We start from the raw sequence: 288,358 nt of genomic DNA, 5'->3' as shown, positions 1-288,358 counted from the left end.
TCATCAGTTATGTCATCGATTTGATTTCGATCAGTGAAAAAGTTCGGCAGCGGTGTTCTTCCGATATCCCTGGTATTCACACAACGTCGCACGTAGTCAAATAGAACGGTGCAATTCGTAAATGATCCGTTTGCTGTTATTTTGTCAAGATATTCACACGTATCAATCCTATGTACATTCGTACTGTGTGTTGTTTTGGCAGCGGTAGCCACGGGTTTCTTTGAAGACAACCTTGGCTGCAGTGTTGTGAGATTCCCAACTTTCTTGCCAGCTGTGATTTTCGTAGTATTTGGCACGACCACAAATGAATTTGCTGATATTATTTTTGTGTCTCTTTCGTCGCAAAGTCCATATTTCATCGACTTCGTAACGATTATGATCATACCCACCACACATATGAGCAGCAATAGGAGAGGGCGTTTCCTATATTGCACCATTCCTTCTGTCTCGCTGGTATAGTAGAGATTATGATTATCGTCTTCTGAGCGAGGTTTTGAAAAAAAAACTTTGTCGGTATTCTGCAAAAAAACAAAAGTGATTAAAACTTTTGAGTCACTTATCATATATCACGAACATGGAGTTCAGAGACTCTGGTCCTTTAGACTTCGCATATCGCAACTGACGACGAGTGTCATAAGGTTCAGATAAATATGTAACATGCTGTTATATGTGGAAAAGGTCAAAGGTCACCTCCAAAGTTTGTTATCAGTTAGTTTGATTTTGGTGTGCGCTCTATACATTCACTTTGGCGCAAGAGTTAACATGCCTAATTGCACACACACTTTTTGTCTTACTGAGCCACCAATACGTGTATATACATATCAATTATTATTATTGCCCATGCTAAAAATTGACCAACAATAGGTAAAATTATTTAAAAGATAAAGTCATGTACATGTATCGCCAGAAAATGATCAATTCTGTCTCCACCTCAGCTCAAGGAACACGTGCAAAAGATCAAAGCGGTCAAATGATTGATTTTGAGGCAAAGTTTAAAATATAAATTTCGAATAAAATCCTTAAAGTGGGACTTTCAAAGCATTCAATAAGCAAAAATGAAAAAAATTCCGTCTTGAGATAATTGCCCGAGTGGTCGTGTAACACACTTAAAAAAAATAAAGTTTAGGAGTCACAATAAACAGTAGAAGCTACTGTCCATAGAGTTACTATCTCCTACTGTATCTCTGTCTGAAGGATAAGAAAAGCCACGTCATTAGTATGTGTGAACTTTGATCAAACGGATTGAAATTATGTCCAGCGTCCACAAACAAGATAATCATGTGTCTTTTGAATTTAAAATGTTGATTAACAGCCAAGCGTTAGCTGGGCCCTATTTACATAATATACCTCCCAGTAACGCCATTTTGAGCGCCACCACTGTTGCATTTTTGTATACCACTACTGTAATTCCTTCGTTCGCATCTGTCCAATGCGTTTGGTGATTTCAGGTACACCGACAAGGTCCGCTTAGATTTATTAGATGAGTTACTGTAGCCTGTTACAAAGAGTGTAAGCCAACGAGATATTATGAATTTATGCACTTCCCCAGCGATGCAGGCATGAATAGAGTGACGTTTGACTATTTGGGCACAACATATGAACATGATGAAACTCCGGTGTTCCTACCGTACACTGTGCGATTAGAAGCGGACGGCTTGCGTGGAAATTGGCAGTCATTATACAATTTAACAATTGAACAGTACATTCTTCATCTTCTCAAAAATACCGTAAATTTATCAAAAGGGAGGATAAGAAAGTTGTTAACATAATTCTGATTCACATAATTCTATCTTGATTTTGCTACACTTTTGTTAATACCGATTTGTGTCATATGACTAGTTGAAGATTAACTCTTGAAACCAATCGGCGTGGATTTAACGCTTCTGAAAATAAAGGCCGATCGATTTTAGGTCAACATGGTGCTGAGAGACGAGGGGTGGCCCGGTTTATTTCGGGGGGGGCGGGCTGGAGGATTCTTTAAAAATCGTTGCTGGCCGTTTATGGGCCCAGCGGCAAGGAAAAATGCTTCAAGGATGGCGGTAAAAATATTGCTGCCATATACCCGAAGACAACAGATTGTGTCTTCAGTGGTCTCTGGAGCTGCCACTAACGGCGATTAATTATGGTCTAGCTTTCATAGATTGTTAATCGGTACAAATGGGGCAGTGGAAATCTACAAACAGAAACCTGGATATGTATGGACGTGAACTTGTATCCTGGTCATTTGCAAGTTGTTTACAAATGCATCACAGCGTTAGATAATGCATTGTCAAATGTTTGTCAAATATCAGTTTAGTATATATATGTGTGTTAAAGTTTAACATTTTCTCTTGAACCGATTATTATTTGATAAGAAGGCACTGATAACGCCAATAACTTAATATATGTTGTATGTCACTTGATAAAATATTCAATTAAGAAAACTAAACTTTTCAACTCAAATCTCAGTAATAATTATGTTTTGTACATTTACTTGATTTTTAAACAATTGTGGAAATTATACTAGATATCGGCCCTGAAAACACTTTCAACACCCTGAAAGGTTAAGAATAAATGTCTTATATTACTCTACATCATACAAAAACCTCTATAAAGGCAACATTGTACACACTGGTGAAAACATTTAGGCAATGAAAGATCAATGACGTACTCAAAGCCTTAGTTTGTAAAGTAGAACTTTCTGTGAAATTAATTTTCTTTTAATATTTGCTGAACTAAAAAACACCATTTTACAACATTTTGAGAATAAATATTTGAAGACTAAACTAAACTACACTCTATATGTATTTTGTTGAACTTAAACAACAAATTTTCTTAAACCTAAAAAACGCTAACTGCAGACCAGGGAAAAGGTAAAAAAAGCGCGACTTTGTCCCTACAAAGACTTAACAATGTTCTATAAACGTTTTATAAAAACAGCAAATTTATCGGAATGCAAGTTATCTGAAAACCAAATTTCAAACTTCGAGTAATCGGAAAAGTATTTCCTGCAGAATGTTGCAAAATCTGAAAAACTACGGCATTCTAAAATCAACACAGTTAATTTTGTCACAGCTTACAAGTTTCAGTATCTGAATGATATTAACATCTCTAGGAACTAGCAAAGTGAATTATAAAATAAATACACAAGCTATTTCTAGGAAGATTTATGAATGCTGATTAAAAATGAAGACAAAAAATTATAGGACATTGCAGATAGGCAGAGGTGACATTTTCCGTGATGTATAAATACTGAATAATCAAGAAGTTTCTGGATCAGATTTTGGAAGGCATGCATGACGTTAATGGCAATTAAACGATTATTTCGAAATTTTTACTGAAATATCTTAGCGCACTTTTACTAACTATTAGATGCTATCCGTCACTACGTATATGCAGAGCAGCAAAAGTTATAAAAAAAGCAAACTTCATTTGTACAAATCGAATATAATTTTGGGTAATTTATCAGTCCGGGTCATTCCCATAATTGATGACTCATTATGATAATGTGTTCCGACTTATGCCAATTATCGGCCAAATAACGTCATTGATAAAGTAGAGATCACGCCAGGGTCACGAATCACCCGCAAAGAGTGATCGGTAGTTGATCGGCTGCTCTGTCTTATGAAGTTCAACAAATTTTGACATGATCCACGTGTTCTGCATAAGATCATAGCCACCAACGAGTCCGACAAGAGAAAAAATAGTCGAGATATTTACGATTTATTTCTACCCCCAGTTTATCGATTTCTCTCAAGTACCGAGAATCATTTTGTAGATGCTCGTCATCTCTATTAGAAATACTGTTCTCAAGGTTATTTGTGTAGGTACGCGTATGGCATTTTGCTAGAAGTAAGAGCGATATCAGAGCTTTAAAATGATATCTGAGTTGCGACTGTCCGACGCAGACTAAAAATGGTACACGATTTTGAAAATGTGTGTTTACGGAGTGGCCACACAACTGTTCGAGATAATGACAGAATTCGGCCCTATTGATTGTTATTTCGCAAACGATGTCCGTATTTCCATGAAATATGCAGCGCCAAGTGTTTTGGCATAGCCCTCTTCCACAACTGACAATATTTTTGACACGGATCTACGATAATACACGAAAAAGTTATGTGAATGGTGTTCATAGTAAGATCGAGTTCAACACACTATGGCGTACATAGCATGGACGCATGGAGGTTGCCAGGAAATACAATTTTTACTGATGGCGCGCTTGCCGCTGATTGGCTAATGACAGGAAGAAAATATTAAGGTATAGCGTCGCCAATTTCGGAAATGACCCGGACTGTTTATTGTGCTGGGCGCGTGATACCACAGTTTGTCAATCGGCTATTTTGGTTTTTGTGAAAAAAATTATTTTTACTTTACTCGACAAAAATGTTTTGGATAAAAAATTGCTTTGCTGCCAGGATGTGTGAAAAAACGAATTTGTTGCAATATCCATTTTCTCCAGCTTCCCTCTCAAAATCAAATGATCCATCCCTAAGTGTTAGAGATAATCGGCTACGATTTCCTCGTTAGCTGTTTACACCATGCGAAACATTTCAATGTTCAAATTGTCACTACACCTAGCAACCACGGTATACATTAAATATGAATGGTAACTATCGTTCCTCTTTTCATGCATAGAGGTCTGGTACCGCCATGTTTCATGTTATGGTGACAGTTCGCTATGACGCTGCTGTTCTACTGCTGAAATATATCAAGGCAAATACGAATGATTCTTTTTTCCCATTTTGTTCAAGAGGGCATGTGATGTTGTGTGAGTGAATAACGTCACGTATACATTTCAATATGTGTCGTGAAGCACATTTAGAGGAATATAGACGTCTTCGTTGGATTTCCAATAATTGATTCGTGTATCAAAATCTGGGTTTTAGCGGTGGGTAAAATCAGTTAGGGACTGGTCAGTTTCTTTTGGCCTTGGTGGATTCATGGGGGTTCATCCTCTTTTTGACTTTGGTGATATAAGGGGGTCACCATGTTTTTGAAATGCCCAATAGGGGGGTGTCAGTGTGTTTTTGAATTTCGACACGGGCTCATACTTGCCTAAAATGCATCGTGCCAGCCACAAATTTTATCATTCAGTTGCATTTTTTCGGCGCGCCCTTCGGGCGCGTATCTTTAATAATAAGAAGACATATTTTTCAGAGCCCCCTCAAAGCGCGAACTTGAAACTTCAATATATCAGACACATATATATCAGAGATATCTGTATGTTTAAATTTTTCGGCGCGCCCTTCGGGCGCAGTATTTTAATACATCGGAGATATATGTCAGAATTATCTTGATGTATGTAAATTGAAAGTCTGTTTTGCAAAATGTATTAATCATTATGAAATCTGCAGTTCATATGAAAAGAATGACAAGTTCATGATACTTTTGTTTTCTCTATGAGAATTCAGTATTAGAAAGCAACATGCACTAATATTTCTCAATTCACAATCACATTTTTCTCACAAAAGTTATGGACATCCACCTTTTGTTTTACATTTGTCGTGCGCAGGGGGTCACCCTGTTTTCGAAAGTTGGAATAGGGGGTCAGCCACTCTTTGACATCGGCAAAAAATAATCCACCGCCCCCCCCCCCCTTAGGCCGAAGAAACTGACCAGTCCCTAACAGACATGTGTCAGCATGAAAATCATCTGTTAAATATAGAAAAGGTCGTCTCCCATTTCAATATACGAGGTGCGGTGCGGTTAGCAAATTTTAAACAGGAAATTGATAATAGTAAAGAACTAATTACTGCACGTTCATCTTATAGAATTCAAAGACTAGCGGTGCCAATAGAGAAGTATTTGCTGATTTCGCGACGAAGCAAGCATGAAAGGGACGACTTGTAGCATCCATGGGCAAATCATAAGTTCAAACACTGTAAGTTTCAGCTCTAAGTACAGTGGGTAAATGTTATGACGTAACAGTATTAACGCTGTGGTTATAGGTAAACCATTTTTCTCATTCCTTCTTCTTTTTATGTATCAGACAATAACGTTATCAATCTCAATGAACGGTTGAAAAAAGCCACTTCATATATACTGTATGATGTTTGGTGAGTCAGGCCTTAGCTGGTAGAGGAGATATTTCCGCTACCTGGTGACAGAGTCAATTTAAAGCAGTCTACAATAAATCAACGTGATTCAAGCAACAAAACTGCTTAGTTCACATCCTAAAGCCATTAACACGACGTTTATTGACATTGACACGTTGGCACACTGTTATTATTATCAAACAGTGCTATTCTCTGCTAGGTTCACGACAGACTGTGGAGGGACCGCGATCTACAGCATGTATGTGAAGACAACAACATATGATCTTCGATACTTGCTCCTGTGTAAAATCTGGAATTTAGGAAACATAAACAGATGAAGAAGTCACCTTAGCCATAGACGTGCTTTAGCCGTCTAGTCAGCGAGCAACTATCGAGAGGGTCCAAGTTCATGCTCTGTAGCAGCAAAACCGGACATCCCTGATTGATCCGTTATCGATAAAATCACGACTTGCTGGTTTTCATTCCCATGTGCGTTGCATAGAGACAATATGAGATAAGGCTGTTCCAATCGATTGATATTGTTCGTTTTGAAGCCCAGGAAGCAGCGTCGAAAACCTGGACTGGAATCGTGGACTGCACAGGGCGAGATTATGTAAAAACTTTAAACACGTTGTTTGTTCAAATTTATCGAATCCGCCATATCGCTAATCCGGTTTTATGAATAGACAAACTCGAAGAAAAATGACAAGTCTTGACCATTCTATTATTTGGGGGGGGGGTAGGGTCATGATCCCAGGTGTGGAAAATATTGGGTACTCCAGAATTAAAAGAACGTAAACTTTGCTGTAAGATTTGTGAATTAAGGCGTTCATGCTGAGTAAGTATCATGATGTCGCTTTTCATTTCAAACGGAAAGCACGTAAATATGTATTATTACAACGAAAAAATCTATTCAAACTTTCTAACCTTATGAACGAATGCACAGATATATCTCAGTCTTCTATGGTTTTCAACGATACCTGTCATCGCCGAGTATCGCTACATCATATACGCTTTTAGGGCTATGGCGGTATACTAGACCCAATTTCTTGCCAGTCTGCCAAAGAAATGTACTATTAACTCAGGAATTATTTTTCAGCGACAATTTGTCTTTGTTTCCAGATAATATCAACAGCAGTAGATGTGGTCGTAAAACTGCTGAAAGGTGCAGTATGTAAACGTTGACGGGTACGGCAATTTGGTGGGGTTTACAACGAAACAATTGCTCTGGAATTAATTAATTCAGAGACTCACGTGTCGACTGATAGTGTACGTAAAGATATAAACGGCTGTGCTTGTCGTGAACACAGCTAAATTCTACCCAATTCGATGTGACGAGAACTGATTGAACTCCCCCAAGAATTAAGCGTAAAATGGTTAAAAAGGATAAAGCAGCTAGAATCCAGTTCTGCGCTGATGTAAGGGTCACGTGAGAGACGTTTCACGAACTCTTCCAATCGGTCGATACTCCGACATACCATACCGAGATATTTGTTCGGATATTTGCGCAATCTGTTATATAACACAACCAAAACAACATGCCGTTGAGGAACGCCGAGTTATATAAATATGTGAAGACGGGCTGTTGAAGAGAAAGATGGTGGGAACGAGGGCGAGGGACCTATCCTGACCAAGAAGGAAATAGCAAAGGAAGAATCTCTTCTGATCTTCTTGACCTGGCAATAACGTTAACATCATAATTTCAGATCAACCCTTACCACTTCTTCAAATCAGCCCTCAAATCAGCGGTATTACTGATCTTTGCCGTCTTCAAGCCGGCAAGGATCAGCAGAGCCGCTGATTTGGAGAAGTGGATCCGTGCGTAAAAAATCAGTGTCCGAAACGAATAAAATATCTTATTCATGAATAAATAAAATTGATGATAATGGCAAACTGATTTGTTTTCTACCTACCTCTCCAAGTAGACGAGATGGGGCTTTGGTCTGCTAGTTTGCGACAGTCACTGTAATTGAAGTGTAGAACATTTCACAATAAAATGTGGCAAGCATAGCCGGTTGAAGACCAGTGTGCCTTCGTGGGCTCTCTTCGTTTGGTTTTTGTATTAAACCGCTGATTGCAGATCACACTGTTAATATTAAGTAGAGTTTCGGTTAAAGATTAGTTTTTTAAGCATACACTCTGCACGCAAGCAGGTACAATCATAATCCGAACAGGAGGCAGTCAACCAGTCGATTTCCGGAAGTGGTATTAGGGATGGGTTCACATGTTATCCTGCAAGTCTCAGAACTTTTGAACAAAATTAATATTTTGAAGGTGAAACTACTTTTGGCAACTGCTATTTTGCTAGGTTTTGGAAGATCCCCCCCCCCCCGTTCATTAGCGTTGCATTTCCTCCACAAAACTTCACTGCAGTCTCTCTCCCCATAGCTCTTCACTTGCGCCGCCCCACCCACCTCATAATGAATTGTTCTTCGCAGGTGACCGAAATGGCCGCGTTCTCGGTGGCTGTCGGTTGACAGACATAGCATGTATCAGCCGCAGCCTTCCAGTCCAATTTGAAAACTTCAACAAATTTTGTTTCGTTGTTTACAAGTGTAAATAAAGCATTTAAAAGAATTTTAGGCAAAATAATATGGAGGGGAAATTTAAGCTGTTCGTCAACTGCCCTCCCACCACGATTTTTAAAAAGTTACCCCTCCCATTAAACGTTTTCCCCTCTCGCCTCCCCACAACCCAGACTCCCAAGTGACCACAGTCCCCTTTCCCAGTACAAAAGTTTCTCACTGCTCTCTCATCAACGTATGATTTTGTTCTTCCACACTAACCTCTTTTTATTTGGACTATAAACTTTGACTGGTGACTATTTCCCACTGTGAAACTTAAACGAAAACACTCCAGGCCAACAGACAGAAATAAGTTGCCCTCTACACCGCCTACTTACATAGATTAAATCCCCTGTTTCTTGCCCTCCCGCCAACGAACCACATGTACTTGCGAACACCTTTATTGTCTAATAGCTTCAAGGGCGATGAGATGGACCACAAGACGAATTACTGTAGAAGCGACAGACGTCCTAAGAATATATATCGTCATGTATGGTGGAAATGTTTCAATTTGTCACTCAGCGTCATAGCCGTGTGACTAGATCTAGCTTTCTCTCCAAATACGTTAGACGTAACCAGAACAATGTACTGTAGGAGCTTCTACTGTCCGATGCCAGAACCAACAAAAGTAAAATCTTCCCAGTTCCAGATACTTGTCTCCTTTTACGTTGTCTTTTTGTAGATTTTTAAATGTTATATTTTTCCTTTCACCATGACTTTTTGTGATTGTTATATTTTAGATTTCTTAATCATGAGGATTCTGGATGAGCATAACTCTCAGTCTGCCAGACTATCCCATTAAATTCAAATGAATATTGAGGCTCTCCCGTGCTTTTTATATCGTGCATGCTTAAAGGGAGGTTGGTATTGGTATTGTTGGTATTGTTATATATTAATGATAATCTAATAATTTTGTAATTTTTTCAGTATTTTGTGTTATTTTTTGGAGGATGGGGTGGGTACTTTGAGTAAATTACTCTGCGCTTGTTAGCTTTGGTTAGGTTTTCATCTTTGCTTTATTCCGGAAGAGTTGTATGTACTTCAATGCTACAGATATCTTCATAACCTTTGAAACGGGCGTCTCTCTAGCTTTGCGCATTTCCACCAAGGCTATGAAATTCTGCCGTCATCGTCAGCGCTATGACTGCCCTCCTTTAGTGCGGAGATGAAATTTGACGTCCTGTTTAAACACTGTCAGTTTTATGAAACAAGAATAACTTTGGAAATTTTGAATTTCTTGCCATTCTGAACTACACGTGTAATTTTTACTGTAGTCATAGTTTGTCATCAGTTCTCCACTGGATGTCATGGAAACATTTTTCCCAGAGTAGAAAATGACAAAGTTTTAGTGATCGGGAAGAATTTTTCTCACGTCCATATGTCTTGCTGCTTCAGAACTGCAAATAATATTCACAGAACAAAAATGTGGGAGTTTACAGAATAGTGAAGAAAACACTGTTTTGTCAGTGATCTCGTCTATGACTTTCAGTATTGAGAAAGCATAGGTAGGCCTATAAATTATATGAAGGTGCAGGGGCAATACTTTCCCAACATTCCCTGGGCCGTGCAGCCACACTGTTGTCGTTGACTCCCTTCGGCCATTGGTAACATCGGCTTAGAACCGTTTGACCCTCACTATTTTCGCGCTGTCTCGTTTCCGCTCTGCCACACAATAACACACTCTTGCCTTCCTGACTCAAGGCCCATAGGCATTCTGTACCATACAGCAACTTTGCTCCACGTTTTTCACACAACAGATAATTAACCAAGTTTTAAAAATAAACTCACATACATGACAGGCTTGAAAAGCTTGCTGCGTGTTATTTTGGGATTATCAAATTAAATACTGGTAGTGCGCAGAATGTTGGCTAGCGCACCATTACTAACGTGACTTCGCTATTAGACAACCTATTTGACGTGTAAGTGGGAAATCGACTCGGCGTTCCACTAATATCTCAAATTTTTTAAAGCTTACGTATACGCTGCTGTAGAGTAGCTTGTGGTAAATTTTCATCGGTGTCAAACAGCAACGTCAAATTTGACCTTGGAGGTGAGTACCATACGCTGCATAACTGCGTAATCTTTAGTCACTCGATGTCATACTTAGTTCACGTACATGGCCCTCCAACACCGTGTATCTCGGAAAATATTCGTTTAGTTTATTATTATTTCTCACATAATTGCCGTTTATCAAAGGATATACTGTCTGACTAGCTTATTTGTCGCGATGACCATGCCTTGGGTGTATTAGACATTGATAGGACAATACTGACGACGATGAATTCGAGATGATGTACATGTATATGACAAACTGTATTTCGATGTTGTCATTTTCGTTGGAATAATCTTACAGTTTGAAAGGTCCAGCGATATATGTCCTGGGTTTTCCCATCCTGATTGATTGAATGTTTTTATAACATTTCAATGAATTTCCAAAGTATGATGAATTTTGGTAGACCTATAATCTCGTGAAAGCTAACTTGATAATTTTTAACTGCAGAACATTTTTTCATGTTATCATTAATAACATACCAACCTTCATGAAAACATTTTTGGCATGCCACGTACTCTCGAAAAAACATTGTTGACTATCTAGCGACGAATCATGAAGGACGAGTTTCATCGTACTGCGAGGTAAATGTTGGTTTTTAATTAACTTGACAGACATATTTCATACAATCCATTCATGTACATGCCCATATGTATTATCCCGTGTGATCTAGAAATAGTACAGTACCAATCTCACAAGAGAGACTGAGAAAAATATGCACGCGTTGCAAGCTCAAGGTTTCAATATTCGCGTTGAAAAAACCTTTACATAATACAGACGAAGGATTGAAATTTTACAGCAGCAATTGCTAAGGGTATTTGCACTCTGTCCGACAAACACGCGTTTGTTCATTATCTTATTAGAAACAAGACACAAGATGATACCTGGAAATAGACGATGTCATGGAAATGAAAATTATGTTACACAAATCTTGAAAAACGTTTAAACGACTCCAAATTATGTCAGAAACTTTGAAGCTTAGAAGTGTGCACGGAATTTCACGTCTCCCTCAGTGTCCCCGAGCATATTCATGGCCAACCGTTTCAGCAAATTGTGTTTTTGATCGTTCTCACGTCTAGTAGCTGATTGGGGGGGGGGCGAACACACTATGGTAGACTATCGGTTCCGAACAGACACAACGGGTGCACAGATATACTCGAAGTCGTCGTATCTTATCGATGGTCTATGGTCTTATTAACTGCCAAGAGTAATACTCCAGTACAGTACAGCTTCTATACCTACTAAGGGCGTCTAACTATACGATACTCTTCAGGTCAGAGTTGTCGGCGTACTCTAAAATGGCATCCGAAGGACGGTCTTCTTCTAGCCGTCGCCTGTCTCTATAAATTTGTGCTCTTGTATAAGTTTGTTAATGAAAGAAAGAAAGAAAGAAATCAAAGCTTTCAGAGAGCATTTATTGGTCTTTGCAGGATGTTCTGAAGAACCATTTAGCTGAATGTTTGAATATGGTAATTCTGCAACTGACACGTGTCTATACTTCTGTGTCGCGTATTGTTAGGACAGCGTGCGTGGTACGGCAGTATTTTCTTTAGACGGACCTATTCTTTTATCAAGTTCTTCTGAACACATAGACTGAATTTAAGAGACCTAAAATAGCACAGCCTAGTTAAAAGCCCGCAGTACGCAAAACATGAGACATCTATGCACCCCGAAATGAATTGCAGAAAAAACAAACTACTCAGGCGTATTTAAAATCTATAGCCGGAAAATATTGTGATAGCAAACTGTGAAAACTGTGAATATTGCTATACAATGAATATATGTATATTTCGTTATGTCATGAATATATATATTTCGTTATGTACATATTTCCGTAGCAGACAATAGTTTTCAGTATGCAACATTTTGCCAGGCTGTTTGTGAACGGTTATCGCAGTACATGGAAGAAAGAAAGTACCGCATATTTAATAGTATTTAAAAGTCATTTTGTGTAAGCTGTGGCATTATTAAACACGAACGTTTTTGGTGAAGCGCCGTATGTTGTTGGACGAGTGCCTAATAGAGTAAAATCAAATTTACAGGTGATACAAAAGCAAAATACGAAATGTATGTCATCGGGCAATCTTATTAAAGTTGAATGTAGAAATGTCGACTTTTCCACCTTTGCTTTAAAGAACAACAGGTGGAAACGTGGCCCTCTCTACATTGTGTTTTAATCAGATTGGCCAAAGGTAAAGCCCCCTTCGAAGTACGCCGTCGTGTGCCTGTCTCTCAACTTCGTATTTTATTTTCCCCCTAGATAAAAGTTGGAAATCTACACGGCTGTTTGCTGTTAATGTCACATTCGAAACGAAATCGAGCCCCATCTGTGCGGGATTTGAAAGGGCGCTAATCAGCGATGATCATGAAACTACGTGTGCTGTTCTGCGCCATCGCCGTCTTTTCAGTTTCCTCGGTCTATATTCTTATCAAGTACCGCCTCTCAACAAAGATCGGGATCAGCAGGTCAATGGACTTTGCACCATTGAAAACTACATGTATTTCTACAGTTGAAAACGTACCACTGATAACGGATCCGGATGCCTTGACTACGGTCTCTACACGGAGCACATCGGCGATGACGTCATCGACTGCCGAAAGTGAGAGTGCATACTCTGAAATCCCAAAACATCGCACTTGCAGGTATCTTGATACGTATATATTTATGAACAGAGTAAACACGAACTGTACTTTTCTATTTGAGTATTTGACAAACTGTGTGAACAGAACAGGTATCGGGAGGACGCCATTGCCAAATTTTTTCTTTGATCGACAAAATGGCGTTGAGACATCTGATGACGCTTATCGGAGGGCTAATGTTGCCTTCGTTCACATGCCCAAGGCCGGGGGTACTTCTGTGGAAGATGTTCTGATGAAGATACCGGCATTGAACGACACGGGCGTTGTGAGGAAAAAACGCGTTTCTCACTGTGGCGACCTCTACGGCAATGGTCAGCGCTTCAAAAAATACACCAATCAAACACTGTTTTACTCCAAGAGGACTTTTGGTCTCCATGACTTTGCGTTTCAAGGGCGTCCCTTTGCTTATGTTACCTGGCTCCGAGAACCTATCGACAGGCTGGTTTCCATGTATTTCTATGGCAAGCGAAAGGGTTGTTTTGTTGTCCACGAGATATGCTACCACTACCTTGCGAAATCTGAAACATTGACTGACTATTTGATGAAGACAACCGACATCCACTTCCAAGATATGGATAATTTCTATGTCAGGCTATTACAGTTCGGAGACTTCCCGGATGTAGATGCAACATTCGAAGACTGCTGTGGGGGCGTTGAACTCAAAGACGTAAGCATCATTCCGAAGATAGAGGAAAAGCATTACCTCGTGGCGAAAGAAAACCTATGGACAAAGATGGCGTTTGTCGGCCTAACGGAGGATTTTAAAACTTCTCAAGATATGCTTAGTTACGTGTTTGGAATTCCAAATGAAGGAGAAGTTATACACATCAACGCAAATTCTCATAAAGACTACAACTTGACAGATTTTGAAATCGACGAACTCAGAAGGCGAAATATGTGGGATATAAAACTGTATGAAGAAGCACAGAAGATATATGAACTTCAAAAAAAGATATATCTGGAATGGCATGAGAGTCAGCCTTACCCAACTGAGAACATTGACAATGTGCTACAATAAGTACAGCGAATTAAAATCCAACCATTATAAAACCGAAAACTTGTGATTGTCTTTTTTTTTGGAATCGGGGACGTACCATTTTATGAATCAGGGATGTACCATTTCATGAATCAGGGATGTACCATTATAGGAATAAGGGACGTACCATTTCAGGAATAAGGGAGTCCGGACGTACCATTCCAGCTTAGAGGGGGAAAAAGAAGTATGATGATAACGATCATACATTTGGCGATATTGCCACGACCTTGGTTTTTGAAATTTATTATCGGATTCTGACCGTGATACACGTCTATATTTTAAATGAAGGATACAGTTGGCAAATTAATGAATTAATCGATGACATTGAAATGACGTAATGAATCCTCCATATACATGCTTGTCACACGATGGCAAGTTCTTAGATAAGTCTAAAATGTATAACCACTCAAACAGCCATAGTTATTTGCGATATTTCGAAGAAAACTGCCAGATGAAACCACAGACAGTAGACGCTAGATGAAACAATAACAATTGATAATGAATAAAGCGCTCTTCTTCTCGCTACGTAATTGTATTTACAAGAGGAGTCTGTGATGAAATGCATGAACGTATGTTGACATCAACAACGTTGAATTTTGAATCCATGCTATGCTTAAACGTCTTGTTCTCGCTGCAAATGATCTCTTTTCTCTGCTATTAGCATTAAAGGGACATAAGCTGTAAATTGTGGCAAGTTTTTCAGTATCCTGCTTCTGTATATCAACTACCGTGTCTCACCCTAATCCGTTTGTCATGCTGAAATTTCTAGTATCCTTTTTGTCAACACAGCTTGTATGTGTGTAGTGATCATTGTTTATGAATTAGTACGGACTTGAATACAATTTTCAACAATAACAATGGAGATTATACTCATATAGGTTGTGTTGATATGCTAAATACTTGGCATTAGATTACATTTTAGGGATTCAACGCAGAAAGTGCAGGGAAACCACAAAACAAAAGTTCTGGAAAAATAGCCAAAAGTTACAGCTTATGGAGCTTTAAATATCGATTACAAATACCGATCGGATATTCACACACGGCGTGTCTAATGTATCCGAGGATTAGATAAATCTATAAAAGTCATGCAAGATGTATATATTGCCATGGGAACAATGATATGTATTCCTAAGGTAGTCTCTTTCGCAATGTTGACATGTTAGGGTGGAATTGGCCTCAGGCACAGCTATTCGGATTCTCAAAATTTTATCATTTTGGCAAAGAAAAATAAAAGACTTTGTTTCTCAACCTAGACATATTGCAAAAATGATGCGATGACGCGGGGTTTTTCCTCTCAATTTTCTTTTCTTCAACCAAGAAGAACGCGCAAAAAACATGAAAACAACATAGGAATGCAAGCACAGATAGATGCACAGCAGTGTAGCTTTACAATTTTTGTACAGCAACAGTTCTGTGGTTTGATTTAATATGATAGTGACATATGTGTGAATGGAATATTAGCGTCACTTATTCTGTTTACAGTTCTGTTTATACAGCACTGTGTTATGCACTATCGTCGCGTATTTTTGCGTTTATTTTTTCTATTTTATCCTCATGAGTAGAAAAAATTTGACGCGGCGGGTCTGAATTGACGCGCGCGAGTATAAGAAACAAACTTTTTATTTTTTTTTTTGGCCTTATACTTTTTCTTATCTACCACAGGCTCATTTTAAAGCTCTTGAAGAAAGAAAAAATTCCATCGTCTTATGTTTTCGAAAGTCGAAAATTTTCTTTTTCAACATAGTTAACCCAGGGATGGCGACCATTTTGAATTTCAAAATATCGGTAAATGTTAGGTAATTTGTCTCTCTAGAATTCTTTATGTTTTTATTCTTGATTTGGTGAGAGATAGGTTTTGAAGATACCTTGAGGAAAATTTGAGCAAAAGTTGAAGTCTTCGATTTTCGAGACGCGTACTACCTTAATGAAATTTTCTGGTAAGATTGAATTGGCACTGTTTGAAAGCAGATTAGTGCCAAGTGTGAAGATGTTGTCATTTGAAAGAGACATGAGGCCATTGGAAGAAAGATTCATTTTATTAGGAATATGACAGGCTGTTCAGTAGAAACACAGGATAAATCGCATCATCTCTCTACATGTTTCCTACTCTTCAATGGTTAAGTTTAGACTTGGTTCAAGTTGAAGATTGTGTAAAATAGAGTCATTTCTGCAAGATTTAAACGCATTATTGTTACTTTGATTTACTTTGATTACTTCCTGTTGTCAGTAAAGTTTTTGTAATATTATGCATAGCCGGATATCTGAATTTGTTGAAATCAACTGCCCTATTTCAAAATCACAGGCTGGTTTTCGAAAAAATCGTAGTACCATTGATAACATTTTTATTTTAGACACTGCAGTATGGAAGTATTTAGTTAAACACAAATCAAGGTTATACTGTGCATTTATCGATCTTGAAAAAGCTTTCGATAGAATAGATCGTACCGATATGTTTTACAGTCAAGCTTTTGAAATTAGGTATGAAAGGGAAAATGTTGAAAGTATTAAAATCCATGTATAGTAATGTAAAAGCATGTGTCAGGACTCCGCACGGAGTAACTGAGCTTTTCAACTGTACATTTGGGGTTCAACAAGGGTCTTTATTATCACCTCTTTTGTTTAATATTTTTATTGATGATATAGGTGAAACTTTACAAAGTGGATTGTATAGTGGTGTCTATGTGGGTATGTTAAAATTATTGTATTTATTGTTTGCCGATGACTTAGTTATTGCTTCTAGTAATGTAATTGGGTTGCAAAGACAACTTGACAGGCTTTGTATGTATTGTAAGCAATGGAAGCAAAAGTTAACTCATCTAAGACAAACATTATGGTGTTTAGGAAGGGAGGAAGATTGAAAAATTACGAAAAATGGTATTTAGATGGAAAACATGTAGAAGTAGTTTCATATTTTAACTATCTTGGTTTACAATTTTCTTGCTCGGGCGTTTGGTCTTGCGCCCAAGAGAAATTGGCAAAACACGGTAAAAGTGTGATGTATAGAATTAAAAAATACCTTAGTCTCTTTAAAAATTCAGATGTTAACATTGCACTTAGAATATTTGATTGTAAAATTTTACCGATTCTTATGTATGGTTGCGAAGTGTGGGGCTTCCACGAGGGTCCTGATGTGGAAAATGTACACACCCTATTTTGTAAATTCATTTTAAAAGATGGTACCAGAACATGTAATTATGCTGCTTTGTAAGAACTTGGTAGAGTGCCTCTACGAGTCATGAGGCTTGGTCGTATTTTTAAATACTGGCTCAAATTAATTTGTAGTGATAATGCCACATATATTAAAATGTGTTACAATGCAATTACCAATTTGAAATGGCTGAGAAGGGATACAGTTGTTGGGCTTATAATGTTAAGCATTTGTTGTTAACTTATGGTTTTGGTATTGTATGGGATATGCAAGCCGTAGGTGACGCATCATCTGTCTTATCTGCATTTAAGCAAAGATCTTTTGATACTGGCTTCCAACAATGGAACACGAACCTTCACAATACTTCCAAGTTAGATTCATATCGCCTTTATAAAAATAACCTTGTGCTTGAGAAATATTTATGTGTTATTAACGTGGAGATATTTAGAAGAGCTTTATGTAAATTTCGAGTGTCGAATCGTAACTTGCGTATTGAGAGTGGTCGATTTGAAAATATTCCAAGGGAAGCCAGAGTTTGCCAGTTGTCTAATGACAATCAAATAGAAAGCGAGTTTCATTTTTGTTTAGCTTGTCCAGTGTATAGTGACATAAGAAAACGTTTCTTCCGTCTTACTGTCATGACTTACCAACAGAAACGAAGTTTGTGAATCTTCTCAGTTCACAACATCCTAGTACTATTATCAATTTATCTAAGTTCATCATTTATAGTTTCAGCCGAAGAGAAAACTTATTATCCATGAGCAATAATGTATAACTGCCCCTAAGTTTGTCTGTATTATTTTTACAAGAATTGTAAGAAAGGCCGGTGGCCTATATTACTGAATAAACATTACATATATACTTTGATTTGAAATGTCTTGACTGGGATTTCGCGATACCACCCTACGCAGTACTAGATTTACACATGCATGGAGTGAACGCAATCGACATTAAGTTTCTCATAGAATCTGGCTACAACTCCAGTACATCGCAGTCAGAAAAAATGTCGCTTGAACTTGGACTGCTACATCGCATTCACAGACTTGGACCATGTGTGGGTTTAGTTCATAATGCATTGCGATACAGTGATTCGCACCAGCATTTCCGACTGCGAATTTTACTAGTACAAAGGGTTGTGTAAAGTGTAAGAGCAGGCCCTTTTAGCAATTGTAGGTACAGATTTCCGCGACTGGGTACAGATTTTGAGGATATTATCACATCCCGAGGAAAGTCATCAGGGGGATCCCGGATGTGCACCCGCCGTAATCCAAACCAGGTCATGGATACTACGAGCTCTTGAGCTTCAAAGCTGTTCAATTTAGTAACGCTGAAGTTGAATAGGTCTGAACATTGAATAAAAAGGTTTTACTTATCGTATAGGAGTACAACTCAGAGATGTATTTGTAAAAGAATGTTAAATCATCAGCTCGTCTAAAACAACAGTAAACAACCTCAAAATGTATCTAACATTCATAGGACAAGGAAGAATGTATCTAGACACAATCTCTGGGTATTTTTCCTCGTTGAATCTAGTAATGTTGAGTCTGACCATCCTCAATATCGCCGTCATACTACGGCTGTTACTTATCTGTGAACTCTATACAGCTTTACAAATTCTATATCACATTTTAAAAGTGCAGGTTATACCGTAACCTGTCATTCTTCATGCAAATACGTTTGTTGTTAGTACATCAGTTGAACAGGCATATTGCTGATAATATTAATCAGGAAGAAAAGTATTTGAACCAGATCGACCTTAACGGAGAGACACAATTTTATAAATTGTGATTTACAAAGGTAAACACACAGAATGATAGGTGTGACAGGCAGTGAAATGTGTCTTTTTCGAGTCAAAGGTGAGTTAACACTAACATCACAGTGTGTTTTATTTAATTCGAAGCACAGAATAGCTGTTTGAAGATGGACATGACTTAGTTTTCCTTTTGAATCTACGATGGTCCATAGGGAACACATTAGCTACCAACGGTCTCTCGCTATTTGATTAAAATTCAATGCAACCGTTCAAGTGTTTTACATCACTGGTGTATTTAAGGTAGAATGCACCTCGGGGACAACCCAGCAAACTTTTACAATTTTCTTCAGATCTACCACTTGTGAGGGATAATTGTAAAGATCTTGCAATAAGAAAAAAGTTTCACGTGTTAGTTTTTCTAAAAATCGAAAATTTTGTCTCTCCCCATAGAGTTGGCAGAGGAACGGCGGCCATATTGAATTACAAATATCGGTAAATTTTAGGTAATTTGCTTCTCTAGTACCAAACTTTGCACGGTGACGCCTGATTTTTATTCTTGATTTGGAAGTTTCAATTGAGAAAGTTTTAGCAAAAGTTTTAAATCTATCACTTTCGAGACGCATACTATCTTAACTTTGTTGTAGGAATACTCATTGCCGTCAAATAATACGTTTCCATGGGAATGTATTTATACGTGTGATCTCAAGAATATTTAGTAAAGACAGGCAATGACAAATATAGTTCCGGGTTAAGTTATTTGATATGTTGCTGTCAAGCCTCTTCTTGACTTTGACAAGGCCAACATTCAATGAGCACGTGTCTTCTTTTTGATAGCAATATATTTTTTCTTTTGGCGATAGTAAATTTGTTTGGCTTCATCATATAATTTCAGATCCCAAATGTTTCGTCGCCGAAGCTCCGCAAGTTCAAAGTCAGTTCTCGTGTGGATTTGTATTAACATGAATCTTGTCCTTTTGCAACGGTATTCCAAAGACGTGGCTTAGAATGTCTTGAGAAGTTTTGAAATCTTCTGTGAGTCCTATAAATGCCATTTTATTAAGTAAATGTTTCCTGGCAACCAAGTAATGTTTTTCTTCAATCTTAGGAATAGTTTTAGCATCTTCGAATTCCACACCGCCGCAACAGTCTTCAAATTTCTCGTCTACATCGGGAAAGTCTTCAAACTGTAACAGCCTAACATAGAAATTGTCCATGTCTTGGAAATGAATGTCGGTTGTTTTCTGTAAGTAGTCAGTCAGATTCTCGGATCTTGCCAGGTAATGTATGCATATCCTGTGAACCCCGAAGCAATGAGTTCGCTTGGTGTAATAGAAAGTTGAAATTAGTCTGTCAATTGGTTCACGAAACCACGTAGCGTAAGCAAAGGGTCGTCCTGGGTAGGCAAAGTCGTGAAGGCCGAAAGTCCGCTTCGAGAAAAAGAAAGTTTGGTCCTTGTATTTTCTGAAAGAAAGGGCTTGCTGGTATAAAATTGTTGACAATGAGCAACAGCGATTTTGTGAAGTCTTCCCGTTTTGTTCAGTCCGGGTATATTTTCTAAGACTTTTTCAACAGACGTCCCTCCAGCTTTTGGCATGTGTACGAACGCCACGTTAGCATTTAGCACCGTCAGCTGTATCACCGCTGTTGTTTCGCTTCAAGAAGACATTCGGCAGCGGATTTCTCCCGATGTCAGTGCTATTTAAACACAGTTTAGAATATAAGAAGAGAATCTTGCAATTTTGATATTTCGTTTCGTTCTCCTTGATGTACCCTCGGAGAAAAGTACACGTGTAGTTCCCATCTGTTTTCATCGGCACTCCGTTGTCAGATGTCTTGGCAACATGTACTTTGGACAAGTTAGATGATGTAGATGAAACTGCAGTTGAAAACTCTTCGCTCAAATTTGATTCCTTGAGCATAAAAGTAACCTATTTAATAAATCGTATAATGTGAAAGAGATATTTGATGTCGGTAGTTTGACCAAAGGCAACGTATGGTTGAGAAACTACCAATCGTGTTGCTAATGGCTACTGTACACGTTACTTGGCTCACCTAGTAAGTGATGACGTATTGTAAGAGGCGTTGTTCAGTATTTTTAAGATGTTATTATAAAGTGATGTCGCTAATTTCATTCCTTGGAATATTTTCTGAAATTTCATTGAATATTCAACAAACTCTCATCAGTTTCTTCCTGTCGAACTGCTTCTGTAATGTTTTGATGTAATTATGTTCACTGACGGTAGCTACCGACATATTGGAGTGAAAATTATCAGAGTAACCACTTAGATGTATATAGGAGTCATTTATATTAAATCTAAATGTATACCACAGAAGTCAAACCTGACTAATCCGATCTTACCATTGTGGCCATCCCCTATGCATGCCTACGTGGACTCCATGATGCTGTAAAGAGCAAAATATGAAAGATAATGTGTTTAGAAAAGTCATTCAACTGCATGCATTTCACGGACTATTGTTATTCAGAGGAATCAAACAGGAAAGGGGGTGTTTAAATACGTATAGTATGTATAGTTATGTGGCCAACGAGAGCAAGAGTGAAGGGTGACCAAAACGAAACCTCACGTTCACAGGTGAACTTGCAATAATAATCCTTACCGAAAATCAGCGTTGATATAGCTGCAGTGGCTGTTATTGAGAGCACAAAATGTCTGAGTATATGACGCAATATCACAGCGGCCATCGTGTCAATCTTCGTGTCTGCGCTCGGGTAATGAGCAAAGACAATTTACGTGATTATGTAGAATAGCTACAAATAATACAACTATCAATCACTTATAACACGCGATAAGGAATCCAATGATTAGCTTCGTCAGTCTAAAAGTACATATTGTACCACGGCTTTCGACCCAGCCAATCCCGTCGGCGTGTTTCAATAACATTTGTCGGTATTAACTTCGCTTCAATGAACTTTTGAAGCTTCTTTTGCTTTACTGCCAACGCCTGTTACAGTTACCATGGAAACCGACTTAGGCTGTGACAATCCTCACCTTTTAGTTTCACCACACCAAGTGATATTAAGTCATCAATATTGTCAAAATTAGGAAAGAAATAGAAAAAAAGTTCCGGTTGATGACGTACAACAGCGGTAATATGGATTTCTTATCTGTGCTGGTGTACGTCACACAGGTGGAGATACGGGCCAGTTCATGTTATATATATATCATAGCAAAAACATGGGACTATGTGCCCGAGGGTAGGTGACCATTTTTCCCGACGTAAGGAGGGCAAATGATCTCCTGCCCCGAGGGTACAGAGTCCCTTGTTTGGGCTATGTTTTATTATATACCTCTCTTACACAGTTTTCACTCAAAATATTTAGGTTTATTGACGTCGACGAATGATAATCAAATGCTTTATTTCCACCTTAGACGAAAATCCGTAAAAATGGAACTATTTTCATCATCGAATGGCGCATTGATATATTTCAACTACTGTTATGCTATTTATCAATTTTTTATGCAAAATTTTCAAAAAAAGCTGATTTCCTGTGCAAAACATGAAATTTCAACATTTCCACATCCAGAAGTTGTCAAGTGGAAAATAGTTCCGGTTCACTTTCAGTCAAGTGATGACCATGCGGCCGGCAACATCATTGAATCCTATGGAGCGCGCGACGTTCGATATACGAGGCATGTAATAAATATATATATTGAATAGTCCTTTTATCAACTCACAACAAATGCTACACGGAGTCGCTCAAGTATTTTGTTATGTTCATGCTGCCACTTGTATTTCTATGACCTTACAACGGTTACGGCTAGTAAGCGCGTATCTTTACCGAAACCTCACAAAAATACGTTTTCGTGAATATAATGATATTCCCTTGCCAGACATTGCTGAAAAAATTGAATCCATGCGTGTCGTGTAAAATTTTGTACAACGTGAATATTATTTTGGAGACTGACTAATGACAAAAGTATATATTTAAATCTACCTTGAAGCCCGTATAATATTATTTTTAGCTAATCCGATATGAAACATATTTGAATATAGATGAATGAATCGTGTCGACAAAGGAACGATGATGTTCGCCGCTTTGCACGATTAACATCTTCCTGCATTCGATAGGCACTTTCTAAATTAAAACGTCTGTATAGTTAAAAAATGTTGCATACACAACTACATGTATGGCAAAGATCCCTGTGACATTTGTCCCTATATTTCTGTTAAAAGACTGTTAACATGAAGACAAATAAAATGAACCAGATGAACAACTTGTTTGAATGTTAGAGTGACATCAACAGGCAAAAGAGCATTATCTGATCTAGTGACCGCAACTTTTCTGCAATGTAAAATATGGTGTTGTTACTTTGACGCTGAAGCAGACGATAGGCTACTGCACAACAATTGACACAATCAATGATTAAAATATATGTGATCTAGTGGACCACAGAACAGTATTCTAACCTACACCGCAATTATATATGCTAGCTACATTATATATAATGCCAGTATTTCAAATTCAAATATGAAAATCTAAAAATAAAAAACAACAGGGCTATGGAATTTATCATGAATTTGACCTGAATTTTGAAATTTCCCTTTTACCTGAATACCTTGAACCCATAAAGCATGACTTCGAGAGATCAGCGAAATTGTTGTGTCACTGAGGCTAAATTGGGAACAGGAGGACAATCGTCTACCTGTGTACCCGGCAATAAAGTGGTTGATGTCAGAGGGAATGGACGCCAAAATTTGTATAGTGTCTTGTCATTGTTAAGGAGGGGAGACTGTCTATACCGCTGCTTCAAGTTATCAATGATGTCACTGACAAAATTATCAAATTACAGTATAATATTTGACTCGTATTTGCTATGCAAACCTTTTGACCTGTGTTTTGATGCATATTTACTCATAGTTATTCGTTATTCGACACTGGAAAAAGGTGTGATGGCTAAAAATAGCTTTTATTGAGAGAGACATACGGAATGCAGCATTTAGCAACCTGCAGAGATATCTGGTAACGTCGGACCGCCGTAAACGACCCAGCCAATGGCAATTCACTGTATGTTTGACTTGTGTATAAAAACGCAGGAGCTACGATAAAAAACAATGTAATTAATCAAAACTTAATTGTCTGGTCATTAAATGATAATTCATGCAATACTGGAACATTTTTTTTCGCTCTCCCGACGACAGTGTATTTATTAGAGGCTACCTACACAACGAATTTTCTGCTCATAGATATCGTGAGTATTCCTTCTCCCCGACCCCGAACAGTTCAGTACAAGACCGGTGATTCGTCAATATTCTTGCAACCTTTTCTCTGAAATGGTTTAAAAGTTGGTTTTACTGTTGGCTTTATCACCGTCCCTCCACCCACGGCTTAATTGACGTAATTGACATACACACATTCCGTATCGGTTAATATTGGACAAAACGTTTCAAATCAGATACAGAGACCGAAAAATACCATTTATAATGGGTCAACGAAAGCATTGTTACTATTAAAATATGAGTCCTAAAATAATTGATGATAATAATTACTATTATTGTCGTCGTTGTTGTTGTCTTCATCATAAAGATGTCCTTATATCAAATATGGTTTCCTGACAATATACATACATACCACAAAGTAAATTTCAGATATGTATGACAGTTTACCGTTACCTTTAATCTAATCAGCATAGTGGTACACCAATTAAAATTCAGCTGACATGAATGAAAACTAGGTTGAAGACTTTTTAGGCCACTTAGAGTACAAATTTGTTTAGGTTTATGAGGAGTAAATCCTGATTTCAAGTCGTTCAAATTCTTTGAAAATCATTGGCTAGATAAATTACCAATCGTCTAATAACTTAGAACACAAGCCTATAAAATCCTTGGACCAAAATACTGTCCGACCAGATACAAACATATTGAGTGGGAATCATATGAATTATGTTGATTGATATCTTCTCATCGAATTACAAACACTGTTTTGGGTTTACTGGAATTTTCGGATTTGTAATGAATCTTCTCGTACAACAGCGCCACCATCGACGCAACTCAGTAAGGACCGTTTTGTTTGTTTAGTTTATGTTTATTTGCATTTGTGTAACGTTTATAGCCATCCTAAGAAATTTACGACGTGATCAGAAGAAACGATAACGCATACATTGCAAATAATCCTACAAAATTTTGAGATAAATCTGAGTTATAAATTGAAGCTCCGTAGTCTATATTATAGACAGGACTGGCCATTGTTAAATTGTACATTCACCTTCAAAATCACCGCAAAATCGCTCATTTTGAGTTCATTGACGTCATCGAAGCCACACTCCCGGATGAGTGAGGACACGATTAATGATGAATTGGAAGATAACCACAGTCTATCATTTTTACACTGCAAATCAATTTTTCCTGCGTAACCACAGTAACTCCATGACCCGTGTCACCTCAACCATGATGAAACTGCCACAAGGCAGTAAAATTAGACGGAAGCAAATTCAAGGCACATCTTCAAATGCCAAATGTCGAAGCGTAGATAGCTACTATCCATGGTCGAAGTCAGATGACAGCGTCTAATACGTTTACATATAGACAGTGGAACGGACCTGTCTAAATAACTGTATTCACAGATAATGTACGAACAGTACAGAGCAGAACTGTTAAATGTTAACTACGGAGTTTTTGCATGGATTGATAATAATCCTCGTAAGACCCTCATTGACTGTAACAGGATTGGTCGAGAAGGTAATTTCCCAACTATCTACACTTACACTATAGAACGCCTCCCCTCTTTTTGATATCAAGATACATTTTCTTTTGATGATAGTAAATTTGCGTTGCTTCCTCATATAATTTCAGATCCCAAATGTTTCGTCGCCGAAGTTCCTCAAGTTCCGTATCGGTGACATTATATTTGTGCGGATTTGCATTAACGTGGGTCTCTTCATTCTGCAACGGTATCCCAAAAACGTAACTTAGGATATCTTGAGAAATTTTGAAATCTTCAGTAAGTCCAACGAATGCTATTTTAGTTAGTAAATTTTTCCTAGCAACCAAGTAATGTTTTTCTTCAATCTTAGGAATAGTTTTGGCATCTTCGAATTCCACACCGCCGCAACAGTCTTCAAATTTCTCGTCTACATCGGGAAAGTCTCCAAACTGTAACAGCCTAACATAGAAATTGTCCATGTCTTGGAAATGAATGTCGGTTGTTTTCTGCAAGTAGTCAGTCAGATTCTCGGATCTTGCCAGGTAATGTATGCATATCCTGTGAACCCCGAAGCAATGAGTTCGCTTGGTGTAATAGAAAGTTGAAATTAGTCTGTCAATTGGTTCACGAAACCACGTAGCGTAGGCAAAGGGTCGTCCTGGGTAGGCAAAGTCGTGAAGGCCGAAAGTCCGCTTCGAGAAAAAGAAAGTTTGGTCCTTGTATTTTCTGAAACGAACGGAATGCCGGTAAAAGTCCCGACAATGGGCAACACGCATTTTGCGAACTCTTCCGGTTTTGTTCAGTCCGGGTATGTTTTCTAAGACTTTTTCAACAGACGTCCCTCCGGCTTTTGGCATGTGTACGAACGCCACGTTAGCATTTCTGTAAGCATCGTCAGGCGTATCGCCGCCATTGTTTCGTTCCGAGAAGAAATTTGGCAACGGTGCCCTTCCAGAGTCCGTGGTATTCAAACAATTCCTGACAAATTCAAACAGGATCGGACACTCGTCCGCTTTAACACTAGTTATGTATCTGTCGAGATTTTTGCATGTATGACGTTTCGGAAGTTCGTCAGGGCTTAGTGTTGTACTGCTGACACTTTCCTCCACAGAAATGTTCTCCGTCTGTTCTTTCGGCCTAGGGGGCGTCGTTACAACTTTCTCTGAAGTATGACTCGCGATAGTTGTGACATCCTCTTTGATCGTTGGGGCAAACTTGACTTCTCTATGGTGTTCAACGGTAAAATGTCTGAGGACCATGAACGAGGACAGCAAGACAAATATGACCAGAGAGTAGATCATGCGCTTCTTCATATGCATGGCTGACAAGTGATGAACTGGCAACGCAAAATTATTACTGTACTTGTTGCTTCCGAATATGTTGCAGGTGTCCTTTCAACGCTGTTCGACTTTAACGCGAGTTTAACAGCCAATCAACATCAATGCCTGTAAGAAATAACAAGAACAACATGGTCAGAGATCTCGGGTACACGCACGTAGGTGGTTCACTGACAGGCAAGCTCCGTTGACTGGGCGAATCTTTGCAATAAACACGGGGCAGTGCACAAAATTTCGTACATACCGCTCTGCTCCCCGTCAACCGGCTTGACTCTATGACTCCTGACTAACATAATACAGGGGCTGCTGAAGCTGGCGATTCAGTGATACGACAGTCTCGGCGAAAGACAGCGGACAGCAATACTGTGTACGCCCGGTCAAAGACCATTACCTTGATTCCAGACAATGGCAGCAATGAGGAAGTGAACACCATGATCGGGAACGATTTCCAGACTTTTTACAAGCTCTGACGTTTTTCTTCTGAACGATAAGGTAAATCTCCCGATAAAGCTCTCACCGAATTCCAAGCAATGAAAGAATATCTTATGCATGAAGAGGGAAAACACACATAATTTGAAGGGCCTCTTCAATGCCCTGCCATGGAGGATCATAATTACGTAACTGCGACTCGGCAACAGACCACATTGTCTCAATAGTCGTCTGAAACACGAGTGAAACACGTGATCCTTTGATGAGAGAACCGGATCTGAAGCAAGGTCAAAAAACTTGCCATGTAACTACAGCAGATCACGAAAATGTCTACAGCCTCAGGATAAAACAAATTTTAAAACTGTAAAACTATAGAGGTCTTATTTTAAATTCTTGTTTTGGTAGCGTAAAACTGGCGGACATGTGTCATAAAATATGTGGATGCTTACAGGTTCAAATACTTTCAATTCTAATTCTGTTAGAGGTTGAAAGAGTTGACTCCTCTCTATGCAATCTCTCCACCCTCTTAACGGAAACAATGCAACCAAACCTTGTATGAAAGACAATGGCGGAACATTGAAGAGCGATTGAAAAACAATACTTGTTAGCGTCAGGTGTCATACCTGTTTCCGAGTATTAGAAAATAATGCAGAAAATTCTTATTATTTTGAATTAGGTATTACTACTGCGACCAGGCAAATTTCACAACCTTCCAGACATGAACAAAGTCCAACTTCGTCACACCAGTGCCACAATTAAACCTCAATTTTATTCATGTTCACGGTGAATTTACCAGCTCTTCAAAAATGATCGGTTTCGTTTAATAATATATCGAGGCCTATATGAATTATCATTATATACAAGTCATATCATTGTATATCATGGCACTTACTGTTAGCGTTTTAATATTTAGTCCGTTATCATGATTATTAGCAACTTTAACGTCAATGTCTTGGTCACCATGATTGGTGAGTAGAAGACTACATACTCACCCGTCGGTCTGCATTAAACTTTGCACAGTTATTTGTGAGATCACATTCCAGACGCGGTAGTCTGTGATCTAAAGGGTTATTTGACCAGGTATGTACACGTCATCGCATGCAAATATACCACAGACTCTGACGCTCTATGCCTCTTTGTTCGGCATTTCTAATTTATGAGATCCATTTCGAAAACGCGAGGTATCGGTTTTAGAACACTGTATTCTGTCGCGCGAACAAATAGTTCTACAGGCAGCGATCGGGAAATTGTGTCAATAAATAGACTAACGAGCGCGTATGCTTTTCTGTAGTTCATCAAAAATTTCACTTCTTAGTTATATGTCCGTTGGTATATAAGGTCCAAGACCTAGCTGGGTTAGACTTTTTGAACACTGAATCATTTCAAACCTACCTATCAGAATGTCAGCTTATATCGCTGCTATATTGTTTTAGCCTGAGGGGTAATGACTATCTAAAGTCTCGTTGTTATTTCTTAATGTTTTACATATTTGTATGTCTTAGTAGAAAACAAATTTGGAAAAAATTCGTGTTCCCGTCTTACTTCGTGGGGTACATCACGTGGAGATACGCGACTTTCATACAGCTTATGAAATTTCGACACACTTCAGCTTTCAATGTTATAGCCAATTCAGTTTATCGTCACATTGCGACACAAAAATATGATTATCCATTTGCCTTTGTAATAGCGTTGATCGCGATTTCGAGTTTGTTACTAAATATAGCTGCACGCGCGCGACTTTCGGACAAATAAGCCGAAATTCGGACAAATTTTGTCGTTGTATGCGCGGCTGTTGTTGCAGCTTGTAGTCTCAGTCATCAATTCATGCGAATAAGTGTGACGCTAAATAGCCTTTCTAACACTCGCAGGTTTGATTTTCGTCGTTTATGCGGAAAATGCTGACAAATGTTTATTTATGCATATTAATGAGAGAGAACAGTGACGTCATTTGCGATCAGCGCTATTAGCCATGTTGCTACATATCCGAGTTTTGAAATTCCTACTTTCGTCAAAAACAAGACAAAATGGTTTCTAATTCGATATTATTATCTAAATACTTTGAGAAAAACAATTGTACAGTCGTTGAAATTTCTGTGGCCGTGACAGGCTGTCGCGCTGCTGTCGCCGTGCTGCCATGATCCATGCCCACTGTTGAGGGAGCCGAACGAAAATGGAAATGCTCAAAGAGGGATTTTTTGTACGTCTGTTTTTGATGTTGTTTCAGTGTTAATGTTGGTTTTGGTTTGTGGCGATTTTTATTATCAGCTGGCGAGAAAACGTCAATTTTTGGTTCAGCAGACAACTTGGTTTGACAATGAGGGAGAGCAAATCATATGGCGGTGCTTGATTTATGAAGCTCTCCTGTTGGGCAATGAGATTGTTTCTTGCTGGTGGGGAGTTCGAAAAGCAAATGGATGCAAGGCTAATTTTTCCTGGTAGCGGCTCGGTGGCGGAAGGCTAACAGTGCACATGTAAGCTTACCTATTATGACCCTCGAAATTCAATGATGTCAAAATACTATGAAATACTCAGTAGTACTGTTCACATGTAAAACACACCTTGGACCAATTTCTCGAAAGCGGTCGTTTGCTACTGCTAACAAATGAGTGTCACCACTAATATAAAGTGGTTGATGAGCATGGAGCGGTCTCAGTGGACAATCACCCATGCGGGGGGGGGGGGATATCGTACATCCTACATACGGGTACAATGGAGATGGACCCGACGTCTGAACAAGCATATTGTTTGACTGTCGGTGACGAAAATCATTATTTTCAGCAATTGATCGTTCGGGTTTAACTGTACGGATGTAACACATTGTTTTGAGAATACCGTACAAATCTTTTGCATTAAAGAATTTTGCAATGTACCATTTTAGAGTGGTGATTTGAATTACATACATGTACAGCGTTTTCTCTCGACCGCGCAATTGCGCAAATTGCGCATTTCGAGCCATTGTCTGCCCTGAAAAAGTTACTGAATACGCGGAAATTGCGCATAAAATACAGCAAGCAAAGACGTCTCATATGGGAGGGTGTCTCAAGCGCACAGTGTAGCAGTTCTGTGAATTTGCTGTTGTTTCTAGTCATAATACTCCCTCGGAAAAGTCAAAATATCGCCTGTCATTCAGTTTTGATGACGTGCATGACGTGACCGCGCATCGAAAAGAACAGCCAATTCAACGACCTGGTTGCGGTTCAGTCTCCATGGATACTAGTGCATTTTTATGTTCATGTTTTGACAGCGTATAAAGTTAAAAGTTGAATTTAAAATACATTATCAATGATTGACTTATGGAAAATTCTAGTTCGAAGGAGTACGCCTTATATTTTCATACGGGGGTGTGTCGCCCAAGTTGAAAACATCAACTCATGTATATTCTAAAAATATGACCTATTGTTAGGGATGTGCTTGACAAATTTGGGGAATTTTCACCATTATTCAGTTGCATGCACAGGTTTTCCTGACGCATGGGACACTTGCTTTGTTATTGAATCATGTGGCTGACAAATTGACAGATGATGGAGAGCAGACGAGCTCATCGCAAGCTGACAAATATCGTGATGCCGATGTTAGTACTGGTGCTGCATGCGACATAGATGACGCAACTGAACTGAGTGACCATCGTATTGATATCGAGGGAGCACTTCCTAGGAAGGCAAAATTCACATCAAAAGTGACTGCCCCTAAAATGTCAAGTCTGCCCCCTAATTTTGATGAATTGGGCAGAAAGTGCCCCTTTTTAATGAACATGCAGAGAAAACACTGCATGCAATATTTGCATTAAACTCTGATATCGATCTTGCAACATATGTTATCCCTAGATTAACTGAGTTTAATTTTGTAAAACAGTAACAGAAACTCCATGTAGACGACCCTTAATGTTAGATTTTTGCTAGACATCAAGTCTCGCGTTACAGTCTATGTAGAAGTGAAATGGTGAAAAACGCATTGTAAAACTCTTGAAATCAAAATTTTATCAATTTTGTGTAAACTTAATAAATGACTAAGTGAAATATTGATTTCAAAGAGTTCCGTCTCATCACCTTTCTTTCTGTATCATTTTTTCATGGATGGGTTTTTCAATTTTTAAAATATATTCCAATTATTGTATGATCATTAGTCAAATAAGGCCAAAAAAAAAAAAAGAAATGTTTCTGGTCAGGTCCTTCTTTAAAAAATGGTGCGGCGACGCGCATTTTATTTTTTTTTATTTTTTATTTTTTTTTCTCTCAAGGGAGGGAGGAGGGTCAGTTTTATAGTTTTATCAATATAGTCACATATATACTGTTCATGCAGTCACTGATCATGCCCCCCAAAGAATTTTCTCTTTCTCTTCAGCCATTTTGGTTTGGTGTCAGCCACGGCCGCCGGCCACAAACAGAAAAAAAAGGGTGACGCGCTGTTGTTCAAGTGACGCGCGCGCTGACCAGAAACATTTCTTTTTCTTTTTTTGGCCTAAGCAAAGACGACAGAAAGCGAAGAAAACGTGGTTGTATTAATATCTTCGTATGGCTGAATACAGAACATTATAGAGGCAAAAAGGCATTCGTCGATCAAAAAATTAACGGCTATCGACACATTATTCATGACATATGCCATACTCTCCGTTTATGAGTTTGTGTTGTGAATACTGCATTAGGATTTTCGGAAATCAGTTCTAACTCGGACTAAATTCATACTTACAGGGATTCCCTGGTCTTCAGAAACGACGCCACACAGTTGGAAAAAGTAAAAAAAATGTACAGTATGGTAAGTCAGAGGTCAGAGGTCATCAGAATTAATGACGAGTAGCTATAAATTGCTTCTGTACGGATAAAAATACTACTAGTTTTGTTTCCCGTCGTCTCTCATCAAATGATGCAGCAACGTGGCACTTTAATTTTAATTTTTGTTTTGTTCTGTGTTTTTGATTTGGGGGGTTGTTTGTATGTCTGTTTTTAGGAGTGTTTTTGTGATCACAAAATCAAACAACCAACTTGTAAAACAGGAAACAGGAATGTTTGCAGAACCGCTAGAATACTGGTACGTACAAACCAGGATTACGGGAAAAGTTAATGATAAACAGTGTTGAGTGCGGGCATGTTGTTCTACAACGATGTCAACTTGTATTTTGCCGTTCTTAACTTTATATTTCTCTTTTTCAGGCAAACGTGAAAAAGACAGGAACGAAAAGTCCAAGTCGATGAATACAAGGATTAGAAGCAAGACCTGCCACTTTTTTCATAGTCTTTTTATCTCGGGCTGCTCATAACCACTTCAGGGTGAATAACTTTGGCTGTAACGCCTCACATTGAAAACAGATTAAGTAAGACGGCAACGACACAAAAAATGAAAAGTAAACAATAAAATGTTCATCATGTCAGTGTTGTTCCATATGCATCTGTTTTGTCCTTGCATAGGTATGAAAAAGTAACAACAATAAACGTTCGACCCGCATATTGACGACGAAAACAGAAAATAGCATATTGAGTTTATCATTTGTCATATTCTCGTATGTGAGTTGTCGATGTTTATCTGATGAGGGTTTTTTTTTGGTTTTTACAAGGATGGGAAAATGTTCATATAAGAGTCACGAGGGAACATCGTCATGCACAGCAATCGACGTAAACGCTTGCACCCCAACCCTCTATGATACCAGTCGTATATACAGGAAAACTCGTGAGTGCGGGTATGAGCGTGACCGTGTGTCCTTGTATGTTGCTATTGGGTGTCTGTGTGTCCTTGTATGTTGCTATTGCCTGTATTGGGCGGTTCAGGAAAGGAAATGATCGATACAAAACATGTAGTGGTATCGAGAGAAACAACATAAATATCAAATACTATGAAGTACAAACTACGAGTGTTGAAATATTACGAGACTTCAACGATCGATTATCAGACGGTGGTGATTACGATAATGAACAGTTGAGGATCTGTGTATTTCGTATCGCTGCAGCTAAGCGACTGCACCGCGAACAGCTAGCGAGAGACCATTCTATCCCAAGTAAAAACACAGCTGGCTCATTTTAGTGCAGTCACTGTGGTGTGTTCTACATTATAGTTGTTAATGACCTTTGACGGTCATAGAAGATGTGTCATTGCCTTTGGGTGTTTGGATGGATTGTATTTCCCTTGGTCATCATTTCTGAGGTCAAACGATAATTCGATCTCCGAACTCCACTAAAATTTGAAGCATCTAGCTTTATGACTGATAAGTTGCACACTTCGTTAAAGACTTTGCTTGACTCGTTTAAAGTGACTGAACTCAGTGTATTTAAAGTTATTTTGCTTTTGTTGTCTGCTCTTTCGACAAAACGATTCAACAAGAAAAACTGTCGTTTTAGCAAATGTTCTGTTACAAGAGAATTAAACAGAATGAAGTCCCAGGGCCATGAAACATTGCAGACTGCGTGAGAATAATTGAAAGAGTCGAAGAAACTAGCATGTGATAGATATATACAAAGGTTACAGCAGACATGAAGGTCAACGTGCGTGGAAGCTACGTGTACGTCACTTAGAAAGAAAGAAAGAAAGAAAGAAAGAAAGTAAGTAAGTAAGTAAGTAAGTAAGTAAGTAAGTAAGTAAGTAAGTAAGTCAGTCAGTCAGTCAGTAAGTAAGTAGGTAGGTAGGTAGGTAGGTAGGTAGGTAGGTTAGTGAGTAAGTACGTTAGTTAGTTAAATAGTTAGTTAAGTAGTAAGTTAGTTAGTTTGTTTATTTGTTTGTTTTGTTTGTTTGTTAGTTAGTTAGTTAGTTAGTTAAATAGTTAGTTAAGTAGTTAGTTAGTTAGTTAGTTAGTTAGTTAGTTAGTTAGTTAGTTACACCTTTTAAAGCGGTAACTCCAGTGGCGACTTGCAACGATCTCACAAGCATATAAGCAAATTCTTCCGTGACATACTTCAGCAAATGTTGCACATACTGCAGTACATATACACGATCTGACTGTCAATGGATTTTTTTTTCCTTTATCCCAGCCGTGTTTTAGTTTAGTTTCGATAGATTCATTTTAAACGAAGACATGCATGTCTGGTAAATGAAATCTGTTTTAGTCATATCGACACATTGCAGTGTATTCAATCTTCATAACAGCAGTAAACTAACCAAACTTTAGTACGAGGATTTGAAAGCATTGACCTTATACAAACACTGGATTAAGAACTTATTCTGGGTACTTCATTTTCATATTTACATGGAAATAAAAATTTAAGAATGTTAGTGTACCCGAAACTCTGCAAGAAAACTGTCAACTCATTTTGTGGTTTTCTTCTAAGGTCGTAAATCATCACTGGGTCAAGACATGTCATATACTGTCGGATAGCGAATAACAGACACAACGAAACATACATGTCCCGTTGAAAGACCATCATTATAGATGAATGTTTTCTTAGGAATTGCCGTTTTGACAAATTGAATAAGGTGTATTACAAAGCTAACAATTCAAAAAATCACTCTTATTCCAATAAAACGAATTCTTGCTAAAGCTTCCATTGCAAATCTCGTAATTTCGTTTCTTTCGTGATTTTGTAAATATTCTTCCGGGTCATTTCACTATTTTCACGGGACTGGTGAGTTACTCCAAGTGACAAGTACCATTTTCTAAGTTTATTAATATCTGCGCAAGTTGTGTGACATATTCTAATAAAGGACTTTACAAGTCACGTTTACCATGGCAATTATTTTTTTCCGTTCCGGATACATTTCAATTTTCGATGATTTATAAAACATGGAACATACTGCACCATTTCAAATTCATATTTCTATTTCCAGTGATGTTGCTACTCTCATTGTACCATTCATTAAATACCTTAATGTTAAAATCAGGAATTACAGATTATAAAGCTTTTGTCAGTGAAGTCTAGAAAATATTTTGTTGAATAAGATTACATGTCTGAAGTGTATCCATTTCTGAATAATACCATGGTATAGCAGTCCATGTGCTGCCTTTGCATGAAACCAGTCTCTTGACCCATACAGCACTTAAAGCTTGAATCTGTTTGTCAACATTGACACATATTAGACCTTGGTTATAACCACTTTGAGGTATTTCGTTTTAGATCTTACGTTTTATCTTGATAAAGCAGTCAATTAATTGTGAACTGTACTTTCTGGTATTCCAATCACTAATGTCAAAACAAAATCTGCGAAATGGCAAAAACCTTCATAGCAATAACTCTCTCATAGAATATTAACTGTCTTCTTTCCCAAATGTGTAAGTATTCTCTAACTTCTCAATTTTGCTATCCCAGTTAAGTTTTTTACATTCCTCAGTTTCGAAGCTAAAATAAACGCCAAGTGCTTTCACAGGTCTGATTTGTCCGATCAACATTTCCTACTTTCTGTTCACAACATAACAAAATGTAAGTCATACCACAGGGACGCGAGGATTGCCAATTGAAATATGAGAAAGAATAAAGAAAACTGCTATTAAACCTTGTTTTTTGTACGAGCCTTTTTTCCTTGTTCTCTCTCTTCTTGCCCAATGTTTCATGGCTTTGTGCGTTGAGCCCTGACTATTCAGTGTTAGGATAATATATGCAGTATGTAGTGCGCCCTCTCTTGGTGAACTTTTCGTACAGGAAGTTAAGAAGGTAACCTGGAAATCTGACCGTAAAATCAAATAATACCTTTTGTCATACATGACATACTTCTTTTTGTTACCTTCAATTAATACATTGACCCTAAAAAATAAATTGAAATTTTTATTAATCTGAACAAGGTGAGTATTAAGTTATACGCTGTCACAGCAGTAGTACAATGACGTTTTCACATCTTCACAAACACATCGTCTTCATTAGGCCCTACTACAGGTACAGCCAACGGAGCTATTCATAGAAAAAGCTGTTCCGGAAGCATTTTTCTGTTACTAGAATGATGTGAAGGGAATAACCAATGTAACTGCTGTTCGTTCTTTATCGGTAAACGTTTGTTTCCCGAATAGCACATTTTGGAGCGAGAAATTCGTTATATTGAACACAACTTGAATACCTGCATGCCATCGTAAGCTTGATTCTTTACAAAGTTTATGTAGTCCAACGATGGATTTCATCTGTGGTGTCTGCCTGCCACTCAACTGAGTTTTCTTTTCGGAAAGGTCCTGGCAATGCTTTAAATTACTTTAGGAATCATTCCCATGCAATTTTCTATGTGCATCATACTTACATGCAAATGACGGTTGTTTCCGCCATTTTGCTTGTTATGAATTGTACACATATTTAGCAAATTAAAAAAATTCGAAATTGCAAAGGGGCGTTTGCGATCAAGAAGCCTGTTTTAAAATATCTCTAACTTCTAAACGTATATCTGGATTAGGTTTTCTCAATAAACATAACACCGACACATTATTCGGTGTGAACGCAAAAGAGAGACTATTCATTATTGCTTTTCATTTATTTTCTTCTATGATTACACTCGATACAATTGTTTGTCTCTCCAAGTCTTTAAAGCAAGAAAGATTAATGCCAAAACTGTTTTCTAACATTGCCATATAAAATAATTTAGTGTGCGATAAGTTTATTGTTACTGTAACGTTGAAATGAACATGAAATTGTGATAGATATCAAATGTATTGAGAGAATTAATCAGTAACCGAGGAACTGTCTTCCTAATATGTTAACTGTTTCAATGTTATAACCACCGTACCCCCCCCCCCCCACACACACACACACAGGTTTAAGCGTAGTGTTAGCAATAATTGAAAATGCATAGTTCATAACATTATATGTTTATTATAGCACAAGCCTTGTGTTCATGCAGTTTCGTACCATTTGTTTAACTTTTTGCGGACATCAGATCGTTATTTGCCTTTTTAACTCAAGGGGCAATATCTACATTTCTTCACAAAAGGTATGAAGAAATGAATATGAATAAAGTAGAAATAATTCAGCGGAAGCGGATACTATTAAGTCTTGTACAAATATTCATTCTCTTTTCGATCGAACTCCTGAGAGATTCAATATGTTTCCGAAAAATAAGAATTTATGCTGTTCCATTCTGAGGCATGTCATTCACACTGACAATAGCGCAATCGATGCTCGATGCATGCTTTTGCACTAATGGAATCAATTAATTGATCACAGTGGCCCTCTTTTACTGCCCTCACGTTTCTACAAATTCAGGTTGTCAGCGTCATCTGTTGACTCCCCTTTGATGAGTATGTATTAAGTCCTACAGGTCCAAGGAATGTCGGAGAGATTTACACAGTTTAACCATCTCTAGAAAAAAAACTTAGTCGTACAGAATCATTCAATTTGATTGCTTTCACAGGTATTGGGCAGATTTGCAATAGACGTCTCCAAGATCTCCAAGACAGACAAAATTCCTGTCATATATTTGATGTTTCTGTTTAATAACGTTACTGTGCCACTGTATTAAGCCTACAAGCAGAGAAGGGGAGAACAGAGTTTACAAGAAGATGGCACAGTTAACTTAGTGGGTCACGATAACAATAAAAAGCAGGTAGCCCTATGTATGGTAATATAATCAATTTGACAAAAGAAAGGGACTACAGTACATGGTTATTGATTCGAGGGAAGGAAATTGAACTCTGCAAAAGTCTCTTGAATATTAGATGTAAGCATGATAAAGCCGAAACGCGTTATAAACTTAATGTGATGTCCTGAAATACACTACAACTACTTAAATGAGAATTATATCGCAAAAAAGCTTACTGTGTGTAGGGGGTTGTAAGGTTGTAAGAAACCGGAATCGTTTTCGAATAATTGTGAAAAGGCTTATTAACATTTAGAGAGGGTATTCTTATTATGCTAACTCCTAGCAAACCCTGGGAAACATCCATAAAGACTGTGAATAATTTTAAAAATTCCTGATGTATTTCAGTTTTCATCCAGTTTTCGCTCCTTTGATTGAGAAGAATTCGTGAAATAATGAATAGTAGTCCTATAATTGCAGGCTTTTAACCCTGTTGTAGGGAGTTGTTTATCATATTTTACATAGATGGAGATTGGTTTGCTCGCCTACCATTGACATGTGACTGAATGGTCCCTTAAACACGTGATTCGTCATCAAAGGTTCGAAACGCTATGATTTATTATGATTGTGATTCTAGACTACATAAATTTTATCGCCTCAAGTTGAAGCTATTTCAGATTTGACGACGACAAAAATAATGCCGGGGCTCGACAAATTTATCAAAAGGTCACCTCACTACAGCTATTGGCGACGATATCGTAACATTCATTGATACTGATATCAACGCTTTGTAGTTAAGCAAGGTGAACTGTAGATATATTTACAAAGATTTTCCATTAAATAGAAACCTTGTCGCGTGTATGCTATATATGTTTTGAGAACAAACAAGGAAAGGGAATGTGTGTTCAAAATTCCATATTCTGTGTTGCTTTGTAGTCTTCAACATATTATATAATTTTATATGCCGCCACTTTGTATTAATGTATTTTCCCGTTTCGGTGTTACGTCAGTGGTGAAATACGGTTTTTTTTGTGTTTTTTTTGTTTTGTTTTGTTTTTTTTCTCTCTTCCTTAAATCATATCCAACAATCAATTGTTGAACTTGTCCACACGCCTTGCTTGAGGGACCGTGGTGTGATGCAAACATTCAGTCCAAACTGGAATTCATCGTCAACAATACCATCACAGCATTTCATGACGACGTAAGGGACCGTCATCCGTTATTAAAGCTGAGGCATTGGAATCGATTCATCTTAGTGCCGCCATCTTTCCCCGTCCCCCTCAAAACCAAATCTTTACCGCGAAAGTGGTTTCAGAACAACTACAACAAATTCTTGATTGCCATTTTGGCACTTGTAAAGAGAGTTGAGGTCTGACCCACTTCCCCCTGAAAGGAGAAATTACATTTTTTATATGTCAGCTTTTATGATCGACGGTCCCTAAGGCTGACGTGTAGAATTACTAACATGAAGCCTACTAGTTTAGTCGTCATGTTTGTGGTAGATAGTTGTACCAGTGTGAGTGAAAGGTGTGCAAGCAAGTGACAATTCCGGACCGATGAACGGACTTCAAAAACAATACGGAAGGAACAAAAATATCACACAAAGACAGCCACTGTGTCTTTATTTGACATGTCCATACTCATTTTCCTTTTGCTTTCCTAAATGTCGTTTCAAGTATCATCGATTAAGTTTTTAGAATGTTACATTACTTCTTTGTGATGATAAGATATTAGCTGTTGCCGGTGTAAACATTAGCCCAGTGCCTGCTTTCTTTTGCAAGGTTACTCAGAGGCCCCTAAGGCCCTTCCCGCCCAAACAGTCAAGGAGCGTGAGAAACCTGAATGATTGGTTTTGTTTTTAGGTCAGATCCTCGTTATCATTCACAATGAGGTCATCCCAATATGGGCTGTGATGTAGTTAATGTAGCTTAAACTTCAATAAATGAGCAAGGTCGAACGAGTGCTATGTAGAGGTGGCTAAATATATAGCCAAGACACAAATACGAACGCCGACAGTGCGAATATGATTGGAATGGTCAAGATACAATTGTGCCCCCTTTACGAGCTGATTTGTCCCTGTACTCATATCATGTATCCAGAACTTGGTCAAACAGAAGCAGATCTCTGTGACAAGAGCTTTCAACTTGACATTCAGGTACATAGATGATTTCATTTCTTTTAATAATTCGAGGTTCATTGACTATCTTTCTATGATTTCTTCTTCTGAATTAGAGAATAAAGAAACTACGATCAGATTCTTCGGCTTCTTATCTGAATATTTTCCTTGAACTTGACTCTGAAGGTCACCTTTCTACTAGGCTGTGTGACAAGAGATATGATTTCAACTTTACTTTAATCAATTTTACGCATCTTGACAGCAATATTCCATTGTCGCCCTCCTATGGGATATACATTTCCCGGCTTATTTGTTGTGCTAGGGCATGTAGTTTATTATGGTGATTTTGTGGAGAGACACAGCCATCTCTCATGCAATCTTGTAAATCAGGGATAATCAAGAAAAAGTCTCGTCTCTTCATTCAAACACTTTTTTGGCAAGTGTCATGAACTGATAGATAAGTATGATGTATCACGTAAACAAATGATCATTGATGGCATCGGTGACATTTGTCTGTAGATTAAGACCACTTCCTATTTTGACTTACAGATTGATATATGGTAGTTGCCACATGTTGGTCAGAATGTGTTCACCATTTTCGAAACACCTGACATTACTTCTCAGTTGTCTTTACTGGAGGTTCATTACGTTATTGTACAGATTTGACTTTTGTTGTATGTACTGCTACTTGTTTGTTTTCTGTGCTGTGCTGTGCTGTTTGTATTTGTTATATCGAGTTTGTCACTATGGAACTTATGATTATGAGGTAGATCATCGCTTGGTACTATCGTTCTGATTTCCTACATAGCTAAGCCAATACTTAGGCTGTATTCACGAGCACTTCGTGGGAAGGGCGAAAATGTACACCAAGTCCTAACATTTCTCTATGTATCTGAGACAAACTGACGAAAATTTCAAATATTACCCAGTTATACAGTTCTTGTGTATAAGTAAAGACTATCCATTTCCCTCCACATTTGAAAATGGGACCGTGTCTTATTATACATCTGTCATTTGTAAAAGAATATAATCCTATTAAATCTGGATTTTGGGATTGTCCTGTCATTTTGTTTCCGTGTCGGTGGTGTTCGTTTTAGGCTGACGGAGAGATAAGGACTGTGACAGCAAACGCGAAAAGCCATACTAAACGATAACCGAGAAAATCTCTACATTTGACTCTAATTTGACAGCACACAGCCTAATATAGGACAAACATTAATCTTATCAAGTCACTTCATTTTACACTTGCTAGACTATGCTACATTAGAAGTCATGTACCGGTGCCTGTTGTTGCATAGGAACGCATCAAGATGTTCCTCACTCACATAGATGTGTGGAAGGAAATCTTATTTTACCTTTCTCCTGCTTGTAGCAATGATCGCCACTTCTATTGAGCGTTTTTTTCTACAATCAAAGGTCGACAGCCCAACTTCATGTGGTAGCTAGATTAGCCGGATAAACCTTGTTAGGCCTCACACTGGTAAATACTTCGCTTAAAATGCTTGAGTATCCAGTGACAATAAAGTTTACGGTTAAAACATGATACCGCGATAGCTCTGACGTGGCAAGTGCAATTAGTTGGCGTGGCATGCAGAATCTAAGACGCAGATTATGGGCGAGAAGTTAAGAGCAAGGTTAGATCACGAGCTATGCAATTGACAAATTCATAATGGGGAACAAACTTTCTATTTTATGGCGAAAATAACGGTATTCCCATAGCGATAGTTCCAACACCCTACATCCAACCTACAACTAAAGTTAAGTCACGTGACCGAGAATGGAGATGACCTGTTTTCCTCTCTCTTCTCGTGAGTAATTACAGTTACTTCACAAGTAATAGTCCTGTCTAACTCCATTCGACATCGCGAAGTGGAATGCTTCTGGTACTACGAAACTATTTCGGTACATTTTGACCCTGGTTTGGTGTTGTGCGATACATGGAATATGCATTAAATGGATTGCATGGATAGCAATGAAAAGTAAACCGTAAATGATTCATAATAAATCAGAAGCCACACGCTCAGGAAAGTGTTTGCGTCCGCGTTTAGAGAAAAACAGTTGTATTGCCCCATTATGGGCAAAGAGCGGCCTTGAGTTTGAGCATGAAATCTGATTTTTTTTCCATTTTAAATTTCATGAGTCTAATCAGAAGACGGGTGCATCACCTTTGACATGTTCCTATTTTTTGAGTGTATCAACACCATCCTCTTGTTCAACAATTTGGAGCAGCGCTTGATGTCATCAATAGCATTCAATTTCTCAAACAACAGTTTCACAAATGTATGTGCTAATATTATTGATCAAAAAACGTGTATACATACCGTATCCTCAAGACACTGGTACAGCGTGGTCGATTTGTTGTCGTTTAAGAGCAGCTATGTATTATGCTACCATGGACAGTAGAGGGGGAAGATGCCACGTAGTACGTACTTCAGTAGTGTTAACAGAATCACTGCCAATGTCGTTACTGCTGGCACGTTTCTTTGAAACATACATCAGTTTAGGATAAATAAATAAACTATAACGTTGACGGTGGGCTAGCCAGTGGATGAGACACGTGACCTTACTGGAAGGTCAGCGGTCCCCGCGTAGAACTGGATTGAACTACTCATGCACATGTATCCTTGGATTAATCCGCAATGACTTGACCTTGGTGGCGTACTCACTGCGGTTTGCACGACCATGGAGCTACTCCATGGCTTAACAATGTTAATCTAGATGAGAAAATGAAGGGGACTTGCTAAGTTAGGTATTAGGTACCTGAAATATAATACCAGATGTGAACGTTGCCCTGCAGACATGATTCTCTCACTCCCTTAGGCTGTGTTCACAAAATATGGTTAGGGGGAGGGCTGGAGGAATTCAGGGGGGATTCGAAAATTTTGGGGGTAGTGGAGGGGGGACTTGAAAATTTTACTCTGCCTGTAGGGGTGGACTTGAACTTTTTGGTTCCCTTTCACGTTTTACATTTTCCAATTCCAAGTTTCTGTAGGTAATTAGTCCCCGCGGACGAAGTCCGGCGGGGACTTATAGATTGGGTCCCGTCCGTCCGTGCGTCCGTCCGTCCGTAGCCGTTTCTCAGACACTGCTGAACCAATTTTGTTCAAACTTGGCACAAAGGCATAGCACTATGACTTACAGATGCACATCGATTTATTTTGCGATACAATTCAATATGGCCGCAAGGTGGCCATATTTTTGCGATTTTTCATGTCTTTGAACCATAACTCAAACATCCTTGAACCGATTCTGTTCAAACTTGGCACAAAGGCATAACACTATGGCCTACATATGCATGTAGAATTATATTGTGATACAATCCAATATTGGCGTGAGGCGGCCATTTTGTTGCGATTTTTTCGTGTCTTTGAACCATAACTCAAACATCCTTGAACAGATTCTGTTCAAACTTGGCACAAAGGCATAACACTATGGCCTACATATGCATGTCGAATTATATCGCGATACGATCCGATATGGGCGTGAGACGGCCATTTTGTTTGCAATTTTTCATGTCTTTGAACCATAACTCAGACATCCTTGAACAGATTCTGTTCAAACTTGGCACAAAGGCATAACACTATGGCCTACATATGCATATCAAATTATTTTGCGATACAATCCAAAATGGGCGTGAGATGGCCATTTTGTTTGCGATTTTTTGTGTCTTTGAACCATTAGCTCAAACATCCTTGAACCGATTCTGTTCAAACTTGGCACAAAGGCATAACACTATGGCCTACATATGCATGTCGCATTATATTGCGATACGATCCAATATGGGCGTGAGGCGGCCATTTTGTTGCGATTTTTTCATGTCTTTGAACCATAACTCAAATATCCTTGAACCGATTCTGTTCAAACATGGCACAAAGGCAAAGCACTATGGCATACATATGCATGTATCAATTAACCTTGCGATAGGAGCCTATATGGCTGCAGAACTGCCATTTTGTTGGAATTTTGCATGTCTTTGAAGCTTAATTCAAAGGTCATTAGGCCTACACCGATTTTGTCCACACTTGGCACAAAGATCATGCACTATGGCATACATATACATGTCAATGTACTTCGTGACATGTTCCAATATTGTTGCCAGATTGTCATTTTTCCCAATATCGCTGCAAGATGGTCATTTTTGGATTTCTTCATGTCTTTGAGGCTTAATCATATGCAAATATTCCTTATCCAATGTTGTTGAGACTTGGTACAAAGATAAAGTACTATGGCATACATATGCATGTCTACTAATTTTGTGCTATGATCCATATGGTCAATAGACAGCCATTTGATTTCAATTTTGGTGTGATTTTTTTATGTCTTTGAAACATAAGCATAGGTCACTGTCCTTCGATGGACTGATTTTGTTTAAAGGTGATATGGCTACATTCTTGTGCACATTAATTTGTTTCATTATATGATCCGAAATGGCTGATTACAACAACATACCCGATCCCATACCATTTCTAAAATTCCACCAAACCATGTGTATATTATGTGCCATCATGACACTAGAGGCAGTGGGGGCATCGTTATGTGTGATATAATCGAAAGTTCATTCAATGCCGCAGACGACATCTTTGTTTACATTCCGGTCCGCGCATGCGTCAATGTCGTTTTTGACGTCAGCGCGCATCATTTTTCGGAACTGATGCCTGGCAAGCAACAGTTCCAAAAATGATGCCTGATGACGTCGTTTACGTGGATCAACACAAAAAGAACGCATCCCACGTGACTATCAATTGGCGAATTAGAATACAGACTGCGGATGAGGTGTGTTATAATTCAACATGCTGTAGGGAGTAGAACAAGAACACAGTTGTAGAAATTGAACAAAAATATTATCAAAATTATCAAAGTTAATACAGCTACTTCCTACGGGTAGTGTCACTAACAGGTACCGCCCTGCTACAGCAATGTCACTGTCACTGCATACCTGAGCACTGATAGAGATAGCTCTGACTCTGATGTACATGGTAGTTGAAGAAGAGTTTGGGTCAAATAACACTTATGACAGTGAAACATACTTGTACACAAGATCAGGCCAGAGAGCAACACATGGAAGACCAGGAGACTAATTAAGTGTATAAGTTATCAGGGATTTTTGAATTCTAGGATATGAGAATAATCAAATATTAAAGAAAAAAGATAGGGTCACCATGCTTGATTTTCTAAATTTTACATTCTCATCATAAAAAAATAAAAAATAAAACTTTGAATAGTAAAGAATATATGTGACTAAATTGAATTATTTTTTAACCGAATTTGCACCCAAATTTCAGAGAAACATTTATTTGATGGAATATTTTCATCCTCCAGTATTGTCAATTTAGAGCATCTAATTCATGTATGTCTTGTACTTATGAAACAAATTTTTGGTATTTTTTTTTACAATATGACAATTAGCCAGAATTCACGATTTGCCTACTCTCTCATGATCGTCATTTTGTGTGCTCTTCAGCAGGAGCAATTGACCCGGCCAGAGTTGAATTAGGTCAAGTTGACTTAGACTGATAAATCCAAAAGGTTCACTGATGCGTTTAAAAACGAATCAATTTAAGAACTTGCCTAGGAATATGACTTTACAAACTACTTATAACAAATAGTGTTGAACATCTGCTAGCGGAATGGCGCGATACGTGTTTATTTTTTGGGCGCACATCCTTTACTGATACATGGGCTTGTGACAGTGGAGGGGGCCTTGAAAAATTTTGATGATGTATAGGGGGATTTGAAATTTTTTTAGGGTGTTGAGGGGGGATCTGAAAAAAAAAAGACTTTAATCGCGATTCCTCCTGCCCCCCCCCCCCCCCCTCGTTATTTGTGAACGCAACCTTACGAAATTTTTGGCATCGACTTCAAGTTGGCGGAAACTGTCAACTTTTCCAGCATTGACCCACAGGATACTATAGAGTCCATGCATAGTCGCTTGTGGTTCGATACACGACGGCCGCTGTGCGGTATGCATTAGAGAAGTTCGTTTCTATCAATGCAAACCATACAGCGGCCGACGAGTGTCGAACCACAAGTGACTGTGAGTCATACATTAGTAAAGGTCATGTCAATACGACCATCGCTTCAACATGAAGAAGACTACGCCCATGATGAACAAGTTTGCAAATCAATATAACCCAGGAGGATCCACGTGTTACAAAAACATAAGACTGTTTTCAAGGTTGCGATCTGATGCAGTGTTCTTTGGGTGCCTGCATTAAACCATGATATCATTTTGGCGGCTGCTTCAGTCACTGAAGAACTACATCGTATAACGAGATTTATCGCGTGTTGAGCTACATTGAAAAACATGATTTTTTCACACAATTTGGATAGTACAAACAAACAGACAACGAAAACAATCTTTCTTGTAACCCAATCTTTCCTTCTTCCAATTAAATGCGTTCGCAGGAGAGGTTCTCAATGGTCTTCTTTTACGTCTGTCATGATTTCTCATCGGATTCACCACCCTTATATGTATAGGTCAGTCCCCTATATTATGGTCAATCACTACTGTAACAACACTAATCCCATCTAATCAACCATTTCCATTAAGGTAGAACACGCCTCGGGGACAGATATTTGGACTCTCAAACTTTTACAATTCTTTTCTGATATGCCACTAAGAAAACTTTTCACCGGTTCAGTTTTCTTCGAAATTTGAAAAGTTTATTATTCTCCATGGAGTTAACGCAGGGGTGGCGGCCATTTTGAATTTTAAATATCGGTAAATCTTGGGTTATTTGTTTCTCTAGTACCAAAGTTTGCACGGTGACCCCCGATTTTTATTCTTGATTTTGAAAGAGAATGGTTGGTAATTCCTTACGGAAAGTTTGAGCGAAAGTTTAAGTCTTTCACTTTCGGGCGTATACTACCTTAACTCCAAATAAATTTGCATCCGAGGTCATATTTTTATTGGTATGAGGGAGTGCAATGTTGTTTTTCATTGGTGCAAGAGAAGAAATTCAAGTCTAAAGAACGATTTTGGGACGTCTCTAAAGCTTACATGCTTGTGCATTGAACAATCAACAGCCGCTGGATGCAATGAAAATGTTCAGGATTCAGCATGCTTTGCGTTACTGTTAACGACCTACCCATAATATAGGGGACTACAAGGAGTGTTAATTTTTCGACCAATAAGCATATTTTAATTATTGTAAAAATACACAAAGTTCTTTGACAAAACAGAACACTACCAGATTAAAAAAAAAATGGTGTAAATTTCTGGACTTAAATAAAATAGTATTTCTCCAATAACATGCAACTGGGAAGAAAATTGTCATAAGAATTGTTATTTGGAACTTGCTTAGATCTAGAACAGAATAGCGATAATTCAAGTGCCATTTGTAAATGTTGAGTGTCGCCGGTTTTTAATCGGTTTACAAGATAAATGTTTTCAGCCTCATGATGTAGAACGCAATGTTTCTGGGTTATTATTTGCGAGTCCGGGTTTCATCTGACGTCCGATAGAAAAGAACCCCCCCCCCAAAAAAAAAGTTTTAGTATTATATTATGCTTAACTTGATTCTTGATAATCTAGCACGTGTGTGCGAATGATAACACGCTATCAATGTCATGTGATCACTCAAACATATCACAAGATTTCAACTTCAGCAGGCAAAGGAAGTCGATGCCCTGGTGTTTAGCGCCGAATGGTAATACGAAAATATGTATTGTTACTAGTTGGAGCAATCGCATGATAAGAATTGAAAATCAACTGTAATCGATGGTTGATATATTGCAGAGTGTAATTGTCAATCAACACGGAGGTCTCAGCAAAATCACACTTTAATGTCACTTTGAGTAATACCAGGTGTTGAGACTTCATACGACTCCCTAGGAAGACAACAAACAGCTACAAGAACAGCACAGAACACGCAAATATGGCAACGTCGTCATTTCTTTTATTCAGATTGGCTCCATCTTCAATTGACAGTACACTTAACTACAAATCGGCTAATGCCATGTTTTGATGTCGTCGGTGGCGTCCTATTTGTTTGTTTGCCGTCGAGCCTGAAACATGTAAAATTTACAAGAGCGATCGAAAAAATATCGATAATTTGACACGTTACATGTTCAAACGTACGTGTAATGTATGGAAGCTTTCGGTATGCTTTACATATTTTATTCAGGTCACAGGTATCAGTTATTCCAATCATTTTCAAAGGCATTCGTTTTCCGACTTAGCATGGAAATCGCAGTCCAAATACTTCAGTACAGCAATGTTGGTTAACACCACAGGGTCTGTGTCTGTGTCGAGGCGGAGTGACGTAAATTGTGACACGGTTTTCTTATCGTTCAACGTTCCAATTCCTGAACCGATGAAAGAATGGGGACAAGGCCATTCTGGTATCAAATTTTTGCCGGTCGATTTTCGATTTTGTCATTGCTCAACTGACTGACGGACGGACGGACGGACGGACAAATCCACACTCTCACTAACTGTAACTCTCTTATTCTCTCTCTCTCTCTCTCTCTCTCTCTCTCTCTCTCTCTCTCTCTCTCTCTCTCTCTCTCTCTCTCTCTCTCTCCCGACCGATCGACTTGAAAGCGCCACCAATGGCAAAACTTTTACTTTCTTTTAATTCGTACAAGGGACGCTGTTTATGGTATTTCACAACAGTCAATTTTTGTAAAGTTGATCACCGATTGTGCTTAAGTCTTGTCGTGCATTCGTATACATCTTGAAGTCAGGACATACTTCCCTTTTACAGGATGTTAATTCACTCTCACAGAAGCTATCCCCTTGACTATGCTGGACATATTTTCATAGCATATGCCGCAATTATATCTTAAAAATAACTCACATCCGCGAACGATCGCAACCTTAAAAGTCTGTGTGACCATGAACGTTCAAGCACAGTTCTGTTCAGTACATCCAAAACAGTTTCTGAATTAATTTTCTGTGATTTGCGCCTATCCCTTGACTTGCTATCACAGCCTATATAAGTATGACGTTCATTAAAGTTCTACTGAGTATATCACATGTCATACGAGTGAAAGTAGCGTGTACGTCATTTGATGCTTTGTGTAAACTTGAACTCCTCAGCAGTGCTACTATTCCACTATTATCATCATAAACCGGTGACGTCAAACTATACAAAAAAGCCTTCGATCCGACTTCCCTTGTCCGTGCACCATTAGAACAGTTTGGAGACACGGAACAATAAAAAAGATTTTAATAAGCATTTCAAGCGTCTATATTTTAGCGGTTGACGACTCAAAGTGTACAGTTATCACGAATGAGCCAAGCACCCTCTACTTAACAAACGACGACAAAAGCGAAAGTTTACATAATTATACTTCTATACAGTCATATACACCTACATACATACATACATACATACATACATACATACATACATACATACATAAGGTAGTCCATTTTATTAATTCTGAGAAGCGTCGCCATTACAGGAGTACTTTCTCTGCTAATTCAAGAAACCCAACTGTTGTCTGGCGCACCGTCCATGAAATTCTCTCTAACGGTAACTGCCATGCACAAAGTCCTTGTATCACTTACAATGACAAATCACTGTCCAATCACAAAGACATTGCAAACGCTTTCAATGATTATTTCACTAGTATTGTTGTTAAGTATCGCCATAGTCTTCCTGATCATTCAGACTTGGCTATCACAAAAACCTGGGTAAATTCACAAATGGGCTCAAGTTCACCTTCTTTTCAGTTGCCTCAAATCTCATTTAATTTTGTGTTAGAGCAACTTACATCATTAGATGCTACTAAATCACATGGTTATGATAATGTCTCTCCCAAACTTCTAAAAATTGGAGCAAATAGTATTGCGGAAACCATTACAAACATGTTTAATTTGTCAATAGTAAATGGTACTTTCCCTGATTGCTATAAATGTGCCAGAGTTGTGCCAATACATAAGAACGGACCTAGGGATGTCATTAGTAATTACAGGCCTATTTCAATATTACCAGCTTTATCAAAGATCCTTGAAAGACACGTCTATAATAGCCTGTATACTTATCTACATAATAACAATTTAATCATAAGTTCTCAGTCTGGTTTCAGACGCCTTCATTCATGCCATACAGCACTTTTAAAGCTTACAGATCAATTGTTAAGAAATATTGACAATAGTTTGTATAATGGTTTAATTTACTTAGACTTGTGTAAGGCCTTTGACTTGGTCGATCATGATATTCTGTTAAGGAAACTTTCCATCTATGGTGTTAACGGCACATCGTTGAATTGGTTCAGTTCATATCTTTCTAATAGAAGTCAATTTATCAATCATATGGGTCAGGATTCAACGATTTTACCTATTGTATGTGGTGTTCCTCAAGGTTCTATTTTGGGACCTCTTCTTTTTCTAGTTTTTATTAATGATTTACCACTGACCCTTAATATTGGCAACCTAGATATGTTTGCCGATGATCAAACACTCTGTGTATCAGGCATTTCTATTGATGAGGTTGGTACGAAACTTCAACAGGATGTTTTACCAATTTCCACCTGGGTTTTAAATAATGCCATGTCAATTAACACTACCAAGACAAAATGTATGATTATTGCTTCTCGTCCGAAAATCAATCACTTGTCTGATGAGAATGACACTCTTGATATTCGAATCAATGACACTTGCATTTCTAATGTATCTACTCACTCCCTTCTTGGAATCGAGATTGACAGTACTCTAACTTGGGATGCACATATAGACAACTTGTGTAAGAAACTGTCCATGCGGATAGGAGTACTAAGGAAACTGCGACCTTTGACACCTTTGAACACCCTTATGTTAGTTTACAATGCCATTTTTCTTTCTGTGATTGACTATTGTTGTACAGTTTGGGGTAACACTTCGAAAACCAATTTGCAACGAATTTATAAACTTCAGAAAAGAGCTGGTAGAGTGATCTTAGGAGTTGATGTAACATTTTCTTCACGTTCTCTTCTGACAACTCTCCACTGGCTGCCTATAGACTTCAGAATTGACTATTTTATTGCAGTCCAAACCTTTAGAATACTACATGGTCTTGCGCCCGATTATTTAAATGTGTTTTCTTACGTATCTGAGATGTATCATTTTAACACTCGATGTGCTAGCAATGCTAATTTGTATGTTCCTTCTTTCAAAACAGCAGCTGGACAAAGATCGTTTGCGTATCGTGCAGCGAGCCTTTGGAATAATATTCCCTCTTCCATAAGAAATACGGAAAGTCTTGCACAGTTCAAAGTTCATTTACGTAACTTTCTACACACTAAATTTACTAACGAAGGCTCCTCACTGGACTAGAGTTCCGTATTATTCAGCCTTTTTGAGACTTGTCATGTATTCTTACTGCGTAAAAACTTGCTATTTTTTGTATTTATTCCTTTTTCCCTGTACTTTGAGGGCTCTGATGTAAATTACAATATTTACTTTGTAACTCAGACTACCCTCTGTAAATAAAGTGTAATAATAATAATAATAATAATACATACATACATACATACATACATACATACATACATACATACATACATACATACATACATACATACATGTACGTACGTACGTACGTACATACATACATACATACATACATACATACATACATACATACATACATACATACATACATACATACATACATACATACATACATACATACATACATACATACATACATACATACATACATACATACATACATACATACATACATACATACATACATACATACATACATACATACATATACGTACGTACGTACGTAAGTACGTACATACATACATACATACATACATACATACATACATACATACATACATACATACATACATACATACATACATACATGCTTGCATACATACATTTTTTGGCTTTTGTTTCTATTCAGGATAGCCTAATTATCCCAATGCTCCTGTAATCCTTCGCCGTTAAACCTTAATCGTCATTATATTCTTGACCATGATTCGACTTATTTTTTGATAATATGAAAGGCGACACGTTTACATTTTGCTTTTTCATTATTGGACCAAGTTTTAATTTCACAAAAACCATAATTGGTCAATAAATGAAAACATGGTTCAATAGATAGCAGCTGGTGTATGTTCCCGCGCAAATGCGTCTGCTCTGCTCACCAATGAGAAGAAACATTCAAATTCTTGTCCACACTTAGTGCGTGACGAAATCATTAATAGTTTTAATACCTAAGAACATTTCCACGCTTTGTTTCCAACGGAAATGTCTGCCAGAATTACGTTGGGTCAATCATTTACAATAGCCGTCTGGATTTATGCAAGTTTTTTTCAGTCGTAACAAGAGTCCGACCAGACGGCCGGTGTGTCGTTGGAAGTTGGAATTTCAAAAATGCAAGCCATCACTGTTAATAGGTGTGTAATTGTTCCTTCGATGTGGATCGGGTTTAAAAACCAACTGTTTTTACGATTGATTGTCGAGTATTTTCGGAAGGTAAGTGACTGTATCATTTCAGAAGTAACACCGGATTACCGTGGACGAATTAGGAAGAGCCAGGATTGTGTGAATATGCGTGGTCTGTCGCCATAACTTTCTTCACCAGCAGAAATGCATCGTGGTCCCTGGACACACACAATATGCCTTACAGTACAGAATTGCAGGGATCGGTTTCCGGATAGTGAGATGAATTGGCAGGTGTGAACATTTGGCACTCCAAAAGGTCACAGAGAGATCATATTGTATGAAAGCCTTCATATGTTGCCCCCAAAACCAGAATGGTTGTGTTCTCATGGCATTATTGCATCAGCTCGTGTACTAAATGGCTGATACAATCATCTAGGCACTCACATGCTTTTCGGAATGGTTCTTGTTATACTTCTCAAAGTGATGTTAAAAGCCTTTGAATGGGATGAAGGGGGGACAAGGTCAATGCCAAGTATTGTATCCAGTCCCTTGACCGACAGCTTTGTTCTGGTTACATTCATCTATTGAACACTCAAAGAATGTGATTTAACATAACTGCGCCCTAAACCTGAGAGGATATCCGTTGTGAAGTGAGGGAAACACAAAACAGCATTCAAAAATTTCAGTGAAAATTTGCAATTGCGCCGACTTTCTCAATGGAATCTTCACACTATCAGTGTTACAAAGTGAACGAAATGTTTCCCTCGAGTCACAGTAGCCAGTATCTTATCACTGGTTAAATCATGATGTCATGGCCTTGATTTGATGTAGTGTGTATGGATGAACACCAACCACGTTCTTATATCCTACACATGTCGATAGTGTTAAAGACGTTCTTGAAACTATCCTGCAATCACAAAAACACCTTAAAAATATACAACAACTGTTGCTATGATATAATGGAATAATTAAGATTAATTGCTTGGCCAACTTTTCCGATTTAAGTCTGGCTTAGATTTCACAACTACCACACACCATTGTGAAACTTCCATTAGAAGCCGCCATTTAAATTAGGAAATTATTTTTTGCACTCGTCTAACCAAACCCCTAAAACCGGCATGTTGGAATGCCAAGTTGAATACATCAATTGTCATAAAATATCATCGTTGAACTTGAAATGCTAAACATATTTTCCTGTACAGTTTGAAAACATCTGTGAAATGAGTTTCCTATGGATGGTGATTCTTCCATGGAAACAAGAGGTATGTTTTTGAAGACACAATGATTTGAAATATTGAAATGTCACGAGATCTAATACCGAGAATCACGAACAAGTATGATCCAAGGTGTAATTTGATTTTCAGAACTCACAATCTACGCCTTTGTCGACCTGTTACACCAGGTATCACCCTACTTTTCGACTCCATCGTTTTCTAAGAGACAGCCAACGTTCCTAAAGCGACCACCAACGGTTCCATGAATGGGCGACATTCCATTTTACAATTCACACATTTAGTACAAGACCCTTACGAATCAAGATATTACCATTACGAACAATCAAGCATTTTCTGGGGATTTTGCTGACCCACTTTGTCTATTGTAAAACGAGTTCATCTTTTCTCAGGTGAAATGGTTTTAATATAGTTTTTCAATTCCTGATTAAAAAGTTTCTTTTGTCTTCCTGCATTTGAAACAATAGTTCTGATTAGCTTACTGAACATGTAAATGAACCCTTTGTCTAACTTTTATTTCATTGCATGAAGTTTAGTGTTTAGAAGTAGATGAGTTGGTAATGAGTATTTTTTTTAAATATGCTGTTTAATTCAAGTTGAATTTTTGTGTGTTCTACATGACCGTAAACACTAGAAAAGGCGTTGAAACGGTTTATTGTTTAATTCATTCTTAGGTTTTGAATGCACGGTTAGTCTTCCAAGTGTGGGACCCGATGCTTCCTCCCCAATCACTTAGAGTAGATGCCAAAAAGAAAAACGGAAAAGAAAAAAAGGCCAGACAGAAAACAGCCCACTTTTGGAAATTGAGGACTCAAACATCTCACTTAAAAGGAGCAAATTGGTCTCTTGCAAGTCACCGTGAAATGGACATTCTTCCGGTGAAAAGAACTAAAAAGCGGCTGTGAAATTCTGACCTCCTTAAACTACGGCAAAATGATCCCGAGTGCAACACTGTGATGTGTCTAAACTTCTTGCTATTGGTTAGAGGTGATACTTTAGAAGAACAAAGTGTATATTTCAAGTGGTGCGCAGTACGCAGAACATTTTGACAATGCATCGAGAGCTATTTTGCCTGGCCTGGTGAGGTGTCGAATTCCAAGAGCTGTCTGATATGCTTGCTATTGAGCGTGCACAAATAACAATGAAATATTGAAAGAAAAAAGGGATTCCCATCCGAGTTTTGAAATAAGCAAATTTTAAGCACCCTGCACCTATTAAAGTTCAAAAGATATCTGTACGCTCATTTAATATTCGTCTTGCTCAAATACTATTGGTCCAGCATCAACCAGCCCTCCAAGGCGTTATACGTCAGATCAAGTCGTTCTTCAGGAAAAAGGATAGTATGGGTATGTTTCTGGGTCTTTGCTTATCGGACTCCAGGGAGTGAGGATCGTTGGCTTGCCTGTGTTGCCCTGCGATAACTTTGCAGTTTGGGACTTGCCAGTTTGGGTTGGCCCAGGCTAACCTAGGTGAGTAAAGTGCCTTTGAAATCAATTCATTTTCCTTCTCATAAAGACAAATTACCGATCATAGCAATACGATATAAATGTAGAACTCGATGTATTGATTCTTGCAAGTGATAACATGAAAGAAAATTACTTGATTATTTTCTTTTGTGACACGATGCCTCAAATTTAAAGATATATGGAATCTTTCAGTCTGTGTTTAGTCGAACTGGTCGCCGATGATAAAGTGACCAACCGGGACAGCGTAAGAGAGGATTTCAAAATTATCGATAGTTGATTTACTGTGGACTCACCAATAAGTACTTTTTCCTACTTTGGTTCAATGTAACGCCGTTTTAGCGTTGTAGGCTTTGAGTGACTTTTACAGTCCAAACGAGAAGAGAGGGTTTCTTTGTTTTAGAATGTTGGCGAAACTTGAAAAACCGTGTCACGAGCCATCAACATCAATTGCGAACAACTTCCAAAATAAACATGGGTTTCTCAAAACGAAATCATTAGACACGGAGCTACACAGAACTTCCTTTGTGGCCGGTTTAACACTATCCTGTATGCCTCAAGCTTTGAGAGAAAAACATAGTAAAGCCAGATAGATTATTCTACACAGAAGTGGGATCAGCAGTGTGCCCGCAGAGAATTTCCTAAGATTTCAGCGCAGGAAAACACCGACTAAGAAACAAATAACAACTTCCATTTCATCCCCCATGTCTATACTATTGGTATATTCGGCGGAAATTCGTACACGAAAAATAATTTTGTACAGTGCAAACGTTGAGTGTAAACGTCTGTTGTATCAAAGTGGACGGCTTCTGTCTATTTTTTGTACTTTGGTCGCTTTCATTGGCATCAGTTGATCGCATCATATTAACAGCGCCTTCCTAAGCATCACTTCCCCCTTTCTGATGTTTCTTGTTCAGGTTTTCTGTTTTCCTCCACATATAAACCCATATTTCCCCTTTATGTTTGACAATCACTACAAGTGTCTCTTGTAAAAAAGGTGGCTGTATCCATCTGTGTCAGTACGTTTGTCTGTACACATCTTGACTCTTGTTTCTGCTTTTTCTTCAAATTTTGTTTTCCTACCTTCTTTCAACTCTTTACTCATAGCTTTGTTCTGGATATGCCTATCTTACTTTCTCTGACATGTACACCAAACTCAGTTGACTTCTCACTGACTGTTCTCCTGGTGACACTTTGTCTCTGGCTGTGTTTGTGTTTCGAAACCAGTCTCTCGAGAATCCTGTAATTCTCCAATCTTCTCGACTTCCGTCCATCCATACACCTGTCTCTCTGTCTCTCCGTCAACTTGCGTTTATTTCAATCACACATCACACATATCACTGCATTTGTCTATTTCCACTAACTAAGGCCTTCGTAAGGATTTCATTCATTCATTTGGTGTCGATTTCACCGGAAAAGAAATACACTGTACCGATTTCAAAGTCAACACCTTGTGTGGTTTCCGTCAGATCACATATCGAAGAATGAAAAGTATTTTCCTAATAACCCGTTAAACATTGCCTTAATTGAGAAGAGCCGCCTCCCATTTCACTCATTTTCCATCACTGCTTTGTACAAAACACTTTTCAAATCAGTCACGAAAACTTTCAGGTATTCCATCGATAATGATCTGAATATTTGGCTGTCTGTAAAGTTGATTATGTATTAGCATTGGTAAAACGAATCCTTTCAAGGGTGAATTAGCTCTTTTCATCGCCGTCCTAACAGCAGGACTTGAAATCGACAGAAATGAACACAGTTTTGAAAAGTCAGACACCCAACATCCATTCATATCACATATGTGCGACCAGGTGGATATGTTGACTACTCCAAGGCTTTTTGCAAGGTGCCACTTCACTAATTGACCCACAACTTCAATTCTTTTCAGTTGAGGTGAAGTTATTAAGATAGATTCCGTTTGAACATTAGAAAGTGCTGTTTAAGGAGACTGCTCAATTCGGTTTCAAGCTCCTTCAGGAGTTCCTCGAGGGTCCACTTTTGGTCTTTTTCACTTTTACCTTTAAGTTAATGACTCGGACGGCTGTTTATCTAGAGCCTCTGCCTCAGAAGTCTTTGTTGATTACTCAGATTGTTCTTGTGCTGTCAACCCCCTGCAAGTTGATAAATCACTCTAGAATGCAATCCATACTGTATACCATTGTAAATATGAAATACCAGATGACACCCAATATAAACAAGTGCTGTTTACATAACTTTATCATACAAACTTCACCTATGTCTCTGTGGCAGAGGTATCAGTCAAGAGTCGATTTACAAAGACTATGACCCGGATGTCGATGTTTACTTTTGATCTTGACCAGACAATGTTGACTATTTACATGAACTATGAAAAATGAAAAACTATCGAAGATCTTTATTGTTCACTATTCAGGTGTCACTTTAAATATGAAAGGTAACTTTAAAAATGCAGGGGGGGAATTGTATTAAAGTGTACTTATTTGTTTTAATTTATATAATGCCTATTTTGGTCTGTCTTTCGGTCTCGTGTTCAAATTCGATTTCCCCACTGACCATCGATGTACAGTTAACTTTTTCACGCGTTTTAATATTGATCCGTTTGATATGTCCATTGCACTTTCGATTAGATCAAAATGAGCAAAACAAATAAAATGGGTACTAGTCTTGTGAGTTGGACTCTCTCTCTCTCTCTCTCTCTCTCTCTCTCTCTCTCTCTCTCTCTCTCTCTCTCTCTCTCTCTCTCTCTCTCTCTCTCAGCCACAACATGTAACTTTACTCAAAATTATAACCTAGCTGATCGAGAATTGGAGAGTTATTAGTTAGAGAGAAACCACAGTCTCTAAAGATTCGCCCTGACTGTCATCGAATTATACCGGCCATATACGTGTCATGCGGCTCAGCAAGTTTGTTTGTTTACGCGATTCAATTATCCGTGTAAAGCGTGTCTCTCGAGTACGTGGGTGGATCAACGCGGTACTTAAAATTCAACAACAGTACATCTTCAGTTTGAGGTTAGCCGCGAAGAAAGAAAATGTGACTATGACCAAGTGACCACATGTTTACTTGACCTCGCTCTGTTGTGATGTGTTTACCGTTGTGGAACGTTTGATGCATTCGGGCAAAGCGAGCGTGTATGAGAAAGCACATGCTTATAAATGTTACGCTTTACAGTTTTGGTACAAGCCTGCAAACTGAAGAAGATGTTGATGAAAGTGACAAAGGGACATTAAAGTTACTATCTTGGCGACTGATGTTTGATATTAATAGCTGTAGTAGGGTAAAACTACCATAGCGGCCATTATCATATTCATCACTATATCGTCGGCGGCATCACCTCCATCACCACCATCTGCGCATATCGTCATCAACTTCAACTTTGTTTTGTCGTGTTGAATCAGTGTAAAAAAGCATGTGAATCATTTCATGTCCAGATAATTACCCGCTACTATCAGTTAAAAATTAGGAAGGAAGAATATGACGTCATCATTGGCGATGCGAACGCCCTTTCACGCTCTTCAAAAACGCCCATTTTTCAAATTGACAAGGCAATCTATCTAGGGATTTACAACGAGTGCCCGTTGCACCATTTACGTTATGCTCCGATTTTGAATTCGCAAGTACAATAAACTCCAACTCTCACAGTGTTAGTATAACCACACAGATCTTTGGGCACGCAATTCAGGCAAATTTACTTCTTGCTTTGCAGTGACCTGTGACAGGAACTCACGGTCTGTTTGCAACCATTCAGAAAACACTGAAGTCTCCGGTTCATAACGAGAAAGCCTGGGCTTTCTTACCTGGTGCGGTATCAAATGGCGCCTTGCGATTTTTTGTCTGGTGGGTCACCGAGTGTGCTATGGGACCTAGGGAATGTTAATGCATTTGGTCAACTTTTCGAGACATTTTGAACTGTTAGCTCCAAATTTAGGCGAAGGTCACTTCGGTTTTGCTAAGGGATATGATCTCTTCTGAAAAAGTCAAGTGCTTGAAAGTATCCTTTAGCTCTTTAAGTATTGACTTTTCTTCTCAACTCACACGCATGCGCTCTTGCAAACAATCAACGACTTGTGCTTTCAGTGAACAGCTATTTGTAACCAAGAATCTCATGCTTTCAACAAGTGGCAGTAGTGAAGCTGTCCCGAGAGAGATTTAATCGAAAGATGATTTTTTTAGTCTAATTACTGGTTAAAATGCAAACTAGTAAAACTACAGATAACAAAAGCAACTTATATTGAATCGAACGTGAACTTTTCTAATAACAGTGCAGCAATCTAAGTACTTTACGAGTAAAATGTGATACTTTGAGTTGAATCATGGGTAACAAACGAAAAAGTATTCTATGTAAGGGATAACAAATGCTTCAAAGACATATATCTTCGAAAATGCGACTTTACTAGTTTACGCACAGTCGAAGGTTATCGCAAGTGTGGTCTACTGTCACTTCAAACATGGACTTTTCGGCTCACTTCACTTCCCGTTCTTGAACCCTTTGGGGTTGATACCCAGCGGGCGGGCTACTCTATGCAGCTCGCTTACCACTTTCCATCCTGTCCAGAGAGCATTCAGTGCAACACTCTCGGTGTTTGTTTTAACAATGCATGGCCGAGGGGCGTGCAACAGTTAGCACTGACTGCCACTGCTACCCTGCTGTTAAGTTCACCGGAGCAGGCCACGATGCTGTCACGGTCTAAGACAGAATAATCGAATGGTATTAGTATCGACGAAATCACAATTTTTAAGAGTATTGCAGATGTACTGTATATCAATAATCAAAATTTGTAATTTGGCAACTGTGGACACAGTATCCATCTGTTTGAGACATGGTGTCTCTGATGATATTAAAACAATCACAGTTGTCAACCTTGGCAATGACATTCGAAGTCTTACGGTGTTTCAGTCAGGAAAATAACGTATTGTTATTGTGCGAACGTTTAATTGAGGCTCACGTTGGGATGGATTCAGCAAAAAGAAAGGGATATATGAAACTTACCAACAATTGCGCTAAAGGAAATATCAAAATTCCATTTTTCAGCAATCGTCATGGAAAAGAAGTCACCCTAGGTCTGCTGATGTGTGCAATTTAGTAAACACTTATATTATAAATCTTCATGCGATTTACTTCAGGTCACCCTAAACTAACACTAGCTAACCTTGGCAATGACTTTCGAAGTCTCATGGATTTTTATTCACTTTTGAACTCGTCCACTACCTCTGAGCAGCACGTGTCCTTCAACCGCCCTGACTCTGATTAGATCTTTTTGGACCTAACACAATCAGCATTCATGTTCTTACTCTGTTTCGACGGGACATGTCGACGTATATGTACGGTTTTCGTTCTCTACAGTTCGGCAGTGAATGTCACGTTCCGGTGAAAACAAATATTGCCGGTGACTACTAGCACTGCTAACGTTATCACACTGCAAAGAAAAGGAAAAGGATCAAATCTCCGAGCGTTTTACAATGTAAATGGCTATAGATTTTGTATGGTTGGAGTGTGTGTCTGTGTGTCAGTGTCTGTGTCTGTATCTGTGTCGGTATCTGTCTCTGTGTCTGTCTGTAAGAGAAAGAGAGGGATGGAGGGAGGGAGATAGAGGCGTAGAGACAGAAAAATGGAGTTGGGAGGGATCAAAGATACAGCGGATAAATTCTTTGCTCGTGTGATCCATATCCACAGTAACGGAGTCGGTTAAGTTGAAAACGGAAATTTTACTCCGTAACACCGATATTGTTGTTTATAAACATAAATAGTTTCAAGATTTATACAGCCTGTGGCAAAATTACATCACTATTCCTGAAAAATCCATCTGTGCTTCCCTGTTCTCTACATCCACATTTTGTAGGTGAGAATGGAAAACTTTGACCTATCTTGATCAGTTCTGTCATATGTACAGACGGCAAAACGACAATTCAATTAAAGGAATCTATCAGCTCTTCGGAATAGGATTCCGTGTGCGGTCAACGTTGACAGCTTCTTTCGTCAAGGAAGCTTGCGACTGTTAAACCGACTACAATTCCGTTTTCACTCAAGCGTTTTACCAAACGTCTCGAAGGACACCGCTACTCACGACAGAGATTCATTGATGCCTGTCGCAGGTTCTTCAACTCTTGGCTAGAAATTTGACGCAAACGTATCCTCTCCTGGCTCTCTTGAAGATCTTTTGTGATTTTTCTTGCCTGGAAACGCGAGGTTCTAGAGTTAAAGTTTGAAAAGACTGTATGATATTTCAGTCTTTCTATCCTCCACGGTTTACATTCAGTAAAGAACAGAGGTCGCTCTACCTGACTCGACTGTTTATTTTCTCTGGAATACTTCCCAGGGATCTGTTTTGACTTGATTACGCAGTAGAAGTATTTGTGTACATAAAAACTCAGGCCACAAACCTTTGAAGGTACTCTACACGATTTCCACCCTTCAGTATGGTAGTTACAATGTAAATCAAGCAGCTTTCAGCACAGAAGCGACTACTTTGACATAGTTTAATGTTTGCTTGGTCACACATAATTTACGGCTCGGGTTTCAGAGCCAGCCGGTTTCCTTTCCAGACGACCAAGTCAAACGACACCCTATTTCAAGCAACACAAAGTGGCATACCTGACGCTGGGCACAAAGAGTCATTCATCGAAGGCAGGCAATTTAAACCTTTCCGCTCGCATTTTGGTTTTCATTTCCATTTTTTTTCATCTGCAGTCTGGGTGCAAAGTTTCGGGGATTAGTGGAGTGAGTGAAAAGCCTGTTGTTGGTATTTCACTCGAACCGAGCCTCAGGGAGTGGCGTTCAGCTTTTCTGCCTTTCAAGAGTGAAATTTCCCAGGTAGGTCCGTTCATTCTTCTGCTTCTTTCACATGGCGTATATTTTCACCTTCAACGTAGTGCAAGAAAAGTTCGCTGTTCGAAAAACCACGAGTTTTAACTTGGTAATTATCTCAATACAATACCAACAAGTTTGTAATTTTTAAGTTTTTTTCAAGGTAATTCTGAAAACGTTTTGTTCAAGACATAAATGAAATGATTGGAATCACAAGATATGTGCTTACATTATTCTAGACTTAACAAGCATTTTTTCTTAGGACTTAAAATTACAGCAAAAAGTAGATCGAAATCAAAATTCTTGCCTCTTGTTCGATGCCGAACGGATGAAGCGGAAAGTCTCCGAGTTGAAAGTGATGAAAAATGTGAGAGAGTAAGCAATAGGGGACACCTTCCTTTGTTGAATGTAGCAATAATTTCAGAAAGCCATTTTGTGAAAAGCTTTTCAAAGGTTTCTTAGTTTTGTATAACCATAAACCTTTCAAAAGTTATTCTAAATATTGTGTCACGTGATCCGTTTGTATATCGGTGCTATACATCGGGTGAGTTATTCCTAATCGAGGAATATAAACCTTAGAATTTGTTTTGGTAAAAAAGTGAAAAAGTGTACCCAATAAGTTGTAAAACTAAACATTTCTTTGCAGGACTGAATGGTTAAAATTCAATTTTCAATTCTTGTTATGTAGGAATTCCAGATATTTATCAATGAATTTATAGGTTGTCATGATTTAGCATTTGAAAATTTTACAGAATTCAAAGTCTTCAAAGCTTACAAAAAGCATCCGTGATACATGCCGATTAGCCTTTGTGTGGTGCTTAAATCTGATGCGTACCTTGCACCTTGTGTACTAAAACTTCCGACAATTTTACCCCATGGGATAACTTAGGTTAAAGTAAACAGCTTTATAGTGTACCGTAGGTAGTTTCTTTCCAGGCTTACAAGCTACAAATTTCGATAAACCCAGCTGTCAAAGGTGAACTTCGTTGAACCTTATAAATAAAAGGTGTTTTTTTTCTGTTCCGAACAAAACTTAACAAACTACTAGTGTTCCAGCAGTTATATGACGGTATAATTTACTGAACTGTGTTGTAGTTATAACTGATGGCCAAGGTTGAGAATTCCAAGGTCATCACAGGTGACTGTACAGTTTACGAAATCACAAATTCTCTGGTGTTTTAGTTTTCCGGGCCCCGGTGACCGCGATAAGGTTGTGTTGATAGTCTCTCTTATTTGCCCGTAAGCAGCGAAACCCTATCGTGGTGTTTGTATAACAATTATTTTCTTTGCGTGGCTGAGTGTTCTACGTAAACAAGGCCAAATGCAACCAGGTTTTTGTTTCTCGTTCTCTTGTGGTCACAGTTTTGCTAATCTTGCAAAATTATTAAACAAAGTGTAGTGAGCAAAGGAAACAATACATATCTGTTGTTGCTGTTAAGGACAGCATTTAGCCGCCATTTTAAGTGTGTGTTTACTCGATTTACAGATATGCTAAAAAGCATAGATGAAAATGAATAGTTCGAGTATCATTTCAATCCTTTGAAACTGTGAAGTTTTTATTGACGATTTTCATTGAATTAATATTTATGCAATTTAATTTGTTAGCTTTGTTTTCTTTTAAGAAAAATGGAAGCGCGATTAGCTCTATTATCTCTCCTGCTCGTTGGTGTGGGTGTTCATGCACGTAAGTAATCATGTTATTTTGTTTATCAATAATATTCACGTTTCGCTGTTTAGATGCTGTCATATTTAGTACACATTAATATGTACAAATGTATGCTAATTATTGTACACATCAATATGTACAAATGTATGCTAATTATGCTCATTAAAACCTGTCAATATTCATTTGTCCACGTGACAGGTATACTTGCCTAAACCATAGGGATGACTTTGAGAAATAAACAGTAGTCTGATAAATTGCTCTGATGGAAGTTTAGACAATCCGGGTCACCATTTTAATTTAAATGCATCTCGACTTTGATTCATTAGCTGACAATTTTCCTTAAAACCGTGATGTCTTTCCTAATTGCACAAACTCCCAGATGTCGAATGAATGTATGCAATCAGAGGACAATTTTGTCGTAATTCTGAATCTCAGTATTCAGTCACACAGATCGTGACGCGCTTCCCAGCCTGCACCAAACGCGCGTTTTGTGGTTCGCCTGAAAAGGAAGTATTTTGCTAAATCACATATTCATTCAGAAGTGTTTTATAAATTATTCAGTACATTACGAGTGAACGATTTAAGATTTTGCTGGAAGTTATGGTATCACAACCCATCCTCAACAATATCCTCCCCTTCTGCAAGACCTTTGTATCATGGAACTCGAATTACGAGACTATGACTGGCAGAATAAATAAATAAATGTGAAAATTTTCGGAGACAAGAAATATTCGGTTTTCAAAATTATGTCTACAATCGATGTAAACCTACCTTTGAATCGATAGTAGGATAAAATAACCAACTAAAATGCCAACAAGGTTACCGAATTACCTGTCACATCGTCATAACGATGGACTGTAGGAATACCTTGTTTGATTTTGCTTCTATGAACATTCAATTTGTCACGTGATAACTTTTAATTTATGCAGTTTTATCCAGCAATATTGACACAGTAGTTATATCACTTAAAAGCCAAAATTGACATTGGTTGGTGCGATAGATGTCGGACTTCCAAAGTGGCATTTGTGACGTCATTATTAATGTATACTTACCAGTAAATCATTAATTCTTTAGAAAACAAAAGTGTGTGCTTTAAGAAACATGAGTAGTACTGCAGCTTGGGAGATAAATATCTGAAGTTATTGAACCGTTTTCCGTCTGTATTTCAGAGAAGAAAGAACATATCGGTATCTGTCCAGAAATGAAAGTCGGCAAAGATGATTTACCCGGTGAGTTTTGAGTTATCTAATTTGTATTTTTCAACGATCATTTAACAAGTATAGACTTAAGAGACAACCATTTCAGTGATATTTCATCAACCATTCCAGCAGGGATAAAAATGCGTCGGACCAACACTTGCAGGTGTTAATTTTTGTATGTCAAGTACCATTGTGATGACGTCATAGCGTTGTTTTCATTTTCGATCTTCGTATAATCGGTCATCTCAGAGAGGAGAAATTTTCCAATCGATTTTACATGTGTGCCAAGTATAGTTTTCTTTATCATGAAGTAGCATCTCTTGGTGTCTTTTAATGGACCTTGGTGTATTTTTAACGAGACGAGGTTTTTTGTATAAAATTTTGTCATCGTCGGATCGAATCTTGGGTAACTAATCAAGTGACCGATATAAAAAAATCAAATGTAAATATCAATTTTATCCTCACAGAGTTATTTAATGGTGACTTAGGCGGTAAGAACCTCAATTTTGAAATCGTGTAGTGTACTTGCTGCTGTGTACTGTATTTATAAGAAAGCATGCAACTCGCGCAAAATCATTAATACCACAGCGAAACAATGTTCTTGTTTTCATCAGCACAAAGTCGCACAAAATATAACGTTGCAGTTCTTAAAGAGCACTTCTAAACCCACGGTGATTTATCTGCACATATTGATACATTAATTATCTTACGATCACTCATTTTCATATTTGTCTTCACGTTTTTTTCTTTCTTCATTTGCATAATTATATTTTCCACGATCGTCGGTCAGTAGACATCTCAGCTTTCACATCTCTTATAATTTCACACTCTTCGTTATTTACTTCATGCCATTTCTACACACAGTGTGAAATTCACAATGTAGCTAGTTTGTCTGTTTGTTTTTCGCTTATTTACTATTTGGATCATTTGTTCCTAACGATTAATATCACCACACCAGTCTTTCCCGATTGTACTTGTCGCAGTCCTGTCTGTGTCCAAGAAAGTTCCTCACTAAGTGCACCTCCCTGCCTGTTTATCAGTTTGTACCATCTAATTTTTACTTTCATATATCTGTCTTCCTTTCATTCCATCTTTCTATGAATCTTTGAATCAAAATACATGTTTTCCATCACCTCGTTGATGTAATCTTTACGACAGCAAAGAAACATGGCCACACTGGTTTCCATGGAGAGTGTTCATTACTAAATACAAAAGAAATCAAATGGATACTTTCAAAACCAAAACCAACGTTGTAATGCATTTTTCTCACTACAGGTTTTGACCTTATCAGTAAATTTAATTTGGGAATCAAGAGTTCCATAGCCCCTGGAGTAGATCGTGTGGCAGGATCAACGCCTCTACAAGTAGCATACAGACTTGGACAATCAAGTAATCTAGTTGCGCCGGCAGTGTGAGTTTATGCACATGTGTTGCAGTATTGATTGATATCTTTCACTTCCACATAAAGACAGCTCGACTTGCTATTTGCGTGGACAGATATCGTCCACAAAACGAATGAAATGATGCAAGCGCTTCCCACATAGCTCAAGCATAGATATATTGATGTCCTCTTTGTCCCGACAAGACAGACAAGACAGAACGAGGGATATATGACATCAAGTTCACAGTTTTATCGAAGAATACTTGTCTCTGCATCATTTCCATATTTGAATAGCACAGTATATAGTCCGTCGTTTAAGCTGCTCGCTCTCAAATATAAAGCACTTTCATAATAAAATTAATCCCAATGTCATTTTTGCACTAACTTCAACTCTTAATTGTTCAAGTTAAATCTCAAGACCACTTAAAGCGTTTATTGCCATTTAACAAACGCTACACTGTTACTATAATGATGTTCCTCATTACTTTGCACTTCACAAGAGGAATCTACCACAACAATAATCGATTTGTATCAATATGTTGACAATTTCGCCCTCTCTCTCTTCAAGTTCAATTTATCCAGCTGGTCTTCCTGACGAATATTCCTTGATAGCAACATTTCGCATGCTTGGATCAACCTTGAACCATGACTGGTATCTGTGGAAGATCTCGGATCTAAACGATGTTGATCAGGCAGCGATACGTTTAAATGGTCGTGAAGAGTCACTGGATTTCATTTACATCGACAATCGTCGTGACGTACAGACTGTCACTTTCAGGTGAGAACGTTTACTGGTCTGGACGGTTTGCTTGGTGAATTGAGAGACGAGCAACATGCAGGGTGGGTCAAATGATGGAGTGAATATTAAAGTTGGCGGGCATGTTACCAGGGTAGCAAATTTATTGTTTTTCGTGTAGGACGGAGTGTTGTATATTGCATATTGTCGACAGTTAGTTTCTATGGATTGCTTGGAGCACGTGTATAGTATCAAACAGTCAGTAGGTTTACTGAATGGAAAAAAAGTAGGCAGTTTATAGCATTGTGTAAGAGGTGAAAGGGTTGACAAAGGGTTTCATAAATGCCGATATATGATCAAGAAAATAAATGGTTGGATGATTTTCTTGATCAGGTAGATCAATCAATATTTGGTGGCTGCATGACTGGACGGATAAGTCGAGAGTTATGCAGAAGGATGGATTTGATAAAGTTATGACGTTAAGTCGTGAAATTCACTCGACAGAATATCTGGAAACGGTCACAAAAAGTCAATATAACCCTTCTTTGTGATTTGAGAGTTGTAATTTTCTAGTTTGATGACAATAATAAATTAATACATTTGTAGATACAATTGCCCATCTACCATTTTTGCATAGTTAATATCGCCATCTTAATCTATCATTTCAGGAATATTGGTCAGCTTTTTGACTCGAAGTTTCACAAAATTTCACTGAGTGTTAGAAGCGACAGAGTAACGCTTTACATAGACTGCGATTTGATAGCCACACGCAGCATTTCAAGGAAAGGATACGTGGAAACGAGAGGAGATACAGCAATAGGAAGACGTATTGTTGATGGCCTGGAGTTACCTGTACAGGTAGACATAACACTAGCTTTTAAGATATGCAATTATCCTGATAACGGAATGAATGTTATAGTACCAATGTCAAACAACTGTTTATTATGCTTCCACTAAAAGTACACGGGATTCAATGAATCAAAAGGCTTCACGAAAAGCGGAAAGAATTTTCTAGTTGTGATGAATGCGCGTTGAATTTCATAGAGTTATTTTGTAGGAAACCAGTCTTTGTATTTGAGTCAGAGCCGGGTCCTGTCCTGGATGATAGCAGGTGATATGAATAATAGCGAATGCATACTTTATACTGCATCTTTAACATTGACACTGTTAATGGTTTTTTTTTTTTCGATTTTGTCTCACAGTTTGAACTGCAGTGGATGATTTTGCATTGTGATCCGTTTGTGCCAGGAAGGGATAGCTGTGACGAACTTCCGGTAAGCATTCATCGAATTGTTGATGAATTCATCACAAACACTTGATGAAATCAGGAGTCGTAAACATTACTGATTAAAGGTGTTTTAACTTCTTCGAAGAATTCGTGATAACAATGCTACTACCACGTCATCATGGATTAAGTTCATTCGTTCTGTTGCTATGTATTTCTATGTTTGATGATTTTCCACAAAAGATGTTACTACACAGAATGATAATCGTCCTTGTGTTCTCTGATAATCTAACTCGAATTGAAGCCTCTTCCCAGTATGTTCTGTATCAGTGCTTGGTGACTTGAGATTCAAATTTAGGAAATAAACAAATTAAATTGAATTATCATGCTTCTTTTGCAGGCTGAACTTGAATCAGGGGTAAGTTGATTTTGCAAAGCTATGCAATTACAAAGTGCTTGCAGTGAAACGTTTCCAGATTTATGCTGTAACGTGTTTCCTTTGAATGGAAGAGACAATCACGTGACATGAATCGAGTCTTGAAGACGAACGGGGTTGGTTAACATACGGGCACAAATGGGGAGACGAATGGTATTGATTTTAATATCTTTAGCAAGTATGTTCATTTTCTTTTGAATATTGTACAAGTGCTTTGTGATTGAAGTAAAAGTAGGTAATTATTGGAATTTTTGCCATGGACAACCTCTAACATGTTTACATCAAAATCACAATTTTTAGGATTGCCCCGTCTGTCCGGCAGGACCACCTGGATCAAGAGTAAGTTAAACAAATATTTCTGTTCTAGTTTCTGAATAGTATTTTCAGAAAGATTTAATATTTCATGTTTCCTGTTCACAAACAACTTTTAATATATGATTACGAACCATCTTCCTTTTGGCAGTTTCTAAATAATTATAACAGAAACTTTAATTTGACCAAGGTAATTTCCCAAGTTCTCTAATTACCTGTAAAACTATTTACTTGACAATTATTTTTACATCAAATGAAACAGTATATATTTTGAGGGTGAGACTTCCCCATCGTCCACACAGATCAATAACTGTTTTGCAATCAAGACAGTGTAATGACTGTATTGATCAAAGCAGAAGATGATAGTTTAGAGTTTATTCTGTTCTTAATTTTATCACACGTTTTACCAATTTTTCTCTCTGCACGTTGTTTGAAAACAAGTTGCACTTTTTTCTCACCGCTTGTCCATTTCTTAGGGTCCCCAAGGAGCGCCAGGCCTTCCCGGTACACCTGGTGAACGAGGTTTCTCTGGACCCAATGGACAACCTGGGAGAGACGGAAGCAAGGTAGGAAAATTTTAGAATTACGTGACGATTCCATCAGATGTGGAATCTTTAAACGAAAAACAGAGAGAGAGAGAGTTCGGGGTCTGAATATACCATCACGAGGATTTTATTTATTCCACAAAAAAAAATTTTTTTAAAATATTGGCTGCCATGATCCACATGATAGTAATCGCTTGTCGTAGATACTTCTTCTCGTAAATAAATAGATGTATCGGTTAAGCTAACGTTGTGAATATCTGTACAAATGTTTCTTTTATAAATATGCTTCGAGTGTTCTTTTCGATTGGTAGTATACAGATAATTTCTTTACTGTCTAACTAGTCCTCACAAATCTCTTCGCTGATTTCTAAAATGCTTCAAAGATTTCCTCAACAGCTGTGTCCTCTCCCATTTTCTTCAAACATTTCTGTTAAAAGTACATCTGGACTTCCTGCTCACATATTTTCAGAAAGAGATGCTTGATGATCGCTAATTTGTCCATTTTTAATGATATAAAATATGCATGATCTACATACTTATTTGTACACAGGGATCTCAAGGCGAACCAGGAGCACCAGGTTTACAGGTAAGTGTACAATTACAGATGCATTTCATGGTTTGTTTTACTGGTGCTCTAATACTATAGACTTTTGGTAAACCAAAACTTTCGAAAAGGCTGTTGCACTTCCTTGCAATACTTCTTAGAGGGCGTTAGTATTATTTGTAATTATTTAAATTTGCAGGGCATACAAGGAACTGTAGGAGCACAGGGACCACCTGGACTTCCTGGATTAAACGTAAGTATCAGTGAACCGATAATTATCACCTTGGAAACTTACACAGATCTGATTTAAGATTAACCATGGAGATTAAAATTTGTGTGGTCTTCTTGTATTGTATCAAGATACGCTTTACATGTCATGGTTAATTTCTCCGTCATTCACAACTTATGTTTCAGGGTCAGGATGGACGACCAGGGGAGCCAGGACCTCAAGGACAGAAGGTGAAATATACAACCTTCCTGCTAATTGTTTGGTACTTGAAGTATTATGCAAGTTTATCAAAATGAAAACATCTTGTACAAACTGAAATATTACGTTGTGGTAAAGCGAATAATATTTATTCATTAAAACGACTCTTTACGTTATTTGCTGGCATAGTATACTTACCAACTAAAAGGGCAGGTTTGTTATCAGCTTTATAATTGCATAACTAAATACAACTTTCAAAGGAGAATAAAGAATTAAAACCACATAAACGAATTCTTTGCCCTACAGGGTAACCCGGGATTGCCTGGATCACCAGGGGAACCAGTTTCACCTAAAGTAAGTATAAGTAGATCGAATTTTGACGGAATGATAAATTATACCAATACTTTCAAGTTAAAAAATGGTTTGCTAAAAGAGCGGCCTGGTCGAGTTTGTTGGCTTACTAGATGAATGGATTGATGTACGTGATTAGATGAGTACGTGTTTTGCAGAATTCAATTTGGTATTATGTGACCAGTGCAGGATTCATTGGTACGGTGTGATCAGTAAGATTGAAAATGTCTCTGTGTTATGTGTTTTATCGAAATTGTAAGCAGTGTGATTCTGTTCGTCTTTCACTATTCAAAGGTTGATTACTATGAATATCCCATTCATTTCTTGTCTTTTGATTTTATTTTCCCCAGGAACTGCAAGCTCTGGCCGGTACACTGCAAGGCCCACGAGGTCCACTAGGTTTGCCTGGATTAAATGGACCTGCTGTACGTATTTCTTATGGTATTTCCTTTGCATTTTATACGTATTATGTGTAATCATAATATAGGGAGGGTACAAATTATTCGAAATTACCTGACAGGAGTGAAGGCGCTACTTGACCAAGTTTATTTCCTCCTCCGTTAGGGTCCTAAAGGTGACAGAGGTGAATACGGAGCGCCAGGCCCTGTCGGTCCACCGGTAAGTATTCAACAAAACATTAACGATAACTTTTATGTTACTTGGCACAACGTCTGCGTGTCAGGGAAATATTTTTTAGCTCTCCATGCTGGTAACTTTACAACCAGAGAACATTTGGTGTAAATAAAGGAAAATAAGTAATCAACGCAGTAAGGCAAAGTTAACCTTTTTTTGCAAAGAATCAATATAATGCTTATCGGTGATATGATAATCTGATACTTTTTTCAGGGTCAAGCGGGACCAAGAGGTTTCCAGGGCCCGGCAGGTCCTCCTGGCCCACCAGTAAGTTTTATTTTTTCTTTACTTTGATTTTCCTTTGTGATGAAAAATTGACAAGCGCGCTCTTGGATATAAAGAAAGAAAACTTGCTGATATAAGACGGAAAGGTAAAAGTAAAACATGTTCGTAAAAAACAGTCCATAAATCTTTGGTAATCCATCTTCGTCGTCATTTAGAAGTCATGTTGGCTAAATTTGAATTACACTGTTTCATTCCCTCCAAAATCTCCGTACTTATTCTCACAGGGATCACCGGGTGCAGTGTACAACGGAGCCAATCTGCAGGCTATCAGGGTAGGACGAAAGACGTTTTCCATCTTTACAATAATTTGTAGTTATTTTAATATTGGCAGTGATTTTAATGAAGACAACTTTTCATACTTTTACTTTTCTTGAAATCATGTTGCACCATGCTTTATAAGCCAAAAGTATCGTCCTACATAGACTTTTAGCGTAGCGATGTAAATTTCTGTTTTGTCAGTGTTGATTTGACATGCATGACAGATTGACATGAAATGTAACATTGAATCATGATTCATGTAAGATTACAGCCAACTCTGACAGACGGATGAAGCCTAAAGAAGTAATTTGACGGTTTTCTAAAGGAATTATTTTGTATAATTTCATTATTTTATGTATTTTTATTTAGCTTGTGAGTTTAGCAACCTAAAACACCACCTTCTATTGTTTTCCGAGCACAGGGTGACACAGGATAAACTACCTAAAATCCGTTTGTTAAAGCATGTATCATGTGTTGGTAACACTTACTGCCATCAATGTTAAAGTGAATCCAGAATTCATGTATTTCTTTACACCACGTATTTGATCTTGTGATATGGCTAATATGACATTGCGTCAGAAAGTGACAGTCAGGAACTTTCGGTGAAAATAAATCCAGAATAACACCAAAACGTTAACTTTGCAGGCACTTTCCTTTTAAATCAAAATGTATGAGCGTCACTAAGACCTGCCCCCAATACTTTAGGTTACTCAATATTCTTACAAAGTAAGCTTTAATACTCTCTCTCGACGCAGTACACAATTAATTAGCTAAGCACATGCCTAGAATGATCTCACCAACTGCAATTCACATTTTTTCAATAATGCCATTTTTCTGAATACTTATACGTCTTCGTAGGGTGACATAGGAGAACCTGGTTCTCCTGGAGTTCCCGGCATTCCTGGTTTAAAGGTGAGTGAGAAAGGTCATAGGAAATAATACATGACATATTACATGTGGTTGACTAATGTTTACCGTTTCAGGGTCTGCGAGGTCATCCAGGCCGACAAGGCGTGCCTGGTTTACCCGGATACAAGGTAAGCGTGGTCTATGAGGATAACTGCACGCGTGTAGTTGTACGTGCATAACCCATAGTGCACCAACGTAGTAGATACCCACTGCAACCGTAGATTGCACCTGCACCAACTGTGATAGAGACTGCAATAAAGACGTAGCGTACAATGAAGTGTTCCCTAAGTTTTGCCGTAGATGGTAAAAACGCTGTAGAAGTTCTCGCACCTGTTTAAACACTGCACGGAATTCGATCCAAGCTTGAGTTGAGCTTATAATGGCACACGTATTCGATGGAGTGTGTCACATTCTGCGTTTTGCCAGTGTCGACTAAGTCTGTAAAAACTCCAGTTCGCGGTCCGAATATGCACGTGTTATGATGTTTGGGTGTTAAAATACAACATCTGTTGTCCTCAAGTTTAATGTATGTGTTCAGATGGTCATCTTTGAGAGGATTTGAAGGAACTGTTATAAGTACAAAATATTAGTGACTGCCGAGACAAAATCTTTGTCTCTTGACATCATTTTTGTAATACACCCGAGGGCCTCAAGTTCTCCTTTCGATCTGAAAGCTGATTAAAACTGAAACTTAAAAGAGATACCTGATCTACGGGAAAGACTGGTTGAAGTTCGGGTCTCATGTTTAAGTTCGTGTTTAATGTTTCGCCTCATCGTCATAATGACTAGCCAGTTAATCACAAATGATTTGATATGCTACCCCACACTTCAGTATCCTCAATGCGTGGCATAGAGATGTGGCCGTGAACTTCTGTTTACATATATTTGCCCTTGCTTTATAAGTCATACTCTAAGACACTGATAGCCAGCCTTTTGTTCAATCTGATCGGCAAGAAAAGGAGCTAAAATTTTGAGGCAGGCACAAACACAGAACAGTTCATTAATCTTTATCTTTTGGTTAAAAGTACAACGAATGTATAATGAGAAAGTTTCGAAGGTTAATCGATACTCTGCTGTTCAAGTAATTCCATTCATGGTGTGTTTAGTTTTTTTCAGACTTTATGAGTGTCGACACCCACATAGAATTGAAATCTACCCACGACTGAAAAAACTATCAATGAGGAATTTTAAAATAGATCAACATCATTCAGCAAGTTTAAGATGTTAGACTTCATAGAATAGAAGTTCATTGTCATCAATACCTTAACTTAAAACCTTGTCGAACGAATTCTAAACATCTTACGTCAATACTATCATTAGGCATAGATATAAATGTGTGTGGTTCATGAAATTCACTTCATTGTATTACAAAGCACGATGCGTTTATATTTCGCACTTTCAATATATAAAACGTGAATTGGCATTTTATCAGGTTTATTTTGAGAACATCGAGGAAAAAATATAAAACAGATGTTCCCTAAATGTGATCCATGTAACAGTAAAGACATGTGATGTTTGGTTTTGATTTCATTGTGAATAGCACAGTACGGTTTTGTGCTGTTTATGACGTCATGAATAGAGCAGTTCCCGGCAATGTAGAGTTTCGCACCCATACCTGCTTGTTTCGTTCCTCCAATGCTTTACTGTAGTTCACACTTAAAATTATTTGCACGGTAATACACAGCACACAGCCGTAGTTCTTACACGATGTTAACTGTAGTTCGTCAAATTGCAAACTTAGTTAATGTTTTTTACCTACTTCAGTTCTTATCGATCACCACAGGTTTCGCTGCATAGAAACTGATAAAACATACTTTGTCTTCGATAACAGATTATATCATAACAATATAATCATCACTCACTATTGTATCAGTGTAACATGAAACGGTTGCCTGATCATTTTTACCCATAATACCCTGAATCACATGGCTTAATTTTGCTCATGATTTATTTTTGCTTAAGATGTCATCAAAAATATCGTAAAAAGCCAAAGATTTTAAATTTCTGTGAAAGACGAGATTGTCGATGTATAATGCCGGTTAGAAACTCAACAAATATACTTTATCTGACGGCAGTACCAGGTTTTTTAAGGTAGTCACGTATGCACTGCTATCCACAGGGACATAAAGGCGACCCTGGCGCTCCAGGCAAGGCTGGTTTAGCGGGAGACCCGGTAAGTTAGTATAAACATGTATACACTTATACAGCCTTTGAGAATCTAAAAACCCCTGAGAAATAATAAAAATACATAAACGAATAAACAAACAAACAAACAAACAAACAAACAAATAAATAAATAAATAAATAAATAAATAAAGGCCTTTAAGAAATAGTTGCCAGAATCACTTTTCCCTGATAGTCATTTATAATGTTCATTGTATATGATGAATATGTGTACATTGCCATTTTCCAACAACCAAGGCTTTCAATAACTTTTCAGCACAAATGAGCATTTAATTATAATTAACCTGTTGATTGCAAATACGAAATAGTTCAAGTCAGTACAAATATACTCCCTACACATGATATTTTGAATGATGGTGAAATTTTGCTTTGTTAATGTCAAATATTGTTTAGGCAGCGATCGATCTCTTTTTCTGTTTTTTTTATGACTACAATTCGTTCTGATCGTATGGAACACGGTAGCCTAGACCCCATTCTCCGCTTTTGGCCTTCTTCGTCCACACTCGGACGAAGGCCAAAAGCGGGGAATGGCGTCTAGGCTAGGAACACAGCATAAGTCCTAAAATGTTTTCATACTTCGTTAACAGGGCCGAAATGGACAGAAAGGAAACCCAGGCCCCCGTGGTAGAGACGGTATCGATGTGAGTGCACTGTATTAAAGATAATGTATTATGATATGTCGGTTCTACTTCTGGGTGGGGAAAGAGATTTGGAGGGAGGGGACAGATACAGATAGATAGCCAGCAGAAACAAGACATCGACAGCAAGCGACAGAGGGACTTGGCTGAACAGAAACAACTCAGCTAATATCACTCTTCGAGTGCAAATATGCTTGAATACCAGTGGCTGGAGAAACGCGCTGGATCGAAAATTTTTGAGTGGTCGATGAGCGGGGAAATAATATTCTTTTGCCAAGCGAATGGTTTGGATTACACTCAGCGTGAGGGCACTTTGTATGTTGTTTGAGGGGATTTTCGGGAGGGAGAGGCAAAGTTAGAGGAGTTTTGTGGTGACAAGAAGATATTTGGACCATTTTAATGCAGAGCTTTTCATATTGCTGCTCGGGAATGTTGCTAATTTCCATGTCGCTATCCAGAGAGAGAGAGAGAGAGAGAGAGAGAGAGAGAGAGAGAGAGAGAGAGAGAGAGAGAGAGAGAGAGAGAGAGAGAGAGAGAGAGAGAGAGAGAGAGAGAGAGAGGGGGGGGAGAGAGAGAGAGAGAGAGAGAGGGGGGGGAGGGAGGGGGAGTGAGAGGGGGGATAGGGAGGGAGGGGAGAGACTGACAAAATATAAAGTGAACATTTTTAGAGGAATGTTACCAGACCCTAGTGTAAATCTTAATCAATTGTGAAATACTCTTGACTCTCCACCTTCGTACAGGGAACACCAGGCAGACGAGGTGACGTTGGACCGCCTGGAGAAAAGGGAGAAATTGTGAGTAGCTCAAAGCCACAAACAAACATTTCCGTCTAACCAAGTATGAAGTCGTACAGTTTTTTATATCTGGCGTCGCTTTTTAAAATGTTTTTCTCGGTGTATATTTCACATTGTCCTGCTAGATAGTGGATACAGTGCCTACTGATTCATTTTTTAAATCTCTATCTGAGGAGACCGGTGAAAATGAACAGTTTGTACATTTAAGTTTACTCCGTACAATGTACATAATGAGGTACACTGTACACGGGCCAAGAATTTATGCAAATGCGACACTTTGGTTGAAATGCCTGCAATCGTCATTCTTTACACAAATTTTTCACAATGTGTAGGGAGAGCAAGGTTTTCAAGGAACTATTGGTATGCCAGGACCCATGGGACCACGAGTAAGTTAAATAATGATATACCGTTTTCCCATTCTTAGTTTCTTTCTTTCGTTAATATCTCTTTGAGCTGTGCTCGTTAATTGAAGACAACATTCAAATTAAACATCCTTCTATCAATTCATAAATGAAATTGAAGGATGAGCAATCATACATGTATTAAGAAATAACTGTTTTGATCGATCGTCGAGTACATTCTGTACTAGTATGTGGGTATTCTCGTGGACGGATTGGTAGATACTGAGGCAAACAGACAGACAGACAGACAGACAGACAGACAGACAGACAGACAGACATAAGGGCAGATAGATAGATAGATAGATAGATAGATAGATAGATAGATAGATAGATAGATAAATAGATAGATAGATATATAGATAGATAGACAGATAGATAGATAGATAGATAGAGAGAGAGAGAGATAACATTTTTTCTTTCTTTCCGAAGGGTATCGAAGGACAACGTGGTGCTGTAGGTGAACCTGGATCTAAAGGTGAACAGGTCAGTAAAATTATAATTAATTTCTTGTCAGCTTGTTGTTGTCAGATAAGATTTTGTATTATTGTTGTGAGTTGAATGAGCAAACATTTAACAAGACAGTAAAGGTGCAGTGTGACTGATTTCTTTTTCAAAGTTAATAAGACGTGGTAAGATTTAATAATTCAAGATTGGGACCATTAATTCCATCTCCTCCTCTCTATACTACGGTCTATTTCCCAATCACTAGCGATCTTACTGCCAGGTAGAGATTTCAATGAAACTTCAAAATCAAACTCAGGCTTTAGACTTTGGCATTTTTTCTATCTCACTCGAATGCCATAATCATAGGTCTGGAGATGGCATTAATTGATTACTATACGTCCATGTTTTATGTTTGCCATTCAACTTACTGATCACATAGTTGACAGTTATGCATTAATTTTGACAATGAAACTGCACGAGCTTTCTCGCCGGACAAAATGTACGACATGGGGATATATCCGGACGAAAACAGCTCCAGGAGCCACTATATTGTAGTCCATTCTTACGTTAACGTATGTAATTTACTTGCATTTAATTATGTGAATTTGACATTGACCATTCCATTGCCAAGTGCATCGACTCGGGATTTAATTTACAAAATTTCTCTATTACTTTGATATGCCCATTACATGTTTGTTTTGTAGGGGCCATCTGGAAAAGATGGACTCGATGGACTGACTGGACCCAAGGGGGACAAGGTAAATATTTGCTATATATTCACTAGAGAAATTTAAATATTGTCATGACAATATCGCCATAATCATGATGATGGCAGTGATGAGTGTTATGCCATGATTATGATGATACATGTAAATGATGAGAGAGAGAGAGAGAGAGAGAGAGAGAGAGAGAGAGAGAGAGAGAGAGAGAGACAGAGAGACAGAGAGACAGAGAGAGAGACAGAGAGAGAGAATTATGAGGTGTTCTCATTATCTTATCTTTCTCCTTACAAAGGGATCAGCTGGTGTTGATGGTATGAATGGCGCCCCAGGACCACAGGGTGCTAAGGGAACGCAAGGAGATGTTGGTCCTGTTGGACCAATTGGAAAAGACGGACTTCCGGTATGCAAAAATTCGTATATCTATATTTATTTCGAATTTTCACTGTTTTTTCTGACTTTCTGCAACTGTGTCTGTTTGTGTCTTTTCCTGTATTCCCATCAGTCTTCCTGACGTATATTTCAAGTGCTACTTGATGATCACATTCCCATTTCATTTATGAACATAATTTCTGAGATTTTCCATTTTGCCTTTTTTTCACTGTATGGTTTTCCCTTTTGCTGTCCTTCTTGTTTACGTCTCTGGTATCATTCAACCTTTAGTAAATATTTCCGAAGTTGCCAGTGTGATTGAAATCACGCTGTGTCGATATTTCCATCTGAAGTTCAATGTACATCGGAGCTTTGCTTTCCACTGACATACACCAGGAATGTGAAAAGGGACAAAAAAGTGTTAATTTCATTTGTCAACAACAACAATGATGATAAGGTGAATTCGTTTGGGATATGAAGCAAAATTGTTGTTTATTTTTCCAGGGAATACCGGGGTTACGAGGACCTCAGGGACCAGTGGGTGTGAAGGGAAATCAGGGTAAGGAAGGGAAACTGGAGGAAGAGGGCCTAGAGGAGTACCGGTAAGATATTGCCAAGGGATACTGTCGTGGGTTATCAGGATAGAAGGCATTTATACTGTCGTGGGTTATCTTACACGGGATAGAAGGCATTTATACTGCCATGGGTTATCAGGATAGAAGGCATTTATACTGCCATGGGTTATCTTAAACGGGATAGAAGGTATTTATACTGCCATGGGTTATCTTAAACGGGATAGAAGGCATTTATACTGCCATGGGTTATCTTAAACGGGATATTTATTTATTTTTATTTTTATTTACACTTTTATTGAGCGGCCGAGTTACTTGTACAGTAATTTTCATCGGGGCTCAAGCAAAATTACAATAATTACATCTACAAAGGAACATTCATTTTCACATAATCTTTCAAGTCAGATTTAAAGGTGTACAGAACAGTAGTTTGTTTGATTTCAATTGGTAAAGCATTCCACAGTTTGGCAGCACGGTATTGAAAGCTACGTTGACCATATTTAGAGAAGCATCTAGGTACATAAGAATCCTGGCGAGAAGTAGACCGTGTATGATGACTATGTACATCACTCTGAGCGGTAAACAAATCAGATAAATACTGTGGACCATACCCTTTCAAACATTTAAATGTTTCAATTGCGGTGAAGTAAAATAGATAGAATAAGATAGATAAGATAGAGGCATTTATACTGCCATGGGTTATCTTAAACGGGATAGAAGGCATTTATACTGTCGTGGGTTATCTTAAACGGGATAGAAGGCATTCATACTGTCGTGGGTTATCTTACACGGGATAGAGAGCATTTATACTTCCATGGGTTATCTTAAACGGGACAGAAGGCATTTATACTGCCATGGGTTATCTTAAACGGGATAGAAGGTATTTATACTGCCATGGGTTATCTTAAACGGGATAGAAGGTATTTATACTGCCATGGGTTATCTTAAACGGGATAGAAGGCATTTATACTGCCATGGGTTATCTTAAACGGGATAGAAGGCATTTATACTGTCGTGGGTTATCTTAAACGGGATAGAAGGCATTCATACTGTCGTGGGTTATCTTACACGGGATAGAGAGCATTTATACTTCCATGGGTTATCTTACACGGGATAGAAGACATTTATACTTCCATGAGTTATCTTACACGGGATAGGAGGCATTTATACTGTCTTACACGGGATAGAAGGCATATATACTGTCGTGGGTTATCTTACGCGGGATAGAAGGCATATATACTGTCGTGGGTTATCTTACACGGGATAGAAGGCATACTGTCGTGGGTTATCTTACACGGGATAGAAGGCATTTATACTGTCGTGGGTTGCCTTGCGCGAGATAGAAGGCATATATACTGTAGTGGGTTATCTTACGCGGGATAGAAGGCATATATACTGTCGTGGGTTATCTTAAACGGGATAGAAGGCATACTCTAGTGGGTTATCTTATGCGGGATAGAAGGCATTTATACTGTCGTGGGTAACACGGAATAGAAGGCATTTATACTGTAGTGGGTTATCTTACGCGGGATAGAAGGCATTTATACTGTCGTGGGTTGTCTTATGCGAGATAGAAGGCGTTTATACTTCCATGGGTTATCTCATGAGGGTTAAAATGCATTTATATTATTGTCCGAACCACGTGTCTAAACCATGCATCCTTCTCACCTCCAATGTCGGGCAGTTCACCAGACAAGTCTCTAATTAACTATGCGTGAAGTTCAGGAAGTACGTGCATCGAAACTGAAACACGTAAGCTTGCGCTCAAACTTTTCTCAAAGACATTCAGTTATTCTCTTTCAAAATAAAAATAAAAATCAGGGGTCACCGTACTATTTGTAATATCACAGAAACAATTACCCTATATTTATCGTTATTTGAAATTCAAAATTTATCCTTGTGTTAACCCCATGGAAAGAATTAATTTTTAATTTTCAAAAAAGGACCGGTGAAGTTTACCGCCAAATCCTTTCATGCAGAAGAATATGTTTTAATAGAAGATGGAATTAATCCATAAGAGTGACTGTTTGCCACAATTCTACTACTACTCGTAAAAATACTTTCATTTGTGACTTCATTGCACTACCAAGTGTCTACTGAGCTGGTTTCTGTACTGATACTTTAGCTAATCTATCTGGCTGATATATGCGGTCTGGTGTATAGATCTCTACGATATACAATACACATCGTTTTATCGTTTTCTTCAATCACACCAGATAGCAGCGGGTAATTTTGCTCAGTATACGCGTAACCCTGCTGCGACTCGTCCCCATTAAAATAAGCCATTCACTGGAAGGTGAAATGATAGCTGTCAGGGATTTTCTAATGTGACAGCATTTTGATTCGTTTTTGATAATTTTATTCGAAAACTGATTACAATGACTCAAGTTGACGACTCTGTAACGGAATGATGTTTATCTTTTCAGGGTATCCAAGGTAACCCGGGTGTTCAGGGAGCGCAAGGCCCAACGGGTAATAAGGGATCACGTGGTGCACCTGGCAAACAAGGTGACCATGGAGCTCAGGGTCCAATGGTTAGTATTAAATATAGATCTAAATAGATTTCGGGCGAAAATTTATTTCGTTTATTTCAGCATTAGCGATTAAACTTGCCTTTTGTCATCGAATTTTCGAATTCGTTGCAGTCGTTATCTGTTGTGGCAGATGTCATTTCGTTGATGGTAGTTTTCAATATATTAACGAATTTGTAATATTCTTCTTTCATTCCGTTCCCTTTGTTCTGTGTTATCCCTTTTCAAGTTCAAACAACTTTTAGTACTTTGTTGTTCCGTGCAACTGATTCTGTTCGTTTGTGTTTCTATGACAAGTTCTATCCGCAAGCATACATTTGTGCTGCTTCTTTAGTTTCTAGTTGATCTTCCAATTTTCGTCTCACCAATACTATAGCTTTATCAACACAATGGTGAAGTGAATGGAATCAGGATCCATTTCTTTGCATAATCTTTCTGTCAACATCCATCAACCAATCTATGTATTTTATACATCATGTATTGTTCGTCACCGGTTCATTTGTTGTATTACACTCTTTTCATTCATGTGCTTATACCAGGGCCCTCAAGGACAGTCAGGCCCCATTGGTCTACAGGGACAAAAGGGTGACACTGGCAAAATTGGATTCCAGGTAAAATAATTCGACGATCATTTGATGTGTGTCAGAGAGAGAGAGAGAGAGAGAGAGAGAGAGAGAGAGAGAGAGAGAGAGAGAGAGAGAGAGAGAGAGAGAGAGAGAGAGGGAGGGAGATTGACTGGCAAGGGACAGACAGAGAAAGCAAACGTTCACATTAAATACTTTTATTATCCTTTCTTTCCGTAGGGAGCTCCTGGTGTAACGGGTCAGAAAGGAGAAAAGGTTTGCATTTTCTATACATGTCAAGCTAACAACTTTGTTGGAGTTTCAGCTGAAATTTGGTATTGTACATGGACGCAAAACATACTTGGTTATAGTATTAATACAGCACATCTAGAAAGAAACAGTGCCTGGACATAATTAATACGTTTCACAGTGGTTATAAAAAGCATTAGAGCCGACAGTAAAATGTGCCTTTTGGCATTTTCAATATTTTTCGGATTCCACTACAGTTCATTATGAAGTACAGCTGTTCAACTTGTCAACATCGACTGCGATGTTGAAAAGTTAATTTATATTTGAACATTAATTCTATGGTCAACAAATGGCCGTCCATGTCACAGATATATAGACCGTGTTTCCATGGAATAGAGCAAAGAACTGTGAAGGCAACTGATATAGGGAACACAAAGTACATGGTATGACAAAGCTATCCACTATTGCTATTAATGGAACTTTGTGCAGGCGATATATACTAATCAAAGTGAAAATTTATTAATTCATTCATTTATTCATGATTCATTCATTCATTCATTCATTCATTCATTCATTCATTCATTCTACAGTCGTCCATCTATCCATCCACCCACCCGCCCATCCATCCATTTATTCATTCATTCATTTATTTCTTCCATTAATTTATTTATTTATACATCCATTAATTCATCCTTCCATCAATTAATTCATCAATTATTATTTCGTTTTATGATTGACAGCATTTCATGTGACGAAAAATTGACACGCATTAATTATAACTGATATTAAATAATCAATTCATTTCACAAGACAAGTTTGTAACTTAATTGATTTTTTTCTTTCCTTCTTCAGGGTGAGTTCGGTTTACCGGGAATGGAAGGTATGGAAGGAGTGAAAGGAGACAGAGGACCTGTTGGACCACCTGGACCTGTAAGTTCACTCAACTGTGACTAATTTATCTCTTCAGTAAATTATATCTTCTGTGCTTTTACTGTTTCAGTCTTCTCATCTGTACTTGGTCAGCTGATTGTTTTTTGCATCCGTAAGTATGCAGCTATTCGACATGAATTGTTTATGTATCAATACGCATAAACGTTATAAACGTTGTTTGTGACAGCAACTATTTGGCTTTTTTGTATTTCAACTTCGTGCAATTGTGACCCAGTCTATTGACTCTTGAAAACCAATTTTCGGGGAGACTCTATTCTGACACTGATACTCTTTGCAAACACATTATTGCAATAATTTTGGTGTGCCGTAATATAAACATTGTAGACTGGTCAGTCCATCTGTTTTCATTTAAACTGTATACCAATTTCCACTTGTATACATCGTTCGACACCACATTGGACGACACTGTTACTATTAAGCAGAAGGACTCTCAGACAATTGGAAGATATTTCCGTTATCTGAGTATGGTCTTTTATCACGTTAAGAGACACTTGGAGCAGTTTGTTATTAACAACAGTTCAGTGATCATAATATCCAAATTTTAGGGATTTGTGAACTTGAAATGGTGGTGATTGTAACAACAAATGATTAAAAAGTATTGCAGACGTAAAAGGGTTGCATTTCATTGATTTCCTTTACCGCCTTCTTCCTCTGAAGGTTGGTTTCAAAGGCGAGCGAGGTGAAACTGGCATGCAGGGTCCAAGGGGTGCACAAGGTATGCCGGGACTTCAAGGTGATGTTGGCCGGAGGGGAGAAAGAGGACCACGTGGTTTCCCAGGTGTACAAGGAGAACATGGACTGCCCGTAAGTATCAGAATAGGAGACTGGGTCATTGGGACTTTACATTGCATAGTACCGGCATTTCTAACTGGGCTGCGTTCACAAAAAACTTAAGGAGGGTGCTGGAAGATCTGCGGGGGATCAAAAATTTTGGGAGTAGCAGAGGGGGAACTTGAAAGTTTTGCACTGCTTATGGGGGACCTGAAAATTTTTTGCTTCCCTTTTACTTTTTAAATTTTCTGATCCCAAGGTTTGTTAGGTAATTCAAGAAAAAATGAATAACATTTTAATGTCATCCCATTGTTAGTAATAATTAAACAAAATCTAGAATAATTTTGTCACATTTCATGACTTTTATCTCGAAAAAATCTAAACATTTATGATTTTTCGTAAATTACAAACATGTAGGCCTAGTAACAGGGCAGAAGCTGCAACTGTTGATAATGTTGATAATTTCTATGCAGCGTATCAAATACAGTTTCTTGCTGTTTCCCTACAGCATGCTGAAAGACACAATTTTCAGTTTGTCGACAAAGCCTGTATATAAAATATGTATTGGGCTACAATTGAATTAGAGTCCAAAATGTAGAGAGTAGAACAAGAACGGGCACCATTTTACAAGTGGTATAGCCACAAACTGATGACGTCAAAATCGCCGTACACAAAACACAGACGCCCCGTAATTGCGGCACTGACTAACTAATAAGGTTAAAATGATATAAATTTGCACTTTTTTTTCAAATCACTGTCACAATTTCCGACTGCTTAATTTTTGTATCGGGTGAAGTACAGTAGGGGCCAGGAATTGGGGTTAGCTGACCAAATTGTCGGAACGGAGCGAGCGAAGCGAGCGGAGTTCCGACAATTTGGTCAGCTAACCCAATTCCTGGCTCCCACTGTGCTTCACCCGACACAAAATCAAGCAAATGAAGACCATCACAGACTTTTTAGGGTTAGGGTTAGTTAGTTCATGTGGTTTCGGCAATAATTCCTTCTCATTCCTGGTACAATATGTCACCTCTTACGTTTTATTCATAAAATGTGTTGTCATGTACAAACTGGCCGCAACGGCAATGGCCATATTGACCCCATTTCAATATAGCCGTTGCCAAAGACGGCACACAGTTACATAACAGAATTGAGAGTTCATTCAAATGCAAATAATAATCAATGTGAGGGTCAAAAAATCTTTGTATGTTTTCATTTGCATTACTTCTTCTACAGACTGAGAATCACACCTGTACATTAGTTCAAACTCTGGTATTGATTGGTTTAATTTTAGTCCACAAATTTTTTCCTTTATCTTTGCGATCATGCCTCCCAATAGATTTTTAGTCAGGCTGTATTATGGAAATTTATGAATACACGGATGTAAAAAAAACAACTCTATATATAATGAATTCAAGTTCCGGAAGTCCAAATACAGCTTGAGTCGACACAGTGACAGACATTTGGTGATTGGAGTCATTGGTCGCGATATTTGTGCTTGCTTTTTAATTTCTGTTGACCGGCGTACGTAATGCCAATGCTTTATCGAATTGTTCCTCCAGGTTACAGTATTATTCTGATGAGTGACAGGGGCCTTATTCTTGGTTGTCCAAGTCTCCTCAGTTCTCTCATTTCACCGCTAATCATTGTCTTCATTTTGTGGATCCTAAAACCTTCGCCCACACCAACACCTTTGAAGGCATGTGGATGCATGCCATGCGAACTTGGATTGGCTTCACATCTTCAGACTTATTTCCAACTTATCTTTATGAGTTCATGTGGCGGAGGCGTTTCGGCGATAAAGCTGTGGCGTGGATTTTACTTGTTCAACATATTTCAATTCTCTGTCCTTCAAGTTTACAGTCAGTCCTTTTCATCGATTCATTGCAACTCTGCACATAACACCATATTATGCCAAATGTTTTGAGACGGTCTAAAAACTAATATCACGCCTAAGTTTACAACTCAGGAGGCCACTGCCGCTGATGTGTGACACTGGGAATGCACAAACCAGACGAAGTTAGTGCTAGTGACAGTGTATGGACCTTAAATTATTATATTTGCAGCGAATTTCGTTTGCTTCTGTATTTAATTCACTTCGTCGATGGGTGGAATTTTTATGTTATTTCCGTGGCATATCCAACGAATTGTTGTTCACGTTTTCATCTACAATAGTAATGAAATATTGCATTTCATACATGTTGAGTGATGAACCACTTTTATATAAAAGTGTATCCTGTCGAAAACGAAACACACACCTTTCGTATTGTAAAAAGGCAGCAAATGACAAATTCAATAATAAATGTCAAAAGCAAAGTTTTCAAACATATAAAACATCCTAAACAAGTAACAATTTTATACTTAAACTGTGCAAATAAACAAATAATATGAAAAATATTCAAACAATAACAAATCTGCACATACAGCAAACACGACAATGTAGAGAAAAAAATAAAGAGGCAATAAAGCAATCAATGCAGAGGCACAAATTCAATAAAAGAAGTAAAATGCGTAAAAGACTTTCAAATCATTACAAGTGAACATTATAAATTAATCAGTTCCTGCTTAGCATTATCATCCTAACGTTTATATTAAACATTGCATCCCTTTCTCGCAACTTGCTCTCGTGGAGTACAGGTTATAGGTAGTGCTTCACATGCTAGAGGTGCTGGGTTCGACCCCCGGCAGCGTTATAGTTGTTGTGAAAAAAAAAGTAACTAAAAATAACACTTCTCTCCCTTGTCATTAATCAACCATTGCTTCCACATAGGTATCAGGCTGGCTGAAGAAGACGTGGATAGAGTAATAGGATACTACAAAATGAGGGAAAGGAGTGAAGATAGCAAAAAATTGGGACCCTTCTTTTCAATCATTTCCCCCTAAGTTTCCAAGCCCCCATTCCTAACTCTTACCCCCAAAATAATTTATCGCCCCTTTTAGAACGTAACCTTTGACCTCATTTCCATAAGTACGCACATCTTTGACGTCATCAGTTTGTGGCTATACCACTTGTAAAATGGTGCCCAAGAACGCAGTTGTATACACTGCACAAAAACATTGTCAAAATTATTCACTGTCACTGCATACTAACAGTGACAGAGATAGCTCTGACTCTGAATCAGTTGAAGAAAAGTTTGGGTCAAATGACGGTCATGACAGTGAAATATACTTATGGGGGACTTTAAAAATTTGATCATATAGTCCGGGGACTTGAACATTTTTGAGGGCACTGAAGGGGGATCTGAAAAAAAAAGATTTCAATCGCATTTCCTGCAGCCCCTCCCCCGGTTATTTGTGAATGCAGCCCTAGGGGAACTACCGCGGTGCATCGTAACTGAAATTGTTTGAAATAATTTAACTCATGACTAGTATGGTGTTCAGCTTTGCGACTTGCTTTCAACCGTCTGTGCATACTTGGAGTATTTATTCATCGTCGGCAGACAAGGGTTTAAAGCTGAGAATACCTTGCAAATAGACGAGACCCTTCCTTAGTTCATTATTAGACAGCTGGTAGCGAAAGGTTTCAGGATGGTTTTTTGTGATGGGGGGGGGGGAGCATGTGCGTGGGTTTGCGGTGGGGGCGGTATTTTGCAAATCATCGTCTAAGGCCAGTTAAAAACAGATTTCTCTTTCCGTGACAAAATTTTCATTTTTACAAAACATTACTATATGTATCTTCGGTTACATTTTTCGAAATCTCCTGTCTGGCTACTCCTACTCTATTGGGCTTGGTAATATAGATTGACATGATATATGATTGTTAAGTCACCCATGAAACGTAATGATGACATTGGTCAAACTGTATATAACATTTGCTTTCAGGGAGCAACGCCGTCCGATGAGAAACTCTTAAACATGATCAACAGAATCCTAACAGGTGAGAGAAAATACGCTGGTATACGACAGCTCAAACATGATTAAGTATATGTTGGGTTTAGTGCCAGTATGTTCATGGCTGAAGTGTTTTATCACGTCTGTGTAAATTTTGAACTGTCTAAGTCGTCGAACGACGTTTTATCAGGAACTAGTTATCTGTGATTGTCAGTTGATTGATTGAAAACATCTAAGTTTTTATGGCGTTGGTCATGATTTGCGAACAGTGAAAATCATTATGAAAGAGAACGTGTAATAACGATGAGAATTTTGAAATTGAGAAGTAGAAACGAATAGATATATATTCTCAGAGTTATGTATAGTGCAGATCTTTTGTACAGATTGCAGTATTTTTATCTTCTCACGTGAATCGTTGAACCAACGGTGACATGGTCGTTATTAGCACTAATGAATTCATCAAAATTCGTACTTGCGCAAAACAGAGCAACTCTCGGTGGTGGCTTCAAAGCTGACAGGTCCACCAGGACCACCCGGGCGAGGATTTCCCGGACCCCAAGGAGACCCAGGCAAACAGGGAGAACAGGGCCAGCAGGGAGTCCAGGGACCTCCTGGGTCACCTGGTAACAGAGGAGTTCGTGGATTTCCTGGATTTATCGGCCCACTGGGTAAAAAAGGTAAGGCACTTCTGTAATCTAGCTGTACCATTGTTAAACCTTAAGTATAGCAATTGACCCGCTGAGTCCTGAGTGACTTGAAATGCTCTGTAGGTAGTTTAAGGAATAAGAAAGACTTTGTTAGAAAAGTAGGAAAGCAGGGTAAAAACTTTAAAGACTTTCAAGAGTTGAGCGGATCAGAAAAGGAGTTATTCAACGTTGAAGAATCACTGAAAGACAATCGTATTTCACCAAATATTAAGTAGTTTCTTCTTCCTGCTAAAATATCAGCCATGAGTGTTATCTTTTTGCACGGGATAAACACAGTTCCTGTCCATGTGTTTCCATTATAAAAGACAAAGTTGCATCTGGATGATTTTTGGAAAAGACGTTCCACTAGAACTTTGTGTGACTTCAATGTTATGATTTCAGGTGAACCTGGTGACGTTGGCAGGCCTGGTGCTGATGGTAAGGGTGTGATGGGACCAGAAGGACCGCCTGGCCAATCAGGTATAGTCTTCCAGGGTCACTTTACTGGAGCAACCTTTTAGCATTAAACCAGAAACTTTATGGGTACAATTCTTCACGCCTTCAACAAATAAAGTCCATATTTATTGCCAACTCAAATACCAGTTGACGAGCCGGTAAAGGCTCAGTTGTTTGGGAAAGTTTGATATTCTAGCAAATGCTATTGTATCCCTTTACTGAATTAGACTGAAACCATAATGTTAAATATATGTCCGGAAAGTAATAAGCATTCTATCCATGCCATATTGAATCACTCAGACAAAATATTAAAGAAGTACCTATACGCAGTATTTGACTTTTAAAGATATTGGAAAGTAATTCCTTCAATGGGATAATTTGAAAAAAAACATTTCGACTCCCCCCGTTTCAAAAGACCAGCTGGACTTTCGTTTCAAAGCCGAATTTAGTTTGATTTTAATATATTTCACTTAACATTGGCTTTCTTTGCCATCTTTACCAGTGTTTCTCACTGCTTTTCTCACCCATATTTTTCGTCTTATTCCATCACAGGTCCGCCCGGTCCGGTAGGGCTGAGTGCCCCAGCACGTGACGGAGCCCCCGGGCCCCCGGGCCAGCCAGGTAACCATGGTATACAGGGTCGACCGGGTCCACGAGGCCCCCCAGGCTATTGCGAATATTGCAACTATTCACCTGGCTTAGCAGCACTTTCACAGGGAAGAAATATCAAGGGCTAGGGAGTTCATTTCGCGGGTAGTTGATTTTACATATTTGGGTATGTGTTACCCAGTCTTGTTTCCATTTCATTGGAAAACCGGTCCAAAATCAACAACGTTTGAAACTTTTCCTCTTCACGGCTAAGCTATTTAGTATTCAAAATCATTATGGTCGCTTGTTGACTTTTTGAGATTTTAAAGCAAAACGAAAATTTTGTATCACCATTAATGCTGCTTAAGATTATTTCGAAATTGTTAATTTCACTTTTCATTTGAGGATATTAAATCAACTTACAAAGAAGTATTATGGGATAATTTCAACGAGGTCAGTTACCTTCCCGAAAAGGTTTCGCTCCGATCACTTGAAGAGAGCTGTATCTGGAAGAACCTCGATTCTATTTTTTTGCTCCGTGTTAATAGATTTTTACAATGTTGTTCTTTCACCAGTATAGAAATGATATAAATATTTCATAATCCGGAAGGGAATTGAGATTTTTTTTTACACAACTAAGCTCTCACATCACCGCCTTTTTGTCGTTAGGAAGGACAGACCTTTCAAGTCCGTAAGACAACTTACAGTTACTGTTAGACTGTATTGCAAAGTCACTTTAGTATTGATCCTTTTGAAAAAAGTATTGAAACTATGAAACAGAATGACTATATGCTAGAAAGACTAATCGGTATTACGTGATCTTCTTTTCGAAGATTTATTCCATAAGCAGAGGTTTGTTCGTTTTCCCGGTAAGAGGATAAGTACATGCTGTGAACTCAGAGGGCAGTTTACGACCTTCCCAGAATGCATTGCAAATGTTTGCCTTCTGTGTATGTGTGTTCGACGAAGACACCAATACTGTATAGTTTCTAAAATTTACCCGAGGGCGTGGTTTCTAGAGTTATGCCGGCAAGCCTGCTAACAAAGACCTCAAACATCCCTTTAAATGTCGGTCGTAGTATAACATGGTATGAAGGTTACAACTCAAGGAACATCGGATGGAAAATTGGTGTATAGTAATGGTATATACATGACGTCATCAACATGACTTATGACCGATGTTTTCACTTAATACGCGATGTTAAAATCTTTCCTTTCCCTCGGGTAAATAGGATTTATCTCATCACCATATACGTTAAATAGAGATCTCAGATCAAATGTTCAGAAGGATTTTGCCCGGCTCAGTTTAGCAAAACACTGTGAAACCCAGCTTTGGACAGAACATGCAAAAATTTAATATCGGGTCACTCTTCTGTTGAGACGATATCAAGTTAGGACACACAGACGGTTTGCTATCGTGTGCTTTACGTTCCTAATCACTCAATGGACGGTCTCAAACGACACACATTTTATACCACCATTATGTAGTGTCGGGAACACAGAAGGCAAAATCCTTTTCACATTTCGAATTTTCAGTAGATATAGGCGATGGAAACACCTGTCTTTCCATTGGCGAGACAAGAGTGATGCATTATGGGAAGTGCCAACGCCCTCTCCCACCAATTAAGTATTAATTCTTTAAATTCCAAATCTTCGATTTCTTCTAGCTATATTAGATGAATTAGTTGTTGAAATACTTTTATTGTGAAATTGTAAGAAATTGGGTTTAATTTTTACAGAAATTTGTATGTTACCTATCTAGCCAACTATTGACACAGATTTTTCTACCAATTAACACACTAGTTTTGTTTTTCTCTAGAAAATCCATTTAAAAATGTATTTCCCTTTTTTCACGAATGTGACCTTGCTTTTTTGGTGCTATGTCCATGTTTTATAGTTGTAACTGAAATATATAAATTAGGTCGCTTGACACACAATACAGTGACTCAGTGAATACATGGCTCCATTTAGATCTCAGTAATATCACATTGAATAGAAAGTATTGACCATAGTATTGATAAACCTTCAGTGTGTCACCATTTAATTTTTTTTCCTTCTAACAACATTACCTCAGTGAAAAGCTGTTTGCATTTGGTGCTATTGAAATAAAGCTGATGTTTCTAAACTCTGTTGGGTAGTGCTCTGTTTTTTATATCAGAAATGAGTATTGGAGTTGACAATAATATTTATAAAACGCATTATACAAACAGTCTCAATGCGTTGTATTTAAACGATAAAAACGTAAAAATTTATACATTAAAAGTGACGCATTGAACCTTAAAAAACCCAAAAACGTCACAAAGCACAAATAGACACGAAAATACAAAAAGAAATGACGGTAAAAAATAGACCAGCAGCTTCAAACGCCATCTGATGATAAACCTTTACATGAAGGACTGAGAAAATAAGTGTTTTTTTAAGTCTGCGTTTAAATGAAACAATCGAATTTGTTAAATCTGACGTGTAGAAGGCAATTCCAAATATTTGGGGCAGCGACAGAAAAAGTTTAGACTCAATGGGTTGAAGTTGTCACATGTGGAACGGAAAGAGACAGTTGGGAATCTAAACGAAGAGTGCGTAAGTATTGGATTGCGGAGTGCAATGAATTCATTGGTACGAGAAGGACACAGTCCGTGTAAGGCTTTCCAAGACTCAGTTAAAAATGATATTTTGTAAATGATACATTGCCTCATGGGAACCCAATGGAGATCACATAGTATTGGTGATATGTGTTCATGTTTCCTAGTTCTTGTAACAAGTCCTATATTATATTAATTATATATTGTCCATGTTTTGCATGCGTAAGAGGTTTGGTCACTCAAAGTCAATAAAGTATAGCATTATAGTAATCTAAATCTCTCGGTATAATCAAGGTATGGATAAATCTTGCACTACTAGCATTGTCTAGATACTTCCCAATCTGTCCAGTCTTTCGAATGGCAATTTATGCAGACCTGCAGGTGCTGTTTATGTGACAAGATTTATGTATTTTTTTTATTTAAAGCCTTAGCAGGCAGTGAAATTATTACGCCATATAATGAATATTCATGAGGATGAGATATACACTCAGAGGCAGATGGTAAGTAGTTGTCTTCCCTTGGCCAAGCTGCAGGTGTCAGGACTATGGAGACTATACGTCCCGCTGTACATGTCGCTAGAGGCCCTAGTGTTTCTGCTACCAATGCCACTTTCGTGCAGGTCAATGGCTCCATAGTAGCCTCTCACACTTGTAATAGCGGGAGAAACACCACTTTTTAGTTCAAATTGCTCTTCCTGTTTCGTTTACTGTGACAGTTCAGCCACCTGTTGACCCGCCAGGAACTCCCAGTGCTGCAACTACAGTTTCCATTGCTGTTACAGGGATGACTCTCATGGAATGGTACGGTTTACCCTTTCCTGGTAAGCTAATTTTACATTTACCGACAGTGTCTACAGAAAAGATGCATTCTATGTTGCATATATCACTCACAAGGAGTCTATTGTGGGGGCTCCTTCAAGTGTCGCTAGACATGATTTACTTGTGTAAAATTTGACGGTATAGTTTTTCCCTGGCGGTAAAGTTTATTGCTGATGTGTTGGCATGCGATAGCCTACTGAGATGAAAGAGTAATATCTTGTTAGAGTATTAATTGTGGGCACACGGTCAGGGGTACAGCTTAGTTCGAGGTAAGTGTAGATTTGCTATGTCAGAGTGCCAACTGCGGGCACCTGGCTATGGAGGATACCTTGAGTGCCAATTGCGGGCACCTGGTAAAGTCGACTTGGTGGCAAATGTAGATTTGCTGTGTCAGAATACCAACTGCGGGCACCTGGCTACGGAGGGCACCTGGCAACCTTGTCTTAGTAGCAATCGTGTCAAACTTTGTGTCAGAGAGACAATTTGTGGTAACCTGTCTATTTAATGTATACTTCAAGGATACCGTTGTGTGCCCAACAGTAAAATTTCGTGGTATTGTGTTTTCACTTTGTGATGGAGTGTAAACATTTAAGGGGCACCTCGATATAGAAATTTGGGAGCAAATGTATAGTTAGTGCTAATTTTACACCTGATCTTTGAAGTAGGCATCTGTGTATCGAGATTTTGAAAATGCATAACTATGAAAATGTTAATTTGTTAGCACTACATATTTCTTATTGTGGCAAGGGTCAGCAATCTGTTGCTGTATCAGAGTGCCATTTGGGCAACTGTCAAATGTGAGCAGCTAGTGTGAAGTAATTTTTTGGACATTTTGTTGAAATGCCTATTACGTGTAATTGTGACGTCTCAAGCTGTTGAGTTCCGGATATTGGCAACGTGCTATGAGCTTAAAATACGCCTTGAGTTAGACAATTAAGTTTTACAAATGAGTCTGTAAAATTTTTTGTGTATAGATTGGTGGTAAGTCACTCTGCTCTTCATGGCATGGCTTGTTGAATGTGACCTCTACTGAGCTTTTGTGTTGTTGTAGCCGTGTTGTCCGCTCTTACAAGAGCCACCTGGTCATGCTGTTGGGTTGTTTGACAAACAATATTATATACTTGATGTCCTTTCGGTTTGATTAACATTTGAACTCTTGTTGACGATCAGGCAGGATGAAATCTCCTACCCAACCATGGAAGTATGTGTTGTAAAATGCGTGTTCATTTCTGGGTAAGTTAATACCGTGTAGGCGTTCAGTGTGTTGGGCTCAAAGTATATATTTTGTCTAAGATCATGTGATTTTGTTTTATTTCCGGTACGGTACCCCTTTGACAGGGGGGGGGGGGGGCTAAAATAGGCTCTTTGCATTTGCAACCTGCCATTTGCAGGTCGAGTCTGGGGCGCCCTATTGCTGGAAAGTATTAATAATCGATAAAAAAAGATTATATTTCTGTTAAGTATTGGAGTCTTGCCTTGGGAAATGGATGCTCAGGCAATTTTTGAATCATTCAAGGCGTTGGATTACAGTTGAGCGTACGCTGAGAGCGCCCCTAGACAGTTTGGCAGGTTGGTACTGCTGGTAGTACTCTTGACATCGTTTTTGTCTACACAAGCATGCTGTTCCTGAGATGATTAACAGGACATGTAGTGAATAAGTATGAAAGTTTTTTATTTGTTAAAATATATGAAATTGTCAGAAGTATCAGACATCGGACCACGAAAACTAGCTCTTAGTCGTGCTGTACAGTATGCAAGATGCGAGAGTGAATGAAAATTTAGATTATTTTACGGGATTTACTGTCACTTTTCCATGATATCTCTTTACATGATCAATACTGTCTGTGGATGATATTAAAAGTCTCTAAGAGTGAGAGAAAATTCGGTCTTATTTTGTGACTTGAGTAGGTATGGGGTTAGTAATGTATAAGGTTTTGAGGTGTAATTTGGATGAGGAATATTAGGATATAGAGAGTTGACAGTGGTCAACATTCACATCCCGATCCCAAGACAATGGTAATATCATTGAGCGGAGTGATAAGGCTTTAAATATTATATTGGTGTAGACTGTTGAAGTATGCTGGGATTTGTTCATAGTCAGGCAGAGTTACGAATCCTCGGAATATAACATATAATTGACACCGTGCTCGGAATGAGACCTTGCAATTGTATGGTGCAACATACATCGTGAATAGGATTGGTCTTAGGACCGATACTTGTGGAACTCAAAATTTAAGATAAAGGGTTGATCATTTGGCATTTCCTATTTTTATATACTGCAGGCGATGGTTTAGATATGATTGGAAACAAGCGAGGATCGTGCCAGCAATTCAAAAACAATTGCTATCTGTGATGATCAGTCAAATCAAAAGCGGTCGTTATATCGAGTAATACCAGAACAAACTGCTCCGGTTCGTCAATGGCATGCTGGATATCGTTGCGCACGCGATTATTTGAGGTTTCTGTTCTGTGGTGCTTCCGACATGCTGATTGCATTTTTGTGTAGAGGCTTTTTTCTTGTAGATGTTGATGAAGCTGAGTTAGATATGGGTCTACAGTTTTTACAAAACGTAAAGTAACTTGAGTCCAGATAGTTTCGTATCTTTCATGATCTATGTGATCTGGGATGTCTTTAACGGCCTGGCAAAAGACCAGTAACTCACAGATGAGGTGTTGATAATAATAGCAATTATTGCAGTAAGTTCAGCGATTCCTGACATAAGTATCCCGGTTGGTATGGGGTCTAGGGGACGATGTTTATTTGGTGATTCCGTAACTGCTTTGATGACCGTTTCAGGAGAAACATCACAGAGACTTTTTGTAGTGTCTCATTTACTCTATTTCTGTGTGAATGACTGACATAGATACAGAAGTCAAGATTATCAAATTCTTTCCTAAGATAAGACTTTTCAAAGTATTCAGTTATTTTTTCAGCTAGTACGTGATTTGATCCACATGATGGTAGAACACTCGGCTCTTCTGTAGTCAACATTCTCAACATTATTATAAAGAATAATAATAATAATAATAATTAAAGCTGCAAGCAGCGTTGGCGGGGCCCAAGCGATTAACGTGGTTTCCAGTTCGTGCAGTGATTTTAATATGTGCAAAATTTCAGCTTGAAATCAGTCAAGTCCTTGTAAAGAAGAATTTTGTACATCATCTCATATTTACTGTCTGTTTCAATTGTAATCGTATGTTTTATGCAAATACAATATGGCGGCAAAACCACGTGACCGATCAAATTGCCTGTCACAAACTTGAAAGAGCTCTCACTAAGAATGACAAAAGTGGAATTTCATTGCCATCAGTGTTGTGGTTCTGGAGAATAAGATTTGAGAGATAAATTGCGATTTTCGCAAAATCAAATGTGGAGTCTGAAACTGAGCACGGTGAGCTACCAAAAATGTCTTTCAAAAGTACAAGACATATATGAATTAGATGCTACTCAAAATTGACAATACTGGAAGGCTGAAATATTGCATCAAATTAATGTATTCATCTCTGAAATTTTGAGTGTAATAATTGCAAATTTGTTGTAATTCCATTTAGTCATATATTTTTTCATTTCATCTTTAGTGTTCAAAGTTTTACTTTTGTATAATTTTATGACAAGAATGTGAAAATTTAGAAAATCAAGCATGGTGACTCCATCTTTTGTTTGTAATATTTGATTATTCTCATATGCCAGAATTCAAAAATGTTTCCATGCGTTATTCCTTGTATTGCTTTCTGGCCTGATCTTGTTTAGGTATAATGTTTCACTGTCATGAGCGTCATTTGACAGACACTATTCTTCAACTACCATGTACATCAGAGTCAGAGCTCTCTCTGTCACTGCTCACGTATGCAGTAACAGTGACACTACTGTACCAGTAACAGGGCAGTATCTGATAGTGACAGTTGCCCATAGGCAGTAGCGGTATTATCTTTGATAATTTGACAATATTTATGTTCAGTTTATACAACTGCGTTCGTGTTCTACTCTCTACAGTATGTTGAACTGTCCAGTGTTCAGCTTGCTTGCACAGCCAGTGTATGTGTACCATGCATCAATGCTGACAACTGACTGTCAGTCTGAACTCTAATTAAACTATCACCTAATACATATTTATATATACTGGCTTTGTCGAGAAACTGAACATTGTGTGTTTGAGCATGCTGTAGGGAGACAGCAAGAAACTGTAGTTGATATATTGCATAGAAGTATTGCAAAAATCATCAACGGTAGGAGCTTGTGCCCTGTTACTAGGCTCAAGTCTGATTTTTTTACGACAATCACAATGTTTAGATTTTTGTCAAGATAAAAGTCATGGAATGTGACAAAATGGTTGTAGATTCTGTTAAATTATTACTAACATTACAACATTTGAATGACATAAAGATGGTATTCATTTTTCATTAAATTACCTACAAAAAACTTGGAATCGGAAAATGTAAAACATAAAAGGACCAATTAATTTTCAAGTGCCCCCATACAGGTAGAGCAAATTTTCAAGCTCCATGAATTTGGCAAGCGATGCTCGGACAGCGCACAGCGTATCGATGACACTTGGGTCAGGGGTCATGACCAAAAACGTCAGTGCGTATTCACGGCCAGCTTGAATCATGCCACGGATCACGGAAATCACGGATCATAAATCCAAATGTTCATGTCTATTACGCAAACAGAACCCTACAATATAAAACACATAATGTTTTGATATGGAATAACATCTTTTTGTTTCACTGACGATCAAGTTAAATGCTCAAATATCGCGACAAGACTTGCGCATTTGCACGACATACGTCGACTCGGCAGATGAGCCGAGCGCCTTCTCTGAAAACCTGTTTACGATATCACGTCACAGTACACTGAAAATTCTTGCGAATTCATCATTAAGGAAGCCAATTCACACAAGTTTCTAAAGTCAGTAGGGATATTTGCTTGTTTGCAGCAATATACATTTCGCCGTTCAGGAGTGCCTTACTTGCTCTTCGTTGTAAAAAAAGCCGTATGCTTTTGACGTGACCTAACTTTGCAAATTCACAATAGACTTTGCGCAATAGTCGTTGGAGATTTTGTTCAATATATCACGCGTGGTGGAAACCGCAATTATCCATAATCACACAGGCACCTACAGCCAAACACGGATTTCCAAACTTATCCGTAACTTGAACAGCCTCTTCGAAAAAGTTCAGTGACTCCAACCCGTTTGGTGGGTCAGCGATCACATCGGAATGATCGACACCCGTTGCACTGATACGTTGTCATCAAGAAGTTTTCTTATGATTTCGTGTTTCCTTGGCTGCCGCCTTTGGTAAAACTTGTTATGTTGTCGACAACTCTGGTGGGCAGATCGTCCATGTAGCCGACACGAACACGAAGTGTCTGTTACCGGCTACCAAAAACTATGGAAAAAAGTAAAGAATGAGCTACAAAATCACTATCAGTTTTAAGTTGCAGGTAGAATAAGTCTGTGCCTTTGTATAAAATACTATAAAAATAGTAGAAAGTGAGCAACCAGCGGAAAGTTAGTAGAGGAGACTGTAACCGCATATCATTTGCATCTCATTGTCGGCTACATGGACTGTGTGCCCTCTGGGGGGCGTTCTCGCACTGGTCTATCACCGGCTGTTAGGGGGAGGACACAGCGACATTGCACTTTTGTATGATATCCGATAGTTACGGCTAATAGACTATACAATATCGAAGATAGATTGGCTCGGCTAGATCTATTAGGTGGTGAAAACAGAATCTAGTATCGTCTAGTGTCGATATTAGAGTCCCCAAATCACTGATAAATATCTGGTAAATATTGGCGATTTCACAAACCTTGCGTGCCGAGGCACAGGGCAAGTCATTCTAGTGTCGTCTACTATCGATATAGAGTCCCTAAATTGCCTATAACCATGGAGTAATATCGGCGATTTCACAGATCTGGCGTACCGAAGCACAGGGCAAGTCATTCTACTATCGTCTAGTGTCGATATTAGAGTCCCCAAATCGCCGATAAATATCGTGTAAATATCACAGATTTCACAGATCCGTCGTACCGAGGCACAGGGCAAGTAATTCTAGTATCGTCTAGTATCGATATTAGAGTCCCCAAATCGCTGATAAATATCGGGTATATTTCGGCAATTTCACAGACCGGGCGTGCAATGGCAGAAAGCAATTACAGTGAAATACAATCAAGCTACAGAACTTCATAAAACAAGGTGTTGTTTTAACAGATGTGTATCAGCGATTTTTACGACATAAACACACTGGGCTTCATGTGGTCTTGTTTAATCTTTAATCAGCTACATGCTCTCAGTTACATAACGCACAAGGGCCACTCCATGCATGTCTGATAGATAATCATAACAAAACACCACACCTTGCAATGTCATGTATCTTTCTTTTTTATTCGTGATGGATAAGTGAGCGTGCATTCAGACACCTACAATAAAATTACCCGAATAGCTTAATTTATGATCCTTGACACTCACATATCAGCTGTGCGTAGACCCCAGTAATTGTGCCCTGGCGGGACCTTGTCCCACTCTTATTCAGTCAATCACACCAGTCGGCCACCCCTTAAAGCTAGTGGCACACTCCTCTAAGTACTTCCGTGGCGGTATACTTGACAACGTCACCTGGCGTACAAAAGCTGGCCGTCAAAGTTGCCTTACACAAGGGGCCGAGATTAGGGTTCGTGTGACTGCTAGCTGACTTTGACAGCGGGCATTGCAGTCTGTTGTGCCGTCTTTAACTTTCAAGTGTACAATATAACATACATCACTGATCGATCTTCTGACTGACGAGGTTTTAAACTGCTGCCTTATGAACATGAGGCGACTTAACCGATCCAAATGCCTCTTCGCAAACTTGAAAGTGCTCGTACTAAGAAAGACATAAGTAAAATGTCAGTTGAATCTGTGTGTTGGTTTTTGAGAAGAAGATTTTTAATGATTAAATTGCGATTTTCGCTATATCCAATACGGCGAACAAACCTTCTGACTGACCCAAACGCCTTTCGGAAATTAAAAAGAACTACCACTAGGTATTATGAGTGTACAATTTAGTTCAATCTGTGTATTGGTTCTGGAGGAGAATGTTTTTTAAAGATTAAATTACAAGTTTGCAAAACCATATACGGCAGCCAAACCATGTGACCGATCCAAACGCCTTTCGCAAACTTGAAAGAGATCACACTTTAGATGATATACATAACATTTCAATTGAATCTGTGTGTTTGTTCTGGAGTAGACGATTTTTAAGAGTAAATTACGATTTTTGAAAAATTCAGTATGGCGGCAAACCAGGTGACCTATCCAAATGCCTTTCACAAACTTGAAAGAGAAACACTATAGATGATGCATGTACAATTTCTGTCGATTCGGTATGTTTGTTCTACAGAAGAAGATTTTTAAAGATGAAATTACGATTTTCGCAAAATCCAATATGGCGGCCAAACCGAGTGACCGATCCAAACGCCTTTCGCAAAGTTGAAAGAGATCACACTTTAGATGATAGATGTAAAATTTTAGTTCAATCGGTAAATCGGTTCTGGAGAAGAAGATTTTTAAAGATTAAATGTGATTTCACAAAATCCAATATGGCGGCGAAACCACGTGACCGATCGAAATGTTTTTTTGCAAACTTGAAAGAGATCACTGTAAGGATGACATGAGTAAAATTTGAGCTCAATCGGTGTTTTGGTTCTGGAGAAGAATATTTTAAAGATTAAATAACGATTTTTTGCAAAATCCAATATGGCGGTCCAACCACGTGACCGATCCAAACGCCTTTTGCAAACTTGAAAGAGATCACACTTTAGATGATAGATGTAAAATTTTAGTTCAATCGGTGAATCGGTTCTGGAGAAGAAGATTTTTAAAGATTAAATTGTGATTTTACAAAATCCAATATGGCGGCCAAACCACGTGACCGATCGAAATGCTTTTTGCAAACTTGAAAGAGATCACTGTAAGGATGACATGAGTAAAATTTGAGCTTATCGGTGTCTTGGTTCTGGAGGAGAAGATTTTTAAAGATTAAATTGTGATTTTACAAAATCCAATATGGCGGCCAAACCACGTGACCGATCGAAATGCTTTTTGCAAACTTGAAAGAGATCACTGTAAGGATGACATGAGTAAAATTTGAGCTCAATCGGTGTTTTGGTTCTGGAGAAGAAGATTTTTAAAGATTAAATGAGTATTTTAGAATATCCAATATGGCGGCCAAGGTCACGTGACCGCATGCGATTTTATTTGCAAATTCCAAAGACCTCAGGTCATGCTTGCTATACAAAAAATTTCAAATCGACTAGACCCCTAGGTCTTTTGAAGAAGCCATCTTTAGGTTTTCGAAAATCCAATATGGCCGCCATGTCACGTGACCAATCAAAATTTCAAGGGTCAGGTGCACGAGTACTAATTGGCTCCTATTAGCCCTGCAAGTTTGAGAAGTTTTTGTTCAGCCGTTCGAGAGATCTAGGTGAGCAAAGAAACGGCAGAAGAAGAAGAAGAGGAAGTCAGTAGAACTTGAGCAATAACAATAGGGTCCCAGCCGGTCGGCTTGGCCCCTAATAATAATTCATCCACTTCCGAACAATTGCCATTGGTCACATCTGCAAACCTGTTACGATGACAACTGGGTTTTGTCTTCTCTATATTAGGTGGTACTCTTTACATCGATGTCTGTATATTTGTCCGTCCTTGTGACGTATTTCTTTTCAAAGTGTCGCTTTATTTGTCTAACTGAACGAAGTTCATCAGAGTACCATGGTACCATGTAGCCTTTGGTGTAATAGTCCTGTTCTTTACTGGTGCATGCTGGTCCAATTGTTGTAAGATAGCGTTCCACTGTACGATGAGAGAAACCACATTTGTAGCAGGATGTGTAACGAGAGAGGAAGCCAGAATATCTGTGAGTATTTTTTCAATATTCCAAAGTCTATTTCACTATTCAATATTTCGGAGTTTGCAGGTATAGTCATCTGGTATAAATTGCCTATTCTGCACCACTAGTTTTGAATTGTGTTGAATGAAAATGACAATTTCATCCCGGGGTGTCCTGAAATCCTTTTGTTATCATTATTATTCATACTGCTGGGGTTTAAATCGATTTCTTGTCAAAAAGTGCATTGAACATCCCAGTTTTGCCTCACCATGCACCAGTTTCTCAGTATATGCACAGTGCCTGGGTTGTACTTTATCAGTAATTTATTCCAAGTCATCCTACCCATTATTTCAGGACAGTTCTTCCATTCATTCTTGTCTCATGCGGCTGTTTAGAATCTTTTTTTCACACTAGAGCTGTGGAGCAACATGTACAGCAATTTATATGCATCTTAATTTTGGGACTTTCATGCTTTCAGTAATTTATTTCAATTTCATCAAAACATTTTAGAACAAGTTCAAAATGACAAAATCACAATGATTTAGCATATTAAGCCAAAGTCAGAATATGCGCTCTGTGTCCAAACAGTGTGTACATTGGCCTAATCTATCTGCACCAAGTTAGTATGGGCGTGCAAGGCCCTGTACCACTGAACCATATTGACATTCACTCTGCATCGGAGAAGTACAGCTCAATATTTCGAACACAGTACAACACTGATGTTAAACCTGCTTAATAGAAACAGGCATAAATCCATTTTGTATGTTGAATGGCATAGAAATAATAATAAACAGAAAAATTAGCTATTGTTATCAGGGCTAAGAAAGAAAAGGTCATGCAGAGGTCATGAAAATGACAAGTCAATGGTTCAATTGATCCATGATATGCAGCGCAGATAGTGTATATCCATACATTCATGTATTTCTCTGACGAATAACCACACAAGTTTTAAAATGAGAAAAAATTGCCTTTATTCCTCCATTCACTGATTACAGAATACATTATAGCAGTAATGATTAAGCATTCAACTTTCATACTACAAAATACATGTTTACTTGGAATTAAACACCCAGTAACAAGTCCCTGTGATGCTGGCGTTGAGGGCAGCAGTTGTTCTTGATCCTCCACACTCCTCAGGCTAGCCTGGAACAGCTATACAGCTGGCACTCCTAACATGTATCAATGTCAGTAGTGTCATAATCTACATATTGATTGTACAAATTAGACTTGGTTCTTTCAAGTGGGGCTATCAAACTGCACTGAAAATATACAGGTCAACGTGTAGCGATCATACAATGATCTGACATGATAGAAAAACAATCGTGCAATATGAACATTAACAATAAATTGGTTTGTATAGATCTGAATCCATGTATATTGATCAGTGACACTTAAAATCTGTGGACTTCAGTTTCAAAGTACACTTGTGAACAAACTTCCACCATGGAGCTACGATACTGAAATTAAGGCAACGATTGACACAGAAATTTCTGAAATTCTTTGGATTAATTGTATGAAATTGAGTGTTCTCTAACTGAGCTCAGGCAATAAACCACACTTGAACACAATTCCTGCCCACCAACCAATTATTCTGGATATTCCGATGTGCTGCCAGTGTCGTTGCTTTGATTGGATTACACTTCAGTAAAGTAAAAAGCTACCATAGAGGGCGCTGCAGGCAGGAATTGTGACTGGACTCTAAGCCAGGCAAGCAGCAAAAAGACATTTATCAATAATACAATTTTTGTGATGCAAGCATTCTGTTTCCATTGCAACTAGGCTATAAATCTACACTGTGCTATGAATCAACAATAAGACATAAGGTGTGTGCTTTTTTTATCTTTTTTCATAACTACCACTATTATATCAATGCCAAAACTTTTTTCTGTCAGAATCTTGGAAAACTGTAAATTCACTGCCAATTCTTTACGTTGAACGATAAATTCTACACACACTATACAACTATTGAAACCTTGGTGACATTATATCAGCCCTATGGAGTGATATTAGGCAGTCGTAGGGCTACCAAAAAAAGAAAAAATTAAAAAACATAAACAAAACAATCAGTCCATTCAATCAAAAATGTTTAGTCCCACTGCAGTGAATTTCAAAACATCAAATTCGAGTTTCTTAGATGTCTGGTAAACATAAGTTTTTTAAACAGTCGGCAAGCCATTGAAATGATTGAATTACATGTATCAAAATATTGAACCATTCTGTATGCTTGTACAAAACTAACAAAAAAAGGATAAAAACAAAAGTGACGATGATGAAATCCACTTTGATGACAATCATTATTAAATGAATGATCTGACAGGGGTAATTATTTGGAATTGTCAGCTTCATTTAACGTTCAGCAAACTATTCATTAATATGCATATTTTCTAATATATCAATTATGGTACAAAATAATGCATGAATTTTGTTACAACAAGCAAATGAAGATTAGCTAAACACACATGGAAATAAGAATACATATACAGCCTAATAGTCAATATTATCACATATACATGCTAGGGAAGTCTCTTTTGGACTCCAACAATTTTATTCAGTTACAATCGTCAAATAAAAAACAGAAGGAAAAAATAGACAAAAGCCAACTTAGGACCCTTAAAAGTGTCAACATGGCTTCCTTTCAAGTTTTGTTTTAGTTTAAATAACAACAAAAAGAAACTACCACTTGAGAATAAAATAAAACAATGCCGGGGTTCAGAATTGTAATGCAAACAGCTACACCCTACCTTTCTCCAGAATGGAAGATCTCAAACATAATGTGGATCGTTCCACTCTGTAGAAAGGGATGGTTGGTTGGTCAGCTGCTAATGAAAAATGAAACATTAAGATCTATGAAAATATGAGTCTTTCAAAATGCAATGTAAACAAATAAAGAGAGAAAATCTGCGCAATTTCTCTTAGAGAGAAATTTTTAGGAACTGACATGATATTTTCTAATGCCACACATTACCAGGGGCAGAGTTATTCACAATTTAATGACTAAAGCCTCATTTAAGACTACAGGAAAATTGAAGTCAAACATATCTTGTCACCATTTCTCAGTTATATCAATTTAACCACTAAGTATGAATCTTTTAATGTTCCAAAAACTCACCAAAACTATACTCCCGAACCCAAATATCACTTTACTACAACAAATCTTTTTTCAATTGGTGTACTTTTTTAAAAACCCCTTTGAGCTTATAATAATATGCACAGAAACAACACCCCCTGGGTAGTACAGATGAAAGTACTGGACAAGCTGTCTACATCCTGTGGCGTTACGAAAGGACATTTTCAACAGTAAAAATGCCGTATACAAATGAATAACTTTGTTCTTGTTCTGTATATGTCATTGGGTTTCTCTGTCTGCTCACACACTCACACAAACAAATCTATTCATAAACTTTCCTGTTTATTTGGCTTTTGATGTTGCAAGTCCACTGACACACACATACGCATTTATAGCATATAAGCTGGGCTTGTATCTACATTCTTTTGAAATGCCTTGCTTGGTTTTTCTTTGACTTTGATAATGCAGTTCTTGTTGCTTTGCCGTTTTCTCATGATTGGTTAGTATAAATGATTAGGTACAACCTAGGGAAATATGCGATATATTTGTCTACATAAGCCAATGAATGGTACATTATCACTGTGTGTGGTAAAGATAAAAAATCCTTTTCAATTATGAAGTGCGAGTCTAAATACTATCTGAAAGAGAAAGGAAAAAAGACAATGTTTAGATGTTGATATTAAAGAAGATGATTAGAAATTGTATATTTCCATGCTTTCTATTCAATAATTATTAAATTCCACTTTTATCGGGCAGAAAAGTTACTGTTGATCTACTAGAATTTTCTATCATTCATGGTTTTTCCATTTTGTGGCTCTGTATTTGGTCCTTGTTTGAGCACTGCTTTCACAAAACAAAGGACTCACTGGGTCAAAGCATGTGTCTATGAACATGACTTATTCTCAGGTGTTCAATCTCTGAGATATTGATGATATTGGTGAGAGCCACAAAATGTACTATAAGAGTGGCTGGTGAGATTTATCCATAGACAGAGATGATGAGAAAGTCAATGGCATAATTTCCAGTATCTAACAGAAACACATGGTGAATGAACTGACACTAGCTTCAGTGTTCTCCACAGCTTGGAAAATCTTAGGGTCAAATTTACATAACTGTATAATTAGCATATTAATTAGCATAATCATTTGCTGTGAAAATATATTTTTTTGTGTAATTATTAACATATGAATAGACTGTTTGAAAAAAGGGGGATGGTCTACCCCTCAAAGTCCCCTTGTGGAGAACAATTAGCTCTCACAACCAGGAAATGTCTGCATTCTCATATCATGCGTAAACTACTTTCATGTTTTGAGTTAATAGTTGATTTTTTGATGACACGAAACAGCACCAACAACAGTGACTTTGTTGTAATGCACTTTTGACAAGGTATGCCAGGATAGGAATGGTGAAAACATTGCAAGCAGTGAAACGACTCGTCATACTCACTATTCTAAGAGGCTGGCGTGGGTCTTAATTTTCTCCATTTTCTTGTACATGGTCTTGTGAAACTTCTTCAACAACTTCATCACCTTCTTTGTGAACGACAACTTTTGTGACAGTCATGTCAGGGTTGAGTGCTGTTGCTTCTTTTATCGCGTCAGCCAAGGCCTGTAATTGTATTAGTTTTCACATTTTTAGACACAAAATGTGATAATGCAAACTGTTGAATGAAACTATTCAAAGGGCCAGTAACTCTATACTTTTGATGATTTTTATCATTACTTTCATTTTTTTACATCAATTGCAATTTCTTCTTCAACTCCCAGAAGCATGTTTGTTGCATTATCCACTATGTAGCCCTCAACATAGCGTCTATATGTGTGAAATACATTTTTATTGTTTACATTTGAATTCTAGTCTGGACCAGACTTCACTTGTCAACGATAACAATGCAGTCTACACATGTACAGGTTGAGTTGACAAGCTGAATACTGTGTATCTCAACATGCTGTGGGCAGTAGAAGAAATTATGGCTGACATTAACAACAAAAATGGTGAAAAAAGATCATCAAAAGTCAAGAGTAACTGGCCTTTTAATACTTAGAATGGAAGATTGAAATAAAAAACCCTACTACTACATTTCCCAGAATGAAAGACTTTCCCTTTTGCTGCCTTGTAGCATCACAAAAGGCTATTTTTATAATTTTTACTCCAATACTTTTGCTGATACCTTTCATGCAAGACACTGACTTGTACTAAAATTATAATCACATACCATCTTTAACAAATCAAGGAATGATTATCTGAGAATGACTTTGTTGTGTTGTACAGATGACTGCATGTAAAGTTTTACCTGACATAGAATACATTTTGAACACTTCGAAGGGCATGTTAATTTAGATGAAACTTTACACACTGGCATTGCACAAATACTCATCACAACTAGGTTAAAAGTCTTGTTCACTTTTCTATAACTACTATCATTACGATCACACAATCTGATGTATGGTTCATCTTTTTAAGGCCAAAAGAGGCAGGATAAGCCAAACTATAAGTCTCTTTATTTTAGTTCAACACAGATGAAGATCTCAAGTGTTTCTTAAATTAACCTCACAGTATTCTTGATGACAGCATTTCACATTAAAATGTTTTTTTTAAGGTAGTAGTTACCTCTGAACAGAAAATATTAAACATTTTCCCCTGGAAAACTTTAACCAAATCTCTTTCCAACTAATGAATTAAAATCAGGGGTCACAGTGACAGATTTGGGATAACAGTAAAATCACCTAAACTTTACACAGATATTTGAAATTTGAAAATTGCCGCTGTATCTTGCATCAAGTCCATGGGGAAAAATTAAACTTCTGATTTTAACAAAATCAAGATGATAAAAATTACTGTAACTGCACAGACTTCAATATGTGTCCACACTAGCAGCAGACCAGAAAAATATCGTAAAAATTTGAGAGCCAAAATATCTGTCTGTGAGGCACATTCAACCTCTGAGGCAGTACACAGTTAACTTTTACATGTTACTGTGGTTCTGCTTGGTATTTTAATGCAGTCCTATCACGGCACAACAGAAATGGTACAGGGGTTCCAAAAACTTATACCATGTAACCAAACTTCAGCAAAACTCTGCAGAATCTGACATGAGGTATAAAATCTAAACAGTACTTACTTGATCATGGTCAATGTTGGCATCACCCTGAATAACAATCTTCTTTTCAACACGCGTTTCAGACACACCACCTTTGACAGTCTGTTCATCAAAGAAAATGATCACACTTTAATAGTTTGTCCACAATAACCATGGTTTAGGTTATCATTTTCTCTGACATAATGTACATTTTCAAACTGACTATACAGAATACAGAAGCTTATCATTTTCAATGTAGTCATGTCAATAAATAAGAAAGCAGCTAAATCTGCAGCTACATGTACATACTAGATTAAAATCTTTTAACTTCTCTTTTTCAATGCATCCAGTAATGATATCGATAATAACAAATATGAACCTCCCTGAAGTGGTTTTCAGAAGTCAAAATAAAGAGTGTCACATTTCTTTCATGAATGCAAAGTCACAGAGGTTGTATTTCAAATACAGAATCAATCACATATGTACATGTTGAAACTAAATCGCACAGATGTATATCAGGACACTGCACACTGTAATATTTGAACTGTCTTCTACACAGTCAAGACAACACACATGGACGAGGGAGAAGAGTAAGATAGTTTTTCAAATGATACAATATCATATGTTGATACCTTTGTTATATGTGTGGTTGTAGTTGTGGTATGTGTCTCACTGGTGATGGTTTGTGCACTTTGGAGCTGGCCGGGGTCGATCGGTTCGGGCTCTTCATTGGTTTCGTTTGACTCGTACGTGATCGTTTTGGACTCCGTGTGCACAATGGGGACATCTGTTGTAGCCGTTGTGTCATCGTCTTCTCCTGGCTGGTATTTCAAGGCAGCTGTTTTCACCACAGGCGCCACATCAAAAGACGGCGTGGCAACCATTTCCTCGTCTTCAGCATCGGCCTGAAAATGGCAAAGTGTAACTATGAGCACATGCAATAAACCCAAGAGGGCAACCTTTCATATAAGTAACATGCATGAGTCTTGAGGTGTCATGGGGGTTCAGGGATGGTTCAGCTTCAAAGTATTAGTACTTAGATGTCTTGTCTTGGCTACAAAGCAGATATGCTGTGTGAAAGTAAAAAGCTATGAAGAAAAGCAGTAAGTTAGTGATGATTAAGCTGTAAAGTACCTTTACACCGCTGTTAATAACCTTTGACCCTTGTTTAAATACGGGGTACACCCTTATGGTTTGAGTTACAGCACAGTCTGTGGTTACAGTTACACACCATAGCAGATACTGAACACCTGTAATGCTTATCAATCCCAGAATGCAATAGCTTTCAAAGTTTGCTTGATAGTAATGGGACCATGTTGGACTGCCATGCTTTTTCTAAATTTGTGAATTTGTATGGTATCCATAGAAACTGGGCTGCTCTGATCATTGGTTGGAAAAATGTTGATTTCTTTAGTGTACAAATGTGAACAAATACTTTGACTCAGGAAATTTTTGAGTGGCACGATGGTCTGAACATGTTCCCTGAAGACTAGTAACGGAAAGCTATTGTATTCTTGGATGGTAAAAAATCCATTATGACTCAGAAATGCATAAAATCATGGCATAGAAATGGCAGCAAGTGCAGGAAGGCATAAATTATTGATAGTTATGATTGTTTCCACTACATCCAGGATATATGATGCAAGTTAGTACATTATACTGGATATGTTTTGTAGAAAAATGATCAAATACAGTCAACATAAACTTACATTCATAATGCGTATAAAGACTAGAGAGTGGTTTTGCTAGCATGCATATCAAAAAGACAGTAAGTTGGTAGGAAAAACAACTTCTAATCTACTGCTACAGGAGCTCTATATTTTGTTCAATGTTGTGTTTTTTGCTTTGATTTCTTCAACTTATCAGAGAAACAACAATAAATGTGATTTGAAAAATGCAAGAATTAAATCAGGACATTTTTATTTCCTTTACATTACGTTTACTTCAGTCACAGTAATATGTAAAGTCAAATTAAAAGATACATGAACTAACGTCTACTAGCAATCATTAAATGTGCCTTGTCTTGGCTGTGAACTCATACAGATAAACACATGCCACAAAACGTTTGCTTTCTGCTGAATGGAAAACTTGTAATAGATCCAATAAAACTGAAAATACTTCAAAAGGCACTTTGTCAATCAGAAGTTGATGTGACAAAAGTTTACAAGTGTAAAAACATTTAGTCAAGAAATTTATCAAGAGATACATTCTCCATTTTCATTTTGATTATTTTTGTTGCTTTCTTAAATCTTTCAAAGGTCGGTAGCTTTAACTTGGTGATTTTTTCAATATTTTTGTTTTTATGTCAACAACAGTTTCTTGTTCTACTCCTAAAAGCATGTTTAGATACACAGTATTCAGTTTGTCATCTCTATCTGTAGATGTGTGGACTGCACTGTTATTGTTGACAAGTGAATTCCGGTCCAGAACACATTTCAACTGTCAACAATCCATGTTACTTGTATACACACTGTTGACCAACTGAATAATGGAGGTTTCAACATGCTTTGAAAATTAGAACAAGAACTAGCTTTTGACTTGCAGCTACAGGCCCATCAATGCTACAGCAGTGAAGCTTTGACAAGGCATGTATACTAATTGCAGACACAGAGAGAGCGTTCTTACACTAAGTTTGTAAATTGATGGGCAAATCTCATAACAATATATCTAATGACTGTTTAATAACTGAATACTAAAAATTTCATCAATATAACAGTCTCTAAAGTTGATTTATAATAGCAAAGTGACTGAAGTCATACAGAATAGTTAAATGAGATACTGGTAAAAATAATTTCAATGTGTTTTTAAAAACATGCAACTGCAAATAAATATTCAGTGAAGAGGCTTAGGGTTCAAAGTTCAAAGTTCATAGGGCACAGAGCTTTGCAGTTAGTGGCAGAGCAAAGTGTTCATAGATAGCTCTACGCTAGTGGATCAGTTAGTTTTTTTGTTGCGCATCACCTGTACAGGCTCATCTACAGGAGCCACTTCTTCCGGCTCCTCCTCCACCTCCTCAACTACATCCTCCTCTTTTTGCTCATCATCAGGCTGCTGAGGTTAGATTAGATAACAAAGCACATATTTTAAGTATTAAAGCATGCCATCTGACCATTTCTGAAGGGGTCATGTGACAGTCTCCTGGCCAATGAGAGGGTCTGTTTGAGAATCACTCAAACTCCATCTTTAGTGAGTTCTGCAACATGTAAATTAGGACTATGGAAGATGATAGCAACCACTGAGACTGTCATACATTGCCTTGTCTGGCATTTCACCGAGAAATGGTCAGTTTCCGTTTTATATTAAACTGCTTTTAGAGGTGGCTGTTTTCAGAAAGTTGTAGAGAAGATAACTGTAAAGCAAAATAACCACATTTATGTGACTTTTAGGCAATGCATAAAAGCTGTTTAATAACATAATGCATCAAATTAATACACAATATGTGCACTTCATACATGATTACAATTGAGATAAGCATTTGCGACAGCATAAAGTAGACTCGGTGACAGTAGCAATACTTATAGATCTTTGCAGAATAACATTTACTGATTTCAATATGTGCATTGCACACCAAAGATTAGTGGTAGACACAATTGAATGTCCCTGGAGCAAGCATGCTGCATCAAAGTGCGTGTCTTGGATGCAACTGTTAAGTGGGGGTTTAGATTGGGGGGAGGGGGGGGGTCAGAATCATCACCTGTGGTACTGGCTGGACATAGTCCACTTGGTCTGGATCATCTGTACCTGACACAGAGGTGACAACAGTTGTTTTCTTGGTGACTATTATGTGTGTTCCAGGCTACAGATAACAATAAAAAACCTGTGTCAACTAAAAGACGCCAATAACCCCTTGTCACCTAAAGCACCATATAAAATACTATTGGGTTGCTGCTCTGTAGAGTACAAATCTACCAGTAGAAACTTGGTCAAGCAGGAAAGCTTGGCCTCATACACTGCCCATTACAGTGACTGATGCTGCAAGTTCAGCCTATTGGTTCAAATGTGTGTTAAATTTGTACCCTTCAGTCCCATACAGCTACACACAGATGCCTGTAATGTTTGAAAAACTCCAATGCAAGAGTACTATAAAGATAGAATTTTGCAATGTCTGAAGAAAGTTACAAAGTATTGGGTTGGCTGGTAAAAATTCCAGCCAATAACTTGCTATATGCTTTCTACCGCTTTACAACCTATGAACTGATGATGTATTGTTCCTCCTTGGTACAAATAAAAACAAATAAAGTGTTTTAAAAAAGAAATCAGTCTTTGTTTGTGGGTTCATTTCATATGCTTCTCTTCCTTCAAAATAAACTATGGTATAAAAGGCAAAGTGAAGGACAGCTTCAGTATTCTTAAAATGGATTTTGTGAAAATAAAGCTTTAAAAACATTGAAGAAATGTACCTCTCCCTCAACATATTCAGGAACCTCCTCAGTAGTGTATGTTTTAGTCACATGATAACCTTCTGGAATTCTGTCACTGTCCTCTGGCACATCATCATCAGGCACTACAACAGCGCCCTCATCCTCCTTGTCCTGCTAAATAATCAGTGTCACAGTAACCTATGGTTACAACTTTGTTACAATAGATGATAATGAATCTAGGTGGAAAATTTAAAATGATTCAAAATTTTACATGATCTATAGTATAATGATATCAAACTAACGCTACAATGGAATGGATGCAGCATGCTGGTAAAGTTTTCAGATCAGTGTTTTTTAATCATTATTAGCAGTCCCAGCATAACCTGTAGTGTTGTTCCCTATCGCAGTATTTTTTTTTTCTGAATATTGGTAAAAGAACAGTTATCACTTTGATAACAATACCAGCCCAGATCTTTCTTTTGATTATGTGAGCTTATTACATATTTTCTTTTTTGGCTCTTTTATTGTTGTCTTGCAGGGTGATAAACAACCACTTTTCTAGTTCTACTGGCTCATAGATGTTGCAATTACCCTGTTTTCAAGCAGTGCACTTGGAGATCTGATAAAATGACAGTTTAAAGATGGACTAGCATCAAAGGGGCAAACACACACTACTTTCATTGATGTCATTTTGGTGGCATGGACATGCTGCACTGATAATCACAGAAATCAGTTACCACTTGGTCTTTATAGCTAAATGATACAATATTTCCACATCAAAAGCTATTTCATCCTGTATGTGCTGAAGTTTTTGTAAGGCAGCGGCACATTTTTGACATTTGACATGGCATCATGATTTGTTTTAGCTACCAATCCAGTAAAACAACTAAGGTTCAACTAGACTTTGCTGTGTCACAAGGGTTAACACTGAGAATGACACACATAACAAAATCACAAACCACCAGAATTATCCAAACAGTGACATAGGAAGTACACTCTGCCCCTTTGATGTCAGGATGCATGGTAAAGTTCCCAAAGAGTAAGTACTGTATGGTATGTTAGCTGAAGCACAGGGCAACTGCAACATTCTTTAGCACAAAGAACAAACTCAGTGAAATGGCTGTACATAACATAAACACATGAAAATGACAGCTGTTGGAGCCATCATCTGCCAAATCTAACTAGTGTCACTGCAAAGTTATATGAAAGATGACTAATATCAAAACTCAGTCTATGAATAAAATCAATATGAAAAAGATGTGGTACACACACACACACACACTGTAAATATTAACTGTTGTGCAGGACTTCAAATGCAGAACTTCATTTGCAAAACTATGGATACTATTTGCCTTATGAGAGCGATTACTACTTGGCATTGATGGCATCTTGTTGCAGTATGTGATTAAAGCTACATTTATGTGAGAGAAAATGGACTCGCCTTTTACTTTTCCAAAAACATGAGATGAATAAACCCAATACTATTAACAGCTGTGATGCATGATCTAATTAAGGCTACATGTCCCTAGAGGACTTCATGCACATTGTATAGAGCAAGTCATGAAGGAGTTATTTACGCTCGGGCAATTACAAGCTTTTTTCTCTTTTAGCATTTTCACACTATGTAGCAGCCTATGATGGCTGAACAAATTTTCACCTTGTCATATGGGTAGGTATCACCACCTATATATCTTGTTACACCTATTCCCCACTCTGGATGCTCATCTATGCGTTCACCTTTAGGAGACTATGTAAAACAAAAGAACATAGACATGACATAAAGTCTGCCCTCTACAGTTGGCCCTGGCAAATGAACATCTCGCAGTTCTTTTCTCTGAGAAACTGTCACGTGTTGACAATCAAGCTTACATTCATGCACTACCACTACAATGAGGTGTTTGACCAATGGTAGTACCAACACAGCTACATTTTTCTGGCTTTTCTTGACTCATGTTAAATATTGTACTGACTGTTTACAAATATTCCTATTAATGCTTGAAAATGTTAAACATACAAAGAATTGGTAACATGGTGCTTGGCAACATTTTAAAACTACCTGGTATGTTGTGAAAAATATCTGAAAAAAGTCTGTACATGTCTTTATGTCATCAATTATAACCTCACTATCCATTTCATAATTCTTCATCTGAAGTGAAACATTAATAGTATGCACAACATATAAATTATCTGAACCATGAATTCTTTGATACACTAGATAGTCTACACAATTCGATTAGTTCTATGACAAATACATGTGTACCCTGAAGAGGGAAACCTTTCCCTTGTGTTTACAAAATCCAATCAGATCAACACCACTAGTACACATTCAAGGTATACATTATAAACTGACATGAACTTTTGAAAATGAAGAGTTGGGAGGTAGACTATGGAAAGAAATGTTAGAATGCTTGATACCATTGGTACTGAAGTGTGATAATAATATTAATGTCATATCCAATAAACCATGAAAATACTGTGTGAATAGTGTATTACTTGTGAACATGTGTTCGCTACTGACACATACAACACATGCAAGGTGTTTGGTACAGTACCTGAATGTCAAACCCTAGCCTAAATTCACTCTGCATGCTACTGACAATTTTTATTTCAAAACTTCATAATTTTGATCCTTATTGCATACCACTGTATGTTTTAATGCAAACAGTATGGCAATGCCTAAGGTATGCATGTTAACAGTGCACATCATCAAATGAATACCCAGCAATACCTGTTTTTCATTTGTGATAGTGTTACAGTTATGATTTCATACACATTGCTACAAACTTACATTTCATGACAGCCACAGAATATCATGACACCTTCCTGTCATCTTGCTATTGGAGTTTTGTTTGTTTGTTTTGCTTTCATAACATTTAATATCAAATTATAACATGAAATTTCTAAGTCTCCTACTTGGTTAATTTGACATGTTTTGGACAAGACACTGATGATTGTAAATTCATTTGCATTCAAATTTTTATGTTAATTGTTTAGCAATCAAAATATATTGTTGGAAGGAAAATCAAAATTGCCGGGCAAGTTTGTTTCTAATCTACCTATAATCTTGTCATTTTGTAATAGCAAAACTTGGATCTAGCCATGCTAAAAAGTGACTGTCAAATAAATAAATGTCTTATCAAAGCATTCTGCAATGTAATAGTCATGCTTTGTGCCTGTGAATGTCCAGTGAGGATGCCTACAGATGCTGTGAGAAAGTGGTGGAATGGTTCTGTTAGAATAGGTGTAGAAATGTGCCACATATCCCAATGTCATTATACATCATGATCAGAACCTTGGCAGAAAAAGGTACAGGAAGGAAAAGACAACCTTGGATGGAAACATTTAGATAGTCAGAGTTTACCCTTCATACCAAGTTTTCTTGTGAAAAAAAGGTGAAAGATATGAATTCAATGGAAAAGGAACATGGTGAGATCATTGAAAACACTTAGATTCTCAAATCTTCTTTCTTGAGTGCTGTAACCATAATATTTGCATTAGTACAAATACACATCATTCTATAGCATATCAACTGTAAGCACACAAATGATCTGCTTGGAATGTACCAATGACAAATCCTATTGAACACAGTGGTAATCAAATCCAGTACAGCTTACCTCATCCTCAAGCGGCTGTGGTTCTTGATCTGGTTCTCCTTCCACTGTGTGACCTTCTGTGGAACGAGTCACCGTTGTGGTTACAGTTGTCGTCTCATAGGCTGTCCCCCACTTTCTGGGACTACCATCATCTTCCTTGTCTTCTTCGTCATCTTCACCAGGCTGTGGAAAATGACATCAAAGAATGTCTGATGATCATCTATGTGCATGCTGTAGACACCAACGTAACATATTGTGTACGGGTAGACAAATCAGGACTCCATCTGAAGAGTGATTCACTCAAGGGTCATCTCCAAGGGATACTGACCTTCTGCTGATGTGTGAGGACTTATTTGTGATGCTCTTACCAAACCATTTTGCAGTGGGTCTACAAATACATCCAATACGGTTGTTAGGACAAGACATGCATGGTGGGCATTCATGGCTGGTTGAGTCAGGGAGAGCATGCAACGGCACCCGTACTATATGGGTACTGCTTCTGTAAAATGTTTGACTGATGCATTGTTATCTCATGCTGCATCCACATGTCTTGCATTTTATCATTTAAACTTCCTGACATTGAACAAGACGCCTCTCAAGGGATTTGCATGACATGAACTAGCGCTCTCCATTCCTTTATAACTTTTTATTTTATCTGTTCATTGACTATCAATTAACTCTAAATTATAAATTGAAATCTTTGTTTTAGAACATCAGTGGGAAGCATCAGAATATGCATCCTGAAAGCCATCACAATGACAGTCCATTAACCAATACTGCAATCATTTGGCATTCAAGTCTGTCTAGTTTTAGATATGGGTATCTTAGAGTTGGAAAAAATCGACCCATCTGATCTAGGTTTTTCTTTACATTCCTGACAATAAAAACACCATGGTTTGGGCAAAGAGAATGTTTTGATATTTGAAACTATCTAAGATTGCAAACTGTGGTTGACTTCATAAAGAATGTACAAAGTTTTCAAATCTGTAGGTCCTTCAGTATGTAAAACTAGATGAAAAATACCATTTAGTCTATTAAATAAGAGGCTATTATTTTCCTTTTGACATCAAACACAATATGATTTTTAGTGATTTATAGAGAGCTAATTTACAAGAATGTGAAAAGAATGCTATTTCATTTATTTAAAGGGTCTTGTTCAATACTATGCAGTTTCTTCTGTTTTGTTTTTCAGTAAACTGTGTACTCATCAATGAGATGCATGATTTAAACATACAGGCATGCTGATGATGTACATGTAATCATGTGGGTATGATATGGAGTGTGGAATAGACGGGCAGTCTAGGTGTGAAGGATGTGAGATCACTGGATAAGCTGTAGGATTTGGTGTTAGCAAGGCAGTGCAATTACGAGAGAGAGATGAGAAAGTGAGAGGAATGGCGACCGAACCTTAGAAGTGCGACCAGTTTCCCCATCGTATTCCCCTTCGTCAGATGTGGCATCCTGTTGTAACAAGACATGGAAAACCAAGACAAAGAGGGAAGAGAAAAAGACATAGACCGTATACTAAGAGAGTCCCACTCAGAGCAATGGAAGGCGTGTTACTATTTTAACAGTTAGTACAAGACTTTGTGAGTATGATGAGATTTATCTGCTATGAAGTGGTGTGGTCAGTCACCCTTCTTCTATTGTCTAAATAAAGTACTGCTGAATATGGTGAAGTATTACACAGGTACCTCTGTAGGCAAGAAGAGATGTTTCAACAGGGTCTGAAATAAAAAACTTCTGGAACAGTTTTCTTCTTATAATGATTTGTTTACTTTTTTCACTTAGTCTTTCCAATATTTTCACATGCTGAAACAAGTAATTGTTTTTTGACAAGTGACACCTTTTTTGGGTCATTTCTGAAAAGTTCCTTCAAACAAATTGTTTTTACAAGCATAAATGGTTCAAGCATGATGACTAAATTCCATTTTACTGTTGACCAGTTTAAAAGTTAGATCAACCATAACTTGCTGGTACATTGAAGGATCTCTATGTTATAAATGTGCTACAAATGTGAAATGTACAAAATGAGAAGGAAATTATAACCTTGGAATGTTCCATAAAGATGAAATTTTTGGACAGAATTGCTCTCATTCAATTTGTAAACTATCACTGTTAGCCAAATACTATTTTTTTCCCAAATATAAAATAAATGTTCACACTTAATAAATTTAGGTTTCAGTGACTTTGTGTTTTTTATACTGGTTAAAATTCAAGATAAACATGATACGTTCTACTTTGCACAATACAGTGACCTGACTTACCTCATTCATAGAGCATCTTTTTTGCTTTGTTGTACTTATTAAACTGACCACACCACTTTAAGGTGGAGCAGTACAATGTTACTATTATCGTTTTGAAAAATTATCTCCATATCCAACGAGATAGAGCATTAAGCATTGCATGTTACCATACCATGGAACAGACAAGTAGCTTTTGTTACAGTATCATTATATTATACAATGAAGCAGCAATGACACTATCATTTGAAAATCCTCTTATTTAATGTGACATGCAGTGGATGACTTTCATGCGGAGAGCACATTTCATTCAACCCTTTGCACCCCCATTTAGCCTTGCACATGGATTGAACCTCTGTCCTTGAAGACAGCAGGGTTAAACCACTGTGTAGAGTAGATGGGGTACCAGCAAGGAGTTGAGACAAAAAATAAGGTCTTGTAAGCAGCTGGTTCCTTTGGGCTAGACAATTGCATTAATGTTTGTTAATGAGAAAATGAGAAAGAATTGAAGAAAGGGCAACGTACCACAGATTTCTACAGACGCAGACGACAAAACAAGACATACAGATATGAGACAAGAGAGAAAAACAATACAAGATGAAATGAAATTAGAAAGGCCAAAAGTACAATGAGGCATGAGAGGCTGATATGTTTGTAATGTGGACAAGCTGAGATAATATGTCTGTCTGCTGAGAGAAGACAGCGCATTAATCTCTAGCTTTATGGGCTTCCCTCCACTGAGGAGACTTGCAATGGGCACATGCTTGCTGTAAGCGCTGTGAATACATAGAAGAATGATGGCATATGGCGACCAGAAAGGAGCTGGAATGGCTGGACTTGAAATGTATGGCTTGAGTTTTCTTTTTTCTTTTCTGCTCTTTTTTTTGTTGGTGGGGTGACACTGACGGCATTGTTGTCATGCCAACATACCCTAGATCTGCCAGCCTCCTCCTCCTCATCTTCAGAGTCAGCGCAGGGAACACTCTTGAAGTCAGCAAGAAGTTAGAAAAAGTACGAGACACAAAACACATAAAATTTAAGGGATTTCTACAAAGTACAGGAGCTCCTGTGGCACATTAGAATGACTGGGCATTTAATGTGCCACTGTTATTGTCAGAATTTCGACAACAACATTCATAGGATACATTAAACTTACCGCTGATTTTGGATTGATTAATGTTCAAAAATCATCAAGTTTCAGCACATATTTCAATTTTTCATGTATGGGGACTTTTTCAGTTTTTGTACTACAGTGTATCAGAATTTAGTCAAATGGGAAAACATCATTGATTGTATGTAGACTATTGTGATCATGGCTTAGACAAGGTGTAGGTTACAAAATCAAGCACTTTGAACCACATACTTCTAAACATTTTTCAACTTCATTTTGCTTCATCAAATCTCTGTGAGTACAAAAATAATTACACAGACAGTCTGTCTAAATTTAAGGCAAGGGGCTTCTCCGCTAACATGGAACTGTGTACAAGAGAAGTAATGTAGCTATTCACAGAAAAAACACTGACAGATTTAGCAGTACAGACGTAAGGTAGAGTTTAAGGGTAAACCAGTGGTTTGTAAAGACTGACATGGATTTCAATGTGTTTGCTATGTCACTTTTCAACCTACCCTTCCTTCTTCTGGTTCAGCAGGACGTTCACTGTCCAAATATGGAACTCTCTCAGATGGTGGAGGTGCAGCTTCATCAACTACTGGTGGCTCTACTTGGCCTAGCTTACTCTCATCAGGTCTGTTCTGATCACGTGGTGCACCATAGCCTAAACATGAACACAAACTCAGTAAGGACACATGTGATTTCTGAAAATTATTGTTGGGACAATCATCAAATGTGTCCATGAAGCCTTAGCATTTTATTGTTTTATTTTCTCATGAACTATTTGGGAAAATTACAGTAAACGCTTAGATAACTTTTCTCAAAAGTCAAATTATTGCTGGCACCAACTACAATGCTGGTTTCAACTTAGAAAAATACACCTCCACTACATAAACAATTCTGTCATGAAGGCAGTAAAATTTCCTTTTTTGTATAGATTGGCTGTTTACACAAACAGTGTTGCCTACATAATTACCACATGAAAAATGAATGCTGATGATTTTATTGACCTAAGAACACAAAAGTAGATCGTGACTCACCTCCATCCAGACTGTGGAAGCGTTTGCTCGCGATACGTTCAAACTGCGGTGCTGGACGATCGATGAGCGCATTTGTCTGTCTCGTTTGGAATTGAGTGCGACCACTGTAGCGGAACTTGGAGCCCAAGTGAAACAGTTTACCCTTGGGTGGTGGTTCAGGCTGTACCAACCTGAATGGAAAACATGCATCTGTCAGTTGAGGTGATCGATCTCAAAGATTTGCAGTGGGGCTGATCATAGTTGTAGACAAAGAGACAAATTCATTTGATGGGCAGTAAGTTGAATGAATAATGCAGGTATGACTCATGTTTAGAGTCATGTGATTGTACAAAAACACAGATATGAACGTGTCCCTCATGTAGCAATATCTCAATGTAATACTTGTTACTCTCTAGACCTTGGAAAACTTGATTCAATGTAATACAATGTTTCAGTAACTAGCTGATTTATGATCCAGCGACAGAATCTCATTAGTAAAACTACAGACAGAATGTCAAGACTGAAATTGATCAATTGGTTTCAGCATCAATCAAAAATGTAGGAATGTGTCTCCAGCTAAAATAACCAGCTTATAATCCGCAGTAATTATCACAAAGCTCACAGAATTCTTTTCCTATCTGCAACCACATTGGAGTAGGTTTTGTCACTTATCAGTAGTTATATATCTTAAACATTCAATTATGTCATTCACCTGAAGAAGGTATGGTGTTCAACGCAAACTTTCCAGAGGCGTTTTGCAGCACGATGATTTGCTAATTTGAAACCAATGGTACTTTCAAATTGTTCAAACTGCAAAGGAAAATAGAAAGGGTGAGTACAAAAAGTTTGACACTTCTACGAGATCAAGGGTAAAGTTGATATAATTGAATAATTTCCTATGAGGCACAGACAGCAAATTACAAACGATAGTTTCATCTTGCTAGGTTAAAGTGAAAACAAGATTGACAGTCTCCCGGTTGACACAGATTGATTTTGTTGGATCTTTGAATCAAATTATTCTGTGAAAAGTTTTAGAACGATATATTGATAAAGATCTAATTTTGTTTGTTTCCTTTGAGTTCCCACTGTCTATCAGCATTCATTGAAACTAGCTTCTCATATGGAAACATCTTGCAGTTATTCACATTCACATGAATATAACATCAAACAGTTTGATAACAAGATACATACAACGTGTGATTTGCCAAAAGCGTGACATAGCCTTTGTTTACAAACACTAAAAAGAAGTGGTGCAAAATTTACATTGCCGCAGGAGAGACAAGACGCAGTTTGAATATTTGAACTCAAATACAGAAACAAGTACTAGCCATATACAGCCAAAATAAAATGTATAAGCTTTTGACATCAATTACAGCCAGGCAGCTGACCTAGTGCCATATCAACGTAAAATACTCAAAGTAAAATACTCTATGTACAACATTTAAGCATGTGGAGTCCAAAGGCTTGACTGTGGGATTGGCCCATAGAGGGCGGTATACAACCTGTAAGATGTCGGTCAAGACCCAGAACATGTCTTACCAACCAGCCAACCAAGCCCCTGGACATGTAGCAGTTAAAGGAAGGAGACACACTACCACAGTTGCGCCATGCGGGTGAGAGAAATTAAAGGGTTCTTACTACCTCTCCTGGTCTGATCTTGATATAGAAGTTGTTTCTCTTGTAAGAGATTTTGAGGATTTTGGGCCAGGCAAAGCGGTTTATCCTCAGCCTGTCACGATAGATCAACAGGCCATTTGCACAAACACCAAGCATGATGTCTACTCCTTCAGAATCCTGTCAAACAAAATAGGAAAAACAACTTTAGCAAGAACCTCTAACAAAAGTAAATGCGTGCCAAATCAACAAGTTATCAGAGTTTTTCATGTTGTTGTAATGTCTATTGTACGGTAAATTTTTTGAACTGGTTGTCACATGAACTCTGTTTATATAAAGTCATCTGCAAAAACACTACGCAAAATCGCATCTTACTCATAGATCTCCATCAGACATCTGTAATTTACAATAAAAAATTAAATAATGGAATAAATATGCATGTTTTCAATGATATACTGAATACTGCAGTGTGTTGAGAGTGGGCAAACAAGGACAAACATAAACTTTTTAACTTAAACACCCCAAAACATTCTGTATTTACGGCAGATTTTCCAAAGAATTGTGGAAAGTTGCTTTGCTAAAACTCACTCTTGCGTGGTGTAAGTCAACTCCATACATTGCTAATTTCTTAGCATTTTCCAAGTAGTGAAGTTCTGCTTCTGCTGGCGTCTGTCCCCTGGGAAATGACAATAATGCATAAGGTAAGGTAAAGCATGAAGACACATCGTATATTGATAGTCTTTGATTTCTGTGGTATATATCTGCTTGAAGCCAAATAATAGCATTCAGTTCTGCAGTGTATATATGTCTTAAACCTTTGAGTGCCAAAGTCTATTTTTGTCACCTTTATAAAAGATACAACAGTAATTTTTTTTCTGATTTTTGCCAAAATTATGATAAAAAACTGTAGCCGATGAAATGTGATACCCATTTGCTCCAAAATTATGAAAAAAATTACAGAAAAGTTCACAAAAATTGGTAAAATATTACATTAAAATTTTGGTGGGAAAAATTACAGCAGTCAAAGGGTTAAGGGTTGCAGATCTGGTGATAATGATTCATCTTCAATGAGAACATTGATGTACCTCAGATAATGAACTATATCACTATACTACACAGTCCCTCACCGTGCGCTATACTGACATGGAGTATAACTCTTTATAGAGGCAGTTTAAAATCATCAGCTTGATTTCACATTTGGTGGTTGAGATCCGATTACCGAGGTATGTAAGGGTGCCGGAAATCGACAAGTGCGGGGCCAAAGTGAGGGCCAGCACAATCAAAGTGCGAGCGAATGTGAGGGCTTGAAGTGAGGGCTCTCACAATCGAAGTGCGAGCAAATGTGAGGGCTCTCACAATCTAAGTGCGAGCGAATGTGAGGGCTTGAAGTGAGGGGCGCCTTGAACCGATCAAATTCGGGCTCAGACATACGAAAAATGAGAGTCAAAGTCGTTTTCAGCGTTGAATAAAAACTTACTATCTCCAGAACACAGTCGCGGCGCGGCACAGCTCTGTGAACAGTTGAACGGCTGAGCGCGGAACGAGTACACATGACCTGCGTACAGATCATGACCCATTACATCACTTCCGTCTTTTTCGTTAACCTTTTCGTGTTTGTTAGTCATTGCATTTCAAATATCACAGATATCCTTTTTATTATTAATACATGCAACTCAAGCGAGCGATAATTCTTCTGGTACCATTGTAAGCTTACGACTATAGCGCGACTGATAAATGTGACTTCAGTCAAAACAGTTCACGACCTGGGCACGTGAACTCTGATACTGATCCGACATGACGTCGTACGCGGAGTTTTGCGGAGAATTTTCGAAGAAAGAGGAAACTTTTTGAAGACATTTTAGAGTGGCTTGTTCACCAGATAAAGTAAGATCATGGGAAAATGTATTTTTGGAGACTTGTCTGGTTCTCTATGATTGATTTTTTGAGGATAAAAAAAATTCAATAGCTAAAACTGAGAAATCAGACAACAGCAAATGACAAATTCTTTTTTACGTTTGTACTGACAGTAGGCCTATGCTTTTTATTTTCTCTGTACACAAAGTTTGATAATCATTTCAAAAGATCAATTGCATCAGAATATCAGGGGTCATGAATGCTTGTAACCTTTACATTTTGTTAACAATGATGGATATTTTACCTCAATAAAGAATGCCATTTTGGTCAACGAGCCCTTGAATATTGTTCACTGAATCAATCTCATGGTCAATTATATTGTCACAGAAATCATAGCTAAGCTTATCTCTGTGTAGTCAGCGATTGACCAGTCATTAGATAGAAATTTGACTGTCTGCTTTGTTTCATACTATATAATCAGAAAGCTCTGCGACCTTGCATCACATTCATACGTTGTTTGTCTGTAGCGGAAATGATTGTGCCGTCTCAGGCTCTGAAACTTTTAAGCCAACGACTGGATGATAAGAACAAGCAATCTATCGGCGAGTAACACATCGCGACCGAATCACTTGCTGTAAAACGAATATGCATCACCGTCCTATGCATGTATCGTGTGTCAGCCTTGAGATAAACATAAACTCTGTGACAGGCATGTAGGATGCCAAAGACATTTTGTGCATTTACGTTTACAACAACCTATACTTAGTCGATCGTAAGAAGGGTGGTGTTGAAACATATTTCAACTGAACGCAATGGCTATTTCCCAGTAAAATACGTAACTCTCTCTCTCTCTCTCTCTCTCTCTCTCTCTCTCTCTCTCTCTCTCTCTCTCTCTCTCTCTCATGTGTCAATATCGGGTGTGGTCTCTCAGCGTACCGTCATTCTAATTTGTGTTAGATGGAATTGATCATTGCAGTTTAATCTTGAAATTGGCCAAACGTCATAACTAGACACTTGTCATGGTCTGGAGCAAGTTATCAGCTTGTATAAAAGTCGGAAGTTTTTGCTTCCGAAGGGGCACACGCGTAAAATACTGAACGTGTAACTAAAACTCACCGTTGGAAATTTTCAGACTTTCAAAATTAAGCCGGTTGTACTGTCAACAATAAATAAGACAGAGCAATACTGCCGACCTCAAAGACTCCGCGTATTTTTTCAACCTTACCAATGCAGCAATGGCGAGAGTATGAGTCTAAAAATATTACATCACGGTATTTTCGGCTTGAATATGCCATCGACCCGATGAACACGTTAAATTCGGACACCTGAACCCTGACGCTACCCTGACGCAAAACCTGTGAGGTGGTGAAATCTCCGATATATATCGGACATTTACTTGCGATTTGACAAAATCTAGTATCGTTTAGTATCGAAGCTAGAGTCAGTCCTTGGAAGTCGGGTTTGACCAGAACTGTAAGGTAGTGAAATCTTAGATATGTATCGGATATTTACTTGCGATTTGACAGAATCTAGTATTGTCTAGTATCGAAGCTAGAGTCAGTCCTTTGAAGTCGGGTTTGGCCAGAACTGTGGCGAAGGGAAATTCGTCTTGGTGTGACTGATGGACAGACAAGCAGACACGATGTGTTCTGTAATTCTGCTACAACACACATTTTATTCCGTGGTTCAACTTCTAAGCTTATATATACGCCAAAGCATAGACCCTCGAGAAAAACGGGACAGGCAACTGCTGGGGGTTTTTTGTGCGATCTATCTTGGAATATATTAAGTTTATTTGCCAAGCGGTCCCCGACAACAATACTTCGTACTTAACACTGAATCTCATTAACGATCAAACTGACGTTCTGAATATGTACACTTTGCTCTTGCATGGCACGTTCCGAATAATGACACAGAGAATTTTGAGGGTTTTTTGATACCAGTCATGGTGAATGTTCTGGTAACGATGAAGATCACAGTTTTTCTCGAGGGTCTACGACCAAAGTTAAATGTCAAAGTCGACATAAAATAAAAACAACGGAAAGGTCAGATTTGCATGTTATGGCTTCATTTAACTAACAAATAAACTAATAGATAAACTGACGCTGTGAAATCGTCATTAGTATGTGTACAGAACCCTGGATAATAAACAGGAAATATATTATCTGTTTTGCATTATTTCTGTCGGATTTCCATTCCCGACAATATTAGAGTCCCCAAATCGCCGAAAAATATAGGGTAAATATCGGAGATTTCACAGATCCGGCGTGCCGAGGTACAGGGCAAGTCATTCAAGTATCGTCTAATATCGATATTAGAATCCCCAAATCGCCGATAAATATTGGGTAAATATCGTCGATTTAACAGACCGGGCGTGCCATGGCTCCAAGCAATTTATTCTGGTATAGTGTAGTATCGATATTACAGTCCCCAAAAACGCCGGTGAACATCGGCAGTTACACAGACGCGGCTTCCCATGGGACAACCGCAGTTCATTCGATTCTAGTATCGATTCTATAGTCCCATAATTGTCGATATGTCAAACTTCGATACTAGATTGTAAATACCCGTTATTTAAAAATTGTGCAAAGTCGCGCCTTCATGAGTGTCGAGAGACACTTGAGATTTTGAACGACGTGATCAGTCGTGTGTCATTATTGTCATGGCATTAATTTCAATAACGATAATCCCCCGATGGGCTTATCTCAAGTTTAAAAGCTTTACAAGAAAGTGTTTTTCAGTCCTGACAGTGTATAACCTAATCATGGCGATGACTGATGTTTTAATATTTCTGCCTGTCGCACATATAGCGTTTGATTTCACTTTGACAAGCACTTTGAATGTGCGATCCATGCCCGATCAGTCAGTCGCCGATTTTTAAAATCAGCCAGACATTATATTCTTAAAGATACTCAATGATGTAAAGATTACAAAATGCCTCATTTACGGTGTTTGACAGTTTTTTCCGTCAGGGACGTCATGTACTTATTAGCCTTTCGCTCATATCGTGAAGCTTCGATCGATGCTGTAGCTCCATGCATGCTCATACACAGGGCTGCGCCGTTTACACTAAAGATCTGGTGAAATGCCATGTTGCAAAATCACAGAAATACAGTTGATGGTCTATAAAACAGTTACATTCATTTCTTTTTTCGTTTAGCGCGCGTGATTATGAAATATGGCAAAAGAAAAATGCAATGTGGGCGTGTCCCCCGAGCCTCTCCAGTCGACTTTTTTCGGCTTTCCGAAGTTTGCCCGACGCCGTATCTCATAACGGGAAGTAGGGTATTTCACACCTCCGTAGCTCCCTACGGGGGGTAACTTCTAGGGTTTCCGCTTACATGATAAGGACAGTGTCCTCCTTCACTATGGGAGAACGTTGTTCTTTTGGTGGCTGTGACAGCGGCAAGAACATGAACGGCTCAACTGTAAACTTTTTCAAGTTCCCGTCAAGTGTTGAGTGTTTGAACCATAATGTGCTTGTCTACGTACGATCGGCCACGGTCCCTCGGCTGAGCCTGCCTCGCTACTCGCTACACAGAAGGTTGGAACCTCAATGCAAATCAACAGCATGAACACCAACACTGAACGTTGTGACTGCCATTAAAATGCACTTGTCTACAACACGGAACGTCGGGACGGGACCGCAATGCAAATCGACAGTAACTTAAAACGTAAATGAGTACTGTGATTAAAATGCACTACAACCACAACACGGAAGTTGGTTGGGACCACGATGCAAATCAGCTGCATGAACAGCAATACTGAATGTTGAGACTACCATTAAAACGAACAACAACACGGAACGTAGAGATCGCGATACAAATCATGGAGGGAGAGTCCTCCTTGATGCGAATCGACAACAACACGGAACGCGTCGTTGGGACGGCAATTAAATTGAAGAACAACGGCGAATACCGGACCACGAGGACCGCGATGCAATCGACAGCAACATGGAATGTTGAAGACCGATCGTGATTAAAATGCACAACACAGTACATCTAGACCGCAATGTAAATCAACTGCAACTCCGAACCTTGTTGCCTCGATTAAAATGCGTATGTCTGCTATGTATAGCAAAAGTTTCAATTCTCGCGAGCGAGCGTTCCTATGCCCGCTGTACACCAGACAAAATGACGTCAAATTTATCGCGAGGGCTCGATTGCGTGTGTCGAAGTTTCAATTCTCGCGAGAGCCATTTATGCATGGTAGACTAGACTAAATGACGTCAAATCTCTCGCGAGACTTGGCTCGATTGTAAATACGTTCGACGGAAAGAACGCAATAATACGGAAGTAGACACAGTTTTTGCGAATCACCGAGAGAGAAGCGCAGATTAAACAAAAGACTAAATACCCACGTTTTTTTTTTATTTTACCATATTTTTAAACAAAATCAGTTTCGCCGCTGTGGCAAATTAGGATCGATTTTTTTTCGCCACTTCGGATTTTGATTCGCATTGGCGAACGTGGCAAATGGGCAGCGCGAACAGTGTTTTGTTAGCGGATACCGGGCAGAGATAAGGCGGCGTTGGACCGCTATTCGATGTAAATGAACACACCTGTGACGTCACAGACGGCCAACCATTATCCCCGCTATGGGCGTGACCTGAGTGTCGCAAAATGACCCCATGAAAGCCGCGCATAGAAATATCAAAAAAATTAACACTTGCGCGTACTTTTAGGTTGCAATTCTGTTGCGAGTGTAATAGTATTGACCCCCTGGACGATATTCAGTCACACGAACGGGACCATTTCACCAGACCTTTAAGTGGAGATCGTATCGCGCTTTTAGAAGTGACTTTGATCACAAGTCTTCATTCGATCAAGGTGAATTTAGTACTGATTTTCGCAAGTCTCAACCCTCAAATACGCTCTCACTTTGATTGTGAGAGCCCTCACTTCAAGCCCTCACATTTGCTCGCACTTTGATTGTGAGAGCCCTCACTTCAAGCCCTCACATTCGCTCGCACTTTGATTGTGCTAGCCCTCACTTTGGCCCCGCACTTGTTGATTTCCGGCACCCTTACATACCTGGATTAGCTCAAAACAGCTGTTAAAGGTTATTTGAGACACATTAAATTCTCACTGATATAAAACCCAATATCACTCTGAAGGCTAAATCCTCATTAAGAAAATGTGCAAAAATAGAACAGGTTGCGATGAAAACCCCATGGAAAATTTTCCGTCTAGCCTGATTGATTTGCAGTGTTTCTAATCCATCCAGGGTAGGCTTATGAATTAGATGAATCATCGAAACAAGAATCATTAATGTACCTTGTGTGGATATTAAGAACAGAGAGAATCTGTGCCCTAAAAAAGCAAAATTGTGACTTACTTGTGAGTCTTGTGCAATTCCATAATCTTCTCTTCCAGTTCTCTCGTCTGATTCGGTGCAAACCGGAGATCAGAAAGGTATGTTGGATCAGTGCCATGCTCTTCTGGGTCGTAATCACCAAATTCTGCTTGCACAATGTAGGAACCTAACAACGCATGGGTGACAAAGGAACAGGGCAATTTTCCTTTCAAAATGTCATCCCTCAATTGTAATACCAAATAATACCTGCAGAAATAATGTAGAAATAAGATACAAAGATTAAAACTTCCCTGTAACTTAACACCTGATCACAGTTTACCTGTATTCATTGAAATCAATGACCCTTCTTGCCCTCCGTTTTTTGAAATGGTACACGTAACATTTCGTTGATATTTTGTGCTGATATGTTCCCGTTTTTTTATGTAAGATTGCACGTTTCACTTATTATTATCAAAGGCCCACCAGTATATTTCACATAATCCGTGTCCCTGAATGCCCCCTATCTATTGTCAACAACTATCGACTAGTCCCATTATCACGGACTTGGTAATAAAACACCTGCAAATATTTCAAATGCTTGCCAAATGGATTTGACTGTATCATTGAAGATCATGGCAGCTAACAGTGGCTTCACAGGGAATGGTTAAATATTGTCAAAATTATGCACAAGACTACTATTGTCACATTTTACACAAACTCAAATCTTATGTTATAGAAATTCATTAAAAAATTTATAGTTTAGAGTTTAAGCATAGAAGTCTCAGTAACAGGTAGCAGTACATTATTTAGAAATATTGTTGGAAAAAAACAGAGCTTGAGTGATTAATCATTACGCGACATGATGTGGTATGTCTGCATGTGATGAAAAATTGAGAAGATACAGAATTAAGCAGTCACTCTTGCTGCAAGCAAGAAATACATTTTGGTACAATATAAGACATACAGCATGAGTGGGCTTACTGCTAATATATGGTGTTTCTGGCATTTGAAGGGGCTTTCTTTTCAGCTTTGTTTGAACATCTATGATAAAGAAAGATTTAAAATTGTGCAACTGTCTTTTGACAGAAATTCAGAGCTTGGAACTAAGCAATGTTCCCAAGACAATAAAACACATAGATGTACTTGGCAATGGGAATGAAGCAAACACAAAGTAACCAGGCTAGTATTGCAAAGTGCACACCAAATGTTCTACTCCAACTTTGACTGATCTAAAAATAAAATTTCAAAAATTTAAATTGCTTTTTAATTATCTTCTTGTATTAAATTTCTTCTAGCTCTGATTTTTCCAACCATCAAAATCCTTTGTTTTGGCATTAACCTTCAATGCTAGTTGAGGGCGGTCTGATTTAGCACTGGTATTAAATTATTTCACAACAGCCAAAGTGAGCTTTTGTCAAATCAGAAGGGCACACTGGCATACTTGACACAGTGATGTCATAGAATATTGCATTGACAGTATTATGACTCTAATAAATTCACATTAATGAGGGGTGTATACCATTCATAAGCAATGACCTCTAGTCACTTCAAACAGCAAAAGAATGGAATGATATCCCCTAAAATACAACTACTGCAAAATCAAATGTAAATAAAATTGCAGATAGGTCAGCTGGTGAAATATGATATTATAATATATCTGTATAAAGGTTACTTGGCAAAGAACAGACAAAGACTTGCATCAAAGTTACTACACAGCACAGAGTATCTTACCTTGTAATGTCTTCTTGAAGTTGGGCTGGATCGGGAGGATAAAATTTGACATTGAAACTAAATACCCATGCACCACCTGTAGAGAAACAAAAGAAAACACGGTAAATGAAGATTAGATGCTAATTTATGAGTTTTCACGTTATCCATCTTCAATCTACTTATTATAAATGTTGTGGTTCATCAATCAGAGTTTACAAAACATAAATAATTCAATCAACTTGCGCACTGTTTTCAGTGTAAATACACCCTCAAGTGATGAACTGAGCACAATTAGGTCAACTTTACATGTCATATCAAAGAGGATATTTGTCAAATTTGGCAGTACCATTGTTGAGTGAACACTATTACATATTTCTGTTGGTATCTGGTATCTGTCTAGTTCTTACTAGGCCATAAGTCACACTAAAAAGCTGGCAACTATGTGATAGTCAAAACCTTTTTGTTCCACATTAAAACTCTCTTAACCTCCCCCTCTTTTATTAGCGGAGGATGAAATCTGCGTCAATGTGAAATAAACAAGGGTAAACACAGGTTATTGCCCCTTGATATCATTTGGTATCAGAGTAGGCTGGAAAGCTTCTCACTGTATGCAACTATGAACAATAGAATAATTTACTGTAAACTGACGTAAATTTAAACAGATGAGGTTACTAGTCACATTCCCTGAAGTATCTGATTAAAATTTAGAGACGTGACATCAGCAAAGGACAAACAAGGGTTGAGATCCAGCTATCTCTACATCTGATTTCAATAAGATTGCTGAAAATACAAAATTCTGAAAATGTTTTCAATATAACACATGTGATGGGTTGACAAAGTTCACGCAACAGAGGCTGTAACACTTGCAGAATGGCCAACAGCTGTCCAACATCAATGCAGTACAAATGACAGCAGTGATTCGTCAATACATTATAACATACCTACCAATGACCTTAGCATTTTACAAAGCCTGATTAGGGATTAAATGAAGTGGAATAGGCCAATCTCAGCGGATATAAACACTGCTGGAAAACTACACAGAGACCAGTCTGAGGTGATGGGAAAGCTAGTCTGGCTAAGTTCCCTTTCTTCCTGTATCATTTACACCTCATAGAAATTCTCTACACAACTCACAGATCTGAACATTACCCAGGGCTCTACACCGCTATTACATGGCTCTTAGATGCTTAAGATGCAGGATACAGCATATGTAATTTCACTCACTAACAGCTTGATATCATACTAAACCATGACCAATTCTTGGCCAGGTAGCATAATATTTTGTTTGATTTTAAGCAAATGCTAAAAAATTATCAAAATGATCTGCAAACACATCTACAGAGATGTCTTTCAGATTCTTAGACATGGATTGAAAAACCTGATAACAGAAAATACACAAATACCATGAATAATGACAACTGATGAAAGTAGGTATATTACTTGGGATTTTGTATTACATCAGACAAATTGTAGCATCAACAAACACTTAAATTCTTTACATCATCTGCATTCATTTGCACACAAAGATAGATGGATATTGTAGCACTGGACATCCATTCCTCATTAATTCACTTTCTTACTTAGAACCATGACAAATTTTGGTACATGGGAAAAACCCAAAGGGCTGAAGTATGACTTGTTTTTTCGCAAACGTGAAATGTGAATCCCATAAAAAATCACCAATTATAACATTTTGAAATCTACACCGTCTACCTGGGAAGAGCCTGGCCAACTGCAACAGATATGACCTATGACCTCTTTTTCCCAGGGTTGTGCATGCACAACAGGGATTAATGCCCTAAGACAGAAACACAGTCTCTACCTGCCACTTATTTATGTTGTAAGGAAAATGTTCAAAGACAAACACTAAATAACAACTACTGAATAATTGTTGATTAAAAAATACAACAGTAAGTATACACAAGTTAAATAAGTACCTTCTTACAATCAAGTGGGGCATAGAAACACAAGTGCATGTACTCCCATATTAGGGTGTCTGAAATCTTTCTCCATATAAAACCAGTTGTACATTTATTTTCATGCGCAAAAGATGTTCAAATTTAATTTACATATCAAAACAATTGTTTTATTAAATTTCAAGGTGTGTCAAATTGTCATTATATAAGCTTCTGAAATTACATGAGCAGAATATGTATATATACCCTATGTGTTGTAGCTGATATATAACAAGTGAAAATAATTTATAATTGTCAAATAAACACAATATTATGCTACCTGGCATTTTCTGGATCAATTTGTATGACAAAAGAGTACTACCCTGAAATTTCAAAAAAAAAATTTATTTCAGATCTTGTGCTTGTTTGAGGCATTTACCTATGGTAAGATTAGAATTTGTTAGCACTGTACAATATAAATGTTTATGTCTGCCAGTCTCATAAACACAATGGCAGGTACGGAAATAGACCAAACATGTATGGTAAATGAATAATAGTAACTGTGTGCTGTGTTCACCTATACACTGTTATCATGTCCATATTGTTCACTTTTTAATACACACCTATATGGTTGTACATTAGAGAGTGGGAAGAGTAATGACTGACTTCTAACTGCAAACTGACTCAAAGCTGCTGTTTTTACCTGTTCACATCAAATGATGATTGACACCGTAGAGTTTCAGGAAGGACTATTCATACTGTGCATATGTGGACACCAGACTACAAACTGTCAGAAATACAAATATCTGACATTCTTCAGGGATTGTTCAATGAATCACTAGCCATGAGTAATACTATGAAAGGGCCAATTTAAATCCAACAAAAGACTAAATTAGTCTTGGGAAGTAAGACAAACATTAAGTGATCGTATAACACGGAGAATTTCATTTTTGGTCAAGTAACCTTGGTGACGGGATGCAAATAGGGTTTCACAGTACCATATGCTGTTAATGGGCCTGTGGCTATAACTTTGATGATTTTTTAACTGTTTCTGTTTTTATATCATCCTCAGTTTCTTGTTCTTCTCCCCATATATCAAGATACATAGCATTCAGCTTGTCAAACATTCCATTCAATCTCTATATCTGTAGACTGTGTTGTTATGATTGACAAATGAATTCTGGTTCTGACTAGAATTGAAATGTAAAGAACATTAAACAGTGCATTTAACGTATATAATTATAAAGGTGTAAACACAGTGTTGACATGCTAAATACGGTAGGTGTTTCACAATAAATTGGGAGTAGAGCAAAACTGCACCAGTATTTAACATTAAAAACAAAAATAGAGGAAAAGTCGTCAATAGTTACAGCTACTGGCCCTTAAAGTGGTATACTATGAGGCTGGGGGATGGCTGTGTTCTTTACAGGATGAGTACATCAGTCATCTCCCTTAAATTCTTTGTGAAAGATAACTTCATCATGAACCGGTTAATGTTAAACCCTTTGAGCGCTGTAATTTATTCCCACCAAAATTTTAGTGCAACATTTTACCAATTTTATGGATTTTTATGTAATTTTTTTGATAATTTTGGACCAAATGGATATTTTAATTAATTTGCTTCAGTTTTTTTCTCAAAATTTTTGGCAAAAATCTTGGAAAAAATTGGATGGGGTTTATTTTATAAAGGGGACAAAAACAGACTTTGGCACTCAAAAAGGGTTAAAGCAGAACTGGACATAGAGTCAACACATGCATAGCAACTTAAGCTTACAAAATAGACAAGTTATTGGAATTTCTTTACATAATACTGGAATTAAGTTACAAATTAAGACAGAATGTCTGCTCACAATATGTCTGTTTCATAAAAACCCATTCAATATTACACAATGTTCAAAAAATACTACTAAATTTCTAACACCTAACGCTCCATCAAATCAATTTAAATTCATCCCATTGGGAGCTAGATGCCAATCTAGTGTTAAGGTCACTAAGCATAACTTGATTACGATGTGGTTCACTGGTCACAGCTGGGTGAAATAACATCACAAGGACATAGCCAGCTGGCTTTATTACTTTGAAAATAAAAGTCTCATACATTAATGCAAACACTGTGTCTATCCATAAAGCTATATTTCCTTCTCTGGAATCAATCATAAAAGTGTAACACATTAAGATGAACCCATGTCAATCATATATCTTATAATCAATTAAGTATTTTATCCCCAGAGATTTACCTCACAAAATAATCAACCTTCATTTGAACCGTCTAGAAATAATATCAGAATGAGGCTAAAGTGTTACTTCAAATATCAACCAACAATACTTCATAGCATTGCGGGGTACGTTTGTAAACGTCCCTAGCATTAAATCATTTGATATTTTATATAATGCAGTATGCACAGGATGATGTAAAGAACATACTTTATGCTAAAATGAAAATATACACTTGCATGCGATAAATCTTCAAGTCATAAATATGGCCATGTGTGACTTCTTATGTAAATTGCATAGCACTGAGTATTATTCGTTGACGATTGCTTTAAAAAGGCTTAAATATGGCCACATATGACTTTTTTGTAAATTGCAAGGCACTGAGTATTATTCACACTGAGTATGATTGCTTTCATTAGGCTGTCTACAAAACACTGTAGGCATCAAGTCCTTGCTTGATCTCGCTTGCTGTGTTGGCTGAATTGGGTGGGGGACATGTCTGTGATTGGGTGGTATGGGAGGCTGAGGCGGAGGTGGGAGGGGAATTGCAAGCTTTGATACAAAGCTGCTACAGAGTTGACAGACTTTTTTGCAGTATTTCAAAGCAAGCCAACTCAATGACACTTTGTCATGACAAATGAATGAAGCAACCGTCCAACCATGTTAAATGTTCCATATCTGCCCCAAAGGGATTGTAGTAGTCTAAGTCTGGATGGTTTGCTGACATAGAGGTGCTAAAACCTAGCTCATTGCATGCACTGAGTAGCTACGGAGTCTGCTTGGCTGTTTCACATTGCTCATGTACAAATGAATGACTGTGTCAAAGGTCATCTCATCCTAAATCAAATTCCTATGGTTTATTCATGCAAGTTGAAAACCAACTGACACAGTGACAGCGCATCAATTTACATTGCATTGCAAATTTATGAAGTGTAGTTTTAACATCAGGAGGTAAAACATGCAATTTATTAGGGCTTCAGCATCCAGCATAGTTGACTCACAATATCCCATTCACAATGTGAACTCAGAAATAATCAGAAAGATAAAACAATAGTTTCAATACCAGTTCAAATATTAGACATATTTAGAATTATTGAATTATAATCACGCTAAGTAAACTGATGTGTCATTTGACCTTTCTGTTACAATCATTAAGTCTTTCAGATTCTCGGAACTGTTACTGTTAGTGGTGAAGGTTACTCTCTACCCGTGTCAGAGTCACTTCACAATATTAACCATGGACAGTAACAACTTACAGAAGTCCAACTATTCATTGTTACCAAAACAGGTTTCCATGGTGATCTAAAAGGATGTTCAACTGATAACTAATGTTTCATTATGGTCAGCTGAGCTTTGTAATAACAATAATAATGTACTTGTACACAGGACAGAAAACGATCCACAGGATTTTAGTTGATTTTATTGGAAACTTATAATTCTGTCAGAAATTGTTTTCCACATTGTTTCTACCATTTTAGTAACCAGAAGCTAAGTCTTGACAGTTCACTGGATAATTTTTGAATTATAGGGAACACGAGTGTGTAAACAGACAGCTATTCTCAAACGTTTACAAAATAGGAAAATACCATACTTATGTATGTCATGTATAAAACCTCACTCCATAAGCATTTAAACTGAGTTTTTTAAACTTTCCAAATTAATCCACTATGATATTGACCGTACATTTGGAAACAGATAGTGCATGAATAGAAATTTGAACTGATTTTTGGAATGAAGTAGGCTTTAGTATATGCAGATGTGTATGAGCAACCTAAAACACTGTGAAAAGAAAAAAAATTAAATGTGATATAGAAGATATGATGTGAACAAATACAGACTTGTTTTATAGTCCTGAGTACAATAGAATAACGTAGGCCATCAAATATCAATTGTGCATCACACCAATGACATACCAGTACATCCTGTTTCTGATGACAATGCTTTCATGTGGATTATAGGCGGATAGAAAATCAAGCTGGCATGTGCACGTAATACGGATAAAAATGCTTGACAAGAAATTTGAATTATGAGTGTTTGAGTGGTGTGTTCAAAATGGTAGTTTGAATAGTGTGAGGCACAAACCATCTACTATTCTATCATCCTAGACAATTCATGATTGGTTCATGACAATTCATGATTGGTGATCTTTTCAATCGACTGATGTTCAATTGCAGCTATTCATATGCTAAGTTGGAATGCATAAAAGAAGCCACCCTGAAACCCTGCCTGAAAACAGTTTACCAATGACACACAGAGATTTCTTTGTCAGACATCGCAGTCATCTCCATTTTAGGCCGTTGACCTTTCACCTGACTGTCTGCACGTTTCATTCATTTCTATTTGCACACACTGGTCAGTGCAGTGAATCATAATTTTACATCAGCAATTGTAATGTGTGGTTGCCTTCATTTTCACATCTTGACTGAGGCAGTGGTGGTTGTAGTGGTATGTCAGAAATGAATCCACCAGGGTGTTGGTTTGTGGTTTGCTGTATACCGTTTTCTTTGACCAGAAAGCAGCATGTGGGCGTGTAGGTCGCACAACCACAGAATTCTCTATTGTGCTTCAACATCCCTTCAACATGACATAACAATCAATAGAAAAAAACAGGAGTACAACTCGAGGTAGAAGTATATATGTCACATTTACTAAGAGCTGCAATATTTGCACAAACAGAAAAACAAAACTTATTATCACTTTCTCCCTCAATTACCTAAGCTAAACGCTGTACATTTTACAAGTTATGAAAAAAAGTTGAGCAGTCTCCATCAATGTCAAGTTGTTACACATATGGTTCTTTTCCTGGCAACACTGAAATGAACTCTAAGTGAACTTATCAGTTGAGTGGTTCATAACAGTTGGTTACCAGGCAACTGAGAGGGACTAAGCTCAGAATGAATTTAAATGAACTTTGCAGGCAAATATAAGATAGGTATGTGAGACACTGTGTAAGTGCAGCTACCACGTCAGTCTAGAATTTCAGTCAATAATTGTGAGTACATCAGACTCCCACACAGCTATCTGCATTTGCTATTTGCATTTTTGAGAGAGCAACATCAATTTCTCTGACGTAGAAGGTTACCACTTCAGAATTACAGTATTTGCACTTGCTTGCTTGTTTCGTTTGATCTGTGCTGTGTACATTCAGCCATTTGTTTCTTGGAATCAATCAATTACAATCCATCTGTCACTCAGAGATGTGGTCTTAACCCTTTGAGTGCTGTAATTATTTTCCCACCAAAATTTTAGCACAACATTTTACCAATTTTTATGAATTTTCCTGTAGTTTTTAATAGTTTTGAACCATGTGGACATCACATTTCATTGGTTGAAAGATTTTTATCAAAATTGTGGCAAAAATCTGAAAAACTTGACTGGGGTACATTTTGTAAAGGCAACAAAAGTTGATTTTGGCACTCAACGGGTTAATATTTTACAGCCAAAAAAGCCCATAGATTTGACGGTTAGATTCAAAAATACTTTACCAAAGTACTAATTTACATTGGATATTTTAATTTGGAAATAGTGGAATATCTCTGAATATTGTAATCGCATTCACACCATTCAATTGTAGCCAAACCATTTCTTTTCTGCTTTCCTGTGTACAACCTTTTTTCTGAAGTCCACTCTTTGGTCAAGATGAAGGTGACACAAAGGACACAACAACATTGAGACTACAGTATCTGTTTACTGACCGGATGAAAAGTCACCGGTACACTGCTTATGCAGTGACATATTGGTTGGTGAAGATTATGATTACTTCATCCGGCAAAGTATCATATGCTACTTGAGATGATAATGATGATAAAGAATGATGCAATCAATGATAATGATCAATATGATTATCATGATTATTCGAATGAAGTAGAACATTAAGATTTGATGATGATGATGATGATGATGATGATGATGATGAAGATGATGAGATGATAATGATGATGGTGTTGATGATGATATCTGAAAGTCACATGAAAGTAGCTCATAGCATGGTGATACATGTAGCTTAGTTCTGTGTCATGTTTACAATCCAAGCAAATTCACTAACTTGTGAGCTAACCTGTAAACTGACTGTATTTCCTTGTACTGGTCAAAGAACTCACTTTACAAATGTTATACTTTAACATAGACAGTGCAGTGAGAGATCAGATCGCCTTCCTTCTCATTTTCAATCCAGTCTGGCTTTACATAGCAGCAATATATTCACTGACTATTCACATTTTTTATAATGAACATACTGATCAACATACACAAACAAGCTCAGCCATTCACTGTTTGCACACACATTGAAATGACATCCGACACCGATCAAAGGTTATCAGACACCACACGTCATACAAGGAGAATGAACTCTACCCAGGGTAAGATAGCTAACAAGATTGCTATGGAATGACATGCGGACTGAAAAATGGCAAAAGGTCTAAGGTTTTCTGTGAATCAAGGAACCAATCAAACAACAACTTAAAAGCTGCACATACCACCTGCACCTGGTGGATCAGATGATGCTAAGTTACATACTCATCATAAAACCATGCAGTGTATCAATGGTTTCATGTATCTGCTGATTGGTCAATGATATCATGACATCATTTATATCATTAGTTTTCAATACACACGGATGTTCAGCATATTTTTTGACGGATGTCCATGTACCTGAATGCTTTTATGGGCCAGTATGTTGGTAGGCTGGTATAATGACACAACAGTAAGGCTGCATTCTACAATTTATAGAACAAATGTTGATGATGCATGTACTGCAATAAATTACATACAGCATAAGTCATATCTATCTGTGGACAGCCAGACACCCTGCATTAAAATGAATGCTTGAATTTACATATAAATGAACAAGGAATCAAACAAGTATTCACATGAGGCCTTCTATTTCAAACCATGGCTGTTTTGTCCGTAGCCTGGCTTTTTAATGGAAAATTTCCTTTGTGGCCATGGGGCCAACTAATTGATTGGTTAAACTAATGACATTGACAGGTGTTAGACACTCCTCCATTTCCACTTACAATGTCACCTTTCAAAAGCTACCAAGTCATGCAATTTTGTTCTTTGTACATATTTTTCCATACTTTACCACTTTCTTTGCATTAATATAAAATCAATTCAAGCTGAATATGCTATGTTGCTATGTCAGCTAAGATGGCAACCATACATACAAACAATTGACAGTCACTGCCTGGTGAAAATTGCAGCAAAATGGATAAAACGAAAATCAGGAAAAGAGAATGTAATTTGCCAACCCTGTTAGTTACATTAAGAAACTGAAACACTCATTTCACAATAACCCAATATGTTTGCTGATGTTTAAATTTATTAACTTTGAAGAACACAAACTGAAATGCCAGTACCCAATTTGAAATCAGTTAACTAAAACCAGAAAACAATACCATGAATTTTATCACATTTTCCATATGCCATTGTAAAGAGAAAGCAGTATCGCCATAAAGAGATAGATCACTTGATAAAGCTGGTTACTGGTATTTTATAAATGGTTCAAAGAAGAAGGGAATGACAATTTACGATGTTACTCTCAAATGGATTACTTACAATCCCTAACACCTTATACACTGAAAATCATGTAAATCAACTGCACAACCATTATCCTAGATCAGAACCTGTATGATAACTAGGTATACATTAACTGTCATATTGTTTACTTGTACTTATTGATAAATAGTATATTGCCACCAATTTTTAGATTCCTGTTTACAACACTAAAACAATTAAAGTTGTCATAGTCACATTTGAGGCACTGGTAACCTTCCATCATGTAGTCTTTCACACAGTGTTAAACATGGTTCTATCAGTGCATCTTCTGGTTTATAAATTATCTCAATCAATTCACTGTGTATGTGTATTCCTTCACATGTATACACCAATGATGGCAGTCACACTTCAACCAAAAGCTCTATTTCTGACTATGAATCCAAACTGAAACATTTTTATTCATAGGATTATACAGGGAAACATCATCAAAGAATACTGTCAAAACTTGTTCATCACTGGACACAGGGTTAATTTATAAAATATTACTTAGGCCAGGAAGAAAAAATAAATTGTTCATCGGAATCGCCGCTTCTACTTTGGCATATTTGGAATTTTTTTTTTTTTTTTTGATCGCGGCAAATTCTTACTTCCGCATTACAAATATTTTTAGTACTGCCGCTGGTGGCGCCCTACACTGTGTCGGGTTTTCGCGGGCACGGGATTCTGAATGAAACTTCATTCGTGTTCGGACTTAGTTGACCGCCAACACGTTGTTGTTACGTCTGAATTTGGCGAATCACGACGCAAAGTGGGTCGATTTGGCCAGAAATTTGCTCGTTTTGTAAAGGTTAGTACATGTCACATGAGTATTAATTTGATCGCCAACATTCGACGTGATGGCCAACAGTTCCAGAGATGCTATTCAGTGCAGTGTTTGTCCTGATATTACGTTCGGCGATTTGTTCAACAAGATCGTGACAGCAGATGGACGGTGCATCCGATTGAATGAAAATTGCATCGAAAGTATAAAAATTTACGGCAATGACAAAACACATGGTTGCGTCGATGTTAAAGTACGATCTGAATGATGACTATATAACTTCACTCCGATCACAGTACAGTGTTGTTAGACCATTATGTAAAATGTGTATATATAGACAGTGGTAAAGAGGCCAAAACATGGGGCCAAAGTAAAATGAAAAAACTCAGATGCTAGGTCCCACCAGGACAATATTAAAGGACAATACTGAATTGTTGAATTTCAGTGATTTGCTGTACATTTCAGTTTTATTCTGAGAGAATGTTGAAATGCTCAGAATATGTTGTGCAAACACTAACTGTGAATGTAATGGCCTATGTTATTGTTGGGAAATATAGTATTGAATTCAGTTACCAGCATCAGTGTTTCTTGTCTGAGATATTTCTGGTAAAAAGGGAAACAATTATCTTGCCTTGTCTGCATCTGTGCAAAAATGCCACCGCGTTTACCTTCGGCCTAAAAAAAAAATAAAAAAAAAATTTTCGCTCGCCGCTCCTGGGACTTGGTCCAAAAAATCCGATGAACAAGATTTTTTTTTTCTCTGGCCTTAACATCATATCTTCTCTAATCGTGATCAATATCCGGAGTTTTCTGTTATTTCTACAATCATGGTAACACCTTTGCACCCATTTGCAGCTCAACAGAAAGTGTCAAACATCATTAGTCAGCCATGACGTGTGACACATCATGAATAAATTACAGTAATTTTATTAATAATTATCAATTTTATGGCTATCATGGTGCTGTAAAAACATATCTGAAATTTGAGGCACACAGGAGGTTGGTTAATCTTTCAAGGATCAGAAAGAGTAGCTGATGTATTTCAAAGAAATTATTCTCTGTTTAAACATTGTTGTCATTGGCAGTTATATTTCCAGTTTTTTTCCTCAAGCATTTCCATGATGATGTTTGCTCAACCTTTTAATAAATCTAAATATATATTATTTTCAGTTGTTGAAAATTTGCACTTTTAATTATATGCAGGTTTAAACTTAGATTTTAACAAACTGTATGCAGTATAAAATAGCTTATACATGTAATGTATAAATTAGTCGCATGTATTTTCAATCCTAACTCAGTTATTGCTGTAAAAGGAATGTGCTTTCATGACTCATTTGCAAGCAAATTAATCATCAAATAATTGAACTAGTTCTCTCTTTTCACAGACAGCTTGGTGCACAGCTGAACAAAGGAAGATCACCTTACAATCGGGCAAAATGCAGAACCTCTCCTGTTTGTCTAGATATGTTTGCAATCTAATTGTCATAACTTTTGTTGAATTTTTCAATAAATGTGCCATCAACTTCTCTCATCTCACAATGAAAACTTCAACATGTCAAGCAGAACATTTTGGCACTTCTCATCAGTGGCTGGGTACATAGAGAAACAGAATTTTTTAAACTTTCATGAGACAACTGTATATTACTGTGTTCTCCTAGAGAAGTGGGCAGGGCTTGGCTTACATCAATGAAATGTACCTAACAAACTCCCTGGGGAAAAAAACATGGCTTCAAAAAAGAGTAATTGACTTGATCGCCTGTTGCAATGCCAGTTGCAATAGCAAGCACTGGCAGGAAGATGTGGAAACTTGTGGAATAGGTTTATAACATCACACAGGTGATCTAGTATGATTCTGCCACTCAGGGAAATACAAGATGTGGAAGTGAAATCAATACAAGGTCAAACTGCATGACATATGTGACAGGACATCTTACTTAGTCATGGTCCTTGAAGACTTCATTCACTGCAATTTAGATTTCAAATCAATAGTCATCTAATGGATTGAAAATTCTGCATGAACAGATCTTTAAGTGGCTGTCTAGAGGGTGTGGCATTCACGGAACTGTCAAGCACACAATCTTGTCATGCCTATTAGAGTTGTATTTATCAATTGATACTGAATTTTCATGCCATAACTGGCATCTGAACACATCAGTTATTCACAGCGGGACTGTTTTCTTTTGCACCCATCAATGAAAATACCATGCATCCTTTCCTTGTCATTTCGTACAAAAAAATCTACACCAACACATATGGTACCTTGTCATTGCCAAGCTCAGATGAAAAACCTTTTGTTTTTCATGGTCTCCATAAAATATAATACCAAGAAATGGGGAAAAAGTAAAATATTATGGGTCTTGTACAATATTTGTCAGACTGTATTGAATGATTTGTGGTGATATTTCTGTTAATGCCTATTAGCTAATATGTTATGTTTACCAGGCATGTACAATCCAGCACACAATATGCCAAATATCAGTAAAGATTGATTTCAACTGAAATATCACTGAAGTGGCTTTTAGGAGAGTTGGCCAGCTGAATTTCTTCCAAATTTGACTAAGAGAATTGTATGTATTCAGCTCACAGAGGTTTTCTGAAAAGGAAGATAATATTACACGGAACCATGGAAACAGGAAAATCAATACGGCACCTCCTAAGGCAGGAACAGTTACAGACAAGGACAGGCACTTTGTGAACAGGCACTATTATATTTAAAGTGGTTCATTGTCCCCTAGCTATACAACACTTACAAAATAAATCCAAAATTCATATATTATGCAATTTGAGACAGACAGAGAAATTAGCATTTTATGCCACTGGTAGAGTGCAAATGGGTGATTTGTTTGCAAAGACATAAGTACCGGTACACTGGTTCTCAATTTGCGCCTCTCCCTTCATATAGATCCTATATCATCTAGCCATACGGAGACCTATATTGATAAATAGATGAACTGTGATCACATGGAAAAATGGAGTTATGTACCAGAGAGAGAGTTATACCTGTACCGATATGTACAGGGTAGCTTTTCTAATGCAGCTATCTATAACTCCTGTTTTACAAAGCCTCCTCTTCGAGTGTATTGTAATTAATTTATCATATAGAAAGAACAGTTTTCACGTAGTAAGATATAAGCTATAAGAAACCTGTAAAATATGATTTTTCATTTTCTGATTATAGTTATACAATCATTATCACTACCAATCTGTGGCTGGTCCTCTTACCCAGAATTGTAAAAAGCGAAATACTAAATGGCCATCTATTATATTAGATATTCACAGGGATATTTCTTGTTCTATTTGTCAATTGCCACCTTTTCAATTTGCAAAATGCATCAAAATCCACAAGCTTTCTGCATGAGGCACCAGTAAGTGATAATCTAACACCTATTTCCATACTGTACTGCGTTTTATTAATGTTGTTCATTGCAGTTGGAATATTTGTAATTTAGTGTCTGACAGGAAATTACATGACGGATGGTTCATAGGTGCAGCACAGTAAAGTACAACACTGCCGCTCTAAATATTGGTCTTTCAAACCTTTCAACATTACAATAAATCATTTCAACTAATAGGGTTAGGAAATGCATGCAATCTCCTGAGCAGACATTAAATAACACAACATTAACATAAAACAAGGCACGATTGCTCGACTGCTACCAAATCATGCAATGAAGGTGATTGTCATCCAATCACATTCATTCTTGTATTTCAATTTTCAGTCCAATACCTGAACTGAATGCCATCCTTTTAATACCTTCCAAATAACGCCAGAGTTCAGATTGGAATTAATTTCTACAGATTTAATCTAGCTCCTTGCAGAAACACAAACAGCCTGTCCAATCTTCATGATGAAAGAAAGTCATTTGTAAAATGAAAAGCTAATCCGTCTTTTCCTGTAAACTGCTGTCCACAGTGATTTGAACAATGCCAGAGGGCATTGGCAGGTCGAGGCATTTTCTATTTTGAATTCAAATCTGATTACTACCTGCTGACTAACAGCTCACAAGGCTCAATTCATTTACAGTTAAACCTCACAGTTCATGTACTTTTCAGTACTTATGCAAGAGCTAGGGCAGTAAAATAGTATATGCATTATACAATACGCAGCCTGGCCAAACGACCTAATTTACTTGCTATCAAATATACTCCCATACCCAGTGAACAAATTGAAATGTCTGTACCACATGCCAAGGATTCTTGAATAGAAATGATCTAAATTGGTCTCATCGCACTCAAACGTCTTTAAATCATTTTAAATTACAGACGAATGCTTCTTTTTATCCCATTACATGATCTCAAAACCAGGCAAAATTTTGCTATGATCTGTTTAAAATGATATGCCATTGTGTTGGGAGACAAATGTGTCTGCTTTGCATAGGTGTGGCTGTTTATAGAGGTGAGTACCGGTACACGGAAATAGATCAGCCGCTGTTTGTGAACAGTAAAATGTTTGCCTTTATGCTTTCAATATTAAATGCTAGTTTGATGATATCAACATAATTCCTACAGCTATATCATCTGCTCTTTATTAGGAAAAGGGTAAAACGTTGAACGCCAGCATCTGATAGACAGTTTGAGTGTATCAACTTGTCCTTCCACTCATTTATAGGTCATGCATTCCGCATCAGGAGAGGTGCACTGAACATGCAGCAGGTTACTGACCAATGAAACACAATTGTCAACATTACTTGTCTCCTTATTAATGTGGTACATGGATTACCCTAAGAGTTAAAAGCGATGCATTACAGGATGGCCTAATATTTTCAGGAAGGGGTGGAGTAAGAATGGCCCTGATTCATGGTGTGATTTCATCTCCTTTCTGATGGCACACACTGTAAAATATCATTCACAATATCCAGCATTCACACTTGCCCTAATTCTATATCATGACATCATGCCATGTTTGACAGCGCAATTCAAAAACATCACACAGAGTCTGAAATGCTTTCTTCCTATTGAGGACAAACACCCACGCGGGCTGTCACGGGATGCTTGCTGATTATCATGCAAAACAACAAAGACAGACACAAACAAGCTACTTTTATCTAAATTCCCCAAACGATCTGATGTACAGCACAAACACTGTCACCAGACAATTTGTAAATTAGGATGGCAAAATTTGTCTCTGACCCAAAGGTGAATAATTCAAAAGATTCTACATTTGGAAAACATCAAATTTTTGATTAATTCTATAAAATTAGAATGTTGGTACAAAAGCAGATAAATAAGACACTCTCAGTCTGAATAAACTAATTAATCAGTACTTTAACCCCATGCCATGACATTTAACTACTGTTTTTTAAATTACCTGTTTTATATTAGAATTAAACAAGAATCTATGGTAATGTAGCATTGTTTCCCTTTCACAAAACACAAATGATGGCAAAAAGTGGTGAAAAATAGCCCAGGGCCACATACTCAGACTCAACAGCAAAGAGTACCTGGCTGTATTGTGTGAGTACAAGGGATAACTTATTATACTGCTTTTAATATTTTTTATTTGCTTGATACTGGAACACTGAGGACAATGCCTTTCTTTCCACAGCAGTTAAAAGTTGATGATAAATTCCAACTATGGTTATTATATGTAAGAATTTTAGGTTTCATGCCTGGCTCAAATTTCATAATCTAGTGCTAAATGCCTGTCAAGTAAAGCAACTGTCTGCGTTCTCACGTCCCATCCCACTCTTCTTTGTAGTAGTATAGTAAGGGTCAGAGGTCAACCCGGATGTCAGGGGCCATCAAAACCATGTAGATATTGCAGGCAGTTCACTACTAACTCACTGAGTGTGATTACGCACAATATGCCCTTGCATGCACTGCAGTTCATGGTAGGAATAAGAAACATATTGTCACTAGTTGAAAGACTCTTCTTTAAAAACCAATGTTTTACTTGACTACAATAATTTTTTGTTTCCAAATTAAAATTCCAATTTCCACAGTTACAATATTGATTGTTCACTTCATTAACTCAAGTAAACTTTCTTATCTTGTATCATATTGGTGAAATCTGTTTCTAAGAGTGCTTTATCTATTTGAAATTATTTATGCTACTACAAATCTAGCATGTGTGTGGCAAGTTGTAAGAATGGTCACATATACACAAATAGTAGCCAGCATAGCATTTACACAAGGCCAAAGGTTAAACCACACATGTATTTATAAGCTACCAGTCAGGTCAATAGCAGTCATCAGACATTGTTAGCATATCTGGCAGAGAGCTTTCCAGGATATCTGTATGCATCATCTGTTGTACCTACTTGCTGCAATAGACAACCATGGATTTGCAAAAAAAGGTTAATTAATGTTACCAGACACACTTTGCTTTTGAATGGCCCTCTAATTCCACTTTCTTTGGTGGATTTCTCTGTATCCCCATTGAAGGGCATTTATGATGCTGCATGGTACGCCAAACATGAATGCATCACTGAGCAAGCAATTTGATTGGACAATAACAGATGTTGTCACTGACCCTTACTATCAAAGATCAAACTCTAAAATGAGCTCTCAGGCTCATGCATAGATATCCAGAAGTCAAAACTTAATAAAAACATGATTGAGTAAGTGTTGTTTGGTTTTCTATGATGCCTGTGGAACACACAGCTTTTCAAATGTAAGTGTGGCCTGTCTACCATCTAGCATTAACTACTGCTCTGCTGCACTGGTTTCTTTGAGACACAACTCCATGATCATGTATATTCATAGAAAATGGTAAAGAAAAAAGACTACATTCTGCTTTCTTGAGAGCAACTATTCTGTCAATATATGACAAATACGGTACTATTCCTTCACCATTTTGTTTATCATACTAAAAGGATATTTTAGCAGAGCTACATTTGGTCTCTATGCATTTGACAAAACATTTACAAGATGTATAACATATAATTCCATAAGCTTCAAAAGAATTCAAGTGTTTTTCATTCTTGCTTGAAGGTTTATAAATTCCTCTTCAGATCAAATAAGTTTTGCTTATTTACACTTGCGCAGTTCTGTAAGTTTACATGTGAAATGCCTGTCTGTTATCATTCAAATGCTATGATTGTACAATTTTGATATATTGCTACATTAAATTTCACAAGACAAATTATTTTTTATTGTTCTGATTAGCAATGACTTCTGTGTGAATAAGAAAGTTACCATGCCTTTCAAAAGATTTGTTGAACATTCCAGAGTATTCATATTATTATAATTGTTATACAGGAAACTGTTCTCAATTAGACTTCATGAGGACACTGAAGATATCGCTTTTAGAGAACTTCACAGATTTCACAATTCAATGACTGCATCACTTCACTGTCATAAATATCATTCCTATGGTTCAGGACCAACACACTTAAATTGGAGGAACACTGCTGTTCAAATCTGTGAGAAGCTTTGTAATTTGATGTATACCACTGCATATTATCAATGGCTGCACACTGTATGATGTAAAACACAGACTCTGGCATGCTTTACACATACACCAGTCTACTTAGTAACTAGACTGGTGCAGGTGGTAGGTGATGAGAAATTTACAGTAAGAAATGAGTAACTGCAGATTAATGTTGCGTTCATTTGGAACAAGGTCAGGAATTTGAAGCAAGGAGTTACACCTGATCCAGCAGTGTGTTTTTCATCTGTGGCAGACTATCTCACGGTTTAATTATTTGAAGTATTCTCATTGGGAATTAGGCAAACACAAATGACTGGACTGTTTGTCAACAGATACAGTACAATGTAGAGCAAGCGACATCATCTGTTGTCAGTGATCTGTAGTCAGTATGTCTTCTCAAAATAAAGGCTCTCACACACTTGGCCTACATGCTCCTGTCACTCAGTAAAGGTTTTCATTTCAAATGCAATAACATTTATGGAAGAATTAACGTTGGCCAAATACTTAAAGTCAAAATGTCACATGTTTGAGAGCATACCTACTTAAAAGGTTCTGCACCAGACGCTTTTTCACACACAACTAGTCTGAGAAGATGGAACTGTCAGCATGAAGCACAACTCTCCTGGTAATTTCTCAGTCCATTGAGCAGCAACATAATCCACTAATTGCAAGAACGTGGGGAGTCAGGGTTTAAAAAGCACTCCTAGCAAAGTGCATTGACTTGCTAGTACTTACCATTCAATGACATTACAAAATCTGAATGACGTCTTTCAAGCTGGCATTCTTTGCGCATGGGTCAAAGGAAATCTTTAACACCATACTGGACGGAGGATGGAAATGAAGTAACACACAGACCAGTACAAACAAGAATGGATCACCCAATACACAAAGACAGACATTGAAACTGGTAAATTGTTGGTGTACATGTAGATAGATACAGCCACATACGCGGGATACCCATGGGCATCCCAATTCTGGACCACACACGCATAGAGATATGGCTATAACTTACTTCTGATTTGCTTCTTCATGTCTTTGACAGGATCTAGCCAGTACTGCAGGGTAGAGAAAGACACAGTTTCAAATCATGTGAGACATTGGATATGTATTGTAACACTACTACAAAGGATGATAGGTTTCTCATGGTGAAACCGAAAAGTAAGAAATGATATTCCATATGCAGTGGTTGTGATTTTCACAAATGCTCTACAATTCATTCACACAGTCCACTTGTATACTTGTGCCTTGGTGATACAGTGTACATTGCTTTGCGCAACAAAATTCAATCTATTTTGTGTCATATATTACCAATCGAGAAAAAGTATTTCCTAGATTTATAGTGTCTGATTCCAGCAAGAGACAAATACAGCAAGTTAACATACTTTCACAATAATAATTTGACCAATGAGCTGTTAGATAAAGCTCTGATAGATACATTATACAAAATGGTGGCAATATAGAAGGGAAAACACTTGCAGTCAAGTGGAAATTTCTTTTGATACATGCTGAATACAATTTGATAGAGCTGGAAGAGACAAATAAGCATGAACCCCGATTGTACATTTAATTAGAACACATAAAATCGTGTCACTACTGACCTTTTGATCAGCGGCATCACGGTAGGTGATACCGAAATAGTCTTTCTCCATGATGTTGAGATTTTCAGCAATCTTATCGAATAACGCTTGGCCTTTTGACTTTTTCTGGAAAAGATAAAAATGTGACGTTGAGTTGATTTGTAAAATAACATCATACCTAAAAATCCCTGGTTTGCCTCATCCCACATCAATGCATTACCCTGATATCAATATGATTTGCTTTTTCAGTAGTCTGTACTGCATAATAGAGGTTCAAGTAGAGTAGGAAAGTGACCAGACATAAACTTCAGCATTAGGTCTTTGCACCAAAGGCACTCCATCAACAGCTCTCCTATCCTGATAAGGTCATGGTTCACAACTTGCATAGAGAACTTATCTAATTATGAATTTGAGATTTGGCCAAGCATTATTCATGAACTACCGCAAATCAACCAACAAATCCTAGTTTGATATGCAGCCCATCATGACCCTAACACCAATGAAACATCGATATTTTTTATTTTTTAGAGAGTCTAGATTGTAACTAAACCTAACGTGTATCAGGCTGAAAACTACATATGTAGCCTTAAAACGTTACAGAACCTAGATGCCTTATCAGAGAAACTACAGCTGATAGGACAATGGAAAACATATATCATGGGTCTCAAGTGATGTATAGCATTGCAGATGACCTTTGACCATTCAGAACAGCCTGAGCTTGCAGCTTGGCGAGGTCTTCAGACACAGTTATTGTCCATTAGTAGTGTCTGAGAGTAAATACACTAAGTGTTTGTATAAGAGATTAGCATAAGTGGTAATGGAGATAGCGACAATGCCCATACCAGACTGTTATTTTAATCTCCAATTAATTTACCTATATCCTTTGTTATAAATGATCTTTCTGGACAGACAGTGGGATTAGCTGTGTGTACAAAGCTAACATGCTATTTACACAATAAAGGACAAACAAACCAATCCAAATCCAATGTCTTCAACTGAAGAGGCCAGGCAAGTTTTGCAATTCTTACTACGTGGCAAAGAATTTCCATATACATATATATATATATATATATATATATAATATATATATATATATATATATATATATATATATATATATATATATATATATATATATATATATATATATATATATATATTTTACTTCAAGTACAAAGTCATCAAGTGATAGTATCTGTTACTAAGTTTCATGCATTCTGCTATCCTCAGACAGAAAAAGAGACCTGGGCGTTCGCTCTCATTTATATGGTTAGGACATACCATTATACTGTGTTGTTAGCTGGTGTTGAAATTTTCTTACCGTACTCATCCGAGTATAAGCCCCCGGTTCGGCAACACTAAACAGCGGTAAAACTAGGGGAGGGGCTTATACTCGAGCAACCCCATGTTATCTGGCATGGACGCTTAATTTATGCTAATTTTATGCACGATTTTTTTCAACACCACTCGATCTTTCTATCGCTTTCAAAATCGACTTACACATCCAAAGAAATTGATTGTACAATCTCTGAATACAGAAGTGACATTTTGGTGAAATTTCAGCGTCGAAAAAAACCCCAACTTGAAACAAAGACGTCATGTATGCTGCTGATCAACAGTAATGTGATTGTGAACAGGCATGCATTGCCCACACGGAAAGGCAACTCAATATTCCAATATCAAACTGTCTACATCTTGTGAAAACAACAACATAGCAGTGAAAATTGTAATAGTCACCAGGAAAAGTCTTCACAAATGAAAGGATAATTGCTTCAAACAAAAGAAGCTGCATGTTTCAAGCATGAAAACATCGTGGCCGTGAATGAAAATAAACAATGGCGGACGTGAGTGAGACTATTCTATTTAGGCGACGGGGGTGAGTAGGGTCAAAGAATCAAGATAGTACTGGAAAAACGTGTCATTTTCCTTACGATATTGTCAAGGGAACTCCAGTTTCCCATTGTTTTAACATCTTTTAATGGTTTCTTTATTATCTAAAATTAATTTTACCAAGTTAAATGACCATATATACTCTCCTAACCTTTCTGTATTTGAGTTACACTAGGGTAGGGGCTTATACACGGATGTAATGCATTTTCTAAAATCCTCTAAAATCAGTAGGGGGGCTTATACACGAGCAGGGGCTTATACTCGGACGAGTACGGTATTAGTAAATCTCCACCTCATACATCCAAAAAAGCTGTCAATTTCTCAATAAGCTGTGCTTTGTAGATCCAAGACAAGACATATTATTACTCAATCACTAATTAATTGAGCTATATTGCTTTAGTAACTATTTGTAACTATTTGAAATTAACTTGATTTGACAGATAATAATTCAACATATTTTATTTTATAGGATATATGATATATGATATGGTATATTGATATGGTATGATTTTGATAAGATATGATAAACACTGCAGCAAGATTTCTGTCATTTGAATCATACCTATGGCTATGTCACAGTTCAATTCATATAAAATTATATCACCAAATTTTTGTTCATGGTAATAAATGACAAACATCCCCTGCCAATTAAGCATAGATGCAAGTGTGACGCTATTCAAATTTGATCAAACATTTATTCTCTAACTAATCCATGTCCCACAGGTACATCCTGCCTTGATATTAATTCAATATTATTCATTCATACTGATCTTGACCTGTATACATATGCAAAGTATATGTAAAATCACTATGTCTATAATAAATTATCCATAACATTAACAAGATTGGACTAAGCTTTTTTACACTGTTCTTTCAATACAATTACTAAACCAGATAGCTGGGTACTGACAAAATGTTAACTAGATAATGTACATGCAACAGAAAACCTATCCCCCACTCTCTCTCCTCCCTCCCTTTCCCTCCTCAAAAGAGGTGGCTCTGACATAGTTTTTTTCCCCCTGAGTGACGTGTTGCCAGGCACACATCATTTTAACGTTGATTGAAGACCGATTAAAAGGTGTACTCCACATGCTGTCTGTCTTCCGATAAATCCAGACAGGTGAGGAGTCACTGTTATCACATCCCTCTGTCTTAGAATTACTGACTCAGCATTTACAGACGGATAGCAAGATAACATTTGGGAATAAAGCAGCTGTGTACAGCTTCCTTTATCAATTCACAACCTCCAGAACTGTAATAGGTTTGATGTTCTGCAGAATGATTTTAATTGGACGCTGTCAATCAAGGACAATGTCACCTGCATCACTTATCTGACCTTGCTAGCTTGCTTGCATCTAACCTGGCTCATTTATTGCAATTAGCTTTAACCTTCACCAACATGCAAGGCTCTTAGGCATCGCTTTCAATAATACACTGCTGACAGGTCTTTTCACAGAAGTATACCAATGCATTAAACATTCCTTACATAGCATGGATGTCACTGTAATTGCACTTAAATATTGCTCTACTTGTGTTTCAGCCTGCAGCCTATTTGCCTTCACAGAGGCAATGAATTCAAATCAAAGTGCTGTGCTAGATTTAGAAAGGAAATGAGTAAAACCATGTATGGGTGCATTTTGTTATCACTTGGTAATTCAAGTGGACTAATAATCCTTGAAGACAAGACAAAGAAAGGGGTCTGTCTTTTCCTCGTGACTCTTCCTTGTAAGTTGTAAATATCTTATGAAAAAGTTGTTTAAACAGATGCCTTGAAAAGGCTTTGACCCTAAAAATTGAGGTTAATATTTTACCCAGTCCTGTTCAGTGACAGTAAAACTTTATAATACTATGCATAATTATCTAACTAAGTTTCTTACATTATCCCCTATCTGTGACCAACATGTGCCACTGCACAGATATCAGTAAATGCAATTCATCTAGTCCATTCATTACTATGAAGATGCCATATAAGATAATAATCTGAGTTGTGATTTCATATACGCAAACTAAGGATACGTTTTCAGCTTCTGTAGAAATTAGAAATGACTTTTCAAAGTTTATTTCTGCATAGCTTAATCTTCATTTACAAAACAAAAGATGCTATAAGAAACTGTAACACAATACAGTATTGCATTTAAAAAGATGGCTTACCAGGCTTTAGGTTTTTACCTCAAACAACATGAAGAAATCAATTAAGAATTTGAAAGTTCCCAGTGACTGTAATACATTTATATCATAATCAAGTTTTCCAGGTGATTTCATTGACATTCTTTCTCGGGTACACATGTACCTATGCATAATTAAAGACTTGACAAAACTATACAACTGCATATCTCCATTCATCATAGAACAATTTGACCATCTGACAACTTACGTCAGTGAATTTGTTCATTGTAGTCACAAAATACAATAGCCTATTTTCAAAATAACAATTATCTGCCATCCTATCACTTAATGATCTCTGAATAAACTGTAGAGGAATGTAAACAACAGATAACAGTACTTGTCAATCACAATGCTGCAAATGTTACCGGTTCAGTACATGTATATCTGACATTTGCAAAATGAAATTCTACCCTCAGTTATTGTATCAAAACACACTAGTCCTTGCATATGATCCTATTTCAATAATTGCTTGTCATCTAGAATAATGAAAATAAAGGACTGGAACTTTAAAATGCTGATGTAACACCACATCATGTATTAACTTGCACTGTAAAGTACACAGCTCTTAGTTTTGGTTTTCTTCCATCAAGCCACTGAACAGCTGGGTAGGCTTGTCAAGACAACCAACACTGCATGGAATTCACTGTCCTGGAAAATTAACCTAGATAGGGTCAATGACCATAAAATGGACTAGTCAAAACAAATAATAAACACTCCATGTCAGTGTGCTTGGTTACACAAACTATAGTTAACCTTAAACTGACCCAAAATACTAGTGCTTTACTAATAAACATTTCTTCTACTACACAAAGACTTATGAAATGTACAATTGTAAACATTATAGAGCTTTTACTGAGAGGCTTTCCATAAAAAAAAATACTCTCTTTTGTTTGAAAAAAACCAGATGGTCCAATCACAGAACAATACTGCTATCAACTTGTTAGACACACTGGTATTTTTACTGATTAAAAGAGAAATCAGCTTGCTGTAATCTGATGTTATTTGTTCAAAACACAAAATATGGGAATGTCAGGCAGTGCTAGAGATAACACAAACAGTCACAACCAGATCTTCACCTGGCGCACACTACCAGGTACACCTGGATCTTGTAGCATATTTTCAGTGTCAGCATTTTTCTTAACTCTTCATCAACCATATTGATGATAAGCTACTATCAACTGATAAATATCTGTCTAATATGTGCAGTAAAATATTTTTCAACGTACGTTTTAAATATATTGCTGAAATATTTCTGGAAGCAAGACTATTTTTGTTGCATAAGTTTAACCCTAAATGTAATCTATATGGGTAGCAAACTGCATTCTTCTTGATTGTACAAACGTATGCATCCACACAGTTCTTTCTTTGTGTGATTCAATCAGGTTAGTCTAGGGGATGGTTGATTTATTCAAGTCCATGCACTGGAGGGGCTGCCGTCATATGTTTTTACTGTTTCCATAGATGCATGAATATGCATTTCTAGTAAATTTTTGAAGGCAGGTACAAAATGACGGTGCTGCAAGAGTCCTTTATTTATGTCAGCCTCAAAACAACGCTCTTATTGTTAGTCTCATACTGCCCAGTTTACCTACACACTAGGGTTGTTTGTTCTTCCCACACAGTTTCAATGATCTGACAGGCCTTCTACTTGGGGAACTCAGGACCAGTTTTAAATGTAGTATGTCCCTCAAATTGAAATACTTAACCTTTTGCTCAAACTTTCCTCAAGGAAACTTTCAACCATTCTTTCGAAACAAAGAATAAAAGTCAGGGGTCACCATGCAAATTTGGGTACTAGAGAAACAAATTCCCTGGGATTTATGAAATTTGACATACAAATAGTGGCTACCATCGTGTGTACACTCTATTGGAAAAAATGAAGTTTTGATTTCACAATAAGAAGCTGGTGAACACACTATGAAACTTCAGAATGAGCCCATGGAAGATAAGAAAGTAACTGTAAACTGAGTATCTGAATATCTGTGCCCAAGGCGCATTCTACCTTACATCCACACAGTAAATCATATGGCATATCATGCTACTAGAATCTCCTCATCATATTTACTGTTTTTTCTTGTAAAATGCTGATTTTTCAAGCACACAGGTTAAAGTCTACAGGTTGGCATATCATAACAAAACTAATGATTTGACATTTCTTTTGCCCCTCCAAGTGGACATTACATCATCCAATTATACTGCATTGGTGTTGTGGAATATCAATTAAAATGTCTTTGGTACATCTGTGTGAAATTTTCTCCAATGTACTTGGAGAACATCCAAATTAGCATCTTTGGCTCTTCAAGAATAAGTACCATGTGTGACCTGATACATAGTACTTAACTAATGACATGCATTGCTGACTTTGAAGTGGTGTAACTTCTCCCAGTACATCCAGTCTTTGTTGTGTACCTGTAAAAGTACACGCCTACCTGCAACTCTGAATAATGTACAGAACTCTGTGTGGGTGTATTTCCTCAGATCAAAACATCCTTACATCAGCAAAGGCAAATGTATTCACAGAAATGTAGCTTGTTTCATGTGAAATTGTTAGACCTGCTGATGCATGAATCATATCTAATGATGAACATTCCTGAGTTGTTATGTTATGCATCTACTAAAACAACGAGAACCTGGGACCCCGCCCTCACCAAAAGATGAAGTAGAGCTTTTGATGTAATGTGATGAATTTACATATCTCCCGCCAAGCTGCACTTGGCTGATGTAATACCAAAAGGCTGGTTGCTACATCAAGACAGACTGTTAATATATTGCTTTTTAAAGTTAATTTGCTTGTGAAAGGCTCTAGAGAGTAACAGACTCATTGCATTTTCCATAAACTAGACGACTGCAAATTATGTCTGAGTCCAGATACACACCAGTGTACACACTCTTGTTTTCCCTACGGCATAGTTTGGAACCTGTGAAAAAATGTCTAGTTTCTTCTAACCTATAAAGCTTATGTCTTCAGTTCACATACTTTGCATTTTGTTGATGTAAGATGCCTGTGAGACTGTTTTACCAGATTCAGACACAGTAAATAATATGGTCTTTCCAGCCAAAAATGTCTAAAAGTAATGACGTCAAGTTCCAAAAAAGCCTCATTGAAAAAGTTTGGGAACATAAGTAAATAGCCTGAGAACACCAATAACAAATCTGATATCATATAAATACATGACCGCTTTATTATACCAGGGTTGAACCAGGACTTGTACAGATGAACTCCACACTATAATCTACTGGCATACTGCCTACATGTGAAACTATGAACTAACACCTGTTACCTGATGATCTTGTTAACAATGAACTTGAATGGGCTGCAGTACATGAAGTGTGTGTATTAAATGTGTGAGAATATTTACCTCCACTTCACAGTCCATTTCAGCTCCATCTAGGAGAAGCACCCGGCACAACTGCATCCTTTGTCTTTGTGGAGCTTTCTTGTGCTCTGGTGACTTTTTTGAAGGAGAAGATTGTTGTTGTTGACGAGTCTCCATTGTGTCCCCTGCCGGCCCTCCTTCTGTGCTCATCTCCCCTTATTCTGCAAAGACAGAATATACAACAAAAGTTCAGTTGTATATCATTACAGTAAATCCATCTTGGGTCTAAACTGCAGAAACAGTATATGATGCAAAAAATATATTTATACTGAATTGGTATTTGTGTGTCTTCAACATATCTCTTTGTTTTCTGCAGTTGTCATCAATCCGATTAAAATCAGATGTTGACATTTCCACCTTTGCTGTTTATGGCTCTCTACATCAGATTGCTGTTCTTGCATCATTACGCTGGGAAATGACCTCAATACACATCACTGCTGTAAAAAGATCTCTTCAAGATAACACTCTTCTCACATCACAATATTATTAGTGGTGAAGAGTTAGGGCTTACATATACATATTTTATGTTTTCTATCTATTCACAAATTAACATCCCCACATTCCTAGGAAAGATGAACACGCTTTGTGATTCATCTCAAGTGCCTGGAGAAAACTCAAAACCTGTATACATGTACATGTACATTTGGGTACATTATGCAAGCTTGATGATTCTTAATAGTACATTGCAAATGTTCACTATACAGATAGTTCAAATAAAATTCTTGCTCATCTATTTATACATTACATGCATTGGTGGGAAAGAAAAATGCTGGTTAGTGTCATATTGACATCTGTTCCCTTGCCATAATAAGGATGATCTAGTTAACACTTTATAATCACCTCTCTATATAATACTGATGCAACATTACCAATGTAAGGAGCTACCCTGCATGTTCTGATTGTCTGTTTTAACACAGACCCTACAACGGTCTATGGTTATGATGGTAGTCAGGACTGTGTGACGGAGACTAGTAGTAATTTAAATGACAACAGAGAAAAATATATCATCATTATCCATTGTTACTTGAAAAGCTTCCGCCTCATCAGAATGTGTACCCTGTCAAGCACGCAAAAATTCACACAAATGCCCTTCAGGCTTCAGAGGTCTGAATCTGTCCTGGCTATGATACATAGTAACTTTGGTATAATACAGATGGTTAGGAAGCAGTACGCTGAAAATGATATTACATGATATAGTAGTATGCTATATGTGACATTGCCATCAGCATACAAGTATAAACTGTATTGTAACTTTAATCATAGACCTGTTTTTTTGGGTCTATGCTTACATCTACTCATGAATGTTTTACGGCACTTGGAGTTTCTACTAGTATGTTTGACAATTACTCTAAGCAATTGGAGTGAAAGCAGAAATAAGCAATATTGACCACAAGCGTTTTGTTGACAATACTTAAAATAGTTCATCAGACCTCAGAGACTTGGCAATACCACCATATGCGACAAACCTGGGTAATGAAGGCCAAGAGCTTTTCAGTCAAATTCTCCCAAGTGGTCAGCCAATGTTGTCAGTCCACACAACTCTAAGGTAATTTGCATGAAAAAGTAAGAGTATTTCCCCTGCAAAATTCAGTTCCTCCTTCAACAACAAAGACATTAAAATGTGAATGGCATCCAATGAATCTGGATTACTAGACAAGGTCAACTGCACTGGATAATGCCATCAGCATACATCACTCTACCCCTACAATTTCAGTGCATTGCCATTGTTTTAAATAGACCAAGTTGACTTACACCATTTACAGGGAAATTAGGTAAGAAAGGATGACCTTAGAGAGCAGCAGGAAACTCTACTGTACATGCTCTACTGAGAATAGGCCGCTGATGCAGTTTGACTACATCACTGTTCCACTAACCTTGACTATCTTTGTTTGAGCTACCATGGAAAACTGCCCTCACACTTGGCCATTTTTTGCCTCTCAAGGGCTATATCTGTAATCACACCCATCCCTATAATTGCAAAAAATGCAAGGCAGGGATGTATGCAAAAACATAGTTTCTGTTTCACCTGTTGGTGAAGGAGTTGCTAATCTAGATGTTGGATTTTGTGAGAATATCAACACTAAATATACATGCATTCATTACGGTTAATCTGCAATGAGATACTGCTTCTGCAAATTTTTGAAATTCTAACCAAATTGCAATACTGGTAGTATTAAGTATGATAAATTTCCACACATGTTCTCTAGATCATTAACTATTATTTTACTGAGAAGTACAGTACATGTTTGTACAACTTATGTTACAAAACACTGACAAATCAGATCCAGTTATAGTAGTTCTCGATCAATATTATGCATTCAGCCCTGGATCTTCGAAATTTCAAGTTCTTACAATGTACAAGTTCAATCTATGAAATCAATATCCTATCTTTATTAACCTTGCATTTCATATTTAGCATTCATTGGTGAAAAGGAAATGTGTATGCTAGGTGACTACATGTAGTTACCGTAATATCATGACAAAAGTTTGGCTATTATATGTTGACTAAAATATGGAGTAACTTATGTGATTAGGGATTTCATTTTCAACATGTGTGTAAAACAGAATAGATCCAGTCACAACATGATATTGACATGAAATATATTTTACCAAAAGACGTTACTTTGGTTTCTGATTAAGTTTTTTCACTGAGTAACATTTTTCATGATAAGACAATACCTGTCGGCTGCACACAAAACTCTATAATGTTCCGATGGTTGTAAAATGTACAAAGTAAATCACATCTTTCATATTGCATAAATAAATTTTAACTGATAAATATCCTAAAACAGATGTTATCAACTCTTATCAAATGACCACACTGTGCGTTCTGAAGTTAGGTTTCCATTTCAATATTTAGAATCAGTTGAGTTCAGATACATTTTATGTCATTTTGCATATAAACATAAAGAGTTATGATGTAATAAAAGTTAACTGGCCTACTGCCCTCCAGGACCTCTTGCCTTATCAATAAAATCCAAAGGTCATGGGTCATTCAATGTATTTTCAATAATTAAGAAAATATGTGGATTTCTTTTTCTTTATTTTTTATAATAAGGCTGGTAATGACGTACAATAATTAATAAAAGAACTGTTGTAGATCATGTGACAAAAATAACACTATCTATTTGACCTACACGAATCATGTTCTTGCATACATCTGATTATCATGCTCATATACATGCTCATATAATATATGAAGTGTACATGTATCTATCACAAACCATGTCCTTCCATAACAAGTGGCATGTACAATGACCAGGACAAATTGCTATACAATATGCAAACAACCCATTTTTGCCATTAAACAGACAGACCCATCTTGGATTGACTGGCCCTTTTGTTATAAAACTAAATTGCAATTCATCTTTGACGATCATTATTGAATTTCACATTGACAACATTTCTCCTTGCAAGGTTGTATGTACGGAACATTTTGTTCCCATGGACTATGGATATCTCTGTAAGTTTTAAATGTGTAAAATTACTTCTGTCTGCTTACATTTAGAGGGAATTAAAAGTATACTGCTGCTGTTTATCAAATATGAGGGGGAAAGGTTCATGCCAATGTTCCTATGACACACTTTTTAATTCATTTAGAAAAGACTGTCCATAGTTTTCAAAGCACAGCTTCAGGAAATTGTGATAACATGCATTGTAACATTGGTTGTGGTATAATACTTTGATATTTTATTAACGTGCATCTAACTTCCTAGGCCATATTGTTTAAGTAAACCGACTGTGAAAAGTTTTTTGAATGAATTTTCCCGGTTTGATATTCACCAACGACTGCAGGATATTGATAACACTGCACAAAACGATAACAATTAGGTCAGTTTTCACATCAGGTGGGCTAAAAATCAAGTGTAGCAAGACATATTACCTGTTATTCATGCCTTTTAAACAAACAGATATCTCCTGATGTGCAACCAGCCACAGGATTAGTTGCATTCAACTGTGGAAAATGGCTGACGTGCCCTTTCAATAATCTTAAATCAGTGATCGTCATGACAACAGCTCCTCAGCAACTTTCCTAAAGGTATTGACTCTGACAGCCATTCACAGTGCAGAATGGAAGATATATTGCGTCAGGATGTGTGTGGGAGGATATGGATACCCTGGATGCTGAGTAGAAAATTCTATAGCCAGGACAGTTTTCTTTCTGCCATTAAAGCAAACACTATGAAATTAAATCACAGACTTCAGGAAAACCATCCTTTTGCCTCCTCATACTTCTTGATTCCATACCTAGCCTATTACTACACAGAAATTACTATAAGTTACATAATTAAACTTAAAATCATCACTTTTTCACCAAAAATCACATTTCCTTACTGCACATAAAATTAACTGTCATGTATTTTGAAGGAATAAAATTTATGATATAATCAGCACATAAAATAAGAGATGTATCCGGGCCGTAAATAAACACCTAACAATTTATTAGTTAGAGTGTGATTTAATCAAACTGACTTTGTGTGTACGTGCACAATAGCTTTGAATCTTGTGCTTGGATTGACATGCAATGCTGCTCACACAGTCTTGAAATATACTCACTGGCATTAAATATGGCATGGAAACATAAAAAACATTCCATAGACAATGCATTCCAGATAAACGTGTGTGGTGCCTTTCTGGACACCGTGGTACATTGTTTTAGTCAATATGTATGTATTTAACACTGATAATATGTTGAAACTTGAATGAAATGTGTCAACACTCTGTTATCCAGCCATCAGCGTCAAAAATGTAATTTTGTTCTAAATGCACTGAATTTCACAATAATTCCCCAAGGATGACAACAGTATTAACAAGAATTGATATTTCTATACTTATAACAACCCTAAAAATATTAAACTGCCATTTACGCTAACGGTCAACTGATAATATGTATCTGATGGAAATAAATTCATTGACGTAAATGATGAAGAGCTCTAAAATAATTCACTCCATAGAGGGTAGAAAAGTATTTTCTCAGTAAAGTAATTTAATAAATTGCAATGGCAATGATTTATACAGGGAATTGGTAAAGCATACCCGCTTGACAGCAAGACTTTAACCTTATTTTCTCTGAGTCTCTCAGATTATTCAGAGCATACACATGTAGCTTCTTGGCAATAAATTAGTATTCTGTTGGGAGTCTGCGTCTGGTAAGGAGGCATTTTGTATGCAATGAGTATCTGGTAATCTTGAAGAGTAGATGAGTGAGTATGAGAGTGCATGAATGTGAAGCTAAGTTCATATAATGTGTGTACAACTGTAATTGTATTTGATGAAACTCACACAAATCGTCACTTTATTGAGAAGAAGGAAGATTCTCCATGTCTTAGTACAAAATAGTGATGAAAACCCTTCGCAGTTGTGCATGACGTTACTTCAAATCAGCACAAACATGAAGGTGCTCAAAATGTCACTACAATGTATGACATGAGCCATTGGGTCAGTTCCATACATGTGTAGGTCATTACACTGTATCTGTAGGTGTCTTTACATTAATTACGTAGCAAGTCAGTGAAAATATTGCTGTTTCTGTGTGTTTTTAGGAGTTAGATCTGTGAAAATATGTTACAGGTATCTGAGACATACCAAGTCAGTCAAATGTTACATGGGACAAGTTTCTCTAACTGATTTGTCACCAACCAATGATCTGGAAGCAACAGCTGAACCTGACAGATAAACTGAAACAAAATGTCACTGTGATAGTATCATTCTATTTGCCCTATTTATATTGATGGCAGAGTTCCAAAACTGCTTTTGTTATTATCAAATGAATGTACTATCTCTCAATGTACTATCACTCAGTCTCACTTAGCTTCGTAACAGCAACCTTAGATCTGATGCGGTTTTGAAAAGAGTGATATGCCAAAGTCACGACCACACCTCCCTCAGTAAAGGTACACGGTCCAATGATGGTATGTACCTCATAAAAACCACTCCTTCATTCTTTTCTGTTAGTTTTATGGGAGAGGAGTTGACATAAATTTCATTAATGTAACTGGAAGCAGTGCATGATGCAACCAACCATGGTTCAAAATATAAAATGTACCCACATGTACACTGCACTATGCATGTTCATATTACATTGCTGTTTTAAGATTCATAGCCTGGAAGTATTACATGTATTATCCTATATTTCATGGACCATACTCTATGAATCCAAAAAAGACAACCTTCCATGTGGAGTTAGAATATCTTTTTGCTAAACGTCTTGTGTAACTCTGTCAACTGAGAAGCTGGTAAATGCTGATGCAAAACCTGACATGCATAGTGTTCATGTTTGCAAAAAAATCTATTCAACCCCTGGCTACAGGTAAAATTTTATCGTATTGTATCATAACATTGATACAAAATTCTCTTCTTATGGATTAGAAAAAACAGCTTATTTTCGTTAAAGAGATAAAATTGTCACTACAACATTGTGAAGTTCAACTGTTCCTCGGAATAATTGAAGTGACTGATCAAAAAGATTTCCACACTAGTCTACATATGTGCAATTGTCACTGCAAGTAGATTACATGTATGTGAAAAGTCCTTGAAATGCATTTCATTGAAAATTCTACTCACCAGAGTGCTTCCTATCATAACCTTTGCTCAAGGTTCACTTTGGTGAGAACAAGCAATGTGTGCAGTGTGGCAGAGTACATACATACTGTAACTAGAAAATGTCAAACGCTTATTAAAACATGAAAAATTCGCTTCAGACTATCTCAAGGGCATGATATTTTATTATGAATGATAGCTTGCCATCATCACATACATTTATTTTAACTGAACTAAATTGAAATTATGCTAAATTTAGCAATGCAATTGAGGTTTTCGTTTTTTGCAAACAAAACTGCAGCTGTTGATAATTGGGTGTTCCTTTATCAGAATTTTTATATTTAATTTGAAATATTTGGCACCACTGTGACAATGCCTTTTGATAATTCTGTCAGTGGAGCTACTCGCATAGATTAATTTTCTTCCCATATGATGAAGTCCAGCATAGATGACCTGTAATCACAGTTGAAGAAATTGTGACAATGTTTGTTCCCATGACATGTACATACCACCTGGGGGTAAGGAAATCAAATTAGCAAGGGGAGGTCCCTTTATCAAGGTAAAATCCAGCCATTCCACTGATGGCCATATATCCTGTATCATTCCTTTGCAGTGCTGTAACTTTTGGAAATCCATTTGTCCATAAAAAAGATATCGCACTTCTGACAATACCTTAGACAATGAATAGTTTTGTTGGCACAGCATTAGAATATTACGATTACTCTACATGTAATCCATATTCTAATTCAATGCCATACAATACGTATTTCATGTTTATATATTAACTATAAAAGATACCCAATGAATAGAAGATTATTAATGAATCCAGAATTCTACAGTTTTACCAATCTTCTACCCACTCACAATACAAATGCAAGTTGTTATTTCTCACTAGAACTGTGAAGGCTGCATTGCTGCAACATGACAAAACTTGTGAAAATTATTCAGCTACATGTACATACAACAATGAGCAACTATGAGGCCCTAAAATTATCTTTTTCAAAATATGAAAATTACAAAAATATGCAATATTAGAAAACACACTTGGGTATACTAAGTATTGTTGACATATAAATTTCTGGATAATTGAAATTACAAAACTACACTGTAATTAGTAAGGTCAATCAGCCTGTTTTTTTTTTTTAACTTTTCAGACTTAAGAATAATGCAGCATTGGTTACTTGGGTGTATATCGGTTTGCAACTGCTCTGTAGTGAAGCAATTAATTTCAAAGGCTTGATTAAATCTTCAAGCATATGCACATATGAAACTGACAGTCTAAGATAATGAAGCAATGAAGCATTAGAAAGGTGCATTATAATTGGTGCTGTAATTTACTCTGCGTAATGAGCTGTATAATGCCATCTGACACACCAGACAAGTGGCACACAGGAGCTGCATACATTTCAAGATACATGTAATACACAATGCTTCATTTGCTACTGAGATAGCAACCTGTACACTCATGAAAATGCATACGATTTTCCAAAATTAGCTCACCGTTATTGAACCAGCTACATTTGATGAGAAGTGGTGTACAAGATGAGGCATGACAATGACTGTGAAAGTGTTCTCATTCAGCAACGTTGCACACATATATTAGAGGAAATTTCATAAATCTCTAATTCAAACTTAAAGATGAAAACTTGGTCTCTTTTCGTGTTAACGGAAAAGACAGTTCTTTAATTTCTGAGAACAAAAGTGACTGCTCATCAGCAGGTTCAGCACTCATTGCCTATTGATACCTCTAGACCACCTTCACTGGGACCAATCACAAAAGAAGAAACACAGACAATCTTTACTTTCTTGGTATTGTGCCAAATATTCAGGGACTATGTCTGACTACAGGACACTGGCTTGTTCTCTGTGGTATGGTAATATTATGTTGTGTGACCATGCACAAGGCTATTGCAAAAAACACATAGGAAAGCTTTCAGCACATTTTATTACTTTCTACGCATTGATTTATGCTTACCAAATTTGCACTAAATCACGTAAAGATCACAGAACCAGATAGAGTATACTGACTTGTGGGCAAAATATCCCACTTTGAAATTTTTGTCTGACTTCTACAAATTTAATGACTAGAAGTAATGCTGCAAACAAAGTCCAGGATTTCAACATATATGTACCGGTACATGTACCGTATCCCACGGAGGACACCCATAGAACTAATCTGATTATAAAGATGCACACAACTCCATAATTTATTAGCCTGGAGGGGTATCAGTGTGCACCTAACTGAGGCAATTCCCTCACAGCAAAGTAGTGGGGTGAGGACAGACACACACACAAAACTGTCACGCATTTGAATATTACAATGAGGAATTTTGCCCACTCCTTCATCTAAATCTGGCAAAGCCAGCATGTTACCATGATTGTGATCTGTCTGAACAGATGATTCAACCAAGACATTGTGTTTGTGGTTCATTTGTGATTCATTATTTCAAATAGTCTGTCTCCATAAAATAAGCCTCTTTCAATATTATCTCATCCATCGTTACATTTAGCCTTTATGTCACAAGGACTTCAGTCATTATTAATTCATTTCCCCCCCATGAAATATTTTGTCTGTTTAAGCTGTCTTCTTACGGGTGCTGTTACTCTTGCTTGATGACTAGCTGTTTTGCTGCTCATATTAGAATGTGCCTCAGGGACAGATATTCAGACTCTCAAACTTTTACAATATTCTTTTGACCTGCCACTTGTGGAGGCTAATTTTGAAGCGTACATACAGTGAGTAAAGTTTTCACTGGCTTAGTTTTGTGAAAATCAGGAATTTTATTTTTCCCCATAGAGATAACGCAGAAATGGAGACCATTTTGAATTTAAAATAGCTGTGATAATATTGGGTAATCCGTGTCTCTGGTACCAAAATTTGCATGGCGACCCCAGATTTTTGTTCTTGATTTTGAAAGAAAATGGTTGAAAGTTTGTTTGAGGAAAGTTTCAGCAAAAGTTTAATTAGGTCTATCATTTTCATGGTGTGTACTAACTTTACTAATAAATGTGTCCATTACATATACCCATTGCTGTTGAAACTGGAACAGCAATATATTGCTTAGCTCAAGTGTTCTGTAACTGTCACCTGTACGACATGCATCTGATCCAAACTGAGCTTTCTCTTTAAACCAAGAAATGTGTATTTCATCCTGCACGTACATGATTGACAAACAACTGATATGTAAATAATATGACATGTACAAATCAACGTTTTCCAAATGAAATCTTTGTTGCAGGTCTATTGTGTCGCTGATGTATTCATATAAATTACAATATTATGAGAGTTCAAATGCCAGTGCTCCCTGGTGTTGCAGGAATCTTTACGGGCACAAAGCTAAACTCACCTGACACACCAGATCAGCCAGATCCTATACTACTTCAAAAAAGAACAGCAAATCTACCATAACTTCTCAGAATCTTTGTAGGTGAAGGTCGCAGTAAAACAAGAGCTTCAAAGTAAGGCTGATGCAAATCTTATTACTCATTCCTAAGCTGCATGTAAACGCGCAGTCATGTTCATCAGTCATCACTTGTTCATTGATCAAACAGAGTGAACTGTACAGTGTGCCTTACTGATTGGAATCTACACATGTCTGTCGTTGCTCACTTGTTTCACAGTTAAAACTCACAGTATCAACGCTGACCTATAAAAGGTCACACACTGAAAATGTCAGCCCTGTAACCATTCCTTAGTGGAATAATCCTTTTACTGATAACTGTATATTGTCTAAGCCAATTTGGAAAGAGAATTCACACCAAGTATGTGTTATGTATGCCAATGATGTTGCCACATATGTATGTAATTTACATGTATGCATTGTCTTTCTGGTATTTATGCCCCATAAATGTCACAGACATTATATTACATCATGTTCACAAAGTACCTCCATGTAACATGTACTTGGAACAGTAGGTATTGTTCTTTGCATCAAGACTACCCTCCAACTAACCCTATGAGTGCTGTATTTTATCCACAAAATTTTAGTGCAACATTTTACCAATTTTTATGAATTTTTTTTTCTTGAATTTTTTGATGATATTGGACGAAATAGACATAACAATTCAGTTTCTTATCAAAATTTTGACAAAAATCTGAAAAATATTCACTGTGGTATATTTTGTTAGGGCGACAAAAATGGACTTTTGGTGCTAAAAAGAGTTAATCTCAATCGACAAAATTGATGTTGGCCTACACAAAGGCATATCAAACAGTCACATAGACAACACAGTACATAGTTTCATACAACATTTCATATCTCTTTTTATTCACCTCACCTACTACAAGTACAAGAATTCAGGTGCCCTTCAAGAGTATACACATACCATACACTGACGACAAGGACAACACTTTCAGACCCAGCATCAGCACAATCACTTGATAATCACAAGGCCAACTGAGCACGACCACCTACGCACCATCACTCCACGATAAAACAATACATCATAGGTAGACTTTTCGAGGCTCAGTGACAGCATATCTTAACTTCATTTATAAATGGCTTCAATGGATGACGACACTTAGAAAGTGAAATAAGTTACTTTAGGTAAAAAGCCATTAACCCTTTCATGCCAGACTTCCTGGTAATATACTTGAATTTACCCAGATATATATATAGGGGCTTACGCCTCTGAGGGTTAAGATTCCATGAAGACATCAAATGAAAACCACTTAATTTGCATTCCAAAACACACTCCTCCTATACAGTAGTATATAAATAGAACTCCAAAAGAAAAGTGTTCCATCACAACTGAAAGAAACATGGTGAATCCTGTCAACAATTTCTAGAATTGAAACCTCTCTCTGTAAAACAACAGTGGAGCTGTTGCAGTAATATAGTAAAGTAATAATATTGCAGTAATGGTAAATTTACAAAGTAATGAATATCTATGTATGCATCCATAGATCAGGAAGTACATGAACTACAGTAAGTGTGAGGGGTAAGGGACGATGAAGGATTAACAATCCAATAGCCCATACATACCGTACTCGTCCGAGTATAAGCCCCTGCTCGTGTATAAGCCCCCTACTGATTTTAGAGGATTTTAGAAAATGCATTACATCCGTGTATAAGCCCCTACCCTAGTGTAACTCAAATACAGAAAGGTTAGGAGAGTATATTTGGTCATTTAATGTGGTAAATTAATTTTAGATAATAAAGAAACTATTAAAAGATGTTAAAACAATGGGAAACTGGAGTTCCCTTGACAGTATTGTAAGGAAAATGACACGTTTTTCCAGTACTATCTTGATTCTTTGACCCTACTCACCCCGTCGCCTAAATAGAATAGTCTCACTCACGTCCGCCATTGTTTATTTTCATTCACGGCCACGATGTTTTCAAGCTTGAAACATGCAGTTTCTTTTGTTTGAAGCAATTATCCTTTCATTTGTGAAGACTTTTCCTGGTGACTATTACAATTTTCACTGCTATGTTGTTGTTTTCACAAGATGTAGACAGTTTGATATTGGAATATTGAGTTGCCTTTCGATGTGGGCAATGCATGCCTGTTCACATTACTACTGTTGTCAGTGTTGATCAGCAGCATACATGACGTCTTTGTTTCAAGTTTGGGGTTTTTTTTCTACGCTGAAATTTCACAAAAATGTCACTTCTGTATTCAGAGATTGTACAATCATTTCTTTGGATGTGTAAGTCGATTTTGAAAGCGATAGAAAGATCGAGTGGTGTTGAAAAAAATCGTGCATAAAATTAGCATAAATTAAGCGTCCATGCCAGATAACATGGGTTGCTCGAGTATAAGCCCCTCCCCTAGTTTTACCGCTGTTTAGTGTTGCCGAACCGGGGCTTATACTCGGACGAGTACACTGTACATACAGCTGATGATGTATTTCCTCACTAAATCATCAATCTCCTCATGCTGGGATTACAAATATGACTTGCAGAGAGTATCTCAGTCAGTCAAGCAATATGCAATATAATGTTCTCCACATACATAAACATCAAGAATATGATCCTTTAAACTTATCTATCAAATTTATAACGTACTTCTCTGCTAGATTGGATGAACCGAAAAACTTGGTAAACACTAAGAAATTTTTGTATTTTACATCTTTCCTTTCCATTTCATGCACATTTACACTGCTCAAAAAGTTATAGTAATTAGTAAGGCCACCCTCTGCAGCATCTCTGGATGCTAAACAAATGGGTCAGTTGTGTTTATAGAAAAGAATGCACCCTCTACCTACTCTGAGTTTGATGATCACATTCTTTTGCTCTTTGCAGACTAGATGACCAGACCCTACACAAACCAGCTGGCTTATATTCAACACAACTTGATCAAACATTTCACTTACCGGTACTTGAACAGTTACAGACCATAAGTGATTACATTATGAGATTAGCCACAAAGGATTAAAATACAGTAATCAAGGCTTGGATGAAAATGGAAAACAAATACCCGTAATATATGGAATTGGGGCTGATTTAAAATGGACAAAATTTAAGTTGTACTTCACTCATGCTCATGGTCAGTAAAGCAGGACATGCCATTGTCATTGAAATACCAATGTCTGCATTAAGTCGGCCACAGGTTTGGAACAGTTTGTAATTCTCTATCTGCACAGAAAGAGTCTGGTTTGGATTCAACTTCTGATTATTTCACTTTCAGATGCAACACATAAATTATTGTATGGCTGCCTGTAATAGGTTATCTCATTCTTTTGAATATTCAAAACTAGACTGCTGGGTCATGCATCAGTAGCAGAGTACCAGTAAACTTAGTGCAGAGTGTTTACTGTCATAGAGACAGTACAACAATAAATTGATTTTGTTTCCTTAATTTTTGCACAGAAAAAAGTGAGCTCAACTAGAACACTGGCAACTACACTCAGTGTTTATCATGTGAACAGTTGCACGATGTGTTGCAACAAAACATCTCGACGAGGATTTTAAATCTTTTGATGGTAACACACTGACCAACACTTTGGATCACATCAGTAAAAATAATTCTGTTGATCATAAAAAAGATACAGTACTTTATAACCTCTACATAGAAATCAACTTGAGTAATTTATTTTAAAAAATTACTTTCCACTCATATATCTGGAACCTTACATATAGTCCTTCATGGAATGGTCAATGATTTACCCTGTGGATGGCCTCATTTGAACTCTGAGTGTAAGTCAGCATAGATAGTTTACTGCCTTGTCCTCAGGAGGATACATTTACACATGACCAATCAAAATGCAATGACTGTGAACACTAACTTGATGATCAATTAGACTACATTATCATAACTCATGTACTAGAAACTGCATCTTAATGCATCCTGGGAATTCAGTTACATAAGTAGCTTTCATGAGTAATTAATAACTAACTGAAACAGAAATTAATATTCACAGCAAAATGTCACATTGAGGGACATGATTTCTGCAAAACTACAGACCTTACAACTTTTTTTACTACATCAACTTCCTAATAAGAGAAGCAGTGTAAGGTATTCTCTGATGCAACAGTTATGCCACCCTTGAAACAACTACTGAGTTTTGATAGGTTAACTTGCTTCCTATTTGCTGAAGAGGAAAAATCTACAGATGTCCTGGAGACTGGCATTCAAGATAAGTACATGTACACAATACCACTACCTGGTGCAATAGACTCAATGCAATCTGGAATAATTCAATCTGATTCATAGATTCTAAACATAACATGGGTCTGCATCTCATTGAGATTGTAAGAAAATAAGTCCTGGAAGCACAGATCACTTATCATCATATATACAAAGTTTCTGCTTTATATGATCAGAGTGAAAACAAATCAACAATATAAATGTAAACAATATACATGTAAACTATAATCAACGTTACAATATATGTAAAGAAGCTGAAACTTAATTAATTAAAACATACTGTTATTCTAAGAAATTCGTCAAAAGTGGATCACTGAATTTGCACAAAAATATAGTTAAAATGTCATTATTGTGCTAATTTACATCTGGCTCTTACAGAACAACAACATCTGAATATCTTATGTAGACAGTGACAGACAAAATTCTTTTAAAGTTCCGCTATTAAAATTTAATGATCAAATAAAATTTATGACAGTAGCTACAAAGGATGTCAACCTTCCATCCCTGGTTTTCAAGGCCATCAAACAATGAGACTATCTTGCATCCCAATGCAGGGAGGTGAAATAGCAAACTGGTAAATGTAATGTATAGGTCTCGCTGACATTTTAAATTTTTACCCATGACATGTTGAGTTCAAGTACACCTTGTTGATTATACAGAACTTCAAAAATGTATTTACTGCAGTACTGGAATAGGAATTTATCTCAATGATGAGCTTCAAGGTCATCCTGTGATACTTCTTCCATGACAGTAAGCTATGCTTGGCTAAACACAGTATTTGGAATGTTAAAAGCAAACTTCTTTCACTATATGAGAAACAGGTCATCAGCCAAAACAGCTTGTGAGAGTACTGTATAGGTGGCACTGCCTTTAAAAACATCAATCACTCTAGGAATGGAATTTTGATTGCATGACCTCTTTGTCCTTGCAAACGACATGCATATGGCATTGAATTTAAAACAATGTACAATTGCTGTACTATTTGCATACAATTGAGTCTGGGGGTGGTCAAGGACTGTCGATTTGTTTGCTGGACAGCCATAAAATGAATAGGTATATATAAACATGCCATATGGGAAGTAAGATTTCTTCCAGAACAGACTGAAAACCGCACGCTTTGTTCGTAAAGAACGTGATTGTGGTGAGCTTAATTGTCTGACAATTATATAAACTTTTCACACACAATGAGGACACTGGCTCAAGTGCCTCTTTTGTCACCCCTTCAACAGTTTCATTTGCACAATAAAGAGCTTATCAAACAACATCAGTTGTTGTTTTCCAAAAGAGGAAGGCCACAAAGAAAAATTATTCAAATGAAAACAACCTTAAAAAAAATTAATGTACACGATTACTTTTTAAAAGCATGTCATTGCATGTTTGATAATCTTCTGACACTGTACATGTATATATGTATCTTAAATTCTATTAATATTAATCAGTTGGGAGTTATGCATGCATTTTCGTCTAATACTTTTCTAATCCCCATAGATATAGAACATACTCAATTTTACATGCCTATTTCTGGGTACTGTCTTTGAATAAGATGAGCAGCATTAAAGCTTTACCATAGGATACACTGTTCTTGTCCATGTATGTATACTAGCCACATTATTTGAACTGCAAGGAAGATATCCCATCAAACGTTCACGATATATTATCCATGGGAACATCTGTCTTAAGAGACAAGAGACATAGCTGGCAGATCAAAGTACCCTTTCTGATATAAATTTAAATTAAAATCTCTACATCAGTGTATAAATACTATTTATACCATGGGTAAACTTTGAATACTCACAGTCTACAAAAATTTCCATCCATGATCAAAATTATGAAGATTGGAAAAAGACATAAGTACTGGTATGATTGTGGTCAACTTGTTTTGCTGACACATACATTAAACAGTGTGTACCTGTGGTTAACCTCATAGCAATGGTATGTTACAGTGATCTTTTTGACATCTTGATTTTTTATACCGATTTTAAAAGACTCCACCTGAAAAGAGTTAAATAAACACATTTGACAAACTAGAATCCTTGTTACAGACAGTGACCCATAATGAACTCAGTCTGACCTCATTGCCTTCATTCAGATTGATGCCACTGTAGTAGCGGCCACACCTTTTTTTTCTTACCTGGTGGAATAGACAACATGGTAGAAGCTTCCAGACAAAGCTCTCTATTGAGGACTGACCCATTGGGTCTCTATGAATACCCACCACAAAATGATAGCATTAGCGCTGACCTCAACACATCCGCCTTCAGAATCTTTCTATTGATTTGGAGAATTGTCTGAGGCAATCGTGTCGAACCATGGAATTTTACTACAGGTTGGCTATGAATAGTTAAACAAGGGTTGTGCTGAAGTATTGTGGCACTTTTTACTAATGAAAAAAGTTGTGCCTGGGGGTACCGCCATCTTTTCCTTTCATGTCATTTTCAAAAAGAAAGGATGAAAGACAATTTTACCAATCTCAGATTTTGTTGTGGCATAATTTATTATTGCAGCTGAAAACTACTGACATCACAATATGCTGGAAGTACCATCTTGGTGATCGTGCTGAAAATATACCAAAAATTCAATTCAAAAATTGTAATATGCGGTATATGTAACTATGGCTGATTTTGCAGTTCATAACAATTATGTTATTTGTAAACTTGTAACTTGAAATTGCCCAAAACTAGTGACAAGTCAAAGAATATCTCCAGTTAAATAAAAAAATAAAAAGTACTACTACTGTAGTACTCTGTAGTTAAACACCATGATGACTTTCACCATGTTGATAACTAAATGTTGTATACTGTTCAATTCTATCATTGACTATGGCAAAGATTGGTCTCTTCAGGGAGCAAAAGCATGAAACAATACATCTGCAGCATAAATATGCACTAGCCATTACAATACAAAGAATACCAAGATACGCTTCATGCGCTTCACCCTTTTAAAACTTTTGTAGTTTAGCATGGAAACAAAGTATCTGGCACTCAGTTAATAAAGCATTGGGTAATTTTTTACGTTCATCCCCTGGAGGATCTTGAGAAGGAAACATAAATGTCACTTTTAATTTATAACATGAGTGAAAGGAATGTTCTTGCAATCTCATTAAAGAGAGTGCAATATTGGAACTCAGAATTAAACACCCTCATAAGGACCCAGCTGGGAACCTTTTATATAGGAGATAAAATGGAGATCAGTCTATTAGCACTTAGCACTAGTCTTTACAGGATGACATAATGAAGATAGACTAAAAGGGATATTGGTAAGAGATAATTAGCTATTGTCAATTTAGAAATGATGTTATCTCATAGACATTACTTTGTGGCAAGTCCATATGCCCTGGATTTACCTTTATGAAAGGCAAGACCTTAAATGGCTACAAAATTTTAATTAAGCAAATGGGTTTTATTCCTTTGATGAATGTTTTACAGTTTCCAATGGAGTGCATGTATCATATATGCAAAAAATAAATATTGTAAAATATTACTATCATGCAACAAATCATCTTCATCTAACTTCATTAATGAACATTATCTTTTAATTGATAAAAGATAACATATTGGTTTGACACTGGCAAACTCATAAAAAGCAAAAATATTTTCTCTTCTCATATTTCAGTTACCCTGTTTTGTAAAAATGCAAATCAGCACCTTCCACATTCGCAGCATACAGTTCCACAATTTTTATCTCATGAACATAACCAGGAAAGACCCACATATTTATGGACTACATAAAAGCAGTATAAATTAATACCCAGAGCAAATAGATTTCAGTGTTCAGTTTGATATGAAAGTGGTCATGTCTATTATTATATTTCATGGCCACCTGCATATAACAGATAAGACAACTACCATAGTATGTGTACAATAGTGTAGATTCAACACAAGATAATGTTTCAGTTGGGACCCTATCATGATCTTAGGTGAGAAGATGAGAACAAACTTTCAAACTGATGATGAGCAGCATTCACAAATTGAAATTCCAGAGGACTGCAGAATACTGGGCCACATTGATCACTTTCACAAATCTACACAATTTTAAGGGGTCCAGTTGGTTCACAGAGCCATGTGAGGGCTCCTAAGAAAATGTGGTCTCAAAATTCAAAAGGAATTTTTGGCCCATCGTTCTATATGCACAACAAAATATTTCATCAACCTCAAACAACCTTCCATTTCCTGCATCACCAAAAGAGTAACAAATACTGAATAGGATAGACAACCACCAGCCATCAATAACAGGAAAGTAGGCCAAAATGGCCTGTAAAAGCAATCTGCAGTTTTACGGTTATTTGCCTCCCAAAGAGAATGCAAGCCAGCCATTTTGTGTAAATTTCTTGAAAGATATGGTTCAGGAAACAAAAGAACACAAAAAACAAGGGAGCTGTATGAATAATTGTCTAAATGTTTGATCTTGGCAATTTCAATGTATACTGGTAGGATTTTTTTAGGGGGGTGTGTTTAATTTGTTGATCAAACATACAACACATAACAGTAACTTTTAAAATCATGGCATGATAAGTATTTATGAAGATGCACAAAATACACTGATCAGAGAATTTGATATGAATTAAGCATTTCATTCATTTGTTCTGCAGATGACCATGAAATGTCTCACCTACACAATAACAGATTTCTTTGGAAATGTCATATTGACTGCAAATGCCATGAACCGGTGTCGATGTAATTTATTTTCTTTCACTTTAAGCAGGTAATCAAGAGGAATTATTTTTCGAAACTTGGATCATTGGACCATGAAGCAAAATGACGTTCAACATGTATGGCTTCCTGTTGCGTACATAACTTGGACTTACCGTTAATATTACCAAAGTGAAAGAGCATATAAGAATGGAACAGAGAAATTTTACCACACAACTTAATGAATGACCTGAGTTGTCCTAGCACATTTCATTACCTCTGAACGCATACAATGAGCTCAATGGAAGCACTCACACTAGCAACATATGTATCTCTCTGCCAGCATTTGAACTTAATCAAGCTAAAAAAACATGATAATGTTTCAATGATAAAATGTGTAGAGAAGCTGATAATGTCAAAGTGGGAATGTAGCTACCACTACTTTCAAAATGTCTGAAATTAGAACTGCAACCATCTGTATTCACGTCAAGCGATTAAAGCTGGTGTATTACAAGCTTATCTTGACCATAAGTCATAGGGCTTCCCTGTCCCAATAAAAAAAGAACATTCTGACCAATGATGTCACCTGGTGTGAAATGATTTATGACTGCAGCGATCCGAGGTTACACACTTGACCTTACGTCATCTTGTGGGAGTATTACCGACAAAAAAAAATCGGCACCGGAAGAACCACCATCGAGACCATTGGTCAACGACAATTTGCTGTACAGTACATAGTAAACGACGCACACTGGGCATACTTGGTTTGTTTACTCACAGCGACTACGGTCATAATACTCATATTACAGCTAAACAAGTACAAGTTCCCCGCCCATATTTAGCATACCTTTTCGTTATCTGAAGGATGTGTGTTTTGCACCGGTAAAACTTATTTTTATCAGCGTTATGCATCATGCCATCGAGAGGCGATGTCTACCTTTGAAAAATAGTACACGCGATGGATGATAGGGTGCTAACGTACGGTGAAGCAAACAAGGTGTGCTGGCTGTGTGCACGTACGTTACCCAGCCATCACCTGGCCAAGCCCGTGTTTATCGCATTCCCTATGCGGTGAACTTGGCTATCACCCTTGCATCGCTAGTGAATATCACAAATGTGTTCTACAAAAAGTATGGAATGTCTGCATAAGACATGTTCGCATGAATGATATGATTGTCTGGGCAAAAATGCAGATATATTGTATGTATATTGCAGTTAGTTAACTACTGAGCTGTTTCGTTTTCCATCTCACTTCACACAAAACACATCTCACATTTCCTTTACTTTGTTCATCGCCTTTCTTATTTCTACATGAAATATCTCTTATTCACTGCTCCTGATCACCCGAAAATGTTTCAAAATTTGTAATATTCACCCAAAATGACAGTCTATATACTACACAAAATGGCGGCCACCCAGGTTGGCATATAGTAAGCAACTACGAGTGGCGACCGGTTCGTATATGACCTTACATTTTCATTACTTCACACCAACATTGTGCATAAGCCTCAGAAATGCAGACTCTGACAGTTAGTGAAGTCAACCTACCTGCGACAGGCCGCAAAATTGGTTCCTCTTCGAGGTTGTAGATGTCAAACTCTACCACACTCCAAATTACAAAGGGCGTGCTGAAGAGACGCTGTCCCGACAAAATTTCCAGTGCTCGGTACATTCCCGATATCCATCCGCGAAGAACAACATTGACAGGTTTATGATTAATTAGTATTCTTTCGAAAATAATCGCCACTTTACAGTTTATTCATAATTTTACACATTTCTCTTACTTTATCATTAAACTTCTCATGGTATTAATGTGCTACTTGGGACCATTTTTCGTCAGAGCGGAATGATATGTGGATGAATGAGATTCAATGGGTATTAAAGGCGTACCACGACCGCATCACATATTTTTAATAGTGAGACCATTCACCCCGTCTCCTTGTTTTCAATTTTGTATTCAGAACACGTTTTCTGAGGTCAGGCTGATTATTTGCCCTCTACATTAAACATGTGCTTTGTTTTATTCGTTTTGAAAGTCTATAAACTATGAAAAACCATGTTGTACACCTATGCGAAAAGTGAAACCGAATTCAAAGATGGCTGCCACGTACCTTGACCCACGTGACAAATAAATTACATTCCCAAGGTAAGCATCTTTTAGATGTTTTTGTTCAAATCACATTTTCCCCGAAAATTTGCTCATTTTGCTTTTCATCAGAATTATCTGCCAAATTCCAAGGTACAAATTTTTTATAACGATGAAATACAGAAGCTGATAGATAAATATTATAATGTTAAATGCAGTTTATTTTTGCACACATTTATTTACATGAAAATTCATTGATATTTAAATTAGGGGACAGGGCGGGAACAGCTTTGGTTTGACAGAGTATCTTACTCTTGCTATTGAGTGCATCAACAGCATGTACCCCGCGGACTTACCTCTCTAGATTGTCTGTAATTTGCCTAACTATGTCATGTGCAACGAAGCTTTCATGATATGTGCGATTGAGTACACAAACATTTTCATGCCAACATTGCTCCAGCATCCAATTGTATGATGTACCACTTTAGTAAGCGCAAAAGAGGACACACTATTAAACACGAGGACATGTGAAAAGAGGAAAGAGCCAGTTGAAATAGAGCCTTATTTTTTGACAGGAAAGTGATGGCAAATCGAAAACATTTTGAGGAGTAATAATGTTTTCGTTTCTTTATTCATTGCTTTCCTTATTGTAATGGTCAATTTGTTTATGATGCTATTTGTCAGTGTGTTGTCTTTTTTTTTCTAATAACCGAACAATGTGCAATGGAATGAAAAATCTTGCTTTCTACATCTCCTTTTATCGATATCCCATGTGCTTCGTCTATAACCATTATAATATGACATCATCATCATCATATTTATTCAGTACTATAGGCCACCGGCCTTAATGTACAATTTTCATATTGAAAAGTTACAGTCACTTGAGGTTTCAGACTAAGTTACATTTCTAGTTTCCATTGCCAAGCAGACGCTGACGTTGTTTAAAAGCATGGAATACATATTTTGCTAGATTTTCCAAGATGCTCTCATTTTCTGATTGTAAAAATCGACTAAATTTCCATTTAATAGCAGGTGTGTAGTAAAATTGAGGAATGAAATGGGCTCTGAAATTTTCATATTGAGTACAGACCAGGAGAAAGTGAAGTTCGTCTTCTATACAGTTACAATTAAATGGACACAATCTGTCTTGAAGCGGAATTCAAAGTTCTCTTCCTTTTTGAACTAGAAGATTATGGGATGATACCCGGAGACGGGCTAAAGCCTTGCGATATATAGTAGTCTGAATACATTTAAGATATTTCTCACATTAAAAGCATTTTTAAAATTTACATATGTACGGAGACTACAGCTACTCTCTATCTCTGATTGCCATTCTTGCATTGCGATATCACAACACCTTTCTTTAAACTGTTGAAGTAAATAAGTACAATCGATTGTTTGCTGATTTATCCAGAAGTCACCAAAACCATATTTATACAACAAATGTTTTACATATAAAGCCCAACAGTTTACACGTTTTTCTGCTCGATCATACTGGTACTTGTAACAATCATAGACAATTTCAGGGCATTCAGGGTGAAGACATCTTATCCAATAACGTAAAATTTCCATATCAAGGTAAGTTTTAATGGGATATCTTCACAATTCTCCTATTACAGCAGAGTTTGTTGTGTTCAATTTTACACCTAACAGAAATTTGCAGAATTTATGCTGGATTTTTTCATCATCGACACAATCTCGTGTCCCCCAAATAGCACCACCATAAAGAAGGATAGGAAGTATCTTACAATCAAATATGTGAAATGCAATGTTGGGATGGAGCCCATCAAATCTGTATAAAGTGCTCTCAAGATTGTACAAAGCCTTCCTAGCTTGATCTGCAATGTATTTTTGTGCCTGATACCAGACACCTGAACTTGAAAGAATGACCCCTAAATAATTATACTTTGAAACTACTTCAATTTCTTTACATCCCCAGTATACCATTTCTCGGTCTTTTTTAGGCGACCTCCTTTTCGAAACACAATTATTTTGCTTTTACCAAGGTTTTATAATATGACATGAAACTAAAAGAGAGCTCGAACAAACTTTCATCATTCAGCATTTATTGCGGAGTTTTCTTTATAAGATGAATCCCTGGTTTTGACTGCATACGTCTATCTATTTAACTTCGAACAAAACTTCGAACTGCCGTCATAAAATGTACCCGTTTGCTCACTCTTTTAATTTTGATGACCGAGACCAATTTTCCCTACGAAGCAATTATTTCAATATCGCAAATGATTAAGCCCACCACCACCCAATAGAGAGCTTCATCACTGCACAAGTTAAACAACGCAAATACCACGGCGTCTTTCATATTCTTCAAGTTCAAAATTGTTCACAAATTTATGATAAGTCAGTACACGGTCACTCCACAAACACTGTGGTCAGTATTTTACAGATTCACCGGCGTGTGTTCAGACACGATAGTCTGACAGATGATAAGTACACACTGTGTAACTTACCACCTAGGGTAATGTAGAATTGTACACTATATATCATGCATACACGTATGTACTGCACGTACGCACTCACCAGCACACGTTGCAGTGTGACACTCACTAGGACGCTAGAGGGCGTTTTTTGCTTGGATGTGTACATGCACACCAGCGAAGTTGTTGCTTTTATAATCACGGTAAAGCATTCTCAGACCCGGGTCCCAGATGTTGTATTCACTTGTATTAGGCCTACAACGACGCATCATCACCTTTTCTACATAATTCCGTGCGTTTACGTCATTCGGTTGTGATTTTTTTGCTTATCTATTTAATACACCATGAAAAGCAGTAAATGTTGTCGCCTTTAACTATAAATCGTGCCGATTGATCTAATCAGTTCAACTCAAAGGCACTTGTAGTGCGTCGTCGGCTAGTGAGATGGTCCTATCCTGTCCTATCATCCAGATTGTTCCGTGCACCTCATGCGAGTGCACGCCGGTCGACCAAAGGAACAGTCAATGACGCATTAGAGGTATACAGGCGCCCATGGTCCCTCCACATTTTTGTGTTGTGAAACGTAGGTACTTTCGATTGTAATAAGATCCATGTTTTTCGAACTCTTTGGCCAATCATGGCAATCCTGTATGGCGAAACGTGGAGCAGAGCTTATGTTTTTCAATCTTTTCTGTACATATATAAATCAAATTTAACAAAATGCTTGCATTTCAATGAAAAACATTCGGTTCGATGAGTGTCAAAATGACGTCATTTAATGCAGGTCTTTGAAACCAGTTGTGCGGCTATTCAATTCAGAATGTGAATAATTGTGGCTCGTTTGTCGTAATCTGACAAATCAATTATCAATCATACCTTTCTGCGGACATCGATATTGAGATTACAGTATTCTGGATGAGTTCACTTGTTTTTCCAAGTACCGTAACAATTTTAAATACTTCTTTTACAAATCCGGTATCGACAGCCTGGCTGAACAGATATTTTAAGGATCGTTCATACGCAAAAATTGTGTCCAAATAAGCTTAACATCGTAACAATCAGCCTGTATGTAGTAATTTGATTTTTTTTCTAAATTTCAGATATGATGTCTTTCTTATGTAAATCTTAATGATAGGTGGCAATTTTACGATTTCCAAACAAAAGTAGCATTTTTTTTGCTTGGTACGTCATGACCTAGCTGGCCCGACTGCGCGAAGCTGTAAAATTTGACGGTTTAAGACTATTGGAGCGGTTTTCTATTAATAAATGCCAGCCAGTCAGTGAAAGAGACAGCTTGCACATACAGGGTAGAGAAAACAATTGATACAGACGAGTTCATCGAACGGATCACCTACGAACGTTACGGGTATTCTTTGTGAGTGAATAGCCATCACAATGTATTCATATGATACATTGATAAAATTTGCTTCCAGGATACGTCCAGTGGGCAACTTTACCATCCTTTATGGCGTCATTTTGATATGCTTTAGTCGGTTGTTCAAGTTGACGTCACAGTTTTGCTTTGTGAATTTGATCACAGGAGTATTTCGTATATTCAGTGTATGCATGAACAGCCTTAATAGCAGTGTTAGGCCATGGCCCTTGCCGCCCATATTGTGGGCGTTATTCAGTCGTGCAAAATGAATCACTCATTGTATGGGAAAAAATGAACTAACAAATATAACAAAAAATGGCTTTTTGATCAAAACCACCTAAACTTCTGCATTCTGTCTAATACTTCGTCTTTTGTCGAGAATGATGATAAAAACAATGAGAATACACGTACAGATAAGTCGTCCACAGGAAGTCAGATGACCAGGCAAGTGGGTATGTGTACATGTTCGGAAAGGTTCTCTGAACATGACAGAGGAATGACCTCTGACCTTTAACATGTGGAGAGTAAAATTACGAAACTTTTGACACCGATGCAGGGTTGTATCACTGGAAGTCCATTCCTGTTTTAAGCTGAGGTAAACACTTTATTCAAGTATTTTTGCTATCTGGACAAGTTTAAGGACGTGCCAATTTATTGTTATAATTCAATATGAAAATGATAGTTACTTGCAATGATATCAAAAGATGGAAATATAAAGTAAGAATAACAATATTTCATGATGCAAACAGTTAGTTTATTTTTAATCCACTAAATGACAAGTAAAGTTCCACACTTACGAATAATAAGTTTAATCTTACTATTTTTCTACAAGCTTACATGATAACTTTAATAGTGATGACTTTTCAAGAAAATGAAAATACATGTCACGTGGTCGATGAAAAAACACGCTCATGCTTTGTTTTACTATTGATTTCTGATAGTATGCTAGTATTTTTCCTGACAGGCCTCTCTTTCCCTCCCTTCTTTCTTGTTTATGAACAGCATATTTCATTATTTTTGTGGACTACATTTTTCACGGGAGTCATAACATTGACTGTGGATTCCGAGTTACCATTATGGACGGACAAAATAGTTGAATGTAAACAAATACAAATAAATCATAGATGACTTATTGAGTCTGCAGGATCACCAACACAACATTTCAAAACCAAATGATTCTGGCGAATGTTTCATACTTGATGTATTTCCCTTTCAAAGGAAAATTCCTTTTAATTTTTTTTCCACAGAATAGTGCAGCAAATGGTGAATTCGACATCGTACTGTATGATGGTGTATGCATCTAGCATATTTATATTCGTCCAATTTTTTTACTACGAAATTGGTACAAATGAATGTCCTTCTCATACAGTTAAATGAAGGAAACATGAACCGATTTAAGCGGTGCCATGCCAGGATTTGTCAACACATGTATAGGATGAAACAGATACGGAACTATCTGAACTGTGACTTGAGAGAAAGCGCAGCAACAACAATGTGAGTTCATGTCCCGTGTATACCGTTGTGTCAAGTTCGTCAAGACAGACATGTCTAATACAAGCACAAAAGCAAAACGAATAGATTTGCAATATTGGACAATATTGCAAAACACGTCGATTCGGAAGTGCATTAAAAAGTAACATAGTGTAGTTATTGTTCAAAGTGTAAAAGAAACTGACCGACAGGTTTACGGCCAGTCAGACTGACGGAACTGAGTTTGTTTTATTTTTCTCCTTATTTTTGTAATTTACTTAGACTAAGATAACATATTGTAATTGTTCGAGCCTTAATAACCAGGATTTTACACACAAACCTGGCACATTCAAAGATTAACCCTAACACTTGAGTACATTTACATTGAGTACAGTTTGTTCGATGTGGAAATCTACTATAGCCATGGGCAGTGTTGGTTCTCTGATATATTCCAGTCGTGTTCAAGATTTATATGCTATCTTCTGTCCCGCTACGAATGTGGCATACACGTCATCGTCTGGTGTTGGAGAATTCAGCGTGTAGAAGGACACCTTGAAATATCAATAAATGGAAACGGAGAAAACTTGACAAATCATTCATGACCATCTGACAGTGTCGTAAATGAGGACCAGAGACTAGAGGAGAGTATGCTGATTGAGAGACTTTGGTACAGGATGTTTTATGTATGTCCCTGGTTCTAGTTCTTATGACTGTGTCGCTCATTTGACCGGGCGTTACAGTATAATTCGATTCTAGCCGATATTCGCTTATTTGTACTAAAACACAGATTAAACATAATTCTCTCTCTCATCTGATTTATCTATATGGCATGATATCCATCATTTTATTGTACTACTGTATTTGTATAAAAAGCTTGAGAAATAGAGAATAATAACGTTATTGAATGTGCGTAACTTTACCAAGAATAATATGCGTAAAGCAAGAAACGGTTTCTTAAAGAAACATGCAAAACATTCCTGAAAAATTCCTTCTATCATTACTCACCTGACTTGCACTTCTGGTAAACTGCCCATCTCTGGATTCATGACTTCCACCTATTGAAACACATATCCGAGAATTGTTTTTGTCACTTAGTAGACAAAATTAGCTAAGGGGGCAAAGAGACTGCTCGTAAAGATTCCAAATAGGGCCAGAACAGTGTAATTTTAAAATATATCAACGAAACAATGTACATGGTTGTGTGTAAGATCAACAAAGTAATGCCATACCTGCAAACGACTGTTCTCTTGACATGTCGCCAGGCTTCGCGGAATCTCCAACACTGGTAGTAGTTCCAGGATATCTAACTCTGGTAGTAGATACCTGTAGAAAAAGAGAAAAATCATTGCATTCACGTTTCACAAACACTGGTGCCAACGTATGCTTTCCCTTGATAAACGGAATCCTTTATGCAATAAAGGAAATTTATACAATACTGTCTGACTATTTACTGGAGAAGCGTTTTCCTAGTTTTCTCATCCAGGTTTTACCTGAACGCTTTGTAATTATAACGTACAAGTGGTTGCTAAGATACACTGTCTGCCCCTCACCCAATCGTCATCGTCTTCATCTTCTTTCCCTTTCTTCCATGCATGCTTCACCTGAAACGTTGAATGGAGTCATTGGTTAACACAAGCTACAGTAACGTTACAGATGATTTCAGGAAATCGTATGTCTACGGTCCCTCGGTCATTCTGGATGGAGTTGTCTAGGATCAATAAAGGGAAATGATAACTATTTGCATCATGTTTTGTGGTATTGTGCAAATGGGATGTGGATGATTTTGAGTGAACTGTTCTTTTTCAATCTCATTACATTTTCACAAAAGTTGTATCATCAAAAACTGAATGATGAGGGTATTCAGCTGCGCAGAAACGTGTTCAGTGACTTTTTTTTTATGATGCATTCAAATTGCCTGCAAAATACCTGAAGAAACCCGAACTACTGACAGCCACTTGATTTAAATCTTACCTCTGGATTCCACACCACATAGAATAAGAACGTTAGCAATCCCTGTGATGAAAAATGTATGAAAGAGAAGTCAATAACGATAATACGGTATATGTGGTACCACTGTGTGTTAGACGTAGTGCTGGTGTTATTGGAAATAATGACGTGATCACATCAAGTTAAACATAGAATAACCTTATTTTCAACAAATGCTAATAATGTCTTTTGACGGAAATCTTATTTAACATCCTTATATCCATGGTTTCATCAAGTTCACGTGTTTCAGTTAGGCACACATCAAAGAATTATAAATTTAAAACAAATACCTGAAGTCCAGCAAGTACGACGAACTGATATTCAAAAATAACATCCGCGTGACAGAGGTATCGGCACGCCAAACAAATACCCACGACAGGATTTAGAAATATTGCTGACTTCACAGACGCTCTGTAAGAAGGAAAAGAAAGAACACCAATATTGCTTCCTATTGGTGACCGTGTTACCTTTGTACCCGTGTGGAAACTTTGTTCGGTAAATCTATTACATTAAATCTATTATTATGGTCTGAAGACTGATAAGATATCCACCACACTCAGCAGGCAGCTCCTCCACTGAGTAAACTATTATGCCTACACTGCAAAAAACATTTTTGACTGGCAGCTGCATGTATTGATGGGAGAGTTTTGAAGGGCCGGAATGAAATGTTGTAAAGTGTAACTGAAACATGATTTGCCGCTGTCATTTTGTGTCCTGTTTTTGTATATATGCATGTTATTACCAGTTTTTTAATCACAATTACATATTGTTGAAGAAACACTGACTATCAGAGCAACCATCCAATCATATGATAAAAATGGACTGTTCCATCAACGTCGGTGGTGGGCTCATGGAAGGTGGTAAATTTGACGAGTTTTGTAACTCTAGATTTACAAGGGATGCTGCGATGTTTCAATTCCAAATAACATACAGAGGCAAAACTTGTCAGGTTCAGGCCCAGGACACAAAATGAGTACAATAGATTGTGTTACATCATAATATTTATTCCCCCTTTTCACAATTTTCCCATGAGCCAGTTGAAAATGGGTTGTTCCTGTGTAGGCATATCAGTTTACTCAGTGGGAGCTGCCTGCTGAGTTTGGTGGATATCTTATCAGTCTTCAGACAATAAAACAGACTCTTGTTTAGGTAAATGCCAGGTCAAATTGCAAAGTGCTCAGCTAAGTTGCTGGGTAATTACCTAATTTGGTGTTCCGATAAGTCGTGCCCTCGCTGTAATTTTACAGACACAATCAGTGTAGATAGACAGAAAAGTTAACAAAAGAAAAGGATTGTTGTTCTATAATACACTGTTTCGATGTAAGAACTAGACTGGTCCCAGTCGCCTGGCTTTTCTCTGCAGCTGAGTAACTGGCTGACCAAAGCGTTCGCCCAACGATATTCAAAACAGCCTACCACTTAGTGCAACAGTCTGCTGAAGTTTAGTCCTTCATTTTTTTTTTTTTTTTGAAAAATTAATATGTCCACAGACTTGGAGCAAGTCTATGTAAGAACATACTTTGCATTTACCCTCAGAATGGAAAATCTACATGCAAGAAATAAAGATGAATGAACATTTTGTGTGTTGACATACTTTGTAAATGTCAGCTTTTGTTCGTCTTTGTATCTCAGTTCCATTTTCTCTGCGATTAGCATTGTTCTGGTGCTGAGAATCAGTAACAAAATATTCACCTGAAAATGAGAGGAAAAATGGGCGTTATAATCCCAAACTGGTCAGTGAGTTATTTGTAAAAATCAGCTCAGGTAAAGTAGTATATAGTAGAACTGAAATAAACGAGTATAGACTGTGAATAACATGTGAAAAGATTTGATAAAATAAAACAAAAACAGCTTTAGACAAGATTTTTGATTATATTCTGATTATCTTTATAGCTGTGAGGCTGTTGTTTGGACTTTGTATGTTCATCACGGAAGCATTAACATTGAATTACATAACAGTTCTCTTCTTCCACTGTGAATTAGCAAAACAGACATGTTTCGAACAAATAGCTTGTCCTTCATCAGTGTCCACACTTGATCTGACAGAAAGATCCAAATGCAGGCATTTAAACAGCTGGAGGTGTGAACAAACTTGAGGTGTGAAAACGTTTCATTGTCACAGAAAACATGCTGCACAAGACTCACGGTAAAGACCATGATAGCTGGCCCAACAAGAGTCCATATCAGTCCGCCGTCCGTGTCAAGCCAACACCTGCAAAAACAATCAGCTATATTTATGTGTGACGAAATACTACAGTCCCTCTTGCAAATTACAAAACAAGTATCTGCACATGTACAGTCTGAGGACTTAGAGATGAAGTAGTCTTTTCCTAAGTCGGAAAAACCGAACGACAAGACACGTTGAGACAGTAGGGAGTTATTCTTGACTTATTGTGTATGCAGAGTAATTTATCATACATATTTGATATTCTATGACAAGTAGGGCTTTGAAAAAGTTACTCAATTTTAGCACACGCTTTGGTTCCAATCCTTCGATTCTAATTTCCAATAGTATGGTTGCATATTTAGGATGCATTTGAGTAATTTCGCTTGTTACGTTGGCTCTCGATCAAACGACCTACTTGATTTCCCGATAGCAAATAGGCATACCATATTCTTAGAAAGCCTGCACTATCTAACCTGCAATTCTCCACGTAAAGGTTATGTTTGTACACCGCATAATAATTCGGGGGGCGGGGGTAGATTACAAGTGTGGATGAGAAATGTCGTGCACATGCTCGACTAGTACAAACGTATATATATATATATATATATATATATATATATATATATATATATATATATATATATATATATATATATATATAAAATAGCTTACGCTTGGCCACCATAGCGGTCGTAAAGCGCTCCTGCTGTCACACCAACGATGATTGATGGGATACCTGTATAAAATGAAATCAATGGAGCATTGTAACATTTATTGTGAAAATGAGTGTATTGATAAATAGGTAGAAAACTCACAGTAAATTGAAATTGCCTCATCCATGTTACATGCTTCACTGATTGATACCATGCTATGTACGTTGTCGTTGTTTCTCATGTCGTAGCTTTCGTCAGCATTTTGTCTTCGCCAGATTATCATACTATGGGCTTCCAGTTTTACTTTATCAATGACAAAAACATTTGTTTATCCTAGAAATGCTCCTGAAGAACGCTACCATCTACTTTGTCAAAGTAAAGTATTTTTTACATTGAGAGACTATAAGAAACGAGTACACTAAAGACATCGGGTATAGTTGAGATTTCAATGGTATACCAACCCCAACCAATTATGTAGTAAGTCCTCAGTTTGACGTCACTTTCAAAGAAGGCTGTAGCATTGGAGAAAACAAAGAGGCATTCCGCAAACATCCAAAACGTCATAGCTAGGAATGTCAAGTGCGATGCGATGCCGAGACCCATGCACACCCAATCGGCTTCCTAAATGTTAGAATTACAAACTATATTACTTTATCAGTTCGTATTAAATGACCTTATGCATATTTATAACAAAGCCAATCGGCTGTGAAGGTAGTAATTGTCAAGTCATTCATTCATTCACATTAACTCTTTTACATTGAGGGGAAGTTCACTACGATTAAATGCCACGACAATGAAGGGTTTGATTATAACTCGAGGTTGAGTTATTCCTCTGAAAGTAAAGTGACAGAAAATATAGAAATACAAGTCATACGTCACGCACCCAGGACTATTTTATTGTGAGCTTAAGTTGCCGTATATTTTCCTCAACTTGACGATGAAAAGATTTTTGTACATTTCGATTTATGGTCTTGGAAATAATTTTCCGAATACTAATATATTTTTTTACATAGGCTATGAATTCCCCTGATTAAAGAGACATTTCATCATTAGCTAAATCAGTGCCTCTTGACGGTTTTCATTTTATCACGAATTCTACGGACATAAACTGATAAATTATAAAATAACAATATTGTAACATTGATTCACCTAGGACTTGCGAATCGACACATTTTTGTGGCCGTTCACCAATCAGAATGACGTAGCTCACCTCTCCTTCAAGAATATCCTCCCAAAGAGTGACGTCACTCGTAAGGTAAAGACCATACGACATCAACATAGCAAACATTAAATTTATGCGCACATTCCTGTGTATCCGATTTAGTTTTCTGAAAGAGATGGAATTAATTGCTTTTAAGGATAATATATATGATATCAGTGAAACACTGCTATATAAATAAATCTACAATTGAATGACTGTAGTCACACTCAACTCCAGCAATCATCGTCGCCATCATCGTCGTTGTCATCATCATTATTATAATCATCATCATCATCATCATCATCATCATCATCATCATCATCATCATCATCATCATCATCATCATCATCATCATCATCATCGTTGTCGTCGTCGTCATCGTCATCTTCGTCTATGTCATTATTGCAGATAATTTATCAATGTCGTCATATCAAGATAAACAATTTCAAAAGTATTCCATACATGTGTTCAGCGTCGTCTGTCTTGTTGTGGTTCTCACGTTGTTCCGACCGTTTCGCAAGAGGAGCGATGCTACTGTAACAATGCACTGTATCCGCAATTATTCATGGAAATTGCCGTCGGTTTTTATAATTAAGAAATGGGAAAGTAGTACATGTATATCAATGTAAACAGCCCTTGATGGACGGGGTGGTAACTTACCCGAGACATACGTAGATGATGATAGAAATTAATAGTGATAGCACTGATAATCCGCAGCCCGATATTGTCATGTAATGTAATACTACGTTCTTCTCCTCTGGCGGCTAAAGATTATATTACAGATCAAAAAATGTTGAGGTGAAACTTATGATAGATGTTTTATCATGTTCATTCATATACGAGTGAAATATCAGATACAGTTATGAAGAAATAATCTCAAGATATGAAGAAATAATCTCAAGATTACATATTTCTAGATAACACTGTTTCAATTTCTTTACTTAGGCATAATCGGTGACAAGTTGAAGGATGTACGTGAATATGTACAAGAATTTCATACAGATGTAGAAACTGGCGTGGAATGGAACGCCGTTTTCATTTAAGGATCGCAAACAAAGAAAAATCCTAAGAAAGTGTGTTTCTTACTAGGATATCTGTTACTTGGAGCAAGACTGCAAAGTTTGTTGTGTGATTACAGAAACACTTGGTGTAACTGCCAGTGGTTTCCAACGCTGTGCATCCCACATCATTCCACGCACCGCCATTGGCACGCTGTCATACAATGAAAGTCATACAATGAACCGTTAGAAGTCGTCGATACCTAGCAATCAGTGCAAAGTCACATTTTTCACTCATGACAACTAGAACTCTACTGAAAAGTACGTCACAAATGTATTATTATGGTGATCACGTGTTGTTTAAAAGTTCCGATTTCGTTCAAATGTATGGTTATAAATCCATATTCGATAATAGATATAAAACAATTGAAATGTGGACTGGACTGTTGATTTGTCAGAAAGTAGGTAGAACTGAGCAAATATGGATCACAGATTGATGAGAAAGCGGTAACAAACGCAAAACGAACAAAACATACAGCTCCCTTACTTTATAGAGAAATCCCAAAACGCGCATCCGGGTACATTGTCGTGGCCGACCTGTATCGAAGCAAAATAATTAGGGTGCGTTGTGTTCACATAACTATATTGCTAGAACTAAAGAACCATGGAACTAAAGATAACAATCTATGAAGAAATGATCCAAAATACCGACACTTTACGGTCAATAAACCTCAATCAAGCCATGAATTATCTTTTGTCAATTAGCATTCAGGAAGTCAGAGGTACAATCGCAACATAGCATTAGAATGGCTTTTCAGATAAAATCACCAATATCAGCTGCATTTATCAATCGACTATACAAAAACGAAACTAACTTATGATCGACCGATCATTCAAAAGATCAGTTATACAATCCCTCATATGAAATAACAAATAAATCATCAGTTAATTGACCTCACAGTCTGTCTGTCTGTCTGACAGGTGTTTTGCCTGCACATGCGTAAGCTTAAGCTTAATGAGCTGTTTGATACTTGGTACATAGCCGGTTATTTATATCTTATATTATAGGAATTATGATCGCTGTCACCTGCCTTCGGAAAATCACTTTTATCAGACTGTATAAGGGAGTGTACAATCATAGCCTTACCTGCTGATGATGATTGAGACAGTATGTGACAGAGACAGGGATGCTAACATCTCCTGACATCGGTATCACACTGAGAGATATGAGATTCTCTGCTAATGTGCCAGTCACGTTGTGATGACTACGCCATCAGATGGCATGCAAGTAAAGTAAGACAAACAAGTTTCATTATCTGTAGGCCACGCATTTGATTATTTTCTAAAAGCGAAATCACGGAAATGAAAATAGAAAAACACGAAATCAATATAACACTCGCTTGGTTAATATGACATGACAAAAAAGTATACTATGACGACTTCCAACAAAATTTACTTCCCGGCGTCGTTTATCCCTACCGTTCTAACGCGTAATATCAGTTGTGTCAGAGTTGTCAAACTTACATGTCATTGGCCATTTGTTCGGCTACAGTTTCTTTGATGTCATGTTTAGCCATTTGACCGGTGACATCGTTGTACAAGGCACCCACCAGTACAAGTCCATCGTTTGCATCTGAAATCCAATAGATGTATGTTAAAGGACTATTGGCTAATGCATTCCTGTCTTTCTGTCTGTCTCTGTCTGTCTGTCTGTCTGTCTGTCTGTATGTATGTATGTATGTATGTATGTATGGATGGATGGATGGATGGACGGATGGATGGATGTATGCAACTATGCTTCACACTTATGCAGTCAACATCAATAACATTTTTTGCTTGTTCATGTTATCTATGTCGTTTCATTCTCGTCTCAGGCTTACCAGCAAAGCTGTCGTCAATGTCGATTGGGTTCACCAAGACTTGTTCACAGCCAGTATCATCAACCGTTAGTGCGCCCCCAGTCTCAGCAGTAAATGTCCATCCAGTTGTCAGGAAGTCCATCGTATCCACTGCCACGATTTGATATTCTGAAATTAAGAGATATCAGTTCGACCTGCGATGTTATATTGCCAAAGTTGGAGGGTTTATATGTGTTAAATACTCGAATTATATATGTATTTGTGACTAAAATTGCAACTGACTGAACATTGCAATTATCCATAGTTAGGATTGTCATGTGTATGGACAAAGGGAGCAATAGAAATATTGATAATGTGACGACATTTTTGAGGTGGTTATAAATAGATTGCTTCTTCAATGTACGTCACAGGTCTTGTAACTTTTAATGGGGGCGCTATGCAAGAAACGGTACGAGTTCACGGATCAATTTCCAAGGGTCGATATTATCGTAGGGGAGTAAAAATAAACGACTTTATAACAAACTCAAAATATGACAGAAATACTCACGGATGTTCTTCGACTTGACTCGGATTGTCTGAGATTTCTCGAGTAAATGCGCAATGCTCTCCGTGAATTTATCCACCGCCGTTACTACTGCAGAGGGTCCGACGAATTCCTAGAAATAATTGTAAAGCTAAGTTGTCTGAGCCCATGCCTTACAATAATTAACTCATGAGTAAACTGTCTTTATAAAGCCATTTACACAGAAAAGTGATCAGTTTGCGGAAAATTCGAATCAGTGAACTTTAAATAGGTCGTTATCGTTGGAAAAAATATCACGTTGATCAATCAACATAGTCCAGTACAGCACGGTTTGTGGTGTTTTAGCGCCCTCTTGGCCGCTATTATTGAAAACACTTTTTTGGCTACTTACATCTTTCAACTGGTTCCATTTAGAGTTGTACCGTGTATCGACGAGTCCATTCGAAGTACGTATAAAAGCCTGGATACGGTGTGAACGACAAATAAGAAATGTTCAGAACTTTTCAACGCATCTTTCCGCAAACTTCATCGCAGATAGCATAATAAAGTTAATCCCAAAGCGAATTATTGAAGGTGATTTAAAGAGGCACTCCCACTTGGTAACATTTTTAAAACACATTTTTTTAATGCCAACGGTCGATATTTGACGTGGCGATTGCGCGCGGATCGCGAGATATCGATAAAAACATGTCATTTCCCGAGCGTATTTTTCACATCCCGAAGTTTTACGATCGTTTCTGATTTTGACCCGAAATCCCCCGAAGTTTTGTTGTTGTGCTGCTTGACGATATACTAGGGAGTCTACAATAAGTTCGAACGACGCAATTAATTTACTTCCCACCGCAAAGACTTTATATGCACAATTATGCCATTACCTCAGGTAAGTTTTGTAAAACTTCTCCTTAGTTTTTGTCGTTTTCATTATTCTAAATCAGTTGTACTATATTTTTATTCAATACCACATAAACATCAGTTTTTACGTGTCAAATATTAGCCGCCTCCGATGACTACATTTTGTCGTCTGCCACACAGTACGCCGCGCGCGTGGTATGCGTCTATGCATACCACTCGGCGGCCGCTATGTATCAACCGCACGTAACTGCCAGTGTGCTAGTCACCTATCAAACTTTGTTTTCCGTTTTTTCTCAGAGTCAGTAAGACTCGGCTTTCCCCAGGGGGCATGACCGATCACCGACGCGAGTGGTACTGTGGCATACAGGAGCGTAAGCGTAGACTCGTACTCCATAGCTTAGTTGACAATGGCCCCAGTGCCGAACGTTCGATGTTCGGAAGCTGAATTTAGGTGGGCCACCGGAATTCAAACTTTTACTTTTTTGAGGACATGTTTTTATTGATATCTCGCGATCCGCGCGCAGTCGCCACGTCAAATATCGACCGTTGGCATTAAAAAATGTGCTTTAAAAATATTACCAAGTGGGAGTGCCACTTCAGTATATTAATGCGTAAAGTGGCTTGCTTGTCACCTATTACTTTTTGGCAGTATACCATTCTTGCGTCATGATTCATTCAGGTCGTAATTTACCATACGTCATGCAAAAAACAAACAGCTTTTGCAGACAGCACGTGGACCTGCGTAATTGTAAAGGTTTTGAAAAATAAATGACATAAAATCTATAGGTTGTTGCAGGGCAAACATGATTATTTTTAAGGAGCCATTAATCACATAACCGTCATAATCACCTGAACCATGCCTGGCAAATCGAAACCAATCATTTCAAAATCGGTCTTTTTCAGATCAACAAAAGTCGTCGTGGCGACGTCGTTCAGAAACATCGTTGTACGGATGATTTCACCAGTGCTGAGCGACATGTTGCCGTATCCGAGAAGATCGGCGAGAAACGCCATCGTACGTTTAGCGTCGTCAACTCTGACCCTTGACTGAAATGTACTTGTTCGATTGTTGTCATAGTCTTCGAAGTAGATTGTGGTAAGGGCCTGAAAAGTACATATTGATAAAATGATGAACAGATGGTCGTACAATTTAGCAGGTCCAGTTTTTGTCCAACATCAAAACGAACGTTTTAGTTACTGTAAATTTAAACACTTTTAATGTTCTACATTTTCCAAGCGCACCAGTCTGGTACAATTATACATTGCATGGAGTTACACTTTGTAATCCGATACCTTTCTATGAGATCTGATGAAAGTGTTTTTTTTACATTCATTATTGCTATCCCCTTTTGCCATTTGTACAAGAAAAATCGATTAATGATCAAAACCTACATCTTAATTTGTTTGGAAAGTGCAACTGTATATTTTGATTTATCTACTTGATGAAAAGTACATGAAAAACTACTCATTTTATTTTTCACACCACATCGATGTGTTTGTACATCAATCTACCAATGTTGTTTGATAAAGAAAACAAACGCACAGCGCTAACACTGGCAGATTTTCGAACAGGTTCGTCAATCCGAGTGCCACTCGGAGATAGCTTCGTGGAAATAATCAACAGTGCTGCTCCCAAAGACAATTCGTTTCCTTTAGATTTTTTTTCTTTTAACCACTGAACAGCGTTGCTTCGACCATGATTCTTAGCGCAAAAGTGTTAAAGGTTTGAAGTTCACGTGCATGGTTTCTATAATTACCATATGGATTCGAAATAAGCTTTGTACACGGATATGAATGCATATATATCTGAATAGAATATGGAATAATGTCGGAAACCAGTCATTTGTCTTTATCAATGTTACTTGCCTGCAGGATTAATTTTGTCTCTTCGACTTTTGCAGGAGTTAAATTTCAAATAGATTACATAGAGTATACGGTGTACGTGTTGGTCCGATATTGTTACATGTAAATACACCAGTTTCCCTCTGACAAGAATCTGTTAGTAATGTCCCTCACCTCAATCGGTATGTTTGAATAACTTCTCAACATTGACTGGATGCTTTCTCGAAATTTCACAGAATACTTTGACAGAAGAAGTTCTTTGTGTGTTTCTGGGCCAGTGTCATTTCTCAAATCGTCGTCATCGATCACGACACCGCCGGGTAGAGTGATGATGTGAGGGCCATGCTCCGCTGTCGTTGTCTCGGATACAGTTGTCATCGGTTGCGTTGTCGGCGGCAGTGATGTTTTCAATTCAGTGCTTTGCTCTGTTGGTGTTGGCCCTGGTGTCGTTGGTGGACCTACTCAGAAAATACGCCCAGACCGAAATGAGAGAGAGAGAGAGAGAGAGAGAGAGAGAGAGAGAGAGAGAGAGAGAGAGAGAGAGAGAGAGAGAGAGAGAGAGAGAGAGAGAGAGAGAGAGAGAGAGACAGACAGACAGACAGACAGACAGACAGACAGACAGACAGAGAGAGAGAGAGAGAGACCTTAGCTCATTTCTTTCAAGCAATGACCTGTAATAACTATGCCCCGAAAGAGCGCCTTCCTTATTATACATTCAGCCTTTAATAAATTGGTTACTGTTAAAGCTAATGAGGCTTCTTTTCTTTTGTTCAAATGTGATAAGAAAGTGTTTTAATTTACTTCATTGGGTAGGTATTTATAGCGGATTCACGTATGCAAGGAAGTTTGAGGTTCCAAGACAAGAAATTGACCCTTTTTAAGCTAACAATTCTCTAGTGGTTAATAAGCTCAGAACCCCCGTAAATTATATATTTTCGGAAAGCCTAGATATAGGGAAATATTTTGGTTACCATAGTGTCACCATTGTTTACATAACTATCACGTAACAGGTAATTTGCATAACCTTTCAAAAATAGGTTTTCCCTATGTTTTGTTTCAATGCTTTGAGATATGTGGCTGAAATTTGTGTGAGTGCAAGCTGTCCTAAGAATCTTCCAAACTTTGTCTCAGAATTTGTTTAAACCTTGTCAAATAATTTTTATGCCAGAAAAACTTCCAGAGCGGTGAATTTAACCCTAATTATTTTTTTTTTAAAATTGTGTTCCAAAAAAAGTAAGCAACATATATAAAATCTACACAGTTTGAAAGAGCGTTGTGACAGCTTGCATTCCAGAAAGTTTGAACTTTCATAGGAACATAGGAAAAACCGATTTTTGAAAGGGTATGCAAATTACCTCTCATATGATTGTTATGTAAACAATGGTAACACTGTGGTAACCAAAATGTTCACCTATATCTAGGCTTTTAGAAAATGTATAATTTACAGGGCTTCTGAACTTATTAGCCAAGAGAGAATTGTTAGATTAAAAAAGTCAATTTCTTGTCTTGGAACTTAATTTGGAAAGACAACTCTCTTGTTTACTGTTAATCCTTACTTAAATCATCATCGTTGTAAATGAAATGATACAGAAAGAGAAGTAGGGAGAAAGAACTTACCTATGTAACTTCAACATTATAAACTTATAATGTACACGAGTCAAAATTTTTAGACTACCTATTAGATATAAACTTACCTCCTCAACTGCATTCGACTCATACATTACCTTGAATATTTGTCGTTGACGTCTCCGTTCACTCGACCTATGGAAAAAAGACTTTTACACAATTGTATGGATTGCTCAACAAGAGAGTGAAAGAAAACACAATTGCAACAAATCATGGCGTGTACACTAAAGGTAACCTGGTTGTTATATTACGATTATCTCGAGAAATGATAAAATTTCTAAATAAGTAAATGCGGAATTCTGAAGAAGCTTCTGCTACTTTGGGCCTGACTCCGGTCCACTGAACAGTAGGCTATACTGGATGGTGAAGTGTTGCTGTGATCTCATCATGGTCAGCAGACATTATGTCGATCCTTGGAGCCAACATGCCCTGTGAATAAAACAGAAAGAAACGCGGTACATTTTAGCGAATTAAATAAAGATCGGCGAGTTTCTGGTAATTCTAATTGGTAATGGTATAAGCGCAAGTGCGCCATTCACGGTTTGAGCACGTCCATGCGATTGTCTTTACGTTCGGTACATCAGCGGCGAGTCTTTCGCGTTGTGGACAGAGACAAAACCCCGAGTTACTTCAAAACACTTCGAAGGCGAATAAGGTATCTTCAAGTTAAAAACCTGACATCATTCCCATAAACTAGTCCGGGCACTATAAAAAAATTGCACACAGCTGCACACTTCACACAGAGCTCTAAATCGATTAAACCTGGGCAATTATAAAACTGTTCAAAATATTGTTTACTTTACTTTTGGAAACGGAATAACCAAAATGTACATAGACCATAGGAAAATTTACTTGTCGTTCCCCGAAAAAAAAAATTGTCGGATATGACGTAGATTATTGTCAGTTAAGCTTAGGCCTAGGCCTAATAAGAAGTGTAAAAGACAAACTTGAATCCTTCTGAGTCTGACTGTAAACAATCCAGAAATAAAAGTTGGTTATCTTTTCTCGTGGAAAACGATGTGAATCATCATATTTTCAAGTTTTCCTGAAACTCGTCATGGAAGTGAATTGATAAGCTATAATCACAGTCCTTCTCAGACCACAAGGACTGTCAGTGATGTAATTTTAATACCAACAGAATTTAGGGCCTAATATAAATCTGCAAAATACTTGTTTTTAATACACTTTACAAACACATGTCGGTCGTTTAGTATGACATTTTCCCGTGGAATAAGTCAGTGAATGAAAGTCAGTGAGATGAGATTAATCTCCTGTATCTTGATGAAAATTGCCACTTTGATAAATAAATACTAACATAAGCAGTTCAAGGGTCCGCTAGGTTCCTGTTAATTTATGACAGTACCGTTGTTTCCCGTAATGCATTTCTCTCTCAACATGGCGTCGAACACAGCAAAATGGGAAACCGTTTCTCACAAAAAGAAGGCAACAGTGGCCGACAAAAAAGCTGCAAAAAAGGCACTCTCAGAAAACAGACCAACTATTGATACTGCACGTAAGTAGCAACTTGAATTGGATCAGGTGTGGTTTGTTTTTTCAAGAAGTCGTGTGTTTTGTAGCCAAGGAACTGACCATATGTGTGTGTACACGTGGACAAAACAGTATGACGACTTGAGGACAGTTGAACGACCTTTACAACACTTCCACTATGCATTTGCTTTCTTCGACCAAATTTACGAATCAGGCCCCAAAAAGCAGATTTTATAAGCTCTACCCCTTCGATGAATATCGTAAACATCGAAACTCAATCGTCATCACAACTGATCGTTACCTCACCGGATTTCCTAGAAATTTTGACAGTTCCCAGCTTATTGTGTCTGTCTATCGATCTGGTTCGAATTTGTTTCACAATTTTCAGGTCAAAATTTAGGGGGCGGGCCTTGATGGTACACACTAGTATATCAGTATTACAGTAATTCCTAAGTTTCACCTATTTAGGTGTTCGATCGTTTCTTTGTCTGCCATATGGCCCAGCAAGCGCGACCACATGTCGATATGTCCTTGCTGATTTATGTAACGTTACATTACAGAATGTTCTCTGCTACCTCCATGATTCAATGTAACTAATGATGGAGATGTGGCCAAAAAATGACCACAGTAATAGTGTATTATTCTGCACACAGTATTTTCAGTGTATTCTCAAGGAAAGTTGCACTGAGTTCATATATTCAGACATTCAGTACTAAAATTACACATGTAAACTTGTATACACTAAAGGTTCCTGTACATTATTACTTGTGGGAGTTCCTGTAGTGTTCATTGAGTCATGATACTAAGAATTTCTTGGACTCATTCTGCCATTTCTTGGAGTATAAATACAAGTTTTATGCTCAGGAAATCAAATACTGATACTGAAATAGCATTCCGATATGAAACCCTTGTGTAATAAATGTTTCAACAATAGATTTATTCAATGTACCCAGGCTTTCAAACTATGACATGTGATAATTGTGCCAGCATATGCAGGTATATGCAGCCAGCATTAGACTGACATACATGTAGGGGCATCATCTGGAATGCCCAATTGAATGTGAATGAGTTGCAAAGATATCATAGTTTAAAAGTTAACTTTAAAAAGTTCATTCAACCTGGTTTTTGCTTTAATCAGCTATTGTATGAATCATGCACTCAGAATCTGTGTTAAATGATACTAGAGTAATGATTCTTCAATATGCTGTTTTGTGGTAAAAAATATTTTTTCGCTCATATTTGGTATGTATATTTTTGCTTTTCAGCACCATTGCAGCAATCTGCTACCATCTACAATGTTGCATTCAATGGTGTGCGACAAACTCCAAACAAGGAATCCAGTAGAGAGGAAACAGCAAAATCCCATCAGCAGCAGTCTAAGAAAACAGCTCCCAAGAAGAAAATTGAGAAGAAAGATGAACGGTTCAAGTCTTTGGATGAAGCTCTCAAAGTGTTCGATGTGAGCGAGATGCAGGCTTTGTTTAATGATGTACAGAACAAATTCCCTGACTCCCCTCTAGTAAGTATCACTGAACTCTTAAAGGTGTGAAGTTTGTGATTGTTATCAAGGCATAATATAAAAGTACCCACCTGATTGCTTGTCAAATCTCAAAGACATCACAATTCTAGTTCCTTGGGTTGAAATATAGGAAGGTGAATGTTGCCGATGATATAAAAAATTGCTGATTCAGCAATACTAGCGAAGCCAACATGACATACCAATGATACGAGTATTCACTCATGTTCATGAAAATTTGACTGAAGTTGACTTAAAAAAAGTTCATATGGTTTGGGTTGGAGTGTTCAGAGAACCCCCTATTTCCTTCAGTTTAATTTCTGTGGAAATTTTGACATGTTTAGAAAATGATGGACAAGATTTATGCCACTTTAATAAAGTTTGTGAGGTTTAGGTGACTCTAATGAATTTCACTTCAGTCAGCTCTTTGCCATGTCAGAAGCATATGACGAGGCATTTGTTTGCTGTATAACACTTTGAAAGACTTGGAATTCTATCCAGGTGTTTTAAGTCAAATGCAAGGTAAGATGACATGGTCTTTCAAAGACACCTATGATTACGATACTGGGAACAATTTGTTAGAGTCATGTCGCAGCTAGGATTCAGCATTGATGATCACCCTGCCTCATGTAGCCTTGCATTTTGTATTCTTTCTGTGCAGCTTTGGTTGAAGGATCTGGTGACATTCATGAACTTGAAGTTGAATGTGAAAGATGGAGATCCAGTCTTTGGTGAACAGCCTTTAGGTGAGTGTCACCATCTTTCAAATTGTGTTCTTTATCTACATGAATGTGTCTAAACCCTTTGAGCGCCCAAATCAATTTTTGTTGCCTTTATAAAATACACCCAAGTCAGTTTTTTTTCAGATTTTTGCCAAAATTTTGATAAAAAACTGTAGCACATGAAATGTGATGTCTGTTTGGTTCAAAATTATCCAGCTCATTTCAGGAAAAGTTATAAAAATTGGTTAAATGTTGCTCTAAAATTTTGGCGGGGAAAAAATACAGCACTCAAAGGGTTAAACATCATGTGGTATACGCTGACCATTAGTGTCTCTATTCAATTTGTCAGTAATCATTTGTAGAAAATTACAGATTAAAGCCAGTGCAGTAAATAAATATGGAATTTTAACATCTGTAAACTTTATCATTCCAAAAACAATGCATGACTGTCTGAAAGACAGCTGGCAGAAATTGAAACCCAATTGAAAACCAAGTTTAGCCTTCTCCGCAGTTAGGAATATATTAAAGCTCATTACATATTGGACAAGCAATATACATTCTATTAGTTAGTAAACATGAGCTTCTTGAGAGTCCACAAGTGTAAAGCTTTTTTTGTAATTTTGTTGCTTGCAAAACATTTTGTATTTCAGACTACCCACTGTGTAAAGTTGGCAATACCCTGAAGAAGTTGCTGATCTCAGCCCTCAACAAGTGTTCTACCAATACTCTGCATTTATTCTTTGAGTTCTGTGTCCATGAGATGATCAGTGATAGAAACAAAAGTGAGTTATACACAGAAATATTCTTGTCAATTATGCATTTAGTTGCTGTAAAAGTTTACAATTTTCTTCTCAGTTGACGTTGAGATAAATTCCTTGAATTATCGATGTCAGTTTCATCACAAATGGACAGTGCTAAATCCAATAAGTTAGTGTTTTATCACAGTTACCATAGATATATGATTTGGACATCATGCTGATATTGTTGAATTGCCCTGATGTGACTGTCTTTGTATACCCAGTGAACCAGGGTACACACAACCTTTAAATCTCTGGTGACATTTATTTGCCTATTGCCCTAAAATAAAACCATGTAGATGATTTATTGCATAGTTTCACTATCAGAGTCTTTATATGACATGCTATATCTTGACCTATGACCCTCACATTTCGCTCCACTTTGTACTGTGCTTGATCATATGTGAAAGTTAAAAAAATTAGCATATTGCTGTGTTTGGCTTTATAACCTTAACTGACAACTACAGTAAGATTATCTTTCACAATTATCATACTTCTTAAAATAAACTAGTATTTAGGTATCATGTCATTTTATGAGCCATGAAAATAGCATAACATTACACAGCTGTCATATTTGAATCTATTTGATACACTACAGACGTTGTTATGATACCCAGTGTCAGTTTTAAATGAAGATTTCTTTGCGGGAAATTTGATGATTTATTGCTGAATCAAATGATCTTTCCTCAATTCCAGATTTATCAAGCTATGGTTACAGAATATATCTGCAGAGTATTGCCTTTGAGAGACCAGATGTAGTCATAGAGAATATTCCAAAGGTAAGATTTCTGATTTGCACTGATAAATGTACATGTGAGATCAGAAATTTATCCTTTATTACTGACAGAAAATATTCACAGATTCACTTCACTTTACACAAACAAATATATAACAAAGCAATCAATAAACACATCCCAGCCAAGGCATTACAGTAAATATCTGTGGGTTCCCTTTATACCGTATAGTATTTGATGTAAAGGAACTTGTAGACATCATTGATATATCATGTTGGCTTTCAGTACACACTACATATCATCTAAAAGTTAAAAGTGACATTCCAAGACTCATGTCATACCCTTTGTAGTTCAACTGATAACAGGTATTATAACTACAGTGGAACACTAAATGCAGCAGAGCCCCTAGTACATTATGGTGTTTTTCCAATCGTATACAATAAATGGTATGTGTTTGTGTTGAAGTTGTTGGAACTGATCAAGAAGAAACAGAATGGTCCAGCAAGTTGTCTGAGTATCATGTGGTCAGTTGGACAGGCCGGTCATAATGACTTTGCTGCAGGCCTTAGAGGTGAGATTATGTGTACAGTGAACTAAGCAATATGAACCTTATATGAACCATCGTCTGACTCTAAAGCCATAATTTTATGTCGCAATTTATTACCATGGTTTGTCCCTACGTGATGTTTTCAATTGTTAGGTTGGATGTCTATACATAGGTTGAAATGATTTAACAAAAATATCTAGGAACAGTCTACACTGAAAGTTGATGAAGACACTGAAAGTCATTGGCCAGTGTATTACATAGGACAGAATCCTTACTTGTTTGAATTACATGATACAAACTGAGAAGCAGAATGTAATCACAAATTATGGAAAATGACAGTTTCTAATATTTCTTAATGAGGCATGGTTGAAGCATTTGATTTTGCAACTGTGCATGGTCAGCACATGATTGTGTATGTTTAATGTACATAATGTTGCTTTTGTTGTTTGCATGCAACTGTCTTGTTTATTTGGAGTCCTCACTGGATAGTGCTTCATTTCAAAAAACAGATTGAGAGACAAAATATGTACTTTTGATAGACATCAGGAAGCCAGACACATTGATATCTCTGCTGAAAACCAATGAAGTACAATTGACCCAATAGCATAACACACTGCAGTGTGATATCAACTGTCTGCCTTTCATTGATTGCAGTGTGGATTAAAGTGATGTTTCCACAACTTAGTTCCAAAGCTTTAGCCAACTATGCTTTGACATACCTTGGAGACCTATTCAGGTAAGAACTGTAAAATTTGTTTGTAAACCTGTCTTTGCCATTGATTCTTCTCATAATATTAAAGTTTAGATATTTGTGTTTCAAATTCAATACAAGAATGAAATTATGTCATTGGATATGATGACATTGTACACCATTCTGTTGTATCAGTATTTAACCAAATCCTTTCCAATATTTGGTTTGAAGATTTGTGATCAGAACATTCAGAATGTTGCAATTTCTACTTTACACATATTCAAGCATATTTTATTAGCAATCATTCATTTGTATTCTTCAAGACGGCCAAACTCCAGATTGGCACACTTCATTCTTATTCATCGATACCACAATACATCAGTACAGATAGGTTTCTCATATTGTGATTTCAAAATACCCAGCATCTTACTCAAAGCCACTGTATCACATAATTCACTATACAGACATTGACTTTGTTTAATATCTTTTGTTTGCCAGTCAACACAAAGACAGATCACCTGGCTATGAAGTAATGGGACCCAATGAATTCTTCCCAATCATGGATTTCATATTCACACCTAATAATGGCCTATCAACAAGGTGAGTCTCATCTAGGAACATTAAGCAAGTTTATTATTGGCTGTTTTGTTCTCACATTGACATTTTTTACAAGGAAATAGAGACATCCGCTAAAGCCTGGTTCCTATACTCATTGGATGGTGTGTTACATGACGCCGGGCACAACCTATAGTACACTTTTAATGCTACATTTGCATTGAGCTGATTGCCACAGCAAAGTGTTCTGTAGTTTGTATTAATTGTATTTTATGGAAGCAAAATGCTTTGAAAGCAATTCTGATCAGTATTTGTTGACTCAGTCACCACATGGCAGCCCTCTACCAACTTGAGGAAAAGTTATTTTGCTTTGATATATTTTTTAATATGTTTGCAAAAAAAAGAGACTACAAATCAGTTTCTGCCGAAAGATGTTGTCGATCTGAGGAAGAAGATATGCTTTGATCCAGATTGTTTGTTTTTGTCAAAGCAAAGGACAAATTTTTGGGGATGAGACAGCGTATACACATTATAAATAGATTTGGATATTTCAATTGATGAAATCCTGCAAGAACATTGTGCAATCAGCTTTGCTTGCTCTCAGTCCAATCTGTGTGCAGACTGCTGTAATGCCTGCCAAAACTGCTCACAGTTCTCAACACTCTGTGCAGCGAAGCTGAAAGTTTCCAAAAAGTTGCTAACAATTATTTTTTTCAATAACTCTATCTCTCTGCATGCAATGTGTAATGTCTTGGCTGATTCAACCATTTCAAAGTCCGCAGCTTGGGTAATTATAGTACTCCAAATGTGTGTGTGTGTCTTTATACTCTGTCTATATTCATCATAAAGAACTTACTACCCAGGAACTGTCTTGCTTCCTGCCAATATTCACTACCTTTCTGTTCAATTTGGTTCTGCCCAAGGTAATTTACATGTGTGGGTTTGCTAACTTTATTCACAATAGGGGTGTTAGGATAGAGCTATTCTTTTTTCCTCATCAGTTGCTCCTGTGTGTGGCGATGATTTTGCATCGTATTCTCAATATTAATTATTCATTTGAAACGTGATTACAAAATTTCTTTTCTAACATTTTGGGCATCGGGTTGTCTCTGGTGTGACCTCATTGTTTTCAGCCATAGGATTGGTTTCAATACAGTGGTTGTTATGGTCCCACATTATAGGATAAAATTAGTCATCTTGATTTGTTTAACATTTTTAGTGTCAGTAAATAAGCTTGTTTCCAATGTAGATAATATTCTTGCTCATATTTGGTATTTTGCACAAAAAATGTAACATCAAGATGACTGTCATCGTAAGTTATTACAGCCAAAGCTTCGTAAATTCCATATGCATTAATTTTTTTTGTTTTTTTGTTTTCCTGAACTCTGAGATATTTCACTGTGTCAACGACGATTGCTGTTCCCCTTTACACCTTTAAAAGTAGCCTAATCTATCGACCTTTGAACTTTGTCACAAAATGCACTGTAATGTACCGGTAGTGATAAGTTAATCTTCAGACTTAGTTTTGAAAGTTTTTGAAGTGGTAGTTTCTGTTGATACAACTTGCCAGTTTCTGTCTCTGCAACAATGATAATGTCACTACACATAGAAAACAATGGGGTTTCACCAAATGAAAGGGTTATAGGAGCTAACTGTAAAAACTCTACACAGATCTCCACAGTAATTTTATGAGTCTAAATACACAAAGGACTGTAGTGACGATAATTGGTATAAGAATTTACCACTCATTCGGATAAAAGTTTATGACAAGAAAAGCTTTACAAATGTTTTTGTTATCTGTGAACAAAAGTCTGTTCAGTCACTGTGAACACATCACATGATCAGACCTATTGCCATTGTCTCTGCCTCACACTCATATTGCAATTTATGTTTCTTTTTACTTTGAAATCCTAGCTTGCAGAAGAAACTGTTAGGTTACTATCCAAAACTGAAGGTGAGTTCTTTGACGGAGAGGTTTATCTTTTGTGAAACTTTGAAATCTTTGATGACAAAATATGAAAATAATCACGGCAAATAGAAATACCAGGGACATTGTTCTTTATTCCTTACTATAGAGCATCACCAGACTCTAGACTGAAATTAAGGCATTGAGGTAGTATACCCCTCAAAAGCGAAAGATGAACTTTTGCTCAAACTTTCTATAATGAGACTTGTAACCATTCTCTCACCAAATCAAGAATGAAAAATCAGGGATCACTGTACAAAATTAGGTTTCCAGATACAGTATTTGAAATTCAAAATGGCCGCTATCCCTGTCTTAACTCTATTGGGAAACAAAGAATTTTAGATTTTTAGTCCCCACGGACACCGTCTGGGGGGACTTATAGGTTTGGTCGTGTCCGTGCGTGCGTGCGTGCGTCCGTCCGTGCGTGCGTCTGTCCGTGCGTCCGTCCGTTCACGCAGATATCTCAGATATGCCTGGAGCGATTTCATTCAAACTTGGTACAAGGATTACTTCATATGTCATACATATGCACGTCAATTTGTTTTGTGATACGATCCAATATGGCCACCAGGCGGCCATTTTATTATGATTTTTCATGTACAGAGCCATAACTCAGACATGTCTCAACCGATTTTATTCAAAGTTGGTACAAGGCATTGACCAATGTCATAGATATGCATGTCAATTTGTTTTGTGATACGATCCAATATGGCTGCCATGCGGCCATTTTATTACGATTTCTTCATGTACGGAGCCATTAAAATCAGGCATGTTTCAACCCATTTTATTCAAAGTTGGTGCAAGGACAGTGACCAATGTCATAGATATGCACGTCAATTTGTTTTGTGATAGAATCCAATATGGCTGCTGTGTGGCCATTTTGTTACGATTTTTTCATGTACAAAGCCATAACTCGAGCATATCTCAACCGATTTTATACAAAGTTGGTACAAGGACATTGACATATGTCATACATATGCACGTTGATTTGTTTTATGATACGATCCAATATGGCTGCCAGGCGGCCATTTTATTACGATTTTTTCATGTACAGAGACCTAACTCAAACATGTTTCAACCGATTTTATTCGAAGTTGGTATAAGGACATTGACCAATGTCATAGATATGCACAACAATTTGTTTTGTGATACGATCCAATATGGCTGCTGTGCGGCCATTTTATTACGATTTTTTCATGTACAGAGCCATAACTCAGGCATATCTTAACCGATTTTTTTCAAAGTTGGTACAAGGACATTGACCTATGTCATACATATGCACGTTGATTTGTTTTGTGATACGATCCAATAAATTTAATTAATTGCCAATTTGCATTTACATGATGAACTTTTGTTTTTTGGGTGAATGTCCAGAAGCACTGCATCAAAATTTATAAAATATGGTACCAGTGATAATCTATCAGTGTTATGATAGGATGCAAAAATGTTTTGCAACATCCTGTTGATTAATTCCTAGTTGACTCATTTAATGACCTTTAGGATGGTGGCCTACATTGGTTTTATGTTTTCATCACCATGGAACTCATTCTTGACCATTGAGCGCCATCTGTATCAAAGTTTTCTTATCACAGACCTAATTAATGAAGAGGACTCTATCCTCTCTGAGGACTTGTAATCAATGTTCCCATTAACAAGTGGGGACTGTGTCATCAATGATGACTTATTGAAAAACTAAGATAGAAAAAATTTTTCTTACATCAAGAGCTTTAAAATGAGTCCCCACAAGTGGTAGACCAGAAAGTATTGAAAAAATTTGTGATCCCAAGTATCTGTCCCAGCTGAGGCACATCTATCTTCATTGCATGTTTTAATATACAGCTCAAAAGACTGAAATCTCATTCCTAGCAAAAGCAGACCCTCCCCTACAACTAAAGTTTACATTTTAGTGTGTATACTCCGATACCTGTCAAAGTGTTGCAAACTATGACATATGAATGGAAATGAAATCAGCCAGCAGGAACAGAAATAGCCATTACGTGATTCCGTCTGTAACACTCATCGTTATTATTCATCATTATCTTTCAGGCACTTGCATTTGGTGAGACCCCTGCCACTAATCTCAGAAACTACTTCCCATCATTGTTGGCAAGGACAACAATTAGCTGTCCAGCATCACTGAAGACTGAGGTAAAATCAGATCTCATTGCTATTTACTATTTATTAATGTGTGTACACTATTTTAAACTATTGAGTTGTACCACAAGTTTGTAGCACAGGGCTGCATAACAGTGGTTTAAAATCTGTGTTTAGACTGATGAAATTATACAACTATTTCATCTATTACATTGTACAACGGAGATGGTTATAATACATATACTGTTCCTGTACTGTCAACATTGTGTTTGTACGTCAGCTAAAATACATTTCTGTCTCAAAATGTTTCAAAAACTGAAGTGTGGATTCCCTGAATCATTTTGACAATGAAAATTAGTTAATCTAACCTATATACATACGGTAGCTCATTTGATGTATTATGTTGATGACTAATTTGTTTGTCTTCCTTCTTATAACCTCCACAGTTGCTGTCATGTTTGACTCTGTGTCTGTCTGCTGATAACCACTGCTTCAGTGAATGGTGTCAGATGTACACCTCACACATGGAACAATCCAGTGTACTTATGAATCATCTATTGTTTGTTTGGGACCAGGCATCAAAGAAGGTAAAAATTGACAATATCCCAGTGTTATGAATAAATGCAAAATTATGATGATACGATACTATGTTTCCTAGGCAATGGTTTCAGAAGAGTTAGTATGAACAGGACTGTGATCCGAGAGTTCCAGACCATCTACAGTAACAGCATTTACGTTGGCTGCCGAGTAAGAGAAGATGAGATCGAGTATCTGACCCTTCTTCTGTGTTGGTTGTTTGACCCATTGTTTGAGATTGCAAGCACTGATGATTTCATTGAATTTCTGGGTTGTTGATTTATTCTCATCTCCAAGGTGTAAATTAAAATCCCAAGTGATGTAGAGATTACTGGGATGTGGCATATTTTTCAAGACTGGTACTGAACTCATTCAAGAACTGAGACACAGTGAATTTGTTCTGAAGTGATGTTGGGGGACAATAGACCAGGTTAATTTTCAGAGAGAGTTTCTGGTGCAGAGTTATTGCTGTCACAGCCTTGAAAGATTTCATGGAACAAATAGGTGTCCAGGATGTCAACTTTAGTGATTGCTTATATAAAGCTAGACTTCCACCGATGTTGCTGGTTCTAGGTTGTTGCTTGAAAATACAACTTGATGAAGTACAGTCAGGGACTGAAAGTATTTGTTAACCACGTTTTGGTCAGTAAAAGAATGTCAATGTCATTATCTGTGATGTAATGTGCAATGTCTAGTCATTTATTTCTCACTGAATGGACATTCCATGTAGTGAGTTGAAGTTTACTTGTATTCTTGAGAGTTTTTGGACAGTCATTTTCAGATGATGGATGTGTTTGAAGCTCAGTGATGTTATTGAAATAAATCCACCAGCTATACAGGAGTGGACAAAGTTGTATGTACAGTTCAAGGTGACATCTTTGATTGGTCTTTCTACCTTCACACCTGCTGTGGTCCCCTGTGTGTTGCAGGTTTATGGTCTAGTTTCAGTAACTTGATAACATTCCAGACTGGCACAGGTAGCCTTGATTTGCACGAGGTGTTCAAAAGTTGAATGAAGGATGGATCTTGAAAAATGCATAGTAAACCTTACGTTTGAAAAAAGTGTCAATTTGAGTGACTTGAGTAATATGAATATGCAGATACCAATAATACAGGAAATGTGCAGTTTTCTTCAATAATGGATGTAGGATTTTTCAATCCTTGTTTTCTCTAGAATATTTGATACTGAAGTTAAGAATTACCCAAGTATGTTTCTCAGTAACTTATGTGCAGGTAGCTCAGATTTTAAGATAACTGTATTCAAATGCACCGGTAAAATGATAAATCTGCAGGACCTTAGACATTGGGCTGCTAAATGTGGCACTTATCAAAATTATCAGATGTTGGTGTTCATGTGATCAACAAATATTGGCACATGTGTAGTATATAAATCATAATTGCACTCATTGTAAAGTCATTCTTGTAGACTGACAGAAGTCTGTGTTCACTAGATATCAGCTTCATTTATTGTAGGACCCCTCCATTGTGTCTCAATTTCTCCCAATGTAAGTAAATTGTTGTACTATCCAGAATGTGCAGAGACTCAACTGATTATACATCAACTTTCAGATTCCAAAGAAGCCACTAAGGGACACTATCCGAGCATTCAGTGTAACCAATGAAGAACTGACTGCCAAATCCAATCAGTACGAACATCTCAATGCCTGTAGGGCTGCTTGCAAGGTAAGTAGCTTGCTTGAATACTTCCCTGTTACTCAGTCAATAAGATTAGCAGTACCCAACTTTAAAAATATCTTCTGAAACTTTGACCATTTTATTATTCTGTTGTGATACTATGTCAGTGACTTTAAAAATTGCCAAGAGATCTTTGAAGTGGGACAATCTATTTGTTGGTCAGTTTATTAGTCCCCACGGACACCGTCCGGGGGGACTTATAGGTTTGGTCATGTCCGTGCGTCCGTCCGTGCGTCCGTGTGTGCGTGCGTGCGTGCGTCTGTGCGTCCGTCCGTTCACGCAGATATCTCAGAGACGCCTGGAGCGATTTCGTTCAAACTTGGTTCAAGGATAGTACCCTACCTCATACAGATGCACGTCGATTTGTTTCACAATGCGATCAAATTTGGCCATGTTAGAGGACTTTTTAGTTTTCACCTCCATAGACCCCCATGTATAAGGCAGTCCATAGACTCCCATGTATAAGCACAGGCGACCCATAAAGTATTACTGAGATTTTCACACTAGTTTTCACCTCCATAGACCCCCATGTATAAGGCAGTCCATAGATTCCCATGTATAAGCACAGGCGACCCATAAAGTATTACTGAGATTTTCACACTGTTTTCTCTATCATTTTCTCTCCTTTCTTCATGCTCTTACTGATCGGAGTAAATAAATAAATGTTTATTAGTCCCCACGGACACCGTCTGGGGGGACTTATAGGTTTGGTCATGTCCGTGCGTCCGTCCGTGCGTCCGTCCGTCCGTCCGTCCGTCCGTTCACGCAGATATCTCAGAGACGCCTGGAGCGATTTCGTTCAAACTTGGTACAAGGATAGTACCATACCTCATACAGATGCACGTCGATTTGTTTCACAATGCGATCAAATTTGGCCGTGGTAGAGGACTTTTTAGTTTTCACCTCCATAGACTCCCATGTATAAGGCAGACCATAGACTCCCATGTATAAGGCAGACCATAGACTCCTATGTATAAGGCAGTCCATAGACTCCCATGTATAAGGCAGACCATAGACTCCCATGTATAAGGCAGTCCATAGACTCCCATGTATAAGGCAGTCCATAGACTCCCATGTATAAGGAAGTCCATAGACTCCCATGTATAAGGCAGTCCATAGACTCCCATCTATAAGGCAGTACATAGGCTCCCATGTATAAGGCCAAGATAAATAAAAATTTAGTTTCTCATCGTATTCATATTGCAAAAAGGATGCAGTGACACAGTTTTTAGTCCCCACAGATAAAGTCCAGGGGGCTCATAGATTGGGTTATGTCAGTCCGTGAGTCCATCCGTTCACGCAGATATCTCAGACACTTTGACAAAATGTCATGTGACCTTGGTGACCTTTGACCTCGAATATACATATTTGTCCATAACTCAGTAACCACAAGTGGTAAACCTTTCATATATGGTATGATGGGACACCCTATGACGCCACATATTGTACCTCATTAATTATGTGCATATCTAATTTTGAGCGAGCCAATAGAGCTAGAGGTCTGATTTTTGGTATATATGGATAACTTAGCAATACAATTTTTTGACAAAATGTCACGTGACCTTGGTGACCTTTAACCTCAAATATACATATTTGTCCATAACTCAGTAATCACTAATGCTACACCCTTCATATTTGGTGTGATGGGGACACCTTATGACACCACATATTGTACCTCATTAATTATGTGCATATCTAATTTTGAGCGAGCCAATAGAGCCAGAGGTCTGATTTTTGGTATGTAGGGATAACTTAGCAATACAATTTTTTTGACAAAATGTCAAGTGATCTCAATGACCTTTGACCTCAAATATACATATTTGTGCATAACTCAGTAACCACAAGTGCTACACTCTTCATATTTGGTATGATGGGACACCTTATGACGCCACATATTGTACCTCGTTAATTATGCGCATATGTAATTTTGAGCGAGCCAAAGAGCTAGAGGTCTGATTTTTGGTATATAGGGATAACTTAGCAATACAATTATTTTGAAAAAATGTAATGTGACCTCAATGACCTTTGACCTCAAATATACATATTTGTCCAAAACTCAGTAACCACAAATGCTACACCCTTCATATTTGGTATGATGGGACAACTTATGACGCCACATATTGTACCTCATTAATTATGCACATAGCTAATTTTGAGTGAGCGAATAGAGCTAGAGGTCTGATTTTTGGTATATAGGCATAACTTAGCAATACAATTTTTTTGACAAAATGTCACGTGACCTTGGTGACCTTTGACCTCAAATATACATATTTGTCCATAACTCAGTAACCACAAGTGCTACACCCTTCATATATGGTATGATGGGACACCTTATGACGCAACATATTGTCCTCATTAATTATGTGCATATCTAATTTTGAGCGAGCCAATAGAGCTAGAGGTCTGATTTTTGGTATGTAGGGATAACTTAGCAATACAATTTTTTTGACAAAATGTCACGTGACCTCGGTGACCTTTGACCCCAAATATACATATTTGTCCATAACTCAGGAACCACAAGTGCTACACCCTTCACATTTGGTATGATGGGACACCTTATGACGCCACATATTGTACCTGATTCATTATGTGCATATCTAATTTTGAACAAGCCAATAGAGGTAAATGTATGATTTTTAGTATATAGGGATAGACTATAGGATAGAAATTTTTTGACAAAATGTCATGTGACCTCGATAACCTTTTACCTAAAATACACGATTATGTCAATAAATAAGTAACCACAAGTGCTATGTCCTTTATATTAGTAGGATGGGAGACCTTATGACAACACATGCCTTACCTCGTTAATTATGCCCATATATAATTGTGGGCAAGCCAATAGAGCTAGAGGTCTGAATTTTGGCATATATGGATTAATTAGCAATACAATGTTTTTTTTCAAAATGTCACATGACCTTGATGACCTTAGACCTTGAATATGCATATATATGCATAACTCAGTAATCACAAGTTCTTTACGCTTCAATTTTGATAGGATAATAGACCTTAAGATGTCACATCTTGTACCTCATTTATTATGCACATATGTATTTCTTGGCTGGCCAATACAGCTAGAGGTTTGATCTTTTTTCCCGATTTAGAACCAGAACTTAGACATGCCTCTTGTTTCAAATTGGGAACAATGACATAGACCTATGTGTCCATAGATCTGAACATATACACTTTAGTGATACTTCTTAATGACCTCATTTCCCTGCCCCCTCAAGACTAATACTCCTATTACAAGTGGGGACTATGTCATTGTCAATGACTTGTTTATTTATTATAAAGTATGGATTTCTTAAGATTCATGAAAACCGAACAAAGGACAAATCTATAGGGGATATGATGACTATTTGCAAATCACCTACACACAACTGTTTCCCACAAGGAAATGGAATATGTACGTGTAAACAAAAAATTGATGAAAGATAACATGTGAATGACATTATGTCTCATAGGAGTTGATCGCAAAGATGACCGGAACCACATTTCCTTGGAGAACACTTGTGTTTCTGATAATGAGTGGAATCATCGCCTTGGTAACCATTGACATGTACACACACCGTGGTTACGCTGGTTCAAGAACAGCTCTAGCCTTAGAAAACAGTGGTTTGGAGTCTGCTTCCCTGCAAGCCTGGAATAAAATTACTGTCTATGCAGGAAGAGCTAACAAGTAAGTCATGGTTTTGCCCAAACGCCTTGTTATCAATGATGAGTGTGGACTTGTTTGTAGGGATCAGGGGTGAAAGGTCAACATGCTTGTGTCAAAGAAACAGATGACGGCACTTTTTCATAAAATGGAAAAGGAGAGAAGCTAACTTTTACTTAGTTTTGCCAGGTCATTTGCATAGGTCCATGAACACAATGTGAAGGGGCTTGTCCTGTCTATTTGCATCTTCTGTCTGACTGGTTCAACATTACAGCTCAGATAAAATGTCCAGGAAATCCTGACACCAACACAACTTGGCTCACCTTTACCCCAGGAAAAAAATTACAGAGTTGTAAAGTGAACAGGCTGAGCCCACAAGATGTTTGTCAAACTGTACCAGACAGTGGGTTTAATGACTTTATAATGTGTTCTCAGAGCAAACATGTTCCCAGATATCAACTTAGTCCATGTGATATGTGACTCTGAGTTTTGTCATTATTTTCATCTTTCAGTTGGACACAAGAGAATGTTCCATACTACTATGCTAAAGCCTGCGAGTTCAGTGAGCCATACCTTCAGTTACTTTGGGAAAAACTCTACCAGCTTGGTGTGTACATAGCAGAGGTAACGGAACCACAGAGGAAATGGCTCAACCAGAAAGTACCGCTTCTCTTAGAATGGGTAAGTATATCAATGATTATTCTCAAACTGATAAATACTCATCCATTCTGCTGTGTCAGAGTGAGCTGTAACCCTTTCATCACAATGGTTTGGCCCAAACCATTGTGATGTGGACCTGTTTACAGGGACTTTGGGGTGAACAGGTTAATGAGTGCTTGATTCAACAATATTGAATTTTATTATTCATGACAAGTTATGCACAAAAATATAATGCATTTGTGCAATTTGTGCATAGTTCTTAATAATTAAAAAATAATATTTTTAGTATTTTGTTGTTTTGCTACTTGATGTGCAATATTAGTGGCTTGTGTTGAATGCTATGTTTCAGCTGTAAGTTGTTCCAAGTTGCTTTTAATCATGGGAAAGAGAAGGTTTATACAGTCACTCTGACAATAATAAAACAGATTTTTTATCAATTACTAAATAGTACTAAATATTAATATTTTTTTCCATCAGGTTCAAAACGTGCTGATGTTGCTGAATTAAAGTATTGGTTTTCTGTTTTTTTCACAGATACAAGATCAGTTACCGGTGGTGACAGACACAATAAAACATTATGTTATTGTTGTGTGGTCGGTGATATACCATTACAGTATGGTGGTATGGGAAACCATATCACCATATCTATTTGCAGCCGGCACATGGCTGCAGGAAAACATCTTTACGTGAGTATCAAATCTTCATGTGATTCCTTGAACAAGGAAAACTTGCGGGGTGAAGCTAGTTTCACAAAGAGATATTGCTACTCAATAGAATCCTGTCATGGTAATAGTTGATGTGCAGTAGAGATTGAGTTTTAACACTTTGAGCGCTGCAATTTTCCAACCAAAATTATAGTGTGCAACATTTTACCAATTTTGTGAATTTTTCTGTAAGTTTTTGACAATTTTGGACCAAATGAACATCACATTTTATTGTCTTCAGATTTTAATCAAAATTTTAGCAAAACTTAGAAAAAAATTGACTGGTGTATAATTTGATATAGGCAACAAAAATTGACTTTGGCCCTCAAAATTAATATATGACGTCAGTGTTTAAGATCCCAATGGCTGATATGCTGGCAAGAATGAAGTACTGCAAAGACATTCAGTTTGATACCATTTGCTGTAGTGTGTAAGTTCAGCCTGTTGTCAATGGCAACCCCCTGACCGCCCTTTCACTGCCTAATCTTAACAGCTTTGTAATTTGAATAAGAGTTTGGCTTTTGGAACCTTTTTGTCTCTGTCTTTTTTTTCAGTGGGAAGTTATCCCAGGAGTCCATCAGGCATGGAATTCATAACACATGGACTTTAGTGCAGAATTACACGGTAGCATTCACACACTGGTGTTCACAGGCACTCACCAAAGAATCCGCACAATAAAGTATATCAAAACAGAATATTTCACAAAGAAAGAGAAAAAAGGTTCCTTATATATTTATTGAACATTGTGACACAAAGAAAATAAAATTAAAAAATATAGACAAAATAAAAAATGTAAATTATGAGTCTATGAAGAACTACACACATGACAGTTGGTGTTGTGTTGGTCATGCATGCTTTGCGACAAAAAAATATTTTTTTGTTCAAAACTACTTTGCATAGAAATTGCTTGTCATAGAAATGTTCAAAATTCTCTTGCCACCATACTTTTTGTAAGGCACAGGTTTTGTTATCTTTACGTGGAAAAGTCAAAAGTACAAGTATTACATAAGTACCTCAGAGACAAAACTTTTTTCAAGTTCAGTGTATTGTATGTCAGAGTATTATGAGAGTGCCATGGTGATACATGGAATAGTGAAGTCTATCATTAGTTGGAACCCAGATTTGTATCAACATTTTGTACTTTACTGTAGATACACAACAACTCTAGTACAACTTATGGTCGTTAAGTCTCAGTGATCATAAAATGATCAAATTGTCAGTCAGGAAAATTAATTATATTACACACACTCGAACAGCTTTCTACAAATTCTAGTTTAGCACTTTACAGACATTTTCACCTTTTTGGGTATGACATCATTGCCTTGATCTTTGTTGCTTATATGGTTTCTACATATTATGGTATATGTATGGATTCATGCGTACATGTAGCTCCATTAACCAGCCAGCTTTGGGTTCATCCTTTTGTTTTCATATCCAGTGATGACCTGCTCACTGGGAAATAGCTCAGTCAGAATATGGTTCCAATCCAATACTCAGTTATCACTGAGTAACAGAGTATGTTGTGTCATATAAATGACTTGCAATATTGACAAAACCACAACACACAACATTGAGATGAAGACATTCTCACCTTAAATTACTTTGTATGACTAGTCACTGATGCAAATATAAAGCTCTACATTTGAAATCAAGTCAGTGAATATATTCCTTCATCCACTGAACACAAGAGAAACTTTCATTCCAGGTGTGTACCCCATTCTACCCATGTTGATGTTGTGTAAAATTGTGGAATTTAAATTAAACTTGATCATGGTATGAAATTACTTATAATAACATGTTGTTGACACAAATATTGTGCAATAAAGTAGAGCTTACCATTTCTCTGTTTTGCCAAGCACAGTTGCATACTGCTATGTATTCTGTGCCATCTTTCAGGGATTGTAATTGGTTGGTTTGCTTTGTAATTGGTTAGTTGCTTTCATGGCTACATAGCAAGTTTCATTTCCCTGTAATGCCAGTGTATCACAGATTCATGCATACTAATATCTTTTGTCTACTACCTTTCAGTGTTGTAATTTGATAGTTGGTTTTGCGCTACACAGTAAGTTAGTCACATCTCTCTGTTATGCCAAATATCTGTTTATTCTCCGCTATTGTTCAGTTATTGTAATTTCTTAGTTGGTTTCTCAGCGAAACAGCAAATAAGTTCTTGTTCCTTTATGTTACCTTTGATTTCAAACTGAAATGTGCTGAATTCAAAAGTTATCAGCAGTTTACAACTGAGGCTGTTTTTTCAGTGAAGTTGCAACAACAACCATGTTATTAAGTTCAATAAATGTAATTTTTCCAACTAACAAGTGCCATTCATACATTCATTCATTTTTCAAGCACCAGCAAAGTCCTTCTATCCTGAGTGTTACTACATCATGCATTGAATGGCCAGGTTCTTAATTCTCCCAGGATTTTATAAGTATTCTAGTGAAATATTTAAATTTACATATGGTGAGCTTCTCTAAAGAAAAATTCATGAGGCATTGTACATATCTCATTACATTTCCCAGACTGGTATAAGTGGTCTACTAGTAAAGGCCTCTCCTATCTTTGAAAATTCAATGTTCAGTTCTTGGTGAGAATAGTGTTGAGGGAGTAACCGTCCCAGTAACAAAGTTTATTTCAGTGGGTCAGAATGACTGCATACTTTCCCATCCCAAATCACGGTCCGAGGGACCGTGCCCAAATGATCAAACTTGATACTCTCAATCATATATAAATTCATTCAACCATAATGAAGACTATCTTCATATCCAACTTTATTTGGCCACTGTAAATTACATTGTACATGATTAAATTTGTGAGAAAATGCAATGAAAAGAGAGACATCTTTAATGTTCAAGACCCACATGTGTCTTGATCATGGAAATGAAGGATACTTAAGACTGGACCATAAAATTACAAAATTTATAAGAATAGCATCTGATCAACAAAGCAAGCTGTTCAGCAATTATGCAGCATTACTTAAATGATAATAATACTCCTCCATGCAGATTGACAAAAACGTTTTTTTTTTCACCTTTGATTGAAAAATAATGTTTCTGTGTTTTCATAAACAGTTGCAGCAAGTTCAGTGATATCTTCATTTCTTGCACCAGCCATTACTTCCAAAACTTGACTGAAATGAAGAAGAAGAAATAATTTTATTGCAGTGTTATACCATTTGCAGAACACTCATTTTACTCTTAGACCATTTATACCAGTTATTTCACCAACAGAAACGTTCAGTCCATTAAAGTATCTTGTTGAGGGAAAGACAGTGGTCAGATGTCTTCTTATGTTGTTTGATTCGAAAATGCAATTTTTCAAAACATAGAGCAGGCAATGTCTCATGCCCCCATTTTACTATGTAGTATTTATTTCCCTACCTACTCTTTCTTCACAAAAGCGTTGGCAGTCTGACAGAAATGTGTATATTTTAGGTAACTGATTTCCTTGATTAAAATATTAAAGCAAAAGTCGTCAATCCCTTGACCTGGTATGAGTTCTTGTCGACACTGACTATCAACATGACATTAGTCCTTTGTTCTCTTTTAAATGTTTGTTGTCCAGTCAATTTGTTTAGAGAGAAAACAGACCAAAAAAACCTGACTTTGACATATGTCACATTCACATATCACAACATGTCTATGATGCATTGTGTCATTTACCTTTTCATGTGCTGTACTCTGCATGTACAAGTTGTGTGGTTAAACCAAATCATAGAGCTCAACTGGTACTTGAAAGACTGATTCATGCACATAATCCCAAAATATGAAATTGACTAGTGTGCAAAACCCATCCCATAATATGGGATGTTATACATTGATGACTGAGGGCGCTATGCCTTTGGTTTGCACATCAGCAGAGTGTTAAGTTTTGTTCAAAGAATGAACTGTGTTTAATTCTTCCATTCAAGACTGTACATATGAAGTTTATGTAACTCTTCAGTTTCAAGGGAACAAGACAGAACTGTTTCCAGGGAAATAGATATCAAGAATAAGGGATGACGAAGGGTAACTTTACGAATGTTAAATATTAGAATCCCAACTTTAAATATGATTTACTCACATAATATTGCACGGTTCATTGCGACTTTTCACATGGAAGTCTTTCTCCCAGCGTTCTTTCTTCTTTGTTGGAAAAGTTGTTTTGATATGTTTGGAGCCTGCATGTGATGGCCTTATCTCACACCATGGAGCGTCTTGTGAAAATGACACAAAATGATATTAAGATATGCTACAGTAACACTTTCAATGTAAAATTTCTCTCTTGAATACTGGCAATAGTTAACTTCTCTGCTAGTTTTTCACACTTCCTGTTTCATATATCTGTATGAATTTTGTGAATAGCACTGAATAGAAAAGAAGTGGAAAAACATTTTGTTAAGACAAGAAAGAGTCAGCTTTGCTTAGAATGCAAAGTGGCAGTATCCTAGGCAAGAGCTGGGCAATGCTATTTGTGTGTGTACTACTGGAAGTTCAGCACATTTAGTAAGTAATTCACAAAGTGAACACGAAAATTTAAATGTTTTGCACATACTTCAGTCAGCAGAACTTTACATGTTAAATATTCTCTGTTGTGATCAAAACTTCAAATCAAGGGTCAGTTAATAAAGTTCTGGCTTGAAGACTGGTATTTCAAATTCAAAATGGCCATCATCTATTTTCATTATGTGGGAAAGGTTCACTTCTTTATTGTTAAAAAAACAAGATTGTGAAAGCTAAATTTTCCCAATTGGTTAGAATATGTCAACACAAGCTGTGGATTAGTAAAGAATCTAAGAGTTTGAAAGTCTGAAAATTTTGTTCCAAATGATAATACCAGTACAATCTGCCTTGATTCTCCTGAATACATACTAGTATCCAAAGAACACTTGAAGCCACCTACATATACCAAATAGCTTTCAGTGTAAAATTAATGAGGAGTATAGTTTCAAGAAAAGTGTGTGGGAAGTTATATTACTGGAACTTATGGCATTACGGAATGTTTGGTATATGTCTTGACTTAGATACATGTATCTATGGCAACACTGACCTGTTTCTATCATCAATCTTTCCTTTGGTATTGAACACATTACTTCAATATTCTCTGCAGTTTTCAGAGAACTGTAGTGATGAAATGAAGAACGTAAAAAAGGCAGAAAATTATTAACGGTAACATAACATGAGGGCAAGAGGCCTTATGAAATGATATAGTAGGTTGAACAGCAAAATTTGGATCAAAACTCATTAGGGATGAGTGTGTTTTTTTTCTGTAGGTGACAACAATGTTGTATAAAATTATTTTGTTTTACTATTTCTCAAAAGCAGTGAAGTGTATTGTTTTTTAGCCATGCAAGGTGTAGAAGTAAAACATTATCTCACCATCCATTGATGCCGATGTAGAGTCCCATTTCCAGCAAAGCCTCCGCTGCTTCCTTAGAACCATCAAATGTATGAACCTACAAAATACAGAAATTACATTGAAACACAGGATAAAATTGTTTTCCTAAATATAGGTAAGATATACGTTCATGCTGAAATTTCTCTTCAACACCTAAATACCCATTTTACACTTTACATTAGTCTAATCCCTGCCACTATCAGTCTTGTTCAGTAAAATATCATTTCAAAACTACCGGTATGTCATTTTCACTGGTAATGCAGGATTGTCAAGTGATGCATAACCATGATGTCTATTAAATTTCATCCATTTTTCAAAGATTTCAATCAGCAAAATTTCATGCCTCGTTACATTATAAGGAATAAATACAGATCATTTTGTTTATGAGTGAACGACAGAAAAAAAATCCTTCTCCTTATTCAACTTTTACTTTGTTTCGAGTTATTTAACAAGACAACCATATTTACATTACATATTCTTGTCAGTCGGTTACATGATTGGCCTGTCAATGATGGGCTAGCTTACTCTGTGTCTAGTACATGACTAGTCAGTATACTTACCACTCCTCCAACAAATCTATCTTGATTTCTTTTCAGAATGTCTAAATAACGATAAGGTAAAAGAATAAACAGGTAACGTTTACAAAATTACAATACAGCAAAAGATATTTATTTTTGTGTTTGTCATCATCACAGTAATTGGTCATCACAGTATCAACCCTATCATCATTAGAGTATGGTATGTTCCTATTGTTTCTGTTAAAGGTAGGGGACTCGATCCCAGGGATCAACTTTGTTCTAGTCTGTAAGAGGATTATGAAGGTGTCATAGTCTTTTGTTTTCCATTGAAATTGTAATCTAGTAAGTAAATTTCCTGGCAAGACAATCTGACGCCTGAACCATGCCTTTAAAGGGTTGGACCTCTATACACTACATCCATGTACCTACAACTTGCTACACTACATACTGACAACTTGCTACACTACATACCTATCAAATCTGTGTGTGAGTTTCTACAGTGAAGAAACATTGGCAGCTTTGTTTGCTCTGCTAGAAGAAACTGCTTTTCAAAATATCTGCAAGAAAATCAAGAACTATGCACTAACAGAGGTTGTTGTAAATGTTTTCTACAGTATTGTTACAGCATTAAACAGTCTTTCTACTATGATGTCCATTGTGTTTAATAGTCAGATTGGTGTAACATTCTGTAAAATTTAGGTTGAAAATAGTTGCAGCCAAGTGACAGAATAACGAAAATTATGAAGGTGGTGTTATTCAAACTATCGTGGACTGTACTAATACTTACTTTAGTTGTGTTTCTTTAGGACAAAACTTAAATCTGTCATAATCTGTCAAAGAAAAGTGAATTGCAACAAGTATCAGTTAGTATTTCTCTACCGGACAAAAGTGATGGCATGACATATTCTCAAAACAACTGCTGTGAAACAAACAATTTAGTGCTGCTTCCATTATGTTTAGTAAGTACAATCATGAGTAAATCATAACAATTACTAGCAACTGCCTAAAGCCTATCTATTGTATAATAATATATTATCAGGAATTTTACCTGAAAAGAGTAATGTTTCAAATTGTTTGAGTGATAAAACAATGAAGTTGCATAGAAAAGAATTTAATTTTCACTGATTGTTCCATTTTGTTCAGTTTCTCTACCTCTCACTTATAAAAGTCATTTTCTCCCATGATATTCACTCTTACATGTAGAGTCTATCTATGTTCTCAATGTTAACTTATCTATCAAGTCAACATTCTCCAATTCAAGTATCTCTTACATATGACCTTACATTCTGCATGGATGATAGCTTTAATTCATGTACTGAATCACATTCACCATCGGCATAATCTTGTAATTTCCAAGTCCAATTTCTCCACAAACACATTCTCACACATCAAAACCACATTCTCTGAAGGCAAGATGTCTTACCAAGTCCACACTCTCCAATGGCGATAACTTTATCTTTATTGTCTTTGACTAATTGCAATAAATCATTGAGGTATTTGTCAGGGTCGTTGTTTTCTTCAAATTCAGTGCATCTTGTAGGATGACATCCAACTGTACTGTACAGCTTATCTGAAGGTTGATCCAATTATTAGCATTTCATTTAAGACTGTATTGTACATGTTTGATTTCACTGTGAAAGGGTACTCAGCAATATCACAGCTTTTGACGTCCGTGATTTTGAGACTGCTAACAAGATAATATACCAAACAGACGATGAAACTTTCAGTTTCTTTACATAGACATCGCATGAGTAGAGATAAAAGGTGTATTTTACACAACAATTAAAATTATAACATAAAGAATAAACAATAACATAATTGTGAGGAACAGTCACTGCGGCCCAAAAGCATGGCTGAGTGTCCAGTACTCCGCGAAGCATAATTCCTACTGCACAGCGCTATTGGCCGGTCGCTATTGACAACGGCGAACATTGTATCAATTTATTTTCAATAGATTATCGATCGAAATCTGCTTGGGTGCTGCTTGTGTAATTCAGGTCACGCCATGAATATTTCAAAATAACCTGCATATTTTGACTTATTTACCATAACATCAAGGTTTCTGTTGGTTTCTTGTACTTAAATGAAATTGACGACACTTTTTTCAGTTTTTGTGATACTTTTACGTTTCAGTGTATTTTGGCGCGCTTTGGCCTAGTTTGCCGCCACTGTGAGCCGGGAACGACCGGCAAGTATGCAACACAACAATGTATCAATTTCCGACAAAAGAATATCGATCGATAACGTTCACTGCACGATTGCAGTGGAGACCCTGCGTTCGTTTGCCTCCGTTCTGTGTTATTTTTTTCAGTTTACTGGAATTTTCATAGTTCATATTCGCTAAAATTTTGTGTAAATTATGACAACTTTACAGGTATTTGGTCTGTACAACTTAAGAGACGCTTACTGATTACAATGCGCCAATTTGAGACCCTTGTTCTGTGTATGTAAACGCCGTCAGATCGCCATTTTATTCCGGCAAGAGTATATTTCAGTGATCGGAATAAATAAAATGCAAATAAAACAAGTTTCGTGAAGAAATTCAAAAATCTAAAACCACAGGAATTTTGTATATCAATCAAAGGATCGCCGTGCCGCTTTTCACCATCATTGGTTCAGATTTGAAAAATTTGAACCTGAGAGAAGTGTGCAACCTGTTCGGTACATTAGACGCCATTGTTTTCTATGGGAAATCGAGCTTATTCGCCACATCGTAAAATGAAAAATACATCTGAAAAACCCGCTGACTTAACTTTTTCATTTCGCTGTTATTTCTTACAATATTTCAGATTACACATCTCTTGAAGGTTAACTAAAAGTCTATGATTTTACTTTTTTGAGTTTCTCTCTTGTTTTTCTGAGATGACGAGTTAACGATCATTTGGCTGTTGACTGTGTTTTCACCTATTTTTGCACATGACTATTATCGCTTGGGTATTTTTGGAATTCCTCCTTCAAATTCTTGCCAAAATACTATAATGGAAAGGGCAACATGTAAGGGAAATGGAATCTGCAATTCTTTCATAAATATTTACCTTTGCAGTGAGGAAATTCGGCGAAGTTTTTAACATGACGTGGAAGGTGGATTCGACCCTCTGTACGCGTACTTCGCGTATGTGTGGCGAAAAGTTGGGGACGCTTTCATTGGACAAATGAGGGGCTTTTGGGCTGCAGTGAGTGTAATTCTTTTTACATCAAATTAAATATTGTGAGTATTTCTGATAATGTACAGTTTCAACTTTATTTCAAGATAAGTAACAGTGGATAATGTAAATGTGATGCTTGACATCAAAAAAGTTCATATTTAGGATAAAAATTGTCATGGGGTGACAGCTTATCTGGTGGAGGATAGTTTGATCTGCAAATACTTTTAACTAAAGTCAGTCTACTGATAGTGAACTTTAACCCTCGGGTGAAAAACAAATAACCAATATCATTTTACCATTTGTCTTAGCTAGCTCCAGTGCCTCTTTGCTGTCAGTGAGATTTCCACCGGTAACAAAGATCTGTAAATTAAAATGAAGTGTTCATTGTTAAAGAATGGTAAATTAATGAGCAGAATTTTGAACATTAATTGATTGACATCCATTGTCAAATTGACATCATAGAGCTGTATGTTCAGTGAACTGTTGCTTCATGTATAGATACATAGGTGAGTGATTCAAAATACTAGAACCAGTGCATGACCTGAAATTTGCTGTAGTGTTTTGGAAACAATACATTGAAACTAAAACTTGCTATCTGCTAATGTTTACATACAAAGTTCTCACTTATTTACAGATGATAATTTTTAATCGCTTATTGAAATGAACCTTATACTCATTACAGAGTGATACTTTTTCTAATGATTCATCATGGTAGTTCTAGCCATTACATGTATATCATACTGTATGAGATAGTGCATGCTTGTATCTATCTATGATACACATTGTGTAATACTTGTTTGACACTCAATAAAGCAGTGTTTTGTTTCATTCCATCTTCTGGCAATGGCACTTTTTGAGTAAGTTGCTATGTGTAAATTAACTTTTGTGTACGTGTTAAGACCATTAATGTTGTCAAGACATGGATTTGTTACTACTAATATTATTTACCATGGTGATGGTGTGCCTGTGCAAATGATGATAATGGTGTACTGTAAGGATATATATTACCTTCTGCACACCGATGTCAAACGCCCTCTGCAGAACATCTACCAGGTCATCTACATACATATGAAAAAGAATGACTCAGTCATTTTCCAAAAACACAGCATAATATATTAAAAGATTTAAGTGACAGTTTTGCATAGTTTCCTTTTGATCCTGTTTGTCTATGATCAATATTGTTTATCATCAATAAATTGAGCTTGGGAGGATCAGTTTGCTACCTAATAGATAAGGTATTTTTTGTCTTATTTATTTCCCAATAAAACCAGAATACTGCTCAGAACTAACCAAGCATTAACCATCAGCCATTGATTACCTGTCCATGCTGATGATTATTTCATACTTCAAAACAGTGAATTGCGATGAATTTGATATTCATGGAAAGTAACACATAGTATGAATTACACAACCCCTGGTATGAGCCAACATGACCGAGATGAATTAAATGCACAGTACCACACATAAAATGGAACTTGACAGAATTGTTTTGGTCTAAATGTTTCCCGGCTAAATGTCAATTAACTCCTACACAAGCTGTGGTTTGTAAAACCTGTAAAACAGATTTGGGTAAGAAGGAGTACCGGTAAGTCAAAGTTGCACACTTTTTCTTCAATTATGATTGAATTCTGTCAACTTATACGTAAATGGATTTCTGCAGAGCTTTCTTTGCCAGCCTACTTTTTAATTTTACGTTATAAGCACGGGAAGACAGACCTATAATAGTGGACACACAACTAACTTTGAATGACATAAGGAGAATTTTAGTTTTGATAAAACTTTACCTTGATGTCTCTTTGTACCATTGTACACACCACGGAACATTGGATCTGATCATTAGTGAGAATCAAAGATTACAAATTAGACATGGTCTTCTTTGTTAATTCTGCACTTTTTTTACACTGAGCAACTACAGCAGTGATAATGATTGGAGCAAACCTTCAGACAAATTACCAAAGTATGATAACATTTAAGCTAGATCAACTTTACCTCTAACTGCTGTGAAAATGACTTTAAATAATCAAGTTAACATGATAAATAAATCATATTTTCACTATTAAAATGTTCAAGAAACAAAAAATAAACAACATGGGTGTCTTGTATATCAGAAATCAAGTCACCTAAGCCTTATTACCTAGAGTAGTGAAGAAAACATGAATGTATCTTATTGCTTTGCAAAGGTAATTATCAATTGTGGAAAGTTTGCCAGGATCAGATTTGCGTATTGAATTTTTTCTCCTGATTGGGAGATTCCTTTCATTTGGTCTAGAGTGTTTTGCAGCTTTACCCCACTCTAAAGCCCTTCAAGCTTGCATTGATGTGCTTCCTCTAAGAAAATTAACCCTGAACGTTTAGGTACATGGGGTTCTAAAGGAAGTCTTGCTGCTTCCACAACCAAATTTCAAACTGGCCACCCAATGAAATAAATTTTCATTAACATGAGTTAATGAAAATGGTAAGCCATGGACTTGGACTTGAGGGTGGCCAGTGGGGCAGGCAGTGTTTGATAACCACTTGAACTCATCATGCCTTCAATTCAATTACCATGATATGATGTTTGTATATTCTTGGCAATGCCACACTGTAATTATGAGATACACTGTTTACCAATATCTAATGACCAGACAGAACTGACAAATCATTGCTTAAGAAAGAGGAATTCTTGAATTCCCTGGAGTACCTTTTCCTGGGGTAGTCATATTATCAGTATCTACTGTGACGACTATTTGGTGTACAGTAGTTAAAGAGGATGCTCAATGGTTAGTCTGTTCCATTAAATGGTCGCCATAACAGAAAATATCAATTGTAAGTGACCAGAAGAAGGTACATTTACTTAGGCATTTTTTTTCGATTTGTCAGTTCTGGTTGGTTGATTGTTAGGGATATAAATGCTCTGCCTCACTAACCAACTATGCTCTCACCAGGAATAATATAAACATTATGATATATGGTGGTAGCAATGAGGGCGTCATGCAGCATAGCCCACCCCTGTGAAATTTTGCCTTGGTGTAAATTATTATGTTGATAAATAGATAGATAAATAAATAAATAAATAAATAAATAAATAACTACCTGAATAATACATGATGAATGGTGAATCCGATTGATTCTCGCCAGTGTACAATGAGTATGATACATTCTCACCATGAACATTACCATTCTCACTGTGCTTGGTGAGAATTTCCATTCTCACCGGCGAGAATCTGTTTTGAATTCTCACCAAGGAGTCTATTTCTCACTGCTCACCGGTGAGAATTGATTATTCTCGCTGGTGAGCAGTGAAAATAACAAGAGATTCTCACCAATTGCGAGAAAGTGTAACTTTCTCGCTCCAGTCTCGCAATTTTTTTGCTAAAGTGTCTATCCCACATCCGAAATTAATGGTACTCCCCCTAACACCTGCACATCTCTGTGAATCAATATTTAAAGTCGACATTGTCGTTTAGAACTCACCCGTTAAATTGACACCGATGTCTGAAAGAAAAAAATACATTTTTGTTATTCGTTTTTTCACAAATATAGGAGGATAAGCGGTTTTCGAATGCGAAACGTACAGGCTAGATAAAATTTACGAACCGATGAATCGAAGCGCTGTTTTCATGGGCGCAGCCATTTTTAAAGTTTGACAGAGCATTGTGGGAAAAATGGAGCTGGCACAACCATTCACTTGAGAGGGAAGAACACAGGAGACGCCAGCCTGAGGGATCGCAAAAGGTTTAGAAGCAATTCGCTTTGGTGTTGATCAAAAGTCCTAAAATTACATATCCTTCCCTGAAGTATGATGAATTCAACAGTTCATCATCATCATCATCACAGGTGTCCGGAGTTGCCGGTGTCTCTCTATGCATGTACACCGGCAACTCCGGACACCTGTGATCATCATCATCATCATCATCATCATGTATGCCCGCTACGTACGTGTGATACAATGTCTGTGCACGCGTGAAGTATTGAATTGATTTTGTGGTGGCTTGCTTATGCTGTTCCGTAATCTACCCATTATAAATAATTTTGATGTCGGTTTAAACTAGAATAAACATTTACATATTTTATGGCGTCTCATCTATGACCCTCTGTTGCTTGTCACGTTATAACAAACTGAAGTTTCCCCAGGCTTAGAACTGAAATCACAAGAAGCCTTTACGCAGAAATATATTTTTGTGTGACATATACCAGTTTAAAGTATACACCCTACTAATAATCCATTGGAAGACTGTATCCGTCGATAAACCTTCCCGCGGATCACGTGATAGCTAGAGTTCACAGGGCACTGCAGGAGATTGTAAAACAATATTCGTCTAGAAGTTATTATATATATATATTATATATATAATATATATATTAATATATATATATATATATATATATATATATATAATTACACACATTTATTGCTTGCTTGTAAATATAGGATTTACATCACTTTTATGGCAATAAAAGTGTAATAAAAAAATAAGTTCAAATTTTTCTTCAAGAAAGATAAAGTAATACAGTATAATAGTAGAAGCTAATAATAAATATAACTAGGCATTTCTTTGTTTATATAAAGTAAAAATATAATCTGGGAGTTGTTCATTAAAATATAACTCTTGTTTTGTTAGTAGAGAAATAAGCTGATTTTCAGTTGTATCGTTTGGGAAATTGATTTTACGGAAAAAGTTCTTTCTTTGGACTTTGTATTTCTGACAGACTAATAAAAAGTGTGTTTCATCTTCAATACTGTTGGTGTTACACTGATTGCAGTATCTTTCAGTAATTGGGGTTTTTGGAACAGTGTATCTCCCTTTTTCAATTGCTAGATCATGATTGCTAATGCGAAACTTGGTGAGTACTTTTCTTTTCTCACCTTGTAACTGTGTTAAGTACGGTTCTAATCTAAAATTGTGTTTTATTTTGGCGTACATTCTTAGTTTACTATTTTCAGCAGTGATCAAATTTCTCCAAAAGACTTCATAATTGTTTGTTAAATGTGTTTTCATTAATCCAGTTATAACTTTGTGGTGTTAAAGTGATGGAGGTTAATCAAGGAGAAAGTCCATTCCATTTTATATCCATTTTAGTCCTTATATATAGTCCGATAGAGGGCGCCCGCAGAGGTCAGAGACTGGGGTCACGGGCTGGGTCACGGGTCAGGTACGGTTTAAGTGTCACAGGTGTCTGCGGCATAATATACAAGCGACACAAGAACTCTTGACATCGGTGAAAAACAGAGGGACAACATTGACCTGAGACAAGATTAGGTAGCAACGGTAGATGTAGTCACTATATTTATTTATCGGAATAGCGATATTTTGATATTCACAGAAATGTCGGTCCGCGAGGCCCTTTTGAATTACTGGTACTACTGTTTTTTCGAACTTGTCTGTTTTGATGTCAAAATTCAGCTGAGAAAATCGGTAGCTCATAGTCCCTGAGCCATTGTCTCGCATGTTATTTACGGGTCAAGGAGAGGAGAATATGATTCACATTTTTTGCACCTTCATACCGTAACCAATCCCATGTTTTGTGTCCATGATGGTGACAGTGCATTCAGAGTGTATTTGTGCGCGTTGCCAACGAAGACACTCGGTGCTATTTTGAATTTCTCATCAAACAAATCTGAAATTTTATTATCTTAGATATTTTTCTCTTGTCAAGCAGTATCCTTGTCTAATCTTGGTACCTCCATGGTCTAATTTAGCTCAGCAAATTCTCCATGGAAGTTTTGCTTGAGGAGTAACTGTAGTGACATTTTATCTTACTGGCACTAACAAATAACTGGACAAACTGAAGGTAGTAACCGCCACCAGCTCTCTGTGTTTCTAAGAATTAGATCAGTGCATGGATGTATTATTTACATCCATGATCAGTGGCATCATTTTACAAGTGGTATAGCCACAAACTGATGATGTCAAATCGCCAAACAAAAAACACTGACGCCTTGTAATTATAGCACTGTGTATTGTGTACGGCGATTGGACATCATCAGTTTGTGGCTATACCACTTTGTAAAATGGTGCCAGTATCTATGTTCGCTTTGGTACCACGATTTTAGTTGTGATGGTTTGGAGTTACCATGGAGCTACCAATAGAGCTCCACGGTATTACCATGGTTTTCTTCATTATGGATTGTATATTATCTTATTGTAAATTTCCGTACTTAAGAACCTGAACCAAGACAAAAATGCATGCCAGGTAAGGGAAATTTGATATATCATCTCTCAGCACAATTTAATAAGCCAGTGTGGCCAGTGTATTTAAAAGATAGGGTTCTCCCTCTAAAATTCTTAACGAGTAAAAAATTGCAATAACTTCACTGCCTTGGTTGTTTAGGAATGGCTTTGTGGAGTTCTGGTGGTGGTCCACAAACAGGACAACCAGAATGTGATGATGTCTCTGGACAAGAAGCCGAAGAAGAAGAAGTGACCTCAGAATTCAGCGACCCGGACCTTCTCATCAGATCTTCTCTCAACCCTGAATGACATGAGGCTTGACAGTAATATGACCGATACCATCTTGCTTGTTGAAGGTCAAGAATTTCCTTGCCATAAGGCTGTCCTAGCAGCTAGCAGTCAGTACTTCCGTGCCATGTTTTCCTCCGACCTGCGAGAAAGCCATGAACCTCAGATTACTTTGCATAATATTCAAGCCGACTGCATGAAGCAGCTACTTGAGTTCTCCTACACTGGAAAGATTGTCTTCACGTCAAAGAATGCACAAGATTTGCTGGTTACTGCAGATTTCTTGCAGTACAAGAGAGTGGTCCATGCGTGCGGTGATTTCCTGAAATCGCAACTTGACATTTCAAATTGTCTTGGAATCCACCTATTGGCGGAGAGACACACATGCATTGGTCTCGGAGAGGCAGTTAATCTATTCATCCTGGAGCATTTTACCCGCGTTATTCAGCAAGAGGAGTTCTTTGAATTGTCGGCTGATGACCTGATCTGCTACACTTCAAAAGATGAACTGAATGTCAGAAATGAGGAGGAGGTTTACAAAGCAGTGTTGCAGTGGGTAATGCATGATGTCAAAGCCAGACTCGTTGATCTTATTAAGGTAATGAGAACAGTCCGTCTTCCACTCCTTGAAGAGAGATTCTTCATTGACACCGTCCAGCAAGACCTTCTAAGATTGCTACAGAAGTCAGATGACTGCAAAGCACTGGTACAGGAAGCTGTCAATTTCAGGCGAGGAATCACAGCTAGACATGGTGCATGGTGTCGGCCAAGGCCATCAACAGGACTTGTTGAGGTCATGGCTGTCGTTGGCGGGTCAAATCAATCCAATAGAGGAAACAGACAAAGGTATGACTACCAGTTCATATATCAAACCAAAAATGTGAACTTTCATTCAGTGGATCATAACAGAACTCTTATGACAAACGTTCTGGTTTTAACTTCACACTGAACAATATAGAAATACAGAACTGTGAGGTAGTTGAATGTATAGTATTCAGCTGATAGTGTGTACATAAAACAGATAACAAAAGATAGAAATTAATTCATATTAATTAATTGGACCAGTGTATTTCTTTTTACACACTCCAGAAAGTTACTTATGATGTTTGTCCTGCCAACATGACAGAACTTTCTGTTGCAGGTCAACAATTACCATTGATAACAATGGGTTTTGGGCCAAACCGTGATTGTAAAAGGGTTAAACCATTCAAGCGGTTAGATTTCAAAGGCAGAAAAAGATGAATGCATCATAGAGATATGGATGTGTCATCTGTGAAATTTCTGGTGTCTGGCCATTTTTAGTACGGTATTATTTATCCATTTTGTGGTTGATGAGCTAGAGGACAATGCATCAAACAAAAAAGAATGAAAGACTGAGAAAGAGACACACGGCCAGCGAGTGAAAAAGACAATGAAAATAAAGCAAACATATCACTTAGACCATAATCAGCTTCTGTAGTATTCCAGTTTTATATCAAAATTATAATATCAAAAAATTTGGGGTGTCTGTCCTGTATAAAAAATAGGAACATGGACACACAGACAGACAGAGATTGACAAAGCAATGACAAAATTGTCTAAAATTTACACAAGAAAAGTTCCCACAGAATAACAATATAGTGATAATCACTTTCCTTTCTCAATGTACAGCTTGGAACTACTTTGCTTTGAACCAAATGAAGGATACTGGACAAGTCTCTGTGATTTGCCATACTCACTGGTCAATGTTGCCATGTACAGTGCAGTCTCCTATAGAAATGACATCTATGTCACGGGTGGTTATGACGGACAGAGAACTGGACCTATAAATCAAGTGTGGATATACAAAACATCTGAAGACACTTGGACTGGATGCAAATCTCTGAAAAAAGCCAGGTATATTGCATATGCAATGAAATTTATGCCATTTCCCTCCCTATACCACTTAGTGAAGTTCATAAAATTTTTTTGCGACAGAAAAAAAGAAACCTGTGATCTCTTCTTTCATAAAATGGTGAAAATGACCAACACTCATAATGAGAACATTGGAGTATTTGAATAAAAAATGCAAATCCTTTATTTGTGGTAGGATACATACTCACAGTATATTTGGTCTTTGCAGATCCTTAGACTCAATTGCTGTTTTTTGTAAACTGCAAAACCATGCAAGTGTGAGAATGTACACATTTAGTGTTCCGTAATTATTATTTATTTCTCCTTTTTGTCATCCTCTCCTAAAATACTTCAGTATATTTTATGATCTTTTGCAACCACTTATTTGATGGCCTTGGTCTTTCTACAGGATAGTTATCTTCCTATTGGATAATGAATTTTGTGGAATCTTGTTCATGTGAGAGTTTATTTGGTCCAACTTTTAAAGTTTAGTTTCAAGACAGAAGGCAAATGTGTGTGTACATTAGAAAATAATTATGACAGCAACTGTTGGTAGGTTAGGACTGTTGTGAAAGTGAATCTATAGACAGTGACATGGGGTGAAAGTGTAGGTGCAAAATTACTGGATATAAAGTGATTGTAATTTACTGTACCAGTAGTTCTACAATGTATGACAGCAGCAGACTTCAATACTGATTACTGTGTAGATTATCCAAGACTCCATTGTGACAAAAAGTCCAAGTTCTCAAATGCAAAAAGTATTTTGGTAAAATTTTATCAAATGAGGTACATTTATCATTATGACAATCAAATAGGCCTGGTTAATTGCTAGCAAGCTGTATGGGTGACATGGCTTCCATGTAATAGCAATAGAAATTGTTGACAGTTTTCAGTTTTTCTGTATTTCATACTTTTAGGTACCAACATGCATCAACAATGCTAAACGGTCAAATTTTTGTCGTCGGTGGATATAATGGTAAACAATCAATGAAAGAGGTTGAAGTTTACAGTGTAGAGGAGAACAGATGGAAACTCATCCAACCAATGAGAGATGCTGTTTCATGTCCATCAGTGACAGCATACAATAATAGGCTGTATGTGATTGGTGGGGTGGATGAAAGTTTGCCTGGTAGCTATCCAGCAATACAGTGCTATAATGTGGCAACAAGTAATTGGTCCATCATAAGGACAATGAAGGTTGAAAAGAAAGGTACTGTTTATACTGAATTCTTTTCTGTCTGTTGTACATTTTTACATATTTGCTCTAATAAATGATAGCAAAAATCCTGTCTGACAGACTTTCCAAAGTAGTACTGGTTGGTAAAATAATGTATTATTAATTAATTTATGTTCAGATATCAACAAGAAAAGTGTGGGCTATCCTCAGCTGGTATTTTAACCATGTCACGATCAAGAAATGAGTAAATCAATCAATCAATCACATATTCATAGAATTATCAAATTTCTCTTCAAATTTCAAAACAGAATACATTTCAAGATGATAGTGAAAGATGTATACTGCAATGCATACGACAAAAGCTTGCAAAGAGAATTTCTGCAAAATGTTTGATTGGACACAAAATCTTACAAGTGGCATATAGCCAAAGGTATTTGGAATAGAAGTCTGCTGACAATGTCTTGCAAGTCTACCCCATTTCTTCTTTTGAATTTTTCTTCTGTGTTTCAATGTTTCAGGATATCAGAGTGTTTTACTGAATGATCTAATTTACATTGTTGGTGGATCATCACGTCAGACATTTGTCTATGATCCACAAGCTGACAAAGCCTTGGAAGTTGCCCTTGTCAATGAAATGCATCTGTGTGCTGGTGCAACAGTTCTCAATGGTAAGTCATGCATGTAACTAAAAATGATACTTTATGGCATTATTAGAGGGTCCAGTGAGTTCTAATTTACCCAGAATGCCATTCTATGGTTCAAAGTTCAAGAATGACAAAATTATTTGTCTCTTCTGGTCACATCTTAGACAGAATATATAAATGTCCAAAAATTTATACAAAAATTATTATTTTAGTGATTTTATGTTGAAGGACCAGAACCTGTAACTAGTTTTGTTTTTAATGTCAAGTAGAGTTTCTTCTTCTATTACCTTAAGCATTTTGAGATAGGCAGTGTTGATCTCATCAACTCAACCTGTACATGTGTAAACTGCATTGATCTTGTTTACAAGAAAATTCTGGTCTGACTAAACAATAATTTTGCATAATAACAATGCACTTTAGATGTGTAGACACTGTGTTGACAAGTGAAATAGTTGGTATTTCAACATGCTTTGGGGAGTAGAACAAGAACCTGCAAATGACGTACAAAACAAAAATAGCGAATATATCATCAAAAAGTTACAGCTGTTGGCCCTTTAATGTTGACATATCTTATTAGAAGGACTCACACATAGGCAAACTTTATTTCACAAGTGTTAATCTTTTTTCTCTAAAATAGTCAAACCATTTTGTAGAGACAACAGGATATCACTCAAGTTTAACCCTTTGAGCGCCAAAGTCAATTTTTGTTGCCCATATAAAATATACCTCAGTCAATTTGTGTTAGATTTTTGGTAAAATTTTGATAAAAAACTGTGGCCAATGAAATGTTGTGTTCATTTGGTCCAAAATTATCAAAAAAATTACAGAAACGTTCATAAAAATTGGTAAAATGTTGCACTGAAATTTCCGTTGGAAAAAAATATAGCACTCAAAGGGTTAATAGATATTGAATAAGTTAAGATGCACATTCATGAAACTGTGTCACAATTTGTAGCATGGTTATATGTTTGAATGCTAAGATAAGCAACGCAAGTACTGGTTGTATCGACCTTTGACCTGTTACGCTGGCGAGTCATAAATACATGTGATAAAAAGATACAGGTATGTATCTCATTATAGTGCAGATGTTAGAGAAGGTCATACAAACTGTTTGTATCACAAAGTAGAACAGTTGATGTGATCTATTTTTATACAAATTTATTTTCATTTTTGCTAACAATAATGGTACACAACCCTGTAGCTTTAAACAAATCATGAAATGCATGTATGGTTTTGAACAAAGAACATTAAATAAACAGAGTAGAGTCATGTGAGTGTGAACACTTGTTATGTTTAAATAATTTGACTGTTTCATATGTTGAAGAAATTTATCAGTTTAAAACGTCTGGTAACTGAAATAGACGGGCGAGGACCGTACATTCACTTTTCAAAAACTGTGATCTCTGATGAAACAGCACTGTAAGTTGAAGATTTGATGCAAATGAACACTGTAATTTTCCAGCTTATACCTGTATCTTAACAGAACTAATAAAATGACATACATCTGTAGGTGTAGATGTACCAAGCTTTCAATTCTGTTTCTTTATTTCTTTGTTCCATCTATTCAGGCAAGATTTACTTGACAGGGGGTGATACAGTGGTTGCTAAAACATCCAAGACAGTGGAGTGCTATTCACCGGAAGAAGATAGATGGAGAATTCTCAAAGACTGTCCTGTGCCAAATCCTGTCTATTGGCATGGATGTGTAACTGTCTTAAAGAACATTGCTGACCTGAAGAAAAGGTGCAGAAGAACTCCCTTGCCTACACATCCCATAATGCTATTCAGAGGAGTTGGTGAGGCTGACCCGACCTTTGACCCAAGATAGGTGCCAATAGGCTATTCTCAGCACACAACCTCCCAAACCGACCTTCTTTCCATCCTTTTGGGGGAGGTGAGCTGAAACTAAAGAGTTCAAAAACTGATGAACTGGCTTGCATTCAGGGACTATGAAAATCAGAAATGACATGTTAACTCATGTAATTATGGTTTATGAAATTATTCAAACAATCAGTACAACTAATTCAAAACTCATTTAGGAATATTTTGTACATTGTACTGGTATATCATATGATAAACTTGGATATCAACCAAACTGTTGATGCCTGATTGCCCAATGGACAGTTCTGTCAGGGACACACACTCTCCATTTAATAAATTCTGCTACTGGTAGTATGCACACAGCTGCAAATGTAAAAATTGTACATAATGCTATATTTATTTGTTTGTTTTATTCGCCTTCCCAAGTTTCATTTGCCGTGAGATTTTTATGTGGATCAAGGAATTTTACTCAGTATCAAGACATTATTCTTTGTTTCAAATGCCTCAAAGGTTTTGCCTCACTCTTCGTTTTATTGCGTGCAAATTGTGTTTCATGTTTTTCCATTTACAGTGTCCGGAGTGCTGATCACGTTTTTGTAAATACTTCAATACACATATTTGTCAAACAGTGTGTTACTATATGTATTCTATTTATTGAACTCAACCATTCACATTTCCAGTCCACATGTCTTCATTTTATATTTAGACTAGAACTGTGGTGTTTTTAGATTTTTTTATACTTTTAAAGAAGTGATTAAATGATTTAAAGGAATTAAATTATTATGAGGTCATTATACAAAAACTGTAAGGTTACCATAAGGAGATTAGTGACACATATTGCCTGATATGCAGCAGAGAGCAAGACCTGATTGGTGTCCAAGTTACTGTATAACTCAATTGTACATCTTACATTCAAGAGTGGGATATGATGTCTCGTATATTTTGGTACAAGGTTGCAAAAAAGTTAATCCATTGTGAAACATTGGTATGAAGGATGACTGTGGTTGTGTATTTACAGCCTGTAAAACAGCAAACAAAGATAAGACCAAATAAAAAAAATTGTATGTTTCCTTTAACAAGGCCCCAGGAAATGGAGTCTGTAGGGAACTTTTTAAAAAAATTTTATGTTTTAGTGCAACCCATCAAAAAATAGCAGAAATTGGTAAAATCATGATTTTTGAAAATGTGAAAAAAAAGTTTAGGGTTTGAGGGCTTGAATAGGGTAGGTCAGGCTACTGGAAACACCCATATTGTTTGGCCAAATGAGCAATGTTGGCAATTGTCTGGTAGGTCCTTTGAAGTTGTCCATAGTAAATGTGCTCAGACATCTACAAACGGCACAGTGCATGCTGCCACTTAGAAATGATCAACGTTGTGGCACATGTGTTGGGTACACCTTTCAGTGCATGCTTAAGTTTTCTTTTCTTGATGATAATACAGTATATTGAAAGACTTGTGCACAATTGATACATTGTATTGATGCTACAGGGTTTTTGTTTTTGCAAAGTTTACTGTATAAACACTGTTTGTATAATTACCAAAATTTGACATTTCTTAGTTGAACCCCTCAAGAAAGGATATTTGAAGTTTACACTAATGTCTTTCATCTATAATTCAGTTTCATGGCAACCAATTCTGACAAAACTTGTCATTTGTAGTTTTCAAAGAGTGAGTGATAAGTTAATAAACATACTGTTTTTTTATGCGTACTAGTGATGGATATGTTTGCGTTTGTTTTTCATGTTTTAATTACTCTATCTCTGTAAGCAAAATATTAATTTCAAACAAAAAACTTGACAGTCGAATACAGCATTACCTTACCTATCTAATAATAACAAAATACCATACAATTCTTCATAATGTAGTCAAATTGATTCAAAATTTCATTTTCAGAGACAAGAATACAAACACTGCATCAAAACGATTATAAACGATCTCTAGGCACGAAAAATTGCACCAACATTTTTAACAACAATCTATGAATGACATTGTTATCTTATTGGCAATACCATCAAATTTGTAAAATCTTGGATTTTTTGCCTCTGTGATATACACAAAGAAAATGTACACATAGCTTGGACTATTTTGTTCACAGTGCCTTTAGAAATCTGATGTGAGCAGACAATAATTGTACCTTCTATACAAAAATAATTGTACAACCTAGACCACTCAGCCAAGGTATTTACACATCTTATTATTTAACTACATAATGAAATTTGCTACAACTCTTGATGAAAATGCTTTAACTGACTTTCCAAATTGTTACACCCTCCAGTGATTGACTCTTACAATAATACCCATTGCCGTATATATATTTTTTTTCATTCATTTTATTGCCTTTTTTAAAATCTTTGACAAGTTCATTATTACAAAAACTGAAAATAGGCAGAAGGCAAATATGGATCCAGAAATATAGCTATATGCTAGTCGAGTCTGGTCCCATTCTCTTTAATATTTACATTACATATTCCACTATGTGGCACTCAGTGAAGTGAATAGTATTAAACTTTCTCAACTAGTTTCGTAACAACCACTGTTTTAATGATTTTATGAACTGATATCGTGATGTACTTATTTTAACAGTATTCGGTAAATTATTCCATAACTTTGCACCCATGTACGAAATTACAAATTGACCATATTGTCTTGTAGTCATACACCCTGATCAGGTATAATTCAGCATTAAAGAAGGTGCTATTGCTGATAGGCTGAAATATTGTTTTTTCTGCAAAGTCAGTGTATATAGTGCAAATAGCAGCTTGTGGATGAATTTCAGCAACACTTGCCACAGTTTGATTTGTCATGCATGTGTGAATTTCAAAAGTGGTAGGAATATGTAACATACAAATGGATGCGTCAGTTTTTTATCAAAATTACTTTCAATTTAAATATTTATGTCTTCTACATAATACGATTATTGTTGACTTTTTGTGAATTATTACCGGAGAAGAGACTGGGACAGAGCAAACGTTGTCCGTTGAGGGCGCAGTCACTTCCCAAAATTACAGCATGTTCGTCATAGTCAACATGGCTGCCCCCTCGATAACGTGATTGCACAAGTGACTCCAAAGCTTTCACAGTGTATTTTCGTTACCCCTTTCACATCTACAGTGATCGGGACGGGAAACGACTAGCACATTTTAGTTCCTGCGATTCATCACTGAAAAATTCTCTGAATATGGTTAAAAACAAGAAAAAGGGTGGTGAGTTTGCTAAAGTTCTATCGTACAGCATTGTAATGTATTTGTATTCTAGATTTCGACGTCGTCTTTGGACGAAGGCGAAAGTAGACGTCGAGATCACAATGCCATTGGGCCTTACCTAGTCCATTAAATACATCAGTGTAAGGATGACAGGAGCGGCTGTGTAGTGAATGTGCATGAGAGAAGGGGCTGTCTTGTGAATTAGGGGCTCTGAGATATAGGGGCTGTTGATTTGGGGACTATGAGAATCTAGGTTCAAGTCAAAGTTGGTTAAAGAGTAAATACACTCTTGTAATATGATTTTGACAATATGACATGTGTTCATCTACATATATGTCGTACAAAAGATCAGAGTTGAGAAGAAAATTAAAAAGAAAGACTTGTAAACAGTTGTGTGAAGAATTTACATTGTTTACAAAGGAAACATTCTGTACATCACTGTATCAATCAGTAGATTTTGAAGATGAACTGCAAAGGTAAACTTGACAGTTGTACCATTCCACTTCATTCTGTCATCATGCAGGTAAATGTGATACAATTGTGAAGGTACATGTATCGTATACAAACTTTCACACAAAATAAATTGGACTGTGCATTATCATAGACAAGTGTGAGAAATCTCCCCATCGGCACACTACATCGCTAATTGTGTTAGTTCTGTTATCTATGATGTCACTGTTGTATTGTTACAGTGCCTCAAGCATCACATGCTGAATTGATGGTGATGACAGTCGCTGAAGTCGTCAAGCAACTCATAGAAGCACATGAAGAAGGCAAGGACATCAATCTCAACAGGTTTGTATTTCCAGTGATTATATCTGATTTACAGAGTGACATGTCTTGTGATTTCAGATTTGCTCTCAAACAAATACAAATCTTACCAACTAATGGCTTGTGTTTGTTGCCAGAAAGGAAGTTATCATATCATTATATCAAAAACACACAAATCCCTTGCAATAAGCCCACCATATTGCTCATGATCTTTCTTCAAAGCATATCATGTACAGTGGTTTAGGATTATTTTGTGCACCGTTGAGATGAGGCAGTCATACACATTATTTAAAAAATAGACTTCTAGAAAAAAGCTCATACAATATGATATAATTTACTCCCACCTTGCAAAGGCATTTTATTTGAATTTTAATTTAAAATATTAAATGTGTCATCCATGTAATCCATGTAATTTATATATTTATTAAATTTTTTACTTATCAGAGTGAAGAGCAAGACTGCCAGTAAATATGGTCTTCACAATCAACCCAGACTGGTTGACATCATTGCTGCTGTACCACATGCGTATAAAAAGGTACTTGTCAACCAATGATTGTTCTTGGAATTGGCACAATGTGTCTTCAAAGCTGTTATTTTTCAAATGATGCAAAACTGAAGAACAGCGTTTTGATGCCCTCTTTGTTATAAGTGGATGAAATAACAGTGGAGACTATAAAGGCCCCATATAAAGACTATAAAGGCCCTATAAACCATTCCCAGTTATTCATGTCTAATCCACTCACAATTGCCAATTCCTATTACTGATATCAACATTTCTTTGGCTTTGAAGTTTATCAAAAATAACATATTTGTTGTGTGTTTATTTATTTCTAGGCATTGTTACCGAAACTTAAAGCAAAACCTGTCAGGACAGCTAGTGGGGTAAGTCTGCGTGTAAAATAAATATTTAGCTGAAGTAACTTCAGCTCCAAAAATCTCATGAATCAATTTCTGATATTGTTAATTTGCTATGTCTGTTAATGACTGCATAATAATTATTAATCATTGTGTTATGAAGTCATACGTACTGACAGCAACCAAAACCATCAGATTGCTGTATGGACATTCTTCACATTTGAGGAAAAGTTTTTGCTGAGTATCCAATATCAATTAGTAGACAATGTAGCATTTGACAAAGCAAAATCAAAGTCAATCATAATTTTAGAAAGAAAATGGTTCAAGTGCAACTGTAAGTAGGAAACTAACACTGTATATGAAATGCCCTTGGCTTACAGATTGCTGTAGTCGCTGTCATGTGTAAACCACATCGATGTCCACACATTAACATGACAGGCAATATCTGTGTTTACTGCCCTGGAGGCCCAGACTCAGATTTTGAATATTCAACACAATCTTATACAGGATATGAGGTAATTTAACATATCGTCTATTCTTAATAAATATTTTTCTGCTTCACAAAATGTTATTTCTAAATGTTAAAACTTTCCATTGTGACACAGACAAAGGATAACAGAGACTTCACCAGTGTGTTATAGAAATGCAGATATCGGCATTGTGACATCTGTAAACTATAATGTTTATACTTATGTTTCAGAATATGTACTTGTCGTGAGAGTTGATTCTCCACTGAATGATGCCCATACCCATTGACATACATAGATTCTCCTGATGTCACTCAATATTTCTGTCCTGATCAACTATTAAATTAAGTTCATTATCAAGGATGTAGCAACACTGAAAAATGTAGACATTTAACAGGATGATCAGTTTTCATATTGTTGAGAAATATAATTGGAGGACTTTTTCAATTTCAATTGTGTTTCATGCTTATTCTTGTCAAGCCATTTAGGAAGTGTTCTCTGTATTGCGTTGTTAATCATTTTCACAATTGAATATCTTTTTAACTGCCATCTGACCTCCATATTAATATTTCCTCATGAAAAAAGCAGATTCAATTTCTCCTTTAGTCAATAACTGCAGATACAATATTTACCTTTATGTTTTTGGCTAACTCAATCAATTGCAATATATTTCTATCCTGACTTACAGCCGACATCAATGAGGGCAATACGAGCTAGATACAATCCATATTTACAGACAAGGCACAGAGTTGAACAGGTAATGTTTTTCACTTTCTTTTCACATTTTTTTCAAAATTCTGGCCAATAAAGAGAATTGCAAATTTACTATCTAGTGTTGCACCATTCTCATGAAATTCACATGATATGCATCAAGTCTTCCATTTTCTCATTATTGGTTTGCTTTGCATTTTTGACTTGATTTCATGATGGCAATCCTCATTACTAGACCATGGTGCCTACACGATGTTACACTCCCACTTGGACTACTTTGGGAATTTAGAGAGACTCAGCAGAGAATCAGATATACCAGTAATCTTATACAACACCGTAATCAATCTACATAACACTGTTGGCGTCTGTCTGCAATATCTGATACGAAATACCGTGTGCATTATAATTGCATGTATGCCATTCCTATGATGTATTCTGTATTATACATGTATCAGTGTCAAATCATGAAATATTTTCTGTCTTCTGCAGCTACAACAACTTGGTCACAGTGTTGACAAGGTAGAGTTCATTGTCATGGGTGGTACATTTATGTGTTTATCTGAAGAATACAGAGATTTCTTCATAAGGAATTTACATGATGCGTTGTCTGGACATACAAGTAATAATGTATCAGAGGCTGTCAAGTAAGTATTTCAAACAGCACTTGACACGTGTGTCTACAATGCCTTAGACCAATTATCCTCTCACCAAATTTCATATCAGCAATGCCCACTTCCTCTCCATCCATGTACGTAATCCCTCCCATCCTGAATCCTCTCTGTATCCTTCCTATGGCATTTGTTTCACCATTCATTCTCGTGCCCTTCACTTACAACCATGATATATGTAACTATGGTCTAGGTTATTGTACAACACATTGTAATTCAAGATTACCCCATCCACTCTCATGTTTTGGTAAAATTATCTCCAATGAGTTGGTTTGAAAAGAGATGTGCCTCTTTCTTTCCTCCAATTAGGTACTCAGAAAGAAGTAAGACCAAGTGCATTGGCATCACCATAGAAACCAGACCTGACTACTGTCTGAAGAAACATCTCAGGTAAAGAATCATTGACTGATGACAGGGAAGATACTCTATGTCTATCAAATGTTATTGATAAGACAGATATCACAATGTCTGAATTTAACACGTTGTGACATTCAACTATAGTTGTAATGGTACTTTTCTTTTATGAATTATCAATTACAAAACTTTCCATTCTTTTAAACACTAGTCTCTGAATTTTTCCCCATCTTAAGACTTACACAGTGCAACAGAGCGCACAAAAATCATATCAGTCAATGGTTTGTAAAGATACTGCCACTGTAACCAACCAGTTTGTGATGATGTCACAGTATTGTACTATTTATTTACACAGATGTAGAAAACGACTCATGTTAAAACCTGGATACTCATCAATGACAAAAGGAAATTTGTTTGATTTACAGTGATATGTTAAACTATGGGTGTACAAGATTAGAAATCGGTGTACAGAGTGTCTATGAAGATGTTGCAAGAGATACCAACAGGTTTGTATTTTATATCATCTGCAAGACTTTTTCATATTTTCAGTGTACTTGAAAGTTCTAATCTTGATATCATTCTTTGAGTTCCTGTGTTCATGAAAATTTTCGATCAGAACATACATAGGTAAACTCTGTTTCACATTGAGAGAGATACCGTATCGTATGTATGCTGATTGATTGCCAAGATTTTCTGTAGAGCTGCTTAAATGAGTTCTATGCTGATGTTATTTTAAGTTGCTTGGCTATTGATATGGTCCTATACATTCTGTAGAGATAGCCACTTTCTTCCAACATAGAGCTGGTTTACACGTGAACAAGTACAATACAAGACGTGAATACCTAAGAGTTGACCGATCAAATGGACATGAGGTTCAGTGAATATATTACAGTCATGTACATTACAGCCAATAGCTAATACTAATGAATACATTTTCCTAATGAGAGTTAGCTTTCATGACAATGTAGTGATTCTGTGAAATGTCATAAAATAACACAATAGTGAGAAGGAAACTCTTTTCAAGGAAAACTTGAGCTATGCGTAAATGACTTCACAGTTCACTGTCTGTCTTTGATTTGCTTTCACAGAGGGCATACAGTACGTGCTGTGTGTGAATCCTTTCACATGTCAAAAGATGCAGGTTTTAAAGTTGTTTCTCATATGATGCCAGATTTACCCAATGTTGATTTGGAGAGAGATATTGAACAGTTCATTGTAAGTACAAGTGATGGTTTAGTGTCATGTACATGTGTCTATATTGGTATGAGAGAGAGAGAGAGAGAGAGAGAGAGAGAGAGAGAGAGAGAGAGAGAGAGAGAGAGAGAGAGAGAGAGAGGAGAGAGAGAGAGAGAGAGAGAGAGACAGACAGACAGACAGACAGACAGACAGAGACAGACAGAGACAGACAGAGACAGACAGACAGACAGGACACTTGTTCAAGTTTTGGGACTTTGCTGTTATTTATAGTTACAGTAACATAATTATCAATACTAAATACACACAATGGAAATGTTCAGAAAATTCAGGTCAGTTGGTGATTTGCCTCCAGGAATTACTGAGGTTCAAGCCCTTTTCAGGTTTTATTGGTGACATTATGTCTTTAATCTTCTGTCTATAGTAAAGCTGAAATTACTTCAGTAGATGGGTGGTGAATGTGATAGCACAAATGTTTAACAAGAGAGAGTTATTTGCTTGTTATCTTTGTGCCATTTCCAGGAATTTTTTGAAAATCCAGCATTCAGACCAGATGGTATGAAAATCTATCCAACACTTGTCATACGAGGGACAGGTCTGTATGAGTTATGGAAGACTGGAAGATATAAAAGCTATCCACCAAGCACATTGGTTGATTTGGTTGCTAGGATACTGGCTTTGGTTCCACCATGGACAAGAGTCTACAGAGTTCAAAGGTGAAACCAGCACTTCCTGTCGCTTCTTCCATGAATTGAAACTTTTGATTACAATCAGATTTGGATGGTAACCGTGATTTTTAAAATCTTTTACAGTTTTCTAGTCAAATATAGATACTGTCAGGGGAGAATTTAAGTGAATTTTCCATGGAAATGAAATCGTTTGATAAATGATATTGTTAGTACTGTAATAAATTGTAACACTGAGTTATGATGAGTTTCATTGTTTTAATGATTCCATTTTTGTTTTCTGTTAAATTTTACATCTTTTTTATTTTGCACACAGGGACATACCAATGCCATTGGTAAGTTCAGGTGTAGAACATGGTAACTTACGAGAGTTGGCATTGGCTAGAATGAAAGACCTAGGTACACAGTGTAGAGATGTTAGAACAAGGGAAGTTGGTATTCAAGAAATTCACCATAAAGTCAAACCATATGAGGTATGTCAGTTCTACTGAATAACAACAAACAGGACATTTGTCCTACAAGCAGAGAAAGCATTCAATCATTTAATTGTCTTCATGTATGTCACTGAGGCAAATGGTTTTGATAAACTTTTGACCGTTTGTCTAAAATTAGAACAAAAGTTTTTGACGTTTGGTAAAACTTCAGCAATAAGCAGAAATCTTACAATATTAAAAAACAAACAACAGTGTACTCGGATTATCAGTGCTTAATGAACCATGAAGATCAGAGAGCATACATGTAAATGCTAAACCAAACTATTGACTCCTGGCATTGTGCTGTCTTGAGAAACTAATGTTGGTTTGTACAGGTTGGACATAATGTGTTATTTCAGATGTCTCGCTGTGGCAGCTTGCAGGAATTACAATAAAGCATTACATTAAGTGTTGAAATAAAGTACATACATGTATATGAATTAAATACTAAGCAAGGAGAGTTTATATTATTTTGAGAAATTATATCATAGAATTGAATGTAAAATTCTTTCATCTTTTGTTAAACCAGTCTGCTGACTATCAGTGTCCACAAATAGAAATGTTCCCATTAACATGGTAACTTAGTACCATTGAACAAGATAAGGGGTGAAAGATACATTATCATGTCATTAAGTAACATTGAAAATGATTTTGATGTTGTAGGTTGAGTTGATAAGGAGAGACTACACAGCAAATGGTGGATGGGAAACATTTCTGTCCTATGAAGATCCAGAACAAGATATTCTAATTGGTTTGTTGAGACTTAGAAAGTGTTCAGATCAGACGTTCAGACCAGAACTCAAGGGTGGTGTGTCCATTGTCAGGGAACTACATGTGTATCCTTTGAATAGAGTTCATAACATAACTGTTATTTGACATTAATGAGTTTTTCAAAGTAATTAGGAACTTAAGAGACAGTATGTATGTTTTTTTTCATCAATTATATTTACAACTTCATTTATTTCAGGGAATACTGATTCACCATCATTGATGTCGAGAATAGGCATGTTGCCAAGTCTATTACAACGATTAAACATTTGGGAATCTCAAAGAAATGAAACTTATTTCAATGTCAAGGTCTGTTCAGAGGTTGATTGAATAGGTTCAGCCACAGCGTCCTCACTGGCAGTGTGACTACAATACATCGGTTTCGAGTTGTCAGAAAACGCACGAATTTTTGACATCGGTCGCATGGGGGCGCTCGAGATTTCACAAATGTGGGGGCTAAAATTTCAGTCATGGAGGGAAGTTGCAACATCACGCGTGAAGACTCTGCAAAATGAACATGAAAGAGCTACGAGAATTTTTAAAAGCAAGGAAGATTCCTCCTTCCAAAGCTTAAAAAGGTAGAGCTTGCTGAAAAATCCATTGACCTTGGATTAGAAACTAACGTAAAATATGTGAAAGAGGCTCCCCACCTTACTATCCAAAATGTTTTTTGTCGAGTTTGTGTTAGATTTGTTTCGAATATGTTTTCCCACATTCTTATCCAATTGTTTGTGTTAATAAAAATGTTTGTTTCACTTCGGATATTTGTAGGGAAGTTTGGATTAGTGTGTACAGTAATGTTTTGTTCATGTGGGGAAAGCTTATGGCGAGACGCAGCCGGGCCTATGATGTTACAAAGTTGATAGAGTGGCCCTTTGACGGTTGCGTTTCGAAACCCCAGTCTGGTTTCTCATCAGTCGCAGTGTAGATTCTTTCCTTAGTTTGTGTTTGTGAAAATTTATTTTAATGCATTTTAGTGATCTTGCTCTTCGAGTAGCAAGGCAAGTTCCCGTTTTGCATGCGTTGGCGCAACGCTGACATCGAGACTGATGCTGTTTCGTTTAGCGAGTACGTTGGTTGATCTCGAAGAATTATTGCCCCAGTTGTTGTAATCGAATAATGTTGAATAATGTCGCTCACGCTTATGTTTTGGCGATGTGTCCGTCGAATTCGGCCGAAAATCAAACGAAATGAGCATTTTTGAAGCAAATTAAGTACCAGGTATGAATTTTGAGAATAATAGGGAACAATCGACGGTTACATGATAGACGAGCTTGCTACTTTTCACAGTAAAATCGAACGTCTAAGATGACATGGTGGCATAATCCCTATGGGAAACAGCCATTTGGTTTCCCGACTTTCTTTGTCTCAGGCATATTTACACACGTCTATGGGGCGCAAAGTCAGAGAGCGAAATAGATCACAAACATGTGGAAACGGTTAGGTACCCGGCTAAGTTCACGTCGTATCATCCTTATTCATGTCAATCTCAGGCGTTTCTCTTTCTTAACATCAGGGAAACGGTGGAAGGTCACGCCATTTATCCATGGGTATTTGTTGAGTTTGCCAGCTTTGCAGTAAAAGTTTGGCATAGTCCAACGCTTACGGTGACAACAGAGCAGATGAAAGTAGACTAAATTTAGGTTATGGATACGGACTCTGTGTTATCGCTATATACGCAGACCGGAGTCCAGAAAGTAGCCCTCACTTCCGGTCAAAGGAAGAGCGCCCCTAGTGGCGAAAGCTTAAAATCCTTGAATTACCGCATGGTCTTATGATAACTCGAAACCGACGTATTGTTTGAAGTACCAGTAGTAGCATAGTGAGGTCATTAGTTGCGTATCTTAGCATTTTATCTCCATGATTTGGCACAGTTGTTTCTCATTGCTGCAAAGTTGGCCTTTGTTACAGTGAAATGGCTATACCTGTTTTGAGACAGATACTAATGGTTGTCCTGTAGCTGTGCTGTAGCAGAGCTTTGTAAATGATATAACATTCAATATTCAAATATGAACTATCTACCTTGACAATTATCTTTACCTACAGCTATGGAAGTGTTGTTCCTGTCAGCGCCAGAGACCCAACTAAATTTCAACACCAGGTTAGTTAAATAAAGAACATTTTCAACCATCTAAGAGGAACACTTGCAGTATAGTTCTTTTCTTCTAAATTTACACTTCAGTTGCCAGAAAAAAGCTGTTTAAACCACGATGAACATGTTAGTAAAAGTAATTTTTATTATGGTATTGGTATGCTTGAGTCATAATTCATGTTGACATTAATATTGACAGTTATGACACTGACAAATTTACCGTATACAGACAACTAACTATTTGCATGAGAATACAAAAACTAATAGCAAAACTTGTGTTCCCATCAATATGTCATCACTTGAAGAAGCTGTTGTGTGTATTGGATATTGATATAGATAATGTTTGTATACAGGGATTTGGTACATTACTGATGGAAGAAGTTCTATATCTTGGATATTGATATAGATAATGTTTGTATATGGGGATTTGGTACGTTATTGATATAGATAATGTTTGTATACAGGGATTTGGTACATTACTGATGGAAGAAGCGGAAAGGATAGCTTTAGAAGAACATGGATCTTCAAAGATTGCTGTTATTTCAGGTCGGTCATTAAATTTTCACCATTTTAATCTGTAAAATGGAATATCTGGGCACTTAAGTCATGAAGTGTGAGAGTTTTGATAAGATGACACACATATGGGTTCTTGTTACAAGAAAACAAAAAAGAATGGTTTATCCTGACCAGATTTCACCATGTTGATACAATGAAAATATTTCCTGAAAACATGATTTGTACCATTTTGTATTTTCAATAGAGTTTAACTGATATGCCTCTAAAAACCATGAAGGGATGTCCTGCAGCTTCCAATGAGATGTGTGATATAATGATATCATATGTACACATCAATCAGTGTGTAAGCTATCCTTTGCACAAGGGTGACACATGTTTGATTTATATTGACAGACCTGACTCTTGGATTTCAAAATCTTGCATTACAGGGATATTCAGGGTTTCAGTTTGTTATTAAGAAATACTTTTTTCAGAAAGGATGAATCCTGTTCATGTACATGGTAATGATTGCCAAAGTTAGTGACTGATTGTTGTGTAAATGTTGTCATTACAGGTGTTGGAACAAGGAATTACTACCGTAAACTAGGATATGAACTTGAAGGACCTTACATGGTGAAATCACTGCAGCAAAACTAGATCAGATCATGCAACAAGCCAGCAAAAGACTTGCAGATATTTCTGATATAGTTATCAAGTCTATGCCGAAGTCGAGGAATTGGTCTGACTTGAATCTGGAATGATCAGAGTGTTGATTTTAAATGTCAAGTTTTACTGTTGAACTTGTTCATCATAGTTTGCTGGCATTCGTTCCAGTTAGTTTGAATTTGCTAACATCAGATGAAATTTGCCGGGACTGCTCACAACATCAGATGAGATGTGTCGAAACTACTGACAACATCAGCAGAGATCTTTCTTTTTACTTCAAGGAAAAGAAACTAGAGATATTGCCATTCAAGAAACCTGCACTTTGGATGAAAATGTTCAAACAGTGCCTGCAGGAAGACAATGTGATATGATAATAGTGGTGTCTGTCAGTGATTAGACTGAAAGGGCCGTCGCTTGAGGGCGCTCTCTCTACAGAGGCTTACCCCTGTTACTGAAAGGGCCGTCGCTTTAGGGCGCTCTCTATGCTCACCATTCTTACAGAGGAGGGGAACATAGAGAGTGTCCTTAAGCGACTGATCTTTCAGTCTAGTCAGTGATTTTCCAAGGTAGAATACAAACCAAGGAAGCACTGAACAATAAAATATAGTCCTCTTACTCATCAAGTTTCATATTGTCTCGATATGTCCTGAAATTTTAAGACATTGTAAACCATCATGTCTTTGTCATTGCTTTGATCTGCAATCACAAGACTTTACTTTTGTCACGTTCCAATTGACATAACTTTACCTGCTCACAGTGGAGATCTAAATTGTGTTCCAATCCTTATTTGTGGTATTACCTTCATCTAAGCAAGCTATACTTTCTACCCATTTATGTCATATTTATTATGAAATATTATATTACCATGCCCTGTCCATTGCGTTTTGATTGGTTGAGCTGAACCACTTGACTGCCCACAAATACGCACAGTAATGGTTTGTTTTCATGCCCGTGAATATGAATAATATCGTAAACACAGTAACTTTATGGCTAAAACGAAAATTGTGATTTGTACAAAGATCATAATCAACCACAAAATAAAATGGAGCATTTGTGGGCCAAGTTTAGACACTTTTTTCCAAAAAAATCTCCGGACTTACAAAATTTTTGCAGAGCGGGCACTACTCACTGACAAGTTCTGAGGCCCCATTGTTGTTCGCACGGGAAATTTTCGTAAAGTTTGACGGTTTTTCGGGGTTCGTTGATAATATAATTGAAATAACAGACTCCGCACTGACGATTAACGTTTATTTATGGGCGTAGGCGAGAGGAAAGCCAAACTAACAGGCTCGGCAAGCCTCGCCCGTTAATTTTTGGCTTTCCTCTCGCCCTTGCCCATAAATAAACGTTAATGGTCAGCGCGTCGTCCGTTATTTCTATATTGTTTGGATGCATAGAGTGATAATGCAACAGCTAATACAACTTTGTATTTCAGCCCAGATTTATTTCATGTTGACAGTGTAAGTTTATGATGCAAGCCTCAATTATCAAATAAAGGAAATTATACAAAAGATTCAATGGTTTGATTGTGTATCTGTGTCAATATCCAACTTTCTCAGATTCATTGACCTTTGAATTTGGCATTCAATTCTGTTACATATTCAGTCTTGTTGTCAAGGCTGGTACCCTGGTAAATTTTACCCAGAGTTGCCTTCAGTATAGCAATGAAATCCTATCAGTGGACAACATAAATGTTAGCAGTGTTCCCAAGGTATTTATCTATGTACCAAAACCTTGGCAAAAACACTGATATAGAGTCACAGGACTTGTGCAAAAGATAAGACTGTATTGCTAGAGGAAACATTTGTATTTTACAGGGCTACTTCTTGTGCTGGACCAGACACACTTTAAAACAACAGAGAAAATTGACTTTTCACAATCTGCTTTTGGTGAAAATTCCAAACAGAAGTTTTCGAATATGGTGAACCATAAGAACAGTGACTGTTTTTATTTTCAAATTTTAGTAAATGAGTTGATCTGCTTCAGAATCTGTATTCCCAAATGTACATGATCATTCCTAGTGTTAATTCTTGACAATTGGTAAGAGTAATTAGACTATCTATTAGACTATCTATTGGCTAAATAAATAAAACTAGAGTGTAACCCTTCATTTCATAGATGATGGGGTAACACTGGTATTATACAAATATTACAGGATCGGCATTCTATTTACAATTGCAGTTCAGAGGGTCACTTTATGCTCTTGTGAAAATTCAACTTTCTAGTGTTCCTATGAAGTAGCACAGTCTGACATATCTTGCCACCAATTTTATTTCATTGATCCATCATCCAATAGGCAACAAGATGAGGGCACCTATCATCAAATGTAGCAATGAGGAGTAACATGACATCCTTAACACAAGACCATGCTAGTCATGAACTTTCCAGATCCTTTGATAGCCTGTTTGCTACCTTGATAACCATAACAAGGTCTGGAACTCCGGTCCTCAAATAACGAGTCCTGTACCCTATTGCTATGTGCTGTGATTCTATCTACCATGTTGCTCTATGCAGGGATAAATTTATTCCTAAATGTTGAAAATTAAACTTCTCTGAGTGTGTACACGCAATGGTAGTAGCGCTGTCAATGTCCAGGGCACATGAAATAACACTAAGATCATGGGCGTGTCCACAGTCACTCCACAAAATTGTGCAGAGTGACTGTGGTGTGCCCAGTCCATGATACGGAGAGTTTCCATTTTAAGGTAGTATGTGCCTCGAAAGTGAAAGACTTCAACTTTTACTCAAACTTTCCTCAAGGAATCTTTCATTCATTTTCATTCAAAATGAAGAATAAAAATTCGGGGGGTCACTGTGCAAATTTTGGAACTAGAGACACAAACTACTCAAAATTTACTGATATTTGAAATTCAAAATGGCCGCCATCCCTGTGTTAACTCTATGGAGAGAAAATAAAAATTTTGTATTTTCGAAAAATTAAGCTGGTGAAAACTTTTCTTACACAAAGAGCTTTAAAATGAACCCCCACACGTGCTAGATCAGAAAAGAATTGAAAAAGTTTGAGAGTCCGAATATCTGACCCTGAGGCGCATTTCTACCTTAAATATTAAAAATAATCCAGTCACACACACACATATAAATTTCACCATTTATTCCCTCTATTTACACAGTCACTTCCCTAAAAAATTAATCCAGTCCACAATCCATTCAAAAATGGAACAAGAAATATCCACCCTGTACGGATGTCAGTTAAATTTGCAAGGCCGATCTCCAAATAAATTAATAAAAATCACACAAGTGTTGATGTATTTTGACAAAATCTGATTTTAAACCAATACTTTAAATTTTTGATTGATTAAAATAGGTAGACAAATACAGTCAAATCAGACCACAAAAAGATAAGAATACAGGTTACATAAGCTTGAAAACAACTTTTCATTTTCAGAATCTACAAGAGCAGGTTGAAACTTCTCTAAAACATAAATAAAGTTTGTAAAACACTTTCTTAGAAAAAACCTCCATGCTGAGTTCGATCATAAACACCATGTAGTGCCAACTACTACACTAAACAGTGCTACAACACATGCTTTTCTAGTCAACTTTTTGAATAGGGATAATGTGAACTCAAATATATTCAACCTGTTTATTATTTTATCCAAAAACAGTGTTTTTAAATAATATAAACATTTTAAAATTGCTGCCTTAGATTGTGAGAATATAAATTCACATCTCTAAATTTGCAGTGTACACTTTATGTTGCTCGATATAGCAAGACATTTTATGCAAGAAAATTTGTACAAGCTTTGAATGATATAAATTTTGATATTTTGTTTTTGGAATGCTTGAATACAAGTCTTGTACATTAAGAGCATGTTTGTGTAGTCTGCGCAGAAAAGTTAACTGATATAAGTCAATCGGCAAATCTTGAAAAAATACTGACAACAAGGTTTGTAGTAGCCTGACCCACTAGACGCTTTGCTTTACTCAGGCATACGCAGCACTTACTGTATGTGGGCCATCTTGTTCACCCTGTGATCTGACCAACAATCTGCCAAACTATATTGCTTCAATTTCGTGATCACTTCACCATCAACACAACAGTCTGCTGAAGTTAATTCCTTCAGTTTACTCTATTTTGATCTTTATACGCCAACAAAATTTGGGCAAGCCTCGGCAAGAACTATGAACATTCCGTGTCACAAACCAACCTGGAGTGGATATGGTTAGATGGGACTACGCACTTCAGAAGATGTAAATCTCTCCTAAACTTGGGCAAATTTGAATTTTGGGGACAATGGGTAAGTTCGCTTCTGAAACACACTGAAATTGCTGTTGAACATAATGCAAAAGTCGCTTACTGATGTGTACAAATATATTCTCAGAAAGTTTCTGTATTGATATATCAGGGTATTTCAACCCTGTGCATGGCTTTACAACTTTTGCTAAAATGCCTTTGAAATAATTGCACTGTTTGGCATTGATGGTACACAATTTTTTTAACATTTTTCATTTTTTTCTGGTTAAATGGATGAAGTTTTGGTACCCTGAATTGAAAAAAAAAGATGCTCAAAGAGATAAAAAGAAACTACTGTATGTCTACAAATATTGATGAAAAAAATGTGAAAAAAGGCAAGCTTTTAAGTAGGATACTTGTGCAGACATTTCATATACACCATTGTTTAAATAAAGCACATGAAACAGAGCTGCGTTTGGACTCAAATTTTCATCTGATTGGTTCAAACCTATCTACAATGGCAGACACAAAGACGTGACGGGATAAATGAGCTACAGATATATTTTCCGTGAGAACTGGAGGATAATAAGGTGCAAAAATTCAAATGTTCAAAAGTAATCTGCCTTAAAACACCATCCTTTATCTTCACTGGAATTATTTCCACAAGAAAAAATGTGTATACTGTCTGTTTACGAAACATATCTGATGGAATTTCATGGTTTTTTTCAAACAATATCGAAATGAATGAAAACACTTTCCAAATGAAAATACAACAATTCTCAAAACACTGAGTGTTACAACTTGTAAGATTGTACTGAATTCAATTTATAAACCATAAGAAGTTTCATCTCCCCTTCCTCTCCCCCTCCTCTCCCCCCCCCCCCATCCCCTCCAAAAATAGTAGTGGAACAGCATGCATAATGTGCATCTACCATTCACTGATAGAATTTACAATTATATCTGCCAACACAAATAAGACAAGGAAAGTTTTTAAAAAAATAACACATGTGCAAGTCCATATACCATGTGCTTGCTCTCAACTTCAGCCCTTAAAATCCCTACTTTTCCAATAAAAACTCTATCTCTGAGGATTTTCAACTGCTACAAGTAACACTGCATTGTCAATACTGAGTTAGCAATACTCCAAAATGCCACAGCTAAGATTCCTTTTACGGAAGGATACTGAATCTAATCTTATGTTTAAACACAATGTTTTTGATGCATCTCTCCATTAGTCATGTGTGTCAAGATATCAATACCATACTGACAATTTTCATTGGCAAATCTCTCAAACAGTGCTGTCTGTATTTTCATTCTAGAGTTACCGGTATCCTACAGATGGAGAGCTCACTTGCTGTGGAACAACTAAGTAATGGTTATCAAAGTACTTCAGTAGATTAGTTCATGTGTTGCATACAGTATTATTCCATGCACCAAGGTATTGAATTGTTGACAGGATCAGTACACTTGGTGATGTCTGTCCTATCCGCTGTAAGTTTTACTTGCAATTCCAAGTAAAACTTGCATATTTCCACATAAATGAAAATGCTGCTGAAAAATTCAACCTACTAGCACCAGTAGCACCTTCCATTGATATGGGCTAGAAATCTCAGTATGCAAATATGCACCAACATAACCCTATGAACTTTGTAAGTCTTCTCTCAATCTACAAATTAACTAAGAACTTTCACGAGGGAAGAAACAATGTACATGCTTTTCACAAACTTAGGATTGCCATTTTTCATTTCTTACGTCTTTCCACTGCGCTCTCGTCGTGTGATGGTCCCAAAATATAACAGACTGAATTAAAGAATAGATGTGAAAATGACTATATAAAGGTCTGTCCCTGGTGAGTCAAACTCAGCATATCAGGAACAGGTTTTGTTTGCGTGGCTTGTTACAGATAAATGATTCTTTCATAGCAGTATAGTGCAGTATTGATTTATATTGTGGTTTCGCAGTAATATAAAATAAAACAATCTGTAGTTATTTTTGTGCAAACTCCCTGTACGTTATGTTGTGCAAACTCCTGTACTGTGAGGAGCATGTTCCTGATTCTAGCTTCTGTGACAGTAATGTCATTTTACAACAACTTAAAATGTAAAATTGATGACCAACTGATAACCTCTGCATGCATCTATGCTACAATTGTGGTAGTTGAAACCCTAATGCAACCAGAATACTTTAGAAATGTGTCTGTGTATTTACAGTAATGCACTTTGGATGTCTCTTGTCTCGTTAATCAATCTTGACAGCAGCATAGATTCTCCTAATAAAGGTGTAGGCAGCAAAGAAACCGATTGTGCCGGTCAGGATCCAGAACGTGAACACCATAAGGAATGAATATCCAAAGTACAACAAACTAGGAATGAAATCAGTTATCTCCAACTGAAATAAAAATACAAAAATAACAAATATCAGAGGATGCTGATGGCAAAGATGCTCTGCAATATTAACCCTTTGAGCGCCAAGGTCAATTTTTGTCGCCTTCATAAAATGCATCCCCAGTCAAATTTTTTCAGAATTTTGCCAAAATTTTGATGGAAAACTGTAGCCAATGAAATGTGATGTCCGTTTAGTCCAAAATTGTCAAAAAAATTTGCAGAAAAATTCATAAAAATTGGTAAAATGTTGCAGTAATATTGAGCACCAAGGTCAATTTTTGTCGCCGTCATATAATGCATCCCCATTCAAATTTTTTTGAGATTTTTGCCAAAGTTTTGATGAAAAACTGTAGCTATTGAAATATGATGTCCGTTTAGTCCAAAATTATCAAAAAAATTACAGAAAAATTCATAAAAATTGGTAAAACGTTGCAGTTATATTGGGTTGGAAAAATTACAGCACTAAAAGGGTTAATCATCATCTCTGAGAAATCTGGTCACACATGTGTTATCCAAAAAACTTTTTTATTTTGATATCATTTTTCTTGATTTCTTTTGCATATCATCGTAATATTTATATTTTATTCTGTAGTGTATGTATTTAATATTTGGATGTGCATCTTGCAGGATCTAGCTTGATCATGTACTGTTAATATATACTAATTAACTACATTATCAGAATGCATATGAGGAATTGGAACTGTACGCATATTGTTAAACTGGGCACCTCTTTGATGATAAGAAATATCAACTATCTACGCTTCAAGAAATGTTGTGGCACCTTTTTTTTGAACAAGATCTAATACTGGTGTTGAGAAGAAAAAGGACAGATAGCAATGACACATTAGATACATGCATTTTGGTGACACAATCTGTGTATGGTTATCCAACACAATGTGAGAGAAAGTTTTGAAGTGGTCAAAACTTACCTTGGTAACAAAGTAGAAAATGGCATAAAGGAATACATAAAATGCAGAGCCGCCAGACACTATAAAAGAACGCCACCACCAGTGGTAATCCTGTCACAATAAAATAACAATATCCGTGTTAGAATTGTACAATTATAACTCATCATTCTTGCTGTACTTATGGTAATACAATGGTATCATAGTCTTATTGCAGATTTCAGTCAAAATCAAATTACATGGTGTGACAACAGTAATAAATGTGTACCTCATTCAAGTCTGCAACTGAAATTGTCACTTCTGAGTTGTTGGTAAATCTTTGAAATCATGTCTTGTACTGATCAATTCCAAAACCAGGGTCTGTACACTCAAAGTTACTTAAAATTCGAGGACTTTTCAGATAATTTACATTGACTTTCTGAGGTCCAAAATGCCAGGTATCATTTTAATTATGTAATTTTTGCATATCATTTTATTTATAATTTTTACGGTATTTCATCTTATCATCAACTTTGTACCATTTCTGAAGACTATGGGTGGATTATCAGTTTTCCAGAACTTTTCCAGGACTTTCTATGAGGTTTTGAAAGTCAAGGACCTTCCAGCAGTGTGTGTACCCTGTCAATCCCTATTTATCCATACAACATTAGCACACTACAGAGTTCAGACTTTACAGAAGTGAGCTCTACAGCAGACACAGACAAATTTGAAAAGTTTTGAGCAGCCAATAAAGTGTATGTACGGTTAAAGTTTCATAGACATGTAAAGACTCACCTCCCCACATAACTGGAAATAGACCATTACTATTGCAATTTGTGAACAGGATATTACTAGGATAATAAATACTAAGAATAGGAAACCAAACAAGTAATAGAACTGGTTTTCCCAGATGGCCTGTGGAAAAAGAAGAAAATGACAAATTTACTCGATGCACATGGTACATGAACAGCTCCGTGTCTGAATGCCACACTTCACCATTATCTACACTGTCATCACTTAACAGCTTATTGATTCTATGAAATAGACTGACAGGTAAATAAACCCTTTTTTATGAATCTACATCTCCTGAAGTAGCAAATGGTGGCATTAAGGCTAGTCCCGAGTGGAGTGAAAATGTGGTTATGAATCTCACATTTTGTAAGTAATCTTACTGATGCAGCATATAAGTTTTCCCAAGTACTGTTGGTCTATGGTTAAATTCCTTTGCTTCAACTCTAGATGGACAGGTATTGTTTCCTTGGCTGACAACACAGAATTGGGACAATGTTTGATAGTCTCCATGATTAGATAATGGTTCTTATATGCTGCATCAGTAAGATTACTTACAAATTTACTCGATGTGCATGGTACATGAACAGCTCCCTGTCTGAATGCCACACTTCACCATTATCTACACTGTCATCACTTAACAGCTTATTATATCCATGAAATTGACTGAGACATAAGAAAACACTTTATCTACATCTCCTGAAGTACCAAATGGCATTAAGGGTAGTACCAAGTGGATTGAAAATATGATTAAGAATCTGACGTGTATAATCTTACTGATGCAGCATATAAGTTTTTCCAAGTACTCTTGGTCTATAGTTTAATTCCTTTACGTCTTCTCTGAGTAGACAAGTCTGTTTCCTCTACTGACAAGAAGAATTGGGACAATCTTTGATGGTCAGAATGATTAGGGAATTAACTATCTTGGGATTATGTGCATTGACAAAACTTCAGTGAGGCAAGTACGGCAACTATGACTTTGATACTTACGGTGAGGATGAAGAAGAGTTCTATGAAGACAGCACCAAAGGGTAGAATTCCTGCCATTAATGTGCTGTAAAAACACAACAAAACAAAAATATTCTGTCGATGAATTAATGATATTCTTGAATGGTAGTACGATGAGAACAAAATACTTCAAAACTTGTGTCTCTAAAATCACACATTGGATAAATTTTCAGTTATGCACCATACACAATATACAACACATGAAAATGACAAATTACACATGCAACATGTAAGTCTGTACTGATGAAGGTACTTCATGTACAGTCTTTGTGTATTTGACAATCCACAAGTTTTACCCTAATGCTTCCTGCAAATATATCAGCAAACAATTTTGAAAATATTACTTGACAAAAGTATGACTTGATTGAAATGATATTAATAGCAGCCAAAATGAGACATTTCAGTCTATTAGATAGATGCAAGCACTACACTTTGCTGCAAAATATCATTACTGTAGAGATCAAACGTTTTCAAGACCATTACTTCATACACAAATGCCATTGTCGTCTTACCTGAGTATTGGATTCATGTACCAGATCTGTTCTGGAACTTGTCTTGGAATTTGATTGGTACGTACTGGATGATCATAAGGCTAGAACAAAGGAAAATGACAAATTCAGAAGAAGATTTAAGACTACATTTCTCTGTAAACAATACGTAATTGCACTGTTGACAGAACATGTAAATGTATATTCACTTCATAGGGAGGACATATATATACACTGGTAAGCCTTACAGGGGGTTCCACTGTTAACTGGAAGTGTCAATGGTACATCAAAGCAGTCTTACTGACCATCAATAGAACACAATAGATCCAAAACAATTAATTCATAACAATTAATCCATACATCTTACCTGTTTCCTGAAGCCAAAGAAATATCCAAAGAATACCAATGGTAATGATATTCCAAACCACATACACAGAAGTGCTATCATTGTACTAAATGGCACAGCACCAGATGAACGCTTTCCCCAGATGAAGAAATTGAGGAAAAACACGACACCAAATACAATACTGGGATAGAGCATGGCAGTCTGTGAACAAGGAAAGTTATGATTACAAACAAGAAATTTGTAGGAAACTAATACAGACTCTGCAGGGCTCGAAATAATACCTGTCTGCCTGTCCCGGACAAGTGAAATTTGGCCTGGGACAAGTAGTTTTGAAAAGTACTTGTCCAAGTGGACAGGTAGGTTTTTTCAGCCTGCAACCAGTATTTCAACCTATTGACTACAGCAAATATTCATAAGTTTAAATTTATATACCAGCGTTTCCGTTACAATTTCAAAACTTGCGTACGATTTTACGCAACTTGGTTTTTATTTGCGTAAAATGTATCAACAACGCGTACGGTGTCGGTGGGAATCGGTATCTGAAGTGAGTTGTGCAGTCTTTTCTGTCGAACTTGGGGGTTTCCTTTAATGCGCATGCTCTATTAACAAAAAACAATTACGTGGGGGCCTTCAAGGTGTAGCAGCTTAACGCTTGCAATGCCGTGATGCATGTCTCCTATATGATTGTTGAGCAGCCTAATGACTTCATGTTCAAAGAAAATACTTTCTGACAATGAAATTAGTGTTTTCAAAGGGCCAACAAAAAGCAGATACTGATCAAAGTCCAGCGGGACCTCTCAAGATGCAACCCTACAGAGTGTAAATCGTCACCCGTAAACACTTTCCAAATAACATGCGACCTAATGACCATGATTAACTGTATTGTGTTACCAACAACGTAGACTCGATGGATTCTCGAATTTTTTGCATAGCTGTAGTGTCATTGTCTGTACAGAACTGATTGACATGATGCTTTGTGATGATGAAATACAATGTTTCATAAAGAGTTGCGGTCCGCTAAAGTCTAAAATGTTGCAATATCATGATAAATGTCACTTGCAAGCAGGTGCATAAGCATATGTTCTATTTTTGTCCTGCATTGAACCACGTTGACTTGAGGCAATGTAGTGCGAGCCAAGTACGTCCGTGTCATGGGGCGGCATTTCTCAATGCGTATTAGTTTACACAGTCATGATTTTTTTTTGCGTATTTGCGTAAAATATGCAGGATTTTGCGTTAACGGACACGCTGTTACAGTATATACCTTTTACAATTTTGAAAATCATTATTTGGATATTTACCTGTCAGAAAAAGGTAAAAGAAAATTCGATAATATCTAATCACTGTTTTCAAGAGGCAGCCATATTGATTTATCTGAAGTCACGTCTCAAATCTCTTAGATTGGGAGATTCTCAGAGCTATCTCGACACCGCTGTTACGCCAGTTTGCATATGATACAGGCATGACTTTGTTGAATTGAATTGAAACTAGTATAGTTTCTTAGAATAAATTATGCCATTTTGGACAGGTACTTTTCTCACTGGGACAGGTACTTTTTATTTTGACTTGTCCAGTGGACAGGTGGTTGAAAAAAAGTATTTCGAGCCCTGCTCTGATCTCTGCATGCTCAGAATTTTCAAAACTTCAATGATTTGCTTTTTGGATGTTATGATTTTTAATTGATTAAAACAGTGTATGGCATTCTGCAAGTAGTTTATCTACAGGACTTATGTCTTATAAAAACATCATTTACAGCATTGGTGCAGGCAGTCATGTAGCAATTGACATGGATGGTTGAACTACCTGACAACACATTACACACTTTTCACGCTAAATCGGTGTTGTGACCACAGTAAATTTGCCAAGACTATTTTTTTCAATTCACCATTAAAACCCTTTGAGTGCCAAAGTCAATTTTTGTCACCTTTAGAAAATATACACCAGTCAATTTTTTTCAGATTTTTGTAAAAATTTTGATAACAAACTGTACCAAATGAAATGTGATGTCCATTTGGTCCAAAATTATCAAAAAATTACAGAAAAATTCATAAAAATTGGTAAAATTTTGCACTAAAATTTTGGTGGGAGAAAATTACAGTACTCAAAGGGTTAACAGCTATGTTTGAAGGTTTCCTGGATTCACATAGAAAGGATGAAATACCTGCTACAACATAGAATGTACACTGACCACAGGAATTTGTTTAAATACTTGATGTCTATATTTACCATAAATGCAGCTCTTTTCCAGTTGGTACCTTTCATAGTTTTGTACATTCTGCCAGCATAGAAACCAGCAAAGGCCCTGAAAGTAACCAAGACTTATTTGAAATACACTGTCAAATTAAGTGACAGATGCAAAACGTCAATGAAATCACTTTTATCCAGAAACAGAGCAATGCTACAAGCAAACAAGTATATGAGTAGCTACTGAGAATATTCTTATTGCCAAGACTATTTTTTTTCCAATTTACCATTAACAGATTTCAGATCATCACTGCCTGAAAATTCTTGTATTAGTCAAAGACATCCATGTAGGCATCTCCTGTGCATTTAGATTCTAAGGCTTTGGTCCTCTAAATGACTTATCTACACTTTTTCATGCAAGAACATCACTGCATATCATGTGTCTGACATACTATGTGTAAAGGTGTAAGAGAATACAGGTACGTAAATTTCAGGTTTGACTTACCCCATGAATACAAAAAGAAAGAGGCCTGCTGTAAGTAGTGCACCTCTACTGCTTGGAGATAACATACCAAACATTGCAAGAACTGCAAAGAAGAAACAACAAATCATTATCAATGTTGTAATAGCTACAGATAATGATATAACCACATTACAGAATCCAACATCAGCTTTTAAAGTGTTCTTTTTTCACTCTTTCTTGCTCACCAACAGTGTAATTTCATGGAAAAACCGAAATTGACTTGTGGCGCATGTTTGCCAATTTTCAAAACAATACTTGTACTATTGTTAATACAAGCTCCTCAAACAACTTGTCAAGCGTTTTTAAGCTTTCTGGGTTATGACTCTACACTACTTTTGAAATATTTTTGGTGTCTAATATTAGAGAAGCGAGGGCAAGACACAGTCAGTTCTTACCAATTGTAATCAGAGCCATACAGAATATCTGAACACCAGCACCAATGACAGATGATAGAAGGATCTTTCTCTGAGGCGGTCTGAACACATCACCATGAACCAACTTCCATCCAGTCTCCTCCATAGTATCCTCCTGCGATGATATACAAACACATAAAATGTAGAAACATTGCAGGATAGTAGCAATATGTATACATGCCTTTAGTACTTTAATACAAAATCCAGGCTCCATACACTCAAGGCCACTTACAATTCAAAGACTTTACAGGTGATTTTCAAGGACTTTTTGAGGTCAACAGTACCATTTTCCAGGTGTTTGTTTTCACGATATATCATTTTTATACCTCATTTTCCATACAATTTTTAAGATATCATGACCAATCATTTCGTGAGATTTCAAATTGTGAGTGGATTATCAATTTTCCATGACCTTCAAAGTCTCAATTTCATTTTCAAGGACTTTTCCAGGACTTTCGTTGTGGCTTTAAAATTCAAGAACTTTCCAGGAGAGTATAGACCATGGACATTATGTCTGATAATGAAAAGCTACAGAACATGGTAAATGCCTGTAATATATGTAGGTGGGATTTTTGGTACTGACAGCATTATTCTCATGTATTAGCTTCACACTGTCTTATTGTAACTTCACATTGATAAATTCCTTGCTTGTGAATTCAAATTCCCTCTTCCCTGAGTAAACGGAGGAAAACAGTTGGAGGATAGAAACACTTTTGAGAAATTTGCACAGCTCATAACCTTTAGTTATGACTTTTGCCCGTAGTATCATGGTCTATGATCTGAATATTCAGTTTTGTTTGTAGTCAAGGCCTGTACGGCAAAAATACCTTAACCTGCTGAAGAATGACAACCAACAAAACAGTGAACAATACTCACAGCATCTTCCTCCTTGTTGTACCGTGCTATGTCTCTTCTTAGAGTTCTTACAATGATCATTGTCAGGATACCTGTAGGTTCAAGTCAATGCAACGATGCAGAGATTAAAAAATATTCTGCATTGTGAAAGACTACTCTCACTGCCATATTGCACCTTGGAGTATGAAATAACACTTTGAAGTGAATTCTACCAGTCTCTTTTAAGTTTATTGGAAACAGGCACCATATTGGTGTTGTCTTTTCAATATATCGGTAAACATAAGGCCATATAAAGGTCAGAAGCTCAAGAACATGAACGTGTTGCTATCTACTGATACTGTATGTCCTTCCTCTATGGGAAATGTGATGAAAAGTTTCGTAATGGGACCAAATAATGAATAAGAAATTTTCACTTCTAAGAAGTCATCCATCCTTGTACATAACATCATTGAATTTGCACACAAATAGATGACTTCACAGTTATGTATCACTTTGTATAGATGATCAAGATTTCCACAGAAAAAACATGTCTTCTCCAGTAACAACTGATTTTCGAGTGTTCCATATAAACCTGACTGGAGTCAAAATAACTTTATCCATTATGAACAAATGAGGAAAACACACTGCTATGTATGACAAGAGACAGATAACTGACTGAACTTACCAGCCAAGAAGAACACAACAACCACTGAGTTGATGATTGAAAACCAATGAATCTGTACATCACTCATGGCAAGATACGTATCCCATCGACTAGCCCAACGGATCTCACTGGATACCCACTGCACTTCATATGTGAACAGGATTTTGTTTTCCTCTGTTGAAGAAAGGAATAGGAAAATATTGGTGAATCTCCAAGCCTGAATTTGTCAGATGTAATATATTTTAAAGAGAAATCCAGATGTTAACAGAAGCAAGGCAAGGCTTTTACAACTGAAAGTCAAACACAGATATCAAATGCTGGGTTAAATTTCATTTCACATGTGGAGTCTACTTTTTGTATATTGCTTTATTAACTGTAACTTACTGTCTGGTTCTAACTCTTGTCTGTCAGCATCAGCTGCTAATTTGCATGTGTCCTCAGCTGTCTTTTCAACAGCCCCATTCTTCAAACTTCTGGTTTCAACTTCAAAACCAACAACACGGTAAGTTTGAATGTCTCTGTTGGGAAATAAACACAGAGACAGATTTCAATGATCGTGGAATACCATACACTGGGTATCAACAAATCCTATCGATATTTATTATGTCCGCATTCAGTGCCTGTGAAACAACTGATGAAAGATAAAATCCCAAGAAATCAAGTGATGAAATGGGTAAATTTACACCAGATATGATAAGTGTAGCAGGCATTTCGACGTAATACTGTATTACAAGTATTAATGTTTGGCCCTTCGCCAGGTATACCTTCATCAAACATGGGATTTTTCAATATTGCTACAAATAAATTTAATCCTACAGTATTAGAAGTAATCTGTTTATAATATTGGTAATGTGTTTTTATTCTATGCAACAGTAATCAGATAATTGAAGTACATATGGTCTGTAGATGGAATTCCCTGGAGTAATTATCAAACAAAATATGGACAGTTGTGTCCAAAGTATTTTTACAGGACAATGAAAAACACTGGGAAACTACAACAATACTAGATATGTTCGGATAATTACTGGTCCAAAATCTATTCTATTGTATGAATCAGTCTTTCTCATTATAAAGGATATCACTGACTTAATTTCATTGCAGTTGCAAACTGTTAACCCCATTCAAAAATTACATCACTTTGTATTTTGAAAGCATGTAAGCATGTGCATGTCTGCAGTATTTCATTTAGAGTTGGTGTGAATCATCTTAAAACACTTTTCCTATTGTCCATCCTTAGCTCTATAATATGACATTTTGATGCCATAAGCCTCATAGCAGTTATGGGGGAAATCTTTAATTCAACTAATTTTGGCATTTGTTTGAAGGGCACTGTATCACAAAAGATACAAGACAAAGGTACGTTCTGAATATCACTTTGGATCAAGTCATATTTAGATTGAAATATACTAATAATTATGTTGTCTTGCTGTGAATGGATGCCAAAAAGTATCTTTACACTTATACTGATGAGGAAATGGCATTGTAGATTGTCTTGGCAGTACAAAATGAACACCTGCTTTGATGTGTCTGACAGACAATGCCTGGATTACCAAATCACCCAAATCATGTGACTGCATGGCTTAGATGAAATATTGCATGTGTGTCTGTGTGTTTTCAATATACTTACTGCATGGCTTAGATGAAATATTGCATGTGTGTCTGTGTGTTTTCAATATACTTACTGCATGGCTTAGATGAAATATTGCATGTGTGTCTGTGTGTTTTCAATATACTTACTGCATGGCTTAGATGAAATATTGCATGTGTGTCTGTGTGTTTCTGATATACTTACTGCATGGCTTAGATGAAATATTGCATGTGTGTCTGTGTGTTTCCGATATACTTACTGCATGGCTTAGATGAAATATTGCATGTGTGTCTGTGTGTTTCCGAATACTTACTCTTCTGGTGCATCTGCATGATATTTGAATATTAACTTGAGATGGTTGTTGATGTACACCTGGGAAAACACACAAAGGAAGAAACCACAAAGTAAGATGACATGGAAATGACCTATCACCAACTCTAAATATTAGTCAAGGATACAGCTTTGTTACACACTACACAGTAAGTGAGGCTACCCACAATTCCCCTTGATTTGTTCACTCAGACTTTTTTTGCTAAAGGCTTTATCAATTATATCAGTTTCTTAACAATTTTAACTTACAATTTAAGTTCAGGTTTATTTGTTATAACTATGTTCCAAAATTATTGATTATGTATAAAATTCAAGAGTAAATTGAATGAGCAGTCGATGTTTGGAGGTGCTAAAAATTGCACACTTGTCAAGATAAAGTTATGAGCAACTAAGATGGTCTCATCATACCACCTGTCAGACATGCAATTTTCCTTTGTTACGAACATTAAAAAAAATCAATTGTATATGGCTGTCAAAAATCTATGTCAACAAAATTTCAAAATTGCTATCTCCTCCGTGGAAAAGGGGTTTATCTCTCATTATTCACAGTAAGAATCACAAAATTATGATTATCAGAACTATGTTGCCAGAATTTTGAAATATTGACCGAGTTGTTCTGTGTACAGAAGAAATTTGCTTCAGTCAGTGAGTGATCTCCTTGTGTACAGATCACTGAGAATTGTGGGTAGCCTCACTTACTGTGCACTAATGCTGTAACTGTTTCCAACATGTAGATGACATCTCCTTCAGAATAATTCAACAAGTATGGCCTTTTTATTGCTATAGCTGACTTGTTTTTTACAGAACAATCAAGAAACAGGGTAATGTAAAGCCTGAGCCTGGCTTTCGAATGCGCATGTGTTGCCAACATGGCAAACCACAGACCTCGCTGCTGACGTAAACACATTTTAAGAAGTGGTTTATCACCATTGAAAAGCCAAAAAGAAAAATGAAATTCCATTTTTATGTGTTAGGATACAATAATTATTCAGTATGCGGAAAAATCTGATAGTTTTAGCTTTATTTTTTCTGAATTTATAACCTAAATCTTGGCACTAATCATTCAGTGCAATTACTAGGATATACTGGCCCATCTTCCACACACAGGTATTCTTATGATTATAATACTTAGATTTCAGATTTATTTTTTATAGCCTACTAAATTCGATAAAGGAATGAATATTTCATTTGGCTTCATATCTCAAAATTCAACCTTCAATAACGTTTCTGATAAAAAGGTGTTTACAGAGTCATAACTTCATGCTTACTTTGTCGTCTTGATGTTGTCCCAATCTGTAGCCGTGTTCATACTGGTTTTCTCCAGTATCCAACATCACAAATCTTGTAGCCGCTGGCAAATTATCTGATATCCTGCATAGAAAATAAAGAGCATGGGTGAAAGATATCCATATTCACACTAGGCACTCCTGCATGTCAAACATGGAACTTTTCTCTATTTGGTTTGGAACTCTCATACTAGTAATACTGATAAAAAAAAAACATGTTTAATCATATTTGTATTAACATGTCAGTGTCCCTAGGGAAATCATGTCTAGCTTTTACAACCCATGGTGAATTTTTACATTACATGCTGGTATATTGCTGTCAGATACAGCCAATTTTGAAATGGTGAGGTGGTGATTCACTGAAAATCTTGTAAGATACAACATAGACCCATGGACTCTAGGGTCTACGGATACAAGAAACAAACCCTGCATTTACTTTATAAAGCTGCATTTGTAACAGTAAACCTGACTAGATATTCAATTCACTCTTGGTGTTGACCTTCAATAAAATGTCTATGGAATATTGTATTTTTAAGTCATTACCTAACATCACCTGTTCAGTTTGAGTGTCATCTGTGATGTGTCAGACATGAGATCAAGTCAAGTGTCTGACACAGCATAAATGATATAAATGCTGATACAACACAAGGAACAGGTGATATGTGGTAATACTGGAATTATCATATATCCATGCTGAAAATTTGACAAACGACAGCAAAAATATTACATTTCTGGGGTGTTCTACTTTTACTCTGCCATGGCCTTTGCGTTAACAGGCTTCAGTCATAAAACTGTTTGATGTTTCTCCTAAAGTAAAAGCTACATGTGACAATTCTTTCGCAAATTACTGAATGCCTTGAGTAAAGACACCAGGACTAAGATGAGATTGGAGGAAAATGACTACTGAACTATGGTCAATACGGTATTACAGTATTATCTATGAAAACCTTTCCTGTGCTTCAAACCCTCCATGATTCTAATTTCGTTTGCAAACTGATCATTGTGCAAAGCAGATAGTAGCAGCCATTTTTTTTTTTTTTTTTTCAGTAAGAGTCACCATGTCAACAGGTGTCAAACCACACTCTCATGCCACATGGCATTTGTGTAGATAGACTGTGCTTTGCAACCCTGGAAATGTCTGAAATATCCTGAAGTATCTCTGGAGCGTGGAAGAAATGTCAAGGACTTGTACTAAACTATCAAAGGATGATATTACAACATTCAACACACAGTATTTAGTTACCCAAAATATTTCCCTCAAAGCATTTCAAATTTGGACATTGACAGGATCCCATTGTAGATGGAGAAAAGCCACCATTTGATTTGTTTACTTTGTTTTCTTGCAAGTTGCCAGTAGGAGCACTACTGACAGGCATATCTCAACGTTTACTAATAAATATCATGGCTGATATTTTTCAGTGACGTCACAGATATGGAGAGATGTATCAGCATGGGAAAAGGCTACTTATATTAACGATGCTGAACTAGGTTGCATACTTACAGATGGACATAATAATTTTCTTTGATTCTGGAGATCATTGTGTTTGACTGTTTTGCATCAAGGGTCTGCTCACACAAAACTTTACACGGCAAGCCTTCATTCATTTTAACCTGTGCAAGAAAAGTATGATATAGCAAAATTCACTTGGAAAAGTTTATTGGGTTGGACACCACATCATAGACGGTGAAGTTTACATTGACCTTTCCATCAAAAGTTCCTGAGTCGTTATCAGGTACATGTAAGTTGGTTAAAATCAATATGGCAAAACATGGTCTTAAAAACTCATTTATAAACATGATTTTCATTGATTTGTATTCTGTGACATGCATAAACAAAATCTATCAGTCAGTGTATATCAAAGCAGAGCATGTTACAGTGACATAATTTTTCTGACATTACTATCAATTTCCTAGAAATTATTCGTACTGGTAATGTACAGAAACAGAATTACATTGACAATTATGTTGATAACCATTTATAAGTTACAGATGGATACTGGAGTAAAGATCTTACAAGCAGTGCTTGCAAATATCTATTTTTTTCACAGGAGTGCCACAAAAACTTAATTTTGAAACAGTATAAACTATGTGAATGAAAAAATAGCTTGCAAAAAAAGGCAGAATTGGGGTTGTATGTAACAAATTTACTTCCTTTGAATTTAGGCACGTATGGAAGTCAATTTACGATAAACAGTCATTTCACTAACAAATTGTGACAGTTACAGCCCTTTTTCACTTACAAAATGAAATGTCTAAAATATAAGGAAATAACACTTAAATAGTCATGGAACATATGGAAGTCAATTTACGATAAACAGTCATTTCACTAACAAATTGTGACAGTTACAGCCCTTTTTCACTTACAAAATGAAATGTCTAAAATATAAGGAAATAACACTTAAATAGTCATGGAAGCTTGCAGTTTACACATGCATACCTTGTATGGAGTATTGACAATTCTGTCACCTCTCAAGACTTCCCCTAAATTCTCTGGCTTGTAATGCAGCTCACCCTCTGGCCTACAGAAAGGCAACGAGTAGTACTCATATGGTAGCTGTGTCTTTGTACTCGTCATCTTTACTGCTCTCACTTCAACATCTTCACCATCTTTGAATTCAACTGGTGCAACACCTGGTACATAGAAAGCTGTACTGTAGGACACACCTAGTAACACTACTAAACCTATGGTTGTCAGCATCTGTAAAGCAAAGGGACAAGAGAACGACATTTTATAATTTCCCATACAATCAGGAGACCTTCAAGCAATTGATAACTGGGCTTGTTTTGTAGGTTAAGAACAGAAATGACAAAACTAGCTCCCATGTTGGCTAAACACTAGGAATACAAGTACACATTTTTTATATAGCACCACTGGGATTTCTAACAATGGAGATCATCTAGTTAGACTGACTTACATGTACCCTAATGGGATGACATTATCTGTGGCAGATAAACTTACATGAAGGGAAATATCCAAGGTCAAATAAAAATCTACATTTGTCACACTCTCCAGAATGTACTTTGGAAAAATTTCATGACGTAACGTTCAAATGAATGGCAATGTCATTTGAATGTATTTTATATTTGTGATCTCAAAAAGGCATCTGGTACATACACGGCATTGAAAATAGGGATAAATTTGATACAATTAGCCTACATTCACAGTAATCACTGGAACTATTCTTTTGTTCAATACATTTTAACAATGAACTGCTAAGGCCTAATCACAGCGGAAAGAGACTATAAAAAGCACAAAATCAGCACACTGCTACATGTATTAGTCAAGCTCTGAATGACAGAATTGATTATACACTATTGTTATTCTCACTGTAGGCATTACCAAATTATGAAAGACATTTATATACCACATGGGGAGAGAATGTTTTGTAAAGAACCGGATATCATATGGAATGGAAATTTATCACCATGGTTACTGATATAATACAAGAGTGGACATGTTGCTATGGTTACTGCTGTGATCTGTGTGATTGAAATCTATCGCCATAGGCAATGATATGATACAAGAATGGAAACCTGTTGATGTGATCCTGAAGTGTAAACCTCATGCTGTGGTATTTTATAATAATCATGTATGACAGCAGAAACAAAGCTATTACTTGAGAATTGAGGTCAGAAACAGATTTTCTGTCATGACGACATGAAAGCCCTCAATTTATTCATGATTCATGAAACGCATGCTCGGTACCAGGTACACGCATTCAGTATAAAGATGAATTTAGCCACTCAGTCAGTGCAATTGTGTTAGACATGGATCAAAAACAGTTACTGTAATCCAAGGAATACAGTGGCAAACACTAAATCAAGAGTTCTGCTGATGCACCACAATAATGTGTGTGACAGATGAGAGGAGTAACAGCTGTTCAAAAGTTGCAAAATGTGGCACGCATCACAGAGTGGAAAATTTCTCACTTCCTCAGAGAACACAGCTTACATCAATGCATATGAAAGTATCCCCTAGATAATATGATAAATACATGTATGTGAAAGTATCCACCAAGATGTAATATGATAATACATGTATGTATCTACATGAACTATGTTCAAAGTGTCATAGTGTAGATTTTGTACAACTCACTGCAAACAAGGATACACGACATGATTTGGAAAATTGCTTGGAAAGGGAAGGGCTCTAAGGACAACTTGATTCCAGGGGTATATTTCATCCATGGCAATCTATCACAATACCCACCAACACTAACAATACAGTAAAGTATCCTACATTAGATGAGCAGTAACACGCTGCATACTAAATAGAGACAATTAAGAACGTGTTGCTTACAGCCAATCTTTTTAACAGAGGGGGCTATAATTGACAACACCATGTTGAATTTCATTATGCTACACTTTCAGCTAACTTGCTATCAAGTTATCTGCAACAAGTTCTAGATCATTTGATAAGTCACCTATTCCTTGTCCATCAAAAGTCTAAATACAGATATGCATTTTTGAAGTATTACAGTTGTACCTATTAGGTGTTTTACACTTGACTTTTTAATAATTTCTGAGATGGAACAGATAGAAATGAGAAACTAAACGATATCTAACTTGGTAAAAATATGGAAAATTAGTATATGAATTGACCTCAAATGAACTTGAAGTGCATTTTACCAAAATATTTCTGTTATCTATACCAAGATCAAATACTGGTAAGTGTATACAGTAAGTTTATTTTATAAATAATTTTCAGATTGCACCACCTGTCAAAACATTTCTGGTAATGATGGACAACATGCATGATCTTGATCTCAGTTGATAACTTTGTGTAATGCCTGTAATGTGTACAGTCTGCATTGATGGCAGCTATAGAGGGAAGACTACCAGATATTCTATAGTATGAATGGGGTTATTGTTACATTGACAGCATATAACATACGATACACAACATTCAAACTTTCCGTCACTATAAACCTTGTGAAATAGCCTGGATTAATTTCTAAGCTGATCAAGGATTTGTTTTCAGTGTGTACAGTCATGAGTAGTCAGCGCCAAGTCCTTGCACAAGTTTATCAGGTCTCTTTATATTTATGAAAACAATCCTTATTCAAAGACCATTCTTCACAAATGTAGATGATAAGTGAAACATTTCTGCATGTAACCTATCATTGTTTGCATCTGTATATAAATAATATCAGATTTCTTACTTGATTTACAAAAAGTGAGCATCTTTATTTACTAAATTTGTGTGCACACTTTTGGTTTTTTTTTTGTTTTGTTTTCATGTATAGAAATAAAAAAAATTAAAAAATTATCAGTTCTTCGTCTGGTGTGAGATTTGGTATGTGTAGGAGTTGACTATAAAACATTGATAACATTTAATGATGAGAACACATGTTGGAGTATTGCAGGTTGTGTTTTCAGATTATGTAAATCTCTCCTTTCATTCGCAAATCACAGCCAAGACATCTGCTGCACTAGTGCCAAATGTCATCCCATTCAATAATTCTGAAAAAGCATGAGACATTAAAATCCAAGTTCCACGTGGCACTATATTAAATTTTTATATAGGTGTTTGCTCTTTTGTGTATAAAATTGAGACATTCATCATTTAAATTGAAGTTTTGAAAGTATTAAAAATTCTATGGAAAAATCTGATAATTATGCTGATATAAGAATGTTTACGACAACAGAAAATTTTAATAGAGGCAAGATAATCACTGCTAAGAAATACACACTTAGATCTGTAAATATTAATTATTGTGTTGAAATGGGAATATTTTCAGATGCCTCCACTTTTTTTGGCAGCATACAGTGTAGGTACAAATTTGTTTAAATTTTCTTTAAAAATTCTTAAACTCAAACAGAATATCAAATTTTTCTTATCCTTTCCCTCCTTTATGACCACTGCTTAAAATCAATTTTTAAAATCAACACATGAAATATTTCAAGCAAACAAAGAATTGCAAGTTGAACACAGCAAATTGGATATGATGTTCTGGTCTGGATCTGATGTGATGTTTTTCTTCAAAGAGAACTACTGTCTTGCAAATGAGTTGCAAAGAAGAGTCTTTGAAGGTAGCAACCTGTTGAAAATTGAATATTTCTTGTGTAGACAAGCTGTCTTGTTTTTTATTTTATAGAATACAACAAACAGATAATTTTGCACAGAAAAGTTTCACGTAGTTGTTGGCATTGGTGAAAGGTTTGAACAGTCAGAGCAAAAACAACTTTATCAACCATGCTGTGGCTTCAACAATCAAAATTTATGACAGCTTCGCTTTAAATTCAAGAGATATTAGAGTTTTTTGGTTCAATTACTAGTCATAATGGTATATTATATTACTTTTATGATATGTTTGGACATTCTTGTATCCCTATCAATGATGCACTTTGAGAGAAACAGTAACAGTAGTAGTATTTCTAGATGCACATAAAGTGAACAGCAGATATATGAGAACTGTCTCCTTACCATTTGAAATTGAGAAATTATCAAAAGTGCATAACACCTTGTTTGAATAAAATGCAGGACCATTGGAAGGCAAACCTACTTCAGTAATGTACTTACATTATTGTACTGAAGCATTATTACAATAAAAGAACTGAAAGGTTTGTCATTCAACAATCTGAGTTTTCCATTTGAGAGATTAATTTCTACAGTCACTGTGATACATGATACAGATTCATACTGACACAGAAAGCGAAGCCGCGTGAGGTAAAGTCTCCTTGCGACACTACTGACAGTGACAACATTACTTTCATAGCACACTGAAACCCAACCTCCAACAAATGAGTTATATCACTCTACTCTTAATGAGCCAATAATTTAGGATTTTATTTCCTTGAAGGTCATTTCCCAGTATTACTGCTTTTTTGACTTGAACTTTCTCCTTATTGACCTTTGACCCTGACCTTGTGCATTTGTTGCAGATACAGTCAGCAAGAACTGCGGGCCAACTTCCACTTCACAGAGAACTTTCACAGTCCTCTCAATGAATTCGAAGCTTTGAGAGCTCGTTTTTAATAGATTGATAGTTTTTGCTATCAACTGTGAATAAATGATAATTGGAACTTGTTACCTGGTTACAGGCATATTTGTAATCTTGATGTGGGAATTGCATCTGTTGCATTAGTCCTTGGATTAAGTCTGGCAGGCTAGCCTTAACGAGGACAAATCACGCTTACTGAAAATGTATAGGGTTTTAATCTGGACTCAGCAGTCATACAGTAAATGTGATATCACAAAGCAATGTAAAGTTTAACATTTATGTAATGTAACTTCAGGCTCTTTATTATTATATTATCAACTACCTTTAATATTGATAATATCTTCTCCTGCAGTGTCTTATAACTGGCTGTTGGCCTGACAACATGAGCCATTTAAACGGACAAAGTTGCTCATTTTTCATAAATTTTGTTTGATACAAGATACTACTTATATTGTTTGGCATGTTGAAAGATACTGAATGAATGGTTGACCATGCATATATTCAAACCCGGTTTTAGACAAATTAAATGAAACCAGCGTGAAAATGAATTAATGGTCATGACCATTAATTCATCTTCGCCATGGTTTCATGTATCGTGTCTAAAACCGGGGTTGAATATATGCATGGTCAACCATTCATTCAGTATCTTTCAACATGTCAAACAATATAAGTAGTATCTCGTATCAAACAAAATTCATGAAAAATGGGTGACTTTGTCCCTTTAATTATAACATCTGCAATTTGATTTTACTCAAATTAAAAATGTGAACACATCAAGACATAATCAAGTGATGCTAATCAGAAGATAAGATTGAATTTACATATCTGACCATCATACAAGTACTGAACAACACTTTCTTTTTTGAAACACATATACATGTAGTGTAGGGTTCTCCACAAGGAGATTTTGAAGGGTGAACCACCCTTCTGTTGTTGGAGCAATCTACTCATACAAAAGGACACACTGTCACAACAAAAGAATATGCATTTTAAATTGTTATGTAAATTTGTCACTCCTCTGTTTTTCCAAGCTGTGGAGAACACCAGTACTGGGACTGCTCATAGACAGTAGAGACTGACCATTGTCCTTTCTGTTGAGGGACTGTGGGCTGACATGTTTTTTGCTGTTCTGTTTGGCCTTTTGTACGCAATAGTCTGATCTGTTTTCATGAATGAAGCCATACCAAAATTTGAATATGAATAGCTCACAGGTCTAAAGCATCACAGAGTTTTACTTGACTTCTAACATTATGATTATTTCTTGGAATGAAACTTTTTTCGTATTAGAATTTACAGCCACATAATGACAATTTGCACTTGTTGTGTTGTTTGATCTGAATTACTTCATGACTTGTAAAAAGCTGTTGTACATATGTCTGCATTGTACTATGTCTCTTCAGTGATACAAACTGTCCATCAGAACTATTTAACTTGATCATTTTCATTAAGAAAAGTGTCCAGAATATGTATAAACTACATGTACTTACTACGTACCCTCTCTGCACCCTACCACTGACAGCATTTAAGGCTATTGATCTAAAGTTGACATTAAACATAATGTTACTGTTAGTGTTCTCAATTTTTGATGCAGGAGTATCGTTTTCTACAACGATTTTGGACATCTAAATTAGGAAATGTGAGTGACAGTGTCAGCCCATCAAAATCAGAACTGAACTAAAGTATAAAGTGTGAGTATAGTTTCATTCATATATCAAAACTATTATTAATTTGTGAGGATAAATAACAGAATATACTGTAGGCTGTGTGTTGATTTCACTGGCATAGCAGGATGGTGCTTGAATGTAAGCTTCTGGGCACTCTGAAATCAATGATAATTCGAACAACTTGGAAGGATTTGTTGTATATACTACAGGTACTATTTGTTCTAAACATAGAATGTTGAGTAGTCTTCTCTTTACATTTAAAATTGGATTTTGTACTTTTGCCACACACACAAAATACAAAGGATGCCCATTGACCTTGATCAGAGATTTTTTTTCTCTTTGCAAGTATACATGTGTCCTGAATATTAACAGCAACATTGCAACAGTTTTTAAACTGTGATTGGTCAATATGAATAATCATATCACGTATCAACCAAGTGATATCTTAGACGCTACTTTCACTGCTCCCCTCTAAAGCAGAGGTCTGCTATAGACTTGGCTGTCTTATTTGAAGAAAGCTACGCCAGATGTCTTATATGTTAAGAATGTTGGTTATCTGAAATATTTTGCAGATTTATTGTGCCTATAAAAGAAACGCGTCCGACAAGAAACTTAACGAAGACATGCATGAGAGAAAATCTTTTTTTTGCCCCACAAACAACAAATCTCCATAGTTGAAGAGTTCATAAAATAACTGTTTCTCGATGAAATCAGCAATGATTGTGTAGCCAAAACAAACTACCTTGAGACAAGTTTAATGAACTCTCGATAGGACAGTAAATTTTAATATTTCGAGGAATATCAAGAAACTGTGAGATCTGAAATCATGATAGAAATTATGACTGAGGAATAACCTAAAAATATTATTGCAACCGCCCTTTTCACATTGTAATACGAAACCACACGATTGCTTTACAAGCGAACAATCCCGAACCATCGTTATAGTTGGGTTGCCGTCTAATTACTGAATATTCTTGGTATGAGTAAGATTCGCCGGCAACATAAACAACAATTACTCAAGGAAAACTTGGGTTTGGCACGACCAGATGATACCGGGTAAATTGGGCCGGGACTGAACACGTAGTCAATAGCGTGTTAGCAACGTGTCACCGGCTCATGTGAGCCGAAAAAGGGAAACAGTCGAGACTTGGGCCTCCTCTTATCGACGCAAAATACCTTGAGGTAACAAGAAGTGACCTGTACCAGAACAATTTGAATCGACTGGTAGATAATTATTTCCTGACGGACAACTACTCACCTTCTCCGCCATCTTGGATTCCAACGTGGAGATTGACGGTAATGAGTTCATCTACGTAGCAGCAAAGCACTTATTCAACTCGGAAGCGTCATTTTTACGGCTAGTATTGAATTTTTTTTATTGCAAAAACTGATTTACTTTTTTAAATTTAAATTTTATATGAAATATTTTTTTATCTTCAAATGATATCTTAAGAAATTAAGTCGAATCTGCCACCGGCAATCAACAAAATAATTTCGTCGCACTGTATTGTGGGAGATCCACAATCAGCCTTTTACGGTTTGCTCGTTCCCTTGGACTACACGCGTAACCGAAGCTCCTGGCTCACCGCTGTTCATTGCGTCCATAGCAATTGATTACGTCGGCCAGAATATAAGATCATGGTAAGAATATGTTGTCTTTCTGTCTGTTGCCTTTTTCTACTTCTTTTTGCAAAACTTATGTGAAAAAATCGCACCCAAGTTTTGCTCATCATAGATCACGTGTAATGCAAAGTTGAGCGCATATGGCCGGAAGTAATGGAAGTAACCTGACATGGCCTTGGCAAACGCCATCCACGACAATGATCATGGAGGTGAGTTGTAGAAAAAAGTGTGCAACGACTTTAGTAAAGTTGTGACCGTTTCTTGCAGAATGGCCGATAGTCTGCTAAGTGGTGTTTCCTTTCCAGGGTACAGCGTACTATCTGGCTAGCTGTAGTCGTTTCACATATATGTGTAGTAATTAGTACAGGCATATTATTCTACGGTAATATTACCTCTGGAAAACACCAAATCTGCAATATGGTGCGTTATGTGCAACCTGAGAAAAAAGATGAATTTCACTAATATCTCACCATATATCAGGGAAAGGGACAGCAGATTTCAAAAACTGTCAATAGCATGGAATGTTAGGAGTTTTCTTTACAAGATATCCCTCCCTTCATATGGTTGCTATTGCCAGAATAGGGCTCCAAATAACCTGGTGCACACCATGTCTGTGTGCAAGCAGATTGCCACGCTAGCGTACACACTGGGCATACTGAAAATAATACAGCAGCAGCAACCATAAGTTGAACCCCCTACGTGAATTTGAAACTTTTTTGTTTTCATCGTACGTCCAGTATCAAAATGAATCCTATACCAATTCAGTGTGGAAATGAAGTGTTAAAACACATCGTATTCTTTTGAACTAAATTTTGTGTAACTCTGAAAGTCTCATTTGTGCCCATACAATCTTTAAATACAAGAAATTCGACCAATTTCAAAACTATAAAACTAAAAAGTATAAATTTGATTTTTTCAAAAATAAACATCCCTAATATTCAAAGCACCAATTAATGTTGAATGGAAATCAAATCAAATTAAACAGAACTTGTGGAAGGCAGTCCAATCTGCAAGTTTGCCAATGATCAAATTATGAAATTCAGCTCAGAAATTGTGGACTTAAATTGTGAACTGTAATACCAGGAGCCAGTTGTGACATTACAGTGTTTTTGTTAAGGGCGGTACCTAAGTAAAATGTACCGGAGTTCCCCAGTCATTTTACCGGGGTTCCCCTGGGTATATCAATGCAAATACATTAGGGGGTGGTAGAAATGTTACCAGGGTTCCCATATCCATTACTGATGTTCCCCAGCCTTAGCAAAAACACTGTCATTACTTTTTTTGAAGCTTACCATTATTTTTGGAATATATAAGGCAAAGCACACACTGTGAGATTGATTTCCTATTTTTCCACTGCCTTGGTTTAGCCAAAGCCATTGCTATCTATTGTGATCAACAAGGAACTGGGATGGCCAGATTAAGGTCTGAAGTCTTGTACAGACACTTCTCTTGTTTTCATACTAGAATACTCAGACATGGGTATACCATCTTCATAATCTCCATCTGTTGTTCTTGCAGTCTCATTTCAAAGACAGTGGTAAAGCTCCAGCAGAGGAGGCTCCAATTCACCGCATTCGTATCACTCTCACCAGTCGCAATGTGAAAAGTCTAGAAAAGGGTATGATGATTGTCCTTGTGCTCTAGAAGTGAAATAGTTTAGCCATAATGCTAAGAAGAGCATTTATTCTGTAGTCACACATAGCAAAGTTTAGCTGCTCCATCGTTTTGACAAACAAAATTATGTTTTGCATTACACTCCTTATATACTGTACTAAAGAATGCATGCTGGTACACTTCATATGTGAAATACATGAGGTGTTCCGAAAGTACTCCGGGAAGATACAATGGTTAACCTGTCTCCAACACATCCTTGAAAAGAGATTTAAATTTCCAACAGAAAACATGAGGGTCATTCCAGAAGTTAACTGGTGGAAGTTTAAATTTTACATATGGAAAATATGTTACTGTTAAAATATAAATTTTACTATAACCCAAACGGATTCGAACCCCCACACACTCACGGCAACATCGCCTAGCTGCTAGGCCTCACACAAAACCAGTCGGCCACTGCTTCCAACCCAAAGAGTTGGTCACAGTAACCGACTTAGATGTTGCAATTCTATGTGCGACCTAACAACACGGTGTGCGTGGAGCAGACGACACACAGACACAGTACACAGTACACACACATATATAGTAATCGGAAAAGCACGAAGCTTTATACTGAGCTATCAGACAGCCTCGGGGACAAGTAAATATCCACCAGCAGGACAGTCCACTCAGGTTAAAGAAATATAAATTTTACTATAACCCAAACGGGATTCGAACCCCCACACACTCACGGCAACATCGCCTAGCTGCTAGGCCTCACACAAAACCAGTCGGCCACTGCTTCCAACCCAAAAGAGTTGGTCACAGTAACCGACTTAGATGTTGCAATTCTGTGTGCGACCGAACAACACGGTGTGCGTGGAGCAGACGACACACAGACACAGTACACAGTACACACACATATAGTAATCGGAAAAGCACGAAGCTTTATACTGAGCTATCAGACAGCCTCGGGGACAAGTAAATATCCACCAGCAGGACTGTCCACTCAGGTTAAAGAAATATAAATTTTACTATAACCCAAACGGGATTCGAACCCCCACACACTCACGGCAACATCGCCTAGCTGCTAGGCCTCACACAAAACCAGTCGGCCACTGCTTCCAACCCAAAAGAGTTAGTCACAGTAACCGACTTAGATGTTGCAATTCTGTGCGCGACCGAACAACACGGTGTGCGTGGAGCAGACGACACACAGACACAGTACACAGTACACACACATATAGTAATCAGAAAAGCACGAAGCTTTATACTGAGCTATCAGACAGCCTCGGGGACAAGTAAATATCCACCAGCAGGACTGTCCACTCAGGTTAAAGAAATATAAATTTTACTATAACCCAAACGGGATTCGAACCCCCACACACTCACGGCAACATCGCCTAGCTGCTAGGCCTCACACAAAACCAGTCGGCCACTGCTTCCAAGTTTGGTCATGAAATAACTTCCTTTCTTCAGTATGCTATTTTCTGCCGTGTGAGGAGACAATACTGGTATCGTAAAATTTAAAAGTGGAGTTTATATTTGTTCTAAAGAATGTATGAATTTTGAGTAGAGCCTGTTTCAAATTAAGTGTCATTATTGGAATGTAAGATTTTTACACAATTACTGTATTCTAATGACATGATAGACTTCAATCAGAAATGTTGATACTAGTATTTGTGTGTTGTAGTTTAAGGTAGAACGCACCTCGGGGACAGACATTCGGACTCTCAAACTTTTACAATTCTCTTCTGATATACCACATGTAGGGGTTCATTTTAAAGCTCTTGGTGAAAGAAAACTTTTCACCGGCTTAGTTTTTCGAAATTCGAAAATTTTACTTTTCTCCATAGAGTTAACACAGGGATGGCGGCCATTTTGAATTTCCAATATCGGTAAATCTTGGGTAATTTGTTTCTCTAGTACCAAAATTTGCACGGTGACCCCCTATTTTTATTCTTGATTTTGAAAGAGAATGATTGAAAGATTCCTTGAGGAAAGTTAGAGCAAAAGTTTAAGTCTTTCACTTTCGAGGTGCATATTACCTTAACCTGTAATATATTTTGGGTTTGAATTCCATACAGTGTGTGCTGACCTGATTCGTGGTGCCAAGGATAAACAGCTGCGTGTGAAAGGACCAGTACGTCTACCGACCAAAATTTTGCGCATTACAACACGTAAGACACCCTGTGGTGAAGGTTCCAAGACATGGGATCGGTACCAGATGCGCATCCACAAGAGAGTGATCGATCTGCACAGCCCATCAGAAATTGTCAAGCAGATTGTATCCTTTGCACACTGTAATGTTGTAAGGGGCCGTGGATAATTAAAACACGCGCACGGTAAACGCAACTTCTGTGTTTAGGGGGGAGGGGGGTTTGGCTGTATTTCGATTACCGTGCGCAAAAATCGCACTACAAATTTTCATATCGCAACATCTCACTACATGTTTTTCTGTATCGCAAAATATCATGCTGCATTCTTTAGCATGTACCAGGCCAGTACGACACTGGCGCTACACCAGCATTCTTTTGACATACATGATACATGTGAATCCGTGCAAGAGTAAAATAACGTAACAATCATTTTGGATACATGTTTCATTTCATTCTATTGGTTGTGTCATTGTTGAGTTGGCACTGAACAGAGATTGATTTCAGAGGGGGTATGCAGGCCAGGGTGGCGGTCGGTAGCATATGCGGGATTTCATAGCGACGTAATCACTGATTGTATTTTCACACTTCTAAACTTTCATTTAGGGGGGTTTTGGGGGTTGGGGGGTTGCGGACAAATGCACTTAGTTTCGTTTACCGTGCGCATGTTTTGATTATCCATGGCCCCTACCACAGTACATTTATAAAGAGAGTTGATATCAGTCCAATGGATTAACAAACATTCAACTTTAAACTCAAGAGTGTTCTGACAGTGGGAAGTGGCTTTATCATCTTATATGTGTCCCGCTAAAATGGAGTACAAAGTATTGACATCAAAAATTGTTATATTCATTCACATGCTCCGGTACATAAAGGAGAGCATTTGTGTACAAGAGACTTGGAACACTGGTCATATTTACAAGAACACCGCATCCGACCACAATTTATTGAGTGTACAATGGCCTTTTTCAGACATTTTCTAACTTTTTAGTCCCCACGGACACCGTTTGGGGGGACTTATAGGTTTGGTCGTGTCCGTAGGTCCGTTCGTCCATCCGTCCGTGCGTGTGTCCGTCCGTTCACACAGATATCTCAGACATGCCCAGGTCAATTTCTTTCAAACTTTGCACAAGGATAGTACCCTACCCCATACAGATGCACGTCGATTTGTTTCACAATGCGATCAAATTTGGCCGTGTTAGAGGACTTTTTAGTTTTCACCTCCATAGACTCCCATGTATGAGGCAGTCTCCATAGACTCTCATGTATAAGGCAGTCCATAGACTCCCATGTATAAGGCAGTCCATAGACTCCCATGTATAAGGCCAAGAAAAATAAAAATTTAGTTTCTCATCGTATTCATATTGCAAAAAGGATGCAGTTACACAGTTTTTAGTCCCCATGGATGAAGTCAAGGGGGCTTATAGATTGGGTCATGTCCGTCCGTGAGTCCATCCTTTCACGCAGATATCTCAGATATTTTGACAAAATGTCACGTGACCTTGGTGACCTTTGACCTCAAATATATATTTGTCCTTAACTCAGTAACCACAAGTGCTACACCCTTCATATACCGGTATGGTATGATGGGACAGCTTATGACGCCACATATTGTACCTCATTAATTATGCACATATCTAATTTTGAGCAAGTCAATAGAGCTAGAGGTCTGATTTTTGGTATATAGGGATAACTTAGCAATACAATTTTTTTGACAAAATGTCACATGACCTCGGTGACCTTTGACCTCAAATATACATATCCGTAACTCAGTAACCACAAGTGGTACACCCTTCATATATGGTATGATGGGAGACCTTATGATGCTTCATACTGTACCTCATTAATTATGCATATATCTAATTCTGAGCAAGCCCATAGAGCTGGATGTCTGATTTTTGGTATATAGGGATAACTATAGGATAGAAATTTTTTGACCAAATGTCATGTGACCTCGATGACCTTTGACCTGAAATATACGTTTATGTCGATAAATACGTAACCACAAGTGCTATGTCCTTTATATCTATACCCTCCAATTCTGATAGGATATTAGACCTTAAGATGTCACATCTTGTACCTCATTATTATGCGCATATGTATTTCTTGGCTGGCCAATACAGTTAGAGGTCTGATCTTTTTTCCCGATTTAGAACCATAACTTAGACATGCCTCATGTGTTTCAAATTGGGAACAACGACATAGACCTATGTGCCCATAGATCTCAACATATACACTCCAGTGATACTTCTTAATGACCACATTTCCCTGCCCCATCAAGACTAATACTCCTATTACAAGTGGGGACTACATGTATGTCATTGTCAATGACTTGTTAAAAAAATAATGGTTTCTTGTGCCATTGTTTCTCCCCAATACTAAAGAAAATTTCCGTATGAACTCAACATCTGTAGTTAAAAAATTTTCACCTCATCAAGTTAACCTGCGTGATGCAGAAATTCCACTAAATATGTTTGCCAAGTATAATAACAATCTTTGTGTGCAGATACAAAAGTATTGCGATAAAGGTTCCCCTCATTTTTGGAGCAACGTACCTGCATATATATGGCTTTACCCTGAAACTTACAAATGAATGTGCATGAATGTTTGGGTGTCTTTTCTTAACTATTGTATCATCACAGACATCTATCAGCATTGAACCTGGTGTAGAAGTGGAGGTTACCATTGCTGACGCATAAAACTGGACAAGATGAGGCATGATGCTAACAATAATATGAAATAAAATTGCTGAAAAGATAAATAAGTGATGTGTTGTGTTTTTATATATCCAAATGGAACAGCCTGGTTATTTGAAAAGTGTGTGATGAATGAAACTTGTTGCATTTAGGTGGAGAGTGGGTTTAGTTTCATTGGGAGTATCTTGTACATATTGGCATGAAATTATATATATGCCAGTTTTACATTGAAACGGTGCATTTGAAGACATTCAGTCAACATTCAGGTTTTGCTTCAAAGTATTTGTTTCAAAAATCTGTTGGCAGTTTAAACTTCCAACAACCTATTGCAGTAATTAACTGTGATCAGTGAAAGTTCAGATGATAATTTTGTCATTAGACTTTTGACTTTCAAAACAACACATCTCTCTGGGGTTGAGTTCAAACATAATGAGCTCAGTGCATATGTTTTAATTATGCACAGTCAGTAAGATCAGACTGTGAGTTGCTTTGATGGAAGAAGTCCATGCGTACATATCATGTATGATAGATCTGTTCTTTCATGAGTGAAAGTAAAACGCAGTTGAAATCTCTGCACAGAGATTGTGGTATGGCTTGGATAATTATAACCTAGCTGGGGAGTTTGACCAATAGTCACTCGGAGACTCCAGCTAGGCTAGAATTATCCATGCCACAGTACAATCTGTGTTGAGATTGATGCAGAAGTAGGGTCTGTTTAAGGTTCCAAGACAAGAAATTTGACCTTTTTAAGCTAGCAATTCTCTAGTGATTAATAAGGTCAGACCCCCGTCAATTATATATTTTCGGAAAGCCTAGATATAGGGGAACATTTTGGTTACCATAGTGTCACCATTATTTACATAACTATCACGTGACAGGTAATTTGGTTATGTAAACAATGGTGACACTCTTGTTACCAAAATAATCCCCTATATCTAAGCTTTCCGAAAATATAGGGGAACATTATTTACATAACTATCACGTGACAGGTCATTTGGTTATGTAAACAATGGTGACACTGCTGTTACCAAAATGTTCTCCTATATCTAGACTTTAAGAAAATGTATAATTTACGGGGGTTCTGAGCTTATTAATCACCTGAGAATTGTGAGATTAAAAAGATAAGTTTCTTGTCTTGGAACCTTAAGTCTGTTAAAGAAAATCTACCTATTGAAGATATTCCTAGTAAAAAAGCAGTGTGCTAGATATCAACATATAAAAAATACAATGGTCCATATTGGTTTTGTATGTAGTTTGGAAATAAATATATGATCCTTCAAATTAAATGTTACAGAAATACAGATTAGGCCTAATACAGGCATTACATAATTTAAGCACATCGGTGTGTGGAGGGACTGTGGTCTAAATTAATCAGTTTTGACGTGATCGACAAGTGCCGTAGGCAACATTTCTTCCGTCAAAAGATTGTGATTAATGCAGAGGTGATGTAGGACGGCGCCAAGTCTGTTTTGAAATTGCACATGAAATACTCTCTTTTTTGAAATATTCATCAGATGTCTGAATTACGAGCTCATTTGATCTCATTTTGTAACTATGACGAAATTCAGGGCAACAAGTTTTGTTTCACGAAAATCACAGGTTCCTTGTGAAAGACTACAATGTCAAGTATAATTCATACACGTTCAGTGATGGTATTACTATTGCTCAGCAGAGGGAAAGCTTACCCCTGAGGCGACATCAAAATTGTTGTAATGATGCCACGCACTGATATTTCAAAATATTTCATAATTATGATACTAATATTATATTTCTTAGACTATTTATTTCTAGTTCGCCTGTTGCGCAGATCTAAGCAAGACATAGGAATATTGTGAAAGGAATGAAATTAGAACAAAATGGATCAGTCATGAGTCGTTTTGGCTTTCTTAATAATCACTTAGAGTCAGTAATTTTTCGCTGATTTCCTTTCTCACCTATGACTTGAGCTGATTTGGGTCGATGTTACATTCAGCTGATACCGACATTTCATACAGGATAATATGTCCGCTCAATGAACAGAAATTTTAGCAATTGCAAATAGGTGACAACTCGTATAGGGGTTAACTTTGAACAGGGTTGACTTGACTAAGTTGTCGTTTGTACCTCCTTACATTTTCAAACAGTATTTATACGTTTTGCAGATCATATTGGAATAATGAAGTAGCGGGCAAGAATGACTCCGTACTACTCTCAAACTGCGAAATGAGCGTCTGCGTACAAAGGGTAAGCCCCCCTCCATAATTTCTGTCCAGTTCCTTGCTGTAATAGCCTAGGCCTCTACATGTAGAATTCGTAAACACACATATCGTAAGTCAACACTCCATGCATGTACATAAAAGGTGCTGTGGAAGCCCTAAGGGAGCATTCGTTTTTATGGGGGGGGGGGTCAGTGGAACTTGAGCGATAAATGAAATGTAAAAAGCGACTCCCCTCCAAATCAAATTTCTAAAATTTGACCCCTCCCCCAAATTCATCAATTGTACAATGTGACCCCCCCCCTCCAAAAAAAAAAGAAATTCATCAGATTTGATTCATTCACCCTTCGCACCCTATGGCCCTGGGCTGAAAAATAAGGCCATTCAAAAGTGTTTGCAAGAAAAAGAGTTACCCACCCCAATTTTCATGCACAAAAAACAGCGATCCTCCCCCAGATATCACAGTCCGTATCAATAATATCTTAATTGACTTTTAATTTCCAATTTGACTTTTGAACTTTCAAAGAATTCTTTTTGAACTTTACAAATAATCACTGGGTGAAATTCCAATATCATATTGGGTTTTCAGATCTGCTCTTCAGTTCAAATATAATATTTTCGTCACGTACATCAATTGTCAAACGTGTTTAAAGCACAGATTTTAGTAGCTTGTTTTGTATTGTAAAAATATATTCAAAGTTTCCTCACATACCTCAATGTATAGAGAATCAACATTTTTTGTGAAATATAAAATTAAATTTCTTGCACACACATGAACTTGCAATCGCCCTAGTCTAATCAAGTACACTAATATCAATAATCAACAGTACATAAATACACAGATTTACCGAGTTTGTATTGGAAAAAATTATTCTTAGTTTCCTCATAGACAAGATAGTGAATCAACATTTCGGCGAAATTCCAAAATCAAATTTCTTGCTCACACATGCACCGAACCCCTAGTCTGATCAAGTACATTAATATCAATAATCAAGAGTCCATAAATACTCAGAGTTTGCTAGTTTTGTATATACATCAAATTATTCATAGTTTCCTCATAGACTACAATGTATGGTGGATCAAGCAACATTTCGGTGAAATTCCAAAGTCAATTTTTTTTCCATGACTCCATACAAACCTTTGTAAAATTTGACTCCCCTTCCAATCATTAATTGTAAAATTTGACCCCCCTAAAAACGGTTTCGTAAAAGTCAACCCCCCTGATTTCCACCACCCCCTGTAAAAAACGAATGCTCTCTAATGGCGATTTATAAGTATGGAGGAATCGAGAAAATA

At 37.1% G+C, this 288,358-nt stretch overlaps 14 protein-coding genes and 1 long non-coding RNA gene across 72 annotated transcripts in view; 8 read left to right on the top strand and 7 right to left on the bottom strand.

The window, feature by feature from the left end:
• LOC139132842 (heparan-sulfate 6-O-sulfotransferase 1-like) overlaps positions 1-8,100 on the bottom strand; it is a 9,413-nt gene extending 1,313 nt beyond the window's left edge. The window contains exons 1-3 of one of the 2 annotated variants that reach the window (XM_070699158.1): positions 7,931-8,100; positions 6,945-7,074; positions 1-518 (exon numbers count right to left, since the gene is read on the bottom strand). The exon at positions 1-518 is cut by the window's left edge and continues 1,313 nt beyond it. In XM_070699158.1, coding sequence (XP_070555259.1) covers positions 1-518; positions 6,945-7,004 — 578 coding nt within the window. In that variant the 5' untranslated portion in view covers positions 7,005-7,074; positions 7,931-8,100. The remainder of the gene's footprint in view (positions 519-6,944; positions 7,075-7,930) is intronic. The other variant, XM_070699159.1, reaches the window with a different exon arrangement.
• Positions 8,101-10,467: 2,367 nt separating this feature from the next.
• Positions 10,468-14,422, top strand: LOC139132841 (uncharacterized). The gene is made up of 2 exons (XM_070699157.1): positions 10,468-10,631; positions 12,892-14,422. Exon 2 carries the CDS (start codon positions 12,991-12,993, stop codon positions 14,287-14,289), a length of 1,299 nt encoding a protein of 432 aa, XP_070555258.1. The 5' UTR covers positions 10,468-10,631; positions 12,892-12,990; the 3' UTR covers positions 14,290-14,422.
• A 10,402-nt stretch (positions 14,423-24,824) lies between these two features.
• On the bottom strand, positions 24,825-42,757 carry LOC139132839 (uncharacterized). The gene is made up of 2 exons (XM_070699156.1): positions 42,480-42,757; positions 24,825-27,314 (listed from the first exon to the last, which is right to left on the bottom strand). Exon 2 carries the CDS (start codon positions 27,186-27,188, stop codon positions 25,932-25,934), a length of 1,257 nt encoding a protein of 418 aa, XP_070555257.1. The 5' UTR covers positions 27,189-27,314; positions 42,480-42,757; the 3' UTR covers positions 24,825-25,931.
• LOC139132840 (uncharacterized) lies at positions 27,308-33,103 on the top strand. Its single transcript, XR_011552457.1, has 3 exons — positions 27,308-27,698; positions 32,324-32,387; positions 32,783-33,103. It is a non-coding gene; the product is annotated as an uncharacterized lncRNA (long non-coding RNA).
• A 12,325-nt stretch (positions 42,758-55,082) lies between the features above and the next one.
• Positions 55,083-91,754, top strand: LOC139132838 (collagen alpha-1(IX) chain-like). 3 transcript variants are annotated; one of them, XM_070699154.1, is made up of 38 exons: positions 55,083-55,193; positions 61,855-61,977; positions 63,594-63,655; positions 64,807-64,866; positions 65,304-65,327; positions 66,112-66,247; positions 66,786-66,995; positions 67,622-67,811; positions 68,156-68,227; positions 68,579-68,596; positions 68,915-68,953; positions 69,403-69,492; positions 70,022-70,057; positions 70,215-70,268; positions 70,430-70,474; positions 70,749-70,796; positions 71,144-71,218; positions 71,358-71,411; positions 71,640-71,693; positions 71,936-71,983; positions 72,953-73,006; positions 74,998-75,051; positions 75,650-75,703; positions 76,441-76,494; positions 76,827-76,880; positions 77,325-77,378; positions 78,044-78,097; positions 78,354-78,461; positions 78,935-79,032; positions 81,429-81,536; positions 82,073-82,144; positions 82,337-82,372; positions 83,198-83,275; positions 83,954-84,100; positions 87,887-87,941; positions 88,381-88,572; positions 88,984-89,061; positions 89,590-91,754. In XM_070699154.1, the coding sequence occupies exons 3-32, from the start codon at positions 63,598-63,600 to the stop codon at positions 82,350-82,352; spliced, it is 2,091 nt and encodes a 696-aa protein (XP_070555255.1). In that variant the 5' UTR covers positions 55,083-55,193; positions 61,855-61,977; positions 63,594-63,597; the 3' UTR covers positions 82,353-82,372; positions 83,198-83,275; positions 83,954-84,100; positions 87,887-87,941; positions 88,381-88,572; positions 88,984-89,061; positions 89,590-91,754. The 3 variants fall into 3 exon arrangements, with proteins under 3 accessions (XP_070555255.1, XP_070555254.1, XP_070555256.1); XM_070699153.1 differs by lacking the exons at positions 55,083-55,193; positions 72,953-73,006 and adding an exon at positions 72,828-72,881 and having other exon boundaries at positions 61,858-61,977; XM_070699155.1 differs by lacking the exons at positions 55,083-55,193; positions 65,304-65,327; positions 72,953-73,006 and adding an exon at positions 72,828-72,881 and having other exon boundaries at positions 61,858-61,977.
• Positions 82,705-89,774, top strand: LOC139132667 (collagen alpha-1(IX) chain-like). The gene is made up of 7 exons (XM_070698934.1): positions 82,705-82,788; positions 83,198-83,275; positions 83,954-84,100; positions 87,887-87,941; positions 88,381-88,572; positions 88,984-89,061; positions 89,590-89,774. The coding sequence occupies exons 1-7, from the start codon at positions 82,705-82,707 to the stop codon at positions 89,772-89,774; spliced, it is 819 nt and encodes a 272-aa protein (XP_070555035.1).
• An 11,086-nt stretch (positions 91,755-102,840) lies between the features above and the next one.
• On the bottom strand, positions 102,841-178,522 carry LOC139132834 (protein 4.1-like). 50 transcript variants are annotated; one of them, XM_070699102.1, is made up of 22 exons: positions 177,957-178,522; positions 157,630-157,808; positions 150,236-150,340; positions 149,650-149,692; positions 130,862-130,937; positions 129,173-129,397; positions 122,570-122,657; positions 122,009-122,161; positions 121,080-121,177; positions 120,389-120,558; positions 119,864-120,012; positions 119,168-119,221; positions 117,402-117,455; positions 116,016-116,177; positions 114,059-114,148; positions 112,441-112,575; positions 111,735-111,836; positions 111,002-111,091; positions 108,673-108,945; positions 108,083-108,163; positions 106,408-106,569; positions 102,841-105,599 (listed from the first exon to the last, which is right to left on the bottom strand). In XM_070699102.1, the coding sequence occupies exons 2-21, from the start codon at positions 157,795-157,797 to the stop codon at positions 106,432-106,434; spliced, it is 2,454 nt and encodes an 817-aa protein (XP_070555203.1). In that variant the 5' UTR covers positions 157,798-157,808; positions 177,957-178,522; the 3' UTR covers positions 102,841-105,599; positions 106,408-106,431. The 50 variants fall into 50 exon arrangements, with proteins under 50 accessions (XP_070555203.1, XP_070555205.1, XP_070555204.1 ...); XM_070699104.1 differs by having other exon boundaries at positions 111,002-111,088; XM_070699103.1 differs by having other exon boundaries at positions 112,441-112,572.
• A 5,521-nt stretch (positions 178,523-184,043) lies between these two features.
• Positions 184,044-190,596, bottom strand: LOC139132833 (adhesion G-protein coupled receptor D1-like). The gene is made up of 12 exons (XM_070699097.1): positions 190,442-190,596; positions 189,791-189,908; positions 189,042-189,201; positions 188,600-188,663; positions 187,906-187,972; positions 187,355-187,452; positions 186,051-186,171; positions 185,746-185,787; positions 185,325-185,375; positions 185,004-185,097; positions 184,780-184,829; positions 184,044-184,325 (listed from the first exon to the last, which is right to left on the bottom strand). Exons 1-12 carry the CDS (start codon positions 190,510-190,512, stop codon positions 184,236-184,238), a joined length of 1,026 nt encoding a protein of 341 aa, XP_070555198.1. The 5' UTR covers positions 190,513-190,596; the 3' UTR covers positions 184,044-184,235.
• A 200-nt stretch (positions 190,597-190,796) lies between these two features.
• On the bottom strand, positions 190,797-196,496 carry LOC139132832 (uncharacterized). Its single transcript, XM_070699096.1, has 9 exons — positions 196,030-196,496; positions 194,863-195,117; positions 193,553-193,621; positions 193,186-193,294; positions 192,660-192,806; positions 192,304-192,412; positions 191,927-192,044; positions 191,327-191,376; positions 190,797-190,993 (listed from the first exon to the last, which is right to left on the bottom strand). The coding sequence occupies exons 1-9, from the start codon at positions 196,231-196,233 to the stop codon at positions 190,879-190,881; spliced, it is 1,176 nt and encodes a 391-aa protein (XP_070555197.1). The 5' UTR covers positions 196,234-196,496; the 3' UTR covers positions 190,797-190,878.
• A 2,338-nt stretch (positions 196,497-198,834) lies between these two features.
• On the top strand, positions 198,835-218,199 carry LOC139132828 (transmembrane protein 214-B-like). The gene is made up of 17 exons (XM_070699087.1): positions 198,835-198,994; positions 200,235-200,488; positions 201,147-201,231; positions 201,858-201,989; positions 202,701-202,783; positions 203,204-203,309; positions 203,940-204,021; positions 204,475-204,576; positions 205,307-205,318; positions 206,446-206,485; positions 208,544-208,645; positions 209,038-209,178; positions 210,737-210,850; positions 214,327-214,541; positions 215,030-215,198; positions 215,712-215,863; positions 216,436-218,199. Exons 1-17 carry the CDS (start codon positions 198,835-198,837, stop codon positions 216,557-216,559), a joined length of 2,073 nt encoding a protein of 690 aa, XP_070555188.1. The 3' UTR covers positions 216,560-218,199.
• Positions 218,200-218,203: 4 nt separating this feature from the next.
• On the bottom strand, positions 218,204-228,591 carry LOC139132831 (deoxyribonuclease TATDN1-like). Of its 4 annotated transcripts, none has more exons than XM_070699094.1 (13): positions 228,498-228,589; positions 228,375-228,395; positions 226,706-226,750; positions 225,930-225,979; positions 225,218-225,281; positions 223,199-223,345; positions 222,563-222,605; positions 222,247-222,332; positions 221,818-221,858; positions 221,239-221,315; positions 220,910-220,980; positions 219,944-220,076; positions 218,204-219,011 (listed from the first exon to the last, which is right to left on the bottom strand). In XM_070699094.1, exons 1-13 carry the CDS (start codon positions 228,553-228,555, stop codon positions 218,909-218,911), a joined length of 939 nt encoding a protein of 312 aa, XP_070555195.1. In that variant the 5' UTR covers positions 228,556-228,589; the 3' UTR covers positions 218,204-218,908. The 4 variants fall into 4 exon arrangements, with proteins under 4 accessions (XP_070555195.1, XP_070555193.1, XP_070555194.1 ...); XM_070699092.1 differs by having other exon boundaries at positions 218,772-219,011; positions 225,870-225,979; positions 228,498-228,591; XM_070699093.1 differs by lacking the exon at positions 226,706-226,750 and having other exon boundaries at positions 218,772-219,011; positions 225,870-225,979; positions 228,498-228,549.
• A 1,431-nt stretch (positions 228,592-230,022) lies between these two features.
• LOC139132829 (kelch-like protein 24a) lies at positions 230,023-238,584 on the top strand. Of its 2 annotated transcripts, none has more exons than XM_070699089.1 (6): positions 230,023-230,161; positions 231,234-232,207; positions 233,012-233,236; positions 234,151-234,443; positions 234,929-235,078; positions 236,623-238,584. In XM_070699089.1, the coding sequence occupies exons 2-6, from the start codon at positions 231,384-231,386 to the stop codon at positions 236,880-236,882; spliced, it is 1,752 nt and encodes a 583-aa protein (XP_070555190.1). In that variant the 5' UTR covers positions 230,023-230,161; positions 231,234-231,383; the 3' UTR covers positions 236,883-238,584. The 2 variants fall into 2 exon arrangements, with proteins under 2 accessions (XP_070555190.1, XP_070555189.1); XM_070699088.1 differs by having other exon boundaries at positions 230,057-230,170.
• Positions 238,585-239,884: 1,300 nt separating this feature from the next.
• LOC139132830 (elongator complex protein 3) lies at positions 239,885-251,791 on the top strand. 2 transcript variants are annotated; one of them, XM_070699090.1, is made up of 16 exons: positions 239,885-240,078; positions 240,771-240,873; positions 241,294-241,384; positions 241,684-241,731; positions 242,085-242,219; positions 242,860-242,928; positions 243,372-243,526; positions 243,860-243,940; positions 244,330-244,410; positions 244,993-245,119; positions 245,621-245,814; positions 246,101-246,257; positions 246,921-247,093; positions 249,072-249,126; positions 249,582-249,663; positions 250,187-251,791. In XM_070699090.1, exons 1-16 carry the CDS (start codon positions 240,054-240,056, stop codon positions 250,267-250,269), a joined length of 1,659 nt encoding a protein of 552 aa, XP_070555191.1. In that variant the 5' UTR covers positions 239,885-240,053; the 3' UTR covers positions 250,270-251,791. The 2 variants fall into 2 exon arrangements, with proteins under 2 accessions (XP_070555191.1, XP_070555192.1); XM_070699091.1 differs by lacking the exons at positions 249,582-249,663; positions 250,187-251,791 and adding an exon at positions 249,471-249,533 and having other exon boundaries at positions 239,908-240,078.
• Positions 251,792-253,375: 1,584 nt separating this feature from the next.
• Positions 253,376-278,139, bottom strand: LOC139132827 (transmembrane 9 superfamily member 4-like). The gene is made up of 17 exons (XM_070699086.1): positions 278,061-278,139; positions 270,632-270,892; positions 269,696-269,805; positions 268,177-268,279; positions 266,892-266,950; positions 265,375-265,508; positions 265,012-265,164; positions 264,369-264,439; positions 263,475-263,607; positions 263,062-263,143; positions 262,599-262,674; positions 260,394-260,573; positions 260,051-260,130; positions 259,521-259,584; positions 258,537-258,656; positions 257,787-257,876; positions 253,376-256,861 (listed from the first exon to the last, which is right to left on the bottom strand). Exons 1-17 carry the CDS (start codon positions 278,109-278,111, stop codon positions 256,712-256,714), a joined length of 1,917 nt encoding a protein of 638 aa, XP_070555187.1. The 5' UTR covers positions 278,112-278,139; the 3' UTR covers positions 253,376-256,711.
• A 164-nt stretch (positions 278,140-278,303) lies between these two features.
• Positions 278,304-284,935, top strand: LOC139132826 (small ribosomal subunit protein uS10). The gene is made up of 4 exons (XM_070699085.1): positions 278,304-278,443; positions 279,944-280,043; positions 282,103-282,302; positions 284,814-284,935. The coding sequence occupies exons 1-4, from the start codon at positions 278,441-278,443 to the stop codon at positions 284,868-284,870; spliced, it is 360 nt and encodes a 119-aa protein (XP_070555186.1). The 5' UTR covers positions 278,304-278,440; the 3' UTR covers positions 284,871-284,935.
• The last annotated feature ends 3,423 nt before the right edge of the window (positions 284,936-288,358 follow it).

The sequence above is a fragment of the Ptychodera flava genome, chromosome 5 (assembly GCF_041260155.1).
Source record: "Ptychodera flava strain L36383 chromosome 5, AS_Pfla_20210202, whole genome shotgun sequence".
NCBI lineage: Eukaryota > Metazoa > Hemichordata > Enteropneusta > Ptychoderidae > Ptychodera > Ptychodera flava.
Note: the sequence above shows the minus strand (reverse complement) of the source record. Positions and strands in the feature narration are given on the sequence as shown.

Coding starts and splice junctions, on each gene's coding strand:
- LOC139132834 (XM_070699098.1), bottom strand. CDS start 157,797: ATGAGCACAGAAGGAGGGCCGGCAGGGGACACAATGGAGACTCGTCAA. Junction 119,222..119,863: donor CTGAACCAGAAGAAGGAAGG/GTAGGTTGAAAA, acceptor GCTGACTTCAAG/AGTGTTCCCTGCGCTGACTC. Junction 114,149..116,015: donor CACAGCCGCTTGAGGATGAG/GTAAGCTGTACT, acceptor TGTTTTACATAG/TCTCCTAAAGGTGAACGCAT.
- LOC139132828 (XM_070699087.1), top strand. CDS start 198,835: ATGACAGTACCGTTGTTTCCCGTAATGCATTTCTCTCTCAACATGGCG. Junction 201,990..202,700: donor GATCAGTGATAGAAACAAAA/GTGAGTTATACA, acceptor CCTCAATTCCAG/ATTTATCAAGCTATGGTTAC. Junction 206,486..208,543: donor GTTACTATCCAAAACTGAAG/GTGAGTTCTTTG, acceptor ATTATCTTTCAG/GCACTTGCATTTGGTGAGAC.
- LOC139132829 (XM_070699089.1), top strand. CDS start 231,384: ATGAGGCTTGACAGTAATATGACCGATACCATCTTGCTTGTTGAAGGT. Junction 233,237..234,150: donor AAATCTCTGAAAAAAGCCAG/GTATATTGCATA, acceptor TCATACTTTTAG/GTACCAACATGCATCAACAA. Junction 235,079..236,622: donor TGGTGCAACAGTTCTCAATG/GTAAGTCATGCA, acceptor CCATCTATTCAG/GCAAGATTTACTTGACAGGG.
- LOC139132839 (XM_070699156.1), bottom strand. CDS start 27,188: ATGCATATGAAGAAGCGCATGATCTACTCTCTGGTCATATTTGTCTTG.
- LOC139132667 (XM_070698934.1), top strand. CDS start 82,705: ATGTCACAGATATATAGACCGTGTTTCCATGGAATAGAGCAAAGAACT. Junction 83,276..83,953: donor CTGTTGGACCACCTGGACCT/GTAAGTTCACTC, acceptor CTTCCTCTGAAG/GTTGGTTTCAAAGGCGAGCG. Junction 87,942..88,380: donor GATCAACAGAATCCTAACAG/GTGAGAGAAAAT, acceptor TGCGCAAAACAG/AGCAACTCTCGGTGGTGGCT.
- LOC139132827 (XM_070699086.1), bottom strand. CDS start 278,111: ATGAACTCATTACCGTCAATCTCCACGTTGGAATCCAAGATGGCGGAG. Junction 258,657..259,520: donor AACTCTTCTTCATCCTCACC/GTAAGTATCAAA, acceptor CTTTTTCCACAG/GCCATCTGGGAAAACCAGTT. Junction 256,862..257,786: donor TTTTCTACTTTGTTACCAAG/GTAAGTTTTGAC, acceptor TTTTTATTTCAG/TTGGAGATAACTGATTTCAT.
- LOC139132830 (XM_070699090.1), top strand. CDS start 240,054: ATGGTTAAAAACAAGAAAAAGGGTG. Junction 241,732..242,084: donor CTGTCAGGACAGCTAGTGGG/GTAAGTCTGCGT, acceptor CTTGGCTTACAG/ATTGCTGTAGTCGCTGTCAT. Junction 247,094..249,071: donor ATTGTCAGGGAACTACATGT/GTATCCTTTGAA, acceptor CTTTACCTACAG/CTATGGAAGTGTTGTTCCTG.
- LOC139132833 (XM_070699097.1), bottom strand. CDS start 190,512: ATGACAATATCGGGCTGCGGATTATCAGTGCTATCACTATTAATTTCT. Junction 185,376..185,745: donor ATGTGGTGTGGAATCCAGAG/GTAAGATTTAAA, acceptor TCAACGTTTCAG/GTGAAGCATGCATGGAAGAA. Junction 184,830..185,003: donor AAGAGAACAGTCGTTTGCAG/GTATGGCATTAC, acceptor GTGTTTCAATAG/GTGGAAGTCATGAATCCAGA.
- LOC139132826 (XM_070699085.1), top strand. Junction 280,044..282,102: donor TGTGAAAAGTCTAGAAAAGG/GTATGATGATTG, acceptor AATTCCATACAG/TGTGTGCTGACCTGATTCGT. Junction 282,303..284,813: donor CAGAAATTGTCAAGCAGATT/GTATCCTTTGCA, acceptor GTATCATCACAG/ACATCTATCAGCATTGAACC.
- LOC139132832 (XM_070699096.1), bottom strand. CDS start 196,233: ATGACAACTGTATCCGAGACAACGACAGCGGAGCATGGCCCTCACATC. Junction 192,045..192,303: donor GAACAAATGGCCAATGACAT/GTAAGTTTGACA, acceptor CTGATGGCGTAG/TCATCACAACGTGACTGGCA. Junction 191,377..191,926: donor GTCTCAATCATCATCAGCAG/GTAAGGCTATGA, acceptor GCTTCGATACAG/GTCGGCCACGACAATGTACC.
- LOC139132838 (XM_070699154.1), top strand. CDS start 63,598: ATGGAAGCGCGATTAGCTCTATTATCTCTCCTGCTCGTTGGTGTGGGT. Junction 66,996..67,621: donor GTACAGACTGTCACTTTCAG/GTGAGAACGTTT, acceptor CTATCATTTCAG/GAATATTGGTCAGCTTTTTG. Junction 70,269..70,429: donor CTGGACTTCCTGGATTAAAC/GTAAGTATCAGT, acceptor CTTATGTTTCAG/GGTCAGGATGGACGACCAGG.
- LOC139132841 (XM_070699157.1), top strand. CDS start 12,991: ATGATCATGAAACTACGTGTGCTGTTCTGCGCCATCGCCGTCTTTTCA.
- LOC139132831 (XM_070699092.1), bottom strand. CDS start 228,555: ATGCTCTGTCAAACTTTAAAAATGGCTGCGCCCATGAAAACAGCGCTT. Junction 225,980..226,705: donor TGGTACAAAGAGACATCAAG/GTAAAGTTTTAT, acceptor ATATGTATGTAG/ATGACCTGGTAGATGTTCTG. Junction 219,012..219,943: donor AATGAACCGTGCAATATTAT/GTGAGTAAATCA, acceptor TCTTCATTTCAG/TCAAGTTTTGGAAGTAATGG.